General features: G+C 35.6%; 1 protein-coding gene and 1 long non-coding RNA gene across 2 annotated transcripts; one reads left to right on the plus strand and one right to left on the minus strand.

Moving 5' to 3' along the window:
• The first annotated feature begins 3936 nt into the window (after positions 1 to 3936).
• Positions 3937 to 136341, plus strand: LOC145681545 (uncharacterized). The gene is made up of 2 exons (XR_014130807.1): positions 3937 to 4278; positions 134217 to 136341. It is a non-coding gene; the product is annotated as an uncharacterized LOC145681545 (long non-coding RNA).
• A 24670-nt stretch (positions 136342 to 161011) lies between these two features.
• Positions 161012 to 171535, minus strand: LOC145680863 (achaete-scute homolog 1a-like). Its single transcript, XM_081751996.1, has 3 exons — positions 170211 to 171535; positions 166624 to 166986; positions 161012 to 163193 (listed from the first exon to the last, which is right to left on the minus strand). Exon 1 carries the CDS (start codon positions 171027 to 171029, stop codon positions 170220 to 170222), a length of 810 nt encoding a protein of 269 aa, XP_081608122.1. The 5' UTR covers positions 171030 to 171535; the 3' UTR covers positions 161012 to 163193; positions 166624 to 166986; positions 170211 to 170219.
• Positions 171536 to 288358: the final 116823 nt, after the last annotated feature.

Genomic DNA, 288358 nt, shown 5'->3' on the forward strand with positions numbered 1-288358 from the left:
TGGAAACTTTAAATTTTAACAGTGCATGGGATTTGTAATGTGGGATACCATTAAGGAGAGATTTTTAGAAAATCGATATGGAAGGAAGAAAAGGGTGCTGGCAATAATTATACTAAAATTTCCATATCTCCGAATCTCTGAAGGCAGAGAGAGACATGAAATTTGGTATATAGACTTGCCATTTAAAATAATTATACACGTGTTTCGTCGGTTTTTGGTATTTTCCCTAGAATGGAAGAAGGGGAAGGAATGGGGTTACAATTGTTATAACAAAATGAAAATATCTCAAAATCCTTTAAGGTTAGAGACATGAAATTTGGTATTTAGACTTTTAAAGTTATTTTAATTTGGTATTTAAAGTTATTAAAGATGTGTTTCAGCGCTTTTAGATATTTCCCTTAGAAGGGAAGAGAAAAGCAGAAAGTGAAAAAGACGGTAAGAAAATTGGTGGATGCTGCAATTGTTAAAATAAGATAGCAATATCTCGAAATTCCTAAAGCTCAGAGACATAATTTATTTTATTTAGACTTTTCATTTAAAACAGTTAAAGAATTGTTTCTGCATTTTCTGGATTTCCTTAGAAGGAGAAGAGAAAGGTGGGAGGAAAAAGGGATTGGTTTGCAACTGTTATAATAAGATGGCCCTATCTCGAAATACAGAAAAATTTGAGACATATGAGGGATATGAAAAGTGGTATTTAAACTCCTTAATCAACGAACTTCAATATGGATACAGCACAAAATCTCAAAGAGGCGAGCATTCAGAACACTTGACTTGACAAAATTAACAACCTTATTAGCCAATGATAATGCCTGCTTCAAGTTTTCTGAAAAAGTTTTTTTTTTTTTTTTTTTTTTTTTTTTTTTTAACTAAGGCTTGTGTGTGAATCAAGTAGTGCAAACCCATAACTGTATAATTTTTGTTCTTTGCCAGCTTTATAAATCCAGACTTCGAAGCTAACATCGCTGGAGCTGCATCAGCACATATTTCTACAACTCTGTTCCAGGACAAACCATTTTCAAGAAAAAATTATTGCGAGCAGGAAAAACAACAGAACCTTTTGATGATGTCTCCAATCTTTTTGAAAACAATATTTTCATGGAATGCTCTGCTTGTGTCACCGTGTAACCTATTGCTGTGGCTATCCGAAAATCTTACATGATAAAGTATGTAATTTGATATATCATTGAAAAGATAATGACAAAAATAAAATTTATATAGGAAAAAGTTTTGTCTCGCTGTTCTTAAACAATAAGCGAGATATCAGATATATATGCCCCTTCGACAGAAACTTATAAAACTGAGAAAGAATGGGTAGGTTATTCATTTATTTATGTTTGGAAGACTTAAGTACTCGATATATTTTTAATTTGGATTATTTGAGTTGGTCATGTTAGGACAGTTGCGTGATCCTCTAATCCAACTCTCTGGAAAGTGAGACAGTGTGGTGGAAAACAGCTTATTCTGAGAAAGTTGATCTTATACTATAGTCTGTACACCCACCGGTGGCGGTTCAAGGCCCACGTTCCGTCCTTCATAACCTTGGTGTTGCGTAATGACTAAAGAAATTGAATTTAATTAAAACATATTCTGGAGTAACATTTCTGGTTTCAATTGGAACTCTGGAGTAATGTTATCTACTGATGAACGTTTTCCATTAGTATTTCATTATACATCTCAGGCTTAGGGGGCATAAATAAATAGACACTCGTGATTAAACTAATAAATTTCAAGTAACTTACTTTTAATATATACAAAGATAATATTTGCAGTCTGGAACATAATTTGTCAACACTGATCAATTGATTTTATATATATATATATATATATATATATATATATATATATATATATATATATATATATATATATATATATATATATATATATATATATATATATATATATATGTTTATGACTGATCCAATGAACAGTGACAGTTTTATTTATCTTGTGAAAGCATTAATATTTTACAAAAAGTAAAATGTATTGATTAATATAGAAGATTTTTCAAGAGACCGATTCTCCGCATTGAGCGGTTGTTTATTACCTGTCACTCAATGTGTCGCGTGCCAATTTTTCCTCTCCTAAATTTGTGGTCAAGACGTGTGGTAGTTTTATTGCTCCGTGCCTTTTCCTTATTTTATTGGGGGTACAGAAATATTCTATCGTTGGACAAACTCCTCTCTGCAGTCCGTGCACTGGCAACCGTGTATGACTACAAAACTTGTACCTCAAAAGCCTTCGTTTGAAAAAGCCATCTGCTGTTTTAACACAGTATGTTTTGACATTTTACAACTATGATTTATGAGGGGGTAAAGCTTGGGACCCCGGTATTTCGTGCGCGCCACACCGGCCCGTGCAGGTCTCTACAATACAGTAGAACGACGACAATTATTGTGTCATTGTAGGCTATCTACCGTACATAAAGGAATTATACTCAATATGAACTCTCTCCCAAAGTAGTTTTGAGCCACATTATTGTAAATAGCGCTCCCCTCGGTGTCCTAACGCTCTTGCAAATTGCCTACTTTCACCTGCAATAAAATTCCTTCGCAACAGTTTCATCAGTGCCCTTACCACCAGTGCTACTTTTCTTCCGGGGGATTGATAAATATTCCCTCGCGCAGGCATGCCTAATAAAATAGAACACCGCCAATAGTTTAGTTGTTTTTATGCTGATAAATATTTGCAGATAGGGCAAAGCTGAAGCTGTTGGCATACATGAAACAAACTCTGAAGTTATTTTATGGTTACCCCATATTGTCAATCTGTACGATATATTTATCATCAATATAACTGGAAAGTCATTGATTAAAAAAAACGTTATTTTTTTCTAGTATGTGAAATTCTCTCCCTTCTTTTGTTATCAATGTTCCATATTCCACCACGATGAGGCGCTGTAAGCAAGTGTGGATCAAAAGCTAATTTAACGAAGTGTACACTATGTAGTGTGCACTTCATTTGTAGACTTGGAGTGTGCACTATGCACTTTTGGACACGACCTTGATGTCAGGAATCACCTCCCAAACGTCGTCGGTGTTGTTTTGAAATACCCTGTATATGACACTCATCCCTAGGGGTATGGGAGGAGGGTGACAACGTACAAATAATCGAAGATGACCGATCCAGTTATTTATACACTACATCCAGATATTTATAAAATGAAACTACTGTTCACATAAATCACAAAACATCAGGCGTTGATAACATGCTACACTGGGGATGTGACCAGAAATCTTTTAGAAGAAACGTGAGTAATCATTAAAAAAAAGGCATTTACATCTATTGCATACCTATGTCTTTCCTTATTGATATCCGTGGATATTGCAACAATGCTCTAAAGTTTACTACATGAAGTAAAGACCTGGACATTATATCGACATCCTGTGCTGAAGTGTACAATCTACTATGTGGAAGTATATCCTCTTATTTTCTTTATTGTTTAAAACAGTTACCTTTCACTTTCATCTTCAGATGCTGAAGATGAAAGGGAGCCTGGATATTTATTCTACCTGTACGAAAGGGAAGACTATATATAGGGGAAAATAGAAATGGTCCTGAAAGTGAGTAAGATCGTTTATCTACAACATTCCTGAGTTTTCCAAAGGAAATTTCTTCAGAAGCACCTTTAGCTCCACCTCATTTCACACTATTGTGTGGTCTTTAGAAAAGACAAACCCTCCGCCTACCTTGAGCAGAAAGGAAGGAAACCGGATATATTCCCGTTAAGTTGCAGTCCCCAAGAAAGCATGGTTTCCTCAAGTACTGTATCTATCATCTGTGCCAATGTACCGTTGCAAATTGTCCCTTAAAAAGAAGAAGGAAAAAGTAAGAATAAACTCACCCAAGGTAGTAGCATTAAGTTAAACACCAAAGTTTGAAGACCCCATTGTCTGACAGTGAAAGCTCTTAAGTATTTCTTATTATATTGAAACAGGAAGGAGAAACGATGCTCATATTTAAGTAAGTATATATATCCTTCCAAAGGATAAGAAGAAGGGATGAGGATAGTGCGTGGAGAGAGAATTGCATTGCAATGTCTTTCTCCATATGTGCGGGAAGGGAGGGGAAGAGGAATACCTTCCAATGACCTCATTACCAAGCAAAGGAACAAATCGCAGCATCTTCCTCCAGGATGTTCAGTTTCTCGTTAGGTGCTACTATAAGAAGGTTGAACCAATCATTTCAGATATATCAATCTTAAGTTCAGTTATGTTGCTGTTGATTTTTCCATAAATAGTGATTTGGGATGCAGATACATACGCATGAAGAAAGGTTAGTTAGTATATATATATATATCTTTCAGCTAGTACCTTACTTTCTCTGTTTATCATCATTGTGTAGAGTATACAACATTTATAATGAGACAGGGTAATTTCAGTTGGAAATTTTTATAGACGTAGTTCTTTCCTTTCTTTCTTGAAAGAGTTGCCTCTGTGAACTTCTGAGACTCAGGACATGCGTTGCTTTTAGTTTTCAATTTCAAATTTATGAGTTTCGAATCACATAAAAATTAAATTATATTACACAATTCACATCAGTATTCTGGCAAGAAAATGTGTATGATAGTATGTATAGTAGACAAGTTTATAATCACTAATCACTTATGTTTTAAACCAAAAAACTTACCGTACAAGTAGTAGGTGGGTTACTGTTAGAATTATGTGTGTCATACTGTTAGGAGTATGTGTGTCGCTATTAGAAATATGAAGGTCGCTGGTCAATGTACGTCATACAGTCTGGCATATTTGTGTCACTTATAGAAATATAGGTCGCTGTTAGAACTGAATGTCACATAGTTTGGAATATGTGTATCACTGTTAGGAATATGAGTGTCACTGTCAGGACTATGAGTGTCATACTGTTAGGAGTATGTGATTATTTTTTAGGAATATGAGCGTCGACGTTACAACCAAATATGTTATACTGTTTGGAATATGTGTGTCACTTTTAGGAATATGACTATATGTGTCATACAGTTTGGGATATTTGTGTCATTGTTAGGAATATGAGCGTCGTGGTTAGGTCTATGTCAGAGATGGAGTGGGTCAAGTTTTCTGAGTAGGTCAGTGGGTCATGGGTCAACCGTATCTGACCCACTGTGACCCACCACCCACCGTGACCCACTGCGATCCACCACCCACCATGAGCCGTTGCGACCCACCGACTCAGTCTGACCTACAGACTCACTCTGCTCACTGCATTGTAGACAGTATCTTCTAAAGACTGGTAAATATGTCTGCGTTTTACTTTCAAGATCTTCATTTCCCTTCCTTTTCCATTTGTTTCTGTCTACTTACCTGAGGTGAATATATCTAACTGTAAATGAAAAAAGAACTTCAGGTACTTTTGGATATTGATATTTGCAATTATAATAATAGCAATAGGACTTATACTACTACTTGGCTTTCAAGGCCTGTGAGTTTTTAGAGGAGCTAACTACTGAAAAAAATACATTTTTGAGTCACTGTAATATATAAATTATTATATAAAAATTTGAATGTAACTATGCGTGCCTGATCATCACGGCCGAATTGCAAAGTCAAATGAAATGACGTTTGGTATGTAGTTAGGCCTTAATCCAAATTGGGATGTTATATTGCTTTCATTATAATAGCTACATATACTAAGGAGGGTGAGGATCCGAATTTTTGCGAAAAAAAAATGAGTATCTGGCAAGCCGTTAAACTTACTGAGCTGAAATTCAGTGTATTAACTCTTTATTGAAAATAAGCAGAACGTATTCTAGCATTTTTTTAAAAATTATCCTTTAGGGAGGGGAGGGAGCACTTTCTATACATGGAAAATTGGTAGTGAGTTGGTTTGTAAAAATGATTGAAAACGATCGAGATTAGTTAAGAGAAATCAGAAACAAAAAATACAGTTACTGAAGCTTATGTTTATTATATAAAGCGCTTACAGCATAGGGCAATCAACTCATAAAGTTGTGAGAAAAATAGACACAAAACTGTAAGCTTAATTACACTGAAATTTTAAGTTTGGTTGTACGCATAATTATATGGAAATTTTTACACTTTTTTTTCTTTATGTTGATCTACTTATGGGACTTTCAAATTTCATCCTTTTTTTCCACTGAAAAATATCGATAATTCAACAAGGAAATAATCATACTATGATAATTTAATTGAAATTAATCGTAATTTGGCCCATGACAAACAGCAATGTGGTAATTGAAGGGGAAGAAGGAGAGAAATTCACATTCACCTCTGAACACTTCCCTGGAAACTCATTCCCTTTTGCTTTCTAGGGGAGGAGGGAACTTGGTAATGACATCACACTTTCATGTGTAATTACAAAAATTAAATTTATAAACAAATAAGAAATCATTAGTTTATCTGGCTTTAATTGATAATTTACGCACAAGATTCCCTATCGAAGGTGTGGTAGATGAAGTTTCTGTTCTCCATGATTCGACATTGCCAACTGACATTGTCGATATGGAAAAGATGTTGTATGGTGACAGAGAGGTGATACTTCTTGCTGAGTTTTTCAGAGCTGACCGAGAAAAATCGTTATCAGACTTAAGTTTAACAAGCACATTGTCGATGAGGAGTTGCAGAAATTTCTACGTCGGGTTTACGAAAGGATTTTTAAAGTACATATCCCAAGGGGAAGTGGATAATAGATTTTTTTTAGGGTGCTAGAAAAGTACGTATCTCACGAATCCCTGAAGTCAGGGAGATTAAACTGACGGTAAGCGTATGAAATTTTTATTAACAAAAATTGAACATTTGCCGTCCACATCTCTCCATTCACTCAGTTACACTCATACACTAGTTCATTTCATACTGTTTTGTTTTCGGATTGACATAATGCCATATTTACTTTATATCTCACCCTGTACAAAATTGTTTCCTGGCCAGACATCCTAGTCTTGTCTGTATGGCAAGGTAAACTCATATTTCTCAGTACAATGCCGTGTCACATTAAGACGCATTAAGAGAGAGAGAGAAAAAAATATTAATTTAGTGATAAAAGAGAGGAGAGAATCGTGCTTGTTAGAAATACTTTGGTAGTTTCATACATACGCTCCATGTATATGATGATATTTCGTCGTCTCAGGTTTTGAACACATCAGGATCTTACAGGGTCATTTTGGGACACGGGTCTGTCAAGGTCACTAGGTCACGGGTATCGAAGGTTGTGTCCCGTTCCATCACTGATCCTGTAACCGGCTTTCCTGAAAGCAGGATAGTGTGGTAGGGAACGTCGTGTTGCGTAAGGACGTAAACCACAAGAACGCTAATCACTCTTCATCTTTACCTAGCAATTGCCCGTTTTAATATCTCTCTTTTCTTCTCTCGTTATCTCTTTCTCCTCTTTCCCCGTTTTCCTTCCACTATACCCTCTTCTATGCCTCTCAAAATATAGTTTCTTTTCAGATATTGTCGAATCAATTTCTTTTCCTCTTTTTTGAACTACATATCCTTCTTTCCTTCCTTACTACATGTTCCCAACACTCCCTAATTGGTTTACCTTTCGATCCAGATAATACTCTGCATCCTTCTCTATAGCTACCCTTACTCGCCCATGTTTCTTCCTCATATAGTATAATTTTGCACATGAAACACTTCATTTAATTCTTTTCTTACAAACCCACAAAATATAAGTCTACTTTACTTCTTCCTAAATAACTCTTTCGTTATTCCTGCTATTCCATTTATTTCACATTCGCACTTAATGTCTTCACTGACACTGAAACGAGTGTTCCATGCTATGTTGAGTTCTTCAAGATTGATGTTCGTTTCTCTCTCTCCGATTGAAATCACCATCGCCTTTAAGGCACCCCAAAAGGTTATAACTATTTCAGTCAACACTATATTATCCTTCAATGATGATTTCTAACCAACTATCTGCAGCAATGTTTGAGACAGACATGCAAGCTTTACAGATTTATCAGATTGCTTAGATATATATTTTTTTTCTATAATATCACTCATACGCCGAATAATAAAAGAATAGGCACGTGTTAGCAATTATCCCTATCGTGCAAGTAATTATTGTAAGTGACAAACATCTCACTAGTACTACAGTAATTATGTTGTAAAAAATAACATTGAAGGATTTTCCAAATGCCATCAGCTAACACTCTTATTTTCGTCTTAACATATTTACCAACTGCCTTTTTTATTTCTGGCTTTTTTTTTTTTTGTCTTCTATTTACAGCTAATGGAATGCCTGCACTATATACAAAAAAAATCGTCTATATTTCCTGAAAACGATTATCATTATCGTATTTTTGCAAGTGTCATGCAACTACAATGCCAGACAAGTCATGCAGTAGACGAGACAATTCGATTAAAGATAAATTATCGTTGTTAAGAAATGAACGTACAATTCCTGTTCAGCTACCAGTTTTGAAAAACGCTATTAATATATACTTTTTTTTTTTTTTTTTTTTTAGCAGAATTTCTCTACATATGCACCTAATTACAGGCACAGTCAATTCTACTGAATCGTATCTTGCTTTTCATTTTGTAAAAAAAAAAAAAAAAAAAAAAAAAAACAGGATGTCGCGAATTTTCAAATTTGTTCTTTCTTTCTTTTCTTTTCGTGTCGTATTTTAACATTGATTCATATGTACTACCACCAGCAAGAGTACTACCTATTCTTGCTATCTTATTAGTATTCATAAAATATGAATGCAACTATGCTGTTAAATATGCACTTAATATGCACTACTAGTGCAATAAAAGAGAGTATTTTCAAAGATGCAGCAAAGTTGTGACAAAGATTTGCACATGAAATATAAAGTTTTCGTTTTTTTTTTTTAAGAATTTGTTCCTTCCCGTAATTAGACTTACAGTATATCACAAGATGCTATTATCTTTATTTTTTGATGTCAGTTTGTGACAATTGTACAAAAAAAAAAAAAAGACCTATTAACATCAATAGATGTTATTGGAGAATAGTTATAGAGAGGAGCAAGTTCAGTATCTATATTTTCTAGCAAATTGAAATTTAACCCTTGAAGGCATTTTCCCCATGGCTTCAATTGTTTTATAGTCAGAGTTTCTGTCAATAACTTCCATCGATTTCTTTTCCACAGAGTGCTCAAATTTATCAGAAACTGACTGGAACTCGTGTCGAACCTCATCAACTAGAATTAAACATTCACTGAGCAGCATTTATCTCGTCTCTTGTTTCTGAATTGATATCGACACGATATTAGAATGTCTTTATCATTCTCAGATTTCTCTTAACATCGTGGCAATTGTAAGCGTCTTTGCTCTGCTGATCTGTTACTAACGTTATTGGTCCTTAATAAACTAGGCACTCTTCCATCCTTCAATCCAAAAAGCCATTATATTGCATAGTCATATAAATGTATTGAAAATACAAGCTAAAACTAGGTTTTTTCCATGTTATAAGCATACATCTGAAATAAAAGTTTATAGAATATGCTCTTACGTACTAATATATGCTTTAACCTTTAAAATATGCATTTATATGCACTATAGAACTTTCGAGCTGTATTATTGTTATTAGAAACCCCTACTAAGTTTAACGAAGATACATATAAGCAAACAAAATATGTATTTGCATAAAAATCCGATGTCTACTTATCAGTAAGTTTCGAATAAATAGGGAATTCCGAATGGTTTTCAGTAACTTGTTGAGGATATATACATGGTTATCAAAATAATAGAAACACCAAACACCTGGAATAGTGCAACATACTGATTAGTATGCTGTTGGACTACCTTTCACCCTCAGAATAGCTCTCCTGCGACGAGGAATAGAGTCATAGGGTGGTGAATGATAGTAAATGGAATATTATACCATTCCGCAAGCAGGTAGCCTATCATTCAGTTCCATGAGAGAGGAAGGAGGGGGAAATCTGGGCCGGATTCTAAAACTGACCACGGATGTTCAATTATGTTCAGATCTGGGAATTGGAAGCCAAAGGAGATATGTTCAACTTCATCTTAATGTTTCTCAAACCACGTCCAGCTCTGTAAATAAACACTCCTGGTTCACTACTTCTCACGTAGCATGTAGTTTGCCTGACACATTACTTCCAACAGCACGGCACTGCAGTCCCCTCCTGACCGTTGCCAATCCAGACGTCTGACGTGTTTACAACTCCAGCTATTTCTATTATTTTGATATTTATCTGTATTTTCTCTATGACAAATAAAATTGATTGAACTTGGTTAATGCATTCTGAACTTATTGGTAGCAGAACATGTGTGATAAGGGTAGCAGAACATTTTGATGATATAGGTGAACATTAGACAGCGAGTGTACCACTTTGAGCTTTAAAGTTGTTCAACTTGGATAATTTATTCCTAAGTTTCTGGTAATGGAACAAGTATCGCAAGGGAAGTGGTGGCAGAACATTTTGATAGAGCAGACGATGGCTTAATAGCCTAATTTTGTTTTAAATCAATGTTGAAATTCAAATTTCAAGCGGAGTGACTACGAGCCCTTGAAGATCGCCCTAAAGAGTTCAGAACTCAAGTTCGCTTGACTTGAATCTCACAACGCATGATGTCGGATTGATGTTATGAGCAAGAAGTAGGCCGTGATGATTTCAGAAGGGTCTCGGAGGAGGGTATTTCCTCCTGGAGCTCTGAAATTCCTCCCGGAGAAAATCTCCGATCGTGCTAAACAAGGGCTACTAGTAGTTTCGATTAGAGGGAAATCATGTGAATCATTATTGCGGAGAAGTGTGTCAAAACTTTAAGCATGAGATCTAGTGAGCAAAAGTAAAAAATAAGAGTCACCCTCTTCCGTTTTGGAACAGACTATAAAGGTCCAAAAGCTGTGTATAGATGTAAATATACATTGTCTTGTTTTCCGTACTCATAGTGATGTAGTTAGCACTACGCTCCTGCACTAAGAAAAATCCGTTATCCGGACAGTGGTCCCCGGAATCCATATATTTACTACGGAAATCTGTACGGAACATATGTTATCCATATACCACATACGTACATCCTTTTTTCTGCTTAGGTGTTACATCAAGCCGCTGTAGGGTGTCTGACATCTAACTGTCTTTCGTATATTACATACGTCAGCTATATGTTATATACGTCCATCTTCATGTGAGATCCTTATCATCTATATGCAATTCCTTCTTTAATACGGAAAGTACGTATAGGTGAAACACGTTATACGGAAAGTATTGTAAATCATACGCATACAGTTTTAGGATTTAGGATTTTAGATTTCTGGGCTTTTAGCATCTATGGCCATTTATCCAGTCACGTAGGAGGGATGATATTCCTCGGCGAGCACGTTATCCGGGGAAAGGAAAGGAAGGAAGCGGCCTGAGAACCATAAATTAGGTACTAATCCGGCATTTATCTGATGTGAATGAGGAAAACAAAGGAAAACCTCATTCAGGATGGCAAGCTCTTTACACTTTTTCGACCGAGTGCCCTCACCGGAAATCGAAATTAGGATCGCTCGTAGCAAAGGCGAGAGCGTTAGCGACTACCCTGCGAGGGGCCACCGCTTTCAGTTATACATTTGATACTGGATGTTACATATAGTCATACGTTAAATCCAAAAATTACTGGATTTACACATGTAACCTACGTTTTTACGCACGCCACATACGTTTTTTTCTGTGTGATTCCTTTAACTCTCCAAGTTGCCCCAGGTACACATTTTATAAAGCTAGGAGAATCTCAGGATCACATTAGAACAAGAGAAATTCCCTCTTCTACCTGGGATCGAATCCTGGTACTTGCGCAGTAAATGCTATAGCCTTTCCGACTTCCTTACCATGTCCCTTAGATCTAGTGGAGTGTGATTCTAGACGTGATATGAGAAATATTAGTTGAAGTTAAGTCACTGCGAGAATCTTCGCTTATGATCCCACGTTAGACGATTCGTATTTTAGTTTAACATTAAAACACAATATTTATTTTCGTAAGTACAATGTACTGAGTATCAAAAAGGTACGCTTCATGTAATCCAAAGTGTACCTTACCTCTAAATGCTGTCAAAACTAATTTTTGAGATTCATAATTTTCAGGGATATTTGAAAAATTCATTCGGAATCTGACAAATTAAGACAAAGTTTCAATTACATTCACATTTTTCTTTCTGTATAGCTTACTTTCTCTTTTATACTACTATTATTATTGTATTATGTTTTCGGGAGAAGAGGGATACGGTGGTTCAGTAATATAATGCTACTGTCTTCTACGAGGGTTCCTGATTCGATCCCAGGCCAATTGTGGTGAGAAACATTGTGTTTGTGGGTTTTCTTGGCGTTCTCTCATTTCTCCCACATCTTCATTCCACCAATTCTTTCACAATCATTCACTTTCATTAATCATCTGTCTCCTTTAGTCTAAAGGGCATAATCGTATTATGTAAAACTAGAATTATTATTATTATTATTATTATTATTATTATTATTATTATTATTATTATTATTATTATTATTATTATTATTATTATTATTATTATTATTATTATTATTATTACATTAACCAACCTGTTTCCTGACTCATTATTAGCATCATGCGTCTTTCTTCCATTTCAAAACGAAAAGCTGCCTTAAAAAACACAGACTTGATGGCATTCCTAACATCCAGCACACAACAAACATGCTACAACTAGCGCTTTACAAAATGAATCTCACGAGTGCTTTACGGCATTAACACAGTCGTCTATCAAACTGCGTCCTTTCGTAAGTAAGACTGTGCAATATCTGGATGGGAATAACAAAAATTCGATATCGATAAATTTCAGAGAACTAATCAATATATCGAAATATCAAAAATATCGAAAATATGGATATATATAGAAACATTGTTAAATATCGAAATTTTGAATACTGAAATTTCAAAAGGTCGAAAAATAATGAAATAACGGATATTGAAATGTCAAATATCGAAAGATATAGGAATGTTAATATATTGATGAGTATGACATTTTGATAATGATTTTTCGATATTTGAAAATCGATCAATATATCTGAAATATGAAAATAATTCAGAAGTCAAATCGAGTTTATTATTAAATGAATGGAGATTTTTTGAATAATGACTACTTTATGTTTTTACATATAAGAATAAATTTTCACTTTAAATTAATTGTTTATTTATTTACTTTACCGTTTTTATTACAATTAAGTTTAAAATATGCTTTAAGATGTGTCGTACAACGTATTAATTTCCTTCCGAAATACTTGAATTCTTGACGAATAAACCATTACGATTTTTTTTTCCTTTAACATGCTGACCTTTAATATAAGATATTTGAAAATAATTTATATACGGATCAGTAGTATTTTACATCAATATGTAGCCAATTGAAAATATCGATCAATATATCAAAATATCAAGAATAACATAATATTGATGTATCGATCAGTGATGTTTTTACAACGTATTACAATATTTGAAAATATCGATCGATACCTCGAAGTATCAAAAATAACAAAATCTTAATGTACTGATTTGTGATACTTTTATATCGTATTTCAATATTTGAAAATATCGATCAATACGGCGATACTTTTACATAGTATTTCAATATTTGAAAATATTGATCGATAGGGCATTGAAATATCAAAATATTGATATATCGATATTTTGATATCGATATTTGAAATCTTCGATCGGTATATCGAAACATCGCACAGATCTACACATATGGAGATTATTACGAATTGCCAGCAGTCACAAGTGTATAGGTAAGCAGACACTTCTTTTTACAGCTAATTTCATTAAATAAATTGTTACATTTCATATGTTCAATTCAGAATTTAAAAGGGAAGGGAAAGAAACTAGAAAAACTATGGTGCATTGTATCAGTAGAGTTTATAAACGCAACTAAAAACTTCATACGATGAAATTCTTAGAAAATTAAAACATTTTTATACGTATTTAGCCTAAATGATCTTGTTTGTACTTTTCCGTGAGAAGAATCAGAGGCAATTACTGGTATCATTTTCTTTTATTCTTTCCTAAATTTAAGGTTACAATTAGTTGCAAACATGAAGACAGAAATAAATACTGTATGTACACGTATAAACATTTTTTCCCAACATTTCTCGAGAACTAAATGTTATTAAAATCACAGGTGTATTCATGTGTAGTGTCCCAATATATAGTTTTTGTATATGTCCTTCATAGAGGCAACAACAAGCAATAATTGTGTTAAATGGAAAAGGCGATTACATTTCATGTTGACGCGGAAATGAGGTAAAAATTAAGTGAAGTAGTTTTATAACAGGCAATTCCGTCGACAATCAGTTATTTTTAATTTTAGATTTTAAATAGTAGACATGTACATAATTGCTATTAATTGTTTGTAATTTTTGCTGTAAACGTGTATAGAGAAGAGAAACTGTTAATTTTTCTTTTCTTTCTTTCTTTCTTTCTTTTTTCTTTTCTTTTCTTTATTTTTTTTTGTGAATAGTTCAAGAAGTTAAAAAGATAAATTAACACATTATCTAAATTACAATAAGCATCAATTAATCTGTTCGTCTGGTTATCACATGTCTTTTTTTAAATTTAAAACTAGCTGAAATGTCTGTTTTTCGTACAGGAAGAATTAGATAAATGAAAAATACGTATTTGGTATGAACTTATGTAAACACGGCTCCAATCAAGTACTAACGATAATCAGAAGTTCATTTCAAACGTCTTAGCGTTTCCTCTTACAAAATCGGAAGTTTATATTATATAAATTGCCCTTCTTCCTTTGGAAGTAAAATTTTCAAAAATGTTGAAACACGAGATCGCTTACTTTTAATGAGGAATTTATATACCAAGTTTCGTCTCCCTGGTCGACTGGAAAGACCGATGACTCATTCGAAACCTGTACATAGGACAAAGAGTGAAATTGAGCTTGAATGAAGGAGAAACCAATAGTGTGGAGATTGGAAGAGGAGTCAGACAAGGATGTAGTATGTCGCCACAATTACTCAACATTTACAGTGAATGTTTAATGAAGGAAGCATTAATAAGAATTTGGGGTTTTCAAGATTGGAGGACAGATCATTAACAAGATTAGGTATGCAGCAGTGGCGGCCGGTGGATTGTGGTTTCGGGTGTTGCAGTATGAACGATAAGAGACAGAAGATATAAAGTGGACTCATTGACTAATCAGCATAACTTTAGATGCAAATGCTATGTGACATGTGAAATTAAATGAAATTCTGTTTTTAAAAAATAAAAAATGCAGAACATTTTATCCGATTAATCACCTTAATTAATTGGTAAGTTCATTCTCCTCTCTTTGATTGGAGCAAATCTGTCTAATACATGCTGGTTGAACTCTGGAATTCTTATTGTCAGGTCTTTTTCGATGGAAAGCATAACTAATGGTGATAACCTTTCTTGGAACATTCAATTCCTTGAAAGTGTCAATTCTTTTTCAAGTAGAAAAATACTTTTCGTCTTTTGCTGACGCCATAGGTACAGTTAATATTAATTTCAGAAGCTTTGTAGATTCACTAAATATTTTTTCTAGATTATTGCGAACGATTCATTCTAGCAAACTCAGTCCCTGACACTGATCCGAATTTCTCTTCAGCGTTGACTGAAGAGAGTTCATAACAGAGATTAGTGTTATAAAAAATGTCCATTGAACACACTTTATTCACAGTTTATCCAGAAAATTTAAAATAAATTGAGGAAACGTATCTAGTGCAAACAACATTACTGCCATAAAACATCCTGTAAATTTAAACTGGATTTTTTTCTAACACTCTCCTGAATTGTCCTTTGCTTGTTTTGTCTACGCCTTAATTGCAAGTTTTTCCTCAGTTGCAAGCTGGTCAATGTTTTTTGTAAGTTATTTACAGAAGTCACGGTATACAATTCATTCAGAATTTATAGGTTATTTACAGAATTAAAGCACACACAATAAAATTATATCTAATAAATAAAAACCAAAACAGTGATACAAAAGAGGTACTGGTATATGAATTCCAAATGTCACATATTCATACATCAACACACACACACACACACATGTGCGTAAAAAAACTACATCCCAAATCATCCGTCTTGGTTGTTACGCAATGCACGATGAACACAATATACTTCCACATGAGGCGAAACAATGCTTATCAGTGTCATATGTTCTGGAAAGGGAACCTCGAAACCAACTAGATGTAGGATCAGCATGTATACCTACCTAATAGAAGGTAAAAGTCTAAAAACATCAAAACAAACAGCACTGCCAGTTCTACACCCAGAAATGTGTGTTGGAAGGGGTTCGATACATCTATGCAATATACACGTTTTTATTCTGCATCCGAAAAGACGATAAGTAATAACTGTCACCTACTGTATATTCTTAGCAAAAAATAAATAAATAAATAAATAAATAAAAATAAATAAATAAAATAAATAAATAAATAAATAAAATGATAGAACGATTGTTTTTAAGAAAAGAGAGAGTACATGATGAGGCGTAAAATAAAATATTTAGCCTACATCAATCGTTTATCTGTTAAACAAGTATAGTTCGTTAGGAAAGTCTACAAATGTTAGTCAAGTTTCGAAATTTTTGGGAGGTCCGGAGCCGGTGGACCACCCTCGTGGCTACGCCCCTGAGCATTGCTAACTAGTCCCAAATTCAATGTGGCGTTCCCCATCATACAGTTTTATGTCGAAATCATCAAGAGTATAAAATATACTTATTTTATAAAAGAAATATGTATATACTAAAATACTAGGCTATCCCCAGAGGGAGGGGGAGATTCTACACATTGACTTATTAATATGTGAACCACAAATTACTGTGGAAGAAGCCTTCATTACCAATATAAGCTAAGAATTAACTTGTAAATGCGGGTCTACTTTCATTTGTTTTCTGCTCTACTAGATGTTTTCTTTTTTATTTCGTAATTCTGCAATCACTTTTTTTAATTGTCATTATATTGATTTGCTTCAGTATGGTCCTGTAATTTAAAAATATGAATGCATAAAAACAAATTCCATTTGTTAATTGCTAGTGAAATAAAATTTAGAAATCTTATTTAGCGCGAAAACCTCCTCCTTCACTGGGAACCGTGCTGTGTTGCAGAAGCACTGCAACGACCAGTCCCTTTAACTTCTGAGATAGGGGAAAGGAGACTTAACATTCTCTCCAATTCCCGCGCTGAAGGAATCTGGTCGTTGTATGATCGCTGCAACACAATATAAATTTGTGACGGATTATTTTTCGCTTTTTAAAATGAATTAACGGAACGGACAGTTACAGAAGTAAAAAATATGTTATTTAAAGTGTATATATTCGAGTATTAAAAAGTATTTTTCTGTTCTTTACTACTATTGATAATAATATTTTTTTTCTTGAAATACTTTGGTCGTTGCGCAACGCTGCAACACTAACATTATCCGCCACTGGTATGCAGATGATACGGTTATTATATCTAGAACCAAAGGACTACAGGAGAGGATTGGCAAAATAGTTGACACTGGGAAACTAGGCCTATATGGAATAGAAATCAACATCAAAAGGTCGAAAGTCATTAGAATATTCTGACCCGCGCTTTTATGGGTCAGAATAAAAAAAAAAAAAAAAAAAAGAGAGAACTTGAGGAGATCGGTAATTTCAAGTATCTGGGAAGTATTTCGACGTGAGATGCTTACTGCACCAAAGAGATTAGATCAAGAATAGCCATAGCCAAAGAAGCACTCAACAAGAAAAGATCACTCTTAATTTCCAGGCTCAATATTGGACTTAAGAAGAAGTTGGTCAAGTGCTATATATGGAGCATTGGACTGTATGGTTCAGAGACTTGGACATTACGGAAGTTAGAGAAGAAATATTTAGAGAGCTTCGAAATGTGCTGTTCGAGGAAAATGAAGAGGGTAAAATGGACAGAGAGAGTAGAAAACAAAGTTGTTTCAAAACGGATAGGAGAGAAGAGAACACTTCTAGCCAACATCTTACCTAGGAAAGCCAATTGGATTGAACAAATCTTGCGGAAAATTTGTCTTCTTCATACCGATCGATGATTTGAAAACTAGAAGAAAATTTGGGAGTTAAAATGGGGAAGCTGAAGATCGAGAAACGTGGAAGAAATATTTCCAGGCCCAAATCTGTTAAAAAAAAAAAAAGTCCGAGGACCTAAATAAAGGCAGAATGCTTAATAATAATAATAATAATAATAATAATAATAATAATAATAATAATAATAATAATAATAATAATAATAATAATAATAATAATAATAATAATAATAATAACTTCAGGGAATCATGAGATACTTTACTCTTGTTTTTAGAAAAGGTTTTCCTTTATTCCGTTTAGAATACTTATTTTGATGAAAGCGAAATGGAAAGACCGAGCTCGACACAATTGCTATGTTAACAAAAAAATCATTTCGGGTGGTTCGGCTGTTTCCTCACTGCTAAAATCACAAAAAGAATGTGATTTGTTACTAGTCTAGTACAAAATTAAGATTATCCTAAGTATCATAGTATATTTTATATAAGAACCATTTTATACAAAATTCTGCATTTAAATGCTATAGTTTGTACTTCTTTCTTTACGGTATTCCATTTTTAGAAAGACTTCCTTATTTGTTACTATCATTCTGTCACATTCTTCAGATAGTCGTAATAGTTTCTTGATTACTTGGTAATTCGTTTGTTGCTCTGTCGCGAGCATTCGGTATATGCACAGTAACCGGTATAGGTAGGTATACCAAAAATTATTGATGCCAGAAAGTGACTTGAAATTAAATATTAGAAGAAAACGGATAACTACTATCTTCTATTGTATTATATTATAATTGTAATGTGAACAATTAACACGGGATTTTGAAATTAACACGTACACATCTCATCGTTTCATTGGGGATCCTTGATTCATAATCGTTTCATTCTATTAAATGTCAAAATATTCAATCTATAATGAACGTAAGTTATATGTTTCACCTTTTGTATTTTAATTTAACAATACAACTCCTAAACTTCGAGTACAAAGATCTGAAGAATTTAATCGGATCAGTTTGACAATTAAGTAATGAAACAATTCAAAATCAGCTATAGTTTTTTTTTTTTTTTTTTTTTTTTTTTTTTTTTTTTTTTTTTTTTTAAGCTTGGCCAATGTGGCTGTTAAAACTTTAACTATTTCAATAACACTTATATTAATCAAACTACATGTATTTTGGGTAACCATATACAGAGTGTTTCAGAACAACACCCTCAGCGTTTGTGAGGTGATTTCTGACACCCATATAATAAGAAAACAATAGACCAACCTAACCTGGGTGTAGAAATGCTCCCTTTCGGCGTTACTACCAGCCGAAAATTTGTCGTAAAGATGAAAAAAAAAAAAACACAACTCGAGAATAAAATTTCGGATCGAAATCGGGTAAAAAAAAAAAAAAAAGTCTATTGCTTTTAGTTGTAGAGTCCATTAATGCACAATTGAACGTGATGCAGGAACGGCTTAAGTATAACTCCAAAGAAACTGGATAATTTCTGAGGTATTTTATGAAGATTTGAATGAAAAAAATATAATCAAAAATCAAGTACAATACTTCAACAAACATCATAGTACATCGTTGAAATTAGAAAACTGAATTTGAAAGAAACATAAATACATAAGTGTTATGGAACTGCTTTTGTTTCAGTAGCCCGTGAGCCCACTTTGGAGGAAGACCTATGATCCTGATAGATGTATCGGTCAAGTAAATGCTATATGATAAATTAATGTATAAAAAGGTCTTGACGCTCAAAGTGTGAAATTCGTAGTTTTTACTTTATACGGAAACAATAAAAACATTTTAAGGTCATTTATTCTCAACTGATGTGACACGTCCGCTCAGGGGTCGCGGACAGATTTTTGATTCATCGATGTTAAAATGCCTTTTAATATATTTTATTATTTTTATTGTTTGTAAGAAAACTAATGTGACTGACAGAAAGGGGCTGTTAGTGTGCACAGGGCTAAGAACTACTGTTCTAGATTAACTTAAGAAAATGCAGGTTGCACAATAGCGTATAAAGGCGGCAAGTAGATTTGATTTACGAATCTTAACCGTTATTAGTCGTATCACGGATAACAAAGTAATTCAGACAACTTTTCTAATAGTGAAGGGACGAGAAAGAGAATTTTATGATACCGAAGTAAGAAGTTCAAAGCCAACTGCAAAACATGACAGAGGACTGCGTCGAGAAATAGTATAGACAACTTCAATTCATATCGATAAAATTTAATCTATGTGAAGGATATTTATTGGCATCCTTCGTATTAGCGCATTTCACATTACGACGTACAGTATTTTGGCAGTAGTTTTCAGATTAATTCTACGAGACCTACGTAGTTAACAGTGTAAAATTTAGAATGTATAATCTGCCTCATTGAGTCACAATAACTGTTTATTGAGTTGTAAAACATTCAATGAAAACTATTTTAAATTTATGAGAAATTGATACAGGAACACACTGAAGGATTCTTAATAGTGGTGAAGCTATAATTTATTGGAGAGAGCAAGCGGAGATTCTTAAATTTTTCATAATTCAGGGCATTGTAAACATACTGAAGCCTAGGAAAAAACATAAGGGTATCGCAAAAGAAATGTGGCTATGAAGAGGGAAAAACCAGTCAAGTAACAGTGAAAGTAAAAAATGTCTGAAGTTCAATAGTGCATTAGTTCAGGAATGTAAACATAAGTATAGAGTCTAAAATTAAAAAAAAAAAAAAAAAAAAAAAATAGAAGAGAGAAATCAAAGTGCTAGTTTATTCGTGAAGTCCAAGACATTCTTAGTACTAACACTTACGAAAACTACGAACTCCCACGCATATACATTTCAATATTTTTCATAAATGATAAGTCATACATTCAAAGGATGTAAGCAGGGGTGTAGTGCGAACGGAGTGAAGCTGAGCGACGCTCCAGCACAGATTCATGAGGGAGGGGCGACACTCCGACACAGAATCAGAAAAAATACATACTAGTGCAGAAAGTAAGTTGGCTCGAGTTCAGAATTTCAAATCTCCAAAATTCGAATGATAATTCAAATTGGTTTAAATTTGTCATTATAATTTAAGATTTACAAAACTAAAAACTTGAAAACTTTAAAACGAAATATAATGTTTGAACTTCATGGAATTTATGCGTATTGATAAAAAGCAAAGATGTATTCAGTAGTCCCCCATAACAAAAGTGAAACTGGTAAATAATAAAAATAAAACCAGAGGTAGAAAGATATGTTAACGATGCTTCTCTTATGTGTTGTTTCACACACAATTTTAAAATAAAGATTCATAATTTGATTTCAGTTTTGAGTTTATGCTTAAATTGTGTTTTTGGACCTCTTATCTCCCATCAAGCGCTTCACCACAGATGTTTTGGCACTATAGCTCTGGATGTAACGGGCAAGTTTCATCCCGAGAATTTCTCTGTACTAAGACAAAGTATGTCAATCAAACATATATATATATCTGCTTCTTTTGAATTGTAATGGTATTCTTCTAATTTGAAATAGTATCGATTTGTGTTAATTGAAATCCTGTATTTGATTGTTGTTTATTTTCTTCATTCAATGTTTCATAGTTTTCCAGGAGTTCTCTGTTTTTTTTGGGGGGGGGAAGGGGTCAACCTTGCGCTACCCCTGCACAACGTTCAATTGTGCATTAATGGAATCTACGATTAAAAATAATAAACATTTCGTTTTACTCGACTTCACTCCGACATTTTGTTCTCGAATTATGGCTACTTTTTAATTTTTCTGACTAATTTTCGGCTGGATATAACGCCTAAATGAAGAATTTCTATTATTACACCCAGATTGGTCTAAACTTCCGTCTTATCTTGGTATTAGGAATTACCTCCCAAGCGTTGTCAGTGTTGTTTTGAAACACCCAGTACATATTTTAAACATATTACTCAACATCACTTATATATAAGGTAGAACAACAATAAACAGTAACATTACCTTTTTTTTTTTACAGTTATTTTTCAAAACACGAGATACAAAAGTAAGGTAATTTATTGCCCAACAACTTCGACCAGACTTAAGTCTCATAACCCCCAACGGTATTCTTCGGGTTCTTTTCGATCTTCTTATATCTACTAGGGATGGCCACAAAGTTCCGGTTTCGGCGTAACTCGTTCCACGAGGAACCGGTTCTTGGAGATTCGGTTTTCAAACCGGTTCCGAAACCGGTTCTAGAGCTGGATCCGAGAACCCGGTTCCAAATCTGGATCCGAAACCGGATCTTCTAGAACCGGATACGTTCAGAACCGAAAACCGGTTCCACCAGGAACCGATTCCGGCCACACATAATATCTACCATACCAAGAAGTCATCCTCTTCTCGATACTTCGTGCTCCTGTATTGTTGTTCCATACGGTTGTTGCTTTCTTACCTGATTACGGAAAAGTTCCACTTTGCCTTCTTCCGCCTTACTTATGGGCATTACATTCATGTCCTCCTCTACCTTCGTCGAATTGTCTTTAAACTACTTTCTTTGTTGCTTGTGGACGGTTTAATTTCTCCTTGGATATCTACTAAGCCCGATGGCAGAACTTTCTTTGTCTGTCTGCGATGAGATTTTGTAAGTCAAAAATTTTCTGCAGGAATTCTGCAAAATTTTTCTGCACAAGAAACACTTGTGATCATTAAAAATACACTTTACGCGACGCAAAAAACAGTTCAAATTATATTTATGTGAGCTGTCCGTGCACACCTACACATAGCAGACACGTTTTCATACTTTTCTCTTGGTTATTTTTTTCTTCTAGTAATTTTTCTGCACAGGCACGGAAAATTTTCTGCGATCACATCGCAGATCGCGGCATGTTCTGCTATGGGGCTTCTAAGTAGAGATATTTACCTATTCTTCTTACAAAGTGTTCCTTACCAAATTTGAGGATTTCTGGGAACACCACACAGGCATTTATTTTATTTGTGAAATTTAAGGCAGGGCCGCAACTAGGAGGGAGCAAGCAATGCACTTGCCCGGGCGCTGAATAGTACTGAGTTTCTACTAATTCCATCTTTAAATGCACTATCACTTTCTCAACATCGTTTGATAAAAGGACAGGGACGTCTCGTTTTCGTAAGACCTGACGTCATGAAAGCTTTTCTCGAATTCAGTCTTCAAACACTAAACTCTTCTCCGACCACGTACTTGTACAAAATAGGCTCCTTTAAAGTCTTGTGTTTTCAACTTTTCTCTCAGAGCTATATATATATCGTTATTTTTTCCGGATAAATCAAGGATCGTAGGAACAGTCAAGGACCGTGAGTTTGACATGCCTATCTCAGACAATAACATGCTACATAAGCTCTATCGCTAGAAGTTTTGGAGATATTCAGTTTCGGAGAACGCTTTCCCATCCTTTCGGTAATCTATGTCTCTCAACCAAAACGATTCCAGTCAAATGTTTACTTTCTTTATTAATGTTTTTATCTCCATCTCCAGTGAGAATCAATTCCCAAAGTTGTAAATTAGAAAATAAAATAGAGGGCACTGTTGAAGAAAGAAATTATATATTGAGGGAAGTGTGAAAGAAATTTGTGAAAGGAAAACAAGGAGGATGAGAAAAGCTCATTATGGTAGACACTATCAAAGTACACAACACGAAAAGGTTAACTGCAGACCGTAGAGTGTACAATCTTCACAGTTTGCAACCAGTGACCTTCGAGTGAGAACAAAATATTTATAACAATGACAATTGAAATTTATAGTTAGTACTTTTAGATGTTCACTTTCTTTAGGGTAAAGATGAGCGCTTCTAAATTGTCAAATATTCTTTTCAGTTGAGAATAAATGTATTTTCCAGCATCTTTCCTCTTGTGGTTTCCTTTTCATACCCTTCATTCCCTTAATCTGCTCCGAATGCCTCTTTTCTTCTCTTTCATTTTCTTTTATTGTAACTTTCTATAAAGATAACCAAGAAAGTTCTGACGCTTTTTCACCCACCACCTTCGAACATCGATATGTCACCTAAGACATACCTGGAAAATCAAAAATAGTCCCTATCAGCATCGACGACCTTCTCCCAACATTCTGGAAGGTGATGGATTCCATCGCGGTAGAACTTGGTGGGCCGTGAAGCGAAGAAGATATCAAATGCATTTTGCACCTCTACTAGGGATTTAAACTGGCGTCCTCGAAAGTGATTGTCCAAAGAATGGAACATGTGATAATCGGACGGTGCAATGTTCGGGAAGTATGGCAGATAGTGTTTCCCACCAAAGGCGTAGAATGGTGTCCTGGGTCATCCTAGCGACGTGGGGCTTTAGCGTTATCCTGGAACAGGAGGACCCATTTGCAATTCAGAAGTGCTGGTTCCAGAATTTGAGTTTTCTTGAACACGGCTCAACTGCTGACAGTACACAGTTGCATTGATGTTCTGATCAGCTGGTAGCAGTTCGTGATGCACGGTGACGCGAACAGTCCACCAAAAGAAGGGAGGACCTTCTTCTGGTGCAGTACTGGTTTCGGCTGTTCTGGAACCGGTTCATGGGATGCTAATCAATAATGACGGCGCCGTGGAGCTTCGTACAGGCCCACTACTCATCACATGTCGATACCCTCTTCAGAAATGGCTCTTTCCTCAGACGAGACAGCAAAGAAACTAGGGTGTCTGCTCGCGTTGCCTTCTGGTCCATAGTCAAATCATGTGGGACCCATCGACCCAACCTGTAGTGTTTCTCAAGTTAATAGAGGTGCTGCCGAATGGTTTCTCCAATCACACTGAATTGTAATCTCAGTTTTTCACATGTCTGCTATTGTTCGCCTCAATTGCTGCCTGAAGATCTTCATTTTGTACATGTGTTGGTCTTCCGGCACATGGTGCGTCTTCGAGTGTTTCGTCACCGTCCTTAAACTTACTGCACTGCCCACCGCTGCACTCTCCACGTAGTCATGACATCCTCACCAAAGGCCTGGCATATCTTCGTCACGCTGCAGCGGCGTTTGACCCCAGTTTGAACTCGTACAGCACACACGCCCTTATGACGCTTTGTGGAAGTCTTATGTGCACTCTATCCTTACACAAATTCATGGTGTACCCAGAGATAAAAGTGATTGAGAACGCAGGGGACTCCCTCCCATACCTCGAAAAAATATGTATACGGTCCCCCCAGTTTCTAGAAAAGTACAATGGGCAAAAATAGGCAGGGGGAATGGCGTGACATCATGCCCTACCTACCGTCCCCCCACCTTTTCAGATTCACTTTTATCCCTGGGTATAACTGAACTGCCACAACCAGGTAGTGTGTTGAATATACCCACACCAACAACTGAACCTCGCCTTATCTCCATCCGCATTCGACTCACGGTGTCAGGGCTAATGGAACGCAGATCTTCTTAAAAAGCGACATAATCTTCTTGATTACCTTAATAATATTATTCCAAATTTTCCACTCATTGTGTACTGAGTGTGCTGTTGATTGTGTCAGAATGTTGATATCAAGAAATTGTTGTGCTTTCTTAGAATCCAAATGATGCAGGCGCAGTTCACAATGCACATCAATTTCTTGAGGTGGAGATTTATTACTTGTACATACTGTAGAACTTATTTGTATATATGGTCACAAATACATGACGCCTGCTGTTAAAAACTTGAAATCACAACGCTTAGTGAGCTTTCTCGTGTTATATGGTTACCGTTCGCGAACCTTTGTTGCGGGAAACCCGGCTTCGATTCCCGGTGGAACTCATGTGATCCGAATCTCAAATTAAGCTGTAGATCCACGCCTCATGTAGTCTTGCTGCTGAAAAGGACACTAAGCTTTAATCAATCAATAAACGAACGCTAAGAGAATGAAGAGGAAGTATCTAGTATTTACGTGTGGTAACAATTAAGTAATTTTGCTAAAGAAAAGCTTTTGGGTTAAGTATTGACCTTATTTTCAGAAGAATCCAATGAGGTTAAGTCTTCAGAAGAATTCAAATGTTCTTGAATTTGTTACATTTGTTACATTATCATTGCAATTGAATAAGAAGTTTATCCCACTCGTCGCTGTGGGCGTGAATTGAAGCTTTAGCATCTATTCAAAGATATTCTTAACATTTAACATTCCAAGTAGAAACATCCTTACATTTAACAACTTAAAGTTCAATATAACGCGTTAATGTGTTTCGTTCCTATAGTGACTCCTAATATAGTCTGTTCAAGATATACCTAGGTAGATTATACAATTATCTCTAATGTTTAATATGATACTTAAAGAATTAGTTAGTGTATAGCTATTCGAGGATGCGTTTCCGATGCGTTACCCCAAGCAGCGAACGCGACTTAGGTGGCTACTCTGTAATTTTACCTTTGCCAGAGTTATAAATCATACTGTCAGTCAGTCAGGGATTCCAGGTCTTTTTTCTAGGTCCAGGTCTGTAGTAGCAGAGTTCCATTACTCTGCACCAAATAAAGGGCTCGCATGTAATGCTCGAGACCACGTTTTCTGTGCGTTTTTATTGCTTTCGTGTTTGCAGTACATTGTGATTAGCCATCCACATTTAAATGCATGGTCAGGGTATTCCAAGCGTACGCATGAACAATAAAAAACGCTTTGAGAACCTTTCGACTAGCCGCCCACGTAGATTTGACATAAAACATATCAAATAACTTAACGAGACAACAAGGATGTTTCCATGAAAAAATAACCAAGAATTTTGAGATATTACACCTCTGGAGTTTTGATAAACAAAAGAGAAAGAAAACAATTCCCAATTGTCAAAATGTTTGAAGGAAACAGGACTTTTTAAGGATATCTTTTTCGCCTTGTTTTAGTACCTATTCCCTCCTTTTTTTCTACGAAGACTATCCCTTAAAATACTAACCTTGGTGGTTAACACTACATAGGTACGTAGTCATATGTATAAAGTATTATATGATTTGTTTTTGAAAGATTGTTCAAATAAATAAAAGACTTCTAATCAGAATTTCAAGATCAAGCGGCGACAACATGTTGTTTTGTGTAAAATTTATTCGAGACAAAAAATATAAAGAAAACTTTAATACCTATTATTAAACCACTACAGAGTGTATTATTAAACTCCATTGACAACATGGTTTTCACTGATTTACATCCTACTGTACATGAGCAAAACCAAGATCTTATCACTACAACACATATATAATATACACAATCAATCTTTAAAGTTCTATATAGGAACGATTAAACCTTTGCTGCCCTTAGGGTGTGAAACAGGACACTCTGCAAATAGCTTCCTAAATATTTTTTTTTTCATTGTTAGTTAACTGTTCAAAAACAAAATGTCCTGATAAGAATAATTATTTTCTTACATGGAATGTGGTCGTTCACATGCGGATGACCAGTGCCAAAGTTTTTCTTCTTTTTCTTTTTAAATTTAATGATATTTATCTCTGTAAACCCTTCTGGCTACTGTCTGGTTTCTTCTTCTCTACACTAATATATATATTTCTAAATCGGGACATGTTAACTTGCGTGGTCCTTTTGCGTGAGGAATTACAGAATACAAACTAATGTTTATCCACAAAGTTTGTATGGACAGAAAATCTTGAGACTTTGTATTTCTCTCTCTCTCTCTCCGTCTCTTTCTCTGTGATACGAAATCAACGAAATTAAGTTTAAATTAGGTCTCTCTAGCTAGATTATCATCACACAGGAAAGCATTTTTATATGGTGCATACCCAAAATGTATAAAATGTTATTTTAATAAATAATGTTAAAACAGGATTTTAAAAATTAAATGTTATAATTATCTATATATTAAAATGTTTATATGTTTATATATTTTTATATATGTTTATATAAATATATATGTCTATATATTTATATGTTTATCCTAGCATTTTAATATATAGAAAAGTTTATATGCTAGTGGACGTTTAGATATATGTTTCTGGTCAATTATTTTAACAATGATATCTCGGAAACTAACTTCTAGAAAGATGCCGTTTTCACTGATCGATTGCAAATTTTGTGTTGGTTGTTCAGTTGTAATCGAATATTTAAAAAATGTCCATTATTTCTTTATTACATTTTTAGGGATACACTGGTAGTATTGGAATTTTAAAAAGTAAAGCATCATATCCTACGAGTTATACATTCCAACACCACACATTTGTATACGTGGTTAATATATCTCTCCAGCGTTCGTTTCATGGCCAAATGATAATGAAACACGAAGGATAGCCCATTTCTCCAGTCTAACAAGGACATTCACCAAGTGTCCCCTCGGGATTCATGTAAAATTGGTACAAATGCAAAGTTCTCTGCGGCCCAATGTGTATTGTACTAATTTTAGCGGCCCATGCGGGTAATTTGCATATTTATGGGCCTTCGTATATCCGGAATTCAATCATACACTACTATAACGCTCGGACACAAAATTGCTTTAAGTTTCTTTAGATGTAACCGAACATGAATGTGGGCATATGCAAAACAAATTGGATCAAGACTGCTTTCCTGACACGTGTTACCCACTCGGCCACCATATTGGATCCACTGTATTGGGTTCAACTTTCGGTTCTTCAAATGGGAACAGGGACATGTGATACATCTAATTTATATAAAATTTTCTCGGAAATTCATTGGTGTAGTGAGTTTTACCGTAGCTTGTAACGTTTGCAACGTATTGCGTGTTAAGTGTCGGGTACTTCACAAATATTGCACCAAATAGAAAGTTGTGCAAGGCCTCGTGCGTATATGTAATCTTTTACGTGATTTATAGTTGACGGAATATTTTCTGAACCTACATACATACAGTCGCACAGACGTAAATACGGAAATGGTAGATCTTCACTGAGATCTGGTCGTATTTGGATTTACATGAGGAATTTTGACTGTAATACAATAATTCCTTGGTATAGTATAACATGGAAGTAATAACAGTCACTCACAGAAATGTAATAAGATTATGACACCAATGTTGTAAAGAGTTTGTTTATACCTACAGTATTTTTCCAGTTGGAAATTGTTTTAATTTGTCAACATTAAAAACGCAACGTAACTGATATTACTCTGCAATCTATTCGCGAAGTGCCTGGAGGATTTAAGATGCAATATCTTCCAAACGGTACAAGCTACAGTAAAATTCACTACACCAGTGAATTAAAAAAAAAAAAAAGAATTTGATGTATCACTTGCACCTATTCCCAGTTGAAAAACCGGAAGTTAAATCCAATATGGAGGCTGGGGTGAGTAACATGTGTCAGAGAAGCAGTATTTGATCCAATTTCTTTTGCATATGCCCACATTCATGTCCAGTTACATCTACATAGAAACTAAAAGCAATTTTGTGTTCGAGCGTTATAGTAGTGTATGATTGAATTCCGGATATATGAAGGCCCATAAATATGCAAATTACCCGTATGAGCCGCTAAAATTAGTACAATAAACATTGGGCCGCGGAGAACTTTGCATTTAAATCAATCCCGAGGGGATACTTCGCGAATGTACCTTGTAAGATGAATCTTTATTGTTTGGAGTGTTTTGCTCAATGAACACCACAATATCACTGACATTATAATTAATTGTGTGTGTAATGTATTTGCTTATTACATACTGCATGCAAGAAGAAAGAAAACACTGATCATACATGAATTAGAGACTACAACCGGAAGTAGGCTCAAATCTTGCAAACGGTGCGAGATATTGAAAAAACAATCGAAAAAAATCTCCCCTTTGTGATATCCCTTGCCGATTTTTTTAATCAACGCGTCTTTTACTTGTGTCTGTAAAGTGACATGTACATATGATGTGAGAAATGGCAAAGAGATTCATGCTCTTATGTGAATGATGCACTGTGTAGAGAGTTCAGGAAGTTCGGGCCAAGAATACGCTTTTAAGTACTAATTGAATACTCATTGTTATATAACTTTTGCTTCCTTTTGTTTGAAAAATTTAAAAACAATTTTTTTTAGTAAATTTTAGTGTTATAGAATTATATTTATGTAAGATATGCTACAAAAAGTTAACAGAATATTTTAAGTGTCTAGAAAAATTTATATAAAATATGCTATTTAATTTGGTCACAGGCTGTATATATCCGGAAATGATTGTTTCTTTAGGAATAGTGGAAATAGGTGTGTGTATTTTATTAAAAATTTACTCCCGGCAAGATCGCAAGTTATATGACATTAAGTCACTACCAAAATAGTATTTTCTTTCTATATAACTTTTTCTCTAACTCTTTCCGAATAAAATATCACCACATGCCACTGGGTCAGCCTAATATAAACGATAGCTATGTAGACCTAATACCAATCGAAGTTTCATAGACATATTAAAGCTTTACAGTGAGACTTATAAGTAACGGATACCAATGCGCCATGATTATTTGTCTGTAAATGAGTGTCCTTTACACTGAATTTATTAACAACTCATGTGATAATTGTATGCAGTATGAGTTGTAAATGTAAATATAGATTAATATTGAAATATTGTACTCAGTGTTCGAATTAGTAGTGAGTTAGGGCAAAATAGCCTTGTGTAAAGAAAAAAGTATCACTGGGAAATGTGTTTGTATATAAGGTGTACTGCAAAATATAGTGATTCTATGTTAATTTTCGTCTCAACTTCAAGTTATATGCTTATAAAAGATTCTTAATTCGCATACCAACTTTACTGAATGCAGAAGCAACGTAATAAGAGCATGCAATATTATTATTAAACACTGAAAATGTAGACTAAGTTATATTAAGTACTACTGTACTACTAAGTATAAATGTAGACTAAGTACTAAGTTACCATTACCAATATAGCTATATGAACTCCCTGAACGACGGGCTGCAGTAGCTCAATAGGAGAGCGTTCACCTCTGATGCGTGGAGTCCCTGGTTCAATGCCAGTTCGCGCTAAGTGGACTTTGTGGTGGAAAATCACCGGGTTTTCTTTAGGTTCTCCCGTTTCCTCCCGTCTCCTTTAGCCTAGCCGGCAAAACCGTGGGACGTAAAACCGTTAAGATTTCATTTCATTGTTTCCTTGAACGATTAAATATAGTTTAAATCTGCCGAGAAGTTACTAGTGTCACATTGAGAAATATGAAGCCTGATGAGGTATTTCACAAACACAATGAATGTGTTATGTTCAGACTTTTTCGCTATTTTCATCTCCAGATTATGCCATGTAAAACTGCACTGAAATCAAATGTCATCTCCTTCTTCGACATCATTACTGTTATGTATTCCCTCAAGACAAGATTCGTCAATAGTGATTAAGTGACTACTTTCTTCCAATTGAACTTCAATTACATCGCTTTCAAATTTCTCGTGTGTTTCCTCTTGCAATTGCCTTTAAGGTTTTAAGGAATTTCCTTGATATTTATTCCTAGTCCTGGCAGTTTCAAGAAAATCGTAATCTCACACACATACTCCGATAAATATTAGTACAGTGTCATGCAGTGGCGTATTTAGGGGGGTGGCTTCCGGGCTTAAGCCCCCCCCGAAATCTTACTTAGTATAGTAAAGTAAATGAAATATCTTGCAGAATTGTCACATTTCCAGGCAAAGCCCCCCCGAAAGTTAGCAAAGCCCCTCCCGAAACAAAATCGTAAATACGCCACTGGTGTCATGTATTTTATTTTTAAAAAAATGTAATTTCATTCCCATTTGAAAATGTAATAGCCCCAAAAGTTAACGCCCTCTCTAGTGTGATCTATTGAGTCGTTTTATATTTATCCAGGTAACTCGCATTCCAAAAAAGTTACAGTACTAAGTTTTATTTCTATTAACACAATGATAGTTCACGCCAAACTATGAACGTACTGTAGACAAGAAACCAGTATCTTTTTAGCAATTTTTAAATTTAGAGAGGAACTTATGACGGCTGGGGTCTTTGAGACCCCCACTAGAGCAGCTAAAATTTACACACTTCCTTCGAAAAGTCAGTATTATAATCAAGTGAGAATAGAGAGCACCATTGAACTAAAAGATTTGTAACTTTGCATTCATTAAAGAATTGGGAGACTTTAGAGAGTCGGATGCTTTTTGGTGTGTAATAAATCACTAAATGTTTTCCAATCCTATTAACAATGTTTTTAATTATGATAAATGTTTTGTGTAGCGAATATTTTGTAGTTAATACTATTTATTCTTAAATTGCTTCCATAGAGAAAACATATTATAATTTATAGATTAACCCACTATACCATTTATGGCTTTCTCAATGCCAAAAATAGAAGACATAATTAGGGTTCTTTACGAAATGTATTAGTAATAAAAACCATAAACGTAGTAAATTATTTTAGAGACCATATGTAGGGTGCAAACTTGTTTGATGTTCTGGTAGGAGGTCGTTCCTATTGATGTGAATATGAAGTTGACGAAATGTAATTCTTTCATGTTTTTTCTGCTATAGATCATAACTGCGAATAAACTAATGAGACGGTAGTTGTATCATACGTATTTTACTTAGGAAAATTTTGAGTATATCTCGAAATTTAAAACAGGACATGGAACAATAAAAATTATAATCCTGTTATTTACAAGTCATCTCTTTGCTGAAATTTATATTGTGCAACTTGACACACTTAAGATGATTTGTGTGATTTTTAAGTTAACTTTTATGTGAGTTCAGATTAACAAGATTTAATATTTAATAGCCTAGTGGAAAACCAAACAAAAGTACAGTAAATGTGACTAAAGTTAATGAAAGAATAATTTTTAGAAAAGCGTTTAAAGTTTAACAAAAGCAGTGCACAAAAAGGTGAATGTTTAAGATATCTATGAAGCTTCTGGATATAATAGAGAAATTATCAAAACGTTAATAATATATAAAATTCTTTTTAGTTTTACAGTAGGCTATATTTTAAATTATTTTGTTAGTTTATTGAGCGAAAATATTACAAATATAAATAATAAAATGTAAGAATAAAAAAAAACTAAATACTACATTATAATGTAATAATTATAATTTATAACTTTGAAATGAATTAAGTTATAGTTCAGTAGTCTACGAGTAAATGAATGAGGGAATAGTAGGTGCACTTAAAAAAAACTCTACAAGAGACAAAAAAATACTAATGTTACAAAATAGACTTGAGACTTCTTATAATTCTTATGTTATCGTTAATTAATTTAGAATTTCTGTAAAGTAATACATTAGTTTCTATTTAACTGTTGTCACGACATCTCATGTGCATTCTTTTGCTATTCGACAAAGAAGTTTAAAAGAAAGAAATAATACAATTCCAATTAAGTACACGCAATACGAAGCATTGATGAAGGCAAATGTTAACAAAGAACACTTCCGGTGTTTCGAACTTCGTTTTCTGGTAAAAGGTCAACGGTCAAGAAACAGAGAACAGAAACTTGTTACGTTATGTTTCTCTTTCAGACATATTGTGCAGAAACGCAACTGGAATAACAATAATAACAAACAAACACAACAATTTGAAAGCATGCGAGTGAAGTCTAAGTGCAAGTATGAACATGATCAACTCAAATTTGAACAAGGCTCTAAGACTAAAACTTTATGGCGTTGTAGCACATGAAAAGGTAATATTTGGTCAAATCACACGTTCACTTGGTTGATGCGTGGTCGGCGTATAATGTGCTTCTTCTATCACCATACTATTATTACTTATTTTCTAGTCCGGGTTTGGCTATCTTTTAAATCAAAGTCCTCTAAATGAGGGTTGCCATATGTCCGTATTTTGTACGGACTGTTTGTATCTTTGGGTTCGTGTCCATGTCCGTATCATACAAAGCATGAAATAGGAAAATGTCCGTATTTGATAGCTTTTGGAGCTGCCCGAAAATTTCCGAGTCGGGAATCACTCAAATGTAGGGCGAAAAGAATTGTATTTTATCATATATCTTATACAGGGTGGTTCAAAAGTAGGTATATAACCCTGCATTGATCATGTATAACATTCTAGCTTATAGGTTTATTTGCTTCGGCTGTTCTGAGCTTAAGATGTAAGTAAAAACACATTAAGAACAAATAATAAAACAGCTAGGTCTACCTGTTTGATAACAATAGGAAATGACATATAAAGCAATGAGTTGATCAGTACGGGACTGTATGCCTACTTTTGGGCCACCCTGTATTTTAGTTACTATTAATAAAGAAGGTTATGTTTTTAATAAATGTTTCATGTTTCCATTCTAGGGTTCTTTTTGTTAGATTTACTATACGTAATTTATTGGCATGATTTATTACCTCATTTGTGTTAATGAAAAAAATATAAAACATATTAGTTTCTAATAGTGTCTTAAGTATTACAGTAAACAGTTGTGTGATAACTTTAAAAGGTGATTTTTAGGTAAGAAATTTCAAAATATTTATTTTGTGTTTGGGCACCGTATCTTTGATGGGTCGTCATTTTAAGGCTTGTCCGTATTTTGGATCAAAAATTTATCGCAACCCTATCTAAATGCCTCATGACACTGGTCATCACTGAAAACACAGTGACCCTTAAGACGTGCCGCATCTTGACCTAAGGATTGGACAGCCGAGCCGAGGTATACTACTGTGAACAGAACCCGTACCGAACCCGTACCCGAACTCGTATGAGTATGAATATGAGTAGGGGGTTAATGGGGACGTCAGCGTCAAGGCCTCAAAATATGGTCAAGGGTTTGAGGCAGTCCGTGACGTTCTCTGAGATCTGAGTATTCAGGAAATTTGACAAGAATGTGCCGAATACTCAGTTGGACAATACATTCCTCACAATGCGGACAGTTCAACACACGCAAGAAGTAACCATGCTTCTGATAGGAATGTCCGACACGGAGACCCGCCAGGAGCACTTCATATCGACGACTAGGGCGATAAGATGTCTGCCAATCCCCAAGGAGTGGCTTAACTGTGTGCACTTTATTTTCGTTTGCCTGGTCTCAATCTGCTTGCCAATGAGAGCGCACATGTTAACTCGTATATGTGCTTGACAGAGATCTATCCAACGTGATTCACACAGTTCATGTACTGATGTCCCTCTCTCCGTATCCTCTTCTGCCTTGGCTTGGCTATCTTGCCTCTAGTCAATGTGCGGCTAGTTTAACAGTATCATATGCAAAAAGTCTATTAAGCGGTGTACTCAAGCTCCCAAGTTCATGTCATTTCTGCTGTTTGTATTAGAGGTCTGCACGGGCCAGAATTTGTAGCCCGGGCCCGGCCCGGCCAGTGGGAATTTATACTGTAAGGCCCGATCAGAGTCCGAAATATATATTAGCATTTAGCCCCGAGCTCTTGCGATAATCAAGTGAGCCTGAAATAAGCCCGAATTACAGAAATTTAATCATGAACTCAAAATTGCATTTTTATTCACAGCAATTAGAGGTTTAATTTTTGAAGTTGTGCTTTAAAAGTTCTCCAGAAAACACGATTCAATAATTATCGTTGTACAATATATTTTCAAAGCTAGGCCCGACAAGAACCGAGAAAATAGTTGTATATTTAAAAATTCACGGCCCGAGCCCGGCCCGGGCCCAAAGTGATATATGCTTTGCGGGCCTCAGTCCGGCCAGCGGGCTTGGCCCGAATCCCTGCAGACCTCTAGTTTGTATAGATATTTTAATATGGCAAATGTTTATTTGTACATAATATCTTGCTCAAGGGGAGTTTTAAACCCGGTACACTTTGTATACGCTACTGGACTAACGAAAATTGAACGTCACACGATGGCTAAGGTTACTTACGAGACAAGAGTTACGGCTGTCTCGTCTCGAAGAAATGTCCTGAAGGTTATATGTATCTCGTAAAGTGTATTTCTTCTTTATTTCTTGGTCTTCTGCATTTTTGGACTTCATTATGCATTTCAAGACTTATACAGTAAGGTGGTTTTAATTAGTTATGCAGCTAGATGATTTTTAGGATGATTTAGGGAATTATACACTTTGTAATTTTCGGCGTAACACCGTATACTGTTCTCCAGAGGTTAATCTTTAGAGCATCCTGGACTATATGGTATTCGAACTATGGGTTGGGCACCCCCTCATTTAGTTTACGCTATGCGCTTCTGTGATATATTGAAATCTGAATTTAAGATGTAGCAAGATTGTTGAATGTTACGAAATTTCATAGTTCAATGCAGCAATACTCTTCAATTGTATAATTTTCTTCAGAAAAATCTTGTCCACTCACGTTGCTTTAGAAGGTAATTGTGGCGACCGTACGAATTCTAATATTTTGGCTCTAATTAAAGATCTTATTTTGCCCCAGACCAATGCACATTTGATTGACTTAATTCTGACTGTAGGTAAGAGAGCACAGTTTTTCGAAGAAAGATAGGTAGTCAGTTTTTTTTCAACAACACTGTACATACATTTCGTTTCAAATCACAGGGAGAAAGAAAACTTAGAAATTTTCATAAATAAATCTTGAGTAGAATCGGTTGCCACATTCTTAATGAACATTTCTATTGGTAGTTCTGGTGACTACCATTCCGTTTCTCTTTCCTGTGGTAGAACTAAGTGTTTTTTTTTCCCTCTGAAATTTCGAAGCCTCTATAGTTTATTTTACTTCTTTCATTTCTTCTATTTTTACTAGGGAGGTCTTCCTTCCTTCTGCGGGGGTTCCACTCAGCAGGTGACACGACGTTGGCCATCAGATGACCACAACGGGAGGTGAGGACACGCCAATTTTATATACCACTACACATACACACAACACTTGGGGTGTGTCGGAGGACACTTCTAGTCACTATCCCCTCTTTTTGTTTAGCACTGACCAAGGTGTAACTGCAGAGACCTTATGTACGGTACGGACATTAGATTTGAAAATATATTCGTTCGTCTTTTTTAAACAGTTTCTTTTTTTGTTTGCTGCCTCGACGCTAGAAATCAAGACCTCAGCACTCGCACAATACCATATAAAGACGTGTGTGCTGGACACATGCTGTAAGCGATGAAAGGACCACTGACGAAGTCTTGTGTTATAGTGTGATTGATTTTCAGCCATGCATGAAGAACCATGCATTCTTGTTGGTGACCAGTGGTCATAATTCTTTCGTTCTTTCACCGTTCGTTACGTTCTCCTCTATAGGTATGTGCTACTCACAGTTAGTTCTCCTGGATGTAATAGCTATAACTTGGGCGCTGTAGTCGATTGTAGTACTTCTGAATTTTCTTCAGTAAGGAATGCCTCACATTCTTCTATAAAGAAAGGAAAGATGTTAAAATTAGGGCATAGATACCCTATTATCATGGTTTAACGTTATGGAGTTCTGAGTGCTGGAATTACTGATGCTACACAAAAATTTAGTAACTTACTATAGGATGGGAAGCTAATGGCGGCTTAGTATTGTTCTGTTTTCAATGTACATCTTACGTAAAACCCCCTACTTTCTCTCGTAACCTTATCTGGCAACAATCATAACATTTTATTGAGTCTGAAAATAAAGCGTCTCAATAGTATATGCTAAAGAAAATAAAACGTTGGCCTAAGTAAAAGTTTCGTTTTATAGTAGACTTACAAACTATGGGAATTCAATACTCAAATTTCAAGCAGATGATCTGTAACTACTGATTGCAATAGATTAATAAGATCAAAGAAGATGAGATCATTTTCCTCAGATCCTGAATCCAAACTAAAAACCCATTTCTCGTTATGCCTTACGGTTTTTGTCCTATGGCGATTAAAAAAGAAAAAAAACGTTAATTTGAGCTACTTCCGGATTAAATAAATGGATAAAGAAGATAGAAGCTACTTTTGTGAAGCTGAATCGATTGCTAGAACACTACGTCTCCATATCTTTTACAGTTTTTGCTCTACGAAAATCAGTATTGAAGCCAGGGGCGGATCCAGGGGAACGATCGGGACGATTTCCCCCCAGAAGAGGAAACTTTTTTTAATTTTATATATAAATAAAACCCATCTCAGAGTATGGAGCTCTTAAAAGTAGCTCTAAGTAGCAGTATTACAACCCACCGTCCCCTCCAGAAGTCCGTCCTGGATCCGCCCCTGATGAAGCCCGAAGTAGCAGTAAATTACAAACACTTCTGGTTTTTGTGGAGTGTGCGGATCGTGATGATACGTTCTCCTGATATTGTAAATTAATTGTAGAAAATCGCGTGACTCTGTATATTACCATTTTTGTTCTATGGCGATAAATATTGAAAGCGGAAACGGTTAACCTGAGCCACCTCCGGTTTGAATAGAGGGTTAATGGAAAAGGTGCAACCTTTCTTTGAAGCTGAGTCAATTGCAAAAATCCGTATCTCAATATTTCTTACCGTTTTTGATATATGTTAATCAGTATTGAAACCAAGAATAGTAGTAAATTTCAACCACTTCCGGATTTGGTAAAGTGTTGCAGGTTGGAACGGTATGTTCTTTTGACACCCTGAATCATTTGCAGGAATCGTTTATCACTATCTAATACCGTTTTGTTTTATGGCGATAAATCTTGAAAATGGATATGTTTTATTTTAACTACTTCTGGTTTGAATAAAGTGTTAATCATAGAAGATGGAACCTATTCTTGGGATGCTGAATCAATTGCAAAGAACTGCATCTTGAAATCTTTTAACACTTTTCTATGCGGAAATGGTATTGAAACGGTAAGTAATATTTTATTTGAACCACTTCCAATTTCAGTAAAGTGTTCACGATAGTTATGGTAAGTTGCTTTGTTACGCTGAATTGTTGAAAAAAAAAAAATTCTCGCTATCTATTACCATTTTCATTTTGTGGCCATAAACGTTGAAACAGGAAATTGTTAAATTAAACCACTTCCGGTTTGAATAGAGAGTTATCGGAGCAGATGGAATATATCCTTGGCACGATTAATCGATTGCAAAAACCCACATCTCGATATCTCTTACCATTTTAACTGTGATATCTGTCGACAGACGGACGGACGGACGGACAAAGCCGTTCTATAAGACTTCCGACATTTCTGCATAGCATAGTTTAGAAGTCTAATAAGGAGGGTGTTGATATTTTAATTTAAATATGATTCAAACATTTGAAAAAAGATTTCAAACGTTTGAAGGAATGGTTTTGATTAATAATTACCAGGTAATAGCAGTTCAACAATAGTTAATTAACTAATTACTTTATGGTTCACTCACATGATGGCTCTGAAAATTGAATTTAGATAAATTGAATACTATTTCTTACTACAGATGAAGTATCGTTTGTAAATGTTATTTATATCGAAAATTTCTTACGTAAGTATTAATTTACGAATGTTGAATTTACGTAACTCGAGGACTGTCTGTACTTCGTTTCACCCTTTTACATCCTGGAACATTTCGTTTCCAATCCACACACAAATTCTAAAAGTCTAGGACAGGTCATTTGAAAGTTTCCTTTCACAATAAATACAGTTTCTGTTGAAGTCACGTCAAGTTTCTTGCGCTCAATGATCCACAAGTTTTTCATAATAGGCGTAGTTTTTATTAAGTTCTTTTAAATTAGAAATAGTAGTTGCTAAAGTAGTTGAAGAAAATGGCTTCTTCTTTGCTCCTTTTCACCTTATATTACCACTTTTTTTTTTTTAAACTTTCTTTTCACCTCTGCTAATGTCCTTTAAAAATCTTACCATACGGATAACTACTCACAGTTATGCGAAGAAGTTCGAACTCCTTCGTGGCTATATGGTTAACGTACATGCTTTTAGCGTGGAAGGTTCGATTCCCGGTGGAAGCTTTTGATTTGATATTACGTTGAGCTCTAGTTCCACGTTTCATATAGCCTCGGTTTTGAACTGTATGCTAATCTCCAAATCAGCCAAGGAGCTAAAAATTTCCGTTGGCTTCACCTTTTATTTTAAATAGTTTTGAAAATGTGTGCCCGAAAAAAAAAAAGACGCTAGTTTGCGCAATGTACTTACTACTTGTGAATAAGCAGTAATATTTACCAGTTTTTATATCCCAGAAAAATAACGAAATAAATATCTCGGAGAGCCATCTGCCTATTGTTCCCATTCAGTTTCCATCTAACGACGTTATTTATTTCGCTTCCATCCTATTTAACGCTCAACCAAATGCATTTATAATTTAATATCCTATGTCGCTTTGTGTTCTTTTGACGGGTCGTTTGACATAATCTGATTCTTTCATCATTAAAGAGCTATCAGCTTCTGTTGGGTGGCTTGCCATAATATTACTTATGACTAAGTTACATTGGTGGAGGATGTAGGCGCTCGTTTCAATCTATTGTAAAAGCAAAAAAAAAAAAAAAAAAAAAAAGCTATTCTTCTCGCTCCCTTTTAGCCTCATCTATTGTTTCTCATTTGAGACACAAACATATTCAATAGCGGATGATGACTTTTTTTCGTAAGCATTGTGTTACAGAAACACTAAAAATGACTTTGCTATTTTAGTATGGCCCAATCACAACATGCATCTTTGTCCTCTTCTTTTCATGAAGGAAAGATTTAAAAAAAAAAAGTGAGAGAGGAAATATATAGATAAAAAATATATATTGGAAAACAAGGATTCAATTTGTTCCGAAGGACAAAAGCCTATGTATGATCAACAATGACTGGATTCATTTTCTGCCAAGAGAACACCAGCAACGGATGTCATCTTAATTGGCTTTTGACGAGACATTCTACCCACAAGAAAACGAATTTTAACTCACACGGTAGCCTGTAGATGGCTGTGCGAGATATTTGGTGTTTCAGATGTATTTTCGCGACAAACGAGAAGAATAGATTAATATTAGTTTTATAAGATGTTGTATCATGCAGTTGATGCAGCTTTTAATACACTTTTATGTGCTGTATGTAGCGTATATTATAAATATGGTATATTTATGATTTGTGTCAAGTGATTGTAAGGATGAATACAGTTCTTATTTAGCTCTTCAGTCGTGAGTTCATAGGCACAAAATAAGCGTCAAGTTCTCATTTATTAAGTTATAAATGTGGCTCAGTGGTAAAGCACTTATCTCTGGTGCGTGGGGTCCCTGGTTCGATCTTCGGCCAAGTAAGTTTGTGGCGGACAACGTCGTGTCCGTGGGTTTTCTCGGGATACTTCTGTTTCCTCCCACATTCTCTTCCATCAATATTTCCATTATCATTCACTTGCGTTAATCATCTGTCTCCCTTAGCCTAAAGGATAATCACGGGACGTTAAACTGTAAGAGTTCATTTAATTTTTTTTAACATTAAGGAGGTTCGTTCCACGTACTTTTCCCTTATTGTTATTCTCGATCAAATATCTACCATTCGCCAAATACTCGAGAAGAAGTGGGAATACAATGCCCCAGTACATCAAATATTTATTGAGTTTAGAAAAGCATACCACTCGGTTAGAAGAGAAAGGTTGTACGACGTCTTTACAGAATTTGGAATACCGAAAAAGCTAATTAGATTAACTAAGGTATGTTTAAATGAATCCCAAAGTAAAGTCCAAGTAGGAAAATTTTCGTCCACGAGCTTTCAGGTCGAGAATGGTATGAAACAAGGAGATGCGTTGTCGCCATTATTATTCAACTTTGTTCTGAATGTGCTATAAGGAAAATCAAAGATATTAACCAGGGCCTAGAGCTGAACGGTATTCACCAGGTTATGGTTTATGCTGATGATGTAAATTGAATAGGGGATGATAGGAGAACAATAGAAAGAAATGCAGAAGTCCTATTAAACGCTTGCAGTGACTTGGGTTTACAAGTAAATGCAGAGAAAACTAAATACATGGAAGTGTGTCGGAACCGTAATACGGCAAATTATGAACGCGTTAAAATATTAAATAATACTTTTGGATAAAGTGGATAGTTTCAAATATCTAGGATCTATATTACCAGAGGAAAATCATATTCACGAAACAATTAAGTGTCGATTAAAATTAGGGAATTCATGTTATTATTATTCAGTTCAAAACCTCTTGTCGTCGCGAATTCTGTCGCTTAAAATATATAAAACGATAATCATGCCTATTGTTCTGTATGGTTGCGAAACATGGTTGCTTACTCTGAGGGAAGAACATAGACTAAAAATATTTGAGAACAAGGTTCTGAGGCAAATATTCGGACCCAAGAGGAACGGGAATGGGGAATGGCGGAAACATCATAACGAGGAATTACATAATTTATACTGTTTACGTAACATTGTTACTGTCATCAAGTCTAGGAGGCTTAGGTGAGCAGGTCATGTAGCTAGGATGGAAGAAAGTAGAAACTCTTTCAAAGTCTTGACTGGAAGACCAATCGGAAAGGAAGACCTAGCCGCACATGGGAGGACAATATTAAGATGGATCTCGCAGAAATAGGAATACAAAGTAGAAACTGGATCCAGTTGGCTGAGGATAGAGGTCAGTGGAGAGCTTTTGTGAGCGTGGCATTGAACCTCATTTCAAACTTTTTTCCGTGATCGGTTACACAAGATCTTTCATTAACTTCTTTAGGCAAGTCCTGCGTGGGAGTATTGAGGGAATTTGTTGCAATTTGCCTGACGATTTACTCAATTTTATGCTTGGAGGTGCTCGTGGAATCCTGTACTTCAAGTGAGGCACATTTCTGAGAATTCTGATATGCATTTTGTTGTGAAGTTTCTGTACCAATACTGACACTGGTTGTTGGTGAAGTTTTTCATAAGACTTGTATTTTTCGAAAGGATCAGGAAGCATCAATACGAATATTACGATGTTGACATATGTTCATAGAAAATGTTTTCACAGAAGAACGGGACTTCTAACACCCAAAGTTCGCCCGCCCCCTTTCACGAAAACAAACTTTTTCGCTGTAAATTCTCTTCGGAAGTTAGGCACGTACATAGGATTTTATTTCAGAAGGGATCCAAATGTTTACAAGGGTCAAAATCCAACACGAGGATAGATTATATTAATTAAATATACAGAAAAGTAGGATTTCGAGGAGGTCCTGACCCCCAGGACCCACCGCATTCATCCCTGTTTGAAGCGTCCTTGCTGACATTTGTGAATGTGTCCCCGCCCTGCCCCTTCTTCAAGCAAGAACGTCCTAAATACTGTTATTCGTTAGTGTTTATAAGGGATGCATTTTTACTCACTATAAAACTTACTGCACTCTGTTTATTGTTTGTAAGAATAATTTAAATTTATAGTAAATATGTTTAAATCCTGTTATGCATTTAAACTATTATCTTTTTTCAAGTTTAAAATCTTGCTCGACGACTCGTTTCATATTGCGTTTCATATCACTACGATTACTTAAATAACAATTCTTAAAGAATCTGCAGTGTTTTGAGAATGTACACCAATGGACATAGATTTTTAAATTCTTTTTCCTAAATCTTGTCTAACATGAGGCCAGAAAAGGCGCCCAGTCCCTTGTTTCAAAGAGAAAGATGGATCTGTGATTGAGATTTTTTTCACATTATCATAAAAAAAAATTGTTCATATAATCACTCTTGTGTGATGTTGCGATGTTTCTATAGTCTGAAAGTGGGGGAGCAAAACGAGTACCTTGCCCTCCATGGAAGAACTTAAAAATTCACTGCTGTATTAGTAGTCTTCTTAAAACAAGTCCCAGAAAACAATGTTATTAAAGAATTCCTTCGTGGTTAAGTGATTAGCATACGCGCCTTTGGTGGGGGAGACCCGGGTTCGATTCCTGGCTACAGCTCATGTGGTTCAGATTCCACGTTAATCAGTAGGGTCACGTTTCGTATAACCTCGCTGCTGAAAGGGACGTTAAACTCAAAATCAACTCAACGAAAGGGTTAAAATCATAAATCTGTAAAACTGTTAAAGCAGATAACTTTTTTTTTTTCAGAGAGGCTGCATCTCCTGTTACAAGATAAATAACCCTATTAGTAATGTAGAAAAGAAAGGCTTAATGTCAAGAGACGTCAATCTAAAACTCTCTTGTTAATGACTTTGTCTAGTTGTAACGTTTTTAATGTCACATCTATATTGGATTCCAGTTTGGTGAATTAGTATTTGCATCCTTACAGATTAGTATTTCGTCATTTTTATGTTTCACAAATTTTTGTCAGGGTCGTTAAAAATAATTCGATGTACAGACTAATCTGACGGCAGCAATTTATGATTTTGTATTTTCCATATCTGTTCTATGCTGACTGTCCACGGATTTCCGTATTGTATTAAATTTAATGTTTTAAAATTTATGTTTCTGTTTACTAATACTGCCATTTGTTTCTCTTCTTTATAACTTTCGTTCGGTGTCTGATTTTCCATCTGTGCTACTTTTTTTTTTTTTTTTTTTTTTTAAGTTCCTCTTCTGCATAGGTAACCTCCATTGATCCCACTACTCTTTATTATTTTTGGTGCAATGTTCCTAAATGAGAATATGTGTCTTTTTTTTTTCCTGTTAAATCTTGAATCTCGTGCATGGCCGTTATTGACTTTCCTACGTTAATCTGCACAATTTTATTTTTATTTTCTGTGATTAACAGGCCCGCAACCAGTCACAGAGGTTTGGGGGGGGGCATGAATATGTTAGGAGGGCCAAGCCATTAAAAATTCTCTTACAAAAAGTTAAATTGTGTTTTTGTATTAATAATAGCATTTTGTGTTAAGGTCTGGAGGGCCACGAAAAGTTTAGGGGTTCCAAGCCCCCCTCTGGTTGCGGGCCTGGTGATTAGTTCAACCACTTCGGTAGTTGAGCATCAAAAATTTTAACATTGCGATGTCGCCACTCTCCTTTGTCTGTATTGTATTGTTTAGCGAAATTCTCTGCACAAATTTTCCAAATCCAACATTTTCCCCCTCTTCCTTTAAATATATTATTGCTAAATTCTAGCAGTGAATCAGATGTTATCCCATTTGCTTGAAGTTGTGCTTCATCCATGTCTTCGAATTGTTTGAACACCATGGTTTTCCCAGGTACGGTATGTTGTCGCATTAGATGTTTTAATACCGCTGTTAATAGTTTAAGTTCTCTAATCTTCCGAGAATGATATTGATTTCAATATTCTTTTAAAGTTTTGCCGTGTTTTGTGCTTCTTTGCTTCCATAGTGTTCCTTTCTTATTAGCAGTTTCTCTATCTTGTTCCATTTTTTCTTTTCTTTCTTTCTTTTCTTTCTTTTTTTTCATCTCTTGGATATTTTCTCTTGTTACGTTTGATTGTGGATATTTTAAGTCTTTGTACTTTTTCTTCCCTACGATCATGGAGCATTGTCTAGCTGCTATCCTTTTCATAATGTTCCAGTGCTAATTTAGGTTATTGAGGAGTATTTTATCTATTATTTTCGTTTTAAGAGTTATTTTCTTTGAATTTTTCGTTACTAGGAATATTCTTTGCATTACTTCTTGAACTTCTTTTTACCCTATAGCCCCATCAAGAGTGCATGGACCAACATTTCTTTTCTCACTTTCTCTTTGCTTGTCTACAGAGTAAGCATAAATTATAGAACTATTTCCAGGTTTCCAGCCGATTCTTTGTTTGATTTTATATGCACGAATTTAGTATTAAAATTATTTGAAGACCAATATGCATACGGCCTTTAGCCCTAGAACACACACTTTAATCAAAGCTTGAGGTGGGTGTAACTACCTATGTACCGAAAGTCATTTCAAACGGACCAGCCTATTTCCCGACCCCGAAATCTATAGATTAGCAACTAACCTTGGTCATTTTGGACATTTTATTTTCACCTTTTCTTATCCCATATGGGAAAGTTACTATTCTTCTTAGCGACACCCAAAACTAATGGATTCGACATTAATATCGGACATTTTCGACTATTTTTACATGTCAGACAATTCCTACCCACACCTATAGGAGCGCTTACCTCACAGTATTTGTTCGAGGCTGGAAGTCAAACTTGATTGAAATTGATTCATGCGCTCCAGAATTATGCTGGAATATACACACATTTATCAATCCATCTATCCGTATGAATGTATGATGCTGTCATTGTTTAAAATAATTATACCTACAGTAAAATGATCTTCGTTCAATTTTAGAGCAAGTCGAGTCGAATATTGCCAGCCCAGATACGCCGTGTTTATAGCCATAATGAAAAAAAAAAAAAGCCCACATAAATTTAGCCTGCATCGAGAAATATAACGTTGCCTACCATTTTGAGGATGTTAACAGTCTATCTTGTTCAAACAGAGGCGGACCAAGGACCGAGCAACTCGGGTAACTGCCCTGGGCGCCACAGTCAGGGGCGTGAAATCGATCCTAAAAAAGTAAGTTTTACAACGTGTTTTCTACTGACTTTTTGGTTTATATTCTTGTAAAGTGGCGACAATTACAACATCTTTTTACATTCCACCATGGAAGAAGAGAGTTTCCTAGTACTAGGGATGCTGTATCGACTGAGACATGGCATGTAGATGAAAGAGTGGACGGGAAGTTGGTATTGTTTATAGGGTCATGTTCTTTGTGAAATTTTCTTAAGCAATGGACATGATTGCAATTTATATATGTTACTCATTTAAAGTAGTAGTGGAAGGGAAACATGATGTCGATTGTTTTCGACATTCTTCAAGACATTGACATGCAAATGTCATTGTCAGAGATTTTGTTCACCTAAAGCTCGGAAGCTTAAATTGTAATTGTTGTGAGGTGCTGAAAAGAAATGTAGGCCTATTTAAAATTGTTTAATTTGTTGCTAATTTTCAGTAATAGTGGAATTTAACTTTTTTGATCAAAAGATCCAATATATTTCAATTAAAGCATTTCTTGTAGGCATTATATCTGGAGAACTACATACAGTGTAGCTAAACCTAAACTATCATTTAACTCGGTATGATATGCTTATTCCGTTATTAAAAAAAAAAAAAAAAAAAAAAAAACTCGATTTAGTGGCCGTTTAAAAATTTTGTGGCCCCTGATCCAAAAACTCCAATATATTTCAATCAGTAATTTTCTTGTATAAGCCTTGTATCTGGAGAACTACAGTGTAGCCAAACCTAAACTATCACTTAACTCAGTATGATGCTTATTCCGTAAAAAAAAAAAAAAAAAAAAAAAAAAAAAAAAAAAAAAAAAAAAACAACGAAAACTCGACTTAGGGCCTGATTCAAAAACTAATTATTGGACAAGATCGCAATCTTTTCATCCATTTTTAATCATTCATAAAATTCTTATTATTTAGTTTTTCTTAAGTTTTGTTTTGTATGAATTATCACACCTGAGGCCAAAGATTGCCAAATTAGGAAAACAATTTGTGTAAACTATTCTAGATTTTAAGGTACTCTTTTTATGAAAGAAAAAGATATGGACGCTTTCTCATAAAGTTTCCTAAATTGACTTTGATATGGTTTACTTACTTTTTATCAAACTTACAAAAGTTAAAGGATTTCTAATACTTGATGAAAAGCTAGTATTAAGCTTTAATCTTGTAAAAATATTAAGTTTTTGTATCATACAAAGTCATGAGACACATTTCATGAATGCTATGGACTTCGACTACTAGGACCTCCATAAATAGGGTTGTTTATATTGCTGTGTGTAAAACACGTGCAACATATGTGAAGTGTATTTATTGATATTTCACGTTATTAGAATAAATTGTTACATAGTCATGATATAACAAAACAATGTACAATATAGCAGTAATCATGTCACCATTAGTAGTATTCAATGAATGCTGTTCAATGTTGTTTTCGTTTATACATATCAGTGCATAAATAATAATAAAAACAATATATTGAATACCATATGTAGGCCTATAATTTTAAGTAGTACTATATACCCATATCATGTATTTGAGTATTAATTTTTCTTTTAGTAAAATGGGTTTAAAATATTAAAATCACTATAATAAAATGTAAAGTATAGGCTAGGACAAGGGGGGGCGCAAGAAAGTCACTTTGCCCGGAAGAAAATTTTGCTGTGGTCCGCCTCTGTATCCAAAAGGCGGGATATATATGTGATTTGTGTTGGTTCACCTATTCTTAATATATACCATAGAGGTATGTAGTTGTTTCTCTTTTTTATGAAGGCCTTAAGAACCTAATCTTGTCTAAATGTTGGGACATATATAATTATTTCGTATTGATACTCCTACTTTTAATCTGCATAGTATAATTATCTAGTTGCAGATATACGTATAACGTTTTATGAATTAAATAATCACTTTTGATCCTAAAATATAATTAATTAATACGAGCTTTAAAGCGGGAAGTGTTGAGTAAACAATTGTTTGTAGGTTATATACGGTGCACATGTTGTTTAGTTACTAAATTATATTTTGCTTGAATTATATTTCGGAATAAATATTTGCGTATTTTTTTATATAGCTAATTTCAACCTTGTTTCCCTTTAATACTGAGAATTAATGATCGTATGTTGTATGTGGATTGACGGTAGAGTTTTTTAAATATTGCACTGTCCTAGAGAACGTAGCGAAGCGGCCATTGTTAACTACTAGGAATGAGCGTTACCCACAGTCACAGACAAAGTATTGCTATTATAATAAGATATAGATTTGAATGGTTAGTTTGGAATTTAACATCCCTTTTTATCATAGCTATATAAGACGTAAGCCTACAATATAACATAGGACCGAAACCACACGATATATTAACGGTAATCAAACATTAGCCTCCAAACTTACTTCTAAAATTTGTTTGGCACCTTTCCTTGTTTATGTGTCCAACATTCGTATAATGGTCTTTTGAATTATCTAGATATCAGGAACCAGAAATACCAGGAACACTGTGAATAAAATATTCAGTTAAACTTGTCGAAATTGGTCACTCTAGTAACACGGATTTCCTGGTACTACATATCGCAGTATTTTAATAACCGTATTTCTGATATTACGCATCCCTGTAATTTAAAAACCATATTCACAAAGAAATTAAATATCGACTAAAAGCAGGGAATTAGTTTATTATTCAGTTTAAACCCTTTTGTCGTGGCGAATTATGTCGAGGAATTTGAAACTTAAAATATCTAAAACGATAATCATGCCTATTGTATTGTATGGTTGCGGAATATGGTCGCTTACTCTGAAGGAAGAACATAGACTGAGAGTATTTGAGAACAAGATCCTAAGATGAATATTCGGACCCAAGAGAAACGGAAATGGTGAATGGCTGAACCTTCATAACGAGCTACATTATTTATATCTTTTACCAAATATAGTTAGGGTTATCAAATCTAGGAGGCTTAGATGGACAAATCATGTAGCCAGAATAAAAGAAAGTAGGAACGCTTTCAAAGTTTTAACTGGAAATCCGATCGGAAAATGACCATTAGGAAGACCTAGGCGCAGATGGGAGGAAAATATTAAGATGGATCTCGCAGAAATAGGAATACAAAGTAGAAACTGGATCCAGTTGGGTAAGGATAGAAGTCAATGGAGAACTTTTGTGAACGCAGCATTGAACCTAAGGGTTCCATAGGCCATAGAGTTAATTAGTTAGTAATTTAGAAACCTATTCCTAGTACTATGCATTTCAGTAATCTTACAAACATGTTCCTGGCATTACGATTTTCAATAATTTAATAACCATATTCGTGGTATTAAGCGTTCGCTGTAATTAAAAATTGTATTTCTAAATTTTAGTATTGCATATCATTGTAATTTAACAACCATTTTCCTGGTATGGTGTGTCGCTCTAGTTTATCAACCATATTCCTGATATTACACATCGCACTAATTTAACAACCGTTTCTCTAATACTACGTATCACTGCAATTTAAAAACCGTATTCATAGTAATTACACATCGCTACAATTTACCAACCTCATATCTGGTATTACTCGTCTTTGTAATTTAACAACCGATTCCTTGCTATTACTTGTCACTGTAGATTTAGGGACCGTATTCTTAATGTTATGTGTAGCTGCAATTTGACAACCGTATTCCTGTTATCACACATCCCGATCATTTATCAGCTTTATTTCCGATATTATGCATTGCTGCAGTTTAACAAGGATTAAACGATAAGAAATTTAATTGGATGATCAGACACTTGTGACGAAATCAAGTATTCTGTAGTCCAATCATTTCCCTACAGACCTGCACTTCGAAAAAAAAAAAAAAAACAATTGACTGGAGGAATATATACGAGAATATTTCTTCTTGTTTTTGTCAAAAGTTCTTCGATAAGTTAGTTCATTGCCATAAACAGGAGAAATTACGACTTGGCATTAACATAAACACACCTATACACAAAAAACTGTTAATCAGTTCTTTCTTTCTTTCTGTTATTCTGGGAAAAACAAAGAAAGATTGAAACATAGATAAAGAAGAAGCAAAATCATTTTTTGTTTGAAAGAAAGAAAAATAACAGAAATGACATTGGAAACAGTCAAAAATATTCAAACAACTACTTTTTTTTTTTTATCTCCGAATGTGGTTTCTGATAGTTTCTCAAGAAAAACTCTAACTCACATATCACATTGTCAATTGTTTTATATGTATGTATATTCCGAAGAGTTTCTACGTATGTATGCTTTCCCCATCTTCCTACTTGAGAAAAAAAAAAGTATTAGAAATAATTTGCATTTAGAATTGCTTTTGGTCTAGATGACCTGATGTGATACGTACAAGAGCCTCTCTACACTGCTATGTCTTCTCCAAGGTTAAGTTTGGATGTTGTTTCTATAGTATTATTGTTATCAGTACTCAAGATCATTTTTTTTTTCTTTTGTACCTTGTTTTCTTTCTCTCTTTTCTTTTCGTATGTTATTGTTGTTGTGCGTGTCTGTGTATATTATTGCTGCTTCTTCTCCTTTAACAATATTTTCCTTCTTTTACAGTCTTACCTTCATCTTTGGCTGATACTTTTTAACACAAGCTACCATTATAATCGTACCTCATGGTTTCTTCTTGTGGCCTATCTCGACGTGACGTCACTAAAAAAAGAAACGAGAAGAGAGAGAACAAAAGAAAAAACGCACTTTTATCCAAGATGACCTACCCTATGCACCATGGTATATGGTGTACACTCTTAGAAACACATCAGACGCGTAAGTTTTATATACCATGTTAGAAAAGAGATATGCGTCGGTGTGTGAAAACAGTTCCAAGTCGTAGATCAACAGAAGTGATTTCCGATGAAAAGTTGCATTCACACACACACACACACACACACACACACACATATATATATATATATATATATATATATATATATATATATATAGAGAGAGAGAGAGAGAGAGAGAGAGAGAGAGTATAAATATATGTCGCTCTGTGTATAGTCTAGTTCTACGGAAAGCTCCTTTGCCAGATGCCATCTAGTTTTTAGCCTTTTATTTAAGATTTTCAATACATCTTTGTTCACTTTCGTTTCTGAACTGAGTAATGAATGGTACAAAGCATGGTTGATTGCAGCATCCCTTTTCAGTACCACGGCTATATAAGACAGGTTTCGATGCTAATAAATCGGAGTTTGGGCTTCAAAAACATGATGGATAATATAATCACCTTGTTTAAATATTATCTACAACACGACCGCTATCGATGTACGAAGAAACATACGCAAAGTGAATACATAGGAGCTTCGCTCTGTTACAGTTTTAAATTTGAGTTTTTTTGTATTTTGCCTCCTTACAATTCCGAGACTATAAAGCAGCGTTTCCCAACCGGTGTGCCGTGAATGGGCCGCTGGTGTGCCGCGAGGAAATCGAAACAAAATTATTAATTCTATAGCATCAAATTGCAAAACGAGGGGAAAATGTATATTTGTATTGCACATTACTATGAACCTATACTAGAAATTTACAATTTTAAGTTTCATACCGTGTTAGTTTTCTGTACATTTCTAATGTTGAAAAAAGTATTTGTTAGTGTTATGACCATTATTGCTTCTTTATTGTTGCAGACTATTTCGTAACTTGAAAATTTAAAATATCATTCAATCCTTTCGACAAATTACCTACATTTGTGTTTTAAAAGTAAAAGAGATTTGTTTGTTCGTTCGTTATTTAGTGATCTTCCTTCTTAGTAAAAGGTTGGATACAGTTTTCGAAAAAGAAAGCGTATTTTAAAAAACCTGAGTCCAATATTTCATTGCAATTGTTTTCCGTTTTTAAATTAGAATGAAAAATAAGCATAGTGATTTACCACGGGGAAAACCCAGTAATCGAGCTTTCTTCTCTGTGCGAAGATCAGTAATCAGGGAAAAAATATACCACTATTTTTTATATTTACAAATAATAATATCTATAAGTGTGCCGCGAGAATCCAAGTTACACCCGTAGTGTGCCGCAAGTTGAAAAAGGTTGGGAAACGCTGCTATAAAGGATTTACTATTAACACGTGTTTCGAGTTACAATGGAACTTAAACACGATGCTGTTGGCGGATTCACAGACATAATGCAATATCAACCCTACAGATCAGCTGTTGACGAATGCACAGATTATAATGCAATATCAACTCTAACAGTTTAGTGCACTCTCTACCTTACTATCTCGTCTTACAAAACCATATCATCAGCACCGGTTATAAATTGATATAAATTATTTTTAAAATATGACTCCAACTTTCTCTTTTCCCTTACAATGTATAAAGAAACCGAGGTAGAAACTTATGATGTTTGGGTGAGTAAAAGTAAAACAGGGTATTATGAATATCTCTCTCGCAAACAGGGGGAAACGTGGGTGAACGCCGGTCCCTCACTTCCATAAAAATATCTATGGGGTCTCTCAATTTCCTAAAATATTACAACGGGCAAAGATAGGCAAGGGAGACGGCGTGACGTCATCCGTCTCCCTACCATTTCAAATCCACTTTTACCCCTGCTCTCAAAAGAGAGAGAAGGCCTATTTTTCTAACAGACTATGAGTTCAATCCTGTTCATTCATGTCAGTAGATCTTAAATTGCCTCACAATGTTTTATAAATATTTAAAAATTCTCCACTTTCACTATAATCAAACTCGTGACCACGCATATCAAAATGATCATACTAACAATTCACCTAATTGGAGCTTCTAAACTAGCCACTTACAATACAATCGCAGGATAGCCTAGCGCTCAAAACATAGCACGCATATCAAAATGAGTATATTAATAATTTAGCTACGTTAGAACTCCGAAAATAAAATCACGATATTATAATAGCAGAATCTGACGTGGATTAACGCACATAAAATAGTACGCAGACGGAAATTATAAACTCAGAGCAGTGATCAAGATATATCCTGATTAATGTGGAGCAAATACTCCAACTTTGACCACCATAGATAGTACTGTATTGAAGACAATCCTTCAGTTAAAACTGAGAACTGTTTTTAATACAAAACACAATAGTAAAAGAGAAAAATTCAAGGTTAAAAAGCTTGTATCTGCGGGAAGATAAACATTCACTTTCCATGATTTACCTTGAAAGGGAAATTTAAAAGAAAAGAAAGAACGAAAACAATAGGTAAAGTTGTATATCAATTAATCAGGTACCCCTACTCAACTCAACTTGACGAAAGAGACACAGTTGTAGGTCTATATCAACATTCAATGGGAAGCTTCTAGTCTGAAATAAAGGGGGGAATTGCAGCAACAAAACGAAATCCATGTACAGAGGAAAGCGCCCATTAATTCTTTTGATGATTATATCAAGATAAAGAAAACGAAGGAACGAAAAAGTGCATTGTAAATCGAGAGTGACTTACGTCCACCCACCGGAAATTTTTCTCCTGTTCTCGACGTGAAGAACGAAACGTTAACATCTCTATCTCTACCGTACTGTACGGAGGGATTCAGAATGAGTGGGTGGGATGGGTTCAGATCTGGAGAACTACAGATCCTATCCTTTGACCATTCATCTTTAGAGTGTGGTTGGCCTACAGCCGATGACGTTATTGCTCCACCCTGATCCAGATTACAATACAAGACTACGTACAACAACAATATACGGCTATCACCACACACTCAGAAGTCAGAATAACAAGAAGAACGAGAATTGATGTCGATACGTTCTTTAGTTTTAACCAAAAGTGGGTATTTTCTCTTAACCTTACTCAACTACAACCTCACTTTGTACCTTATATCTCATATCCTATACCTGCTCAATACTAACCTTCAAGATGAGTGAGGGTAAGTTCTATTTACATAAATACGAAATGTAGCTTTAAAGTTAAAAAAAAGAAAATATATCAGAACGAGCCAGAACTAAATCTATTCTCTACTACATGTCTGCTTACGAACGTTTATAGACTTTATTCAACCAAGTTCGTCCATACTATACACCAGACTACAAGTAATAGTAAATGGAATGAAATTTCTAATTTTACGTACCACTTATACTCTTTAATCTAAAGGAGACGGATTATTAACGGAAGATAATGACTATTAAATAAATGTTAGAATGAGAATATGGAAGGAAAGGGAGAACTTTGAGAAAACCTACGGACACGTTGATGTCAACTAAAAACTCACGTAGCTGAGAATCAAACCCGAGAGCCTTCCTACCAGAGGTGAGCGCTTTACTAATGAACCACCGTGCCCTCATGATCCTGTAGTATTACAATACATAATAAGAATTTTGTAATAGGTCAAAATTTAGGAGGTAGATGAATCTGATTTCTGAGGCGCACCTGTTGTAGATATATTATACAGCAAGGGACATCAATTTCATCTCACTTTCCTTTGTGGCAGTCGGACACAAATAATCACATTTCTCCCAAAAAAACACATTTCAAATCGGATTATTGGGGAGGACAGTTCCCTCAGTTCCAAGATTGAGGATGACATGTCCCCCTCATCCGCCCACAGATTGTAAGAAATTAATTTCACATTTTATTTATATGAATTCAACTAATTTATTCAATGAGTGACAGGAATATTCCTGTACAAATATACAAAAATACAAATTTGGACAAGAATTCTCTTCTCATTCTTCGAATTATACACAACTAAAAACGTATTTGGACAATAAGCACAAAATACATTTCTGTCTATTCACAAAATAAATAAATAAATAAAATAAAAAGTACAGACCAAAGTTGTCAATTAAGTTTAAACGATTTAATATTTTTAGTTATCAGTGATCACATATTTGACATTGATGCAGAAAAAAAATAAATTGATAAACAAATAAAGTTGATGCAGGTTTTCGTATCTTTGTACATAATAGTTTTTTTTTTTTTTTTGTATTAAAAACATACACATTTGGATGGAGAGGGCGTAAATGATAGCGAAAGCTAAATGTGAATGTTGTAACATATTGGAGTGTACACTTCCAGGTCTATTTTTGTGTTTACACAGCAGACAGAAACACCTGTATATCTGTATTATGATATTGATGCACTAGTTGACTGTGTTATGATATTGATTTACTTGCTTTAGATTAGTTCAGGTAGAGACTTTAACATGGAGATACGTATTATCACAAATAGAAACTAGAACAAGTAAAGGTAGAAGGAAATGCATAAGAATAGTCAGACCTAAAATTCGGAAAACACTGGTGAAATAGGGAAGCAGTAATGTCTTTGCATGTAGTGTTTCAAATTTTGCCGTTATTATTAGTCAAAACATGAATAGCGAAAGAAGCATTTAGGAAGAAGAAAAAGTATTTTGTGGATTTTCGAATAAAGAGTTTCGAAAATGATCCATAAAATGTTCATTTATTTAAGTTATTTATTTCGGAAAAGCAACAGGCAAATGCCTAATTACAGTTTTTCGTCATTGTATGGTAATACACTTTAAAATGCATATATAATAACATAATAACATGATAGTAAAATACAGTAGGACGTCGATAATCCGAACGTCAAAAATCCAAACGCAGTCCCTAGAACCTTTTTACATTTTCTCGTAGCGCTAGCGATAAACAAGCAATAGGGTTGTCTGACGGCGTTGTGAAAAGTCAGTGTTTTTACAAAAGCTCATTCTTATGTAATTGTTTGTCATACATATTTTTATTTTCCCTTAGGCCTATACAAGTTAAGTTTTAAGTGCGAATTATAAGAACAGTATAATTTAGCGTACAAGCAGGTTCTTCAGAAACATTAAAGGTAAGTAGCCTTACGTACTGGATTGTAATTACTGTATGTACTGTATAACCACTGTATCGATAAAAGAGCATACCGTATAGTATATTTAAGCCTAAATGACATTTTCTTGGCCATTTTCGAATATCCGAACAATCTGAAAATCCGAACTACTTGTAGTCCAAAAATTAGTTCGGATTTTCGACTTCCTACTGTACATGATTTATATGTTAAAATACACATAGCACAATATACAGCTAATTTATATACAATGAAAATTTTGTTTATAACTAAAAATATCTATATCTGGGTGCCCTTGTGACATCTTATTATACAATAAACACATTTTTCTGACACGTAATATATCCAATGCATTAGTTCTTTGCGCTGAAAGGTGAAATATGCCATTATGGGTTCTCGTTGCTCTATGTGGGACGTGAATTGATTTCTGATAACAAATATTCTGAATCTATTGCACTAGGAATTATTTTATGTAAGAAAGATAAAATGAAATCACTTCTCCTGCTTTCAAGTGATTGTAATAAATATTTGATTCGAAGACCTTTGTAGTTCTCAAATTGGATATACCCCTATTTCTTTATATGTCAAAAAGCGCTATTAGAATTCCATATTATCGCTGCATATTTCGCCTTAGGTCGTACATAGGCAGTGTATAATGTTTTGAGGACATTAGTATTTAAAAAATCACTTCCTAATCTCATCACAAAACCAAGGTCCCTAAAGACCTCACCAACTACTCTGTTGACATGAATATCGAATAAGTTTGACTGCAGAGTGACTCGAAGATCAGTAACATAATCCACTCTCTCAATTGTCGTTTGATTAATAGTATGCACATTGCATATATAGTTCATTTTTCTGGTTTATGATACTACTTTGCATTTTCTAATATTTAGCAGCAACTTGTTTGATTCACACTATATAGCATTAATGTCACTTTGCAAAGAAATTGAGTCTAATTCCGTGGAAATACTGCAATACATTTTTAAATCATCAGCAAACAATAGCTTGTGGGAAGATGTTATTACAGGTGGTAAATCGTTAACAAATTGTATAAATAATAGAGGTCCTAAGTTCGATCTCTGAGGCACACCAGAGTCTACGACATATTCTTTAGTTAAAATATTCTTATATCGAATGCGATTTTTGCGTTGGCAAAGATAGGACGCTATAAGTTCTTGAAGATTTTGTGAAAAATTGAATATCACAACTTAGCTGAGAAGTATATCATGATTAATTACGTTGAACGCTTTGGAGAGATCTTTATAGACTTCATCTACTTATTCCTTTTTATCAATTTGATTAGCTATAAAACGTGTGAGTTCTGAGAGATTGGTTACAGATGAACTCTTTGACATGAAGCCATGTTGAAAGAGAGATATTATTGACCGTACAAGTGAGTAAATTTTTTCGTATATAATAATTTAAAATACTTAGATAGTAGGATTACCGATCGATAATTTTTTTTATTTGGTCAGTAGGACAGCCCGTTTTGGGAATGGGACATGTGTCACCAATCTTCCATTTCGTAGGAAACGTAGAAGAAGCTATTGATTTGTTAAAAATAACTTGTAGGGGATGATTCAGTATTTCTGAGCAGCCTTTAATGGTATATGATAGAATTTGTAAGATCCACAAGATGATCGTGGTTTAAGTTTCTTAATAGCATTCTCAATATCTTCGATTCCTATAAAGTTAATGTTTAATTTATCCAGGATTTCCGAATTATTGTGTTGCTCCATAGGAATAAGATTGTAGCTTGATTTATTGTGTGTCACTTGAACATTTGCCATAAGCACATTTGCAATAGCAGCTTCGTCGCTCAAAGCTTGACCATCATAATGAAATATATTCATGTGAAGTATAGGGCAGAAATAAGAATAGTACTCAAAAGCAATAAAGAAAGAGTAGAGGTTTATGCAATTTGATTGTGGAGAAAATGGAGAAAGGTGGGTCGAACAGAAAATGAATAAGGAACTGTTGGAAATGGTGGGCAAGAAAATAATAATTTTAGTTACGTATAATTAAAAATAGAAAGAGAAACTGGCTGAGGCATTGGCTGAGTAGGAATTGTATCATGAAGCGTATGATAGAAGGTACGGTGACAGGAAAAAGAGGGAGAGGGAGAAAGAGGCTATATCTGAGTGGTTAAAAGTTAAAATTGCTACTTCAAGGAGAAGAGGTAACTGAGAACAGTGGTGTAATGAAGATAAAAATGAATTATTTCCAGATAAGGACACCTTAAATTCATCGGAGAAAGTTATTGTTTTGTACGATTCCTTACTGGATATTTGTTCAGCTTAACAATTTAATTTCAATTAATAATAAAGGTCATATATTTATGTATATATATATATATATATATATATATATATATATATATATATATATATATATATATGCGTGTGTGTTTGTGTGTTTCTTATGCAACAAAATGAATCTAACCTTGTATCTATATTTGACAAAAATTAAAATGTGGCAACGCAACATCGGATATTGTGGGCTCGTGACATATTTTATATAACATGAGTGCACATTTTCACTTCTCTGTGCACTGGTAGATTGCTCTGCCACATCTTGCTAATTCTTTTTTGTTTGTTTGTTTAATTTTATTTTTGTTGTGTCGTATTCGCTCATTACTGAAATTAAGTTAGAGGTTGTAAGATTGTTCTCCGTAAGTTCTACTCAAGTCAATTGCAGATAACCGAAATAGATTTTAGGGAATATTATTGTTATTGTTATTACCATAGTGTACGTTTTCGATTCTTTTCTATTCTAAAAAGTCACTTTTTTCGATAAGTTTCTTTCCAAAAATAAATTAAATAACCAAAGCATCTCAGAGTTAAATGTAAGTGAGGTTCGATTAGTTGAAATTAGTTACATGTCATTGTCATGTTCACCACAATTTTGTGCAAGGTGTTCCTAAATCATTGGTTCTTCCTAACTATTCACTAACGTAGTGTAATAATAATTAAGAATTCAGCCAACGTAATACCTATGTAGACAGACCACCATGACATTAAAGGTCGGATTATATGCGAAAGTACAAAGACAAGTCTTGTATAGCTCTATCGAAGTGCAATTCTTCTTTTTCATATATGCAATCGAGTAAGTTAGTTAAGCGACGTGTTGTATGTGTGGTTTCTTTCAACAGCCTATGACTTATTAAGACCCCACAGAGTGATGTCAACATTAGCTGAGAACAACAACACGCTTGGATACGTGTCTACAAGCGAAAGAGCACGTAAAATCAATTAATTTGTTACTGATGCGGAAACTGTTTCTTATTTTCTTTCCAAGATAAGTCTAATCTTAAAAAGACCTTAAAACGATTTTTTTTAAAGCTACATGCAGAACATGTATAAATGATACTCACCACACAAGTATTTCTGACATGCAATGTTTCTTCTTTTTCTTTTCTTAGCATTACCTTCCATTTGTTTCATTTTAAGATCAATGGATTCACGAACGTGTTTTTGCCATTGTCTGGCAGGAAAAGAATGGATAAGCCTTTCCAATGGATCGTGCATATTAATGACTTTGCATGTGTGTGCGTGCAGCATAGAATATACCAACGATGTGTGAAGGAAGATGTTGGGTAATCACAAACATCTAGGGATGCGCACGAGTCGAGACATGTCTCGAATCTCGACTGCATACGACTCGAATTCGAGTCGAGATTCGAGTCTAGACACACTTTGTAAAATTCAAGACGAGTCGAGACAAATGTATTTCTCGACTCGAATTTTCGAGCCGAGACACGAGACGAGCCGAGACTGCTCGTAAAAATCTCGACTCGATTCGAGTGTCTCGAAAATCTTTCCATAATTTTTAATATTATTATAAAGAAAGTATTCACTCAGAAACAACCTTGAAATCATTCCAGCATTTATTACTTTAGAAAGGTACAGAACGCATAAACTTAATAGTTAATATTTCGAGATCAAGATTTAATTTTCAGCTCAATTCAGTTAATTAGTGAAGTGCTGGCCGTGTGTAGAATGGGAAAGGGGCTTGATCTATCTGAGTTTGACCGAGAGTAGTGGCCGGAGACTCGGCACGAGAATTTCGGAAACCGCAGGATTTGTCGGGTGTTGGAGGAGTGCTGTGGTGAGTCCCTTAAACAAGTGTCGAAACCAAGGAAAAACGACGTCCAAACGTCGAGGGGTTGGGCGCCCTTCATCTCATTACAGGTGTCGGACGTCGTAGGCTGGGCAGACTGGTAAAACAGGACAGGCAGCGAACTATGGCGGAACTAACATCAGACTTTAATGTGGGCAAAGTACAAGTGTGTCTGAACACACAGTGCACCGAACACTCCTAAGTATGGCCCTCCGCAGCCGACGACCCATCTATGTGCGAATGTTGACACCACGACATCGGCAACTACGACTGAAATGAACACTTGACCTTTGCCACTGGATCTTGGCGCAGTGGAGGAGCGTTACATTGTCTGATGAATCCCGATACCTTCTTCATCATGACGATGGGAGGTTGCGAACGGAACAGCTCCTTGACACCTGCACTGCGGGAAGGAGACAAGCTGGCGGCGGCTTATTTATGCTCTGGGGAACATTCACTTGAGCATCCATGTATCTAGTGGAGCTCGAGCAAGGCACCATGACGGCCGAGGCGCATCGCACACTGCTTGCAGACTACGTACACCTCTTCATGATTATCATGTCTCCCAACGATAGTGCCATTTTTCGACAAGATAAAGAACCATATCACAAGGCCAGGAGTGTGATGGAGGGGCGAGTTCCAAATGATGTGCTGGCCCCCCAAGTCGCCAGATCTAAACCCAACCGAACACATCTGGGATGTGATTGAACGTGACGTCAGAGCGCATTGCCCCTCCCCGGAACTTATGGGAATTAGGTGACCTATGTATGCACATGTGGTGCCAACACTCTTCAGCAACCTACCAAGGATCATTGCGTCCATGCCAAGACGCATTGCCCTTGTTATTAGTGCCAAAGGTGGACATACTGACGATTGGGTAGTAGTCATAATGTTCTGGCTGATGTTTGCGTATATTTTAACTCGTATACTTTTTCTCGACTGGAACTTCGAAACGTTTCGCCTCGAATTCGAGTCGTGTCGAGACAGAAATTGTCGAGTCGAGACAGAAACATATTTTCGAGTAGAGACAACATTTTCTCGAGACGAGTCGAGACAAGCTTAAATCTCGACTCGACTCGATTCGTGCGCATTCCTATAAACACCCCCAATGTACTCAAGGTCTTTAAAAAAACTGTTAATATTTGCAATCTTAATCTATTTTATTTATTTATTTGTTTAACAAACTTCCAGAAACAGCCTATGAATTCATTTTACACTGGAAATATAATACAGTAGAACCCCTCTCGTCCGCCCTCGGCTGCTCCTCCACTCCGGTTGATTCGACCGTGCTCGAGTCGAACTTGTCCCGACTCGTATGTGACTCACGAGGTCCATTGTCGTTTTCTGGCGTAGCGGCATTGTTGTTAACTTGCTGTTACCGCATATCTGCTTTAGTGCTACGCCATCTTTTGTATCGTTTGTTTCATTTTTCGTGTTTTTTGTACTGTACCGTGCAGTTTTTAGTAGTTACTGTTTGTTTGCTTTTACTGTAGAGAACAATACAATCATTTTTGAATTCAGAGATTGTTTATCACTGTAAATCCATATTTTTCTGCATTTTCTGATAATCTGACTTTTTATTTTTTTGCATTCCTACCATACCCCTAGTCCCAAAGGTGACGGATTAGAGGGGTTCTACTGTAATCAAAAATAACTATAATAATGGGAGAGGAAGTTAATCAAGGGGTATATTTAAAGTTACCATACCAACATTCTCGTGAAAAAAACTAGGGAATAATTTTGAAGAAACCTCAGCCTCGATTGCCGGTTACTGAATTGGAACTCGGAACCTCTTGACTGTGAAATTAGAACATTAACCATTAACCTATACTTTTTGTTATTTAAAAAATTCATAGTATTTACCACTAGACGAGAAATTGCTTGTCTTGTTTCGAAAACGAGACAAGAAGTATATATATATATATATATATATATATATATGTGTGTGTGTGTGTGTGTGTGTGTGTGTGTATGTATGTATGTATGTATGTATGTATAAATTGTTTTAACTCTAGACGAGATGAGAAATTACGCGAGTCTCGTGGGCAAGAGTGTTACTTGATTCATAGTAAAAAAATATATAAATTGATTGTATGAACACAATTTACCAACGTTTAAAGATACGCAAGACCTTACACAATGTTAGGGAAGGTTGCCTATATGGCACCACCTTTCACAAAATTGAATGATAAATATGGTCGCAGTTATACAATACAACAACAGTCTCTGCTCTTAGTGAAACACGTGTGTGGCACGTAGATGAAAGGAAAGTGCCTTGTTTAGCCAATTTTCTGAAAGTCTGCAAACGGTGGCATTTAGACGTAGGGTATGCAAAATTGCACCACTGGAAGCCAAAATCGCACTGAAATTAAATTAACAAGCAAATTATCTGTAAACATAATAAAAAGAAAGAAAATAACGAATTATGAAAAATATGAATATATTTGTCAATATTTAGAATCTACACTAAGTAAGATTATGTGAATACGAAGCGTTCGATAGACTAATATACGAGTTAAAAATAATTTCCTAGAGAATATCCGTCCATTATAATATTTAGTTATGTATTAATCGTAACTGGAGAGTAGGTATTGCGATCAGAGGTGTACCTACCAATAGAAATGTTTTTTTGGTTGGCTTAAACTTAATTCAGAATGACGTTTCATGAAACCATAATACCATTTTTTGCCTACTATTTTTTTTTCTCTATTGAAAGGATTACACAGATGAGGATTCGCTTCCAAAATTTTGTATGTTAATCGGCGAACATAATCTCAATCTCCAATATTATGTCCACCAATTCATTTTATGTCCACCATTCGTAAGGAATAGCTGTGTCTCTTCCATTTACTGGATCTGTCCAGGTACGACATGTCCCCTCCCCTGAACTTCACCTTGAAAATGTCTTACAAGGGATGGTCCCAACCTGACGAGTCCGAGTTGGACGAAATTTCGTATAGATACTTATTTGAGGTCGGTAAATAACGTGGGAATAGTCATTCGATTCGCTTTTGCGTACTGTACGGGATATTAGGGCGATGCAAAACAGAATGCAACATAAGACAACTATGTAATCCGGGTCTGACTTAGACGAAATTTCATGTCCTCTGCACTCCATTTCCCGTACTGTAGTTTTGTCATTTTGAGATCAACTTAGTTCTGAAACGAGACAAAAATAAAAGCATAATGTAAATAATTGCGTGCGATTTCAGCAACCCTATGATGGTGCGATTTTGGACAAAACGCTATTTTTCGAATTTACATTTTTGTATTTCTTTGTAGGGTAACCACGCATGTATCAAGAATACTACTGTAATTCACAATGCTCAACAACTTTAAATAGCACTGCGAAACTCATAAAAACAAAACATATCTTGTAATTTGCTTACGACGAACATCAAAATCTTCCATTTCAATTGCACAAAAATTTTTCATAATTGATAAAATCTTCCGCTTGCCATGTGCGCACTACTTCTTACTGGAGGATTATGGGAGTAGGCTTAGTTTTGTCTTGCGCTCAATAGATGGTTCGTAAAATGGGTATCGTTCTGTAATATGGGTGGGCGTGCGATTTCGGGGGTAGTGCGATTATAACAACTTTCCCCTACTCCCATATTAAATATGATTTAAATATTGGACCTCTCGGGACGCGGAAGGATTCTGATAATTTTAAAAGGAAATTAAGAAAACAATCAGGATATAAATTTTGTGCATACAATATAAATTTTTAAATAACGAGACAAGATCAGAAAAAGCTCTTCGAAAATAAATGAGATGAAACTTCTACAAAAGTTACGAAATGAGAAGAGAAAATCATATTTTTCATATCGTATCGTGAGCAACACTGTTCATACTTAAAAAACAAAAAGTTAGAAAAGAGTTTGAAACCATGCCGTATGTATATGTGCTTCTCAACAAAATGGTTGTAAGAAGGTACGATGCATCAATGGTAGAGCACTTACCTCGGGTCCCTGGATCGATTCCCGCCAAGTAAGTTTGTGTTAAACAACAGGGTGTTCGTGAGTTTGCTCTGGATACTCCCGTTTCCTTCCACATTCTCATCCCACTAATTCTTCCATCATCATTCACTTGCCTTAATCATCCGTCTCCTTTAGCCTAATATAAAGGGCATAATAATAGGACGTTAAACTGAAAGATTTTATTTTTCAAATGATGATCGAGCAAGTAAATACAAATGAGACACAACAAAAAGAAAATCCATGCGGTTTTATTTCCAATAATAATAATAATAATAATAATAATAATAATAATAATAATAATAATAATAATAATAATAATAATAATAATAATAATAGCAGTAGTAGTAAAAGTAATGGCACTTTCTTTACTTTCGAGTGACGATAGAATATCGTTCTGATCACGAGCAAATCTCGAGGTTTTAAGTTATTTATACATTTCATAGCCCCTATACATGCCGAAGAAGTCGTTTCTGATATCTGTCCGTTTGTTTCTTTCTCATGTATGTACACTCATGTTCAAAATCTCGTGTCCACATATCTATAACTGTCTTTTTGTAAGAATATAATTTGATAATGATTTTGCAGGGTACTTTTAATACTGATACTAGGTGTATAATCGGGAAATATATATTTGTGCTAAATTTCATAGGAAAAGAATTATAAATACGAAAATTAGAATGAGTAAAACAAAATATTGCTAAATGAACAAGAAAGTTTTATTTTCGTTTTATTGTCCTTATTTACTGCCCTTTTCACATGAAATCTGCCACATACGTACATGTCTTTGCCGATTATACACATACTAACGTTATAAGAAATACCGAGCGAATTCGTTATCAAATTATATTCCTATAATAACACATTTATAGACATGCGACAATAATTTTGGACATGAGTGTACATACACTTGTATATATCATACTGTTTAATATATCCGGGTCAAATGTTAAAAATTATTGTTATAACATGCTCCAGTTCTTTTCAAGGTTCTTCCTAACCCAAAACATAAGTAGTTTATGGGAGAGCGAAAAGTTTAAAAAAAAAAAAGTCTTTTTTAAAAAAACTATTCTGAACGCTTTTGTTCGTACTTTATAAATAAACTAAAATCGATTACCCGCTTCGCTGGGTTAAAATGAAAATTTAAATGCACAAATCCGTGCATCATGTGTTTGGTACCCTTGAAATATGCTTTTCTTCCGTTTGTAGTGGTATCGATTTAAACGGTATCGGAAAGATCACTGTTTACCTCAGTGACCCCGAAAACTATGGATTCGACACTAATATTGGTGATTTTCGATCATTTATAAATATATCTCCATCCCTCAAGTTGCGGGCCTGAATTTGGTTTTAAAAGGGATCGGAAGTGTCACTGTTCATCTCAACGACCCCCAAAACGATGGATTAGACACTAACATCGACCATTTTCGATCATTATATATGTCCCTCTCCTTTATGTTGCGGTGGAATTTGGATTTAATCAGCGTCAGAAGTGTCACTGTGCATCTCAGCGACCCAGGAAACTATAGATTAAACACTAGCATCAGTCGTTTCCGACCATTTATAAATGTTCCTCCCCTAAGTTGCACCGTCAAAGTAAAATGATAAAAATTATCCCAGGCCTGAACATCAATTATGTTGAAAATGTAATCGAGATCGGTTGGGTGTGACAAGAGTTATTAAGTTATATATATATCCTCCCCCCGCTCCTAGGTTCTACCGTCAGAGAAAATATAAAATCTTTCCAGTCCTGAATCTCATCTATGTTGAAAATTTCATTGTGATTGGTCGGATAGTTAAAAAGTGATGAAGTCACAAAAACAGTCACTTTTATTTTTATTTTTCCATACATATTTCCCCCTTCCCCACCCGTATGTTGCGCCGGCAAAGTAAAACTATAAAATCGTCTCAGGTCCGAATCTGATCTATGTTGAAAATTTGATAGAGATCGGTTGAGTGGTTCAAGAGTTATTAAGTTTTAATTATTTTTATTTTTATTTCCCCCTCGTCTCTAGGCTTCACAGTCAAGGTGAAATTATAAAATACTTGCCAGTCCCGAATCTCATCTATGTTGAAAATTTGATTGAGATCGATCTTGTGGTTCATTTATTTTTATTCAGTTATTAATTTTTATTTATTTTTTTCTATCTCCTCTCTCCTAAGCTCTACTGTCAAAGTGAATAGTTAAAACTCCTCCCAGTCCAGAACCGCATCTACGTCAAAAATTTGATGGAGATCGGTCGGATGGTTCAAGAGATTAAGAGTCACAAACATAGTCACTTTCAATTTTTAAATATTGATATTTTATTAACAATCGTAGATATGGCATTAACCTTTTCTCATGGGAAAATTCAAAAGAGGTAGTTTACTCTTGGGGATTCACTATCTTATGACTTTTAATACAATGTTCCACCTGGTTAATTAATTTAAGAGAACGATAATTCTCTAACATGAGAATGCAACATAAGGAAGTGAACTATGTAAGTATTTTGTTCTGTAAGTTCAGTAAGTACTTTGTTTTCGTTTTATCATTAATTATATGTTGTTTTTTTTTTCTGTCTGTTCCTCTAAGTACTTTTCATCTCACTTAAGTTAAGCAGATTTCTTTTTTTTTCTATTCTAGTTTGGACAGATTCCCTCTTATTCTTCTATGTTAAGTAATCTTCTTTTCTCTAATTTAACTAGATTGTTTTTTTCCTCTTTAACTCGAGTTCGTTTCCTTTAATCCCTCTAATCGTAAGTAAATTTCTTTTGTCTCTTCTAATTTAAGTAATATCCTATTTTTTCCTGTAATTTACATGATATTTTCTCTCTCTACTTTCGAATGATGGCTGGAGAGAAGAAACTACAAAGTCATGAGAGAAATCCAATTCAAAATTTCATTAGATATACACGTTTCATAAGCCCTACATGGCGAAAAAACTAAGCAAGCTATACTATTATAAACAACTAAAATTTGGTTTCCTCTATAGTAACAATAGCATAAGCGAGACGACGGGGCAATGCACATCCAAAAAACTTTCGTGTGATGATACTGTGATGGATTTCGAATGAATAGGAACAAAGATACAAGGAATTGGAAATTTGAATTTTTTCAAAAGTATTTATTTCGAAAATCTGCTTAGATAAGAATCTTATCCAATCATATAGATGGCTTTAAATGGCTGTGAAGATCACAGTGCTGTTTACGGCAATTCAATAACTCAAATCGTTCTGGAAGTTGCCTAAACAATGGTAATGTTTGCATCACTGCTTAAAACTATATAATTTCGAAAATTTGTTGTAGTTAGTATGACCTTTCAAAAAGGATTGTTGTAATGTTATAAAAGAAAAGTAAATAAAAAATTGATTAAGCCGCCATCATCCCGCTAAGACACAATTTTAAGCAAAACATGAAATTTAACATTTTTCTTTCTTTCTCCGAAATGGTTTGAACTATCAGATTTCTTAAATGTCATTACGGTCTTTATGTTTATTGAAAAACCATCTACGGAATTGGATATAATACTCATCTAATACTTTTTCGAAATAAAATCCTGTGAAAAAAAAAATACTTTTTCAAATTCTTTGTAGCTTTCTTCCTTTTTTTTTTTTTTCGAGGATATTCATTACCTCGTCCGTGTAACTTACGTTATTACTGTTGTAAAACACTTTCAAAATTCGCTTGCTATCCAATGTTTATGACACTATAGCGTTTTTAGTTTGCAACACTGCATATAAGTTTTCGTCTTCATGTAACCACGTAAGGAATATCTCGAGTTATCTCGTTTTTTAAAAAAAATGTAATTAGTATTTTTTCCGAGTTATCTCGTTGTATTTGTAACTTTCTTATTCCTTTATACTTATCTCGAAAGAAGCCATCTATTAGTGTTCGAAGTACTTGAAATGAAATGAAATTTTTGAGTTTTACGTCCCATGATTATGCCGGTTAAGCTAAAGGAGACGGTGAAGATGAGAAATGAATGAAATGGTGGAATGAAGAAAGTGGGAGAAAACGGGAGTACCCCTAGAAAACTCACGCACACGGTGTTTGTCCACGACAAAGTTCACTTGGCGGGAGCAGGGTTTGAACCCGGAACCCCATGCACCAGAGGTGAACGCTCTACACTGAGCCACCGCTGCCCCTTCGAAGTACTTATTTTGCCCTACAGATGTTTCTAGGGGTGTTGTAGAGGTCTAGCGGCTTTGTGCTGCAGCGTCACTAGATTAACTGTGTTGAATTTAATGCAGTTGTTCTCTGTTCTGTATCGAGAATACTCGGGATAGAAATCATGATACCAAGTAGCAAGCCCGTATCCAGGGGGCCTAGAGGCAGTGGTGCCCACCCCCCGTCATGTCCATGACGCACCCCCCCTCAATATCTTTTCGATTAATTTTTACACACCCTCAAACATATTTATATAGATTTTAACCCCCCAAATATTTCAATGACGCAGTTTGCGTCATAGCCCCCCCCTTGTGGGCATCCCTGCTAGAGGGAACATCCCCTAATTTTTTTCTGTTTCCCTAAAATTTTCACGGTAGGCTTGCAAATGAACTATAATACGGTGATGAACTATAATAAGGTTTGATCCCCCCCTAACTTCACCCCCCTACATTTTGGGCTGGTTACTGGCCTGCCAAGTAGGAAATTTGAAACGTTATTTTATTGTGTATTGCACATACCACATTATGTCTATAATTTAGCAATAAATATCGTCACTGCATGAATATTTCACCTATACCTTCTCATAGCCGAGATCAGGGGTAAAAGTGGATCTGAAAAGGTAGGCGGACCAGGAGCGTCATTTCAGACTTCGCTTGAGGGGGTAAAGAGCACCACCGACATAAGATTTTCACGTTACGTACTAGTATATTAATAGACAATTCATTAAATTATATGCATTCCTCAAACACTTGGGGGGGGCAATTGCCCCCTCCTGCCCCCCTAAATGACGTCCCTGAGGCGGACGTATGACGTAACGTCTTCCCCAGTGCCTATCTTTGCCCATTGTAATTTTTTAAGAAGTGAGGGATGCCATACATATTTTTTGGAAGTGGGGTATTGGCGTCCTTCCGCGTTCCCCTTCTTTTATCCCTGCCCGAGATAACTCGGGATAAAAATCTGCAATTTTCTTAGCTTCTTTTTTCTACGTACTGGAAAAGATTTATGAAGAGGTATTTGTAGGCCTATTATGTACTCTTTTATATTCAAACAATTCAAACAGCAATACGAGGGTAGGTTGATAAGTTCTCAGCCTACTGACGTTCAAACAAAGCTAGATATAGAAGTTATATACGTTTATGAGGCTTATAATTTGTAAAGATACTGTGCAAAATTTAGTTTGACTAAACCAATTTTAATTTTTTTTCAGATCCAAAGTGAGGATGTCCCAGAAATTAGTAAATTTGAACACCGTGCATTCATCAAGTACCTCTTCCTAAAGAGACTATCGCCGAAGGAGATCCACAACGACCTTGTCACGACATTGGGGGAAAAGGCACCATCATATGCCACTGTGAAGAAATGGGCAGCGAACTTCAAACATGGGCAGTTTGGTCTGAACGATGATCCAAGGTGTGGCAGACCAACTTCAGTGACCTCTCCCGAGGCGATGAAGCGTGGAGGCAAGTAAGGTAGTTCTTTCCCAATTTCAAGCGGATAAGGCCAATTTTTTGCAACGGCTGGTAACAGTGGACGAAACCTGGTTATATTTCTACGATTCCACGACGAAACAGCAATCGGCGGAATGGCGCCACAGCGGTTCTCCACGTCCGAAGAAGGCTAGGACACAGCGCTTCTCTGCTAAGGCCCTTGCTACGGTCTTCTGAGATTGTGAAGGAATTCTATTGCTGGATTATCTGAAATCGGGTGAAACCAGCAATACAACTTACTATACATCTCTTCTGAACAAACTGAAAGCAGCACTAAAGGAGAAGAGAAGCGGAAAAACTGTCAAAAGGGATAATGTTCCTCCAGGACAATGCGCCCTCACACAAGGCACGCTGACATTGCAAAAATTGGAGGACCTACGGTTTCAAACACAGGAACATCCACCTTAATCGTCTGATTTGGCTCCATCACGTTTATCTGTTTCCTAAATTGAAAATGTTTTTAAAGGGAACACATTTTAATGACACCGATGACGTCATTTCTCAGACAGAGGCCTGGTTTGCAGAGCATTCATTTGACTTCTATTTGTCTGGCCTGCAAACACTGTAGCAGCGATGTGAAGAGAGCATTGCACTAAAAGGGGAATATGTTGAATAAAAACACCAAGCTTCGCTTCCTATTTACTTGTTTTCTTGATGGAGCTGAGAACTTATCAACCCACCCTCGTAAAAATATGAATACTTTTTTGCCAGAAAATCTCCTGATAAATCCCTGACGTAGTGTCATTAAAAAAAAAAAAAAAAAAAATACAACTTTATGTTGGGTTGGCAGCAGTTAATCTGGTTGTATTACGTAGTATGTCAAGCAATGTCCTCCCCATCTAGATATTTGCATGGTACGAAATTTCAGCATTTTGAATCTGTTAGTTTAAAAGTGTGTATCAAGATAAACGGTCCGCCTTGTATATTTGGCAACATAGATTGATATTCTGAATATATATAGCGAGAAAATTTAGTGCGGTGACCCTTACTATTTATTACTCTAATTAAGGTAGATTTCCTTGTCCCTAATTTAAGTATCTTTCTTTTCTCTTCTTATATTTAAAATGGTTTTCTGTATGTCCTCTAGTTGCCTTTCATTCCTGTTTCCCTCGTTTTATTTATTTTGTTTGTCTCCTCTATTAATAAATTTTCATTATTTCCACTAATTATGCTTGTTTCTCTATTCAATGCTTTAATTATATCTATTTTTCTTATCTAACTCTTTGTACTTATATAAATATTGCATAAATGTTAGTGTAAACGTAGTTAAGTGTGAGACAATGTGCTTGATAGACTTCATCATGAGAAGGAGGCAAATAAAATTTTAAAACAAGTAAGTTTCGTTTCGGATTGTGAAATTACGCCAGTGGCGAATCTAGAAGGTAACTAACTAACTAACTAACTCTATGGCCTATTGAACCCGGAGGTTCAATGCCGCGTTCACAAAAGCTCTCCACTGACTTCTAATCTTAGCTAACTGCATCCAGTTTGTACTTTGGATTCCAATCTCTGCGAGATCCATCTTAATATTGTCCTCCCATCTGCACCTAGGTCTTCCTAATGGTCGTTTTCCGATTGGTCTTCCAGTCAAGACTTTGAAAGCGTTTCTACTTTCTTCCATTCTAGCTACATGACCCGCCCACCTAAGCCTCCTAGACTTGACGACTCTAACAATGTTGGGTAAACCGTATAAATTATGTAGTTCCTCGTTATGAAGTTTCCGCCATTCCCCATTCCCGTTTCTCTTGGGTCCGAATATTCGTCTCAGGATCTTGTTCTCAAATACTTTCAGTCTACGTTCTTCCCTCAGAGTAAGTAACCATGTTTCGCAGCCATACAAAACAACAGGCATGATTATCGTTTTGTGTATTTTAAGCTTCAAATTCCTCGACAGAATTCGCGACGACAAGAGATTTTGAACCGAATAGTAACACGAATTCCCTGCTTTTAATCGACATTTAATTTCTTCGTGGATATGATTTTCCTCTCTTAATATTGATCCTAGATATTTGAAACTATCCACTTTATCAAAAGTATTGTTTAATATTTTAACGCATCTACGAGTATAATTTGCTGTAACTATGATAGAAGGTAACTATGATAGCTATACCATGAGTTAACAATTCTTCATGGGTCCTGCAGAAGTTTCCAACTTTTAAACTTTCCCCCGTTTGATATTATGACTAGGTTGGACGTTGACATTATTGACTTCAAATATTGTTTTACACATTGCATAACAGAAAAGTTGCAACTGAAACTATATCTAATGTTGCAAAATTTTCCAATAAAGAATAAAAGGCAACGCTTACTACAAACTTTCAAAAATAAATACTCGTAAATAATAACTTCAATTACTTTTTCTCTCTCAAAAAACTGGGGAATCTGGGTCTCCCCCCGTCCCGGGCTATATCCGCCACTGAATCACGCTAGGCTCCCAAACTGAGCCTAAGGTGATAAGAGGATAGAATGATCCAATACTGAAACCGAAATCAGTGGCTCTATCACTTCGGGTTCCAACAGAGCCACTGTCAACCAATAGTTTTCATCTCCCTAACTGCTCGTAAGAAATACATTCTTGGGCGCTGAATCGATATCAAAAGTTGTTTATTTCATTTATTTAATATACAACACAACAGTGCCCAATTATAGTGTTGTGTACATACAGTAAATGTTACATACATAAAATTCTTAATTATTTCTGTAGAAAATTTCTTGTTTTAAATATGCATGGGACCTGTTTTCTGATAAATTAAATACATCCACTTTATCGAATTTACACCGTGTATTTACAATGTCATATAACGTACACAGCCTCCACATAGGGGATTTAAATAATATATTGCTTCTGGCTTTCGCACAATAAAATGTACCTGTAATCTCTACTCTGATTTTGCAAGTGGGAATCCGCAGTGGTATTTTCGAGACCAACTCCAAACAATCAATCTTATTATTTAATAACTTGTATAAGAGTAACAAGTCCAACATCCATCTTTTTTTTTTTTTTTTTTTTAAGTTTGAAAATTAAAGTTGTTTACTAGATCATTGTAGGAAAAATATTTGGGATAAAAACTTTTTTTTTTTTTTTTTTTTTTTGTATGTAAGCATTTTCAAGAATTTCGTTTGAATGCTTTCTATTTCTTGAGAGTATTTTTTATTATTGGGAGTCCATATAGTAGAACAATATTCTAATTTTGATCTAACATATGTAAAATAAAGTGTTGCTAGCGTTGTCTCACTGAAAAAGTCTTGCCCTATTCTGTACATTAAACCTAAGTTTCTATATGCGCTGTTTGTTATCATATTTATGTGTTGATTGAAATTTAATTCAGGATAAAAAATAACACCTAAATCTTTAACAATACTTGGCCTAGGCAGTTTGGTTTCTTTCAGTGTATAGTCAAAGGTGATGGGATTTCTTTTTCTCGTGAAAGAAAGGAATTTACATTTAGATACATTTATTATTAACTTGTTGTCATCGCACCATGTTTGAACTCGCTGTAGGTCTTGTTGCAGTTGTATGCAGTCTTCAGTTGAATTAATTTTAGAATATAATTTGAGATCATCAGCGAATAGGAGAATCTCAGAGTTTTCAATAAAAAGTAGAATTTCTCACTATCTACAGATTTTGTACTATTTGAACCAATATTGAAACAGGAAGTTGTACTAGATTTTTCTTACTTCTGGCTGCAATAGAAGAATAAGAGTTGTAATGGGGTCTATTCTTCTTATTCTGAATCCATATAGAAAACTGCTTGTCCCCTCCTATTATCCTCTAAGAGAATCAGTATTGAAAACGGTAGTTATACTACACTTCTATACTCTAGGTTTCAGTAGATAGATGAAAGTGGAGGCAGAATTTATTTCTACAATACCTAATCAGGGGCGTCATTTACGAGGGGCAGGAGGAGGCAATTGAACCCTCCCCCCAAGAGTTTGCGGAATACATATGTACTTTAATCGATTGTCTACTAAAAAAATCTTTCTCCTCATCTCTTCTCATTTTTGTTCAGATATCTGTCGACAAGCAGACAGACGAACGGACATAGACGTTATACAAAATTTCCCATATTTATACACAGCACAGTTTGGAAGTCTGAAACATGAAATAATTAAAATAGGTTTCTTAGTCTGTTATCTAATTTACGTACATTTTTACTCTTCTCGGATTTAACTTCTTGTAGGAGAATACAGCAATATTTTGTTCATTATGTACATTAACGATGAGGCTTAAGTTTACACTCTTCTGAGATATATCAGGGAGACAAGCTGTTCTCAATGTTTATAATTCACAACCTATTCCTGACCAGTTTTATTATTCATTTGGATACAAAAATCTATTTGGTAAGAAACTGGATCTACGTACTAACTGTCCTCATGTTAAAAAAAAAAGAAAGAAAAAAAGAAAAAAGGAAGAAAGAACACGTTCAAAGTGAAAGCGACGAAAGGGTTTTCTATATGTCGATACGAGATCTTCTATCCTATCCTTTTCTTTCGGTTTGTTTATGGAAGATGGTACCAAGACATGTGTTGCAAATGCATCTGTCCATTCTCCCAAAGTTGTTAGTTTACGTTGCTATCGATTGTTGTATTTTAAGGGAACAAATCATTGATTTAGTCCACCTGAATCGAATTTGTCATCTGCCTGTATTTTCAAGGCGAAAAATATATATATGTATTTCTCTGGGTTTCCAAGAAATTGTATGGAGAAAAACTGCTATACATTTTCCTTTTTTTCGTACAGACCAACCATCATTTTCCAGTATTCAATCAGACAACGAACAAGACATCACTTGGTGATATTTTTTCCCTTCCGGGTGGTCAGTGGTCACCACTTCTTGTAAGCACACGACGAAAACTGACCAACAGCTGACCTTCCTGATCTTTTAAATGCCACAATGATATCAGAAGGACATTCGTCATGCCCCGTTCAGGATGGTGTCGCCCTAAAGAGTTATAGGGCAGTGTGGTGAACAATTTTATTAGACATTGTGCGCTTGGGGAGCACGCACCAAAGTGAGAATAAATAAAAATGAATATAGAAGCCTACGTTGTTGGTTATCTTTTGTCTGTTCACGCTGCAGGAGGTTGTTCTTCTTCCCTGTTGGTGTGCTGCATTGTCCACGCTAGGTGTCCTCGGACACGTACTACACAAGAACATGATCACCTCAAACATCTTCTTCAGATCTCAGATTCTTTTGGTCGTCAATCTATTTTCGCAAGAATTCCTTCCTTGTCTGCACCAGTAACCTTGAAATCGAAACTTTTGTATCTTGATGACCTATTTTCAACAATAAGAAATACATTATAAATGGTACCTGAACAAACAATAATCAAGAAAGGGGTACGCTATATTCATTCAAAAGGATGCAATGGTTTCCCCACCTACGTTTGAAGTGAAAAAAAGAAAAAAAAGAGTGGTGGCTGACCAGTTGCATCTTTATTGTTCAGACAGGCAAAATATCAGCAATTGGTGCAGAATTCGTCGACGAGACGACGGGTGTTGACAATCATTTTGGAGAGCTGAGTATTGTGTTTTTTCATCTTTGGTTTTGATTTTCTTCCCCTCCCCTCCCTCTTTTTAGTTACTGACCACAAACAATTGTGAAGGCAGCAGAAGAGCAACCGGTAAAGGCAAATACTAAAAGCTAAAAAGGAGAGAGGTACGTTCTATATTCCGTATCTATGGCAGTCAGAACTCATTTCTTTCCAGAATTCCTCTCATTTTGTAGATAACGGTATCGGTAGTGAAGATCACAAACCTAATATTTTCCACTGTCACTTTCAGTCTCTAACCCGTATAAAGGATACTCATTCATCTCGCCCAACACAAAAGGTGCGATTTAGTTGTAAAGTGTAGGCTAGAATATGTTTAGTACATTGTGGCCATGAGTGGTGGTAGTGTTATTCTTTCTTAACTGCAGGAGGTCAGTAAGAACTAGTTTACCGATAGAAATGTCTGCTACATGGCATGTGGTGGTCAGTTTTGTTATCAGTACAACTACCGTATATGAATTACTGACCACTGCTCTATAGCATACTACAACAAGAAACTTTTTCCCCTTCTAGTTTGTTTTAGAGATAAAGTCTAGGTAAAGATAGTATAGCTGATTTTTTTTTCTCCACCCCTTGCTTGCTGGACAGATGAACTGGACAAAATATCTTTTAGTACCGCTTGGTTCTATTTGTGTGGCCACAATAAGACAGTGAAATATGTATCACAACTGTCTATGTTTCGTGAAAAAAAAAAAAAAAAAAAAAAAAAGAGAGAGAGAGAGCAAAATCAGATGATAGAATCAAATTGCATTGGTATTTGAAAGATACATTTGAACGCCTTGTTCACAGTTAGGATACGCATTCGAATGGAAATGAAATTTTAAAAAGTCTAGCAGCTAGATCCAAGTGCTATGTTCAAAAATTTATTTGAATCGGTGCAGTCATTATTCTTTATAAAAATCTAAAGATTTTTCCTCATAATTATATATTTCAAAGTGTAAAATCCCAGGGTCCCCAAATTGCTATTTTCAACGTCCCTCCGCCACTCAATCAAAGTATCAAAAATTCATTTTAAACGGTTCAACCGTTTCATTATTTTTGTCATTTTATGAATAAAAAACATGATAAATTAAAATACATCTCCCCATTTAGAAGCGAAATTTTCGAAAATGATTGAACATGGATAGACTTAATATTAATAAAAAGAACCAAGATAGAAAGTTTCATCTGTCTAATTTCAGGGGTTTGTGAGATAATCTATTTTTGACATCGATTTTTGAACCCCTTCGCCCACTTGGGATACGCATTTAAAAATTCTACAGTACGTTTGTTTTCTCTTGGCACGCTTCCTACCAGTGCACTTGGTTGGCTTTTAAAGTACTTTCTGCTAGCACTCTGGCTTTGTCGTGTAGGTAACGTTAGTTGTCAGCCAGCCCATCAATAATGACGTCATTGCTATTTGACGGGTATTTGGTTGCCACACGCGAACAAGTGTATTACAGTAACTTGTGAGTAGTGTGGCATTTTGCTGTTTCCTAGCGTATTGTAACTCTCAACTTAACTGCGGCATGGCAAGAACGCGTTGCAGCCAGATCCATCCTTTAGGCAGGAAGCGTGCCAAGATAAAACAAACGTACTCCAAATAGTGCAGATCTTTCCCCTACAATTTCCTAGAACTACGGTATATTAAGCCAACGGTTTGGATTTTAAATAGCATAAACGCAAATTAACAGAGATTCAGATTTATATATTGTATATAAAATTAATATTAGTTACTGTGCTTTCCTGCATCGGATTCGAATCTCCATAGAGATAGTTGTTGTTGTTGAACCAGAATCATCAGGCTCTGGAAGGTACCTGAATTAAGATCTAGAATGAGGTTTCCGATCTGTCGATCTGAAGCGAACGCAGGCTTTCTGAATGCGCTGTAAACGTTTTGCCAGATCTTCGGTTAAATCAACATATGCTGCATCACAATAATCTAAATGAGAGATTACCAATGATTGAACCAGGGACGCTTTAATGAATTCCAAAAGAAGGTTTTTTACACACGGGTCACCAGGATACTAAGGTCACTTGGATCACGACATTTGTCCCGGTTCCCCAGGTTTGAGTCTCGCTTCTTACACCCGGTTTTAACCATGGATTCAGATAAAGCCGTTGACCCAGAGATCTTATGACCCGGAAAGAACCAAAATATTAGCTCTACAGCGTTCCTGCAAAATTTTATACTGAATTACTGACGTCCACTATTCGAGTTCAAATATTCATGTGTTTCATTCCTGTTGGGGTTATAAAAGTTTAAAATAAGAACATTTGCGTAAGTTAGCGGTTGAGAAAAAAAAAGTATGTTTGTAAAAATGGCATGAGTTTTTTGCCTTTTTCAGCATTGTCAAGAGTAGAGTTTATGAATTGTTAGAGTATCCTGGGGTCAATAAATGTAATAGATATTTTAAATAGTGAATTTATATTGTGTCTACGTATTACAGTTTAGGTAGTAAGTATATAACGGTCTATTTAATGTAACGATGGCACATGGAAGTAGATGCAACTCACGCAACCAAGGAGGATATTGTACCCCGTTTCCAGTGCAGTAAGTTGTAGTGGAAAGTCGGAAAATTTACAGCTTCATACAGGGGCTGGAGCAACTGTCATATGTATCAAATGGGTACAGTCATTGTTTAATTTGAGAGGTCTTTCTGCATTTTCTACTGGTTTGCGTAATGCTGATGGGTCATCCATTGCAATTAGAGCCAGAGGTCAAGTAACAGTAAATACAGGTTTTAAAAACAATTACTTCCAGTTGTCATTGATCATTATTCAAACCAGAAAACAAGTTCCACTTCTATATATATATTTATGTGACTCTACATTACTGGCCTGAACGACGATACAATTGGGTAGAAATGTCTTCTTTGTGGAAAGTTGAGCAAACAACTTGGTATGAGAGAATCTAGTCAATTCCTCCCTAGCCAATTGGACGATCCTTCATTAAAAACACATATACTGTAGCTTTCTTTCCTATAATTCTTCCGTGACTTCCACGCCTTGTAGTTATCTTACAGTGCAATACTACAATAGAATAAAGGGATAATTATAAGTTTTAGCGAGAAAACAAAAAGAGAAGAAAGAATCATGCTTGTTTGCATTATATGAGTAGCTTCAAACATACCGGTACTCGTTATGTGTATGATGTCTTCTCGTTGTCTCTGCATTATACGAGGTCATAGGTCTCTCCTAGTCACTGGGTTTGGCTATTTCCGTGTCACTCCATCTGAGATGGAGAATGAACTGAGATTTGAGGTAATATATATATATTACGATCACGAGACGAGAATGCTAGCCCTCATATGTCGTGTATGTTAACTAAATAAGAAGAAATCTAACATTGGTAAATACGTAATTGAAACAACAAGAAAAGATCGGTGTAAGAGTCAACCGTTGAGAAAAAAAATTACTAAACATAAACTGTAATTGGCATATATAATTTCATAAGTGAATACATAATAAAAAAAAATAAATTTATTTCTATGTAAATCCCCGTAAATCTAGTTCTGGAGTTCGAATTACATTCATATCGAATAAGTATTTTGAAATTTCTTGCAATAATTTTTTTAGCCCTCCAAAACGTCGTTTGTCGTACATTTTTAAAAATTGTTTATTACCAATGAGAAGAAAATAATGAAGTATAGTGAACCACCTTCTGCTCACCACATCCGTTTCGGTACTTTTTATCTGTTACATGAAAAAAAGAAGAAGAAAATAACTATCTGGAGCAACCGTATTTAGTGGCTACGGTTAATGTTTAGTGACATATCTACGCCTCCTAATATCTGAAATTAGCACTTGATGTACGAGCTATTCCAAGCAAACCGTACAGAATAAAGTTATTACTTACGTGTTTTCTGTTCTACAACCAAACAATGTGGAAAAAAAAAACGAATAAGCACTGTTAAAAAAAATAATAATAATAATAAACCAAAAGAAAAGAAATGTCTTGATTGCCAATGGCCTCCCGGGAAGAGAAACAGAAGCACCAAAATATTTAGCCTAATGAACCAAATTCTGTCATGAGTTCTTTGTGCGGTAGCTACTGGCAATAAGCAGATAGTTATAAAAATGGGGATCATATGTTCATCAGATTGTGTTCTTGATTGAACAAACAAGGCTCCTCTTCTTCAGAAACAGTTGTTTCTGATTTTTATTGACACATGGGTGGATCTAAAAAAAAAAAAAAAAAAAAAAAAAAAAATAGCCAGACGCATCTTTTTTTTTTTAATTTAATGAGCTATTCAAGCGTAGCAGATGACGTCAAAACTCAACCAATAGGAGAATCATTCGTTTGAATATATTTGTTCTTCATTGAGCATTTAGTAATGTTATGGTACGTTTAGAGAAGAAATTTGTCTATTTTTTTTAAGCAAAGAAGAAAAATCGTATTTTTTTTTCTAACCGCAATAATATGAAGTAGAGGCGCACCCATGCAGGGGACCACCGGGTATGGACCCCGCCCCCAAAACTTCGTAACTCAATATACATTTGTACATTTCCTTAATGAAATTTTGCTTGTTTGACAGAGAATGATTAATACAATATAAAGATTTAACCTTACACTTCATCTGCATTCTTTCTTTTCCCTTAAAAACATTGTAATTATATATATATATATATATATATATATATATATATATATATATATATATATATATATATATATATATATATATATATATATATTCATCCTCACGGCATTGTCAAGGCTCTATATTTGTATTTTACATTTATTATTGCAACCGGGTGTTACTGACTTCCGTATACGGTAGCCCGATAATCACCCTTGTTCTTCGCGCGCACAGTCATTCGAAGAACTGAAAACGTACTCTGTACACAAACAGTTTATGGTTGTGAACTCGGAAAGCCTGGTACTTCTGCTTGTCAAGGTCAAAAAGTGGGAGAAAAAAGGATGTGTAGAATGTAAAGAGGGTGCAACAGTGACTGATGCTTGTAAGGGAACATATTCATTTGTAGTTCGTGCACATTCCGCCTGTAGCGCTACTGTGGCACGACGTATATTGTAACTGTATAACTCTTGTACACCGCTAGTAGGTCTATTCGCGTTAGTGACGACCGAAACTATGTTGTCAGCTCTGACTGCGATAAGGCACTGGCGTGCTGCTTTTCCTTCTCTTTTTTTCCCCTTTTCCATTTGTGAGACGCCAAACATGTTGTTTTTGTTTGTTGCACGCGCTGAACGTGTTTCGGCGAGCGAAGTATTTAAGAAGTTGACTACATATTCTTGTTTGCGATAGTTTTAAATTGGTTAACTGTTGAAAAATATACGAAAATAAAGCTGTACTTGTTAAGGTATATTAGTCGAGGACGTAGCTACTGACAGTGTTGATTACAGATTTTCTCGAGGAAGAATTTAATTACAGTAGAGGTGAAAAGGAGCGTCCATTTAGACAGCCCCCCCCCCCTTATCAGACTCAATCGGAAATGGTCTCAATCGTTTGTACACAAATGTGCAGGCGAAATTTTCGTTTGTAGACAATTAGGGGCGCCGTCAGAACGAAAACAAAGTGGGGGCTGTCTAAATGGTAGCCCCCCAACAACATGTCCTATTCAAGCACAAATTGTCGCAATCATTTGTACATTGTTTCTACAGAAATGTGAAGGCGAAATTTTCGTTTGTACACAATTAGGGGCGCCGTCAGAACGAAAACAAAGTAGGGGCTGTCTAAATGGTAGCCCCCCACCAACAAGTCCTATTCAAGCACAAATTGTCGCAATCATTTGTACATCGTTTCTACAGAAATGTGAAGGCGAAATTTTCGTTTGTACACAATTAGGGGCGCCGTCAGAACAAAACCAAAGTGGGGGCTGTCCAAATGGTACCCCCCCCACCATGTCCACTTCAATCACAAATTGTCGCAATCGTTTTGTACATCGTTTGTACAGAAATGTGCAGGCGAAATTTTTGTTTTACACAATTAGGGGCGCCGCCAGAACGAAAACAAAGTCGGGGATGCCTAAGTGGTAGCCCCGCACCATGTCCAATTGAATCACAAATTGTCGCAATTGTTTGTACTTCGTTTGTGCAGAAATGTGCAGGCGAAATGTATGTTCGCACACAATTAGGGGCGCCGCCAGAACGAAAAAAATTGGGGGCTGTCTAAGTGGTAGCCCCCGACCATGTCCTATTCAATTACAAATTGTCGCAATCGTTTGTACTTCGTTTGTACAGAAATGTGCACGCGAAATTTTCGTTTGTACATAATTAAGGGCGCCGCCAGAACAGAAAAAAAATGGAGGCTGTCTAAGTGGTAGCCCCCCCCCCCACGATGTCCAATTGAATCACAAAGTATCGCAATCGTTTGTACATTGTTTGTACAGAAATGTGCAGGCCAAATTTTCGTTTGTACACTATTAGGGGCGCCGCCAGAACGAAAACAAAGTGGAGAGCTGTCTCAATGGTAGCCCCTCCCATTTCCAATTCAATCACAAATTGTCACAATCGTTTCTATATCGTTTGTACAGAAATGTGCAGGCTAAATTATTGTTTGTACATAATTAAGGGCGCCGCCAGAACGAAAACAAAGTGGGGGGCTGTTTAAGTGATAGCCCCCCACCATGTCCAATTCAATCACAAATTGTCGCAATCGTTTGTACATCGTTTGTACAGAAATGTGCATGCAAAATTTTTGTTTGTACATAATTAGGGGCGCCGCCAGGGCGAAAACAAAGTGGGGGGCTTTCTAAGTGATAGCCCAATCACCATGTTCAATTCAATCACAAATTGTCGCAATCGTTTGTACATCGTTTGTAGAGAAATATGCAGGCAAAATTTTCGTTTGTACACAATTAGGGGCGCCCTCAGAACGAAAACAAAGGGAGGGGACTCTAAATGGTAGCCCTCCCACCATGTGCAATTGAATCACAAATTGTCGCAATCGTTTGAATATAGTTATAAAGAAATGTGCAGGCGAGATTTTCGTTTGTACACAATTAGGGGCGCCGCCAGAACGAAAACAAAGTGGGGGGTTGTCTAAATGTTAGCCCTCCCACCATGTTCAATTCAACCACAAACTGTCGCATTTGTTTGTACGCCTTTGTACATAATAAATGTGCAGCTGAAATTTTCGTTTGCACATAAGTGTGGCCCCGCCAAAACGATAACAAACTATGGGCTCTCTAATTGATAGGCCTCCCATCACGTCGAATTTAACCACAAACTGTCGCACTTGTTTGTTACGGTTTTGTACAGAAATTTGCAGGCGAAATTTTCGTTTGTACACAATTGCGGGCGCGCCAAAACGATAAGAAAGTATAGGCTACCTAATTGGTAGCATCCCCTACGTCCGATTCAAAAGAAAATCATTTCAATTGTTTGCACATCGTTTGAGCAGTAATGCGCAGGCGAATTTTTTTTTCTAAGCTATCAGATGCGTGGACAGAACGAAAAAAAAGGGGAGTTGTCTGAGTGCTAGCCCCACCATGTTCGATTGAACCAGAAATTGTCGCGATCGTTTATACATCGTTTGTGCAGAAATGTGCAGGTAAAATTTTCGTTTGTATTAAATAATATACGGATGTGAGTATTTTTAATATCTGCGATCAACATTAACCGGTTTGAATAACGGTTGATGAGTTTGAAAATGGTTCCTATTGCACTAGTTGAAAAAAAAAATCTTTTTCTCTGGCACACGGAAGAAAATGCCTGATTCTAATAGAACTTTTCACGTAGAATTCGAATCTGCAATCAGTTTTTCTCCATCACCCTCAGTTTTTCCGTGACAGATGTGTTTTCGGAAAATTTCCCCTCAAATTTCTGTTCTTTTTCTTTTTTTCTTTTTTTTAAACCATTTTCATACTTGTAGCTTGGGTACCTTAGGTATATAAACGCACAAATTATATTGTATGTTAGCCTGATTTATACTTAGTAAGCCCTCTAAGTTTCATAAGAATAGCATTATTCTATCTAGAGAAATAAACATATTTATATAAAAAATATGCTATGTGTACTGTTCATTTTACAATATTCATTAGTGCAGATAAAAATCACGTATAACTTCCACGAAAATTACAATATAAGCACGGTTTATATCTTATTGGATTTGAAATAAAACATATTTTCAATGATGTATACACCGTGTCACCATTTTATATCTACTTAATAAATAATACAAAAGAAGTGAGTGGTATCTTCTTAATAAATGTGCACTTACTTACCTCAACTAATATGTTTTAGTTGTCGACTTTCTTCTGTGTTTGGTTTCTGGAACATCTCTTTTAAGTGTCCAACAGTAATCAGCTAGCATTTTTGAACTACACTGTCACTGGTACCTCTTCTCCATGGAGGAAATGTCCTGATGAAAATGTTCCCCATAATCATCACTAACAGCACCAAGCTTTTCAGGAAAGAAATGCAGGTGGGAGTCTAGAAAGTGAACTTTAAGGGACATGTTGCAACCCATTTCATTGAATGATTGCCGGAAATCACTCACAATTTCACGGTAATTTGGGGCTTTCTTGTTTCCTAAAAAATTCTCTGTTAAACATTTAAATGGACACCAAGCTGCTTTCTCAACCAGAGTTAAGAGATCCTCAAATTTTTGGTCACGAATCAAACATCTTATTTGGGGGTCTACAAAAATCCCTAGCGTCACTAACCCGAGGATTTTTTTCCTTGAGGTAACAAGATCCTGCATTACTTTTGTCCATTGTCCTAACAAAGTTTTTGAAGAGCCTCAACTTTATGTGAAGAGGAGGTAGAATTATCTAATCAGGGCTCACCAGTGAGGAATAAACAGCATTCTTCTGTCAGGAGTTAATACATGCGTTGGCCATTCCTTCTTGATGTAATGTTCCGCTTTGTTCCTGCTGTCCCATTCGCAGAGGAAACAACAATATTTCGTATAACCAAGCTGCAAACCCATTAACAAAGAAATGACTTGTAAATCACAGCAAACGGTCCACTTGTATTTCTCGTACTGAATTTTTTCTAACACTATTTCGATGTTTTCATAGGTTTCCTTCATATTAGTTGCATAAGCCAAAGGCACTGAAGGAAATTTGTTGCTATTGTGCAAAAGGACAGCCTTAAAACTAGTTTTCAAAAAGTCAATAAACAATCTCCACTCTGTACTTATATGTGCATGTCCAAGTCTATCCATCACAGCACAGACATTATTACAATACACTAAATCATTTTCTTGAGAATAGTAGTTTTGAAACTCTGTATGAAGGTTTCGAAAAATACACACTTTAGTGTCACGATGGAGCAGATTCCAGCCTTAAGTTTAGAATCAAGAAGTTCTGTCTGTGTATTGGAGAGTTTTAAATCCCGTATGAGGTCATTTAGTTCACCCGGAGTTATCAGATGGGAATCCAATGTAGATGTGCTTCCTACATAAGTAGGATCATCATCTTCATTTGGAACTTCAATAGTTGCCTCAAGTACGTAATCCTCATTTACCGTAAGATGAGAAGGAGGTACCGGAACAGGTAATTCTGCACTGTGTGGAACTGGCCTAATTGCTGATGCAAATTAGGGTACTGTACTGTGTGGTTAGATTTACTGCTTATTTCATTTATCTGTGTCATACAAAAGTAGCAGTCTGAAGAATGATCTTTTGGTTCCCTCCAGATCATCGGTACTGCGAAGTTCATGTTTCGTCCACCATTTGCCCACCCAGTCAGACGTTTCACGCAAGTACAACAAATGTAGTGAGGAACCCAGTTCTTATCCTGGTCTCCTACACAGCAACCAAAATATAACTGATAACACTTCCTCACAAGTGGAGTAAAACATCGACGTTGTGATTTAAATATCAGCTCCCCACATACATAACAGAAATTGTTCGGTTTATTTACACACTTCCTCGACATCTTGTATCCTGTAAGGTATCACACACATACATACATACACACACACACACACACACACACACACACACACACACACACACACACACACAGGAATCTACATTCCATCAAATTCCCACAAAATCCCTCTAGACATTCCCTCATACAAAAATGGTGACATGGTGTACACATCATTGAAAACGTTTTATTGGAAGTCCAATGAGGTATAAACCGTGGTCTATTGTAATTTTCGTGGAAATTATATGTGTTGAAGACCGACCCGACCCCACCCGTGACCCAAATTGACTGACCCGACCCGACAACCCGACCCGAGCTGACCCGATTGGCCCGACCCAAAGTGACCCGAGTGAACCAACCCGAGGTGACTTAACCCGACAACCGACCCGAGTGACTTGACCTTACAATCTAACCAGTTTGAGAGAGCTAGAACTTTACAAAACTGCCACCAGAAAAAAAAATGCTGACCAATTCTTATGCATAAACCATTGTTTCGGCTTTTTTTACTTGTAGTATAATTATCCTCCTCCTCCTCCTCAGTGTTCTCCCATTAATAAACAGGCCAGTTTGCGTGAACTAGGTAAGAAGCTTCCATTTTTGCGATTTCCCGCTAATATCTGCCTCGCAACCCAACATAAAGTACCACCCTCCTTATTACAATCTATCAATTCCAACCTTCTTACACACTCTCGCTCTCCTGATATCACCCCCTTTACTACATCCCTCAGAATGCAATCCCTTAGCAAGATCAAAGCTTGTGATCCGTCCATTTTTCGCTTCCTTATATCGTCTAATATTGCTCTCGTCTCTTGCATTTTTTCAGCATTTCCTAATTCGTTTTCCTCTCTACCCTGCTAACCTTCTTTATTTTACTCCACATCCAAATTTCCAAGGTTAAAATTTAGGCAATCAAGTTCGAAAGTCAAAATAAAATTTGACTGAGTTCTGAAGACAAGTTCTGAAGGCTAAAAGAATAAAAGTTCTGAAGACAACATTATTTTCTAGTAAGGAATGTATATAGAACTTCTTTTAATATTTTTTGCTGTGTAACAAACAACAATTTCATCACGTTAACATTCCGATTTTTCTATTTAAAAACAGCGTTGCTGTCTGATAGAATCATAAGGAACTAATTGCACTGAAATATCATTCTGTAGGGAATTACCTTTTATTTTTTCTTGATTAAATTATCTAGAAGATATTTGCAACGTTATATTAAATTAGCAAGTATTTTATTGCGGAGAAAGTCAAATCACTACCCCAGCAATAATAATAATCATAATAATAATAATAATAATAATAATAATAATAATAATAATAATAATAATCTGAAGGTGACCAAGAAAGTTCTGTCTCTTTGTGGAGGTCTGTGTTCAATTGGCCCTCACACCGTGAGTTGAATGCGAATGGATATAAGGTGAAGGTCAGTTGTTGGACGAGACGAGACGAAACAGAATTTTCATGAAAGGGTACGAGATGAGACAGAGCTCTTTCAATAGAAACATATGCACTTTTCCAGACGAGACTACCTTCACGACACATTTTCGAAACAAGAATGCCCCAAACCAGGTCTCGTGAGCAACACTAGTAAGTATATCCAACATACTACTTGGTTGTGGCTGTTCAGATACACCGTGAACGTGCGTAAGGACTGAGTGAACATGGGGCCTTCACAGAGCGTCATAAGGGCTTGTTTGCTGTACGAGTTCAAATTGCTGCACCGCGGGGCGGAAGATATGACAGGCCTTTGGTGAGGGTGTCGTGACTACGCGGAGAGTGCAGTGGTATGACGGTTTAAGGACGGTGACGAAACACTCGAAGACGCACCACGTGCCGGAAGACAAACAGATGTTCAAAATAAAGATCTTCAGGCAGCAATTGAGGCGAAGACAGACATGTGAGGAACTGGTACTACCTTTCAGTGTAAGTGGAGAAACCATTCGGCACCACCACCATCAACTTGGGAAGCACTGCAAGTTGGGTTGATAGGTCCTACATGATTTGACTTGGAGCCAGAAAGCAACGCGAGCAGACACCTGTGTTTCTTTGGTGTCTCGTCTGAGGAAGGAGCAATTTCTGGACAGGGTGTTGACATGTGATGGGAAGTGGGTCCTGTACGAAGCTCCACGGCGCCGTCATTGTTGGTTAGCATCCCATGAACCGGTTCGAAAACAGCCCAAGCCAGCACTACGCCAGAATAAGGTTCTCCTGTGCATTTTGTGGACTGCTCGAGGCATCGTCCATCGGGAACTGCTACCAGCTGGTCAGATCATCAATGCAACTGTGTACTGTCACTGTGTACTGTCTGGATCCAGCAGTTCTGAATCGCAAAGGGGTCCTCTTGTTACAAGGCAACGCTAAACCCCACGTGGCTAAAATGACCCAGTACATCATTCTACGCCTTGGATGGAAAACACTATTGGATCCGCCATACTCCACGGACATTGTACCGTCCGATTATCACCTGTTCCATTCCTTGGACAATCACCTTAGAGAACGCCAATTCAAACAGCTAGAAGAGGTTCAATATGCACTTGATACCTTCTTCACTTCACGTCCCACCAAGTTCGACTGCGATGGAATCCATGGCCTTCCAGAACGTTTTCAGAAGGTCGTCGAGGCTGATGGAGACGATTTTTGATATTCCAGGTACGTCTTAGGTTACATACCAATGTTCGAAGGTGTTGGTGAAAAGGCGGCGGAACTTTCTTGGGCACTCTTAAAGTTATAATAATAATAATAATAATAATAATAATAATAATAATAATAATAATAATAATAATAATAATAATAATAATAATAATAATAATAATAATGTGTCCTGCCCAAAGGCAGATGTTTGACCCGAAGGTCCATGGGTATTGATTCCAGCTCGTACCAAGTAAGTTTTCTGGTGGACAAACCCCATGTGCATGGGTTTTCTCGGTGTTCTCCCATTTCCTCCCACTTTCTTCATTCAACCACTTCAATTATTTCTCATCATCACTGTCTCTCTTAGCGTTGGTGCATAACGTGGGACGTTAACTAGATATTTCCTTTCAATTTCACTTAATGTGACATTTAACTTGACATAGAAACGCAGAAAGGAAAAAAGTCAGTAGTAATATTAATTACAATTACAATACCAATTAGTTAATATAGGGTAAAATTAAAATTTTATTACTATTTCACCTTCAATTAGTCACATTTATCATTCATTCACCAACTTCGAATTGAATTCCACAACAAAGCTCTTTATAGTATTCCGTATAGAAAATAAGTGAAGAATGTGACGACCCGACCCGAGTGACCCGACACGAGCTAACCCGACTGACCCGACCCGACAACCCGACCCGTAACCCGACCCGTTTGAGAGCACTATCAGAGGGGTACTATTTACAGTACAATTTATTTTGTATGGTTTAGCATACTTTAAGGCTACCATACTTTTTGAAAACAGAAAAAAACGGGACATCTTACAAATTACTAGTAAATATTGCATTTTGTATTAATTTTATCTTTCGAATTTTACTACAGTATCGCACTAGTTATACAACTTAAAATAATGTATTAATATAGTCCATACTCAGTGGCGTATTTAGGGGGAGGGCTTCCGGGCTCAAGCCCCCCCACCGAAATCTTACTTACTATAGTAAAGTATATGAAATATCTTGCAGAATTTTCATATTTTCAGGCAAAGCACCCCCGGAAGTTAGCAAAGACCCTCCCGAAACAAAATCGTAAATACGCCACTGTCCATACTTAATCAACAGTGCTAAAAATTATTATAGAAGCTAGAAGCTGTTATACAATATAAACGCAATCAGTGAACATACAATATTTAGGCAAAAATTATATTTTCAATATTATTACGCATACCACCTTTACATGCTCTACATGTCTATAAGGAAAAATATCCAGATTTATGAAGTTGTTTCAAAATTTCAATAGGCTGATTTATTTTTGTTAACCTAAAATGCGAACTAAAAGAAAGCAATTTGCATAATTGTTTTTCTGAAGCAGAAAAAAAATGTGTTTTCGGGGCTGGTCTGCAACGTCACAAGAATTTGTTGCCACCTCGGGGTATACATTCTTTCTTTTAGTGATAAGAGTGATACTTAGGAGGATTTAAACATTGCATGTTATATCCGGGAAAGCAGCGATTGCAATAATAATAAAGATTAGAATGAAATTGTTCCTATAGTATTGTCGGAATTGAAAGCAAAAGGAATAAGTCGATTTTATTATCTTTTCAGAAATTTTGATATGTAATTAATAATAATAATAAAGAAAAAAACAGGACAAGAAGGAAAATTTCTGCACACCGGGACAAATTTTAAGAAACCGGGGCGTATGGTAGCCTTAAATACTTATTTGCATGCGGAGTGTCAGTACGGAGCCACTACGTAGCAGAGTTGAAACAAAACCTCGTAAATAGGTTGCCAACTCAGGAAAACAAAATTACCGGCACACCCTCAAAATTCTCTGTACAAATGAGAAACTGAAGACTGTATTGATCGTTATTGTATTTACCAGCAATTGTCACTTGTTTAAAATTATCGAAACAGATGAATAATACTGGATATTAATCTTTATGTAACAATAGTTGATTCATAAAATGAAATTTATTCTATAAACTTCACTTCAAACAAAGGAAATTGCTTTAAAAAGTCATTTTCTACTCTCAATAAATGAATAAAATTCTTTTACAATAAAATATAAGTGTTATCAAATTTGTTATGTTAAATAAATTAAAAAAAACTGCCATACGTTAAAAAAATATCGATAATGTATAATACAACGGAAATTTGTGTTTGTAAAGGCACTGTTGAAAAATTTCGATGTTCAATGTTATATTCTGGATTGCAGATTCCAAAATACCGGTCAGAAGGGGTCTAATAAGAAGTTTGTACCGGTCACCGGCCTTAATCAAAATTACAGCAAATACCGGCCAGTTAGCAACTCTACTCGTAAATCAGAATGCTGAATGCACCAAAATACTTCACCATGCATTCTATAGTTTCTGCAAAATGAGTTTAATGAAGATGATCTAATAAAACAAAATACTGTGTTATAATTTTCCCTTTAACAGTCTACTTTGTGAATTTGTTATATCTTCCACTTATCAATTTCCTGTTCGAGATGAGAATAACGGTTTCTGCGCAAGATAGAAAGAAAAAAATACATTTTTCTCATAAGGATTCAGTTCACGTAAGAAATAATGAATAAGTTTAATAATAAGAGCCGAGGAGTGAAAAACTAACTCAGCAATAATGATTGTAAGTATAAATATAAATATAAAAAACAAAAAAAAACATTTAATTCCATCATCGTTAGGATAAGATCAATATAGTGAATCACACGATAGTGTGAACAAACCAAACCACACAATAGTGTGAACAAAGTCCTGTTAGAAAAATACTCCATAAATGTGACACATTTTTTTAATGCTTCTACCATTTATACAATCCCTCACATTGTTTTCGTTCTGGCGGCGCCCCTAATAGAGTACAAACGAAAATTTCGCCTGCACATTTCTGTGCAAATGATGTACAAGCGATTGATATAATTTGTGATTGAATTGGATATAGTGGGGGCTACCATTTAGACAGCCCCACTTTGTTTTCGTTCTGGCGGCGCCATTAATTGTGTACAAATGAAAATTACGCATGCGTATTTCTGTACAAACGATATACAAACGATTACGAAAATTTGTGATTCAATTGGACATGTTGGTGGGAAGCTACCACTTAGAGAGCCCCCAGTTTGTTTTCGTTCTGGCGGCGCCCCTAATTGTGTACAAACGAAAATTTTACCTGAACAATTCTGTAAAAACGACGTACAAACGATTGCGACAATTTGTGATTGAATTGGACATGGTCGGGGGCTACCACTTAGACAGCCCCACTTAGTTTTCGTTCTGGCGGCGCCCCTAATTGTGTACAAACAAACATTTCGCCTGCTCGTTTCTGTACAAACGAAGTACAAACGATTCCGACAATTTGTGATTCAATTGGACATGGTGGGGAGGTATTACTTAGAAAGCACCCTACTTTGTTTTCGTTCTGGCGGCGTCCCTAATTGTGTACAAACAAACATTTCGCCTGCCCGTTTCTGTACAAACGATTGCGATAATTTGTGATTGAATTGGACATGGTGGGGGGTACCACTTAGACAGTCCCCTTTTTTCTGTTCTGGCGGCGCCCCTAATTGTGTACAAACGAAACTTTTGCCTGCACATTTCTGTACACACGAAGTAGAAACGATTGCGATAATTTGTGATAGAATAGAACGTGTTGGTGGGGGGCTACCACTTAGAGAGCCCCCACTTTGTTTTCGTTCTAGCGGCGCCCCTAATTGTGTACGAACATACATTTTGCCTGCACATTTCTGTACAAACGAAGTACAAACGATTGTGACAATTTGTGATTCAATTGGACATGATGGGGGGGGCTACCACTTAGACAGCCCCCCACTTTGTTTTCGTTCTGGCGGCACCCCTAAGTTTGTTCAAACAAACATTTCGCCTGCACATTTCTGTACAAACGATGCACAAACGAATGCGACAACTTGTGATTGAATTGGACATGGTGGGGGGGCTACCACTTAGACAGCCCCCATTATTTTCTGTTCTGGCGGCGCCCTTAATTATGTACAAACGAAAATTTCGCGTGCACATTTCTGTACAAACGAAGTACAAACGATTGCGACAATTTGTGATTGAATAGGACATGGTCGGGGGCTACCACTTAGACAGCCCCCAATTTTTTTCGTTCTGGCGGCGCCCCTAATTATGTACAAACGAAAATTTTGCATGCACATTTCTGTACAAACGATGTACAAACGATTGCGACAATTTGTGATTGAATTGGACATGGTGGGGGGCTATCACTTAAAAAGCCCCCCACTTTGTTTTCGTTCTGGCGGCGCCCTTAATTATGTACAAACAATAATTTAGCCTGCACATTTCTGTACAAACGATATAGAAACGATTGTGACAATTTGTGATTGAATTGGAAATGGGAGGGGCTACCATTGAGACAGCCCTCACATTGTTTTCGTTCTGGCGGCGCCCCTAATAGTGTACAAACGAAAATTTGGCCTGCACATTTCTGTACAAACAATGTACAAACGATTGCGATACTTTGTGATTCAATTGGACATCGTGGCGGGAGCTACCACTCAGACAGCTCTCCACTTTGTTTTCGTTCTGGCGGCGCCCCTAAGTTTGTTCAAACAAACATTTCGCCTGCACATTTCTGTACAAACGATGCACAAACGAATGCGACAACTTGTGATTGAATTGGACATGGTGGGGGGGGGCTACCACTTAGACAGCCCCCATTTTTTTTCTGTTCTGGCGGCGCCCTTAATTATGTTCAAACGAAAATTTCGGGTGCACATTTCTGTACAAAAGAAGTACAAATGATTGCGACAATTTGTGATTGAATAGGACATGGTCGGGGGCTACCACTTAGACAGCCCCCAATTTTTTTCTGTTCTGGCGGCGCCCCTAATTGTGTACAAACGAAAATTTCGCCTGCACATTTCTGTACAAACGAAGTACAAACGATTGCGATAATTAGTGATTGAATAGAACATGTTGGTGGGGGGGGGCTACCAGTTAAACAGCCCCAATTTGTTTTCGTTCTGGCGGCGCCCCTAATAGTGTACAAACGAAAATTGGGCCTGTACATTTCTGTACAAACAATGTACAAACGATTGCGGCAATTTGTGATTTAATTGGACATGGTAGGGGCTACCATTTAGGGGAACTCCCTCGAGAGGAATCACTCTACTTATTTATTGCAAAAAGCAGAATTTAAAAATTCGCATTCGTCCAAAGTTATCGTGTGAAGTAACAGCCGTTTGTATGTACGTACTAATATTGATAAGTTCCACTACGCGATCCCAATTAATAGTTCATATACCCGCGCCACACACACACACACACTAGCATTTGTACACACGAAAGTATACCTAGTAGTATCCACACGCTTACGCCGGAAACTAGAAACAAACAAACACACACACACACACACACACACACACACACACACACACACACACAGGGAGAGAGAGAAAGAGAATATCTTGTTGTACCTTTATACTGAATGCACCATTACTCACAAAATCAGTTAAAAAAGAAAAAAGAAAAAAGTTGTAAATGAAACTTTCAAAGTTTGGTAGCACTGCTGCGTGTCACACATGAGATTGTTCCATAATGATTGATTCGTAATATGATGTATATGGGTTTCTTAATGGTAGTATAACAAAATGCCTTCAAATTGACCACTAAATAAAAAGTGAAATTTATTTCTCAAATTTTGTAAAATCGAAGTCGGTGGGCATTATGTGAACAGTCTACAATAACAATATATGCAAATAAATATTAATATACTTCACGTTTTCCAGTGGGTGCAAGAAAGCTTCGAATAGTATTTGTTGCCAGAAGCATTAGCTGATGTAAATATATATATATATATATATATATATATATATATATATATATATATATATATATATATATATATATATATATATATAGATAGATATAGATATATATATATATATATTTGAGAATATAACTGACAGTACTGAACAATCACTATTGTCTTTTCGAGTGAAGAATAACTACAGTTCAATACTACATAGACGTAGTATCTTGTATCATTGTACGCTTTCTAACAAAAATATCTGGGTGCGCGCCTGATACGAAGCACATATACTTTCAAATAATTGCTTTGAGAATGGTCATTAGTTAAATCAGTGATTCACAACCGGTGTTTCGCGTAGTCCCGTAGGGTGCCGCGAAATTTTAGAATTTTAAAATGACGTACTTAATAATTAGTTAAGATCTATTTCGAGACATACTTTATTATTCAACACCACCAGCAGCAACACCAATAATGCTCAGTACTGCATAGAGTCTTTACTTTATAGTAACTCATAGCCATACACCATCATAATTCATATTATTAATAAAATAAATCACTAACAGGTATCAGTAAAGTGGATCGCCATTGAAAAAAGGTTGCAAACCACTGAGTTAATTTACGTATCGTCTTAGCCTAAGCAGTCTTAATTCAAAGAGGTAAATATTAGTTGTGTCTTGGGATGCTGCAGCAGTTATTATCTAGGTATTTTTGATCTTTCAAATAGAAGTTCGAATTCTTTTGTGGCTATGTGGTTAGCATACGAGTCTTCATTGACGGGGACCCAGGTTCGATTCCCGGCGGGAGCTCATGTGGTTCTGTTCACGTTAAGCTTTAAGTCCACGTCTCACATAGCTGAACGGCACGCTAAACTCCAAATCAACCTATCAACACTATGAAAGCTCATTGCTTCTTAATTCAAGTCTCAAGATGTTTTCCAACACCTCTTCAAATATTCGAGTGCGAATCGAACGTCAGTTCACATGTTTCAAATAGATATATATACTGCAACGACTGTATATATTAACCATTCTTTTGTAAGAAGACAATATTGCTAATGGAACGCGTCACCAATTTCCTAAGTTGTGGTCAGTCTTGTGAAATAACGTAACGGAAGTAACGCGTTACTTTTTAAGTAACGTTTCCTAGTAACACGTTACATTTTTCCAAAGTAACTGTAACGGTAACGCGTTACAAATTTTTAAGTAACGTACCTCGTTTGCGTTACTTTTTTTGCGTTACATTTCGGATGAGTAACTACAATATATGTATTTTTTTTTTTTTTTCGGAAGCAACTGTCTCTTTCCTGTAAGTAAATTTCTCAGAATGGAGCAATGGAGCATGAACTATATCAGTGACCGACAATCAGTCACCGACACAGAGAAACAGATAATATCTTAGTGGCATTTACTGTTTTTGGAAGACGAATACAGCCTCAGGGAAATCACGTGGAAGATTTTGCCATAGATTTTGACAGCTAACACCGTTGTCTTTATAGTGATTTTCTATAATATACTCTTTTAACTAGAATAAGTAGGTTTTAAATTAGCCAACGAAAGTCAAAACTTCGATGTAAAAAAATATTGTAGACTGTAGTCTACTAGAGGATATGATTATCCTTATAAATCAATAATTAAGAATTATGGTTAATATACTTATTTTTACTTTTCAAAATATTTTTTGTCAGCAAACATGTTTACATTATGCTACAGTAACTACAAACAGTGCAACATACACTGTAAAACAAACCCTACCCTTTTTGTAACCGTAAACTGCAACGACTTTTGATCACTTTTTTTACAGGTGTATATGCGTGCAACAAGAGTGCAAATTGTGTACAAAATGTGTGAGAAATGTGCAGAAACATCCAAGGGTACAAGTCCTTCTGTTGCACACATATGTACATGTAAAAAAAAAAATGAAGAAAAGTCGTTGCAGTTTACGCGTACAAAAAAGTGAACAATTTTTACAGTGCAGTACATAACATTTCAATACTTTATTGCTAGGTAATAGTTTGTTGATGGTATGTAATATTGGAGTTCTTTCAGATCGTTTCCGTATCCTAGAGTTCCGTTGATTATATACTTTAGAACGGGGAGCGGTAATTTTGGCACCGGAAATTTTGGCATCAGTGGTTTTGACATGGTAATTTTGGCACCGGTAATTTTGGCATCAAGAAACGAAGCAAACGGAAATTTTGGCACCATTTATAATTGAAGTACAGAAAATGTGAGAAAATATTCTGAATGTAATAGATATTTAAATTAACATGTTATTAACTACGACTGTTCCAGCACGATGAATCAAACCAGTGAAGAATGTACAGTCAGCGACAAAATTGTTTTTCTCTTCTGTAAAATTTATTTGCCTATAACTTTGGAATTGATGGACTGATTTGAGAAGTTTTCTGTAATTTATGGAAAACTGTATCTTCTTTGTGTTGCAAAAGACTGCACTATGTTCACTGCACTGGGTTTGTATTTTACTTTCAAGTGCAAACAGTAACAGCTGATTCGAACCATGGAAATTGAAGTACAGAGAAAAAAAAAAATAGAAAATACTCTGGATATAGTAGATATTTACGTTCACATATTAATGACTAGAACTGTATCAGCACGAATAATGAAACCAGGGACGAATGTACAAACACCAGTAAAAGGTAATATTGGTAGCTTCATTAGGTATTCAAAGCAAATCAAAACGGAAATTATTGAACTCAAGAAAACTTAAATACACACTTACGCAAGAAAAATTAACAAATCAATAAATGAATTTCAATAACATATGATTTGCAATAATATATTTTCACAATAATCCCAATTGTAAAACATAGCACCTTTAACTTTTGTTGTGCACAACATTAAATGAAACAGCATGCAAAAATTCGTGCATGCTCTTTGTTCCAGCATTGTAGGCCAAGCACAAATTTTGAAGTCTTTTCTGCAAACGCTCATAGATCCGCTTCGTCTTCTTGACTGGACGCTCCCCTACAGCAATCTGGAACAGTTCTAGTTAATAACATGTACATTTAAATATCTATTACATTCAGAGTATTTTCTCACATTTTCTGTACTTCTATTATAAATGGTGCCAAAATTTCCGTTTGCTTCGTTTCTTGGTGCCAAAATTACCGGTGCCAAAATTACCGTGTCAAAATTACTGGTGCCAAAATTTCCGGTGCCAAAATTTCCGCCTTTCCTTTAGAACAACTAGCTTTAAAAAGGCATGTATCGATTTTAGAGTTCCTAGTTCATGTGTTCTCATTTTATTAATTGTAGTGTAATGCTTCTCTATTATTATTATTATTATTATTATTATTATTATTATTATTATTATTATTATTATTATTATTATTATTATTATTATTATTATTATATAATTAGTTTAAGAGAATAGTAATAAGCAGACTAGTTTTTTTTCTAACGCAGTATGCTATTTTAGTCAGTGTTACACTATAAGAAAATCTTCATATAGCTGTCAAGAACTTGTTCTTGCGTCTACATAGAGCGATTTAGAACGTGCAATATTGCGTTTATAAAGTTAGCGAAGCACATCAAATTTCCAATAAAGTAACCGTCCGTATGAAAGGATATTGCAGCGCTACTATTATCAGTCTACAGCTCTAAACATTTACGACGATTAGAGAAAACCAGAATGTCCAATAATAATAATAATAATAATAATAATAATAATAATAATAATAATAATAATAATAATAATAATAATAATAATAATAATAATAATAATAATAATAATAATAAAAGTTCATATAGACTTGTATTCAAAAGTGGATAGTTTCGGAGTTACAGAGTGTCGAAAATATGAAAGAAGTGAACTTAAAAAGTACATAGATCCACTACTATGAAACCTATTATAGTCAGGTCAAGACATCACTAAGGAACTGCTATGTGAAATATTCAAATATCCATGTTTTAAGAATGCTCTAGTACTTGCACACCAATTTTTAGAGAGGTAGATGGAGAGTGATTCAGTAGTCCCAAACAGCATCTGTAAAAATGATTGTGCAAGTACCGGAGGTTCTGAAAGATGGATGGATATTTGAATAGTTCACATACTAGTTCCTCAATGATGTCTTGAACCGACTACGATCGGTCCTATAATAGTGGAACTATGGACCTTTAAAGTCCATTTTTCATGTTTCCAGCACTCTATAACTATGAAACAATGCACTTAATGTGTGTGTGTGTGTGTGTGTTTGTGTGTTTGTTTGTTTGTTAAAGAGCATACCGAAAGATAACTGTATGGTTTATCAAAGTGTAAGCGCATGTGAATCACAGGAAAGCTACATGTTTTTTCCTTTGAGGAATGTCAATTAACTGAAAAAAAAAAAACAATGAGAAACGCTGCTGAGTTCAAATAGTGTTTTGTTAAATCTTAACAATAGTCTGTTCAAAGTTAGTGCATCAATTTTCAGTATGGAATTAAGAATAAACCAACAGCGTCATTTCTGATTTTACTTAGGGGACGATTCAAGATATATAAGAGCTTATATAACTGCTACAATTGGATTTTTTTAAAAAAATATGTACAGTAAATCCTCGTTAACACGAATTCCAAGGGACTGAAAAATCAGGAGTTCGTGTTAAAAGAATTCGTGTTAACCGGGGACCCTAATTTTATTATTCGAATACATTTTCTCCATACATACGCACTACAGTATACAGACTATACATACCACTATAGTATATTATGTATGTCATAGAAAACACTAGAGATGGTATCGAGACGAGACTGAGTAGCCTAGGTCTCATCTCGGTTCCAAATTCGAGACGAGACCAAGGCTATTCTCCGTCTTGATACCATCCACAGAATTGTATCGAGACGAGACTGAGAGTTTCGGTCTCGTCTCGATTTCGAAAAGCACTCCTTGGTCTCAAATTCGAGTTAAGATCGAGATCGATACTAGTTTCGGTCTCGGTACCATCCTCTGAAAAGTGAAAACATTACAGTAAGTTTATTATCCTATCTTGGAAGATTAAAAAAGTTTCTACGCAGAAAATCCAGGTCAAGTTATAAAATTGATAACTCCGCTAGCAGGGTGAGTACTGCTAGTAACGGAAAGGTATTTATGATTGCTGTCACCAGTTTGGAGTTACAGGGGAGAGAAGATGTTTTGTCTCGAGCTGTCGCCAGCTCGTCTGCCAAGGACCTACATGTTCAGCGCTTGACGGAGGACAGAATCAACACCTCATAAGAGAGGAAAGATACCTGTTTCTGTTTTTTCTCTTATTTACAAGGCAATTTTCGTCTGTATAAATACTGTATGACAAAAGCTGATCTAGAGTGAAATCTGAAATAAGAAAAATAAAAAAGAAAAAACAAAGGATTGAAAGTTCGTGTTAAATCTAAACCTTTACTGACTCAAGGGACTAAAAATGAGTTCGTAATTCGTGCTAACCGAAATTCGTGTTAACCGATAAAACTTCCTATAAGATAACCTACAGCGATGCCGGGACCGAAATTTTGTTCGTCCTAACCGAGTGTTCGGCTTAAGCGAGTTCGTGTTAACGAGGTTATACTGTATATGTATCTCACAAACTAAGGGTGGACAATGGAGATTTTCACTAATTATTATTATTTTTGCGCTCGGAAAACACTTCATTTCGCTCATGCGTTGATTCTATCTAGTCGGTGGACGACTAGACTAACTGATCTAACTTTAAGATTTACTGGGCCGCGGTGGCTCAGTGGTAGAACGTTCACCTCTGTTGCTTGGAGTCCCGGGTTCGATCCCAATCCCCGCCAAGTGAACTTTGTGGTGGGCAAACACCGTGTGCGTGGGTTTTCTCGGGGTTCTCCCGTTTCCTCCCAGTCTTCATTCCACCATTGCATTCATTACTCATCATCACCGTCTCCTTTAGCCTAACCGGCATAACCGTGGGACGTAAAACTCAAAGATTTCATTTTTTTAAATTTACTGTATATGCCATTGAAAGGACGTTGTTTATTATATAATCGGTTTTTAGTCGACTAGAATAGATTGTTTATTTATGCACTCTAACGTATATGTAAAAATAAATAAATAAACAAGATTTTTTCGAAAATGATCCAAAAATGGGGCAATAATTAGTTTTTGGGTCACGGACCATAGAATTTTTGAAAGACCCTTAAATCGAGTTTTCGTATTTTCCACCAAATAAGCACATCATACTGAGTTAACTGATACTTTGGGTTTAGCTATACTATATGTAGGTCTCCAGATATAAGGCCTACAAGAAAATTTTTGATTAAAATCTATTGGATCTTTTCATCCAGTAAATAGAACTGTTAAGTAGCAAATTTGTTGTGTGTCGTCTACTAACGCTGGTTGATATACTCCTAACAGTGACACTTGCTATACTTGTAAAGCATTTAAAAATAAACTATTCAATTCTGCATTGAAATTCAGCATGAATCCAAAATGAAGATACAACTCTAGTACGTCCACATAAAGGAAAAAAAAAACGAAGTTAATAAGAAACTCAATTTATTTTCAGACATTTTTTAAAAGAAGCTTTTGAATGTCTTCTGTTACTCTACGACCCCGTGGCACCACAGAGGCTACTGACTATGGCCATAATATTAAATTCTTTTATGTCTTCGTCATTTTCTCTCCACGTCGTTAGATGCCTTGATCTCCATGTATAGGAGGGCGAAAGAGAGAGAGAGAGAGAGAGAAGGGGAAGGTATGTATATATACTGTGAAATCTAACACTTCTTTGGCCACACAAACATCACTATCCTGCTTTGATGTTTGTTTTGCTCATTGCACTGGAGACCGCTGGAACGAAGTCACATCTCGTTTGATGTTCTTGCGACGGAATTGCATGTGCGTGACTCAGTCTGGATTGGAAATCTCGCAAACATTAGCACTGGTGCTCAAGAAACGTCTTGTTTGCAGTTTACTCCACTTATTTTTTTCTTCCCTTTATTTTTCTTCTTTTCTTCGTTCATTTATGCAGTTAAGTACGCCATGCCAAAATACTCAGTTTTATCGCAGGTGCAGTGTTACAACCTCTTGTTTATCATTAACCTTTGAGACAAGAGATTTATCATTGTAGTGTAATTATTATTTATCTTTCTTCTTCTTCTTCTTCGCAGAAAGGACATCCTTAACTAATTTTTAATTGACTACACTCTTCTACCAGGAATGCCATACAATGATGGCCACATTCTTTTCTTACCAAGTGACTTACTAACCATTGAAGGAGAATATACAACGTGCCTTACATTTTAGCAAAATCTTTTGGGCAACAGCGACGTGGTAATCTTTCTAGAATGACCTAATTCTAAATATAGATGCTGTAAACTGTTGGTCTACATGGTTAGCCAGTGTGATTCACAAAGGAACTGTGATTTGACTCACACCTCTAGTTCACACGAGGATTACAAACGAGCAGGTCTACTCATAAATTTTGATGAGCTCCCAGACAAAATTCTGTGAGTTCCCCCAAACTAAGTGAGCCCCCCGCCCTCCAATAGTAACTGAAAATAGACAAGTAACAATTCAAAAGTCGTTAGTTTCCTTTATTATCAATGGGCTAAACTTGATTCTTAACGCCAAAGAATGTTTAGAGATTAGCTAAATAATTTCTTAAAATATAATTTTCTTTAATTTAATATCCAGAAACGTTATGATTATTTGATCACTGTCGTGAATTTCAAACTTGATAAAATCGCAGTTTAATGAAGAGAACTTTAAAAGAGAGATTTCTTTTTTCACAGGCTGCTCAAAAGTCTAGGCACCCAGATATTTGTCGGGGTTCTGCCCTCTTAAGGTAGCCTTTCCTTGAGACGAAATAAAACAGCAGTTTCGTGACGAGACAGAACACATCATCATGATCATGATAGGTATTCTGCCAGTATTGGCAGGTCACTTGCTGCAACTGAAAACCGTCCATGCTCCACTGTCTTCCGCTAACCTATTCGTTTTCACCTACGATTTTTCTGTTTTGATATCTTCCATTAACTGTAGTCTCTTTCGTCCCCTCCCTCTCCTTTCTGCCACCATATTTTACCCCCTAAGTCAATGTTCCAAAAAGTTTCTCTTCCTCTTGTTAATAATATCTAAAATTGTTATTTCCTCCCCTAATATTTCTAAGACCCTCTCATTCGTTTTCTATTCGATCCAGGCGATTCCCTCGATTCTTCTTCACATCCACATTTCGAAAGCTTCCAGTCGTTTCTCGTCATTTTTGTGTAATGTCCATGTTTCTGATCGACAGAGATCAATACTCCACAGTGTGAATTGAAATGAAATTTATAGTTTTACGTCTTACGAGTATGCCAAATATTCTAAAGGGGACAGACAGATGATTAATGAAAGTGAAAGATTATGAAATAATTGGTGAAATGAGAATGTGGGAGAAAACAGAACCCCTGAGAAAACTCACGGACACGATGTTGTCTAACACAAACCTGTTTAGCCGGGAATTGAAACAGGGACTTCTGGATTTAAGGTGAGCGTTCTACCACCAAGCCACTGTGTCTTCGATATACTATACGGAAGCTGTCTCTTCCAATACAAACAAATTCTTTCCGAAACTAAGCATCACTTTCTCGGCATCTTTTCGAGAAGAGACAGCCTCAACTTTTGACTCGTTGTCAACCTTAGTTCATAGGGTTTGATCTTAGGTATGTATATACTAGGGTGAGGAGATGTGCTGCTTTTAGCCGGACAGTCCGGCTTTTGAAGGTCCTGTCCCATGTCCCGCTAGTAGTCGAGCCGGACACCCATTTGTCCTGCTTTTCAGCTGTCTCACTATAAATGTTTAACTTTCCCTTGTTCGATGGCTTCAGTCTCAGACATTTCAGAATTTGCAAATTATTCCAGTACACTTTTTAAGTTATAAAGTAAGAAAAGTTTGTAGTTCCAAAATTTGGTAGAAAAACGGAAGTGTGATTTCAGTGAAACAAGTTTACATATGAGTCTCTGGTTGCTTTCGCTTGGAACTTCCAACTATTGTTTTGAAGATTTTGTTAGTTCTGTTGAGGCGTGTAATATTAGTCCATTGGCAAAGATGGACTTTACGAAGAATTCAAGGTGTTTCAAGAAGTAGCAGCCTCATAATATGGTCAAGAACTGTACAACTATTGAAGAAGGGTATTTAAAACTTTTAGAACGTACGAAAACACCAAGAGATAAAGATTTTGAGAATTTGAAGAAAGTCGGTTCATTTATTATTTCCATACAAATTAGTAATGCTTACTGCGAATGGGTATTTTCATTAATGAATGCTGCTTTGATAAAAGAACGTAACCGACATAATATCTCCACAGTGAGTCCGACCTTCGTTTGTTTCAACTTTAAAGGAAAGAGTGAGAATGGAACGTGCAGTGACATATTTAAAGAATTCTTGCAAAAGAAACGTCTATTGAAAACCACTCGAGGAGCAGAGAAATATAAACGAAGTAAGAATTTTAACATGTAAATGTAGTTTTCCCAACTTACTTGAGCCAAAGATGCTTAAACGCAATTAATGATTTGTCATACGTGGGGAAAAGGTTTACAAATTCATATAGAGTCCGGCTTTCTAAGTCAATGTGTCCGGTTTTTTAATCATTGCCTTCTGGATATTCTACAAGTAACTTTCTGTGGTAGATTAACAAACACCATTTCTGTGGATATTTCTCAAGCCACTCCTATTTCCTTCCACATTTTCGTGTCATCTCGAATCTCGATGCATTCTTTCTCGTCTTGTCTTGACTCTCCAAAAGCTTTTTCTCATCCCGTCTCGTTCTGTAAATTTATGTGCAAACTTTATGCACTATTTTTTTTCTTAATTTCTCATCTATAAATCATCAGAATTTTTCCGCTTCACGAGAGGTCCACAAAGGGTGTGATATAACAACATTTTAGCCATATTTATTATTGGAATACAGTGTGTAGTTACTTGTGCATCTTTAAAAGTTGATAAATGCTCCTTATTGGGTTCGTACAACCATTTTATCAATTTATACCTTTTATACTATGAATAATGAGGCACTAAAGAGAAGGGGTTTCAGATGTAAGACTTGAGTAAATTAGTGTTGCTCACAAGACTCATGAAATGTTTCGTCTCGTCTCAAATTTAATTGAATCTTGTATTTCTCGTCTCTTGGAAAACAGTAGTCGCGCCTACGTAAGCCACATGTTTAATTTTTGCCTACAAATTCAGAAAAAAAAAATATTATTGTGTGTAAGTGGGAAGTAGCCGAAAGAGATTTTTTTTTTTTTAAGTTTTAGCTAAGAATGATGTGTTTTCTTGCATATTTCTCTCTGTTTTCTTTGGTTTTAGAACCTTATAATAAATATGGAGTGTTTAACCTTTAAACTACGGAGCTCTGTAAGGGTTTACAAAGAAGTCCATTGCTTCACTTCTATTTATCGAAGACACGTGAAACTGCCAGTGTTACAAAAGTTACTGTAGTACCATTTCGAAATTGACATATCCGTAGTTAAGACAAGAAACAGAGTATTTTGAAAACAAAATATCCCGTAGTTTATAGGTTAATGTGATTTTATACGATTTCATTTGAAGTTTGCACAGCGAAGAGTTTGTATTTTTTTCTCAGGGATCTTCTATCTTCATTTCACTTTTGCGTTTTGTAAAAAGACCATCATTCATTAGGAATAATGAGATAATAAATAATTAGCAATGTGCTCTGGAAGTAATTAACAGATTGGGCATTATAATTGATTTGACAGTATTATTTTCAGAAATATTCATTTAAGAAAACCTTAAGTACTGTACGTATTTTCCAATCATTTCGTGTAACAATTTGTTTCTACGTCAAATTTTATTGCACTGTATCTAGCGTAGTTGACTCAGAGCCGGAAAGGATATCTTATGTTCAGTTTGAATTTGATTCATATCGTATTTATTTATTTATTTATCAACACAACAAGCAGAAACCCAATTATAGACTACTAGCAGCGTTCACCCCGCTTCGCTGCGGTCACCCCGGAACGCAATAAACTTTGTTACTTAGATAATTTTTACTTTTTCGCTTTCAAGTGATATGATAAAAACCATAGAAGATTGCAGTAAATGTTAACATTATATCGCCTGTCATTTATGTTAACCCGCCCCGCTTCGCTGCGGTCACCCCCGAACGCAATAAACTTTGTTACTTAGATAATTTTTACTTTTTCGCTTTCAAGTGATATGATAAAAACCATTATAACGCCTGTCATTTATGTTAACCCGCCGAGTGACACGGTCATGCGGGTTGCATATACATACGTTTATTTTTATACCTATGATGAACTAATAAAGGATTTGTACGTAATGGACACCTGAATGGTCAATTATCTCAAGACACTGGTAATTGAAAATTAAAGTGATATGATAAAAACCATCTAGGGTCCAAATCCTAATAACCCCCCAAAAATAAAAGAAATTGGTTCAGCCGTATTAGCGTGATGAGCGGACAAAGGATTTGTACGTTCTCTTTTATATATATAGATAGATTTTTTGGTGTCTCACACGACATTGTACAGCCAGCAACAAAAGCTCTTTCCGTTTGTTAAAATTTATTATGGGAATAACGATGGAACGTACACCGTTTCACTGAGTTTCAAGGCTGGAACTACAGAAAATTACATTCTTTTAATTTACCGAAAACTGTACTCAAATTGTCCTTCCATTCTGAAGTTATTAACGAAACTAATTTCATCAAACAGAAATAACTTTTGTCGCTGACTGTACATACTTATAACAATTTTACCATGGTTTTCATGTAATGCGTTAAAAGTAGGATTCATAAAAACTACATTGAGAAATGTCCATGATCTTAACAACGATATATTGTACAAATATACGGATCAGCACGAAGCATACGTTATCCATATGCTACGTACACACTGCCATTTTTCCTGTTTAGATGTTATATCATACCGTTGCAGGATGTCTGACATCTAACAGTCTTCCGTATATTACACATATATACGTATATTATATACGTCAGATGTATGTTACATACGTCCATCTCTATGTGAAATCCTGACCTTCTATATACAGTTCTTTCGTTTGTACGGAAAATGCGTTTATTCGGAACACTTATACAGAAAGTACGTATAAAACATACTTTTTCAGTTATACGTTTGCTATCCGTTAAATCCCAAAACTACAAGATTTGCACATGTAACCTACGTTTTTACGTACGCCACTTGTTTTCTTTCTCAGTGTATAAAGGTGATTTTTACAATTACTATCTTAGAAACTATGTTTGCAATCATAATTGTTATACAACAAATAATACGTATATATATTATCTCATTATCTGCAGCGAGCTCGTCCGTGGCTAAGCGGTTAGCGTACGCGCCTTTGGCGTGGGAGACCCGGGTTTGATTCCCGGCGGGAGCTCATGTAGTTCGGGTTCACATTAATGAGTAGGTCCACGCCTCATGTAGCCTTGCTGCTGAACGGGACGTTAAACTAAAAATTAACTCAACTCAACTTATTATTTGCAGGTGCGGAAACAGAGATATGGATGTGCATCCGTTAATGCAGTGCTGTTGCGGATGCGATATTTTATTTTGCCGTAGACCCCTACTTGCAACCATAGAATCACAAATAAACCGTAAAATGAAAACAAATGTGTTCAGAGCAGAGGACTATTCCACAAAGGTACTGGTCTTTTAGTACTAGTGCAGAATTCGTAACAATAAACATTTCTACAAATGTATTTATCATAAAAATTATGACAAATTACAAGTAAGTGTCCTAGTATTTACAAACAAGTTCACATTATTATTCCAGCGTTTCTGCTTCATACTATTTTCCGATTTGTAAGAAATTCTTGTATTAGTACTTGTACGTTATGGGAAATGAGTCAGAAGATTTGAAGCCATTCTCTCAGTAGAATATTTCATTTCTTCACCAGACATTAAAAAGACGCCTTAAGTTTATTTTTAAAAAAGAAAGAAAGGAAGAAAGAAAGCACAAAGACATATACTAATGCGTAGGCTGAAACTAGAGGTAGGTTTACCACCAAAATCGGCTAAGAAAATCTGTAGAATTTCAACACACATGAAATTCTTCTCTTTTACTGCTGACACATACAGCCCACTGCACTATTTATCCCTCACACAAGTCTAGAATACCAGGCTCAGCTCGGAAGATCAAAACTTTTCTATCTTGTTGATACACTTTTGGCTCGTGGATATAAAGCGCAATGAGTCTGTCTGTCTGGTCTAGATTCCTCCCTTTTTGTTATATATATATATATATATATATATATATATATATATATATATATATATATATATATATATTCTTTCGTATGTTCTTTCTTTCCTCACTATACATAGCTTCCCCTTGTCTTTATTCTTCATCAGCTTAGGTAAAACCTCCGGAACAGGTTCCAAAAAGGTTTGCCTGCTATTGAAAGAACTGGAAAAGGACTGATGGCAAGCGGAGATACAGGAAGGCTATATCAAAAGAATATATATATATATATATATATATATATATATATATATATATATATATATATATATATATATATATATATATATATAGAGAGAGAGAGAGAGAGAGAGAGAGAGAGAGAGAAGAGAGAGAGAGAGGAAGAAATGAAGTAAATGAAATGCAGGAGGATATAGAAGGAAGGAATAAGAGAGAGAAGGTTGTATCATCATCATCATAACGAAGTTGAGAATAAGTATAGAGGAAGCAGCAAGCCTGTTTCATCGTACCCCAACAACCCCCAGAAGGATTCAAGCACAAGCTTATACTTTATCCCCGCGCAGCCCCTCTCGCATCATCCCTTTGCTTCCAACTCCATTTGATATCATGCCTATCCCTTATTCATTCACTTATCTCTTTTTTTCTTATTATTTTCTTCAGTCTTTATTCATTCAATGTTTCACAGACGACACTTGAAAATAGTATTCCCAATCCTATATATTCCTATGGTGTCAACCTATTGATCTACTTTCATACATATATTGATTAAGCCTATACAACAGAAACCTGACATGAAAATAATCCTATATTTAATTTCTGTCCTCCTAACGGTGTATTCTCCCTTAGTGAAGGAAAAGTCTTTTTACCTGTTCTTCTATCACTATATAAAACGTAAAACTTTGGTTAGAAAAAAAAAATCTTTGGTATTGCTTCGTCTCCAGTTACAGATTGTATCACTTTCCTTGGATCACCTCTTTACTGATTCCATTTTTCATTACACCATTTTGAAAGAGTTTTTTTTTCTTTTCTTTCTTACATAAAATTTGAAATATGTTGACACGGTGAAACGAACAAATTATTCTTCTAGATGAAATTCTATATTCCATAAAGTCTTGATTCCAAGTGATAAAGTTGGGTTTTGAAATTTCAAATACATGAAATTTGATCGCTTCCGAAATCTTGATCTGTTTGTTACATTTATATCCTAACCACCGCTTGGAATGTTTATGCTGGCTGCTCCAACTCCATTCTACTACATTCTTCCCGAGTTACGGAAGAGAGAAGTCGAGAGAGATCGTGTGACGTAAATAGTGTTGTAACCAAAGTATATGAAGAAATTGCTCAAGGTTCAAGACCACAACTCTGAGTCAAAATGTATGATGGTTGTCATTTATTTTATTTATGACAATTTTAAACTAGCAACACCAAAACTGCACTGCAGTACCGCTTCTCGCGAGATCAACGTAGTCAAACGGTAGCGGATCTAGTTCGAAAAAAGGTGAGTGACAACTGAACTCTGACTCTCACTCGCTCCAGAGTTCAGTAACTCAACTCCTACACTGAGGGGGCCGCGGTGGCTCAGTGGTAGAGCGTTCACCTCTGGTGCTAGGGGTCCCGGGTTCGATCCCAGCCCCCGCCAAGTGAACTTTGTGGTGGACAAACACCGTGTGCGTGGGTTTTCTCGGTGTTCTCCCGTTTCCTCCCACTTTCTTCATTCCACCATTTCATTCATTACTCATCATCACCGTCTCCTTTAGCCTAACCGGCATAACCGTGGGACGTAAAACTCAAAGATTTCATTTCATTTTTTCCTACACTGAGAAATAAAAAAATGTATGTAGCGTACGTTAAAAAGTAGGATACATTTATAAACCCTGTAATAACTGAAGAAGTATATTTTATACGTACTTTCTGTGTAAGTGTTCCGAATAAATGTACTTTCCATACGAAAGAAAGAATTGCATGTAGGCAGTCAGGATCTCAGACACAGATGGACGTGTGTAACATATAGCTGACGTATATAACATACATATAGGTATACATGCGGAAGACTGTTAGATATCAGACAACCTACAACGGTATGGTGTAACATCTAAGCAGGAAAAATGGCAGTACGTATACAGCATGTGGATAACGCATGCTCCGTACTGATTTCTGTAGTAAATATAAGAATTCCGTATATTTGTACAATATATCGCTGTCCGAATAAGGGATTTTTCTCAGTGTAGTTGTTCCTCGTGAACCCACCTTATGACCAACAGTAGGGTATCTGGTTTTCTATACTTCGTTGTTCCATGTCTAGCTGGGGATCGCAGTTTATCCAGATGGTAGAATCTAGACATGCAATGGTTTTCTCAGTTTGCTAACTTTTACCCATCTACACCCTTCAAACTTCACCAATGCTATTAGTCGCCATTCTGCATCTTTTCTCTTCCATAACCCTGGTAGATATCTCTCGCGACTGCTAGAAGGCGGAAACTAACATATCCCCGCAGACCCTTACGTTAGTAGACTAAGCAGCATGCGGAACCCGGGAACCAAATTGTAAATCATCTGCCCGGGATCGGACCTGCGAGATTTGTGGGACTGTGCCCACTATCTTTGGCTTTTTATTGTTATTTTTATTGAAAAAACTAATTGTCCTTCTGAAAGCGTCTAATATTATCACCGGCGAATAGGTCAGATGGCAAGTGACAGAATAGCTGATAAAAGAAGTGACATATAAGTACTTGTCAAACTCACAAAAAGAATTCAACATAATAAAACCATACTTTTAATATATCAATGTCCCAGTAATCAAACGATCTTCTAGCAATATGGTTACGTATGACAAAGTATTAATCATGTTTTTTTCTCTTCTTTTCAGTTCCGCTGGTGAAATTGGTCAATGATATGTTACATACTTATATTTAATTTATTCATTTCGGAATATTTCTTTTCTTTGCTTCAATAAAGCATAATTTAAAGAAAAATATTTTCCATTTTTTAAAATTGTGTTGGTCAATTTATTCGACAGTAGATTAATGGTTGGCATGTTTAGGAATAGATAACTGCAAAATACATTGGCCCAACGTAGTTTAAAGTTTATAATGATGAATCAACAATTTGCCGTCAATTATTCAACAGTAGGCTAATGATCGGTATGGTTGTAAATAGGTAACTACAAAAAGATATTGGCCCAACATAGATTAATATGTATGTTCGCCAAAAAATAGTTTGTCGTCATTTATCCAACAGTAGGCTAATGATCGGCATATTTGGGAATAGATAACTACAAAAATACATTGACTCAATGTAGTTTAAGTATATGTTGGCTAACCAACAATCTGACGTTATTTATTCAACAGTCTCGACCTTGCACTTCTAAATTGCAATTTTACTACTTTTGTAAAGGTTACGTTGCAATTATCAGCAAAGATTCCCATTACAACATAGGGCAAACGTTTTCCAGTTGGTCTGCTTACTGTTTCCCACAGTGGGCGTACTGTCTCTGCTGCTAGGGTTCATATTATAATGGGATACATTAAATTTCGCACAACACTTCAGTGGACAGTATCAGAAACTTCCAACAAGGCATCTCGTATTCTTAAATAGCAGGCAGGTATGTGGTGTGCTTATTTCTTTCCATGCACTTGACTAAACTGAACTAACATATTTAATATCCTATAGATTATTTTTCATTCTTTTCTTTTTTCGTTTTCAAGTGGTAATTCTCTGTTACAAGATGTTTAAATTAATCATTTCAATTCGTTTGGCGTGATAGAAAGACCTCTTTCCAACATAAGAGGTAAACATTTATGATATCACGTTAACCCAGTTCAAGAAATGACATACTAAGATAAAAGTTCTACGAAAAACTGTGGACCATACCTCTCATTTAACATCATTGTTCATCTTCAACAATTAAACTTCCTGACATCTGCTCTTCTTGTTGATCCATCAGTGGCCGCTACTACGTAAAAGGGTAGTTCATTAGGAAGCATTTCAAGGCGAAGAAAAATGAAAGAAATAAGAAACAACATTCTCATGTGATATCAAAAGCTAACATTTGAGAAAATGAAAAATGACTCGAAGTTTTTAGTTAGTCGCTACATTAAGAACAACACACTATTCATATCATTGTACATATCTACTTAACTGTGAAGAATAACAGAACATAAACAGTGTTAAGAAGAAGTATATAAATGTCAATCCTATAAGAAGCCCTACAGAATTTCCTGGTTTTATTCTATGAACAGCCGGAGAAAAGGAAGGACATTCAGAAGATTGATTACCTTGATGGTATCTCTCTAGGTGTTAAAAATGGGACAACAGTAGATTTAAACGTAATTTTTATATTAAATTATAGTATGACCACATAAGAAGCTACACATATATTTCATATGTAGTCACGCTTAATTCACAAACGCCACTGATCTTGCTTAATGATAGTCAACATTGTATGAGGGACACAATATGCCTAACAGTAGTAATACAAAGGGAATGACCGAAGTAGCGTATTGTTTATTTAATTGTATACTCACAAATAGTGTTGCTGCTTAAATGTACGTAAAAGTTTTTTTTTTTTTTTCAAGTCATACTAAACTTTCAAATTTTCGGTAAAGAGAAATAGATAAAAGGACGCAAAATTACAGAGAAATTTCGAAACATAAGAACGTATTTCCTAGTAAGTTGTAATATGTTTTGCTTACAACTAAAATATTTTATTTAAAATAAATTTCCTACTGTATTTCAACTTTCTAAGGAATGAAAATCACAATTAATATTATTAAAATAGTGATTTATTCACTATCAATATTAATAAGTTTTCAATTTTATCAAAAAGCATTTTGAAGCAACGTTGGTTCTAGTGTCGTTAAATTAACTACTGCAAGAAATTCACGGCGAGTTCTGACTCCTAATTACCTTTGAGTGAGTATAACCTTCACTCCTTCCCAGTATCCGTAACTTAATGTATCAACACCACAATTTCTACATAGCAACATCTCAGTATTTGTAATTTAATATAATAAAACCAATATTTCAATATGGCAATAAATTTCCAAGCATCGTACAGTATATTGTTTTTTTATGAATCATGTAGTTTTTACAGTACCTTTGAAAACACTGTATTTAAGGAATCGTTTTAGAAGTCATTTATAAAGTGTTTACAATATTATGCGGATTATTCTGGATATGTGTTTAGGCCTAATTTAACTATATTTTCAAGGAAAAGCTACCTTATACTGGTACAGATGAAGAGTTGTCTTCCAGCGTACAACACACTGTTGACTAGTAGATTACATCTATTGTTATTTGTTCTCCCTATACAAGTGGTAACTCAGATATTTGAACACTTACATACACATTGCTTTAATATGGTCCATCAAGCTTTCATCGATATACTTGGATTAATGTAAAGTTTTTATCTGTTGTTTACATTGAATTATTGTATCATTAAAACAGAAAAAAAAAAATTCGTAGACCTATAATCAACAGTGTTTATGACCCATGCTCAATCAACGCTCTTAATCCATAGTAGGGATGTCCAATTCTGGAATTTTTACTTTCCGGAATCTGGAAAGTAAAATCGGAAAAATTCCAGATTTCGAAAAAATACGGAATTTAGAAAATTCCAAAATTCAAAGAAATTCTGGATTTTTTCCGAATTCCGGATTTTTCCGAAACCCAGAAAATGAAATTTCCGATTCCAAAAAATAAATTTTCCGGAATCTGGATTTCGGAGAATTTTAATCATCCCTAATCCATACTAATAAGCTAAGACAACATGAGATTGTAGCTAGTTTTGATTGTATTGTCTCGTAAATTTTGTAAGAGTCTCGTCTCAAGTTGATTCTCGAAAAGTTCTCTCTCGCCTCGTTTTGTACAATTATGTACAAAATGTATACCCTGATCAATGAACTTAAAAAGTTCGTTACTGAGTTCTCTATGACTGTGTTTATGTGTGTCTGTCTGTTTGTCATTTGCGAATATTTCAATTTTGAGCCTTCCATTCGATAGAACATCAAAAACTATCTCAAAGAAGTGATGGAATATTTTACGTCACTCTTACCATTCCTGAGATATTGGCCAAAAAAGTTCTGATTTCTGGAGATTTAAGGAGCCATATCTCGGGAACCGTAAGTCATAGATGATATCTTGCGAATTAATCAATTTTGAGCCCTCCATTTTGAGCATATGTCTTCTTAAAACAACATATCGTAAAACGTTTTAACAGAACTCTTAAACAAAACATGTCGAAAAATTCTAGTACTCAAGGAAATTATAAATGGATAGAGATAAATATTACAAGAATTGTTTAATATGTATAATAACAAAATACATAGAATAATTGGTATAAAGCCTGTAGAAGTTAATAAGAATTTTTTAAAGTTCGTTCTGGCAATATTCTTGGAGCATTCGCAACTTTTTTTTTTTTTTCTTAATTTCATCTAGAAGCTAACAAAGTCCTTCCGCGTCAAGAGAAATCTACAAAGGATGTGATATAAAATAATTCAAGCTATATTTATTATTGAAGTATATTGTGTAATGTTCTTTTTCTATATTTAAACGTTGATAAATGCTCTTCATTATGTTCATAAAATCACTTCATTAACTTATAGTTTTTATGAATCATGTAACATTAAAAAGGGTGATTGAGATTTGAAACTTGCGTGAAGTAGTGTTGTCAACGAAATTTGAGAATTTTCTCATCTCGTCTCAAATTGGAAAATATTGTTCTTGTCTCAGCTCTAATTTCGTTTTCGAATTTCTTGTCTCATGGACAGGTCACTCCTGATCCCTTTTAAGCCAAAGTCAAGTTAGTTATGAACAATTCTTATTAAAGCAAATCAACACAGAAAATGTAATTCGTGTATAGTAGATGGATTCTTTCGAACGAATTGAAAATAATTTAGAAAAGAAAAGCTATTATTTAGTATTACTGATAAATTTTATATTATGTTCCCTAAATTATGATATGTTTCGCATATTCCTTATGCTTTAAGCCTCTCCTTAAAAAAAAAAAAAAAAAAAAAGTGTTAATGGAGAACTTAAACCTATATATTAATAGCGGTGTCTGTGAACAAAACACTTCAGATCCAAATTGAAAGTGGCTATGTTTGTGACTCTTAATCTCTTGAACCATCCGACCGATTTCGATCAAATTTTTAACGTACACTGTAAAAAAATCGTTGTGTTATTTCAACGACATGCCTGTGGTTAGAACAACTCACGTTCCATTTGCAGTTGTGTATCAAATGCCGATAGTTGAAATGACACACAGCCTGTGTGTTAAATTAGCACAAGTGTAGAATCTTCGGTGTTGTTTTCTGCGTGATTGCTAAATATGTTGGGCATCTAATTACAAACGCTTATGTGCTGAAGCTACAGACAAACATAGTAGAAAGAAATACTTAAACAAATCCAGGTATTCACAAAATTTCAACATGCAAACAGCGCGATGTGTTCTCAATTGTGTTACATAATGTTTCTGAAGAAATACAGGGGTGCCCACAAGGGGGGGCTATGACGCAAACTGCGTCATTGAAATATTTGGGGGGGGTTAAAAATCTATATAAATGTGTTTGAGGGTGTGTAAAAATTAATCGAAAAGATTTTTTTTTCATGGAAGAACACCTACGGATAGACAATTGAGGGGGGGTGCGTCATGAACATGAGGGGGGGTGGGCACCACTGAGAAATATGTCAACAACCAGAAACAGCACCATATTACTGTGTCACTTCTCCACTGCACTCTAGCTCACCAGTCAACATCGGGAACTGTGTTTCAAACATGGCGGAAAACAAGTAGAAACACGATTAAGAGGCAAACATATTATAAGGATATAGATAAGAGTTTCCTATCATTCTTGAACAAGTTGTTGGTGAAGGTTGTGTTTCCCACCATCAAGAAATACTTTACAACAAATGTTGAGGAGGACGAAAAAAAATTTTCTATATGAAGTGTTCTGTAGTTTACTATTCTTATTTTAAAATTAGAATCTTCGGTAAGCGTAAGCATGCATATCACAAGCTTTTCCAACTCATGATTACATCAACACCGCACATTGAGTTATTTCAACACCGAAATATGTATCGCAGTGACACAGAAGCGGAGTCGAACTAACACCAAAAACGGTGTTAATCTGGTGGTCTAACTTTGAATTTTATTACAGGGAGTGTTGAATTAACACCAAAACGGTGTTACTTATACGACTTTGACCTTGAATTATGACACAGATTGTATGTTGAAATAACACAGAGCCTGTGTTATATTGATACTTGACATAGTGTAATATTAACACAAATTAATTAACACTACACACTGTGTTACTTTCTTCGTGTTGGTGCAACACCACCACAAGTAACACTCAACACTTTTCCCCACACTACCGACCCTGACAAGATGTCGAATCAATACCGAAAATACTAACACAGATCCGAATTTAACACCGCTCAACACCGGTTGTGTTTTAAAAACGTAATACACCGCCTTGTCAAATGCTAACACCGCGGTGTCTGTGTTGAATTAACACCGCATAGTGGTAGTCACGCTGGAACCACTGCTCTGTGTTAAAATTGAGTTGAATTAACACAACCATTTTTTTTTTTGAATTAACACAACCATTTTTTACTGTGTAGATGAAGTTCTGGCCAGGGAGTGGTTTTAGCTATTCACTTTGAGAGTAGAACTTAGGGGAAGGGAGGAGGAGGAATTATAAAAAAAAAATAAATAAAACTTAATAACTCTTGAATCACCTGACTGATCTCGATAAAATTTTCAACGCAGATGACGTTCGAGCCTGGAAAGATTTTTTAATAATATTTTCACTTTGACAGTAGAACCTAGGGGAGGGGGAGGGTAAATTTTGTATATTCAATCATTCAGACAACAATAATGACCTGCGCTTGCGCAGGACGTGCGGGTTTGCTAGTAGAACTTAAAGAAGATGTTCAAATAATTATAGTGATAAATTGGTGGCTGTGACATATTTCCACTCTAGTTCTATATGAAATATTACTAACTTCGTAGAATTTTTATGAACACATAATTCAATTTTATTTTATATTTTTGTGATTTTTCTTTTCAGTTTCTAACTTGTAAGAAGAGTGCTCAAATTATATTGTGATAAACTGGTCATCACATTTGGCTGTAATGTATTAACTTTAATTCTATTTGAAATGTTCCTAGCTTCATGGTAGCTTATACTTTTATGAACAGACCGCTCAATACAATTTTGTTCCTGTTTTTGCGAGAGATAAATAATGTTTTTTTTTTTTTTTTTTTTTTTTGTTAGATAATGTAATCTGTTATATTTGTAATGACATGTAACAAAATTAAAAAAAAAAAAGCTCCATGATACTACATTTATTCTTATCATGTAGTTTCCAATTTTGTTGGCTGACTTTAGGTTCGTGAATGGTTGACTTCTAGAGTATAGTGGCTGAGTACTGGTATTTTTCGGTACTTTTAGGAAATTTATAAATATTGTTAGAATTCTAAAAATGAACCTCAAAAACACTACTTTCATTGTAAATTAGACTAAATAATGAATACATATCACATAAAGAAGTCTCATTTTATTCAAAATTAAAATCAAATTGACATTCAAACTTTAAAATTTGAGTTAGGAGGCTGAGTACTGGCACATTCACCCTATTCAACAACTCAAGATCTTAAGGTACTGAAGAGAATATGAAGAAAGAAGTTATACAGGATGTCTTTATACACAATAATGTTATTCACAGAATGACGCAGTAACCAGTACACCTACATTTCGTATGTGTATATGTATGTATGTATGTGTGTGTGTGTGGTATTCACATTTACCTACATTTGCATCAATAATAATAACATTGTATAATCTTTAAGATGAATAGCAATGCATGTAATAACTTTGTTGCATGGTATATATGATATGCTGGACTGGGCGTGTATGATATGAGTGAAAAAGTTGTCTGTTATGATACAGATATGAAACAGTAAAATCTAATTTGCATTGCGGGTACACAGTAAGAAAGAGTAAAGAAAGAAGGACAGAGCATATTCTGAATGGAAGATAGATGCACATGGGAGCGATAGAAAAAGACATGCTATTAGTCTCTATACATGATTCAATGCAATGAAAGGTAAAAAACGCCCTGCAATCATAAGTGGTTAAGAAAAGAAAAAATACTTTCTTGTAGGACGCGCGAACACGTGCGGCGTTTGAGTTTGGTTTTTAAGGAAGTGTATACAGAAGATTTCTTTATGAACTTGACAAGATTTTTTCAATTATTGGTCTCTGTGTGTGTGTTGCTTGTTTGCTCTGTAATATCACAAGGTAGCTTAACAAGTCAGAAAACTAGACTTAGTAGAAGGTAGTTATGTTACACAAACCTTTTCATAACTATTTTCTTTTTCTTTATTTCTTTAGCGGAAGTAACGGCACTCGAACCCGAAACTCACGTGGCTTCAAATCTTTGCAAGTATTATATAATGTCTCAACTGCTCCTTCAAAAATTCTATCGTTTGCAGAGATAGCGTGGCTCAATAAATCTTGACCCATGACCCACTGACCCACACCTACCATGTCCCACTACCCACAGTAACCCGCACTAACCCACCCCACACCAAAACCCATCATCATCAAATCTGATCCTTGATTCATGCCCTGCTCTCCACTGATTGTAGATTGTTCAGTGTAAAAATTTCACTTTTTACAAGTGTAAAAAGTTCACACTTGTAAAAAAAATGGATTTGAAATTATTACTAATCGGAGTTGGAATTTCTACGGTCATCGCTCAAGCACCGCTCTGTTGCAATCCTGTAGATCTGACTTTTACGCTATAAAGTAGTGTTTTTCGTGGACCATATTACAATGAATCTCAATTTTATTAATAAATATAATTATTTTCTTGTTGAAATACATATACTTTTCAGTGGAAAATGAGACGAAATTAGAAAGTCAAATCAAGGCAAAGGTCATTGTAAAGAGGAGGGAGGTAACTGTAAAATTCGATTGTGTTTCGAAAGCCAAGTAGTAAGTCCTATTAGTATTATTACAATTACAAATATCAATATCCAAAAGTCCCTGAAGTTCTTTTTTCACTTAGATATACTCATCTTAGGTAAGTATAAGTAAATAGAAACAAATGGAAAAGAAAAAAAATGCAAGGCCTTGAAAGCAAAACGTAGATAAATTCACCTGTGTTCAGAAGATGCTGTCTACAATGCACTGAACAGAGTGGGTCGGTGGGTCTGAATGGGTCACGGTGGATCGCAGTGGGTCGCATGCTGTTGACCCACTACCCACTGATCTACTCACAAGCTTGACCCACTGCCCCACTCCATCTCTGATCGAGTGAAGTTTGAAACATGAACATTTAATTGCAAAAACTTCTGCTACGCAAGTGGTGCGCTTCGTTGCTAATTTTATTGTTGAGTGATAATAGAAATTTTGTGATCGAAAGAAAGAAAAGAAAAAATCGAATTCGAGAGGTTTGAACAGATTTGCATGTTTCATTTGCCTTTACACTTGCATAAAAAAAACAAATGACTTTTGAATGCCTGTCTGTCTGTTGGCCTGTTCGTATATCCGCAAGCCTAACGGCCATCATATACTGTTTAACAAATCCAGATCAAAATTTAAACATAAGATTGTTATACGATAAGATTCTCCAGGAACAAAAAATGTTCGAATTTTTCTCCTGTCTCCAGAAATAAGAATGGTTTTCTGGAGAATAGAAACAAAATTTTGCAACTTTCTCGAAAACAGTTATAATGCTTTTGTGTATATTTCATAAATCAATATTAAATTAACAACCTTAAGATAGGAAACAAGGCATTTTTCTAGGCAAAATCCAGAAAGGGTAGTTTACTCTTAGGGTGGATCTTTTAGGGCGATTTTGTTTTGAATGACTCAGGCGATTTTGACCATATACCACAAACAAATACTTCATTAACAACTGTATAAAAAAAGGCGTAAGTCATTTTTTGTGACAAATATATAAGGGATAATGTACTTTTGAAGTAATTTAGTTTAAACGGTAATCTCAAAAACGGCTCGGGCAGTTTTATTGATATTTCATAAGCAAAATTATATCTTAATATCATTCATTGTAGCTTTGGAACTTCTTGTATAAAATAAAAGACAAATTCTGACCAAAGAATATACTATTTAATAAATAATATCGTTAAAGTTTCGGCAAAGTATCTTTGCCTTCATCAGACATTGTCTTTTATTTTATACAAAATTATACTATTAGCAATTTATCTATGTAGTTGTTGAAAAAATGTACAAGGGCATAAATGTCCTGACGTTATTAGTGATGACAAATTTAGTTTCAAAAGATTAATTTGTGATGTTACAAAAACAATCTATGCACTGTTGCAGGAATGTTATATAGATTTACAGAGATTCAAAATTTGATAGCATTAGCTACTTATTACAAAGTCTTGGTTTCTACTGTTCATATATTTGGTCTATGTCCTATTCCACAAGTTTGACCAAGCTAGACAATGCTCACAACATCCTTTTAGCTATTGTTCATTATACGCTCCAGAAGTAGCTGTAAGTAATGACCTCCAGAACTACGTAAAAAAATAATTGAGATATTGAAAGCAGTTAACAACTAAAGCTTTGCAAACAAAAGGCCCTAACTTGTTTAAGAAAAAAAAAAAGGTGAGCTACGTGAAAAAAATCATTGAACAATTCGCATACACATTTTAATGTGATCTTAACAAGCTCTGAAAATTGACCACAAAATAAATACGTACTTCTATCAAATGAATATAAAGCATGCTTACATAGAAGAGACAAAACCATCTGAAATTTCCACAAAAGAGAAAGAAAAGTGAAATACAGAAGCAGCAAGATAATAATAAAAAGAAGAAAAAAACTGTCACCTTCTCTCGCAGAAACAATGGGCCGAAAATATAAAAAGATATAAAATTGGTTCATTAACTTTATCAAGAAATTAATCATAAGAATTTCTTGACATCTTATTATTATATATATTTTTAAGTACTAGCTGAACCTGCGCTCTCTGCACAGCACATCATTCACATATGAACATGAATCTCCTTGTCATTCCTCACAATATCTCTACATATCGCTTTACAGACACAAGTAAAAGACGTCTTGATAAAAAATCGGCAAGGGATACCATAAAGGGGAGATTTTTTCTCTATTATTTTTTCAATATTTAACACCGTTTACAAGATTGAACCTACTTCTGGTTGGATTTGTAATTCATGTATGACCAGTGTTCTCTTTTGTCTTGCATGCAGCATGTAATAAGCAAATAAATTACATACACAATTATTTATAATGTCAGTGATATATGGTGTTCATTGGGTAAAATACTCCAAACAATAAAGATTCATCTTAGCCTGGAGAAATAGTTATCCTCCGTTTTTCATTATCAATTGGTCATGAAACAAATGCCTGAGAGATATACAACCTCTGTATACAAGAGTTGTGTTGGAATGTATAACTCATAGGATATTATGATTTACTTTTTTAAAATTTCAACACTTCCAGTGTATGCCTAAAATAATGTAATAAAGAAATAACGGCCACGTTTTTTAAATATTCAGTTGGAACTAAACAATCTACACAAAACTTGGAATCGACCAGCGAAACCGGCACGTTTCTAGCACTTGTGGTTTTCGAGATCTCATTGTCGAAAGGATTGGGGGCAGACATAAACTTTTCTTTGGAGACAAACATATAAACCTAGGATTTTAATATATAATTTATTTACATAAACAAACAACTGAAAGTTTTCCTGCAACCCTGACCATGGTTTTCTGGGAGAGAGGGGACAAGGATTTAGCGGTATGAATAATGGAACTTGTGGAGGAAGGGGCTGAGGATGGACACTTTTTATTATTTCTCATGATTTTGAGGAAATCATAGATATTACTTCAGATTAAAAGAAGAATCACACGAGTATTTTGGTGTTGAGGTGCTGGACAAGAATGTGGATTTTAAAAATTAAATAATTGACCGTGCCTGTACTTTTTCTTTTTCTTTTTTTTTAATTTACGGAAAGAAAGAAATGACTTGCTTTGTTGCTAGTGTTAACTACTCTAGTCTCCTACTCTTTCTGAGTTTCATAAAAAGAATTTTAAAAAATACTGCAATAATACTTCTCCCCTCGCTGTCTCTTTCCGCCTATGGACAACGAACTCAATGACCCGATTACGACCAAGGTTCTTGACTGCTTTGGATGAATTAATTCAACCCATTGCAATCTTTTCATCTGGCAAATCATGCATCCTTTGGCTTCTTCCAGTTTATTGAGCACTCTTCGGACCTCTTTTTCTTCTTTCGAGACCTTCGATAAAGAATGCGTCGCCAGTTATGCTTCAACATATTTCTATATATTCACTTCCTCTTGCGTTCCTGCTTTCAGTTTCAATATTATTCATAGAATAGAGGTGCTTCAAGGATAATGGCTCTTCTTTTTTCAAGTTTCGGACGCTGCTGTCGGTCTTATAGTGTTGAGTATACGGAAAAGATTGAAGCCAAGCAGAGTGAGATAGGGAAGCTGAAGACTACTGAAGGGATACAAACAGAGTTTCCAACTAGTAGAAGCCATACTTAAATAAAACGAAAAAAATCCGTTAAAATGAAGGAATAAATAGCAAGAAAGAATTCCTACGAAATGTTAGACCATGTCTCTTGATTCGGAATTAGAAGCGAAAATTAACACACGCTAAGAAATAGCAGAAAAATTGGAAACTAAAGAAATAAATTATAATTTCTGTATAATTTTGCCATTACAGGCAAGGGTGGCCACAGGCGTAGATTGCGGTCATAAGATAGTTTAGTGGAACATAATATTTTATTAAAAATGGAAGAATCAAACTAGAGAATAGTAAATTTGGGAGGAATACGTTTGGGGACAGAATGATATTTTTTGGGAGGAGAAGAATGATAAATTTGGGGAGAATAATGATAAATTTGGGGAGAGAATGGTAAGTTTGGAGAGAAGAATGGTAAATCTGGGGAGAACAATGGTAAATTTACGGCTCAGAGTGGTAAATTTTGAGAGAAGAATGGTAAATTTGGTAGGAGACTGGAGAATGGTAAATTTGGAAACAAGAATGGTAAATCTGGGGAGAACAATGGTAAATTTACGGAGCAGAATGGTAAATTTTGGAAGAAGAATGGCAAATTTGGAAGGAAAATGGTAAATTTGGGGAGCAGAGCAGAAGAGTAAATCTGGGGTAGAAAGGTAGTCTGGGGGTAGATAGTAAATGTGGGAAGAAGAATGATAAATTTGGGAGAAGAATGGTGAATTTGGGGGAGATTATAGACACTCCGAATCAAATAGAGAAGCTTCAATGCGCTACTGTCCTCAGCCAACTTCTTCGTCTTTAGGGATGCGCACGAGACGAGTCGAAACAGGATTTTCCTGACAAAATTCGAGTCGAAACACGGCTCTTCCAATAGAGAAATATACAGTTTTCGAGTCGAGACATCACTTTTACAACATATTTTCGAGACGAGACAGCCACAAATCTTGTCTCGTGCGCACCCCTATTCGTCTTAACGTAGCGGTTATCCGTTTTAAAATCCATCATCCATCAATTAATTGTATACCTAGTATTTTGTACATTTCCCTCTTTTCCCTTTTATAATGCCGTTTTCTTTCTCCATCAGAATACCTTTTCTTCTCATTGTTCTAAGAAACTCTTTTAATTCTCTTTAATTACATCTAATATCGTCCTTTCCCCTTGTACTATTGGTAATGCTTCATCGTTGGTTATCCATTTGACCTAGCTAATTTTCTCTTCTATATACACATTTTGAAAGCTTTTAGTATTTTAAACGCTTTTTCAGTGTTCATGTTTCCACCCTGTAGAAACAGTTCGAGTTGTCTATGAGACAAAAGTTGAGAGTGACTCGTTCCAAAAAAGTGTCGTGAAGGTGATGTCTCGTCTTGGAAATATCTGTTTCCATTGGAAGAGCTCTGTCTTGTCTCGTGTCTCGTGTCTCATCTGTCTGGTTTCGTCTCGTGAGCATTTTTTTTTTAAAAAAACAGTACTCTGCATCAAACATTTTACGATTCTTTTTCTTACCTCTTTGTTCAAAGATACACAAAATACAGCACTTCGTTCTTTTCTTCTTAAAAACTCCTTTTTGCATTCGTATCCTTGATTTATTTCTTCTTCGCTCTTAATATTCCATGTACTAAAAATGTATCTACATCCCTCTTCTACTGACTTCTATCTACTTTATAATTTATACAGACAGATTCCCATTTTCGTTGTATTCGACTTTTTAAAACCATTTTCATTTTTTAAAACAAATTTTCACGAAGTTCTCCAACATAATGCCAATTTTCAATCTATATTCCACATCAAGAGAAATATAATTTGCCAATCGTGTGCACTGATCGTCTAATTGTCAGAGGCATAGCATGGTTTTACTTTAAAATAGCTTCTACTTAGATGTTTAATGCATGATTTTGAAAATTTAATGAAATAGTCATAATAGTCATAATATTTCATAATTCGTATTAATACATTGTTCTTTTTACTCAGTGGCATTTCTCCAGCTTCCATTGACTCTATCAGGGACGTACGCAGGGGTGGGTCCTGGGGGTCCGGACCCCCCAAAATTTCGACTTTTGTGTAAATTTAGCCTAATTTTAGGGGCAATTTTAGGAATTTTAATATAAAATACCCTCATATTGAGTTTGGACCCACCCCGAAATAAATTTCTGCGTACGCTACTGGACTCTATGCCTCTGCTAACCGTTCTTTACCAAATACCAGCTTCACTATATCATTGGCAGAGACATTAACTACTAGATCCCACAATAGGGAAGATGCGAGAAGATTGAAGTGCCAAGCAAGTAAATCAAAGAAAGCTGTGGTAAAACGTAAGGAGACAATTGAGCTCGCACAAAGTTTCTTACGAGGAGTGTTCATTATATTCTAAGCCTGGAGGTGCCTCACAAATGAAATGACAAAACTCGCTGAAACGATTGCGTCATTCTCCCTTAGCATAAACACAGAACTAAAAGGCATTGCCATTTATTGTTTGGTTTTAATGAGGTAATGTTTATAACCTAGGTGTGGTAACTAACATAAACGATCCCAAGCCACTTTGTTCCTTCCCTACTTCCTCGGATAATGTGGTATACGGGGGACGTTATTCCTGATACATGGTATTCTTAAATGACAATAGATACCGAATGCACATAGATATAATTCCTAATAACTCCTAATACTGAATGAGGCAGAAATACATGAATGGAAATGAAAATGCTTGTGATAATGGAATTTGTACCAAATAAGAACTTTGTTGCATTTTTCTTTAGATAAACTATTTTATGCGGTATAACTGGATAGTTGATTAATTAGTGAAACTAGATCATTTCAATTAGCCAAAGTTAAGTGTGTTATTTCTTGGTTTTATCCAATTGAAACTTTGTCTAGTGTCCTTTTAAACAGGAAGTTGTAGTTTTGTCAGAGTTGCGGGAACCTGTTGATGTTGGCAACGCTGAATCCAAAAGTTATGAGAGTGTATAGGGAAATAGCGTCAGCTCTTGTTGTATGAACTGTATAGCGACTCGCAGAAGCCGAAAAGCTAAGAATCACTGAAGTGTAGGGGGCATTCTTTCTTTCCTTTACGATTTTTTCTTTTTCTTTTTTTCTATTTTTGCTTTCATTTACAATAACCCTGTTCTTTCTTTCTTTCTTTTTATTTTTTTTTTACTTTTTACTCTCTTCGTCAAATTACCTCACTAGTCTGTCTGACGCCTTTGCACAGTTTTCTTTCCTTTCTTTCTTTTCTGCGCATGCGTCACCTGTATTGTATTGGTTGAATAATGGCACACTCACACACAGATACTGTATGCACAGTACATATGCAGTACGCAAGCCAGACGCGTGGCCCAGTCACCCTCTTTTCTTTACTCTTCCCTCTCTCTATAATTCACTTACTATTTCTTTTAACAACATACACAATGTAGGGGGGTGGTTCTTCACTCGACTTCTCCCGCTTGAAATTTTCTAAAGCTATAATAATAATAATAATAATAATAATAATAATAATAATAATAATAATAATAATAATAATAATAATAATAATAATAATAATAATAGGAAGACCCACTAGTGGCTAGCATGTACGATTTTGTTGCACGGGATTCTGGGATCGATCCCCGTTGGGAGTGCATTGAACGCATTACGATAATTAGGATTTCACCTTAACCCGTTCAGCCTCATGTGTATATATATGATTCATAGTAAGATTTTACAGGTGGACCACTTGTATCTATTATTCCTACACATATTGGTTGTCTTCTTGGGCATGTGTATCTGTTATACTCATAATTTTCATTTAACTAAATGGTTCGATTGAAAGCTTTAATCCCTGGGGAATGGAAATATTGACTTAAGTGTTGAAAATTTCAACAGGTGAAAACAATAAATAATAATAAAAATAATAATAATAATAATAATAATAATAATAATAATAATAGTAGTAGTAGTAGTAGTAGTAGTAGTAATAGTAGTAGTAGTAGTAGTAGTAGTAATAGTAGTAGTAGTAGAGAAGCTCTTCCCAAAATTAACTATCGCGTAGGAATATTCAGGAAAAGAATAAATCATTGAGAACTAAGGGCTTTTGCAGCTTTGGTTTCCCTGAATCCAGTACAGGGAAACACAAGTGATATCTACTTGAATTTTAAAAAAAGTCATAAGAATAGGGATGCATTCGAGTCGAGATTTAAGCCTGTCTCGACTCGTCTCGAGAAAATGTTGTCTCGACTCGTGTCTCGACTCGAAAATATGTTTCTGTCTCGACTCGTGTCTCGATTCGACAGTCTCTGTCTCGACTCGACTCGAATTCGAGTCGAGACAAAATGTACGAGTTAAAATATACGCACACATCAGCCAGACCATCATGACTACCTACCTAATTGTCAGTATGTCGACTTTTGGCATGGATAAAAACGGCGACACGTCTTGGCATACACGCAATGATCCTTGATAGGCCGCTGGAGAGAGCTGGCACCACATGTGCTCACTCAGCTCACCTAATTCCCGTAAATTCCGGGAAGGGGGGCGATGTGTTCTGACGTGACGTTCAATCACATCCCACAAGGGACATCACTCAAATGTCCGGCTCCAATTTCAATGAAACTATTTTTGCTGATAGAAGGCATGTATGCATCATTACTTGTGATGACAAATTTTTGCCATGGTGCATGTTTTCTATTTTTTTAAAATAACTTTTAAGAGTTGTGATGTGGTTATTAGAGATTACTACAGAAGTCCCTTACTACCCTTTGTAAACGGAGCGTTAATGAAGAAAAGTGAAGAAAAACCATGTGGATACATATAAGTCCTAGGGGGAAGTCGTATGGTAGATATGACCTTTATGGCAGCCATCTTGAAATCCGCCATTTTGAATTAAGGTCAAGTTTTCAAAATGGGAATAGGGTAATATGATACATAATTTCGGGCTAGAATTTAATTAGAAAAATAATGGTGAGGTTAGTTTTAAGATACACCCATTTGGGGGAAAGTTACAGGCATATTAATTGTTTTTACTTACTGTGTGCGTAAGTCCCTTCTTACTTTCGTCTCAAGACCTGTAAATCGATCGCAACGGCAGAGCCCGGTTTCGCACTAGTGTTTAGAAATCTTGAAACTCACTTGAGGCAATATTTGAGGATTATTGTATTGTATTTTGCCTTTAATTAAATTTGAACCCACTTCATGATCTTGTGTAAAGTATCACTAAAAGAGAATTTCTGTTTTTATGGAGAACGTAAGCATAGCAATTATAAAAGGTGAGTAAGGTGCGTATGTATGTATAAGAAAGTTTATTTTACGAGTCTTTTGTGGTTCCGCCAACCTATTCTTTAGTTGTTTCTTTTTTTTCAAAATACTCATATCTCATAAATAAAAGAGCTATTATAAAATCTCTTACCACTATTCTTTAATACTTATAAAATTTTATTTATTGTAAAAGCACTGGCGAGATATTTCTTATCGCCCACTAAAATTATGGTAGAGCTCCTTCGTGGCTAACGGTTAGCATACTTGCCTTTGGCGTGGGAAACCTGGGCTTGATTCCCGGTGGGAGTTCATGTGGTTCGGATTCCACGTTAACCAGTAGGTCCACGTCTCACATAGCCTCGCTGCTGAACGGGACGTTAAACTCAGAATCAATTCAACTCAAAATTATGGTTTTGACTTTATTATGATGTCATTAGTTTAAACGCCCAACTGCCCAGTAATTATAAACATTGACTACATTATAAAATTGTAATTTGTGACGACTAAAATATCAGAAATTAAAAATTATTCTTTGGGTTTTGGAATATTTTGAAAAACGTGAAAAACTGGTACTGCACCGATACAACACACCTTTTGGATTTGTCATTGTGTAAAGTGATACAAACTATAGAAGAATTACAACTTTATGAAGTTGTATTAGGACTTATTATTTAGAAATAAACACCAAATAAGTGTAATAGTTCATATCCGTATCAAATACCAAGTTTATGATGAATCAACTACACAAAGTAGGATCCAAAAACGCTCATTGCAATTTGTTCCATCCTTCAGTCGAACCAGGAACTGAAACATAAAGAGTGACATTTTCTTTTTAAAGATACTTTGTCCAGCTAAGTATTGTGAAGGTTTATGTCAGTAGAAGGAATTGCATTCCATTATACAAGCGCAATTTCACAACTTTATGTACACATTACTAAATGTCGAACACCCTTGTCCATATGATTAGCGTACGCGTCTTTGGTGCGGGAGACCTAGGTTCGATTTCCGATGGGAACTTTTGTGGTTCTGAACCCACGTTAATTTGTAAGTTCACGTCTCATATAGCCTTGATGCTGAAAGGGACACTAAACTCTAATCTAATACTAAATACAAATATTTAAAGAAAAATGATGACGCACCAAGATGACGTGAATTTGGCTATCAAATCCATTTTGTGTTTTCAGTTATTTTCTAGTAGTATTTTTTCTAGGCATTCTTTCAAAAGACAGTGATGCAAATTTCGTAACTGCGAGTTCCTGTTAGAAGCCATGAAATTATCCGATTAGATGCAAAATTTTCCGTCCACTAAAATAGATACCGTAAATTTACAATATCTAACAATAAATAATTTTGAAACATATCGCTTTCGAGGGAAAAAATGAAGTGAAATCTTTGAGCTTTACGTCCCACGTTTATGCCGGTTAGGCTAAAGGAGAGGGGTGATGATGAGAAATTAGTGAAATCGTGGAATGAAGAAAGTGGGAGGAACGGAAGAATCCAGAGGAAACCCACGCACACGGTGTTTGTCCACCACAAAGTCCACTTGGTGTGAGCTGGGATCGAACCAGGGTCCCCAAGCACCAGAGGTGAACGATCTACTACTGAGCCACCGCGGCCCCGCTTTAGAGGGGCCATGACGTATAGTTGAACTCATTCTCGTAGTATGAAAGGCATTATTTATAATTATGCATGATAGGATCACAAACAAAATTTAAAAATATTATGTGCACTTTCTTTTAACAAACATTATATTGTCTTTTATGGTGTGGAAGGGAATGTTATGTTCGAAAAAAAAGTCCTTAACACGATTCTTGTTGCTACACACTGCATGTTCCTAGCCACAGAAAAGATGCAGCGATAGGTAGGCTATTTTTCAATTGCTTTACATTAGCTTGATGTTTCAAGTCTTTTGTGTGTTTCTGAAGTTCACTTTTACCACAAAAGAGCTCAATATTAACATGTCTTACATAGCTTTGGTTCGATTCTCAACACGGACTGCAACTACCCTTAAATCGTGCATCCGAAAGGCACTCTTTGTTAAACCTCGCTTATCACCGCTCATGTTAATAATATATATAACTTCACCACGAAGCAAATGTTGCATTTCTCTCTTTCATCCTAACACAAAACAAAACTAACCACAGCTGTGACACGAAGGAGCTATTTCGAAAAGAAACAAGCTGTGCTTCATAGAGATGTGTACCAAATGATAGAAGTATAAGGTATTGTTTTCTTTCCTGTTTATTGATATCAGTTGGTGTTCTTAGTGAGTTTACTCATTAGTTTAGAAAGAGTATATATGGAATTTGGACATATGTTGTACGTATTCTCTTGAGAAATTGATGAGACCAGAAAAATTATAAGGACAGATGGAATTGGTTTAAGCGCATCTACGTGACTTTATCAAATATTTATTCTCCATAATGGTACCATGCGGAAAACTTGGTATAGGCCTACTTTTATCTTTGCCTCCCTCTGTTAGCTGTTTTGTATCATATATATCGGATGGTTTTGATATTTCTTCTGATCATTAAAACAACAATGGTACATGTGTGCGAGCAGAAATGCAAAAGCACAAGGTAACTTCCTATTTGTTTTGGAAACAACAAACCCATTTCACGTGTGCGAGAGAAATTGAGCACAGCGAGATCGGGTGTTTACTCACGGTCAGTTCGCAGGAGGAGTCCATGGCAAAAGATTTGACTATCTCGAAAGCACTCGCAAAACCTTACAAATACAAAAGACTGCGCTTCAAAGAAAGTTTAGACACAGATGTTTCAATTTTCTTTTAGCATGTTTCTTCAGCAAAAGAATCGGTTCATTGTATTCGAAAAAGGGAAGGGAGAAAGGGTGAATTTATATTTTATGTGGGGGGTAACGTTGTAAGTAGTATAAACAATACATACCGCTTCCGACTCTGTACTGAAGCACTTCCTTTAGCGGTATATCACTAGATCTATCCTGACCCTCATCCCACCTCAAGTTGTAAAGTAGAAAGGGACAGAAGTATTCAACATGACTGCGCACTTGAGTTTCAGTTCACAATACTAAAACCAGTGAGCAAGTAAACAGTCTTTTGTAGGATCGTGTTTTACTTCTTGAATTTATTTTTGAACATTTCTGTGAATTCAACAACAGAACGCAGTAGAAATACGGACTAGTTTTTACTCCAACCATTACTTTCGCTGCAACCCAGGGATGCCACATTTATGATTTCGTACTAGATTTAGTGATTTTACTATTGAACTAGTGATCTAGTACGTACTTTGAGTAAATAGGCACATTCTAGTGATTTTTTGCATTTTTTTTCTGATGCAGACAAATGACAAGGAAATGGTTCTTAAAATAAAAGGAAGAAGTATATTGCAGAAGTACATTTCTGCACTATGTAGAAACTTTAAAATATTTTTTCTTTTCTCTCTGACTGAATGAAACCCCTGCTGTGTAACGACCTTAGGTAAACAACGGCTATCTTTGGTCCGCTACCTCCTTTTGTTAGCCGACATGAGATGGGTTACTTTTTTTTTTTTTTTTTTTTGAAGAAAGTCAAGAAATAATTATCCAGTACATTTATGTTTTGTCAGGCACACAGGCCCAGTGTGTACTTGTTTCCTATCGAATTTTAGCAACATAACATAAATGAAACATGTGTACCAGAAAATAGAGGCAGTACAAACGGACATTTTCATCTGTGACACATTTGATGAGAAATATAGTTAGATGTCATGTGCAAGCACTCTAAACATGTCCTATCCTTTAATTCTATTCGTATGTTTATGTAGGTGAGACTGAGAAATCAAGAAACAATAATAACTGGATTTCTTCCAGGGCAAAAATCTAAATGTGTAGGGGTTACACTGAGACTTTAATTGCGTCCTTTGTACAAGATTAACAAGTAATCGCAATTTTACAAGAGTAACAAGTAATCGCATTTTTTTAATTTATCTTAGTTCTTGGGGAGAGGATGATGGAAGCGAACCTTCGTAAGGATCTCTGCAAGAAAACATGAATACTATCCACTACTGTTTGTTACATTACACAAAATAGTTATATATATATATATATATATATATATATATATATATATATATATATATATATATATATATATATAATATTGAGTTTTAGTCAGGGTTTTCATTGTGCAGGAGAGGGGGGATAGTAATACCTGGCGAACATTTTCTATTCTCAGAGTGTTGCAAATGATAGCATTTCCTCCATTATAACATGGCCAAGCTAGTTGCATTATATGTAAGGATTAAGTTAGCCTAAAAAACTTAAATTTCTATGGCTGTTTTACTCTGTACCCATGTTTCCCATTTTCGGTATACGGGACTCTGTGTCCGGAAATTTTCGATGGCTTCCAAGTCGGAAAATAAGTGTATCAAAGGCATATATATTATATGTATGGTTATATGAGGCATGGATCTACAGTTTAAAGTGGGATACCGGTAACAACTTCATGAGCTTCCACCGTAAATCGAACCAGAGTCTCCCGCGATCAAAATGTATGTGTTAACCATACAGATACGAGGAAATTCACATAAGCACACACACATATATATTGTTGAGTTGATTTTGACTTTACCGTCTCTTTCAGCAGCGAGGATATATGAAATGTAGACCTACTGATTAACGTGGAATCCGAACTACATGAGCTCGCGCCGGGAGTTGGACCCGATTCTTCCACGGCAAAGACGCGTACACTAGCCGCGGAGTTCACACACACACACAGAATCAGAGTCCTCACACACCAAGGGTGAGAGCTGTGCCACTGAGTCACAGCGGCCACGGGGCTAGGTCGAGTCCACTTTACGTTCATAGTTTCTTAGTACATAAATGTTACGATTATGAAATAGATTTTCCTTAATGAGCTGCATAAAAACAAAAGCTTTTGAAATGCATTCAACAAATAGCTCGATTTGAGTGTGAACTTAAAGTTATATCAGAGTGTAAATACGGATACGCACCAAAGCTCGAAAACTTAATACACTATTTCTCCTATATAGTCAGCATGCATCAAGCAATCGTTCAGCTTTCATTTGAGAGGATGGAAATCGAAGGCCCCTGAACAACTATGTTACTAATGTGCGGAATGTATTTATCTTACAGTGAACTGCTTTGGAGTTTTCCAGGAGTGAAAGTTGAAGTTCAATATCTCATGAACAATCCATATTTCTTATATGTTGGGAACCAAAACCATAACTACTGTATGTAGTTCATTGTTTTATAACTTAGTGTTTACAAAAATCCTTTTAAAAAAATACCTATTCATAGAAGTGAATGGTACTTATCTGTACTAGTTCTTGGCATCCAAGCAGTCCATTTATTGTAATACTAGCTTAATATACCCATTCTTCGCATGGGGGCTGTATTTGGAAGTCAACACCTGTGGAAGTATCACCATTCATTTCAGTGACCGCGAAAACTATGGATTTGACACTAGTATCAATCAATATGGGCTATTTATACATGTCTGTGTATTCCTCACCCGCTGACACCCGGCCCGCATACAGTAGTAGCTGAATTTGCAAGTCATCGCTGATGGAAGTGTCACCATTGATCTCAGCGACCGTGAAAACTATGGATTTGACACTAATGTCGATCAATTTGGATTACTTTTACTACATGTCTCGCTAAACGCCACCCTGAGACCCCCTGGTTCCAAATTTGACAAAAACGCTCCGCCTTAGACTGGGACCTGGACCAAGGTATCCGTGACCAAAATTTGGTAACTCTCGGTCAACTTGTCTGGTCCCCAGGTCGGTCCCAGTAAACGTCCCCCCCGAGACCCCCTGGTTCGAAATTTAAAAAAAAAAACGCTTCGTCTTGATCTGGGGCCTGGACTAAGGTACCCGTGACCAAATTTTGGGAACTCTCGGTCCACTCGTCTGGTCCCCAGGTCGCACACAGACAGACAGACAAACACACAAACAAACTTTATTTTATTTATATTAGATAAGATATACTATGTAAAATAGTCTCGTATCATAATATGTGATGTACAACAAATGTTACATTATATATTATCTGTAGCTCGTGATATGCTGCAACATATTAAAGCCTCAGAACAGTTGGGCAGGCGAATAATCCAGAAGTTACGTAACCCTATTGCGTTCATGGGAACGAAAACACAATAATTATAACTATGCTAAATTACTATAGACTACCAACTGCTCATTCAGAGAATTTATGAAGTTCACTTTATCGCAATAGTTTTATACAAACTAGATTTAGACTACGGATAATAGTTTTATACAAACTAGATAATAAATTATTATTATTATTATCATTATATTTGCAGTACAACCAAATACAACGACATTAACTATTAGTTCTAATTAACTGAATTGAGCTGAAAATTAAATCTTGATCTTTAAAGATTAACTATTAGTTTTATGCGTTCTGTACCTTTCTGAAGGAATAAAAGCTGGAATTGGTTTCAAGGCTGTTTCTGAGTGAATACTTTCTTCAAAATAATATTAAAAATTATAGAAAGATTTTCGAGACATTCGAGTCGAGTCGAGATTTTTAAGAGCCGTCTCGACTCGACTCGTGTCACGACTCGAAAATTCGAGTCGAGAAATACGTTTGTCTCGACTCGTCTCGAATTTTACAAAGTGTGTCTCGACTCGAATCTCGACTCGAATTCGAGTCGAGTCGAGTCGAGATTCGAGACATGTCTCGACTCGAGCGCATCCCTACATAAGAAGTACCCTCCGCCCTAGGAGAATTACAATTTCCGCTTCTTTTTTTTTAAGTCGATTTTTCATGAACAAGAAAAGCTCCCATCTGAGAAGGCTTTTTGTGTCTCTAACATGGAGACAAGTATCCCGTTGAGGCAGATTTTTAATTAGTTAACTGCATAATGTCCTGGTCCATTTCGGGAGGAAAGGCATAAAACGTATGACTGTAGATTGGATACCATCTTAAACTGTAGACCAGTCTGTAACCTCGATACTGAAAAGGGGTCGTTAAAGTTCAACAAGTGTATTGCACGTAAAAAGTGGTTAAATATATTTTGCTTATTTAATAAGATAACTAGAAAACTAAATACATAGATAGAAGTTCGTCGAAATCGTAATACTGCAAATTATGGATGTCTTAAAATATCAAATAATATTTTCGATAAAGTTTATACTTTCAAATATCTAGGATTAACAGACTAAAATTAGGAAATTAAATGTCGACTAAAAGCAGGGAATTCGTGTTATTATTCAGTTCAAAATCTTTTGTTGTCGCGAAATTTTTCGAGGGATTTGAAGCTTAAAATATATAAAACGATAATCATGCCTGTTGTACTGTATGGCTGCGAAACATGGTCGCAACCATACAGGGAGGGAAGAACGTAGACTGAAAGTATTTGAGAACAAAATCCTGAGACGTCCAACCCAAGAGAAAGGGCAATGGGGAGTGACGGAAACTTCATAACGTGGAACTACATAGTTTATATCGTTCACCAAACATTATTAGGGTCATCAAATCTAGGAAGCTCCGGTGGGCAGGTTATGTAGCCAGAGTGGAAGAAAGTAGTTCAAAGGTTTAACTGGAAGTCCAATCGGAAAACGACCATTAAGAAGAGCTAGACATAGATGAGAGGGCAATAATAAGATGAATCTCGCATGGATCCAGATGGCTAAGGATATAAATCAATAGAGAGCTTTTGTGAACACGGCATTGAACCTTCGGATTCCATAGGCCATAGAGTTAGTTTTTTAATAAGATAATACATGTACTAATTTCAGCTTCCCCCCTTTTTTTAATCCAAGAAATTTGGTGGCAGTAGATGTGTTGTCACATCCAATAGGAACATCATATCATAAATTACAGGCGAACTGATTTCCGTGTGAGAAACACCATAAGATATTATACTAATTAATTAAAGTAGTTCTTATTAAAGAAAAACTATAATTGAGGGAATTGTAAATGACACAGCGTTACCAAATTATGAAATTAATTGTCTCTAAATTATTGCTGTCGTATTTTGTTGTAAGTACATGATCTAAAGATCAATAACTGTGGATTTCAAAATTGCTGTTTATAGGTATAGACATTAATTAATTACGTCGTTTATTCATTTTTCTTTTCAGAAATGCCTTCACACAGAGGAAATTCTGCAGTAGAGAAGAAGAAAAAATATACCTACATAGCGTTATTACACATTTTGAACCACGCAGGGCGCTTTGAGAAAAATAAAATAATGGAAAATGGAATGTTTACAAAATATTTTTTTCAACTTTGCCACCCTGTTTTTCGTCAACTTCTGATGCCAGAAGTCATGACGAAGTTACCACTTTTACTCAACTTGCTGTTCAAGAATCAAATCAAAGTAATACAGAATGATTTTTTTTTTTTTTTTTTAACTCACGGATTTCGTTTAGGTCTAGAATTTCTAACAGAAGTCCGATTTTCATGCGGTTTGTGGCAAATGATCAAGAAAGGATGGGAGATTTATGGGACCATGTTTACTGGTTTAAATTCATCCGAAGTGATATCGGCCACGCCTCAAGAAAAACCGCAAATATTCGCCAGTGTAACTTACAATCAGAGTCAAGTGCGGTGCGGTGTGAAGATTTGAGTTTTCTTCGTACATGGAAATCTCGCCAAGGTCAATAAGAATGAGGAATAGGAAACTGGACCGTTGTATTGGGAATAGCGCTGTACAATTCTGTACTACTGTGTGGATATAATCAGGACACAGTGAGAAAAGTGTACTCTTTGGAGCAACATGAGTTTATCGTTAAAAGTTTTTGGTAAACGGAATCTGTTGTTGCTTCGCGAAGGCCATTTAAAAACAAATTTGCCTCACGTTCTGTCCAGATAATAACTTAATATACCTATGGTCACTAGTGAATAAATTGGAAGAAACAGGATCGGTTCTGAGTGAGACAGGGAAGCATCGGACCCTGTAGGCAGCTCTTATGGAACATGAGTATATCGACTCCTTAGGTCGCCCAAGAAATCTCTCCGTTGTTTGTTGCAAGAAATCGGCTGTAGCTATTCAACATGGGATTTTTGGGTGTTACACTTAATTTGTATTCCCACTAACATTTAATTTGTATTCTGCAATTTCGCTTTAAAAATACAAAACCTCATTCCAATTGCAAGGTACACTGGCGAATATCTGCTGTTTTTCTTGAGGTGTGGTCGATATTACCCCGGATGAATTTAAACCAGTAGACAGTCCCATAAATCTCCCATCCTTACTTGATCATTTGCCACAAACCGCATGAAAATCGGACCTCAGTTAGAAATTCTAGACCCAAATGAAATCTGTGAGTTTTAAAAGAATCACTGTATAAGGGAAATAAAGAAAAGGAAGATTGATTTTGTAGATCTTGTGGAAAACGAATTGCACCGAATGGATTGCGTATGGTTTTTGTGACTGATACTATTGTGTGTACCAAAATGTATATAATGGCACGGCTTTCATGTGTGATGGTTATGCATGTGATTTTGACAGCAAATAAATCACCAAACAAATAAATATTGAACATATCACGGACAAACAGATGTTATGGAGTAAGCAAAGTGTTATCACGGAATAACAACAGCATCTTGTGACATTTTTTAAAAAAAATTTTGTTTTTAAATATACTTAGTACAGTTATTATAACCTATCCTTTTTTGGATCAGCGTTCGATCATTTATTCCATCACAGTTTTTCAACTTGGGTGTCGCGACATCCTGAAGTGTCGCATGATAGTATCAAGGATATCGTGAAATTGTTTGTTAAAAATTCAGGAAACGAATGAAGAACTTGCGATAAAATGATACTAATTTTAATTTTTCTATTTAAGCATTGTGTTTGGGATCGAGATGTTGACTTCTACAATTTTCTTCGAGTAACATTCAATGATAGCGCTAGATGTCTCTGTTCTTGTTGCTGTAAAAATGCTAATATGAGACTGTATAATGATGAATACCTAAAAAATGGGTTTCACGCGGTATCATGATAACGAATATCCAATATGTGGAGATGTGGAGAAAAACTGTGGAGGGTTGTCGTATAAAATCGTGCGTACTAAAGAGGTGTCGCCATAAGTTGGAAAAGTTGGAAAACACTGCATTGCATTCTTGATTCATTTTTATAACATAGGCCTACATATTTCAATTTTATAACACAAATTCATAACATGTGTATTGTACAACTATTACGGACAACCAAAGTTTAAGCTATGTATTAAAATACTACATTTATATGTTTGTCTATAACAATTCATTTTCTTTGGGAGTTATCCCGTCCTTCACTTTTGTTTGTAAAGAGATATGTACAGATAATTATAATGAGCAATTGGAAAGGTGATTCATGTTCAAATTAGAATGACACGTTGTATAGATTGCGCAGGTTCAGTTAATATGTATTTAAAATTCTAACATAAATCTAGTTGAGTGGTTGGATCAGAGTTTGGTGTCCGTTTTACCAGCGAAGCTATATGAGACGTGGCATCAGAACTCAGAGCACGTGAACTAAGCATGTAGCCACGAAAAATCTCAAACATAAATCAATATTTATTTTTTAATTTTTTAAAAATGCAATTTCATTCCCATCCGAAAATTGCCGGGCAGCAGAAGATAAAGCCCAAAGATGGCGTGGGTCAATGAAAACTTGACCCACCACCACCGTGACCCACTGATCCACCACTCTCCATGATCTGCTCTGGTCCACTGACTTACCACCCTTCATGAACCACTCTGTCCCTCTGTGCCCCACTCCGACCCACCAAACCCATCGTCATCAACTCTGACCCATGACCCACGCCCTCTTCTCTACTGAGTAAAGAGTTTACACTTGTGATAAAAGAAGGCTGTGAAATTCTCACTAATCGGAGTTTGAATTTCTGTACTTTCGCTCAAGCACCGCTCCGTTACAATAACAGTGGATGTGACCCTTACGATATAACATGGTAAACTGTTTGTCATGGGGCAAATTACGATGAATTTCAATTAAATTATTGGTTTAATTATTTCCTTGTTGAATTACCGATACTTTTCAGTGGAAAAATGATCAAATTTGAAAGTCCCAAACACTAGCGGATCCAGAAGTATCGTTTGGAGGGGGCGGTTCGCTTCCTGGAAGATTAGTGTAGCCTCAAGGTGACCAGATTTTTACTTTACAAAAATGAGACACAGATGAATCCGGGGCTGGAGGGGGGATTGTAAACCTGATTCCCAGAGTATATATTTTGTAACCCGATTTTTTTTTTTTTTAAGAAAGTATGTTCTTTCTCTAGATTTAAATTAAATACGTACTTCCGTTTCGGAGGTGTGGTGGTGTCATGATTCACTTCACACTTAGTCACCGCGATTTTATATCAGATGCGCTGTCTTGCACAGTACTTACACAAAAGAAAGTACTATATTGACGATTGCATTTATCTGTCATCTGTTATCTGCCACGAAGCCTCTTCCATTTCTCCTCTGTATGTATAAATATTGCTTCCCTTTGTTTCACTAAAGTGATAGCAAGAAAACATGAATCTTGACTATCAATTTCATTATTCAAATGAATGCGAGGGTATGTTCCGGTCGTCGACCCCTATTCATGACATTTTTTTAGTGTCTCTCTGAGAGGGACATTATCTTTTATCTCTGGCGCTATGCGAAGAACATTTCCTGAGGGCAAGATGTTGGATTTCCGTTACGTTTCGTTTTGCAAAACTCAATATTTCACCATGATTTCAGTTTCTCAACATTGTTGACATTTTCTTAAGTGCGCGTTAAGATTGCGGCTACATAAATCGTACCAAAATCTTCTGATGTATCAAAAGTGAAGAAAACATTTCTATGATTGGTATAGAACCTAGGATTCACGAGGAGTTGGGGAGTCACTGATAAACCTTGACGTTAAGTGTCCATGGAATTGTTTTTTTTTTCTTAAGAAAAGCTCCCAGCTGTACTCAATTGCATTTAAAGATGAATGTGTAAGGAACTCGATTTCTGGGATTTTCAGGATCTTTTCACTTAAACAGGAGAGAACAAAAAGATAAATATAGGACACTATTACAAAAGTGTAGACCTCTATACACAGGGTATTTTGATTTGTTGCTTGAGCTTAATGTTCCACGGTAATGACATGTCCGCTTAAGCAGACGTGCACTTATTGATTATAGTGGAATCCGAACCACCTTTTTCGTTCAAACGTGCGCGCACCGGGAATTGAACCTGGGACCATGAGCACCGTATAGGATATTTTGTCCTAATACTCCACTTTTGCAGTGGTATAATTGAGTATATGTAAAGAAGAAAAAGCATTAGACCAGATTAGGAGCAGGGAGTTGGAAATTGGCTCTATTAGGTAATTTCTTAAAAGCAGCATTTAGAAACATGTATAATTATAGTTATGCTTACAACAACAATAAAATTATATTATAGTAGCCTTCGCCTAGGTGGGATTTCGCTCCCAGATCCCCAATTTGTACTGAATACGGCTTCGCAGAATATAGCAAATGCTTTTAAGTGCTACTGTGGCACAATATTTCGCGTTCTTCCTTCTGTGTCTTTCATATAGAACTGGATTGAGCTAAACGCTGTCACGAAATTCAAACACCTCGCAAGGCATTTTAATGAACCTTCCACATCTTGTTTTGCCCTTCTACGTAAAGTGGCAAAAAATGCTCAAATACATGTTTCATAATTTTAAATGAATAATCAAACTAGCAACTTTCATGTTTCTAGCCGTAAGAGATCCCGAGATATGGCCATCTTATAATAATAATAATAATAATAATAATAATAATAATAATAATAATAATAATAATAATAATAATAATAATAAAAATAATACAAAAACGCTGAAATATATTATTTTTCTAACCTTCAAAGATTCTTAGATAACTTATTATAATGATTGCAATCCCCGCACTCTTTTCTTTCCACCTCTTTTCCCCATTTTACTAAAGTATAAAAAAATGTTGAAAAGCGTGTCAAATTATTTTAAATGAGAAATCCAAATCCAAATTTCAAGTCTCTAATCTTAACGGATTCGGAGAGATGACCATCTTATTAAAATAATTTTCACCCCATTCCCCCTTCCTTTCTTTGAATTTCCCCAAAAATCCTTCCTTAGTGATACCCTAGATAACAAATCTTATCTACTTTCCGAACTTCAAGTTTCTAGCTTAAGCGGTTTCACCTGTGCGAAGATCAGGACGACGACTTTTATATATGATTACAATAACAGCTTGTATTATTTCCCAAGAAAAAATGAAATGCCATTAAGAGTCACAATGAAAGTTTCCGTGTTGAACCCCAAAAGTCACAGTTCTTTGTTGATGTAGTAGCTAGCGAACGTATCTTTGACCTTTCATGCATGAGGTTCTGTAGTTTGATACCCGGTGAGTGAACATCGAACGCACTACAGTGGTTCAGATCCAACTTTAAACTCTAGTTCTCCTTCTGTAAAGCACAGCTTTTGACAAACGACGTAAGTAGATATCAATCAATAAACCAACCGAAAAGTCTCATCTCAGATTCAGAGAACTTTACGGTAAGGAGCGCTGAATATTCTATATTTATCTTTATTCAAGGTAAAGGTAATTGAAGCTTCAGGTTATGAATTCCATCCCCACATCTTATTTTTTTATAGGAAACAATTTTAAAATATACGTTTTTAGTTCAAAAAGTGAGCCGTATTTACTTCTTCTTACAGCTGTTCGTTCAACGAATGAATCATCTTTGCTCGTTTGCGGCTTATGGTGACCGTCTCAAGGAACTAGGGACAGAAGTATTCACATGATTCGGCTCTGCTAAGCTTGTCACACTGATTGCATTGGCAGGGAAAAGACAATATTTGTATTTCCGAACGATAAAGGCTGGAATTAAAAGACCTTTGGAGGGGGCGGTCGCCCCCTCCGCCCCCCACGTGGATCCGTCAGTGGTCCCAAATCAAGGTAAGTAGACTAACGTAAAGGAAAAAAGTGTAAAATTTTCCATATAATTAAGCGTAGAAAAGTACCGTATAAACTGAAAATTTCCATGTAATTAAGCTTACAGTACAAATTTTATATCTATTTTTCTCACAACTTTATGGGTTGATTGCCTTGTGCTCTGTGCTAAATACAAGCTTCAGTAATTATTATAATAATAATTATAATAAAAGCAGTGGATGTACAAAGCTAAGCACTGTATTTTTGTTTCTCAATTAATAATTGTTTCTGAATTTGTTTCTCAACTAACATCGACCATTTTCGATTATTTTTACAAATCAACCTACTACCAATTTCCCATATATAGAAATTACCCCCACTTTCATAAAAGATAATTTTTAAAAATGCTAGGACACGTTCTGTTTATTTTTAATATACTGAATTTCAGCTCCCTAAGTTGACAGAACTGCCTTACATCCTCCCGTTCACGCTTCTGATCTACGTTCAAAAGTTTCGGAGTCCATTTTACCGCGACCTTCCTCATACCCAAGTCTTCATGGATAACTTTTCACACCCATTCATGACTAATGTCCAATGTGTCCTCTATTTGTTTGAGCGGTATTCGGCGATTGTCGGGAATCATCCGGTGAATGGCGTCAATCATCTCGGGAGAGGTCACTGAAATTGGTCTGCCACACCTTGGATCATCGTTCAGACCAAGCTGCCCACGTTTGAAGTTCCCTGCCCATTTCTTCACAGTGTCATAGGATGGTGCCTTGTCTCCCAATGTCGTGACAAGGGCGTTGTGGATCTCCTTCGGCGAGAGTCTCTTTAGGAAAAGGTACTTGATGAATGCACGGTGTTCAAATTTACTAATTTCTGGGACGTGGGCTAACATCCTCACTTTGGACCTGAAAAAAAAATTAAAATTGGTTTAGTCCAACCAAATTTGGCACAATAGCTTCACAAATTATAAACCTCATAAACGATATAACTTTTATAGCTAGCTTTGTTTGAACCTGGGTAGGCTGAGAACGTATCAACCTACCATTATATTAGCTTGTAAATTGAAGAGGTAGGCTTTCCAAGAAGGGTGTTTGTAGAAAGTGACACCAAGGTACTTGTAATGGTAATGGTGAACCTAATAATGTAAGATGCAAACGGTCTGGATTTCGTGTTAGGCAGCACTTGTTTAAGTCCAAATAACGTAATTTGGGTTTTCAATCGATTTGATTTGTTTCCATTTTAGACACCAACTGATAGGGGATGCGCACGAGACAAGATTTGTGGCTTTCTCGTCTTGTGTGCTGTAAAAGCGATGTCTCGACTCGAAAAATGTATATTTCTCTATTGGAAGAGCCGTGTCTCGACTCGAATTTTCTCAGGAAAATCCTGTCTCGACTCGTCTCGTGCGCATCCCTACCAACTGACGAATTTTATCAATTGCTGATTGTAGTACTTATTTATACTTTCCATCAAATGCAGAAATTATACACAATTAATCTATTTGCAAAAATATACTGTTTTATACTTATAGTTTTCTACCTTTGTACATAAAAAAGCAGTGAAACTAAGTAGGTAGTAGGATTAAATAACCAAGTATAAATTGCGCATGGATGGGTATGATATGAAAAGCAAAAATACTGGTCACTTTCCATAAGAATATGAACCTATTAACCTTCCATCTTTCCTCGAAACATTAAACATAAACAAAAACAAGTTTTTGCAATAATAATTGTACACAATGTTCCGGTAGATAGCAAATAAACAGAAAGAAAAAAAACTCATATACGTATATATACAAGGGTAAAAAACCCAGGATTTGCATGACTTATGGAAAAGATTCTTAAAATGTTACTTTAAAAATTGCATACAAATACGTACAATAAAATTTACATACAATACAGGCTAATACACTTTTATTTGTAACTATGTTCAAGTATATGACAAAATGGCTCATATGCGCAGTAACTCATTCAGCGTTACATGTGAGCGAATTAAAAAAAAAAAAAAAAAAAAGCTTTTGCGTGACCCTAATGGTATGGTCGGACAAGGTTTTTAGTTTTTTGTTAATGCAGGAGGCAACAACCACTTACATCATCGAGTCGTTTATTTGTAATTAAACCTAAAAATTAAATCTGTTATTCTCTCCCAAATGACGATAAAAACAAAAGGAAATAGTATATTATTTCAACACTAACTTTTTAATACCAGCAATAACTCTTAGACCACTGGTGGCCAAACTTATGAAGCTTCTGAGCTACCGTTTCGTTTTTTCAATTAAGTGTGTTTAAATTACTGTACTGTATTCTATCTGTTGATAGTCAAAAAATAATTCAGATCTCAACTATAACCGTCATTGATATAAAATGTATACTTTAATCCATTTACGTTTACTCTCCATAGTAGCGACACCTACAATGCAGCTGTAAAGCCTTTGCTTTCACCGGAGCCGACAACAACATCATCAGTTATGCTTTAGTTGGCTGTTTCACTCAATACCATTTTGAACTATTGTCCAATTTCAGAACGTACGACATACAGATTTTATTTGTAAAGCGACAGGAATACAAGTGCAAGAAATTTTTCATGTGATTCCATTTATTCCATCTGATGACCTCTCGTTCCGAAAAAAAAAAAAAAAAAAAAAGAAAAAGAGCACGGCCCGTAGTAATGCATAATGACAAATACCATTTGGAGGAATATTGGGGAAATGAGATTGGAAAAATTTATCCGAATTCAATTAGTTTTTTTCTAGCTCGTTACGGTGATTTATTTCGTATCACAAGTTAAATATTTGGGATTTTAATGAAAAAAAAAATATAGAAAAAGAAACAAATAATACGAATCAATCGACACATATTTTTTTACCTATTTTCGCTAAATCTCTTTGTCCCTTTTTGTCATATCCTTAACTTTTTCTTGTTTGTTCCTTTACTCCTAAATTCTTGTAAGAAAAAAAAATTACACTAAAATTTCATAGAGTTCCAAAACTTCTGGTGTATTGAAGAAAGTGAGAAGAAACGGGAAAGTCTTGGAAAACCCATTCACATGGTATTCGGCCCGTAAAGCACAATTGGAGCGAGCAGGTATCGAACCAGAGATCCCAGTCCACTTGCCAGAAGTGAGCACTTCACCACTGAGCTGTTGCAGTTCCAGTTCTGTAATGAAATTAGTCTTTGACTCCAATTGCTGATAAAAAATCGTCCTTCATTCTTTATTGTAAGTGCACCATGCATTTAAATAACGCATATTGTCGAAATAATGTTTAACAGATATTCTATATGTTTCTGCATAATTCTTGTTTAATAATTTTTTTTTTTTTAATTAGATGCTCACCTGCATTCGATTCCCAGATGAGGTTTGTTTGTTCAGACCTCAAGTTAGGCTGTAAGCTCACATCTGATACATCGTAGCCCCGGTGCTCAAAGGGACGTTAACTCCAAATCAACCTACCAAGCAACCAATGAAACAAGCAACAGTGTCACTTGCGCACTACGGGAAGGAATTTGGTTTGTGTGGTGTGCTATTCTCTCAATTAGTATTAAAACCGAAAGGGGTAGGAGATTTCTACCACTCCAGGTTTTAGTAGAGAGATTACGGTAAGATGAAATATGTTTTTGGGACATTTAATTGATCAAAGTAAACGTCGTATCTCTCATTGTATTACCATTTTTACTCTATAGTGATCAACGTTTAAATTCTGAGTCATTGGTTTCTGTAACTTCTGGTTCGAATAAAGGCTTAAGACAGAAGTTGATATCTACTCTTAGAACGCCAAATTGATTCTCCCCCCCCCCCCGAAAAAATCTCGCTATCCTCATCGTTTTTTGCTCTATGTAGATCAATACTGACACCGGAAGTTGGATTGGATTTGTATCCGGTGTAGTAGGGAATTAAGAATGAACATAAAGTATACAGTGACTCGAAAAAATACTCATACAGTTCCAGATTTCGTATATTTTCAATGGTACTATTCATATGAAGAATGTAAAGTGGATGATAAAATTACATGTATTAGCGTATACATGTATGAATGTATTAACTAAGTGACTTTTAAATAAAAACTATTTTCTTTCTGTAACAAAAAGTAAAAAGAAAATAATTATAAAATTGTACGTGGAAAAAGTATTTGTACAGCTGGCATATTCAAGAAAATAATAGTAATAATAAAAACACTTTTCAATTGATTAATATTTTGTAGTATTTTTTTTTTAAGTAGCTATAATTGCCTGAAGTCTTCTGTAAATCAAAACGACTAAGTTTGCTGTATTTTTAAGTGAAATATTGTCACATTCTTCCAATAGAGCATTTTAGAGAACTGCTTTGTTAGAAATAACCCCATATCTTACTGTTTGGTCAGAAACCTCCCATAAATGCTCTATGGGATTGGTGTCTGGTCACAACGTGTGTGGACTTGTTTGGGTACATTATTAGTATATATGTGTGGTATATTTTGGATCCTTATCGTGCAAAAATACGAAGTCATTATTGGAACCCATTTTTACAGTTCTTTGTTGAAGATTTGTATTTAAAATATTGATATGATTCGTTTGATTCATCGTTTCTTCTACAAGATATAAATTCCCAATACCAACAGCATTCATTGACCGCCAAACAGCATAGATCCTTCAGCATGTTTCACTATGGAAGCACGATTTTTTTTGGGTCGATTTATGTTCTCTTCATTCTTCGCAAATTTTTTCTCCCATCGGACCCAAACAAGTTGTACTTAACTCTCGTTGATGAAAATAACTTTGTTTCAAATATTAAATGGTTTAGAAGATATTTACACCCTTCTTGCAATTACTGTTAATCCCCAAGTTTTGTTTCTTGAGATACGGTAATTATGGCATGCTGTTTTCAATGCATTTCTCACTGTAGCCAATGATACCCTTCTTCAGTCGTCGTTTCTAAAGCGCATTTGCAATCTGAGAGGCTCTTATCTTTGGTGAGAGTTCTTATGAGCGACCACTCCTACGTTCCTTTTTAAATGATTTCGTAACGTTGTATCTATCTAATATAAACTACACCATTGAGGGAAGTCGTTCCATGATTTTAGATATTTCAGACACCGATTTAGTCTAGTAGTGAACCCTAATAATAATTTTTCTTTCATCTTCCGCTGTTTCTTTTCCTTTGTGCTCCATCTTACATTTGTCTACCTGGTGAACGGAGACCACTTCTGACACCAACTTTCTCGAGCACCAATGCAAGAGTAATCGCACTAACACTGCTTGGCAGGTATCTTTACTATGAACAAAACTACGGTGTATGAATACTTTTTCGACAGGAGTAAGACTTGAAACCAGCAAACTATACTGAATAGGTGGAGCAACTGGTGAACTAATGGTGCAAGATAGTGTGGACGTAAATGCATAGAGTTCATATATATGATACACAGGGTGGCCCAAAAGTAGGTATACAGTCCCGTACTGATCAACTCATTGCTTTTTATATTATTTCTTATTGTTATTAATCAGGGAGACATTTTCTTTATTATTTGTTCTTAATGTATTTTTACTTATATCTTAAGCTAGGAACAGCCAAAGTAAATAAACCTATAAGCTAGAATGTTATATTTGATCAATGCAGGGGTGTATATCATTTCAAATTAATTTAGTCGTTAAACAATCGTAAACAGGCATTCATTCTTTAAAAAAATAGTAACTGTACGAATACTTTTTCAAGTCACTGTATTCTTAAGACGCTAATCGATTGCAGGAAATCGCTTCTCGCTATCTATTACCGTTTTTGCCCTATAGTGATCAACATTAAAACTGGAAATGATTGATCTCTATCACTTCCGGTGGTTAGATCACACCCCTCATCCGACTCAGTTTCTAACTTTTGACCTTTTGCATCCTAACCAAAATTTATGATGGTTCATCAGTAGTACACATCGGATTTTTAGGTTCTAAAAAAACTATGTTTTAGGTGCCTAAAATAGGTGCCAAAAATACTAAATCAATCATTAAAAATGAAAAAAATTGGTTCTTATAAAAGATACTCATTTTTGAATGGAATGATGATTTACGATGTAAATACAAAGTTTAAGATACAAAAATGCACGCACACACGTCATGTTACCTAACATTTTAAGAATGCTCAATATTGAAATATTGCAGAAATTAAGAATTTTTAATAAAACTATATGTTTGTAGATAAATTTTCAGTACAAAACACACGTTCACATTTCTGCACTGTTATTGACCTCACAGTAAATAACAAGCGCTTTTTCCAAATTGTCTATGGTGAAACGGAGTATGAGCTTGTACGCAGAAAATGAACCTTCCACATCAATTGACGTGATAGGGGCAAACTTGAAGTTGGATACATGTTCGATTTGTATTTCGCATTTGTATTCAGTTTGGTTCCCAGCCAAAATACCTGCTACTGCACACAAACTCTTGAGTCCCGCGTTCTTTCCCAATAAAAATGAAATGAAATGAAATTTTTGAGTTTTACGTCCCACGATTATGCAGGTTAGGCTAAAGGAGACGGTGATTATGAGAAATGAATGATATAGTGGAATGCAGAAAGTTGGAGGAAACGGGAGAACCCCGAGAAAACCCACGAACACTGTGTTTGTCCACCACAAAGTTCACTTGGCGGGAGCTGGGTTTGAACCTAGTACGCCATGCACAAGAGGTGAACGCTCTACCGCTGAGCCACCGCAGCCCCTCTTTCCCAATACACTTTCAAATTTTATGTTCACTGTCTCTCCAACTTCACCGGGCACTTCCACGAGTTTTTGCTTCAATTTCTGAATAAGCTCAATATTCTTAGAAAGTGGTATTTCCGAGCGCTCTAATTCCGCAATAACCCGAAGAAGAAATGTGTAGTGCGATCGGATGTATGCCAAATCAGTAAGGATAGAAGAAACCATTCATTTGATCTGGTCTAAAAATCTTTCCCCATATTTTCCACCCTGCCTGCCGTAGTGACGCAACATATGGGAACAGAACAGTTTTCTTGTGTTTAACCTTTCGAAAATTTTCACATGTTTAGTTTGCGCAAAATAGGCAAAATTGGATCTAACATTCAATTAGACATTTTTAGGCAAAATAAAACTTTGTGCCATTGCTTTAATATACGACTTTATTTTTCATTCTGAGCTAAGAAAAAATAGGTTTTTACCTAAAAATCCGGTACACTTTGAGATATTTTGTCCCCCGGACGGACGAAGGACAAGGTGAATGTATAAAGGAGTTTTGGTATATCAAACTCTTCAAATACTATTACTTTTATTTTACATTGTAGCAAATTAGTTTCTAAGTGTCTCTATTCCATAAAGACCGCAATTTGACGTTAAATAAAAGTATGATTCCTCATCACAATGCCTAGGTACAAACTCGTACTTACTACTCCGTTACTCCGCGCCGGCCGGTAATGGGTAAGATTTAGTAGAGCAAACATAAGTTTGTAATACTGAGAAGACGAAACGTTTGTAAGGGTTGCCAGACAACAAGAATCAAAATATCCTAATTTTTCTCCTACTAGTAAAATGTGTCATCAAAGAGAGAGAGAGAGAGAGAGAAAGAGAGAGAGAGAGAAATGAAATGACATCTTTCAGTTTAACGTCCCATGTTTATGCCCTTTGGGCTAAAGAAGAGAGATGATTAAGGTAAGTGAATGATAATGGAAAAATTGATGGAATGAGATTGTGGGAGGAAACGGGAGTGCTGTGAGAAAACTCATGGACATGATGTTGTCCACCAGAAACTTACTTGGCCAGGAATTTAACCAGGGACCCCATGTATCAAAGGTAAGCGCTCCACCACTGAGTTATAGTGCTCCCTGCATCCAGAGACAGATTTGTATACATTATGAAGATCACAAGTAAAAAGTGTTTTAGTAATTTAGGATTCGGACACTGATACTAAATCTTGTGTGTAGAATTATTTTAGGCTTGTTAAAAGGCATATTAACAGAAGTTTAGAAATAATTATCAACTAGTTATAGTTAGTTTTGAATGAGGCACAATAACTCAATGGTAAAGAGCTCACCTCTAGTGTGAAGGATCCCTGGTTCTACTCAAGATTATGTGAATTTATGGTGGGCGACATTGTTTTTGTAGGTTTTCCCGAGGGTTCTCCTGTTTCTTCCCACATTTCCTCTCCACCAATTTTCTCATAATCATTTGCTTTCATTAATTATCCATTTCCTTCAGACTATATGACATCTAAATGGGACTAAAACTAAAATATTTAATTTGAGTTTCATTTTGACGAGACTGGCCCACCTTTGAAATGAAATGAAAATTTTGGTTTTATGTTCCACAGTTATGCCCTTTAGGCTAAAGGAGACGGGTCATGAATGAAAATGAATAGTAATGAAAGAATGGTATTGTATAGCTCAAACTCAGTTGGCTTGGGATCGATCCAGGGACCCCTAGAATCAGAAGTGAGTGCTCTATCACTGAGCAACCATGCTCCCTCCTGATCCATTTTTATTTGAAAATCTGCATATTTAACATTATTGCAACAATATTGAAACAAACAACAACAAAAGAAACATTTTAGTTATTACCCTAAAGTTTTACATTAGTTTCGTCGCAAACATGTTTCTTTTCATATTGTTTCGAGTAGATTGTTATTAAATTATGGATAAGTGGCTATTTTTTTTTTATGTGATTGTACAGATTTGTACCAACTAATTTTCAAACTGACACACAATCATAGTCATACGTCTTGCAAAGAAAATTAGAAAAATAAACACACTGCTGAACAAGACTGCACTTATTTAGTATAAAAACACATTTACACGTGACGTTTCGATCTTCTAGCCAAGATCCTTATCAGACTCCGTGTACGTCTGATGAGGATCTTGGCTAGAAGATCGAAACGTCACGTGTAAATGTGTTTTTATATTAAATAAGTGCAGTCTTGTTCAGCAGTGTGTTTTTTTTTAACAACTAATTTTGTGAATATATTTTTCATGTACTGTGTGTCTAGGATATATATTAAACATTACTCTTTCTGCACTAACATCAAGTATGTGACAGTTTAGAGCTACGGGTTCTACAGAATAGTGGAGAATTTAGAGATTTTCCTCTTGAGATTCAAAGGTAAAGGAAAATAAAGCCTTCTCAGCGGGAGAGATCTTTCTCAAATAAGAGTATTTGCTTCTAGGAATGCCTACAAGGGGTTCATGAAACAAAGAACGCCGAAGAAACAAATGAAGTACAGACATTCGTAAAAAAAAAAAAAAAAAAAAAAAAAAAAAAAAAAAAAAATCATCCTTCATTTAATTCTTAGACCCCTATTTATTTTTCCTGGCCTGGAATAACCTTGAATTGTTACTTAAACATTAGTTATTATGTAATTACTCCCAGTGAATTGAACTAGAATTTAGATTAAAATTAACTTAGGAACCAGAAGCCTGTGTATCTACCATAACGTTTCATACGCAAATCAAGGTCTACCACGATGTTGAGTTTTATCCCAATCAGATGAGTTCGGTTTCCTTCTTTCTTTCTTTTTTCGAAAAGTGTCTCAAAATTTGGTCGCTTATAGCTCAGGAACCGAAAGCTTTATGTAACACAGATTTTACAATATTATATACCACCACTGCCATAGTTTGAGCCCAATCGAATGAGTTTGGTTGAACTCATGTGATACATAGCGTCCTTGTCATTAATTTTTCAGAAACAAATCAGATTAAAAAAACGAGAGTTAGGGAGCGAACAAAAGTAGAACTTCAAAGCAATCACCAACTAAAAATTTGCCTTAAAAAATCGGTGTATACTTTATATAAAAATATTTGATTTTAATCAACTGAAGTTTGATGGTGGTTGGATTGGATTTCAGTGTTGTATTTAGCACTGAGATCAAGGATGCCGATCCTGGGGGATTCCGGACCCCCGATGTTCACGTGGGTCCCCCATGTATATTTATGAATATGTATTTTTATATGTACTTTTATTGTTATGCACTTTTTATGAATATACAATATTTGGCGTAATTTGAATTCAATTTGTCTTATAATCCTCATATATGCCTTCTTAGACTCTTGTCTGCAACCAAACACGCATTTGAATGGGCTTCCCAAAAGTTACAGAGAAATCGGCGCTCTTGACTGAGACTATATGAGAAGCGGACCTACAGCTTAACGTAGTCTCCGATCTTCATGAATCTCGCTGGGAAAGTTGAGCTTGAGTTTGAGTTTTCGTGTTTTTGCGTCCTTATGCAATACTGAGGTTATGAAAGATGGGACTTACTATTAACGTGAGCTAAGAACCATCACCAGAACTTGAATCCAGTACAATTGGCGAGTACACAGATAACCATGCAAGATCAACCCTCACAGTATAAGTTGTTACACGCCAAACTATCTCATCTCCAAGAAATTTACTTTAGATGCTTCGAGTCAAGGCTGTATCATCAGAGAATAGGGATATTCCGAAATCAGAATCATAAGAAAGTTTGAAAGTCATCTGTGGGGAAGAATGTCAAGAGAATTTGGCAGTGAGCTACTCATGGTCCTTGGAGCGATGAGCATCTCTGGTGAACTATCAAATTCAAATGTTGATAGAATAAATCGAGGTGGAGATTTAAATTCCATCTGTGAATTTATCCATGATCAGTAAGTGTGCAGTTACCGTAACACCATAATCAGTTTGAAACAAAGAAGTCCTGAAATGAACATTAAATGAAATATTTTGTTTAATATTTCAGTCTTCTCTCTCTCTCTCTCTCTCTCTCTCTCTATATATATATATATATATATACAGAGTGTCTCAAATTCCCCTGACAAAATGTAACAGCGGTAACCGTCTCCAAATATGATGTTTTCATTCTAAAATGAAGGATTTTTTAAAATCGGACGAGCCGTTTGGGCAGTACATTCTTTATGCGCCCAATGTTAAATGAAAATGCAATGTTGCCATTAACCTGGACTCACAACGTAAGTGAATGACGTTGTTGTCTTTTACTTTAATGTGTCGATGGCCAGCCCCCATTTCAAACAGTAACTTAATTCACTTATAATAGTAACTCCAATAATAACAGAGTTACCGAATGTCAGGGGACTTTTGAGACACCCTATATATATATATATATATATATATATATATATATATATATATATATATATATATATATATATATATATATATATATATATATATATATATATATATATGAGTGTGTGTGTGTGTTTTACGTCTTAGGCAACACCAAGGTTATAGTGGAAATAACCTACTATAAACGTGGGTTCCGAACTACGACCAGGAGCTCCTAAGCGGTTAGCGTACGCGCCTTTGGCGTGGGAGACCCGGGTTCGATTCCCAGCGGGAGCTCATGTGGTTCGGATTCCACGTTAATCAGTAGGTCCACGTCTCATATAGCCTCGCTGCTGAACGGGACGTTAAACCCAAAATCAACTCAACTCAACTACGGCCAGGACTTCAGTCCGTTGAAATTTGTGGGTGCATCATGTAAGATGAATGCTTACTGTATTGGGCGTTCCTACCACACTCTCTCGCCTCTAAGGAGTTGGATTACAGGACAATCCCACCGATCCCAGCCTTGCACTGTCTAATCTAAAGAAAGTAGATAATAAGTATAAATAATTATAATTAATTTAAAACTTGTGGACCAGGAGCGTCAATTGTTCCCCTGAGTTTGAAATTTACGTATATACATTTTAATCCATAAGATTATAGTATATCAACAAAAAACCCGAATATCTACTGACATCTGGGGTTTTGCATCCCACAAGTAAAATCTGAAATGATGCTTCTCGGATGGAATAACTTTTTTCTTTTTCTTTTCTCTTTTTTATCGATATGTAATACCGACTTATACCATTCCAATTTGATCATTGTACAAGGAACAACTAGGATATGTTATAATGAAAGTAGTGGTTTCATTTAATATAAAATGGATTTGTACAAATTTATATAATTTGGCCTTATGAAATACTCGGAAATGCCCGATTTGATTCCTGCTGAAAGTACCTCATGTTAAGCTTCAATTCCTAATCCTAAGTACCAACTACCCTCTGAATTGAAAAGAGAAGTTAAACTTATTCTAACCATATATATATATATATATATATATATATATATATATATATATATATATATATATATATATATATATATATATATATATATATTTTTTATTCAGACCATGAACTGCAAATTTCGAGTCTATTATTGTAAAATGTTCTAAAATAACCATCTGCTTGGCAATCCTGAGTCACCTTGCTACTACAAGGCCATGGTCAAAGTTGAGCAAGTCTGCCATCTATCGGCGGCGGAAAGAAATTCTACGTCTCACACTCAAACTGGACACTGCTACGGTGCTGCCATTTGTAGTGGTTAGCAAACAACGGTAGAAAGAAGAAAAGTCGTGCTCCTGACGCTCCTTTTGTTGTTGACGTTACACACGAAATACAGTTGAAGTGTTCTTGATCTTCTGTTGGCGCTACATTTTCATTTGTTTCCTAACCCAAATACACGAGATTTATTATTATTATTATTATTATTATTATTATTATTATTATTATTATTATTATTATTATTATTATTATTATTATTATTATTATTATTATTATTAATAATAATAATAAAACATCGTTTGGAATACATAATGAAAATAATATTTTATTATTTGCTCATAAAGAACGTGAAAATACAGCTAAGAAAGTATTTTACATAGACAGAATTTTGGAACAACCAGTGCCAAATATGTTAGCCCAGCATATTTGTTGGTAGCGTCCTTTTCAGCACGGAGACTATAAGAGGCATCTATAGCATAACACGGGTTCCGAACCACAAGAGTTCCCATTGGGTATCGAAACGAAGTACCTCGCGCCAAAGGCGCTTACGCGAACTATACAGCCATTAGAGAGCTTTCCCAGCATTTGTCTGGCCCAACTCAGAGAAAATATTATTTTAAGAGTCTTCATCCCGGCAAAATTAAAATACCGCTAATTTTACAGTAATTATGTGATATCTTCAAATAGATAAAAGATAATCGAAGACAATATTACTTTACATGAAAAACCGTTATCACGACTCACTTATCTGCTTTCGATTTCGAGCCATTTTGAAAATCGGCATTTATTTTCGCGTTTCTAAACAGCTGGAAACGAAAAGCCACTAGGTGATTTGTGATAACGGTACCTCGCGCAAAATAATATTGTCTAGGGCGCTCTTGTTCCATTTTTCAATTATCTTTTATCTATTTGAAGATATCACATAATTACTGTAAAATCAGCGGTATTTTAATTTCGCCGGGATGAAGACTCTTAAAAACCTCTGCAGGATCCGCACACTGGGTCTTTTTGATTGCAAACCAAGAACGGAATGGTTTATCTGTGTTTATTTGTTCTGTGATATTGGTATCGAAGGATACCAATTCCTGTCGAAAACGGTTGAAAGTTAAGGAGGATTTTAAAAAACAGGGAATGTCAACCAATGTTATTATATGAAGTATTATACAGTAGTTTCCTGCACAAAAGTATACTTTCACCGGATCTGTGGTAGTCTGTAATCCACCTCTGTAGGAGGCGAGATGGTGTGGTGAGGAACAACCTATCCTGTGAGGATTGATCATGCATGATGGTCTCTGCACCCGTTTACTAAACTAGATTGAAGCTTCGCTCGTAGTTCGACGCTAACGTAAATAGTTGGTTATGTCCTTCCTTCATAACCTCAGTAAGAACGTGAAGCATAAACAGTCAAAGCTCTTTCCCTGAGATAGACCCCTATCCTTCATTCAAGATTGGATACGGTAGCAACAAACAAATGTGGTCATTTTCATTGGGAATAGCCACGACAGCCATCTTACAAAACAATCCAACGATATCATATTTCTGTAAAGAGGCACAATAGGTTATACGTTTCAAAGTTAAAATGGGGTAAGTAAGGAATTAAATTACGGCATTGGTCGGGAATTGTCTTCTTTGTTATTATCGTATTCCTTAAGCTTAGCGAGTTGTTAAACCTAATTTTATTCTGATTATAGATAAGGCTAAATTTTATGAGGAAAGGAAACAGTTTTCTCTAGTTTAAGGCCTACATACTGATTTTGTGGAAAAAGTAAGGAGTTATTCCTACTTTAAGGCTTCATATATTAGTTTTGTGAGGAAAATAAACGATTTTCCTGAGTTAAGCATTTCCCTATGTTAATTCACTGCTGTTTCGGACCAGCAAACTAACGGTAATAATGCGAAGTATAAAGAATTACGAGCTCCACCATCTTTATTGCTTGTAGGTGTAATCCTACGATTTGATTTATATTTCGTTGGGAGATTGGTTTGAAATTCAACGTCCTATTCAGCGTCGAGAATATGTGAAATGTGGACTGCAGCTTAAACATGGAATTCGAACCACATGAACTCCTACCGGGAATCAAACCCAGGTCTTCTACGTCAAAGTCGAGTAAGCTAACATTGAGGGGTGTAATTTGAAACTCTAGGGAGGTGTAATTGCACCGTCTCCGATTTTGGCATTTGTATACATTTTAATCCGTAAGATAGTAATATATCAATAAAAAAGCTGAATAACTGTCATCTTGGATGCGTCCCCCCCCCCCCAGCCAAATCTGAAATGTCGCTGCTGCACCATGTTGAAATCAAGTCTTCAACAACGTACTCTTACACGTGATTATCATGGAGCATAAAACCAACGTAAATAACAAAACTATAAGCTAATGACACATTTAATAGAACATTCGTTTCGCAGTGAATATAAATAAATATTTGCCCATTAGGCCTATAGGGTCTATGTTGAACTGAACTTCTGCGTGCACCCTTATTATTTATCTCGACTTACAACGAGGTAAAGAAAAGATTGATATCTCTTCACGGTTCACAAACCCTAACTCCCAATCACAAGGACATCAATTTCTTTTTCTTTTCAACGCTACAAAGTCTGGGCTTGTGAACTTGTTATAGAGATCAAGTGCTTACAGAAGATTTCAAACACTTCTCCTGGTCAGTGGCGTACGCAAAGAGGAGCTTTTTGGGTTTTAACCTCCCCCCACTCAGCAAGATATTATGGAAAAATAAGAACAGTTGTAATATTAAGATGTGTATATAAAAATTGTGCGTCATAAAACGTTATTAGTTTTGGTTCCCCTCCCCCCGCTCCCTTGATAACATCTTGTGTACGGTACTTCTTCTGGTTGCAATGGTTTTTATAATTTTAGCACTTCTTGGAACAATCTTGCCTACACACACAGCATAAAAGAAAATTGTATTTCTCGGGGTAAGATTGAAAAAAAAAAAGCATTTACTATTTATTACCTGTAGATATTCATAAATAATGTTGAATTTCATGTCAGACGTAGCCTGTATCACTCATTTTAGCCAATATTGGTTGGATTCTATAAAGGTAACATTTCGTCTACGGGGATAATACCTCAAGAACTAATGAATAATTAGAGCTAATGGCATATTTATTAATAACTAGGACTATTAACATTTGAAACACACTTGAAATGTGGAAGTGTGCCTGAAAGGTTTTGAATCTAGTCTTCAGTGACCATTCTTGGGTAAATCAAATGGCACCATACAAGCAATTAGATAAGTTTTACTTTACCAAAATTAACTGAAGCTACTGGGATATACAGAATGTCATTGACAGTGGAGGAGGTTGAAGCGTCCAAGTTAATATTGCTTCAGAACATATCTTATGGAGAAGAGGGTTAAAAGCTTGTGTAACTTTGTGTAAGCCACTGACTGACTATGCAGCTGAGCTGGTTAAGAGCTGGTTAGAAATTACTACTATTGTGATTTCTAAAGAGTTTTCTAATGACTTTTTAGTGGAAGTGTTGTAGAAGTCTCCTTTCGTCTCGCTTTATAAATTTATGTACTTATTTTTTTGGAAGTAATCTTAATAGAATTTTACACTTAGTAATACAAAATTTGAATGCTATATAGCGATAACTGTTGAATAATTGGCATTAATTTAAAAAATAAATCACCAGGTTCCTTTACTAATGTTCATACTCAAACGAACATAATAGTCGTTCACAGTACAGAACTACTTGTAATGATTTTAACAAGGCAAATTTTCGGAGCATACATGGAATACAAATATACTGAGTGGAGTTCTTATCTCGTACAGCCCCACACAGTGTTGACCGCAAAGGTGAGAAATCAACAATCCAAGTGTGTGTGTGTGTGTGTAAAGGGTGAGCGGGAAATGACAGAAGTGCTAAAAAAAAATCCCCTAAAAAAAATACCACTGGAATGTTTCGACATGGAGAGTTCACATATTTTGAATATTCGTAATTACTAACTACTTAACATTAGGAATACCGTTAACCATTAGTTCAGTGATTAATTAGCACTATATGAGGAGTATATGTTAATTAGCTCTGTGTATGAGTTATTGTAACCAGTTTACAAGCTTTGACAATGAGTATAATTTTATTCACTCCTCCCCAAATAACTTCTTTAGTGAAGGAAAATTTCCTTCCAAAAATATAAAATGAATTCTCCCTCATCTCCCAGGGCTTTGCACCCTGCCCACGAGAGTCGTAAAATTTCCCGTTTCGACTCGAATTTAGGAATGTATTTGTAGTGTCACTGTCGATTTTCGTTTTGTTTTCGAGACGAGAACTCGTGGACTAACTTTTAGATCCATGTCTTACACAACTTCACAGTGCTGAAATAGACACGATACACTGTTAGACCAACAACAATCACCTTTTAAAAATTCAAAGTAGACTAGTTCTGCAATTGCTATAAATTATATAGTTTTGAGCCAACACTGAACGTTCCACATACCCAGTGGAAGTCGAACCGGGCTCATGTGACCGAAAGACTAGCGTACAAAACCATTACAAAAGCATGAAGCGTATTATACATTCTCAAGGATAAGAGAACTTTCTTTCTTTCTCTTTCAGTTTAACGTCCCACTCTTACGACCGTTAAGTTAAGGGAGATGAACCATTAAGGCAAGTGAAAGATAATGGAAGAATTGGTGGAATGAGAATACAGGAGGAAACGGGGGAAAACCCTCGAACACGATGTTGTCCACCATAAACTTAGTTGGCTGGGGATCGAAACAGGGACTCCATGCACCAGAGATAAGCGCTCTACCAGTGAGCCACCATGCCCTCGTCAAGGATAAGAAAACAGGAGCTGTGTGATATGATGAACATATGAAATATTTCCTCGTCAAATGAAATATAGATTCGGTTTTGAGAAGTCAGTGAGAAACACTACACGCAAAGAAGAAATAAAGTTTGCATGTAATGGAACAATAGAAATGCTTTTTCAATAAAATAAAAAAAAAAGAAGAGAGAGAGATGTATTCGTTCCGTTAATTAACTTTGTAATTTATTATTATGTCAACACACAGACACACTTGCACACAAATGAAAAAAATTAAAACACAATCAAATAAGACACATCTTAGAGAAACAGGATTATTAAAATAAGAAAATTCGCCTGTGTTAGCTTATTCAAGGTGACTCTAATGTACTTTTGAAAAGTTTTTTTATTTTTTTTTTTTATTTCTGTCAATTTTAACGAAAAGCACATGCAGAATGCCTATCAAATGTCTACATCTTTCATGTATTGCGTTTAACTATTTCAATTCTGAATTTATCAAAATTAAGGAACAGTTGAGTTTTTCATCATTATGCAATACCGAAGCTCGAAAGGATCGGGCATACTTCTATTAACGTGACTTAAGTCCGGTACGATTCGTGGTTGCAGAGCACAATCATAGAAAATCAATAGGTCATTCTTCACCTCACTATCTTCGCTTCGGCAGAGCTGGATATAACGCAGAACTACGCTACAAGTTCCGACGCAGATCAATAATAATAATAATAATAATAATAATAATAATAATAATAATAATAATAATAATAATAATAATAATAATAATAATAATAATAATAATAATAATAATAATAATAATAATAAATTTTGATTTTATTTTAGCGTTCCGTTCGACAACGAGGTTATATGAGACGTGGACCTACAGTTTAAAATGTGATCCGAAGCACATGAGCTCCCGCCGGGAATCGAACCCGGCTCTCCCACGCCTATGGCGTGTACACTAACCGCTTAGCCATGAGGAAGCTCAATAATAATAATAATACATGTGGTATAATTAAATCGACCATCATCTTAGGGAATGCACCTTTTCCTTAGAATTTTCCATTTCTGCATTTTATTCGAATAGAGCAAAATGCGATAGGTACTAGTGAGCTATCCCTATAAAAAAGAACATTTTGTCACCACCGTCTCTGTTATCCTCAGACAATATCTATGATATATATAATATATATATCAATGGTAGTGTCCATGGGTTTTCTCGGTGTTCTCCTGTTTCCTCCCATTTTATTAATTCCATTATTATCATCCATTTTATCATCACCATCTCCCTTAGCCACGGTGCATAAACGTGGGACGTTAAACAAAAAATGACGACGATGACGATGATGATGGTAACGATTGAAAACTCGATCGTACAATGTTTTATTTATCCATCGTACAATGCAGTATTTTATTAATCTTGAAGTAGTTTCTTTGTATTGTAAAGTAAATACTCTTATGACTGTATTTTTGTAATTTTTTTTAAATGTTAAACCATTTTTGTGGCAAATCAATAAACATTTCCGATTATTTTCTTGTATTCGTGGTGTTTTGTCCGTTGATTAGCACGAATAATTAGGAGCGTACTGTTTTTTTTTTTTTTTTTTTTTTTTTTTTTTTTTTTTTTTTTTTGCTAGTGAACCACAATATTCTTTACAACTGAGAATTGGTTTATGAAATTAATTGATATATATTTGCATTTGTGAACTATTATTTACTCTCTCCCTACCAAAACTTGATTACGCCAACATTCGTCCTTACATTAATTAGGGTAATGTCTCTTCATAGGAATATACATAGGAAGGAGAAATGAATTCTCATAACATTTTATTATCAAGTAAAATTCCTATTTTCTAACAATACCACAACCTTAAACAGAGTACGCACCTTATATATTCGACATAGTTTTCTTTTTTTCAGAAGTATTTCTAAATGAAAGAAATAAGAAAGTTCTCATTTGATTTGGTTTTATTGAAATGCCAACGCTTGAAAGGCGACTCACGGCCTTCAACTTAAGAGTTCAACTCAGTTGAACTCCGAAGATGAAGGCTGTAAATCAACTTGCAAACGGCAAGCATTTGAAGCAAACCAAATAAACCAAGTCATTTGTTTAATCATAAACACCTTTTTATTTCAAACGGCTCTACTATAAAGGTTTCGCCTTACCTTTTCGTGTTCTAATCCATACCTCTGTGGGACAATTAATATTCTTCATATATATTGCTTTAATTTTCTACTAGCTTGTAGTTAACATGCAATGCATATGTAGTTTTTTTTCTTTTTTGGTAGTAGTATAAAATACCATTTCCATTTGTATTGTATCTAGTGTTGCCCATGAAACGAGACCTAACATTTTCTTCGTTTTTAGTTTTTTTTTCTTTCTTTCGAAATTTCCTCTTGTCTCGATTGTTGAAGAATTTCTTCTTATCTCGTCACAATTCTCGAAATGCTTTGTCTCGTCTAGTTTTGTAAAATTATGTAGGCCTACTATGCACAAAAATTTCTATCCTGATTTTATTCTTAATTTCATTTAGAAGTTATTAGAGTCCTTCGTGTTACGAAAGGTCAACGAAAGTTGTGTGAATAAGGTTTAAACCATATTTTTATCTGGATATATTGTGTAATGGGACTGTTTACTTTAAAAAAAAAAAAAAAAAATGACAAATGCTGTGTTCGTATAGTGACTTTATAGTGTTTACACTATGAACCATGTAATACTACAAGAGTGTTTGTAGAGCTGAAATAAAATAAAATTTCCTTATAAGGACATTCATTAATACACTAGCATCCTTACTATTCACATGTTGTACATAGAGTATAATTGAAAACTTGCGCTTTCTCCGCTGGCCAAGTGACTGATCGTGAGACAAAACCAATTGTGAGTCTCGTTCGAAGAGAATGGGAGCATTTTTAAACTATCGTCGAAGCTTTGAATTCGTGTCCTGGTCTCGTTAGATTAAGTAAAAAATTGGATTAGGAATTAGATTTCTGGGCTGTTAACATCTATGGCAATATTAGCCAGTCACGTATGAAGGATGACGTTCCTGAGCGATGACACTATCCGAGGAAAGGAAAGGAAGGAAATGGCTTGGGACCTGTAACTTAGGTATCATCCCGGCATTTGCCTGGTGTGAACGAATAAATTCCCACTCAAGAAGACTGGCCTTGAAAAGCTTTTACTCTTATCGAGCATCTCCACCGGGAATCGAACCCGTGACAAGTAAAAAATTGAATTAAAAACCATGAACGAAAATCTCAATTGAGACGAATTAAATAAAAAGGTTAGCACACGCCATTGGTATACAGGATCACTGGTTCTATTCCCGGTAGGAGAACATTGAAGTTTGAACGTATTAAGATTGTTCGGATTCCACTTTGAACTCTTGTTCCACGTCTCATATAACCTCACAGCTAAAAAGGGACCGCTCAACTTCAACAAACAACAGTACAAACCTAGTATTTAGTCACAAGGTAGTAAAAAAATAAGGTACAGTCTTGATTTTAAAAAATCTTGGCCATCTACCTTATTTCAGAAGACGATATTCTGGCAACCATACATAGGAAATTCTAATACTTCTACTCTAAATAAAGATCTAAATTGACCAAACTGAAAATCCATATTTATTTAATTCTAAATGTAAATAACGAGTGCAGTGCTTGACAAAGAGAAGTGGGTGGCCAGGATATTTTGTACAAGACTGTACCTACTAAAAATAAACCTGAACTGATATTTTGACGTACAGCCATGGACAAAAGTAACAAAATTATAACTTCTTTTCGTTAAAAAAAAAACTACTCATTTTATTTTAAACCACTGCTATCTATACATATGAAACAATTACAGTACAATTTGTTACTATTGTCCACGACTATACTCGATATGAAATAAAAATGAATAAGGATGAAATTAAACGAAAGCAGGAAAATAAAAAATGTCAATAATATGTATTTTTCGAAATGGAATATTGTATTTCGAAATTGTAAATATATTTATATATTATATATAAAAAATCCCAGGCGTAAGAACATTTTTTCTTTTATCCATAACTATTTAAAAAATACAAACAACAATGATTTCTTTTTCCTTTTGAGTCATTTTTCCTCTCTTTCGTTGTCAAATATGGAGGGAAAAATTGTCATAACAATTATACATAAAATGTACAACATATTAAACGAATTTTTTAATTAATTAATTAATTAATACCTTTTGGAGGTCAAACCATTCTATTGTTTTCAATATATTTTTTTTTAAAGAATCAAATAAATTGTTTATTTTTTTGTGTGTGTGAACAAAACAGCCAGGGCTTATGTCAATAATAATAAAAATGCTATTAGTAATACTACAATCACACATTAAAGCCATGCATGGCAGTGATAACGTACAGTAAATAGCTAAAACAAATTTCATCACAAATACAGTAAAAGAATTTTACATTGGATTTTTGTGTGGATCCAAAGATTTAAAAAATATAATTATGATTATTACTCTTCTGCTGTTTGGCGATTCAACGAGGTCAATTTATCTAATTTAACTACATTTTTCATTTCATTTGATAATAATAATAATAAAGGAACATTTGCATTGATTACACAAATTTGTACCCTTATCTAGAGATTCTCATTTAGACAAATATATAAACTCTTAAATATACATATGTAAAAATTACACAAACTTCTATTTTCATTTCAAAAAACCAGAACAATACGTCTATAACACTTTTTTTTTCTAAAAAATAACACCCGCAAATCTCAAGGTATTTTAAAACAATTAATTCTCCTGAGAGGATGTTTCAATATTACAGAAAGAAAACAGTTAATTACAAGATTTACATGTTAAGTTCCTGAGAAAATGCATTACTAATATGTAACGTTTTGTTCACATTTAATCAGAGAGCAACCTGACGTCATTCAGTATGTGATAAGGTTATGAGGAATCAGAAGTGCTTTGCAACTGACAGTGGTTTTTATTTGACAGAAATATTCCTCTCTGATTTATTTTCCTGTACATTTAAATTTGAACACGCCCTGTCTGAATTGACCACATAGCATAAAGCAGGTTGAAGTTTTGATCACAACTGTATCATTAACATAACGTTCTATGTATGTTAAAAAAAAAGTTTAGAATTTTATCTTGCCTGGACCATTATATAGCACAAATTCAACATTATTATTATTGTCTCCAGTCTATGAGTGTGATACATTTCTTTAACATCATTCAAAAAAAAAAAAAAAAAAGTATTTTAACTTCACAAATTTCAAATATATATTATAACGACAAAAAACAGTAAACTTCAAAGCGAAAAATATACAAGTCTTACCAAGTTTCAATTGAGCTAACAAGGCACTTTGTTTACTTTAGGAGGGAACAATTATCACAATACAATGAGATGATTATTTTGCGTGTATGTTTTTTGTTCTTTAAAAAAACTCGTACAAAATACTTTTTACATACACATTGAATGTAATATGCTTTTTAAAAATTAAAAGATCAAAGTACAGTTTTATTATTGGAATGTTCTGATATGTTGTACACATAAGGAATGATATGATTTAAAAAAACTTTAAAAATCGTATTCACATTGTACAAAAATGTATATGATGCAAAAAGAATATATGTACAAATGCATCTACATTTTTTACGATATTTACATACTAAAAAATGACTAGATACATAAATAAGTTTATATATTTATAAAACTTTTCTCTCAAAAAATTGAGAAAAAGTATTTATAATTGATTAATAAACAAAAATTCGAGTCTCTCTTTTATTTTTAAAATTTTTACATTTGTAAAAAAGAAATCTGAATAATTTTGTTTGAAACACAAAGAGAAATAAAATCAAAAAAGAAAATTTCTAAGGAAACAAAATCGAAAAACTCAGGAAAAAGAGAGAGAGAGGTACAGTAAGAACGTATTATACTGTATTACAAAAATAATTCATTTTTAAAATTATTTTAAATTTTGCTTACATTTGTTCAGTTGGAATGTGTTAATCGTAGTTTAAAATAAGGCACACAAACTTCTCTGAAAAATACTCTGTCAGGTGATCGGAACATCTTTGATAGGGCTGTTGTGTGTGTGTGGTATTGTTATCTTGTATATCCAGTTATACGTAAGCGTACACACCTGTAAAGAAGGAAGAAAAACTTCTATTTAAAAAAAACAGAAACAGAAACAATTGTTACACTTTTTACTCCTTACTTTATACAAGAAAATGCCATTAGGTAACAAATAGTGTTTCTTTAACGACACAAAACAACTACGTTAGTCAAGATTTCCGAGCTTCAACATGTCTACAACGTTAACCAATTAAGGTACGCGAAAGACTATACGAGTGGCCGTATAAAGTAAAAATAATTCACAGTACGTTGCGGAAAATATATTTTTAAAGCTCCTTCGATGTTCTTAAAAGTTTGTAATAGTGTTGTCTCGGAAATGCACTGTAATATTTAACGTACTTTTGGTATGAAATCTCAAGAAAAAAAAAAAAAAAAAAGACATAACTTGAAAATTTCATAATCTGATTGAAAAATCAAGAGCAAGGAAAGTTACACTTAATTTAATTAAAGTTAACTCCTTGGCGTTACAGTCCAAACTACTTTCTAGACTAGATGGTACATCAATGATGAAATTCTATGCCGCGGGATCCCGGATCCCGACCACGACTCGAGCTCCGGATTACGTGCATTAACCATTCGTATACAGGATAGCATTCTAATTTCACTTAGCAAATAGATAACTAATATATGTTGTCTACCAAAACTGCCATAGCCTGGGATCAAACTCGGATGATTTACCACTGAGTTTCCGTGCCTCTCGCATATTCAAATTGGGCAATTCGTTTGCCAGTCACTCACAAACTTTGATTTTAATTTAGCGTCCCTTTCAGTAGAGAGGCTATATAGGACGTGGGCCTACAACTTACGAATCTGAACCACATGAGCTCCCAAAGGGAATCTTTCACGGCAAACGTATGTATGCTAACCGCTTAGGCCCAAGGAGCCCGCTCACAAACATACATGGGAGATGTATATACACACATTTGCTGATTAAATAAAATATATTTTGAGAAAATCCAAAAGTATGTCGTACTCAACACACTTCCAGGACCATATTTGACAGTACTATCCCAGTGTTCGTCTGGTGCGAGTTAAAATCATCCGAAATAACTCAGGATGACGCGTCGAAAATTCAGCCCGAGAGAGAGAACTGCGATTGAAATTCGTTCATATTCAGGCTCAGTAACGAGACAATATTCATATTAGGGCTAGTAAGTTATAGAAATAATAATTCCATTAGTTGGTTTGGTTGGATTGGAATTTAGCGTCCACTTCAGTACTTAAGCTATATCAAACGTACCTATAGCTTAAAGTGGAACTCTCCCATCGTGAATCGAACCAGAGTCTTTTATGCCCAAGACCGTAAAGTTATATCTATCATTCTGGTAACGGAGTAAAAGTGAGATCTAACAGTAGAAAAGTTTTCAATATAAAAATTGCATATGTAGTTAAGAAAGCAAAACGCGAACTGTCGTCCTTATTATAGACATTGGATTAGTACAGACATTGGAAATCCCGCTCACGCAACAAAGAAAATGCTTAAATGTAGCTATACGTATCTTTGCAGTCACAGTTATAAAGCGAATTCCAACAGTTAAGAAAAGAAGAAAAAAAAAATAGAGAAATCATTGGGTTTGATAGCTCGTTCGTTATTATCGTGTTAAAATCTGGCGCCTGAGCTCTGAAATCTTGAGATATAATCATACTATTTACATGAACGGCAAGAATAATACAGCTCTGAAAGACCACAACGGACACAATAGAGAAAAAAATCAAGCATAAAAATACAAATGCACATATATACATAATTTTATTACCATATCTAGTAAGAAGTATAAGGACTCTCATAGTATCATAAAAAGTTATATAAGCTACGTTACACCGAAGATGAGTTTTGGTCTTGTTCTCTAAACCACCTCTGTCTTTCCCACCATTCCAAAAGTAAGGAGTCGCACGCGGGAAAAGAAAGAAAACTACATGCAAGTCGTTATAATCCGAGAGTTTAAGAGAATGTGTATGTGTGCGTGTGTTATCGTTGCTATAATTTAGTTGCAATTCCAAACAAAGCATTACGGAAGGAGGCATTTACACCAATTTGAAACTTGCCATATATATATATAAAAAAAAGCACTGTTGAAGAGTGGAGTGAGAGGTTAAAAGACGCTTTCAAGGCCGTCTAGATGATCTGACCTGAATGAAACCACACTTATGAATGCTATGAGAAAACTATTATGTTTTTTTAGATGATTTTTTAAAAATTACTTTTTCTTAAGTGGTTTTACAGTTTTTTTTAAAAAAACTTTATAATGGATTGAGCATTTATGCCTTCTCTCATCCCAGTCAACAAGTAATATTCTACGTTACGTAACACAAAACTCCTAACTTATTTACGCGTTAGCGAATATATTATATAGATAGGTAAAACGAGGTCTCTTTAAGATTCACGGAACTTGTAACTCGCATTAGAAGCACATGAACGATGGACATGCCCTATAATTTTAGTAAAAATACCTTTGGGAAAGAAAGAAACCTCTAGATAAGTCCTGAGAAAACTGGAAGCGAAAGCAAGATCAGGGAAGATGAGTAACAATAATTCTGATCCAACTCGATTGGGATCACCTAGCGAGATTTTTTTTTTCTGAGACGATGAGCCTTCTGACTTCTTAAGCCAAGAACTTAATTAATATAATAAAGTAGCAACTCATTAGAATGCACGAATTTTTTAGCAGATATATATATAAGAATAATCTGTTCTTGACACCTCACTTGCGATCTAGTTTTTGACCCTAACTTATCCAAAGCTCCATGTTCAAAAGTGATAACTGCTTGTTGGAGCTTCGGGAATATTAACATTAAAAACCTTAAACGCGAAGACCAAACTCGCTAACATTTACTTATATTTCGCAAGTTTTATGCGAGTATCATTCATATATCTCATAATTAACCCTCATGTTTAAGTAATACATAGGTGATTACTAGAAAAATTTTCAGATAATACAATTATTATATACCATTTATGTGTGCATGTTAAAAAAAAAATAGTGAAACTAAAATTTCTTCCCTTTTCACACATAATAAACCCATATATTATGCTCCTTCAAAAATTATCCATTCTTGTAACAATGTTACATGCCTTTACCCTATAAACTGCTGCAAATTGCGGGAATCAAAACACGGGACCACATGAATCAAATATCAGTTTCCACGCGACTAATGGTTAGCGCTCTCGTCTTCTGTGAGGAAAATCCAGGTTTGATTTTCGGTGGGAAGTTGTGTGGTTTGGATTCCACCTTAGGGTTTATGCCTCATATAGTAATCATGCCAAGAAGAACGTTAATCTCCAACTAACAGATCAAACATAAGTGCAATAACCACATTAATATTTAGAAGCTCTTTTAAAAAAGTACGAAATTAAAATAATACATATACTGAACCAAAGTTAATGCAGTGGAAGAGTATAGAGCACAAAAAGAAAGCAAAGTTAATGAGGTACTTACAAGTCTCGTGTGACGTCTGGAAACGACGGCGGTTCCTATTGATTGCAGAATTCGGGCTGTTTACATTATGGAAGGAAAATGCTAGCGGACAGGAATGACTGACTGGAACGATCCTTCAGTTTCTTGCTTTTCTTTTCGGAGGATGAAGTTCTTCTATTTTTCTTTAGAAATTAGCTTTGAGATCACTTCTTTCTTTATCTTAAAAATCAGAGATCATTTTTTTCTTTTTGCTTTTCAAAAGTTCCATTTTTTTAAAAAAATGTAACAGAGTTTCGTAATGGGCCTCTCTCCGAACCCTTTCGAACAAGGATTCTTCCAGATGAAATAAGTTTTTTTTTTCTAGCTGTATACAAGGTTTTCCTTCTGAAAGTAGAAAAGAAAAATACTCTAGATTAATTTCAGTGTATGTATATATAGAATACTAGACAACAAAAAGCTATACATACATACATGTATCTGAAATGATCTAATCCAATACAATTCTTGCAATGTTAAGTTACAATTTCAAAACAATGTTCGTTGTTTCCATTTCCTTTTTTGAAATGTTCAGAAAAAATATATACTGACTACTTTTGAGTTTAGTACCTGACTTTTCTAGCACTGCAAACATAATACTCCGAGCAAAGATTCCTGATATTTCTAATAATTTTGTTACAGGTCTTACAGTTTAGATGTATATTCATTTTAAACCTGAAGCAAGGAAGATAATTGGAGTCCCACATGAACTAAGCTGAAAATTTAGTTTAACATGAAACACAAGTAAAAAAATTGAAATAACTAGAACATTTCGCCTTTACTTGAATTTTCGTAACTAAGTTTAACATAAAACACACGAAAGTGATGAAATAACTAAAGAACTTAACTCTTATTTAAACTTTCGAACTGAGTTTGAAACTTCTTAACACGCAAAGGAAAAACGAAGTGCTAACTCAAACAACTAAAGAACTTCGATTTCATTTGAAATTTTGTAACTTGAATGTAAATTCTGTAAAGGAAGAAGCTTACGGAACTTGGATGTATTTCTTGAAATAAACATCACGTCAAGCAAAATTATAATTTTAACTTGAACTTTGTTTATAAACTCATACTTTAAAAAAATCCTTACTCTTTGTTTATTTGAAGAAGTGTAGCTAGCAGCAGCGTTGTGTGCTGAATTTAAAGAAGAATTAGCGATAAACAAGCAAGCAAAGAACCTTTCTTTATTCATAAATGCAATTTGAAATGCATGACCGAACTTTTTGCTAGAGCCGCTTCCAACTATAATTCACGTGAAAATATCAAACTAAACAAATTTCTTACATCCGAGACTGATTTTGTTTGAGGATTTTTTAAGTTTTCCTACGTATAAAATCCGCTATGAATAGGGTGAACATTTTTCTAACGTGCAATGTGTACCTGCAAGGGGAAAGAAAACGTTCCATTTCAAGGCCATAAAACTGTTCAAGTCATAGAAGAAAGGAAGATTTCTTCTTCTTTTCTTAGCCCTAGTTTCGGTCTGGAGGTTCCAATCCAGTAACAGGTTCTTTTTCTGCACAAACACACAAGACGATTTTTTTTTCTCTTGGTTGGCTGAAGAAGTATTTTTCAGCCTAACCCCGCACTTTAATCCTTGGGGAAAGACGGTATTGTGAACCACTTCTTTTGGCTCAATGCAAGGTTCCCTATGGTCTACCGTCTTTTGTGGATGGAAAAATTTAAATGCTTTCACTACACCTCTCCTCCAGAACTTAACACAGAGAATCTCTTTTCCTTATCCATAGTACTACTACCACCAAAAACCACCCCTCTAGACATTTTTTTTTTAAGTCTTAAGACCTTGTGTTCAGAGAACGAACAGGAACAGAAGATGGAATAAAAATGGGCTCCATCCCATTTCAAAAAGAAAACCCTGCATGATGAAAATGCGTGCAAGCGTGCGTGCGAGGAAAAGTGTGGGGCAAAAAGGGAGAGAGAGAAAAAGATTGAAGGAATTCTTAACTTGAATGAAAGAAGAAGGAAGAAGACGGTAGTTGTAGTAGTAATAATAGTAATAGTAGCACTAACAGAAATAAAAAGGAAGAAAAATAAGAAAAGAAATACGAGGACCAAAAAATTTTTCCTTGACTCATGGCCTGTACCAACCAAAATAAACTGCCTGATATTGTTACTTTGTTATTTCTACTAGGTTTCTTTTTATTATTATTATTACTGCTTTTCAGTTCCTTCTTCACCGTATACATAATACAAAGAATGTCACAAAAATTGTGATGTGTTCTTGTTTTACGTGAAGTTTATTTCAGAGAAAACGTCAAAGTTCTATACTCTTATCTTCCTTCCTTAAGAACATTGTCATGAATATACGTGAAATTGTCTAGTAACATAAAAGCTTAATATACAGGTCTATTTTATCAATGCTTTTACGTATCTTTTTAATGTCTAATTTTCCTTTCTGCATTAACTTAAGCTTCTAACTATAATAACAATAATAATCTCCCTATTTACAAACCATCCATTGCTTTGCTGCTTCTTTCCACGTTAAAAACTTTCCGGAAATTTCAAACACGGTTAAGAAAACAAGGGTTAATATCAATGATACGAAAATTTCGTTTTTCTTCTTTTACTATAAGAACTTGAAGCGAACTTGGGAGATTGCTAAAACAATTCAAACACAACAAAAATTCCCTGAATACCAGGGTCTATAAACACTTTTAATTACCCTCTTTATCAAGAAACGTGTAACCACAGAAAAAAAAAAAAACAGAAATGGTACGTAATTTGTTTACACTTCCTGAATGCAAGTAGAATCAGAATCTTTCGAATGGATTCAATGTAAATTTCTATTTCTTCTTTTTACTTGAATTATCGATCCATTAAAGAGGAGAAAAATAAATAAATCTTTGTAACAAAACAACTAGGCAAGTAGAAGATGAACTTGCCACTTCAGACCAGACACACTGTCTGACTGAACTGTATAACAGAATACGTGATGAAAATACGTAATATGGGCGGTAGTCAGTTAACATTGTCTGCTAATGACGGGCTTAAAAGAAACCTACAGAGAGCGCGGAATACACGTAAACAACAACAAACAATACTTAATATTAAGACTACACATTTTAAGATAAATTTTGCTCTGTTACAACAGTTTGATTATTCGCGATCTACGTATGTCACTTTCTTAAACTTTGGTATCCTGATCATTTTTCAAATAGATCTAAACACATTCACACTAAGGAAGGACTAGTTTCGGAAATTTTGACGATCTAAACAAACTAACGAAGAATAATTTTACTTAACAAAAAACAAAACATTTACGATAAGGAAACAAAAAAACGCACTTCAATGGTTATATGATACTTTTAATTACCGAACAACTCTCCTAATTTGTTACATTACTGAATCCACTGGCGGCGTTATATATATCTACATGTTTCGGCTACGTAAACAAATAACGTGTAATTCTAAAGACAATTCGAACACTTTACAATCGATAAGAAACTATACACCTAAAACTAACGCTATGAAAACGAAACTTCCTCTACATCAAAAGAAACGTGTAAAGCAGAACATTAAAATAAATCAAAATAAAAGAGAGAAAATGTACTTACCTCAAAAGATCACTGACTTTGTTGCCACCAAGATATAACGTCTAGAAGTTCTTCGTCTTCTGGGCTCATTGGTTCGTAATTTTCGTAGTTCTCGTAGACAGAGGTGGGAGCGTAGGAAGAAGAACCCTCGGAAGCGTACGATGGGGTAGGCGAGGAAGCCTCGGAACACGGCGGAGAGAGGGAAGACAAAGTCTGAACTCCTCGCGGGGCGGTGGTGTAGCACTGGTCGGCGATCCCTGGCACGGTTTCCGGGCTGGAGTAGTAACCTTGATCGCTGCCTGTGTTCGTTGTTGTTGTGCCTGAGGATGAAACCACCGTCGTTGACGAAGAATGATGATGAAGGATGGCGCCGTCGTTCTCGTCCAAGAGCTGTTGAAGACTTTTGATGTATTCCACAGCACATCGCAGAGTTTCAACTTTACTCATCTTCTTGTTTCGTGTTTGGATAGGAATATGTTGTCGAAGAGTAGCAAAACCATTGTTGACCTGCTTCACTCGGTTCCGCTCTCTCGCATTTCGCCGGGCGACTGCCGCCGGTTGAGCATGTGGAATTGTGTAACCAAGATGAGAAAAATTTATGCGTCGTTTACACCGAAGCATATCTGAATTTGGCGAAGAAATTGTTGTAGTTGAGTTGTTATTATTCGTTGAAATATTTGAATTTTCTTTCTTGATATTATTAATTACAACAGCGCTCTTTTGTGGCGATGGAGAATTCTGTGATCCTTGTGTTGTTTGTGGAGTCAAAAGAACACAAGTAGTTGGAACAGTCATCTTCTGCGGGCTTGGTCCCAAAGTCATGACGCTAAGTGTCGCCATTAGTTCTTCAAAACAATTAAAAATTTTCCCACACTCGTACTAAGTTTTTCGAAAACTAAAAAACAACAATCCAACACAAAACAGAGTTCAGTTCTTTATAGACTAAAAACTAGAAAAGTCAAATGTTCTCTTGCTGGAAACACAAGATGAAATTCGAAGTACAGATCGAAGCCCCCCAACGTCCTTCTCGCATCAAGCAATGATGACAACTACTGGTAGTCGCGTGCCACACTCGTGCCTACAATGTCGCGTGGCTAGTAGGAACACGAGAATACCCGAATGGAACTTCGGATGTCCGCGCAACACACTCTGATCCGTTCGACGCAGTAGCCACTCCCGAAATGTCTGCTAGGCAGCCGGTGTACCCCTACTTGTACCCCCATGAAATGAGCGGTAAGCCCCGCCTAGCTTCCAGAGATAAGGCTATTGTGCGAATGCGACTCAATACGGCATACGCTCGCGCGACGTCTCTTGCAAGGGCGCGTGCCTTCAGACGTGCGCCGCATGGCTAAAGGCCAATCTACACCATAAAAGATCTTGTACAAGATCTTGTAGCTGTCATAAAAAAAATCTTGAAACCCTACCATATTTCCCCGTGTACACATAGTCTTGATAGGGTCATAAAACATTTTTTCCATCTTGCAAGAAGTTCAACAGTGTCCAACTTTTTGGGCCGTCTTGCTTGCTACCTGCTATGGCCCTCCCGCTGACATAAAAGAAAAATCAAGTTGCGCCGCTTCCGAAACAACGGTTTCTTTTGGGCTGGAGGGGAAAGAGCCAAAATACACATTTTTACGACTGCCAGGGAAAACAAGTGTCTCTTCTTTTGTTAACAGCTTGGTTCCATGAATGTAGGCATCGAAATAATTTAGCTTCCTCACAGATATGAAAATAGCATGCTGAATTCAGGATGGTACTGCAAGCTAAATTCTGTAATCATAGCAGCTTTAATCGAAGTTATTATCTTTCACAATTACTAATTTTCATAATAATAATAATAATAATAATAATAATAATAATAATAATAATAATAATAATAATAATAATAATAATAATAATAATAATAATAATAATAATAATAATAATAATAATGTTTTTTCCGATAAACTGATTGTCACCAAATAATAATATATATGATGGATTAAATGGAAATTTGAACCGATGTACATAGTTTTCAGGGTTGTACTTGAGCAGAAATCTTTAGGTTTTGCAATTATTCTAATTATGCCTATATTTTGATTGTAGATAGAAGCTGCGGTGTGGCTCAGTGGTAGAGCGTTCACCTCCGTTGCTTGAGGTATCTGGTTCGATCCCAGCTCGCGCCATGTGGACTTTGTAGTGGACAAACACCATGCTCCTGAATTTTCTCGGGGTTCTCCCGTTTCCTCCCACTTTTTTCATTCCACCATTTCATTCATATCTCATCACCGTCTCCTTTAGCCTAACCGGCATAACCGTGGGACGTAAAACTTAAAGATTTCACTTCATTTTTTCGCAATAATTCTGTAAGAAGAATAATTCTTTCTTTTAGTTTTATCATAAATTTTAGATGTTATTCTACTTGTTCTTCTTGGAAAAATACATAGATACTATTCTCTTATTAGCAGCGTTATTCACATCTATATCAGTAAAAATGAATGTGATTAAAGAAAAAGAAAAAAAAAAAAAAGAAAGAAAGCTAACTGCATAGAAATTGAAAATTGACTGACTCAGTTGCAAGTAAACCGTTTGACATTATACCTGAAACAAAGATAAAACAAACTTACTTCGGTCTAGTATCAAGTCATTTCAATTGTATTGTTTTCCAGAAGTTCACCTCCAACATGCTAAAGCTCGCAGTCAGGGGCGGCTTTAGGATTTTAATTTTGGGTAGGTCCGCTCCTCGCGTATGGATACATATGCACATTCGATTGATTAATGACAATAGGAAATTACCTGTACAGTAGTTGTTGATGCTGTTTATTAAATAATTATTTACCATTAATAGAAAAAGTGAAAATATATTTACTTTTTATTATATCTTTTAGTGTTTATATATTTTCAGTTTTATATATTTTTAGGTAGCCCCGTGTCTACCCGCTAAAACCGCCACTGCTCGCAGTACATAAAAGGTTCCACAGTTCACAGCCTCAAGACATGTTTGGCCATATATTAAGCAAACAATGCAAAAGGATACGTAAGACGGCCCTGATCCCCCATTATCTGACCCTATGATTTGATTGAAACTACAAAAAAAACATACAAGTATTTTGATATTGATATTGATATTTTGTATTGCTGCTATTTACATTGACAATATAAATATGAAAATAGAAGTATATATGATACTATTGCATATAGTATAGAATTATGTGTACACTGAGAAAAATTCGTTATTCGGACAGCGGTATGTTGTACAAATATATGGAATCCTTACGATTAGTACGGAAATCTGTACAGAGCATACGTTATCCATATACTACATAGTTACTGCCTTTTTCTCATTTAGACATTATATCATGTCGCTGCAGGGTGTCTGACATCTAACAAACTTCCGTATATTACACATGTATACGTATATTATATACGTCAGCTATATATTTCATACATCCATCTGTATGTGAGATTCTGACCGCCTATGGACAGTTGTTTCTTTAATCATGAGTGACGTCATTGAACAAAGAACAACTGTCGTTTTCTTGCGAGTCGGTTTATGCATATCGTATCATGGCATGGGAGGTCGTAACACCCCTCATTCTATATCTTCTACTTTGTGCTGTTAATACTTTACTACGCAACACGCTCTTATTAGTTTATTATAAGCTTCATATATTTACTAACTACCGAACGATATTTGTAGCCTCGGGCATTAAATTGGTGAATAATAATTATAATAATAATAATAAGATGATGATGATGAGTCATTTACTGAACGAGGTTTGTTTACAACTAAAAAGAACAAAGGAAGGAAACAAAAGCCTGAGTAAGTACAACAGTTATTATAACATCAATTAAATATTCCTTTAATTACCGATTACTTTAGTATAACTCGCTTTAAGTTTAATATATTAGTAACATGTTAACGTGACTTATGGTTGATGATGAGATAGGTGATAATGGTTGAATAAAGTTGGATGCAACAGGAGAATCCCAAGCACACAGTGTTTGTCCACCAAAAGCTCACTTGACAGTGGCTGAAATTGACCTATGGACCAAACGCATAAGAGTTGAGCTCTCTATTGGGTCCAAGTGCTTTTCGTGAAACACTGTGAAGGGAGGGAATCAATTTTGTGAAGATAGGCGAATAGCACAGAGAGTTGAGGCACCAAATGTGATGGAGGGGGAGTTACTATCAGTCAACTTCACTTAATTTTACTATGCATGCAGATTCACTAGCTTATCTGACCTACTTTTAAGCGCGTAACGTTCCAGTTTTGGATGTTCGAAATCTGAAAATATCGTGTTGATAGGTTTTGGCCATAAATACTTTCAATATAGAAAAGTAATTGACGTGAAATATATTTACGACGTTAGAAGGTCCGTGGCATTATTTACATCTCATAGTTTATAAAAGGTATAAATAATACAATGTATATATATACTGTATGCTGTAGACTTATAACATGAATAAAGGTTTGCAATTTTATTAATAGAGGCAGCGATGGCTCAGTGGTAGAACATTTACCTCTGGTGCATGGGGTTCTTGGTTCGATCCCAACTCGCGCCACGTGAGCTTTCTGGAGGACAAATATCGTGTGCATGTTTTTTCTCGGGATTCTCTCGTTTCCTCACACTTTTTTCATTTCACCATTTCATTCATTTCTCTTCATCACTGCCTCTTTTAGCCTAGCCAGCATAACTGTGGGATGTAAAACTTAGAGATTTCATTTCATTTCATTTTTGGAGTAGTGACTTCGACTTTATTCAGCGGAAAGTCAAAGTTTGGTTTGGAAAAAATCATCGAAATTAATTTTATTTCTTCGGAAAATTCGATTACGCCGTTTTGGTGTTTTAAGTTCTTCTAATGTCCTTTTAACACGCAACCACCTAGTTATGTTACTGCATGTAAAGTATTGCTTAAATTGGAGCTTTTGTACAGGGCAACTGTAGTTGCTTCCTCTAAAACTGTAGTTGCTTTCTCTATTATTAAATAATGAGTTACATAGCCCTATTTTAGATATCGTATTTGAGGCAAGCGATTAAATTTCCAGTAATTCTTTCACAGAAATATTATCATATAGGAAATTTTGTCACGGTTATTTTTCACCTTTGTTGAACTAAATAGAGGCAAAGCATAAGCGTCTTTAAATATAGCCTTATGGAGCTATTGAGAAGTGAAACATGGATGGTGGACGGCATTTTTTCAATGGTTCCTTAAAAAAAATCACGTATATGTTATTTGAGGTAAGACTTCCTTTACTAGGTTTAGGCCTACGCCTTAATGCACTGCAACACACAAAATTCATATGAAGAACTGTTTCGTGTGGTGGTGCATCAGTGCAATGAATTTAGTGAATATCCAGACCCTGTAACTGTGGTTATGGATTTCAAGATAGAGGAAATGCGGCTGTAAAAGCAACTTTTGGAAATTCAAGTCGTCAAGTGGGTTTTTCATCTGACTCAGTAAACATGAAGGAAGGTCCAAGAGCTTGGACTCACAGAACGGTACAAGAGCAATGAAAATATTTGTCTATTTTGCGAGAAAACGAATGGATTGGCATTTCTTCTCATAGCAGATGTGCATCAATTAATACAAGAGAATTCAGAGGAAGAGCTGGAACGTCTGGACTATTTTGATAGTACTACGTGTCCGGCGCGTATTGCCGTGTTAAAGCTTGGTCTGGGAATATTCGCTTACGTAATGTGCCCCTTCTATATTCCCCAGACACTTGGAATGTTCACCAAACCACTTTGAACAGCAACTAGGACAAATAATATTTGTGAATCGTGGAACTAGAAGTTTCATCATTTGGTAGGAATGCCCCACCCAACTATTTGGAAGTTTATTCATGGAATTCAACAAGTTGAAGAAACGGTTTCAACTGCGCTTCATCAAGATGCTGTGGGTCAACCACCAAAAGAGAAAATTGGAAGAGTGTTTCAGATTTTGCAGAAACGACTCCAGTCTTTGTGCATAACGTATAACACTGGAACTAAATGTTTGAAAAATTTTTGCTTGTTGTTTCTTATAATGATATGAATAATAGAAAGTGGACATGTAAAACACTTATTGCATTATAAATAGTTATATTTTGTTTGCTATTTTCTGTTCTGAACTTTTGATATTGGAAAAACCTACTATTTGTAAATAGTGATATGTAAATCCATTAGCGGCCCATTTTTCCTGTGCTTTTAACATTTGCTGAACCTGACATTATGGTTTTCATTGCTGTTTGTTCTTGCGTCGAGTATCCGGGACTTCGATTTTCCAGAGTCGAATACCAACTGAATTGTTTTCCAAGTTTGATTAACCCTGGAAGTCCAAGCTTTTTTTTTGTCTCAAGTAGGTCCAACAAGGGCGGCTCCTCGAACCCACAGAATAAAAGTGAGATTTTTTACAGTTTGGTTGAAAAAGAAAAAAAAAACTTTGTATGGTACTGGTACTGCATAGTGTATTTGGAAATAGAGTGTAAACCCAAGTCAAGTCAAGTCGTGAGTGGGAACCTTTCATCCTTCGTGGGGATGATATATAATTATCTTATTAACTTAGAGTATTCTAGATTTCATCAAAATAAAACAATTCTTATTATCGGACTTCCGAAGAGAAAATAAAAATGTAATAAATGTATGACCGTGTTTATTTCAACTTGAGTTTCCAGTCACGACCCCCTTTTTCAGTTTTTATTTTTAAAAGGAGAAAGAAGGAGAGAAAGGAAAAGAAGAAGAAGAAGAAAAGGAAAATGGAAGAAGGTAAAAGAGGGAGAGTAAGAAGATGGAGGAAAGAGAAAATCTGTTATTGGTTAATTTAGGGGATATGGTAAAAGGAGTTGAAAAGTTGTCGAATTGAAATTGATTTCAATGATTATTCGGTAATGATTTGGTATTCGATGGTCGAGATAGCCACATGTCGACTCACACACACCGGACCTAGCACCAGGATGACCACATTTTCGGGGATCACCCCAGGCTAGCGCCAAAAATAAATGAGAAAGTTTATATTATCATTTCAAAACTGTTCGATGTTAATTCAACACTTGAGGTTTAAATTCTGAGATCGATTGTACTGTTAAACTGGTCGCAGGAAAAAAAAAATATTTAATTGGTCTCTGGAGATTCAATATTCCAAAATATTAATAAACAATTGTTAGTTCCGGCTTCTTTTGTTCTCTTCGCTCCTCTCATAGAGCCATTTCAGATAGAATCAGCGGTTTTCATTAGTATTTATTAGTAGTAAACTGCAGCCACTGATTACCATTAATGAGCAAGTCTACTTATAGGTAAACACAAATATTTCAATTCAAACTAAATCTAATGTCCAGCCACACACACACTCATACAGGACAGCGTATAGGATTTGTATATTTAAATTAAACTAACCTAACTACAATTTACAAAACAGTTTATTACATCTATTAAAAAAAATATTAGTTTAGCAGAATACAGATAAGTTACAATTCCATAAGCTAAAAAAAAAATGTTTGTCATCAATAGTCACATAGATACGACAGTATGGAATTACTACATTATATGTATAGATATTAACGAATTTAAATACATTGAAAGTAAAAGAAGAATGAATAAAAAAAAACATAATGATACTTCAAGCATTGACAATAGGATGTCAACATACTTAAATTTTCGTGAAATAAATGAAAAAAAATCTTTCGTTGACCATTTTACAACGTGTAATTAAAAAAAAAATGTTTTAGAGAAAATCTTCGATGAGTTTTGGTTCTTTTTAAGCCAAATTATTCAACTTTTGAGTCCTGTCTCATATTACTAACATCAATTTATTTAGCGAGACTCACTTGCACTAGTCAAAGTGTCCATATTTTTTTTTTTTTATTTTCCGTGGTCTCTACCTAAACATATATATATATATATTCACGTCGAAGACATGTCATATTCGTTCTCGGGTACATCACTCGATGCACATCAAATAAACTTTCAGTCCATATTTTTATTTCAATTACATAAACATTAATTCCATTTAAATTTCTAGGTTCGACTTCTCATCCCCAACCATAGGGAGAAATATCTTTCATTATAAGTTGTTCTGATATAATAGGTCCTTGGACCACTCCTTGGTCCCCTATACTAATTGAGAAATATTACGCAATTTAGGTCAATTTCAGGAGCACAAAACACATCTTAATTTCCAATCCATGGAGATTTAATCACTGCACTGGTGAAATTAAATAGTTGCACTTTTGAAACGTATCGGGAGGATTTGGGACACACTGTTTCCGAATTTCGGGTTTGTAAATTCACAGAGGGGAAAAAAAATAATATTCGTCCAAGTTTTTTTTTTAATCTTGGTGTACTGATCACAGGCGAAAAATGCGGAATTGTTTTTCGCTGAAAATGCACTTTATTTTACGTCACATACTGGAGTTATCCAATGTCTTAAAACAACTATAGACTATTTCTATATTCTATGTATATTACTACAATACGGTATCATCCCTGTGATGAACGCATAAGATACCAGGATTACATTGTTGCCTGCTTCTTTATATTTATACAATCTTCCAAATTACGTTTATAATACTGATCTTTCTGTAACGTAAAACGTGCCCATGGAAGCTAATTAGTCGTCTATTAGGTTTTGTTTTATGTATATGAAGGATATATATTAATCATCCGATTTGCAGCCACCCCTAAAGCATTTCTGGATTATGTTATTATTATTATTATTGAGTTGAATTGATTTTGAGTTTAATGTACCTTTCAGCAGCGAGGCTATATGAGACGGGACCTACTGATTAACGAAAGGCGGAAATTTTGGCACCAGTAGTTTTGACACGGTAGTTTTGGCACCGGTAATTTTGGCACCAAGAAACGAAGCAAACGGAAATTTTGGCACCATTTATAATTGAAGTACAGAAAATGTGGGAAAATACTCTGAATGTAATAGATATTTAAATTTACATGTTATGAACTAGAATTGTTCCAACACGACGAATCAAACCAGAGACGAATGTACAATCAGCGACAAAATTTCTTTCTCTTCTGTAAAATTTATTTTGCTTGTAACTTTGGAATTGATGGATTGATTTGAGTAGTTTTCTGAAATTTGCCGAAAACTATATCTGCTTTAAGTTGCTGAATATTGAACTCAAATCTGTCCGTCCATTCTGACAGTACAGACACCGGTAAATATACTATTGGCAGTTTCATTATATATTCAAAGCAAGTTAAAATTCCCCTCTAATGGGTTTGTATTTTACTTTCAAGTGCAAACAGTAAAAGCTAATTGGAACCGAATTGAAAGCTAACGAATAACCTATCTCCTTTTGCTTTCCTGGTGGGAATTGACCCCTTTTCATTTTCTGTTGCGAATTATCCGTGACCCGGTTATATATATGTATTGCCCACTAGCCCGGTCAATGAAGGGAAAATGTCAGAACAAATTTGTAGCAAGATGAATTATCTACCAATCGTTAGCACACATGTAAAAGTATAATTTCTCAAAATTCTCCTAAATTCTCCCCGATGCTTATCCCGCTATTCCCCTAAACCCCCCTGTGAAGCGTTTATGGCATCACTCATATCTTCGTTACTGAACCCTAGCGCGTTCACTCTTTTTTTCCCCCTAAGATTACGTAGTACAAATACGATTCAGTACAATTTATAGCTGGAAGTAACTGGTTAGGGGATATTTGTAAAAATCGAGACCCCCTCCCTCTGGAAGCGTTTACGGTATCACTCATATCTTCGTTATCGTACAGTCTGGCTTGTTTGTTTGTTTTTCATTTTATTTCTAAGACTACTTCTACAAAGAAGGTTCACTAATATTTTTAACAGGGAGTAACGGTTTGGGAGATATTTGTAAGATGAATCGTGAAAACACCTGCTCGCATCGTGAAACACGGGCCAACAGAGCTGGCATGGCGTAACAACTGACTCGTTATCCCATCCCCCTTCTCTGATATTACACTTGTCTCACTTTTAGATATGATTTAATTAATGGATAGAATAGAAACGTTCGTAATATAATATCATCTTTTGATGTTAAAATATACTTTCAAAAATAATCAAACACAAGCAGGTTTCTAATCCTGAGAGAAATCCATATTCCATGAGGAGTAAAATATATAAATTAGTCCCTAACGGAGCGCTTGTTTAAAGGCTTTAGGAAAAAAAATATATATATAAAACTTCTTTCAAAAGGAAGATTCTGGGTGCGTTCGCCACTCCTCAGTGCCGCCTCTAGAAGGGTGGAGATAAATACGAATTATGAAGCACTGCAGTCCACACTTTTAGTTAGCGAACCAAATATCGAAAAATGTTTCAAGTTTATTTTTCAAACCTGCCCGCCCCCTCAAAAATTCCTGGATCCGCCTCCGGTATCGGCTGTTGCCAATTAATTGCTATAGCGTACCTTTTGAAATGATTTCAAACGTTCTTTGCATAAAGTCCGTTCGAACATGCACCCTTTTACTGTGCGCCCTGGAGCAACTGTTCCACTCGCTCCATTGTAGTTACACCACTGACCCAGGTCATACTAATATACTAAAAAAATGTGATATTTGGAAGAAAAATCATTTTAATATGATAGCAAGGAATCAGAAAGGATTTTAAATTAAAATACGAACTCAAATGGGGAAGCGGTAATGGGTGTTCAAATGTTTTACCGAGAGTATTTTAGAAATCCCTTAAGTAAGGGACGTGAAATTCGGCATATCAACTCCTTGTTATAAATAACTGAACACATGCTGCAGCGTTGTCAAAAATTGAAGAGGGAATGAAGGCCAATTTCTTTAATATTTCAAATTTTGCGATTCTTTGTTTAGAAAAAGGTCAAATGTAAGGATTTTTTTTTTAATAGTAGGTGTGTAATTCTGTATTTGAACTCTTAATTAAAAATAGTGAATATCTGAAAGCCACATAAATGTGAAGAAAAATACAATATATAGATAGACTTCATTCAGGTGATTCAGGTAAACCCATTTGTCATCCAGGCAGAACCCTGTAATGAGAAGGTTCACTATTTGTCCACTAGAGCGCAGTGCTGCATGGGTGGAAATGTCTTTCTTGCTTTCAAGAAGTTGATATGTGTAGACAGTAAATAGAAAGATTGGGTTTCAAGATTTTTTTATGACAGCTACAAGATCTTGTACAAGATCTTTTATGGTGTAGATTGGCCTTAAGCAACCGCTTCAGATACTCTCCCTTGCACCCCCTCACCTCTACAACCACCCTCTCTACAACCGCACCAGCATACCTTTTTTTTCTTTTACTTTTATCTACCTGCGCGCCGCACCGCAGAGAACTTCGGCTGAAGAAAAGCTCCTTCCATCACACAACAAACATTTCTGAAGTTCCTCGCAAGAGCAAACCGAGCAGAAGTTATTACGGAGACATCTTTCGTCTCAATTCTTTACGAGCTCTGTCTCTCCGTCCGCTCTCACTTACAACCATCATCGAAGGACCGCAAATAACCCAGTGTTGCAAGCCGAACGCTCTATATTAGCGCAACATCTTGGCACTCTAGTACATCTAACTTCGCGGAGAACTGAAAGTCTTTTTTATTTGTTTATTTATTTTAATATTGTAAACACCATGTTAGATTCTGGAATACACTGTCCAATACATTTATAATTATAGCAAGCCATCATCTTGTGCTCGAGTCATCTTGAGTTTAACCATTCCAGTTTAGATTTTCGCTTAGTTTTACCAGATTGTAACTATAATTGAGACTCGGATCATTGTTTTAGTTCTTTACAACTTCACAGGTAAGCAAAATTACGACGTAAACAACTGTATTCTCATTAATATAATTTTAAAGCTGTATTCTTGCAGTTATTGTTAAGAGTTTACATCAAAGCTTCGTAGACCAATTTAAAATAAAACATAATTATATTAATATTTTTTAAAAAATACTTCGTACTCGCCATGTATATTATAGCGTCCATCCCTCTCAGAATAAACTTTGGTTGGCCACTTGCTTTGAATACAGCCGTCTGAACGAATGCCTCACATTTATTTAAAGTGGGAAGATGGCATAGACCAAAGATGTCCGATTAGAATCTAACATATCTTTTGAGTGCCAAAGTTAAAGTCTGCTTAAAATAGGATTTGCACAACTTCTCGGTTTGTATCTGAGACAAGCATGTCTAGCGAAAATCTACCCCGTGACCATCTACACATACACACAGAAAGGACATGAGTTAGCCACTTACCACGGGTGGATATTAGAGCAAAGTGGGTGAACATGAGGAGGCCAATGTAGGAGAATAGAATTAACACGTTGACTGCCAAGCGTAATTTCGGATTATGGGTGGGTTCAGGCCAAATGTTCATTTTTTTTTACTTTTTAACTTTTGTGACATTTTTAATTTGATTTTTCAGTTTTTAATGGTTTCAGTGTTGTTTTTGATGTTTTGAGATGTTTTCAGCCGTGTATACTTTAGTATACACATGGCCTGGAACGGTTCATTGTGCTTTCCAAGCCACGTGTATACTAAAGTATACACGGATAATATATTGTTTCGTTCACTCTTATTCAACGTTTTTATTGTGTCTTTAGCATGATACAATGTATAATATAGTTTTCATAGGTAGGTTGTCGACAATGTATTGAGCTTTTGCTTTACCTTCACCTCTCCTGTTTGTTTTGATGCAGACAGTTGTGCAGTGCTTAGTTGAAGGCATCAATACTTCCCTCATGTCTTTCCACTTGCTCATTTTGACACCTTCGCCTATTATTCCAGAGAAATCTCTTAGTATAAAATATTTTAGTGAAGAAGTTATCCTGTCGTTGGCAACCACAAGAAACCAACCCCAACCTCAAGAAACAACCCCAACGGCAAGAAAGGAGAGCTCTCACTATTTGGTTGACAGAAAGTTCTGGGAAAAATCCAAAAAGGGGCGATGTGTTTTGTGCTTAAAAAGTATGGAAGAAGTGGTCAGCTAATAAATGGCAAACTGAAGCGCGCACCTCAAGTTGTGACCTATTGTGACACCCGCCCTAAGAGTCCATATATGTGTAGAGACTGCTTCAATGAGATTCATTAGACTTGTCATATTTCCTTCTAATAACAGGAAGTAGATATTAGAAGGAAATCATATTAGATATTAGAGATTAGTGATCATATCAGATATTAGATATGAGAAGGAAATCACTAATTCATATTTCTTTCTAATTGCAATTCAGGAAAGCTTTAATTGTTTGACATTTATCAGATTTATGTGCGTTTTCTCCATGTATTAAAATTTAGGAAATAATGTTTTATGTACCGTAGTGCAAAAATACATTACATTATATACATTGTTCAAACAAAATGTAAAAAGAAAACAGCATACCCATATATCTATAAGTTAGTTTTGCTTGCTGTTTTTTGTTTTTAAATGATACATATAGATATTGTACCAAAAAGCAGGTTTCAATATAAAAGAAAATTATGTACTGGATTCAAAACTTTATCCCTCTTCCCCAGGAAACAAATTCCATAAACTGACAGCAAAATAAAAGACACTCAGGTCACATGTGATATCTCTCCTAAGGGCAAAGTAGGATGTTCAATAGTTAAGAACACACATGACCAAGAAGGAAACCTAGTGTGTGTATACTTAAGTATACACGTGGCCTGTACTTACCTACGCCGTGTGTATACTTAAGTATACACGTGGCAGTGAACGTGTTAATAATATATTATCAGAGAATAAGTGAAAAATTTTCAATGTAATTAAAGAGGAAAAGAAACTGGTTAGAACACTAGCTGAGAATGAATGAACTGTATCATAAGGGACGTGATAGAAGGTACGATGACAGGAAAAAGAGTGAGAGGGTGAAGAAGGGTATACGTCTTAAATCAGTTGACAGACAATAGAAACAGGTTAGTTGAAAACCATAGTGCATGGAAACTTCATGCATTTTTGACGAAGATACCCTTAATAGCAGCCTACCAATTCCAATCTTGTTCCTCCGATCCCTCTTTTACCTTCTATCATATCCATAATAAAGATAATTTCCTCTCAAGTTATGTCCAAATCAGTTTCTTTTCTTATTTTTCACTTTATTCGTTATTGATCTTTCCAATTTTTACATACTTAATTTTATTTCAAATCTAATCAGCTTATTAACTCTATTCTTCTCCACATTCTCATTTCGAACGCACTTATGTATTTCTCAAATGGACGTTTTGACTATCATTTTATTCCAATTTTATCGACATTTTCTTTATATTTGAATAGGAAATTAATAAAAAAAAATATTATCAAATGTTTCATCGCGAATATTGTGTTATATAGAACATATATTTATTACACATTAGAGAAAGCTGTAAAACTTTCCGAAAAGTAGAAAAATAGCAAAACCAAACGAAAGTAAACGGTAAAATAGTGAGAACATATTGAAAGAAATGGAAGAAAAAGAAGGATTTAAAATTTAATAGTGTAGTGGAAGGAAAAAGAGGAATGTGAAAGATTTTTTCGACTATAGAAGATTCTATCAAAACGAAGAGATTATAGGGAATCTTAATGCATAAAAATTCTTAGTTCGGTTCATTGATTGGTTGTTTAGAACTTGACCTCACTTTTCAGCATTGAGGTTAAGAGATATGTATCCTTAATAGGTAGATTTATGTAATAAAAGAATCATAAGTGTATTAACTGAAGTTTTCCGTTGATATAACATAACATGATTCTGGGCTGAACCAGTATATAGAGGTCTCTCTCTGTGTGTATGCATATACCACAATTATCTCTCAAATCGTTTAATCGATTTTGATTATATTTTAAGAATTGTTCAGCGTACCATCAGTGTTTTATTCAGACTTTTGTACAAGGGGGGCAATAAAAATTTAAGGGGTACATTAAAAAAAACACTTGCGGAATTGGTCCGGCAAGGCATTCTAACTCAACTTTTTCCAAATAATTTCCTTAGTCTCACCAGGCGAATACTGGAATCCATAAAAAGTACAAAAACACAAAAGAGGGGAGGGTTCCAGGCGGTTGGATATATCACTGTATATTAAACCAATATTTGCTGCGGTTGGCTAACCCGCTCTGTTCTAGATAGCAATAGAGTAGCAGGAATCTGTCGCAACAGAACTCGCTACTTGTTATTGTCAGATCGATTGCAATACCCAACATATTGCCATTTCCCCCTAACTAACCGTTGTAAAGCGTTTGTGTACGTCTCTATCTAATTTCCATGTTTTTATTTAACTTCGACTGCATATGAGAATGCGGTTTGAGGTTGGGCAAAAGAAGAAATTAACTTTCTTTTTTTTTTTTTTTAAAAAAAAAAAAGTTTGCTTTCAAGAATCTTTTATTTCCGAAAGAAAATAAACAAGATAAAGCAAATATTTCAATGCATGTGCATAGATACTCTAGTGAGGGGCGCATATATATTCTGGGGGCTTGGCCCTTTCTTGAACATACCTGAATTCAACACTGCGTACCGTATAGAAATAGTAGCTATTCCTCACAAGACGAGAAATTTCTCGTCTAGAAAAACGAGACAAGATCTTTTCAAAATCAAGACGTGACGAGAAACATGAAAATTGTCGTATGGGTCTCGTGGACAACAATAGTTCACCCAAACCTTAAATTTCAAACACCGTTTTGGTGTTATCTGATTAATAGTAAAAATAAAATTAAAAATGATAAATATTTATACGAACACAATCAAGTACATTTATCAATGTTTAAAGGTACACAAGTTATACTCCAATAAAAAATATGGTTGAACTGTTGGTATATTAACCCTTCGTGTACATTTCATGGTGCGGAAGGGTTATGATCACTTCTAGAAATAAATTTAGAAAAAAAATAAAAAAGCCATACAGTTTGTACACAGCTAAATTAACAAAACGAGACGAAAAAAAATCAAAACTAGACGAAGAAATATTTGGCGAATCGAGACGACACGAAAAGGATTTCTTTGAGGTTCCAGTGGGTATCTAGTCTAGGTCCCCCAGTGTTTTGAGTGACAAAAATGATTAAAACTATTATTTATGTATTTTTGAAAGTTTATAGTAAACTCATGATATATCTATCATAGTCTGGATTATGACTACCTCCCCCAGTTTTTACCTTCTAGATCCACAACTGCGAGGATCAAGTCGAGAATTGTACAAAATTCACGAAATTAGACAGTAAAACATTATTTCTCGTCTCTCTCCTTTGTTAAGGACTTCAAATTATATGCCCATAGCCAAACTCATTCTATAAAAATTGTTGCGTGAGTAATTTAGGATTGTGAAACATGTATTTTTGGATAGCGCACGTATTAGTTCCTAAGTGAAGTCTTGACCCGACTACGGTAGATCCCATAGTTTTAGAGCTATGGACATTTAAAGTTGAGTTTTTCATGTTTTCGGCAGCCTATAACTCCGAAAGGAAGCATTTGTGCACCCAGGTTGGTCTATACTTTTTGTCTCATCTTGGTGTCAGGAATCATCTCCCAAACATTTTCGGTGTTGTTTTGAAACACCCTGTATTTTTTTTATCAGGTCCAAAATCTCAGATGTCTGAAGTCGTTGAACAATTTGATTCAGATACCATATAATAGAAACTCTATGGAAGTTAGGATTAGGAGTTTAGATTTCTGGGCTTTCGGCATCTATGGCCACGTTAACCAGTCGCATATGAGGGATGACGTTTCTTGGCAATCGCACTGCCCAGGGAATTGCAGAGAAAGAAAGGAATGGGGAAGAGAAGAATCGGCCTGGGACTATTACATTAGGTACCATCCCAACGTTTAATTGGTGTGAATGAGGAAAAACTTAGGAAAATTCTCACTCAGGATGGCTGACCTGAAAAGCTGTTATGACTTTCCGACCGAGTGCCCACGCAGAGCCACTCAGTAACTCTATGGAGTAGGGTTACTCAACAGGCGAGAGATTTCTCGAAAACGAGACGAGAAGTACATTTTAAAATTCGGGACAAAACGTGAAATATTACAATTCTCGTCTCCTTCTCGAGACAAAATAATCACGAATCTCGTAGGCAACACTAATTCACTGAAGCTACATCCCTATTCGTTTAATAACATTGGTTTAAATGTTGTTATATACACCTTTAATTAATGATAATCAATGAGAATTTGCACATAATTGATAACAAATTTTTATGCACAAATTTGAGATATCGCAAATTTAACTCAAATTTTTAGTGTAGCGGCTACGCTACACGGGGCCACTGTATCTGGATCACAGATGGCTATTTTGTTACTGGAGCTCACTCGGGGTCTTGTGTATTGAGGTTCACTATCCTCAATGGGTTTCTCCGTCACAAATTTTAATGAGACTGACGCTAGTTTAGACTATACTGGATCAAGCTTGAGGTCGCTATGCACAATGAGAATTAAACTCTCTCGGCTCGCTATTCACTTCTAGAGCTCGAGCCCATTTAAGCTCGGCTCTCATTTATTGAGCTCAAGGGCGATTGCGACACAGTTACAGGATCGCGTGTTTGGACATCTATAATCTGAATTTCAAAGTAATTGGCTCTAGTTATTGCCCACGAGATAAGATTCGAGACGAGAAATACACCCTAACAGCACAATATGTGCTAGGCATGTGCCATTTAGGTGTCCCAGCTACTTTTTAGGTACCCGAAACTTGGAACATTTTTTATTTTCATGTGCTAAATATGTACTTCAGTTACCTACAGTTTTAGGACTTGTTACACCTAATTGATATTTGCAACTAAGTATCACAAATATAGCATTTATATACCTGGCTCAGTTTCACATATTCTAACAGTAATTTGTTTTATGTCGTCACTTGGGACATATATCTGTCATGTTCTAAGTACGTCCTTTAGGTGTATACTGTTTTAGATACCCTAACAGCACAAGATGTGCCAAGCATGTGGCATTTAGGTGTTCTAAATTCATCTCCCACATTTGATGCATTTGTTGCTTCTTTTTCTAAGAGATTGTGTACTAGAAGCAGCAAACACATCAACTTTATCAGATGGCAACGGTCGCCGATCATTTGAAAGTGAATATGGAAGAAAGTAAATAGACACTCGTCATTTTGTTATAAAATTACACGGCGAGCAGATTTTATTTTATCATAAACGGTTACCGTAGAATATATCCGGTTAAAGCAGCACTCTGATTAGCCAAATTCAAATGACCTCAACAATTTATCCCTCTACAAGCGACATTTTCTTCATCGCCACCTTGGCCAAGTCGGAAGGGCGCGCGGCAATTAATCTAAAGGTTGGTGGTTTGCGACCACCCCGATGGATATATATATATATTTTTACTTCTTTAAAGTGTTTTTTTTTTTAAGACTCACCTTAATGTAAACATACGCATATAGGCGATTTAACATATTTTGGGGGAGTAATTTTATGGTTCATTGACGCTTACGGCATGGCGAACATACCTAGAACATATTAGACACGTTCCCCATGTACACTCATGTGCAAAATTATTGTCGCATGTCTATATATATGTTGTTGTAGGAATATAATTGATAACGAATTTGCACGGCATTTTTTATAATGTTAGTATGTGTATAATCGGAAAATGTATATTTGGGGTAAATTTCACAGGAAAAGAATTATAAATACGAAAATTAGAGGGAGTAAAACAAAATGTTGCCAAATGTACAAGAAACTTTTATTTTCGTTTTACTGTTCTTATTTACTGCTCTTTTGACATGAAATTTGCTACATACATGTCTTTGCCGATTATACACATACTAACATTATAAGAAATACCGGGCGAATTCGTTATTAAATTATATTCCTACCACAACATATTTATAGACATGCGACAATAATTTTGGACATGAGTGTACATGTCAGGCATGTGCCCTAGGGCGGACATAGACTGTGACTGTCACTTGCCATCCATGTGATTTCTCTCTCAGAGGTACATAAGGCACATACTGGACACATTCTCATGTACCTCAGGGAACATGATAGGCATATGCCTGCTATGTAATTGTGCTGTTAGGGATATAGTAAAAAAACAAACTCTAAATTGATAAAGTGATTGCATGAACACAATGAAGAACATGTATCAATGTTTAAAGATGCACAAGTCGTTACACATTTTGCTCCAATATTTTGTGTGCTCCCTTAGGGAATTTCTCGTGACGCGGAAGGATTCAGATAACGTCTAGATGAAATGAACAAAGAACAAAAATAAGTCATGCGTTTGTACATATATTTACAAACCGAGAGGAGAAAAGCTTTCTAAATATCGAGACGAGACGAAAAAGAATTCTCCGAGAATCGAGACGAGAGAACACTTCTGCAAAATTTACGAGACGGTACGAAAAAGCCTAATTTCAAGTCTTGTCTCGTCTCGTCTCATGGGCAATCCTAGGTTAACTTCAATCTAGAAAACATATTACTTTGATATTTAACGTGCTTTTCAGAACCGAGGTTATTTGAAACGTGAACCTACAGCTTAACATAGAATCCAAACAGCATGAGCTCCAACTGGAAATCGAACTCGGATCTCCCAAGTCAAAGGTGCGTTTAGTAACCGCGTACGTTGACACAAATGAGCTCTACCAATCTAGAGAGCAAAAAATAATGACGGTGGAGGCCGATGCGCTGACCATGTATCACCTGGTTGAATGTGTACTATTTGTCAATCACAGCGCTTCATGGTCTATAGCGCGCACCATACAATTCACTTTTAGTTTACACCTACTTCTCTATGATAAAATTTCTGCAATTCAGTAGAAACTGACGTTAGTTCGAAACACTGTAAAGAAGCACATTTGCCGCGCTGAAGGCTGTTGGGGTAGACTTTGGACTCATTCGTAACGGAAAGGTTTAAAACAAGCCGCGCAACACGTAACGGCTCGGTTGAAAAAACATAATCGACTGACACAAAAATGGAATAAAAACAAAAGAGAGAAAAAGAAGATTTGAAGCTGGAAAACTGAACCAATTCGCTCTGCAGTCGACATGAAAGGAAATTTTGCATAAGCATGGGCGTGCATACGGAACGGGAAGCGAAAGAGAAGAGAAAATACCCTTCTAGTATTTTGATGCCATACAAAAACCTCATTAAACAGCCCACAATTTTAAGCAGATATTTTTAAAGATGTATTTTGGCACGAGTAAATAATCTGGAAGTGAGCATATTACAGTTAGAATTACGGGGTTACCCCTTTCTCATTGTATGCTATCCTTTTTTAATTTTTGTTTTGAAAATGAAAAAAACCACCTGCTTATTTTCGTACAGAATAAATAGTTTCCAAAATAAAAATGAAATTTTCAGTTTTACGTTCCACAGTTATGCTGGCTAGGCTAAAGGAGGTGGTGATGATAAAAAATAAAAGCAATGATGGAATGAATAAAGTGGAGGAAACGGGAGAACTCTGAGAAATCCCACGAACGTCGTGTCTGTCCACCACAAAACCCACTTGGAGCGAGCTGGGATCGAACCAGAGACCCCACGCACCAGAGGTGAAGGCTGTACCACTTGTTTTAAAAGTTAATTGACTCACCGAACGTGTCTCAGTAATTTACTTGAACTACTTATTACTTAACTTTACTTGCTTTACTCGACTTTTTTTCCAATCACCCAGAACGACAGGGACACGAACACAGAAACATCGAGGATAGTTAAAATCACAAAGGCTCGTCATCAGGAATCGAACCCGGGATCTCGTACATCAAAGGCGTACGTGCTAGCCACTAGACCAGCGGGGAGGGCTTTCATTGAGCCACCGTGCCCTCAACGGCCTTTTCACCCGTACTGTGGTTGATATTAGGCGCGCATCCAGAATTTTTTGTTGCGACGGGTCTAATACTACAAGTCACTACATCTATGTAGGATTGAACGGGTGTTATTCTGCACTCGAAAAGGCAATAAGTAATTGTAAAATACTACATTTTCAGAAACCAATGTCCTATGTCCTACACCTATATTTTCAGGAAAAAAAAATATAGAACTAGATTGTTTTGGTAAGAGAAAGTGTACAGATGAAGTGTAAGTTCAAATTTTCATCCTACATCAATAATTTCCCTGGTAAACAAGTATAGTCTTATTGAAAAGGTGTACAAATGTATGTTGCGTTAGAAAGTTTCTTTTGGATGGGAAAGGGTCTGGACCCGCTGGGCCCCGTATGGATAAGCTCCTGATTGAAATGGGGCAGTCGCTCCAGGCTCAGAAACGTAATTTCAGGCTTTGTTAGAGAGAGGAAAAGAACACGACTCTCTCATACGTATCTCAAACTGCGGCGAAGTTGCCACCTCAAGGCTCAAATGACACCTTTGTCCATTACTCGTGCCTAGGAAGAAAGAGTTGGGCACTTTAAAAAAAGTGACAAATTTACTGTTTTCTAACTCTCTCTCGCGTTAAGTTGAGGTGAGTTGATTTTCAGTTTAGCGTCTGTCCCTTTCAGCAGCGAGGCTATATGAGACGTGGATTTACTCATTAACGTGGAATCCGAATCACTTGATCTTCCGGCAGGAATAAAACCCGGGTGTTCCACGCCAAAGGAATGTACGCTAACCGCTTAGCCACGAAGGAGCTCAAACTCACTCTAGCGATTCTTAATATTTTATATTTAGAGGTGATTAATCATCAATTGGTTCGGCGCTTTTACGACTGTATAATATTAATGTTACGAAGTGTACCCATCACTATCTATCATTAATGTGAAAAATTCAGTTTCCGCAAATCATTTATTCATGGTGAATATTGAATTTACAGCTACATTATTGTCCCCACAATTTATTTTCGTTCCAGGGCCGCAAATTCGACGAGATGACCCTAGTAGAGTACACTTGAAATGCTATTTTGGCTATTTTCTGTATAAGAATTGTATATTTTTGTTTGGTTATCTATGGAAATTAAAAACAAAAGTGTCGGAAAGGAATATGAAACTATTGTAGTGGTTTGATCCTTTTTTAATTTTTTTTTTTTTTTTTTTTTTTTAGCAGGGTATACACGTATAATTAATAACAGAAATGGGTATACATGTTCCATTTATGTTCTAAGATTGTGTATCAATAACTTCAGCCTCGAACAAATTAACCAACTGATTCATCAACTGACAACAGACATGACATTGACATGTATTCAGTTTAACGTCCCACGATTATGCTCGTTATGATAGGGGAGACGATCCTAAAGCAAATAAATGGTGATGGAAGAATCGGGTAGAATTTGAAAGTGGAAGGACCCTGAGAAAACTCACGGACACTATGTTGTCGACCACAAACTTACTTGTCCGGGGATCGAACTAGGGACTCCACGTACCAGAAGTAAGCGTTCTACCACTGAGCCACCGTGCCCCCCAACTGACAACAGAGAATTAAGCTTTAAAGATGAAACGAAATTAAAATAGCTCAACTCATTCTGTTCAAAGAACGTATGGAGAGTTGTATATGCTTTTCTGCTAATGTCTATGACTACGATTCGTACAAGATTCTTCGAATTGTGCGTAAGTTCCACTGAGTTTACGATTGTAGATACAACAAAAATACATAATTTTTGTAACATTTCAGTGTTATGACACGGTCTTTTCAGACAGTCCTTACTTCTCTTAATTGTTTTTTTTTTTCACAAAAAAGAGAGGGAAGACTCCGAGGAAGTCACAAGAAACGTTACAAGAATTGAATGTTTTCTAGCTTAAGAACACGTCTTAACATAGTGAAATTTTCAACAGAATATTCTACAAAATTAGTTTAAAAAAATAGTAATAATAATAATGATGCAGACATGGCTGCACGCATTGGGGAGAAAGACAAGAAGCAATTGACTCATCCCTGGATTTTCGAAGGATCCCCATTTTTTTTTTTCGAAGTACATTTCAAGACATACTAATTTCCTTAATATTAAGTAGTATAGTATGTTTACTATAGTTAATATGTTATGTGCAATATATTGTGTGTTAATCGAAGTATACATATACTGTATATTCGTGACTGTTTTTGCCGTTATTGCCCGCTGATGAGAAAATCCTGCGGGCGTAATTAGCTGCAGAGTACTATGGCCTCGACTGCATTATGCCGCTTAGCAGCCAAATGTTTTCGGAGCGCGTGATTCCGGATTGCTTTTCAGGCCAACAATCCTGTGTGACCTACGTATAAGAGATAACGTCCCTCGGCGATCACACTGTCCGTCTTGGGAATTGGGGAAGAAAAAAGTAATGGGAAAGGAAGGAAGCAGCCTAGGACTATGTTAGATACAATTGTTGCATTTACGGTACCTGGTGTGAATGAGAATGAGAATATATGTATAAACAATGGCAGGAACATACTGGATCTCATCGGTTACATAGAATTTTCCCTAATATCTTCGAAAGATTGAGAATAGACCATTTAAATCCAACTTGTGGATTGGTACATTATCTATCAGGATATGCACCTTATGAGCAATATCTATACAGAATTAAATCAAGCCCCAACTCAACCTGTGAATGTGGAGAAGAGAGAACTGACCGTCACGTTATTTGGTGCCCACTTAGAGACATTAGAATTAAGAACACAGATAAGAGGAAAACCACTAGAAGAAATTTTAAGAATAAAGGAAGATTGTCTAATATTGGAGAATCTAGCAAAAGTTCTCAATGATGATAATTCCGGCTGACAGTAACGCGGCTGAGGGAATGTAATATATATATATATATATATATATATATATATATATATATATATATATAAACTTCATTCAGGAAGTCTATATATATATATATATATAAAAACTTCATTCAGGAAGTCTGGCATTAAAAAGCCTTTTCACTCTTTCGATCGAGTCTCCACAACAGGAATCGAACCTGAGGCTTTCTTGCCAAAAAGCAGTGTTGCCAAAGAACTACTTTTAAGTCAGTTATCTTCTATCATCAGCATTACAGGAAAGTGGAAGAATAAACTTAATCAATCACATACAAAGGGTATTAATGTAAGAGCATGACGTGTCCTTTTTAAATCGGTTTTGCGTTGAATGTGTTAAGTTATTGAACGTGAGATAAAACATTCATTACATCTAGGTGACTGCGAGCACATTTTCGCACTAAAATTGAACTTTAAACCTAAATTATAATATAGCGGTCCCGGGTTCGATTCCTGGTGGAGATACTCGGTCGAAAAAGTGCAAAAGTTTTTCCGGGCAAACCATCCTGAGTGAAATTTTTTTTCGGTTTTCCTAATTTCCATCAATCAAATCCTTCGATGATAGATAACATATAGGTCCCAGGCCGTTTCCTTCCTTGCCTTTCCTCGTACAGTGTAATTGCCGAGGAATGTCATCCCTCATAAGTGACGCTGAGTGACGGGTCAACATGCCGAAAGCCCAGAAACCTAATTCCTAATTCTAATAAATAATAATAAGCTTTACTAAAGACAATGCAGAGGATCACGGTCATTTTCAATTTCGTCCAGTATATGTTAACTGCTGGAGGGAATTTATGCTTTCTAGATATTTATGCTTCTACAGTACAATTATAACTTTGCTTCAAAGTAGAAAATAGGATATGCATAGCCACCATTAAAGTCACTGTTACCAATAAAGATCTTTAGAGATTGGCTCTATTAAAGAATTCGGCCGAGACAATAGCTCTAGCCATCCATTGCAAAAAAAGGTAGAATTCAAAAATTCGGATTGGTTCAAGACTTATTGTGTACAGCAACTGACATCATTTCGCTTCCAATGATTGGACGGATTGTAGAGCATTCACCTCTGGTGCGTGGGGTTCCTGGTTCGATCCCAGCTAGCGCCAAATTGGCTTTGTGATGGACAAACACCTTGTGCTTTTGTTTTCTTGGGGTTCTCCCGTTTCCTCCTATTTTATATATCCTCCATTGCATTCATTTCTCAATCTCACTGTCTCCTTTCCTTTAGCCTAGCAGGCATAAACATGAAACATAAAACTAAAGGATTTCATTTCATTTCATGTAATAGCTTTTGGTTTCTTCAGTGTAAATGGTACCTTAGTCCTAATCTGACAGGCAGGGCTGAGACTTGGTTTCCAACTGGTTTCCAGATCAAGGGTTGGACTTTGTCAAGTTATAATTATGCTGTGGGATTTAGAAATTTGCGATGCCGCGGTAAAACTAAGTGTGTAAACTTGCTTTAAAACGCTCTGATGGCAACACAAAAGAAGCTGGTAGATTTCCATTCTCTAAGGGAGTTCCCTCCACCAATACTATAACTAGGATATGGGCTTCGATTCATTTCTGTTGGACTGATAAGAGGGGATCTTCTTTCTAATGATGGTGAGAGGGACAAGTACACAGGAATTTATTTCGGGGGGGTCCAGAGCTTTTTGGGAAGATCAAATTCAATATTAGGATGAATTATATTAGATTTGTAAAATCATCCCTAAAATTAAAGTAAATTTACGGAAAAGTTAGGATTTCGAGAAAATAGAGACCCGCAGAACCCATCCTTTGCGTACGTCGCTGGGGAGAGAACTACGATTAATTTTGGAGATGGTGCAGAGTCATTGGATTCAATGAAGTTAGAGATCATTTTAGACATATGACAAATACAGCATAAAATAATTAAGTTTTTCAGTAAATTGTCAAAATATTATGAGGCCTGAAAATTCAAAACATGTTATTTCGATTCGATATACCACGAAACATTAACATTCTTGTTCTCATTGTGACTCACAGGACAGGGTTAAAAACAGGAGGTTTCTTGTTTTGCCTCTCTCTACTCGTAACTTTTATTTTCGAAAAATCAAAGTCTCTACTCTTTGCACAACAACGATTATCTGTTTACTTATGTGGAATTATTGTACCGATGAGTAGCACCACAGATATATGAGACACGAGTCTTCAGTTTAGTATGGAATCTGAACCATTTAAGAGTCTTCATCCCGGCGAAATTAAAATACCGCTAATTTTACAGTAATTATGTGATATCTTCAAATAGATAAACGATAATTGAAATATGGAACAAGAGCGCCCTAGACAATATTATTTTGCGTGAGGTACCGTTATCACAAGTTACTTAGTGGCTTTCCGTTTTCAGCTGTTTAGAAACGCGAAAATAAATGCCGATTTTCTAAATGGATCGAAATTGAAAGCAGATAAGTGAGTCGTGATAACGGTTTCTCATGTAAAATAATATTGTTTAGGGTGGTCTGGTTCCACATTTCGATTATCTTTTATCTATTTGAAGATATCACATAATTACTGTAAAATTAGCGGTATTTTAATTTCGCCGGGATGAAGACTCTTAAGCTTCCATCAATGATCTGAAATTGAACAGTTCTCTCGTACAGAAAGGCAAGAAGACATCCATGTGTGTCACCATTAACAGGACCCAAACAACAATAGACACAAATTGCTTGCAGTGTAAACAGATACAGTGTCCTGTTTACAAATACAGTTCATAAACAAGAATTTTAGGAATGATAAAAAAAATAATTAAAAAAATGCAATAATCTTGGCCAATAATTACTTTTTGGATCAGAGGCCACAACATTTTTGAATGGCTCCTAAATCGAGTTTTCGTATTTTCTACGAAATAAACACATCATACTGAGTTAAGTGATTGTTTGGGTTTGGCTACACTATATGTAGTACTCCAAATAAAAGGCGTACAAGAAAATTTTTGATTGAAATATATTGGATCTTTTGATCCCATAAATAAAAAATATTGTCACTGCAACGAACGATAGCGTGTATTATACAGACATAAAAGTGAGCTTTTCTCGATTTTCCTGGTAACTAAGCATTAGAACTTAACCTCAAACATTCCATTTTGTTTAGCTCAATCGCGTAGCGTAGTCGCTAACGCACGTCTTTGGTGTGAGTGGTCCCGGGTTCGACCCTCGGTGGGGACACTCGGTCGAAAAAGTTTAAAAGCTTTTTCAGACCAGCCATCTTAAGTAAGGTTTCCCTGGATTTTCTTCATTTCTACCAGTCAAAAATCGGGATGCTACCTAATATTCAGATCCCAGAGCGCTTCGTTCCTTCCCTTTCTTGGGATAATGTGATTGCCGGGGAATTTCACTCCTCATACGTGATAGGCTAACATGGCCATGGATGCCGAAAGTTCAAAAATCCTAATTAATTAGAAATCTACTTCCTAATCCCTAATCCTAATTAACAACGCTAGGGTTAAAATCAAAGTTTAAGAGTCAATCATAATTTTGGGCTGTATTTTATTAATAACAACATGTTAGCGTTATAATGACATTATTGGTTAGAATATGCCTCTCTTTCAGTTTTGCGTTCATAGTTGAAACTGACTGGCGTGGTTATATAATAAATGCTTAGGTTTGAAAAAAAAATCTCGATTCTCATAAACTACATATGAGGATTTACATTCACCCATATCTAGGGTCCGAGTTACGGGATGTGGGGGATTTTCCCTTGAGTCTGGTTTTGATCCCCCCAAAGAAACTAACTGAAGTTTCCGATCCCTGTCACTTGCAATTTAATCCCTTCAGTTCGTCGCCGGAAGTCAATTTCAAAGATGGTGTGGGTCAATGAAAACTTCACCACGATCCACTGACCCACCACTCACCGTAACCCATAACTCGTGAACTCACGACCTACCGTGGCTCACTTTGACTCAAGACCGACCATGACTCACCACCTACAGTGACCCACTCTGACCCACCAAAACCCACCGTCATAAAAAATTACCTATGATTCCCGTCCTTCTCTCCATTGACTAGAGTTTACACTTGTAATGAAACAAGGCTGTGAAATTATCACTAATGGGAGTTTGAATTTCTACGGTCAGTCGTTCAAGCACCACTCTGTTCCGGTACCGGTGGATCTGACCTTTATGATATAAAATGGTAAAGTCTTTGTCATGGGCCATCTTACGATGAATTTCAATTTAATTATAATATATCTATTGATAATTGTTCCCTTGTTGAATTACAGGTACTTTTCAGTGGAAAATAGGATGAAATTTGAAAGTCTCAAATCAAGGTAAAGTATGCCAACGTAAAGGGGAAAAAAGTGTAAAATTCGACTATGTCTGGAAGGTCAATTATTGTGTTTTTCAGATGTAAAGCATCACGGGCAGTAGCCAATGCTGTGCGATATTCCGCGCGGTGTTGCCGGATTTCGGACTCCCCTTTCCCTTCTCGCTCTTCCTCTAGTTGATATTATTACACATACATTGGCAACATTATTCACAATGTAAATATACTATTCCAGCAAACTCAAAGATTTTGGCTGTGTATCCTAGAAGTATATATAGCAACTGAATAACCTACCTATTAACTTATTCCAGTGGAACTGCTAAACGTTCGTCTTCAACACTACTTTCACTATCGTCTATGTCAATTAATATTTCGCCATTGTCTGAATCTGACTCGTGTAAATTTTTTATTATGAGTTCCAAAAATTGTAAACACAAAAAATAATTCTTCGAGCTTCACTTCGTAGCACTTTAAAAAAAAAAAAAAAAAAAAAGAAAGAAAATTCCGCACTTGTACTCGGTTTCCTTAAAGACATTGTCAACTATAATTTTGGAGAACAAATGAACTACCACGAAAGAAAGCAACCTACTATCCATTTCATAAAGATAGGCCCCTGACTTCGCGGTGCTGCCGTGACGTCCAGTCAAAACTTATATTGCATTGTCATACCTCGTTGGAATTGTTGGAATGTTATCTTTTCAATGCTTAAGACATACACATTTTCTTTGCACTGTGTAGTGAGAAAAAAATAGAAATTAATGAAAAAGTGCGTATTTTTTCGTACTTTTTTGGTAGATCAATGTTTATAGGACTATATTTCGGAAAGGAGATAACATGAAATAATTTCCTGTGCACGATATGTAGATGCATATGTTACCTGTAAGTTCTGAAAATTTCATTACTCAACACGTAGTAATTTTCTTGTTATTCAGTAAAAAGTGAGACATCATTATCTCTGAATTGCTGCGGTGTATTAACAATCTGAAAAAACGTTTAGAAAGATCTTAAAGTAGCTTTTTCAACCAAACTGTTTTGACTTGTTTTAAAAGATAAACAATCACAAATATGACATTATGATTTTCTCTGCTTTGCGCCCTTCGCTATCGTAGTTTATACGGAGTGCTACGTTGCCACATTTTCCTGGCGCTATACACTCTCAGCCGGACGGGTATTTAAACTTGTCACGCACACTGTCCGGCACTTTTTAGATATATTTTTAAAATGTAATTTCTCCACAGATTTTAAACCAATTTCTTAGAAATTAACAGGATATACAGTAAATGTGCCAAATGTTCAAAATTAGAAAAGCGAACTCTTATCTTGTTTGGATTTGCATGTGATGGTCCTCGAAAATTTGTTGCTTTTTGTCAGGTTTTCACTTATTGCTTGCAGTACAAAATACATTTGCACAGAAACAAATACACGCACAAAGTTTATTATATGATACAACCTTAGTTGATATGTAATATTGGGTTTACACTCCACAGAAAATCTGTTTTTAGATCTAAGAGTCCCAGTACTTCTCTTGAGTGTTGTACATTTCGAAGCACTTTCCCACGCAAAGTCCAACTTTATATATCAGACAATAAACCAGGGATGCAAATAATTATCAAGAGTTTACTCGCCCAAGAATAAAGTTACTAGCCCACATCACATAATAAATATAATTTACTTAACTTCCGTACGATATTAAATACTCGCCCGCACCGATGAACCACACGCCCCGGGCTAGTGGTTGTTTGCATCTCTGCAATAAACGCTAATATTTATTAAAAACTTCCTTTCACCGTGCGGATGCTACGCACTTTGCATCTCCTTTGTCCTACTCTGTTAGAATTTGCAGATATTGGGGGGAAACTCTCTAATGGTCCCTTGCTACCAGAATTCTACCAGGTCCCTGTACTTCAACGCCTGCTGAGTGCAGCAGTTTATCTGCTACATTCGCATAAAAAGTTCGAAGTGCGATATGTTTTCTTGCTTTGTTCCTGTACAGTATGTGAGCATTGACATGTGTGATAAGTCAAACAGCAGAAAAAACAGCTTCTAACACCACTTGGCAGACATACTAATAGCTCTGGCGTAGTTGATTTGTAAAAATCGCGTAAAGCTGGCTTCCGTACAAGGCATATATGAATAATTAGTGTAAAAAGTTCATTGTTTTCAATTGAAGTAACACGCTTTCATTTAGAAAACAAAGATTTTTGTTTTAGTAATTTTTCTTTTTCTCAATCTGCTGTTTTGCGTATTGATTCATTTCTTTTACAAGTATTCCTGGCGGGAGCTCATGTAGTTTGGATTCCACGTTAATCTGTAGGTACACGTCTCATATAGCCTCGCTGCTGAACAGGACGTTAAACACAAAATCAACTCAACTTTTCTTTCTACTATAAAACTTCATCGGTAAAAAACAGCTGAAACACTTTATATGCGGAATACTCTGTAGATAGCCCAGCATTTTGATCAATTCCCGGGACACCACTAGGGTTTTGAATTTACTTGAATATTATCGCTCCAAGCTACATCAGAATCTGCCTTTGAATAGGAATGACGCGTTTTTTTTCTCTTTCCCGGCGCAGCCTCAGGTTTACTTGAAACAGAGTTACTATCTTGTTCACTTCTGGATACGCCACTGAGCACAGAATAATCAATGTGATTACTATTAATTACTAAATCATAACCGTCTGATTCGGAGTCATTCATCAGTTCTGCAATTTCATTATCGCTAAACATTTTGCCTCTTCTTTCTGTAATACCGCCGCTCGTAAAGGAATATCCATATATATTCCAATCAATACTCAGGAAAATATAAATGCCCATTCGTCCGTCTCATTGCAATGAACCCATATGATATAAGTGCATGTGTAAGTTTTTGACGCCTACGAACCGAAGGGAAGTGTTGAAGACTTAATCAGTGCGACGTGATTTGACGCAAATACAGACCTCGTGACCTACTCATTGCATTGTTTACTTTCGTTGAAAGAAAACAAAGGACCCATTCTGTGTTACTGTACATTCGGCAGGGGAATTGATCGCAGAACTTGGTTGAACATGTGATTGCCAAGGCTACATTTTTTTTTAACCTTTAACATGTTCGTAAGCTGGAAAGTGTGTAGGCCCTATACTGATAGATCTTGAGGTAGAAATGGAGCCATTGTTAATAAGTATTTAGGAAGATAGCAGGAGCAGCGATGAGTCAACAAAGCCATGACGAAAGTGAATGAAGTAAATAGATTAAGAGATGAGTTTTTGAATGTGTTACTTCAACGTTTTATTTTGATTATATTGAGATGTGTACACTCATGTCCAAAATTATTGTCGCATATCTATAACTGTCTTCTTGGAAGAATATAATTTGATAATGATTTTGCAGGGTACTTTTAATACTGATACTATATGTAGAGTCGGGAAATGTATATTTGTGGTAAATTTCATAGGAAAAGAATACGAAAATTAGCATGAGTAAAACAAAATGTTGCTAAATGGATAAGAAAATTTTATTTTCATTTTATTGTTCTTTTTTACTGCTCTTTTGACATGAAACTTGCCACATAGCCTACATGTCTTTGCCGATTATACACATACTAACATTATAAGAAATACCAGACGAATTCGTTATAAAATTATATTCCTACAATAACATATTTATAGACATGCGACAATAATTTTGGACATGAGTGTACATGCATTATTTTTATGATGATGTGAAAGGTTATAATAAATACTTTTTCCTATTACATTCTTATGAAGTAGGCTTCGCGCTACAAGCTTCCTGAACTGGACAACACTGCAGGGCAGCGTTGCCGCACTTCCACTTACTGTATGCTGTTTCTTCATATAAGCGCGGGGAATTTAAAGGTTGGGCTGCAACATGGCTCACCGCTTAACGCAGAGAATATGTTGAAGTAAATATTTTTTTAAAAAAATAAATACTCTACCAACTAAACCCTTTTTTGTTAATAGTTTCAAATATTTGGAACACTAGACTTCCAAATTTTCGAACAGTGTTTAGTACGTTTCTCTACCTACCATGGTAAAGGAGATCAGAGCGTCGTACATTTGTTTTAATTACACAAAAAATATCAAGTGATGAAAATTGAACTTTTCACAACTTACAGTTAATGGATGCATCTACATATTGTACACAGGAAATTATTTTACGTGATCTCTTTTCTGAGATATAGCTCTATAAACATTGATCTACCAAAAAAGTACGAACAAATATGCACTTTTTCATTTATTTTTATTTTTTTCTCACTACATAGTACAAAGAAAAATTTTATGTCTTAAGTATTGAAAAGACAACATTCCAACAATTCCAACGAGGTACGACAATGTAATATAAGTTTTGACTGGACGTCACGGCAGCACCGCGAAGTCAGGGGCCTATCTTTATGAAATGGATAGTAGACACTGATGAATTCTGTTTATGCTAGAAGAAGAGAAGTTGCGTTCCTACACACACAATTAGCTCCTTTGCTTCCATGTCTGTTCCTATAATAACATACTCTTATACTTGATGTAGGTCTCACAACAATCCATCTGATCCGTAAGCAACACGATATGGTCGAGTTTGTTTTGGGTTACAATAATTTATGACACCACTCAGACGCCTGGTGCTTTTGCATCCCTGCTAGAGGAGTAAAGGAGTACGTAATTGGCCACACATACGTAAGGTATTAAAACGAAGAAAAAAAATCATACTGCGTTTCTTCTGTCGAATAAGGAAGAATCTTGCATGAAGGCAATTTCAAGACAATATTACGAATGTCCCATACCTTCTGTTCTTCCACATGAGCTCCCGCCGGGAATCGAATATATATATATATATATATATATATATATATATATATATATATATATATATATATATATATATATATATATATATATGAATCAAATTGCAGAGGCTTGTTATTTAATTCGATCGCTTACTATTCTCAAGGGTGTAGAAACGGGGGAAAAGAGGGCCTTGACTTTCCAAACTATTTCCAGCCCCGAAATGAGGTTCATCTAGTATATGTTTAGTAAACTTATTTAATAGTTAATGGAAATTAGGAACGTTTATAATAAAATAAGATTTTTAAAAAAAGAAAAAAAGAAAACATCATCAATACAGTTTCTGTACCTAATTGCAAGGACGCTGATTTCTCTGTAAATTGGGGGGGGGGGGGTGCATTCAGATGCAGAGAGCATATATGATGATTTTAAGACAAATTGCATTCAAATTATGCCTAATATTGCACATTTACAAATAAAATGAGGGGCCCTGGCTCCCTCAGTCCCCCCAGGATCTCTCACTACTATATTATTGCATAATAATATCTGAGTTGATATTTTTTCGAGATTTTTCCTTTTAGTATTTTAACCTACATAAACACAAAGTCGGATAAACAGACTGCTAGAAACAGCGTTTGTTTCCTTATGAATAGCTTATTGATTTATCTCTTACAATCCGCTTTTCAACTTCAGTACTGTCAAGATCCGTCTTTTGTTAAGGTAGCATCGAGAAAACATAATACAGTATGTGTATAGTATGCATGGTGAGTTAAAATGCTTTCATATTCTGAAAGAGCTCATTTGTTCTGTTTTTAATGTGTGAAAAGCTTTCCTCCCCCTGAAAGTAATGTTCCCCTAGAACAGCCTGTTGGTTACACTCCTGATTATCCTTTAATAAAAGTTGAGTTCCATTTCCAAATCGAAGAAAAATCCACTGGAAATTAGACGGGACTCAACGCTCGTTTTACTAATTGTTTTATATGGAAACCTTTCAAAGCGTGTATCATGACAACCAGTTGTCATACAAAGATGTAGTTTTCACGTATGTGTTCGTAATTCTTTTCTCTACTTCGTAAAGTGAGCAGTTAATGTGCTAATACAATATTTCTAATAAGCGCCTCTGCTATTGTCAAGATTTGCTGTAGCGCGAGAAGTCAGCGTGCAGAACTGCTTGTCGCGAATTGTCAACACCGCTCAAAGCCAATTGGACGCCGCGTAAAGCCAACTCAAGGCCATGCCGCTTCTCATCTGAAATCTGCTGTAGTAGCTCAGTCCTATTATTACAATTATAAATATCTATATGCGTTCTTTTTTCACTTAAATATACTCATCTGAGGTAAGTAAATAGAAACAAATGAAAAAGAAAGAAAAATGAAAGCCTTGAAAGTAAAACGTAGACAAATTCACAAATTTTCAGAATATACTGTATACAACGTATTGAGCAGAGTGGGACGGTGGATCATAGTGGGTCGGTGAGTCAGAGTGGGCCACGGTGGGTGGTGGGTCGCAGTGGGTCACGTGCTATTGATCCACGACTACTGACCCACTCACAAGTCTTGAACCAAGACAAACTGACCCACTCCATCTCTGGTGAATTTGGATGGCGAAAAAATACTATCTAAACATAACGAAGTTATAGGGATATACATGGATTTGTAAACGTCTTACATTGTACTGTATATGTTCACTGTAAGACACTTGAAATCCTCAAACTTAAAATCCTTAATACTCAAACATTCGGAAAGATTAGGTGCGGGTATATATAGGCAATATATAGTTCATTCAGGCATTGTTTCTAAGTTTATTGACTTAACAAACATCTTGTTTACTACTTTGACAGACAATCAGAGTCGTTTGTGTGCTGGAGGTGAAAGTGTCAGTGTCTTATTTTGAATTATTGCAACTATAGTACTCTGTGCAATGTTGGACCTCATTTTATCCTCCATCCCAATGTCAATAACGTAATTCACAAACTGTCCCCATCTTTTTGTTCAGCTTAATCCTTTTCTCGTTAAATGCAAGTAATATCGTAGAATTTCTTTATGTACGTTTTCTTTTGTATTATGTAGGCCTAATATATTAGAAGAGATTTTTAGTTAAAAAATATTTTAATGATGACAAAAGTGATCAGGACCTCATCACAAGGAAAAAGTAAGTGCTTGAATCGTGAAAATTTTAAGTCAAAATGAAGCATATAAGAAGAACACATAATATATTTAACATAAAAGTCTTTGTTATTCTCAGAAAACCAGAAGGATAAAAGATCTCTAAAACGTGACTATATAATTATTATTTTTTGTTACCGAAAGAACTGAAAGCTTCCAGATATCATTTTTCATCAATTTAGAGAGAGAAACACTTTCGTGCAGTTAATTACATATAAAAGTCGAAATTTCTAAAGTCTTGAAAAAAAAATCTCCGATAGATAGAGGGGCACGGGATCATAATCAAAAGATGACACACTCGCTTGGGTATTTGGATGGAAGAAAACATGAGAAAAAATAATCCAAAAAAGCTAAGAAAGTGAGGATGATAGTGGATGACCTTCACCGCGACTACAGAGATTATATATAGTTAGGGCTACAATAAAGCGACAGGATATAAAATCAGGCACGCTTTCGCACAAACAAAAGAGGTGGTTAATTACAGAATATCTGAGGGAATGTGTGAAGAATCCAGGCGCCTTTAATTTCATCGAAAATTATGATTTTACGCGATGAAAAGGGCCTACGGTTTTAGTAGTAGATCTTATTAATGAAAACGAAACATCCAAGTCATTGAAGAATTAAGGCACATTCACACGTGTCTGCGTGTGAAAAACGAAGGGGAAGAACAGAAGTTGTAATATGTTTATCTGAACAACTATTGTTTTTTTTTAATATTAAAAAGAAACTGTAGCATGCAAGGATATGCTTGTGTTTAGAAGCTGAAGTAGGAAGGTAGATAAAAGGGCCCTCGGAATTTCGGTTCAAATTTGATCACAATGTGCTTCCAAGATACCAAGTAGTGTTTTCAGAAAATTTCAGACCGCAGAAACTTTAAACAGTTGTCCAAAATTACGGTAGAATTTACATATATGGGCAAGGTAGATAAAGGGCCTGCGGACTTTCGGTTCAAATCTGGCCACAATGTGTTCTCGAGGTCCGAATAGTGTTTCCAGATAATTCCAGACCGTGGAAACTCCAAAAAGTTGCCCGAAATTATTACAGAATTTACTATTCATGGGCAGAGTAGATAAAAGGGTCAGTGGTGTTATGTCCTGTGATCGTGGAAGCCAGTTTATGGAATCATCATGCCCGATCAATCTTCCCGGAAATGTTGAATCCAAATAGGCATGCACATCTAACATCCAATGAGGTGGCGTACCATCTTGTTGGAAAATTAAGTCCGGAGTAAACTGAATTTGTGGTACAAGCTGTCTTGGGAAGTAATTAACGCAAGTAACGTTTCCTAGTAACGCGTTACTTTTTTTGAAAGTAACTATAACGGTAACGCGTTACAAATTTTTAAGAAACGTACCTAGTTTCCGTTACTTTTTTCGCGTTACATTCGGATGAGTAACTAGTTTTTTTTTTCGGAAACAAATGTTTCTTTTCTGTAAATTAATTTCTCAGAATGGAACATGAATTACGCATGTCAGTGACCGACATTCAATCACCGACATACAAAGAAACAGATAAGATCTTAGTGCCACTTGCTGTTTTTGGAAGATGAGTCTCAGGAAAATCACGTGTACTGATTGCAAGCACCTCGAAGATTTTGTTGTAGATTTTGACAGCTCTAAATCAATACATTCAGTAAGTGAACTACGAATGGTACCGGTAGTCTCTTTTATTTTGATTGATGTTGTTTTTTATAAAGATGGAGAACGAAAATATTTTATCGTTCGATCATTTGAAAGTATACTTTTTCTTAAAAGCTGAAGATGATGGCGGGCAGAATTTAAAAGTAAAGTGATGCCCCGACGGGAAATATTTATCAACAAGTAGGATGCCATAATTAACGACATTTTGTAAGGGATTAATATGAATAAACTGTGTTCTGATGAGCAGGCCTGTTTTATTGATGTAATGTTGATGGTATGTATATTAGAGTTCTTTTAGGTCAGTTTGCGTATCCTAAAGTCCCATAGATTATAGAGTTTGGAACAATTAGCTTTAAAAAGCGGTCGATTTTACAGTTACTGGCAAGTTTTGATTCACCCCCAGTTCATGTGTTCTCATTTTATTAGTTGTAGTGCAATGCTTCTTTATGTTCTGTATTTTTAATTTTACATAACAATATTGTTATTATCATATAATTAATTTAGCAGAATAATAATAAGCAACCATTTTCTCTAACTCATAGGGATGAGCATGAGTCAAGATAAAATTCGACTCGAATTCGTCCATGAGAAATGTAAGCTAATCAGTAATATGGAATACTTTTAGTGTTGCTCACGAGAGGGGACATTGCTCGCACCTCGTCTCGTCTAAATAGCGAGACCACAGGAGATTTTTTATAACAAGCTCAGCTCGGCTCGACTCAGCTGAGCCGATGGATCGAGCCGGTTTGCTTGGGCTCGAGCTAGCTTGGTTGAGATGAGTTATCTGCGCAGTTCGGCTCAACTGAGCCGAGAGCTCTAGCCGACTTGGTTGGGTGAGCTGTTGGCTCGGCTCACTTCTCAGTTCGGGTTGATAGTGAATGAGCTGTGAGCCGAGCTGCTCGAGTCATTGACAATTCTAAACCCGGGCCGAGCAGTTTCGAAGATATTTGGCCACTGCCCTAGAACTTTTAACAATGTTTAGCTCAAGCCCGAATACTCAACCTAGACCGTGAACCCAAATTCAGAAGCTCGTGAACAATGTCTTTGACTCCTAGACTTCAAGAGTACCGAGGTTGGCAATCAACTAGTATCCAAATATTTTTTCTACAAACTGCCTGTCTTTCATGTTTATACACAGTGTTGTTATAATTAATAATAATAAGAAGTTGTAATAGTATGATTGATAATAATTATATTGTTCATGTAAGATACTTGAATAGAGTACTCGAAATACAGACTGGATTTGGCTCGAGTCGACTCGAAACTCGACCCGATTTCGAGTCGAGTTGTAGGAAATTTTTCGAGCCGAGTTCTCGGATCGAGCTCAAAGATGTCTATTTCTAGTCGAATCGAGTTTCAAAGAAAACTCGCTCTAACTCGCTCGTGGCCATCCCTACGAGTAACGCAGTATGGCATTTTAGTCAATGATATATTATATGAAAATGTTCTTATAGCTGTCAAGTAAAAATTTGTTCTTGCATTTACAGAAAGTGATTCAGAACGTGCAATAATAATAATAATAATAATAATAATAATAATAATAATAATAATAATAATAATAATAATAATAATAATAATAATAATATAATAGGGTAGTAATAGTAGTACTGAAAACTAAATTAGTAAGATTTTTTTCACATATTCAAAGTTTCGGATTTAAAAGTAACGCGTTAGTAACGCGTTACTTTCGAAGTAAAGTAACAGTTACTTTTGGGGGCAAGTAACGCATTAGTAACGAGTTACATTTTAAGAGAAAGTAAAGTATCTTATAACGCGTTACATTTTTACAAGTAACTTACCCAACACTGGGTACAACAAATATCCGCAACATATCAAGATAGGTTTAACTGTGATCGTCGTTTCACTGAAGAAAAACGATCTTATAATTTTATTGTGCATAAGACCTCACCACACTTTCAGCGTAGGGCTGTCTCTGACAGTCTCAAACACAGCCTGGGGATTCTCGGGCTCCCAGATCCTAGCATTTTTGATAACACCGTTCAAATTTTTATATTTGTTTTATTTGTTAGTTTTGTTCTACATCGAAAGTAAAAGTGAGTGAAAGCAAATATTAAAATTAGACAAAATTTAGGCTCAAAATAGGCACTTGAAAATTGCCGATTTTAAAACTATGAGTATACTCGTTCAAGATATAAATAAACGTATCTTATTGTTGGTGTTACTTTTTGAAGACTTATTGGTGTAAATAAAGCTAAGATAAATGTTTACAACATGTTGTATACAATTTATTCAATTTATTGAAATTTAGGGTGATGAAAAGTTAGGATGAAACTTTAAAAAAAATATTAAAATCTCGAATATGTACGTTCTATAATAAGTATTACCAAATTATACTACTGTAGAATACTATGCAATGCAAAATAAAGGAAATATATATTCTAATGAATGTCAATTTATTTTAAACTTTTTTCGAATACAATATCACATGCTAATAATAAAATGACAGAGTTGCATTAGAAAGTCTCCATACATTTTAGGAACAACAGCTCCTTTATGGAAGGCTGTAAAACAGGACAAAACATATAGAGCTACTTTCATTGTTCACTAGTTTTTTTTAAGGGTTAAGTCGGTCAAAGTGTTAGGCCCTTATTTTCGGGACGAGGATTGTAGGTATGGGAAATTTTCTTTATTTGTAGGGGGGCATTGGGAATTTGGAGCATTATTTTATTTTATTCTTAGTTGTGGGCATAATTTATTTTTAATATGTCCTTGGAGGCATCAGTTTGCAGTAAATAAGTGGCATTCATTATTCACTATTGCTGCAACTGGAGTCCGCGCTATTGGTATGCTATGAGACATGAGTCGAAGTGCAGGAGGACGTCACAAACACAAGGGTAATGTTAGTATGGACGAGTGAATGGTTATCTTCTGCCCTGGGGCGTCACAGGGGTGATGAAGACAGATGAAGCCCGCTGCTAGCAACATTTACGGAACACTAGTGGAGAGATGGATAAATGCATGGACTCAGATGAGGTGGACGGTAAATAGCAAAGTCGGCCTTTTGAGGGTCATTGTAGCCTAAAGTGTTACGATATAGAGTGAGAAGGTGTTGAAGAGGAGTGACTTTGTGACGTGGGGGTGTATCATGTATTATGTGCTATTGAAAGGTCTAACAATATCGGATTGCCTTCTGCAATGACTTTTGTAATATATTTAGTGCGAAGTGTTTCTAGGTGTGCTAATATTGTTGAAAAGTTAATTCGGCGATTGAGGTCGGCAGTCGGTGCTGGTGGTTTGATACGATAAGCAAGTCGGAGAGCATGTCTTTCGCAGATAGTGAGTCTATTATATAGTTTATCAGGGGCAGAGATCCAGCAGATATGACCACATGTGAGAGCAGGTCGAGGAATACTTTATAGGTCGTAAGGATAGCGTTTTTATGTAAGCCCCTGGTTGTGCCCACCAGCCGTCGGAAAAGGTTCAAGCGGTTCGTTGTCTGTGACCGAATTTTCTGTAGGTGGGTTTTCCAACTGAGTTTAGAATCAAAGATGATCCCAAGGTAGGCAACTTGTGATGATAGGCGGATGAAAGTACCATTTACATGAATGTGAAGGAGTGCAGGATTGAGATGGATTCGTGAGCAGCAACGAGGTGGGAGAAAAATCAGAGCTTGTGTTTTGAGAGAATTGATGCTGAAGCACCACTTTTGAAAACCAGGATGTAAAGGCCTCTATTGCCTGTTGGAGTGTTCTATTTATGTTTTGAACAGTATTAGATGTGGCAAGAAAAGCGGTATCATCTGCATATAGATATACTGAGACATTTGGTGGGAGAGGGTGCATGTCGGCGACATATAAAATATATAGAAGAGGTGAAAGGACAGATCCCTGAGGGACGTCACAGTGAAGAAAGATCGGATAGGAAAGGGATTGGTTGATATTAATATGACCCATACGATTGGAAAGGAAAGAACGTATACATCGGATCTATGAGATAGAAAGATGGAAAGCGTGAAGTTTTGCGATGAAACCACCATGCCAAACTTTGTCAAACGCCTTCTCCAGATCGAACAGTAACAAACAAGATTTTTTTTTAGGTATTATAGTGATTTGTTATAGCGGTTGTGAGGCGCAGAAGTTGGTCGGAAATACTAATATGTGGGCGAAAACCGGCTTGATGTAGAGGGATGAGGTTATGGTCGGAAAGATGGGTATGCAGACGGCTGACCAGAATGCTTTCAAAAATTTGGCTAAGTACTGAGGTTAGTTATATGGGACGACATGATGAGAGTGTTGTAGGAGGTTTGTTTGGTTTGATGAAAAGGAGAGTTTTTGAGATTTTCTATCGGGGAGAGTAAAAACCGGTGCGGAGAATGAAGTTGTGTGTAGTTGAGAGATGTGAAAAGAGGATAGGAGGAGATGATTTGATGAGTTTATAAATAAAATGATCAAAGTCGGGGGCCGTATTTCGTTTTGATCGGATTGTGGAAGAGATACCTTCAAGAGTTATGAGATCGTTAAGAGGGAAAGAGGTAAGTTGGTGGCAAAGATTGGGTTGGAGTTGGGGAGCGTGCGGGTTTGCAAGATGTTCAACACGGCGGGTGAGAGTTGGATGAAGTGGTTGTACGGGTAGGGTAAATATTTCTTGAAAGAAAGAGGGGAAACATTTGCTTGGTCAGTATCGGTTTGAAGAAGGTTGTTATGTGAGATAATAGGGTATGACGTATGACGGTTTTTACCAGTTAACTGATGGAATTTTTGCCAGAATTTGGTAGGATGTGAGGTAGTGGATAGGGTGTTGCATGTTGAGATCCAACGTTTTCATTTATAGGCATCTAGGTAATTGTGGAGCATACGATTCCAGTGACGATGTTGTTCTAATGATAGAGAATTGCGTGTACGTTCCAAATCTCGGAAAGAGAGCCTAGAAGCAACAATGATAGACTGGTATTGCGGAGGTATTGGGGGTTTATGCGAATGACGTACGAAGAGGGATGTTGTTTTGGGTGGCTGTATTAAGGAATGCGGTGATTTGGTCTATAATGCTATAGAGTTCTTGTTCAGTAGGGGGCTCTTGTAGATTTTGCAATGAAGTGGTAAGGTCGGTTTGAAAATTAGTCCAGTTTGCTTGAGTGTAATCAAAGGAAATTAATTGGCGCGGGTTGTGCTTGAGAGTGTGTGGTGATAATAAGATCAAGGAGTACCGGAGCATGACCGCTGCCCAAAGGTGGGAGAACTCTGAGATTGTGAATAGTCAGAGAAGGAGTAGTGATAACTCTGTCGGGTGAATATTGCTTATTGGGCGTGATGGCGATGATAGATGATGGTTATCGTCAGCTAGAATATTAGAAATATAGTTTTGAAAGTGATTTTCTCTGCCTGTGAGTGACTATGAATATTTATGTCTGCCATAATGATATAACGTCTGGACGTATCGTCGACGTATTGAAAAAATTCTCTGGGAATAGAGTGGCCTGGTCTGACATACATAGTACAGAGAGTAACAATTTTTGTGCGAAGAAACAGCGTGACTATGAAATATTCTGGTAGATCATGTGGCTTTGGGAAAGTATGAGGGCGCACAGGAATACTCTAATATGTTCCAATTGCTGTGCCATCATTTGCTCGTTAATGAAGTCTAGCACAGTCATGACGTTGTAATTAAACTGAGAAAGGCGGATATAATTGGTAGGTGTGATGTAAGTTTCATTTAGGGCAAAAGCCTGTACTTTTTCCTCTCGGAGAAGTTTGTCAAAAACTGCTTTGTTACTGAGAAGGGATCGAATGTTAAGAAAGAGAAAGGTGACTGCCATGGTGATCGATATCATGAGAAAAGTTGTTTGAATAGGTTTTGTATTTAGAGAGATGGCCATTCTGGATTTGTTTTGGTAGGTGTTATGGAAAAGTGAGCATGTGGACCTGTATAAGTGGCAGAAAGTTGTAGGCCAAATAATTGTTAAGCGATTTGATCGACCTGCATAAGAATGTATGGGCGTAACTAGGGGTAGATAATTTGTAGAATTAGCGTCGTGAAGCGAAGTAAGTTTTCTACTCTTACCGGTTCTCTTAAGGAGTTTGCAGAAGTTGTAGCAGAATCCGTAGTTCGGATTGGAACTGATAGTTCAGATTTGTCAGTTGGTGGAGCAGGTTTTTGGTGGCATTTGTAGCTGTAGGTTGGATGTTGTTGATGGCAGGTATTACATAGAGGTGATTTTTAAAGGTTGGGACAGTTGTTGGTTGTATGGTCTTCATTGCAATGTCTACAGGGGAGTGAGTTAGGACAGTTTTTGTTAGATGTGATGCATATGTTTGATAGCGTTCGCAGCGTATAGGAAGTGGGGGCGATGTGCTGGATGGTTCTACACTGTGACGTCTGCCATAAATATAGGCACCATTTTGAAGCAGATCGTCTACTGTTTCCTTGGATGCTGTAAAAACTCGTACAAGGTAGGTGCGGCCTGATTGACACTTGATGCGAATGCATTTATGTACTTCATAACATTCGATTCATAATTCGTCAAGGATTTCTTCGTCTGAATATGCTGATAGAACGACTTTTATCACCACTGAGAACATGGGTTGGCGTCTAGGTGGTAGTGGTTGCTTTTTTCTGGTTTGTGAGAGAGCTTGAATGTTGGCTTTGTCGCCAAAAATGTGAAGGCCTGCTTTGTTCCTGATTGTAGTAGCGAAGTTTTGGTCTGGAGATTTGATGATGATTCCGTTTCTAATGAAGACTATTTCTAATGCATTAGCTCGTGAGTTTGATTAGGATACGTTTAGGATTAGAGTGTTTGATGTCAGTATTAATGAGAAGATAATTGAAGAATGGTGCAGGTTGGCTTGAAGCAATGTCCATAGCTTTATCATCTATGTCACTTTCGGATGATTGACTGAATGGAGATAGTGATCGGGTTTCTTTCTTCTTACTTTGCAATTGTAGTGTTGGAGGATTGGGACCCGTTTTGGGTTTGGTCTCCTTGGACTCCATCGAATTCAGAGCGGACATATCCACGGATCTTGAAGACTGCAATATGTTCGAAGCCAGTACAATGTGTTAGATCTAAGCTGGATGAGAAGAGAACAAGAACGATCAAACTGACATATGTAGAAATGAGGTGAGATGATCAGACAGAGTGCAATGATGATGATAGGTATCACCCTCCAGCACTGCAAAGTGATGTCAATTCCACTGACAGCGTATACTTGCTGGTCTCAATTGTGCGTATGCAACACAATATCCTCGAAGGTACAGTACGTTAATTCTTCCCAGCTAGGCTGGGCTTAGTACAAAAGACAGCTTGTGATGTACGGTACGTCAAGCTGATAGACTATCTTCACTATTTTTTTTATAATGCTAGCATGCCTTCAGCATGCTAGCCCCTTACAAGGGTTACGCACTTTCCTCGGTAAAAGAAGGAATAGTAATATGGTAAGGAGAGAGCAGGAATGGTCTAAGTGAATTAATAATGTATATAAACTTTATTGATCATAAATTACATAGCATTGAAGTACCATAGCAGACATTATGGCCTTTAGCTATAATCTTTAGGATGGGCGATGAGATGGAGATGAGGGTGAGGTGCTCTGAACGCCACAACACAGTAAAGGAAAGGGTTAGTTAGGCGAATGCATGTTATCTTCCGATCCTGGGGATGTTCAGGATCATGATGAGAGGCACAATGAACCCTGTCAGAAGAGATTTATTACTGTGAGTATGATGATAAGATGTAGTGCGAATCTGAATGAAGGGCAAAGGCTAATGCGATGTCTTCATCAGGATGATTTGGTGGGAGCGAATAACGGTATAAAGTAAAGAGGAGGAAGAGTGGCGGGTGGCGGACAGGATGTTGTGGAGCATAGTCGATATCACTATGTAGAATGTCAAGAAAAAGGGGATGTTTCTGAGCCAGTCTATTGGTGATGTTGGAAAGTCGAAGTTTTTCGATGTGGTAAAGGATGTGAGGAAAGGAGGTGCGATCATACAGATCTTGTATAGGGCTGGGTAGCTTGATACGATATGCAACACGCAGGGCGTGTCGTTCTAGGACCTTGAGCTTATTGTAAAAGATTGGATGTGCAGCAACCCAAGCTGTGAACCCATCGGTGAGGACTGGTCGTAGGAACACCTTATATGCTGTAAGAATAGAATCTTCTTGTAGGTCCCAGGTTGTGGCGAAGAAGATTCAGTCTATTGTAGGCTTTAGTAATAATCTAAGCTAAGTGAGGACACCATGTGAGGTGAGTATCAGAATGTAACACCTAGGTATTTAACGTGTTTGGTAGGTTTGATGGGAGTATCAAGAACAGAAAGGTTCAGGAGTGTTGGGTTTCTATGGACGCGAGATCGTCTCTTAGGGTCAAGAAAAACTATGGCTTGAGTCTTCTCAGAATTTAGGCGTAATCGCCATTTCGAGCACCCAACTAACAAAGATATCGATGGCAGATTGGAGTGCTGTGTTCAATTGATGGATCGTTTTGCCGAGAGCAAGGAAGGCTGTGATGTCTGCAAACTGGAACAGATGTACATTTGGAGGAAGTGGAGGAGGATCGGCAACGAAGAGCAGATACAAAAGTGGAGATAATGCCGGAATGAATAAATACAGGATGTGATAAGGAGTTGTTTACAGATATATATGTAATGCGACTTGATAGAAAGTTGAAAATGAATCGGATGTGGCACATTGTTAGTTTACAGGACAGAAGCTTAAAGAAAAGCTCAAGATGCCATACCTTATCGAAAGCTTTCTCAAGGTCGAATAGAAGTAAGCATGAAGGCAGTGAGCGGTTGAAGTGATTCGTAATGAGATTGGTAAGGCGTAAGAGCTGGTCGTGAACACCAATGCAAGGACGGAAACTTGTTTGATGGAGTGGAATGATACGATAGCGAGAGAAATGTGTATGAAGTCTGTTTACAATAGTGCGTTCGAGAATTTTAGAGAAAACAGTGGTTAATCGGATTGGGCGGTAAGATGATACAGAGGTAGCTAGCTTGCTATGTTTTAGAGCATTAAAGTCTTGGAAGTTTTCCAATCGGAGGGAATGAGACCGGAACGTAAGATGAAACTGAAAATATGGGTTAACAGGAGCAGTAAATAAAATGGACTCTCTTTAATGTGAGAGTAGGGATAAGGTCCATGCCTGGAGCGGTGTTACGTTTGCGACCTGTGTCTTCACAAATTTTTGGAACTGTGATGGGTGTGGTAAGTTCGTGATGAGCTGGAAAGGTATGCTCTGTACTGGATTGAAGATGAGGAAAATCAACATTAAACGTATATGCATAATGGTGTCGTTCAGATCTTTCAGGAGGAAATGGAGTGAAGATGGTTTGGAGATGATTCGCAAAGGCATAAGCTTTGGCACTAGGTGAGTGGATGATCACCGTCAATGAGAGGATAAGGTGTTAGAGTAAGTTTGCCAGTCAATGCATTAAATATCTTCCAGTATTTGGTAGGATGTGAAGTTGCGTCCATTGTATTGCACGTTATGACGCAGTTTCGAAGTTTGTAGGCGACGATGTAGTTACAAACCGTACGTTGGAGTTGTCGGTGATGACGTAGAACATCTTCGTTCTTTGTGCGTACGTAATCTCGGTAAAATTGTTGAGAACGTCTGATCATGTGAAGGTGCTGAGGTGGTAATCGAGGACACCATGGATGTACTTGCACGGCAGGTATATTCTCGGCAGATGCTGTATAGATAGAACAGGTGATAGCATGCAGCGCCGAGTATAGTTCATCCTCAGTATTTGGTGGCTCGAGAGGTTCAAAGTTAGAAGTGAGATGAAGTCTGTAGTTATTCCAATTAGCTTTATCAAATCTAGGGACCTCCCTAGGTGGAAGATTTACATAACAGTGATTGTAAGAAGAGCGTTTGATAGTTAAGTTGACTGGAAAATGGTTACTGCAAAGAGAGTCTAAGATATCGATATGACATTTGCCTGTAAGAGTAATTGAGGTGATGACAACATCCGGTGTGGTGTCTGAGAGAGAGCGTGTTGGTTTTGGGAGTTTATGCAGGACGCAATATATGCGTGTCGAGGGGGGAATCCTGGAATTTAGCCTTCTAGGAAGCAGGTCTACTATGAATGTTGATATCTCCCATAATAATGAAATGGCGAAAGTTGTTTGCAATATATTGAAGAATGGAGTATGGTATTGTATGGCCGGGACGAATGTAAATGATCACTAAGGTGATGTGTAAAGCCTTGAAATAGACAGTTGTTATAACAATTCTGGAAGGTTTTGAATAGGAGCTTGAAAAGTACGGAAAGGTAACTGAGAGGCAAATCCAATGAGTGCGCCGCCATTGGCACGTAGGGCTGGTGTTTGGTTGTCTGCTCGAAGGATCTGATATCTTGGGAACTTACAGGGCAAGCGTGGTGTGAGATGCGTTTCTTTTAGTAAGAATACTGATGCGAAGTTGCTCGAAGAATGGTTTGTGTTGGTTGAGAGAACTGATATTCAGGAAGAGAATAATGATATCTATAATGGAATTGATAATCTTAAACGGATGTTTCCAAACGGGTAGTATGAAAGTGAACTCGTTGGCCTGTGTAGGTGGCATTGATCGTGACATGGAAGATACAGCGGGCAGCATACTGTATTTGTTGTAGTACATGCGGTCGTAGAAAAGGATGCACGTTTGGAACATCAATGTGATGAACTGAAGGAGTTGAGATACTGTAACAGGCTTGTTATTAGGTAATGTATCGGATGAAGGTGCAGAGTCGATCGGCGGTTCGCTCTGAGTACGGAGTGGAGCCACTAAGTGAGGTTTATCCGGTGAAGATACGGGTCGAGCTTGACACTTAAAGCTGTATGTCGGTTGTTGCTCAGGGCAAGCTGAGCACTGCGATGGACGGTTTAACTTCGAACATGTGCGTGTAGAATGGAACCCATCACAGTATCCAAATTTCAGGGTATTCCTGCAGTTAGCTGTGGTGTTTGTGTTATATTCTTGGCTTCGTTCACAACTGATTGGTAGTGGTTGTGCAGTGGGTGAGGGCTCAACACGATGCCGTTTGCGATATATATAGGCTCAGTTGTCAAGTAGCTGATTGATGGTGTCCTGTGATAAAGATAACACGCGGACCATATACGTGGGACCACGGTCATTGCGGATGCGGATATATTTGGAGACTTTATGTCCTTCTGCCGTTAGTTCTTGGAGAATCTCGTCATCCATTAAGTCAAGATAAATATCTCGTATGACAACAGAGAAAGCGGGCGTACTAGGTGGCGGAGGCTGCTGCTTGATTCTCCGGTCAGGCAGTTTAGTGAGCTGAGCGGTCTTGCCAAAAATTTCAAAACTGAATTTGTTGCGAATTGTCGTAGCCAGTTATGGACCAGGGGATTTGATGATCATCCTATTTCTTGTTGCGACAATTTGCGTGATCTGAGCACGCCGATAGTACTTGGTAAGCTGAAGTTAGATGTGTTTTTCAACCTGGTATTTGGTATCGAAGTTTGTCAGTAAGATCGAGTAAGTTGACGGCTTTGTGCTATCAGATAGCGGTGGAAAGTCCTGATCGTCAATTCTAAGTTGATCACTATCAGAATCTGAAATGCTATGTAGGCGATTACGTTTCGGAGATGGTGTGTGATGTTTGCCTATGACGGAAGATCTTGATTGTTTGGGACTATTGTCGGTACGGTGCGAGTCGCGGTGCCTATGTCTTACATCTGGATCTACAGAGGATACGGTAGGACCGACTATGACTGTAGGAAGTCCGACATGTTGTCCTCCAGTAGCCATATTAGGTGAACTAGTGATAGGTCCTAGGCCCACTGGTCGAAATGAGAGATGAACAACAATGAGATATGAGATGAAAAAGAAAATGAGTGTGATGAATTTCAAAAGACAAGGAACCCTTCGAAAGCGATAACTTTCGTCAATCCTGTCAGAGTTGGCGTGGGTCAATGAAAACTTGACCCACGACCCACCATGACCCACCACCCACCGTGACTCACTCTAACCCACCACACACAGTGACTTACCACCCACCGTGACCTACTCTGACTCACCTAAATCCATCGTCATCAACTCTGAACACGATCCACGGCCTCTTCTGAACTGACTAAAGAGTTTACACTTGTAATAAAACAAGACTGTGAAATTGTCACTAATGGGAGTTTGAATTTCTAGTCAATCGCTCAAGCACCACTCTGTTACAATAACGGTGGGTCTGACCTTTACGATATAAAATGGTAAAGTGTTTGTCAGTGAGGAAATTGAAAAAGTTCGAGGTGGGGGGAAATTAGTGTGTGCCTAAAATATACTTGTACTAAGATAGTATTCTTGCAAGTGTTAATTTCTGAACACATTCCACAAGAAACTTCTATTCGCAGGAAAATACCCCTGTACAATATAGAAAAGGTTATGGTTTCTCAGTTCACAGTATTTTTTCTCACAAAAGACATGAAAAATCAGTTGTTCATAATGCACAAAGGTGCTCGGGTACCCTATGTGGGAGCATCTCCATAAAGTATGCTCATAATTGTAATTTGTGTAATCACTAAAACACCACATTAAATTTAAGTTACAAATATGCATAATTCCAATTATTATTAGTATTTATTCAAAGTAGTTTACCTAAAGCAAAAAAGAGACTTACTAAAAATTAGGTACAAAGTTGAATAACATAAATAAGCCATTAGTAATACAAGTATACATTTTCCGTAACTCGTAATTTTGCACCTTAAAACAAATCTGAAATCGGATTTATTTCCTGTTGGTAACTTTTTGGCGGTAAATCATCCGCAGCGGAATAATGTCTATCCTTCAGCCAAGAAATAACTAGCTCGTGTACTTTGAGCTTGTCTAGCGCTGGGCCATTAACATTAATAAGCAACAAGTTAGACAATGTTTGAGTACTTAATCTATTTCTAATATCAGTCATCTGTAAATTCATAAGGGGAAATCCCCGTTCGCACTCTGTCGTGGAAATTGATAATACTTCTACCCGATTTCTGCATCTTCTAGTCGACAATCTACTTGTTAGACTTAAGTCTGATAACGATTTTTCTTGGTCAGGTTTGAAATACTCAGCAAGAAGTATCATCTCTCTATCACCATACAACATCTTTTCTATATCGACCATGTCAGTTGGCAATGTCGACCAATGTGGAACAGAAACTTTATCTACCACGCCTTTGATAGGGAATCTTGTGAATAAATTATCAATTAAAGCATGATAAACTGATGATTTCTTATTTGTTTATAAATTTAATTTTTGTAATTACACATGAAGGTTTGATACCATTACCAAGTTCCCTCAAAGTGTTCAGATGTGAATGGGAATTTCCCTCCTTCTTCCCCTTCAATTACCACACTGCTGTTTGCCATGTGCCAAATTACGATGAATTTCAATTAAATTATCATAGTATAATTATTTCCTTGTTGAATTATCAATAATTTTCAGTGGAAAAAAGGATGAAATTTCAAAGTTCCAAATCAAGGTGAGTAGACCAACGTAAAGGAAAAAAAAGTGTAAAATTTTCCATACAATTATGCGTACAATCCAAACTTCAAATTTTCGTGTAATTACGCTTACAGTAAAAATTTTATGCCTATTTTTCTCACAACCTTATGGGTTGATTGCCCTGTGCTGTAAGCGTTCCATATAATAAACATAAGCTTCAGCAATTATTATAGTAGAAAGCAATGGATATATGAAGCGAAGCACTGTATTTTTTGTATCTCAATTAATAATTGTTTCTGAGTCTGTTTCTCAACTAATATCCATCGTTTTCGATTATTTTTACAAACCAATCCACTACCATTTTTCCATATATAGAAAATCCCCGACTCCCATAAAGGAGAATTTTTAAAAATGCTAGGACGCATTCTGTTTATTTTCAATAAAGAGTTAATACACTGAATTTCAGCTCCCTAAGTTTAACGGGTTGCGAGATACTCATTTTTTTTACGCAAAAATTCGGATCCTCACTACCTCCTTAGGATATTATACATGATAATAAAAGCAATATAACATCCCAGTTTGGATTAAGGCCTAACTATATACCAAAAGTAATTTCATTTGACTTTGCAATTTGACCGTGATGATCAGGCACACATAGTTACATTCAATTTTTATATAATAAATTATATATTACAGTGATTCAAAAATGTATTTTTTCCAGTAGTTAGCTCTAAAAACTCACAGGTCTCGAAAGCCAAGTTGTAGTGTAAGTCCTATTGCTATTATTACTATTTAAAATATCAATATCCAAAAGTGCCTGAAGTTCTTTTTTCACCTCAGGGAAGTAGACAGAAACAAGTGGAAAAGGAAGGGAAATGAAGGTCTTGAAAGTAAAACGGAGACAAATTTACCAGTCTTCAGAAGATACTTTCTACAATGCAGTGAGCAGAGGGTCGGTAGATCATACTGAGTCGGTGGGTCGCAGTGGGTCACGGTGAGGGTGGGTCATAGTGGGTCATGGTGGGTGGTGGCTCGCAGTGGGTCACGGTGGGTGGTGAGTGCAGAAATTTGTAATATTATGCAAGAAAATATAATTACTTCGAAGAAAAAGAAGCCTCAAAGTTAATTTTTGATACACTGTGCATACTGGTTTCGTTATGATAATAATTAATTGCCTGAACTGCAAATTATTAGCTAAAACTGGCGAAATGGAAGTTGGCTACATCAAGCGAACACCTATGTACTTAGCCGAATGCAAGCAACGTAAGAATTTGTTGTTTAAATTTACAGTCAGGTTTTTTTGCGCTGCATGAATATTCTCGTGATCATAATTTATAGGTAACATAAAAGTCCCGAGATAATTCGTGATTTTTAAGTCAAGCGGTTAACCCTGTTAATATAAAGAAAATCGTAGACTTGCAGATTGCATCAACACTGTTCATTGGAAAGTCATGGTTTACAGTTCATTTTCTTCAGAATGAAACAAGCTTTCCAGAGGTACTATGTATTGGGGACCATAACGTACTTGAACAAGGAAAATTTGGAGAATGTTGGTAAAATTCCCTCCAGAAATTTCTCCCATCAACTTTGGACCCCTCTGGAATGGCCCCGGGTAAAAGCATACAATCGAAATGTATCTGGAAAAATACGATAGAAGATAAGAAATGGGTTACCATATCGTAATAAGAGTAGTTGTATCGAAGTTATTTGTATACAACAGTCTGACATTAGGGTAAGATAAGAAAGTAGCGGGGATAAGAAATTACTACCAAGTTTCGTGTTGATAGACAGAGTAGGTATAAGGGAAAAGAGTGTATTGGTATACAAGCTTTTCCCTCATATTTACTCCGTCTATCAATACAAAACTTGGTAGTAATTTCTTATCCCCGCTACTTTCTTATCTTACGCTAATGTCAGACTGTTGTATACAAATAACTTCGATACAACTACGCTTATTACGATATGGTAAGAGTGTCGCCAGATTTTACATGATCGTGTACAATCAATACAATTGGTATTTTGGCGTATAACGATACAACATTACTTAGTGGCTATATGGTAGTAGTAGGGGTCCGCGTTTGCGCGAATGACTCATCCTCACTCTCTTTTATGACCGGGGTGAAAGGTCAATGACCTGGCCCGGGGTCAATGACCTAGGGGTACTTAGGACCACCCCCTCTAAATTTTGGCAGGGGTACCTTGGCCCACCCCCTAAATTTTGGCAGGGGTACATAGGACCACCCCCCTTAAATTTTGGAAATTGCCAAATCTAAAAATTTGGTATGGTAGCCTAGGACCATAGTATGTACCTCTATCAGTATTGGGTGTCTATGTCGTTCCCTTTCATGGGTAAAAAATTGCCAAAAATTCAAATTTCGGGGGTTTTTGACCTAATTTATCCCCTTTGATGAGGTATTATTACCCTATATAGTTATATGGACGTATACAGGGGTCCATTACCTTTCATAAGACATGGGTATATTAATGCACCCCTTGAAAAATTTGGGAGGGGTACCATGGCCCACCCCTTAAATTTTGGAAATTGACCAATTTAAACATTGGGTATTATAGTACAGGACCCTAATATGTATTATGATAAATTTGGGTGGTCCACCTCGTTCCCTTCTAGGGGTACACAATTGCCAAAATATAAACGTAAGTAATACGTTGTACCACGTGTTTGGTTTCGACCTAAGTTATCCCTTTGATGAAGTGTTATTACCCTATATGGTTATATGGGCGTATACAGGGGTCCATTACCTTTCATAAGACATGGGTATATTAATGCACCCCTTTAAAAATTTGGGAGGGGTACCTTGGCCCACCCCTTCATTTTTAGAAATTGTCCAATTTAAACATTTGGTATAATAGTATAGAACCCTAGTATGTATCACTATAAATTTGGGTAGTCCACCTTGTTCCCTTTCATGGGTACAAAATTACCAAATTTTAGTACAACCACGTGTTTGGTCTTTTCACCTAATTTATCGCGTTTGATGAGGTGTTATTATCCTATATGGTTATATGGGCGTATACAGGGGTTCATTACCTTTCATAAAACATGTGTATATTGGTGCACCCCTTGAAAAATTTGGGAGGGGTACCTTGGCCCACCCCTTAAATTTTGGAAATTGCCCAATTTAAACATTTGGTATAATAGTATAGAACCCTATTATGTATCACTATAAATTTGGGTGGTCCACCTCGTTCCCTTTCATGGGTATACAATTGCCAAATTTTAGTACAACCACGTGTTTGGTCTTTTGACCTAATTTATCACCTTTGATGAGGTGTTATTATCTTATATCGTTATATGGGCGTATACAGGGGTTCATTACCTTTCATAAGACATGGATATATTAATGCACCCCTTGAAAAATTTGGGAGGGGTACCTTGGCCCACCCTTTAATTTTGGAAATTGCCCAATTTAAACATTTGGTATAATAGTATAGGACCCTAATATATATTACTATAACCTCGTTCCCTTTTAGGGGTACAAAATTGCCAAAATATAAACGTAAGCAATACGTTGTACCACGTGTTTCGTTTTTTACCTAGTTTATTCCATTGGATGAGGTCCTATTACCTTATATGTTATATGGTCACGTATGGGGATTCATTTCCTATCATAAGACATAGGTACATTTGTGCACCCGGGAGGGGTACTTTGGCCCACCCCTTTCATTTTGGAAATTGTCCCTTTTATATGTTTGGTATTATAGTATAGGACCCTAATATAAATTACTATAAATTTTGGTGGTTCACCTCGTTTCCTTTCATGGGTACGAAATTGCCAAATTTTAGTACAACCACGTGTTTGGTTTTGGCTCAATTTATCCCCTTGGATGCGGTCCTATTACCTTATATGGTTATATGGTCATGTATATATTGGTCCATTTCCTATTATAAGACATGGGTACATTGATGCACCCCGGGAGGGGGATTCGCTATCATAGTGCATGCCTCAACATGTATCATGATAAATTTGGATGGTCCATCTTGTTCCCTTTCATGGGTAAAAATTGCTAAAATATAAACATAAGCAATATGTTGTACCATGTGTTTGGTTTTTCGCCCAATTTCTCCCCTTTGATGAGGTTCTATTACCTTATATGGTTATATGGTCATGTATATGGGTTCATTTCCTATCATAAGACATGGGTACATTGACGCACCCTTTAAAAATTTGGGAGGGGTATCTTGGCTCATCCACTCGGTTTTAGAAATTGTTTAATATAAGCATTTGGTATCATAGTACAGGACTTCAATATGTACCACTATAAATTTGGATGGTCCACATCGTTCCCTTTCATGGGTAAAGAACTACCAAAAATCAAATTTCGGAAGTTATAGACCCCTATTTAGCACGTTATATGGTTTATTACCTTCATATATTTATGTTCCCTTTTAAATTTGGGAATTATCAAATAACAAAATTCGGTAAACGTTTTCTAGGACCCATTGGTATTCCTCTTATGACCAAATATTCAAAATTTAAAGGTTATTGACCGGCTTTATTATTGAATAAGTACAGGATTTATTACTTTTTCATAAGACACAGGTGTATTTGTGTACCAATCTTAAATTTTGGGAGGGGGTACATTTCTTATTGTCATATCAATAATTGGTAATTGGATAGTATCTCATTCATTGGGTAAATCATTGTCAAATATGAGTATGATCACGTGATCAGTTATTAACCTATGATGGGATTAGGAGTCCAGAACATTGGTACATTGAAACTTTGTAGGATAATTTGAGAATGCGTCACTGGTTTTGATTATTCCCGCCAAATATAAACGTAAGCAAGACGTTGTACCACGTGATTGTCCTTGATGAGGTAGTGTACAGGGATTCATTTCCTTTGCTGTGGTACTTCTTAAGTTTGAGTACACACACTTTTAGAAAACAGTTGGTTCTACTCAGGTAAACAATTGACGGACATTATTGACCTTATTGAACATATAATGATATGATTAATTCTAAGACTTAGGTATATCAAGAGAAGTATTCTTTAAATTTGGGAATGGTGATAAACAGAATTTTAACATAAGGCGCGAAATTTGAAACAATACATTGAACTTTAGTCACAGCTCATAGTCTAAGATCATTGGTGGTGATTGATTTGAAATCTGATAGCTAACCTTATTGAATCTTATGACTCATAGACGAAAGGCAATACATACTACAACAGTTTAAAATTTAATCATAAGGTGATGTAATCTGACACTAGCAAAGTTATTGTTAATGCAATTTGGTTGGATGATCACTATCTTTCCCGCAATCTGATTGGTTGATCACTATCTTTCGTGCAATCTGATTGGTTGATGATTTTCAAATCTTTGCTGTATTCAGTTTTAAGTTTTGTTTAACATTTAAAAATCTTGGTTTCGTTCAACATTTTGCACTCACTGATAAATATGATCAAAACCGTTTATTTGTTAATCGAATAGTTAAAAACCGGATAAAGTTTGACGGTTAACCGTGAAACGTAAAAATTTTTGAAACTTTTTGTTTGAAAATTCTTGCTTTCAAATTTTTGTTTGAATTTTTTGTTTCAAAATTTTGTTTAAAATTTTTGTTTCAAAAATTTTTTGTTTAAAAATTTTTCGTTTGAAATTTTTAAAAAATTTTTTCGTTTCAAAATTTTGTTTAAAATTTTTTGTTTGAAATTTTTCGTTTCCAAATTTTTTGTTTGAAATTTTTTGTTTCAAAATTTTGTTTCAAAGATTTTTGTTTGAAATTTTTTGTTTCAAAGTTTGGTTTGACATTTTTAAAGTTTGTGCACTCATTAGTAAAGAACCGGAACTGTTTAAAACTAAAACCTCTGGCAACATTGTGGTGCACGTCAGAACATGATAATGCAACGTCATCAGTTTTGCATCATCGTTCGAGGTAGTATTCATGATAACGTCATCATGGCTACTTGTCTGCAGTTTCTAAACACGCGTGATGTGATGAAATCATTTACCAAGATTACTGATTTACAACAGAATGTACCTTATAGAATCTTAGCTAGCCAAATGATCCCTACAAAGTTTGGATTAAGAATCGTAGTGAAGCTTGAAAATGATAAGAATATAATTTTACCAGCAAGATATTTACCCATGGAAGCATCAAAACAAGAAGAACTGCTGCGTTTCTTAAATACTGGATCTGTATCTTTATGTTACAAAGGATTCTTGGGTCGAAGCCATCAATTTGAATTTAGTACACAGCCAGATTCGTCAGCCATTGTGATGAAATCATGAATCAACACATTTCTTTCCAATGACGTCAGCTGTAGTTGTATGAATTTGGTTGGTCAGCATGACGTCAGCAACTGTGATGAAATCATGAATTCAAACGTCAGCACATTCCTTACCAATGACGTCAGCAATAACTATAAACCAGCAAATACAGTGTCATCCCACGAAATCATTTGAGCAAGTGCTTTTCAGGAGGAAAGATGTGTACTTCTAACGATAAAGAGTTCATCTTCGCAAGCTATTATCCAATAAATATATTTCAAACAAAACATGTGATGATTGGTATCAGTGCTAGAACATTTGAACCTGTGATTCGATTGGGTAAAGCAGAACAATTTGGTGTACAACTGACCTGTGAAGAATGGCAAATATTATGTTCACGAATCGACCAAATGAACGATTATTTTCATGATGAGCTAAATGTGACCATAGTCAAATCATTAGGCTGAAATCATGAAGTGGTGCTGCGTACAGTCCTCGAAGAGAAGATGGTGCTGTTACGTAAAAAGAGTACATTCCATGTCCCTCGCAACATGGTGTATCTAACACAAACTGAATGGAACAAATTCATCAGCGTATTTCAGTGTGTGAAACATGCAGTGGAAGTGTGCAACAAAACAAGTATATTCCTGAAAAAGTACTATTTTGAAAAATGTGTTATGCATATTGTACAACATGTATCTAGATATTGTGACGGTTGTCAACATCGTTCTTGGGTGCATAACTGTATTGATAAACAGTTTATTTGTGATCAAATGGACATTGAGTTTCCACCAATTGATATTGCATTAGACCTTAAAAGACTTCAATTGGAATTAAAATTATATGCTAAAGACAAACTAGTGCAAGAAGTTCAAAATACATTGTATCGACAATATCCAGAACCACTATCTGGTATGGATGTATGTGGAGTGTAATAAAATGATCCATTTCAATGAATTGTGTTTTTTCATTTCAAGTACAACCCCAGGTTCTGACGTGTACTATTGCACCACAATGTTGCCAGAGGTTTTAGTTTTAAACAGTTCCGGTTCTTTACTAATGAGTGCACAAACTTTAAAAATGTCAAACCAAACTTTGAAACAAAAAATTTCAAACAAAAATCTTTGAAACAAAATTTTGAAACGAAAAACATTCAAACAAAAAAAATTGGAAACGAAAAATTTCAAACAAAAAATTTTAAACAAAATTTTGAAACGAAAAAATTTTTAAAAAATTTCAAACGAAAAATTTTTAAACAAAAAATTTTTGAAACAAAAATTTTAAACAAAATTTTGAAAATAAAAATTCAAACAAAAATTTGAAAGCAAGAATTTTCAAACAAAAAGTTTCAAAAAATTTTACGTTTCACGGTTAACCGTCAAACTTTATCCGGTTTTTAACTATTCGATTAACAAATAAACGGTTTTGATCATATTTATCAGTGAGTGCAAAATGTTGAACGAAACCAAGATTTTTAAATGTTAAACAAAACTTAAAACTGAATACAGCAAAGATTTGAAAATCATCAACCAATCAGATTGCACGAAAGATAGTGATCAACCAATCAGATTGCAGGAAAGATAGTGATCATCCAACCAAATTGCATTAACAATAACTTTGCTAGTGTCAGATTACATCACCTTATGATTAAATTTTAAACTGTTGTAGTATGTATTGCTTTTCGTCTATGAGTCATAAGATTCAATAAGGTTAGCTATCAGATTTCAAATCAATCACCACCAATGATCTTAGACTATGAGCTGTGACTAAAGTTCAATGTATTGTTTCAAATTTCGCGCCTTATGTTAAAATTCTGTTTATCACCATTCCCAAATTTAAAGAATACTTCTCTTGATATACCTAAATCTTAGAATTAATCACATCATTATATGTTCAATAAGGTCAATAATGTCCGTCAATTGTTTACCTGAGTAGAACCAACTGTTTTCTAAAAGTGTGTGTACTCAAACTTAAGAAGTACCACAGCAAAGGAAATGAATCCCTGTACACTATCTCATCAAGGACAATCACGTGGTACAACGTCTTGCTTACGTTTATATTTGGCGGAATAATCAAAACCAATGACGCATTCTCAAATTATCCTACAAAGTTTCAATGTACCAATGTTCTGGACTCCTAATCCCATCATAGGTTAATAACTGATCACGTGATCATACTCATATTTGACAATGATTTACCCAATGAATGAGATACTATCCAATTACCAATTATTGATATGACAATAAGAAATGTACCCCCTCCCAAAATTTAAGATTGGTACACAAATACACCTGTGTCTTATGAAAAAGTAATAAATCCTGTACTTATTCAATAATAAAGCCGGTCAATAACCTTTAAATTTTGAATATTTGGTCATAAGAGGAATACCAATGGGTCCTAGAAAACGTTTACCGAATTTTGTTATTTGATAATTCCCAAATTTAAAAGGGAACATAAATATATGAAGGTAATAAACCATATAACGTGCTAAATAGGGGTCTATAACTTCCGAAATTTGATTTTTGGTAGTTCTTTACCCATGAAAGGGAACGATGTGGACCATCCAAATTTATAGTGGTACATATTGAAGTCCTGTACTATGATACCAAATGCTTATATTAAACAATTTCTAAAACCGAGTGGATGAGCCAAGATACCCCTCCCAAATTTTTAAAGGGTGCGTCAATGTACCCATGTCTTATGATAGGAAATGAACCCATATACATGACCATATAACCATATAAGGTAATAGAACCTCATCAAAGGGGAGAAATTGGGCGAAAAACCAAACACATGGTACAACATATTGCTTATGTTTATATTTTAGCAATTTTTACCCATGAAAGGGAACAAGATGGACCATCCAAATTTATCATGATACATGTTGAGGCATGCACTATGATAGCGAATCCCCCTCCCGGGGTGCATCAATGTACCCATGTCTTATAATAGGAAATGGACCAATATATACATGACCATATAACCATATAAGGTAATAGGACCGCATCCAAGGGGATAAATTGAGCCAAAACCAAACACGTGGTTGTACTAAAATTTGGCAATTTCGTACCCATGAAAGGAAACGAGGTGAATCACCAAAATTTATAGTAATTTATATTAGGGTCCTATACTATAATACCAAACATATAAAAGGGACAATTTCCAAAATGAAAGGGGTGGGCCAAAGTACCCCTCCCGGGTGCACAAATGTACCTATGTCTTATGATAGGAAATGAATCCCCATACGTGACCATATAACATATAAGGTAATAGGACCTCATCCAATGGAATAAACTAGGTAAAAAACGAAACACGTGGTACAACGTATTGCTTACGTTTATATTTTGGCAATTTTGTACCCCTAAAAGGGAACGAGGTTATAGTAATATATATTAGGGTCCTATACTATTATACCAAATGTTTAAATTGGGCAATTTCCAAAATTAAAGGGTGGGCCAAGGTACCCCTCCCAAATTTTTCAAGGGGTGCATTAATATATCCATGTCTTATGAAAGGTAATGAACCCCTGTATACCCCCATATAACGATATAAGATAATAACACCTCATCAAAGGTGATAAATTAGGTCAAAAGACCAAACACGTGGTTGTACTAAAATTTGGCAATTGTGTACCCATGAAAGGGAACGAGGTGGACCACCCAAATTTATAGTGATACATAATAGGGTTCTATACTATTATACCAAATGTTTAAATTGGGCAATTTCCAAAATTTAAGGGGTGGGCCAAGGTACCCCTCCCAAATTTTTCAAGGGGTGCACCAATATACACATGTTTTATGAAAGGTAATGAACCCCTGTATACGCCCATATAACCATATAGGATAATAACACCTCATCAAACGCGATAAATTAGGTGAAAAGACCAAACACGTGGTTGTACTAAAATTTGGTAATTTTGTACCCATGAAAGGGAACAAGGTGGACCACCCAAATTTATAGTGATACATACTAGGGTTCTATACTATTATACCAAATGTTTAAATTGGACAATTTCTAAAAATGAAGGGGTGGGCCAAGGTACCCCTCCCAAATTTTTAAAGGGGTGCATTAATATACCCATGTCTTATGAAAGGTAATGGACCCCTGTATACGCCCATATAACCATATAGGGTAATAACACTTCATCAAAGGGATAACTTAGGTCGAAACCAAACACGTGGTACAACGTATTACTTACGTTTATATTTTGGCAATTGTGTACCCCTAGAAGGGAACGAGGTGGACCACCCAAATTTATCATAATACATATTAGGGTCCTGTACTATAATACCCAATGTTTAAATTGGTCAATTTCCAAAATTTAAGGGGTGGGCCATGGTACCCCTCCCAAATTTTTCAAGGGGTGCATTAATATACCCATGTCTTATGAAAGGTAATGGACCCCTGTATACGTCCATATAACTATATAGGGTAATAATACCTCATCAAAGGGGATAAATTAGGTCAAAAACCCCCGAAATTTGAATTTTTGGCAATTTTTTACCCATGAAAGGGAACGACATAGACACCCAATACTGATAGAGGTACATACTATGGTCCTAGGCTACCATACCAAATTTTTAGATTTGGCAATTTCCAAAATTTAAGGGGGGTGGTCCTATGTACCCCTGCCAAAATTTAGGGGGTGGGCCAAGGTACCCCTGCCAAAATTTAGAGGGGGTGGTCCTAAGTACCCCTAGGTCATTGACCCCGGGCCAGGTCATTGACCTTTCACCCCGGTCATAAAAGAGAGTGAGGATGAGTCATTCGCGCAAACGCGGACCCCTACTACTATGGTTAACATACCACTAAGATTGCCAGATATTACATTCTTCAAGTAAAGTTTACGTTTTTCTGGCACGTTTTACGTTATACGTACTTATTTTCCTAGTAAAATAAATTCTTCCTTTTTCAAAACAAATAAAACAAAGAATAGTTTTGGACACCTTTAAAATGCGACTTTTTTGTTTTAATTAGAGGCATTGAATTCTGGCACACTACTAACAACGTAATCCAACAAATGTAACTTATTCAGACAGAAAATACAACAACTTGTGCTTCATCTCCTATCTAACAGGCATCCTAACCTTACACTTAGAAAAATTTGGTTTCTCCGTCTTAGCTTTCGTTTGTCAACGTTATATTGATCATATCTCAGTTTCGATCCATCTTGATATTCTGTTGCTAGAAACAGAAGCTACTGTGAATTAATAAAGCAGAACTACAAGTTACGAACTTAGATATGTCCTGCAGTAATTATATTTGAACGTATAAAAATATACATGGAACTGTTAAGAAATACGGTCTTCACTAAAATACAAATTAAAAGGCAACAATACTTGTGTGATTTCTGAAATATATTTGCTTGGTTGGATGTGAGTTCAGCGTTCTTTTCAGCACCTAGACTTTATGAGACGAGAACCTACAGCTTAACGTGGAATCCGAACCACATGAGCTCGTATCGAGAATTGTAGTCTATACTTTATGTGTTTTATGTATTGGAATTATTGTTAATGATACTGCTCAAATTTCCAATGTAAATTTTTCTACGTTACTATGTTAAACTGCAAATATGTACGTACTGTATATAAATTTTGAATATCACATAGCCCTATCCTCGTTTTCTCTCTCCTAAAATCTTTTTTCTTCTAAAAAATCTGGCAACCTTACATACTAGCTGGGTTCGATTCCTGTGGGGAGCTCAAGTGGCTCGAATTCCACTTTAAGCTGTAGCCTCACGTCTTATATAGTGCTTGTGCTGAGACAAAGGTTAAAGTCCAAAGCAATCAACTAATCCATGCCTGCAACACTTGAATATAGTAATCATGTAAACGAAATTTGAAGCCAATATGGATATTATACTGGATAACAACAGTGTAAACATAATTTAATCAAGGGTGTGTTGAAACACTGAAACACATTTAGACAACAATGGTAATAAAAATAGCACTTAAATATTATTATTTATGTAATTTCTTTATGTTTGTCACCACTGCTTCCATTGAAAACTAGTAACTAACAGAAAATACGTTTAAAAAAAGGAAGCAAGAACTATTCTATATTGTAACACTTTTTTTTTTTTTTAACAATAACAAATTATTATCTACTTGTATTATATGTTACTTTGTATTTTATAAATAATATACCGAGGATAGTAAACATTATTACGTTTAGGCATTCTCCGCCATTTTAAAGTAATAAGTACTAGTGTTGATTCGAAGAAAAATAACTCCTTCTGAGTGGATGCCTCTTTCGAAATAATTTTAAAAATTTAGCTAAGTCCTTTGGAGAGGAGACAAGCGTTTACAAGAGTAGTCTCTTCTCCTAGAGTTTCATAAAGCACGTCTCGTTTTCTATCGTGTGTATAAGTAGCTAAATGTATGTGAACTTTTGTTAATAAATCAACAAAATATTATACTTCTGCATACAGAAGAAATAATTGGTTAAAAGGATTTCGGAGAAATAGCAAGAAAATTGGAATTCAAAATTAAGTAGAAAGATACCAAGAGAAACTCAAGTATAGACACTTCTCGAGCTACAAAAATTCGTCATATATAAATTCGTACTTATTTAAAATTTTCCGATATAAATAAAATTTACGAATGATACTTTCATCTGACGTTAAGAAGTAGTATTAGGCCTAAATTTCTAAATTGTATTTTGAGAGCCACATAGTGAAACATGAACTAATTACATAACTAACTATTGTTATTAACTAGTTATTTTATTATTTTTAACTTTTGTAAATATCAATTTTGAAAGAATACCAGATGCTGTACTCTATTTATAAAATATATTGTGTAATTGAGTTTGCGAGAGCTGATATGGAAGCATAGGCCCCACTACCAGCAGTGTGGAATGATAATAAAGGAGTTTGCTGAATGACCATTATACGAGGAAAACACCAAGAAAACCTACAGACACGCTGTTATTTATCAATCACAAAGTTATGTCATCTTGTATTGAACCAAGGATGCTTTGCACGAGAGATGACAGTTTTACTAATGAGTCACAATATCCCCACACCGAGATATGAGTTTGAAAGTGTAGCCCAAAGAGAACCTATTGACGTTGCAGACGAAATACATAAATTACATAGTTTTATGCATCGAGTCCATGTTTCAGCAGCACAAGTTGACTATAACAACCGGCTGACAGGACTACTAGCCACATGCATGATAGTTAAAATACCATTACGTTGTATGCATTTTAAATTCGGAAAAAAAAGGAGAGGGCATATGTTTATTGGCAAAACCGGTGGTGCAGTCCATCTGAACGGCTATTAGATGGACATATTAGATAAAAAGGGGCTCTTCATGTCTCCGTTGTCAAAATGTTTTCGAGTTGCATTAGTAATAACGGATCATGTTCTTTCTCGATTTTTAGATTTCTGAAAAACGGACATTGAACCTTAATGTCTGTATAGGAATGCAGAATATCTGTTCGGTGGACTTTTTTCTTTTAGTTTACCAAGTCTTCTCTCTCTCCTCTCCTCCTTAAGAAAACATAAGAGAATTCGGAGAAGGAACAGAAATGTGCTTATTTCTTGAATACAAATTTGCTTAATGACTCTGGATCAGGTATCGTATAGATTGGCAATGAACTCTTATGGACATATTGCTACGAATTACTTTTAGATTTCTATTTCTCTTAAGATACACGTAGGTTCTAGTGGATTCCTGGAGCTAGTTCGGCAATCTTATACTGAAGGCAAAGTTAGTAATAAAGTATTAATTAATTGAAAGTATGAAAGGAAATTATGAGCGGCAATTCAAAGTGAAATCACAATTAAGATAAGAACATACTGAACTATTGATACAAAGGTATGTTTCAACGATGAAACCAGAATCAAATCATGAAATCTTAACCAGTTTTTCGAAAGGTCATGAATGGTCCATAAGTCAGTGGCATGATAATGTAATCTTTTTAATATTGAAGATCCTATCATAGGATTTTACCCTATTTAACTATTTTAATTTGCTTGCTTACTTGCATTTTAGCTTTCCTTTTCAGTAGCTATGGAATAGTCTATTAACCATTTGTTTATGTTTTTCAAATTGCTGAAGAAATCAAATTGTAATCCTCAAATTTCTTTGTACAATTATTTAGTATTTTGAAAATGCTATTAATGAAATATTTTGTTAAAATGAAAATAATGTAGTTTTACTTTCCACGGTTACGCATGGTACGCTAAAAGAGATGCATAATTACCGAAACCTAATGATTATAAAAGAACGGATGGAATGCAAATGGAGGAGGAGCAAACGGGAGAATCTGGAGAAACGCGATGTTTTCCACAACAAATTTATGCGGCCTGGGATTGAACCAGAGGTGAGCGCTCTACTGCTGAGCCAACATTTATCCTGAAGTACTTTGTGTTTTCTGTTGTGAACATAATCAATTCAATTATGACGTTATAAGCTTATATTACCGAGAACGAAGACCATCTTAAAACATTCATGGATTAGTTTAGTCAGTAGTATTTTATGCGTCCCAGAAGAGAAAGTTGTTGGAAGTTCTAAAGAAAGTTGGGTTGGAATGGAAAGATCAAAGACTCATAAGAAACTTATAATATATGAACCAACAAGTGAGTGTTAGAATAGCGGAGGGAATGATAGAGGAGAATGTAATTGGAAGGGGAGTTTGACAGGGATGCTGTCTCTCGCCAACAAATATTTAATATCTATCCTAGAAGAGATAGTGAGAGAAAAGCGTACATAATGAAGACGGCATTTCATTACTGTATGGGTCAGAAACATGAACATTACCGAAAAATGCTGAAAAAAAAACGATTGGAAGCTTCCGAAATGTTGGTGTGGAGAAGAATGGAGAGAATTAGCTTTGTTGAGTGGAAAACGAATGAGAGGATGTTAGAAATAGTGGAGGAGAAAAGAACAATTTTAGATATTATTAAGAAAATGAAAATAAACTGGTTGGGACCTTGGGATATTGGCTAAGAAGGAACTATATCAAGAAGGTCGCACTGGAGTGTATGGTGGCAGAAAAAAACAGGAAGGGGCGAAGGAGACTATAATTAATGGATGATATCGGAACAAAAAAATCGTACGTGAAGACGAAGAGATTGGCGGAGTACCGTGGAGCATGGGAAGTTCTCATTTGCGGCAAGTGGCCTGCGAGTAATGGCAGAATACCTATGATGATGATAAAGAAAAAAGTTGGTTGCGAGACAAGAATTGAGGCTTTTATCATGAGACAAGACGAGATTGAATTTTCAAAACGAGATTTAAAAAAAAAAATAAATAAGACAGAGATCTTGCTTTAGAAACAGATTCACTTTTCGAGACGGGACAGCACTTTCTCGGGAGCATATGGTTACCATATGATAGGCTTTAAAAGTGAAAACACTTTTAAATGTCACAGAAATATTTATATTTTTACATTACTTGACAAATCTCTTAATGGCATAATGTGAAATTATAATTTATACAACTAAACTTTTTTCTTTCCTTCGAGCTTAGTGCTGAATGTGTTATATTTCCTGGGAAATTGAACATTGCAACAATACGACTACTAAGATTATTCAGAAATACAGAAGATTTTCGATTACCTTGCTTTACCGACTGGTCTAGTTGCTACCCGGTGGAAGAGCACAACATTTTAAATTCACGATAATTCACTTTCATTAAACATCCGTCTGTTTAGACTAAGAAGTATGACCGTACGAAATTAAGAAAAAAAAGAAAAAACAACAAGCAAAACGATTATCCCGGCTAATGTGGTGGAAGAGCAAGCTGGATAACACGAAAGGCCGGAGTTCTATAAACTCTCTTTCTGCTCCATTCGGTATAGCGACAATTGCAATCAACAAGTCTTCCATTTAAATCTGAAGACCCCAGTGATAATTGCGATCAACTGATATTGTCAAAATATTGAGATGACAGTTAATAATAATGATATTTATTATTATTATTATTATTATTATTATTATTATTATTATTATTATTATTATTATTATTATTATTATTATTATTATTATTATTATTATTATTATTATTATTATTATTATAATACATAAAACATTAGTGATTAAATAGCAATTTCTCTCGCATTTTTTCCAAGCCTGAGATTAGCAAAATGTTGTCTCCTCGTTCTACCTAATCTTTCGAGACAGGAAATTTTATGTTGAGAGGATTTTTTTTTTTTAAAAGAGAAATACAACTCCAAACTGTACGCTTTCGAGCGTGTTTTCATGAAGATTTGAACCCAAATTTTTATATGGCTGTCATAAGTTATTTGGTAATTGTAATAGATTCTGTAAGAAGCTTTCTTCCAATTTTGAGTGTTATTCTACTTGTTCTTCCCGCAAAAGTTACTAGGACACAGTTCTGTTATTAGCAGTATTGTTCACATGTACTTTTGTATAAAGTAATGCAACTTTTAAATACTTGCAGAAAAATGGAAAATTGATTGACCCAATTGCAAGAAAGTTGTTGAACATTACAACTGAAACGAACACAAAACGAACTTATTCCGGTCTACAGCAAAATTTCATTTTGATTTTCAGTAGCTTATTTCCATCATGCTACGGCTCGCAGTACTTAAAAGGTGTCACAGTTTACAATCTCAAGACACGTTTGGTCATATATTAAACAAACAATGCAAGAGGATGCATAAGGGGGCCCTTAAAAAAAAAAAAAAAAAAAAACTTTGTCTTCTATATCGCATCTTCTTTCTCGACTCACCTAATCACGTGGTTTGTCTTCTATCTACGTAAGATGATATGCTTATTGCTGGATGCACCAAATATTTCCCTTTTCTCATTTTAAGAACTTCAATCTCAAGTATCCTACTACTGCATCCTCACGAACATCAAAAGCTTGGCACCAGATGCACTTCCAAGCAGCAGCGGTTTATTCATGGAACAGAGGGAACAGCCCATTTACTTCCTTTTGTGCATCTCCAAGTATGATTTACATCATTCTAAACTCTTTGTTTTCTAGGTGGAAATGTTCCATCGCTGCCTTACTGCTTTCAAGCTGCATATCCTCTGTCCTGCACGGATGCAAAGCCGTTCAACGTTCAATTGTTATCGGGGGTGAGCGGAATGCTTTCTTCCAAATAATCCCGAGCAGATACTAATATATCGGGACACCCATACTATTACAAACACACTTCTTTATTTGAAAACCTGCTCTTATTCATATTTTCTGACTTCTTAGTACAGAACAGTAGTTTGTTAATGCTTCTTATGCATTGTACGTATGTTTAAAAAAATTAGAGGAACACAGTCGAGGAATAAACATGTTACACATATTTTGAGATAAATTTATAATGTCCAACTTAATTGCAAGAAACCCAAAGTGATATAGACTATATCATACAATTTGAAAACAAAGCATTAATGTAAAATGTAGGCCTAATTCATAAGTACATTAAATACATTCTTAAATGATTTAAATTTGTTTTGCTGCAGATTGATAAATGGTCACACAAATATGAAAAGATAGGTCAAAACTTAACACTTAAACAAGTCAAAACTTAACAGTTTTTAGTTTTAGAAAAAATATCTTGATAGATGACTGCTTTTCATGGGTCAAGTCGTGTTTTTATGAAGTTATTATAAGTGGAGTAGATAGTTCAAATATACAGCATATACTGATCATCCACATTTTATAACGGACTTTTTGTTCTTTTCTTTTTTGGAACTGGGACGGATAGTACGGAGGGCGGATAGTCGATATTCTGCTGTACATACTTTAAATCTTGAAAATTAAATTAAATTAAATTTCTAGGTTTAGGCTTAGCTCTGTAAACTAAATGAAATTTATGAAAGAAGAGATAGAATGAGAATATGGAAGGAGATCTTGAGAAAACCCACGGAAACAGTATTGTCTACTACAAACTCGCGTGGCCGGGGATCGGACAGCGAACTCCTGCACTGTTAATCTTTAAGCTGAAACAGCTGTCTATATCTCCCAAAAGAGAGCGTTTTCTCATTTTCCAGAAAACCCACCCGGACTATTTCTAGGATTCGAAAAAGACAACATGTCCGGGTAAAAGAGGATGTCTAGTAAATGTACGTCGTCAACACTAACAGTGATGTCTCGTCTTGGAAAATGTAGTCTTTTCTATTAGAAGAGCTCTGTCACGAACATTTCGTCTCGTCTCGTGGTCATCCCTACTAGAAAATGGCACGTAGAAGTATCAATATTATTGTTTGATTTCTGCAAATTTTGAAAGGAGAGAAAAAGAGTTTTATAAATATTCTAGAATACTTTAATGTAAGATCCGAGCAACAAGAACATGGTTTGTTTACCTTCTTTGTTAACTAAAACCATTCTTCCTGATGTACTCTTGAATTGTTAAGGGGAGACCACGTAGACCTTACAGTTTTGTGACATGACTTTATAGGCCGAAGTTCGCCGTCTCAATTGAAGAAACTTTTCAGTTGCCTCACTATGTACAAAATCACTAAAGAACCGAACCAACCCAGAATTACGCGCATCAAAGGCGAGCGTGGTAATCCTTTGTCTAGTTGGGACCATTTTCCACTATATTGCAATTCGTAAATAATATACTAATCAAATTGACCATTTTTGTCATCACTTCCGAATCAAAACCTGATCATTTATCTAATAAATGTATCAGTTATAACAAGGTAAATTTATGCAGCTGTATTTTGCGACAATGCAGCAAAAGGTGCAAAGACGACACTCTATTAGAGAGCCAAACCCTTGCTACATAGATCAGCAGTGTCATTTTAAAGTTTGCTTAGGGGAAGGGGTAACACTCTCCGATGGGGTATAAAAAGATATTCGCGTTTTTCATTGGCACTTATTATACTAATAGTTAAAATGTATACCGGGCAGTAAGATAATACACAGACAAACTGGAGGAGGTGATACTAGATATTAAATTAAACAAAAAAAATGTCTAATGGACATGGGTTGGAAACAGAACAGTTTCTACATGAGAGTCGTTGAAAAAATGACGAAAGCGCTTATATAATGCCAAACATCTCATGAAAGCGGAAATATATCGCTATCGGAACAAGAGATTACATAGAAAGTTGCATCCGACAAAGCAATTACATACAAATTGGGGCGGAGCAGTCGTCGCGATTCAGGGATTACTACAAATACGGGGAATAAATGTGTGCATTGTCTATCTGTATTTAGAGATCCCCATTTCGTCTTTAGGAAACGAAATTGGATTATCGAACTATTATAAATAAAGAACGAATTGTTGATGATTTGCAAGATTTTAGTTAATGGCAATCTAGGTATCCAGTACGAGATTAGTATTAGTGTATTTTAGTTGAGAGAATAATATATGCCAAAGTATTTGTGGTTTGGCCATAACATATCTGCTGAAGTTGTACTATGTCTCTGTATAAGTATAAAATGTATACTCGAAGTTAAACAATTGAGAACTGAAGAGTATATACATTCCATTGATATGTCACATTTCGGAGTAAACGAGACTGCTTTTTCTCCGTTTAAATTCAGTGATACCTTTGTGTAAATAAAGTTTCAAAATCTTACTGAAATATGTCCTACCGGTTGAAACGCATAAGTGAATGAAATAGATCCCATTCGTTGTAGCAAATGTTACATACAAAATGTAAATGAGAAACATTTAGCATTGTTAGAAATAAGGAATTATATTTTTGGACATTTAGCATTTATAGGCACGTTAGTTAAGTCCGTCACGTATGAGGAAGGAACTTCCTTGAAGATTGCACTATCTCGGGAATTGGGAAAGGAATATAAGTATGGGGAAGGAAGGAAGCGACCTGGGACCGTTTATATTAGGTACCGTACCATTCTGGCATTTGTGTGGTGTGAACGAGGAAAACTCAGGAAAAATCTCACTCAGGATGATTTTGTACCTTTCCATCCAGGTATCTCCACCGATTTAGCATTGTGATGATTATTTTAAAGAGCTATGAAAATGAATATTTAGTTCGTAGTATGACATTGCTGCTAAGAAAAACATGGTAAAGTATTGATGTTTCTTCACGTAATGATATTTTCAGTTCTCCTAGATTAGAACGCAATTTGCATGTCGGGTAATTAATGCAAGGTTGCTGTATTAAGAATGGATGTCACGCCAAAATGTATTACGTATGCAGTTTTGACTCACTGTTGCTTTTTATACGAAAATCTTACTTTAAAAAAATATATCCTTCGATCGACATCAAGGTTGGATTGGGTGGGTGGTCGTATGTCCATAGATGACAAAGATTGATTTCTTAGCAAAAGACATCTTGCAAAATTGGCGCCAGCCTTTACGGAAATCCTCCTTTTAAAAAAAATCATCTGAAAATAGTACATGTGTTCCGCATTGCTTTTTCTATCCATTATTTATGTTTCTTCCCCATAAAAGTGTTTAGTATACACTACTACAGTTGTTCTGCATTTGTTTATACAACTTAACTGCTTGTACATTGGAGTTGTTCCACGAAGTTGTGCTTTTTCTTATGTATTCCTGAAGCCTTCTTTCATTGAATGCCGCTTATTTTACATACTTATTATTTACTATGCACGTAGAATAAATCCACAAATCGTTTTAAATCAAACCTAATTCGTTTTCATAGTACAACTTTGAGAAATGGTAAACAATTACGTATGAGTGACGTCTGCATGTACAGACATGCCATACTTAATAAGTTGGCATCGCCTGATACGGATCTTTGAAATGGTATAGAGTTGGCATTTAATAGATTCTCGTCTACAAAGTAGAAAACAAGTTATCTCTGCCTTTCGTAAATCATTATATCTTCTTCATGACTGAAACATGTACAAGCTTACTAGATTTTTTTAAAAGTTAAGTTTAAATATAACTGATACAAGTTTGCAGGAAGAACTGTTGATGAAGTAACTTAATAGTATCAACTTTGGTGTCCAGACCCTTTATCCTATAAATGGCAATATACTACCTTCTCTTACGTTCTAGTTAAAGACAAGTATTGTATTCTGTCCCATCATTATTGAATTTTTCAAATAAAATTGTCTTAGAACTTAGAAACTAAGTCTTAGTACTTACTCCTCAAGTATGCCATTCTGGTAAACTCGATGTATATCGATTGGTATATATGTATTATCTATTATATTGGTATATAGCTATCGATTGTGTATTGGTATATGTATATTGTATTTTTATACAATATTTTACTTATAAAAAAACAAAGTTATCATAGGTTATATCTCATAAACTATACTACGTAGTGTCGTCCTATTAGTGTCATAAGAACGAAGAGCTTTTTGAGGGTATATTTTATGATTAGTCTCACTTTGTGGTGTGGTTCTCGTTCAGAATCAAACTTTAGGTTTACAAAATAATTTGTTTTTCTGTTTTTGCTTTCTAATACTGTGCATATGCTTTTACACTTGACGCATATAATTTTAATCTACTCAGAGAAATCTATCGATTGGTAAATGTTTCATTTTTGGACATTTTCCCCATTAAATGACTGAAAGCTTTCGAAATGTGGTTGTGGAGGAGAATGGAAAGAATTAGTTGGGTTGAGCGGTAAGCTTTTACACAACTTAACACAAACAAAAGCGGGCCTAATTGCTGCATCATGCATAGTTTTTGAAATCTAGCATGAAACATAATCCAAACTTTTAATTTTTTCCGGGTTATGACCATCGTCACGCACGTACTTTCTTTGCATTTTTACCATGTTCTCACTTTTTTATCGATGTAATATCCGTCATGATTTTTTTTTGCAATAGATTATTCACATACAGAATTACTTTGTGGCCTAAGCAGCAATTTTTAGCACTTTGCCCTCCTGAGACATTACGCCCCAAACAAGGCATCAAAATCACAAACTGCAACTTTCGGACTCCTATAAATCTACGGTGCCAGTAATAACATAGCCGTGGATATTTCTGCAGATTCTTTACATGCAATAGTGTTCAGCACAAAACTTATGAACCCCCCACTTTATGCCATTCCAAAATACAACCCCTTCAAAAGTGTAATTTTGTGTAGTTTTCTGGTGATTTCATGTATTGGTTTGCAACCCTGCATATTTATTTAGACGCAAACATTTATATTCCTCGTGTACCTCAGTCTCTCCTGTAAACATTCGTTTTTGTTTGGTGTTTGTCTGATTCGTATGTCCTGAGCAACTGTAATTTTTGTAAACGCTTGCAAATGCAAAAATTGGCACTCAGGAAAACGTGAATGATGCTATTGACCTTCTCAGACACACGGTTCGTCCAACATCACCTGGTGTTGGTTCGTCACACTCAAATTTTTATAATTTTCGGAGATGGTTGAGCAACCATTTTTACCATTTTTGGACCATTTCAGCTGGATTGACCCACAAGCATTTCCAACACCCTTTCATTCGTTTCCCGCTTGACTCAACTAATTCTCTTTGTTCTTCTCCACATCCACATTTCGAAAGCTTCTAGTCATTTCAAATCATTTTTGTGTAATGTCCATGTTTCTGTCGCATACAGTATAAGACTTCTCAAGAAGCATTTTATGGGCCCTTTTCTCAGTTCTTTATTCAAGGTCCTACAAATTTTTTTTCTTCCTCCTAAAGGCATTTTTCTCCATTTCTATCCTTGTTTTTATTTATAATTGATATCTGTTGCGGAGATAAACAAAATGAAATGCTCGAGGCTGGATTGTCATGCGAATTTTATAAAAAGGAAAAAGCGCTGTTAAATAACAAATTGGATGTATTGTGGTTTGTCTTCTAACTACAAAACACACATTGCGAACTATTACCAACATACTTCTAACAATGGCTACGTACATACTGGTTGTAATTACCTTCGTTAAGAATCTGCCTTTTTGGTAATATGAGAAATAAGAGTAGCCTCGATTGCAAGAATATTAGCTAATTGAGTGTGCAAGTGAATACCAGTGTAAGAGGACATATTTTCTCAGTTCTTGTATATTGTCATTCTTTATCCAATGCTCAATCTATCCCTTCCAGTTCCATTTTCCTAACATTCAGTTATGTTCCTTGTGAATTACAGAGAATATAAACCTGTGATAATTTTACTCCTGATCTACTAGTTTAGCATTCCCACCGAACTGGTACGTTACGGTAAAGGACTAGAATCTTCAAATCACAAATTATTCTGACGACATCTGTAACTCGATGATACATTTACGTGAAGTATGAATCGAGAAAAGTATGTAATAAAAGGTAAGTAACAGAACATTTTCATTTTTAACTTTTAGGGAAAGCGACCATTATCCTATCCTGAAACCTTGTTTGTTTAAACCAGACATGTGCTTAAAGTGAAACCTAAATTAAACCTTTGTTATTAGTTTAGATCTCCATCTCAGTTTTTCTTATTGCAGTCACGAAACAAAAACATCAAATCAGGTCTGTATTTTATATGTTAGCAGCTATACATAACTGATATTGATCAACTAAACTACTGCTAAATTCGATAATCGGTTATTCCAAAGTAGTAAAAAATGTACTACGCTTTATTGTAATTATACGGAATTTAATTAAGAAACAAATAATAAACTAATAATTCTATATTTTAAACTAAAGAAAAAGCTTTCCAATACCTCACTCAGCATCGAGACCTCATTATCCATGCACAACTTCTATGTTAATTAACATACAATATATTGTAATATTAAGTAATGGAAAAGCGAATAATAAATTACCGTCCATACTTCGATAGATAATGGTTTATTTGTGTGTCTCTCGGTATCTAACGAAAACAGACTTTTAAATTTCACTAGTTTAGTACATCTTAATACATTGCATTTAAACTTGTAGTTTGTAACATGTTGCTGAAGGCTACCTATCAACAAGTTATACGACATTGGTACCAATAACGTGTATGTCATATCAATATGACCTTATTTTGGAAAATGGCCTTTATTTTATAATGTATGCATAATCCACACCGACTTCCTTAGTTTCTCCATGTCCCAGATAATCAGATTTGTACATGTAAGGGAGATGCAGTATAAAAACAATAGAAAATTGAACGGATTGTCTTGTTTCGAATAGGAAGCATCTAAATCAGTAGGAATAACTAGTTCCCTGCAGGAGGGACTTATTAATTGACATGTTGATGAAAGGAAGATTAATGTTGTCTATAACGTTTTCAACTGCCGATATTATATGATGCTGTGGGAGACTTCAAGGTTTTGTCCACCGAATCAATTATTATCAGATTGGCAGGCAGAAGAGGAGGTGAGCACAGAATACAGAAACTGTAAGTGTAATCAGTGGCGAAGCTTGAGAGAAAGTACTGCTTGATCTCTCCGTGGTCAATTGGCCTTCTAATACATAGGACAATTGTCGGCCTACTTGGTCCAAAACTATAAATAGTCCAGGTTGGTCTAGTGGCTAGAGCGTGTGTATTTTTCTGACGTAATCCCAGGTTGTAGTTCCAGTGGGAAAGCACAAAAAATCCATCTCCATCTCCTTTACCCTAAAGAAATAATCGTAGTACATTTAATGAAAAAACAAACAAACATAATCCCATTTCAAAACCATAAATTCGACCCACTATCGGCTCGTGCGGTTGATTATAAAGATTTAGTGAATTGTTCACTTCTATGTATTAGGAAAAAATGAAATGAAATCTTTAAGTTTTACGTCCCACTATTATGCCGGTTAGGCTAAAGGAGACGGTGATTATAAGTAATGAATGGAATGATGGAATGAAGAAAGTGGGAGGAAACGGTAGAACCCCGAGAAAGCCCACGCATACGGTGTTTGTCCACCACAAAGTTCACTTGGCGGGGGCTGGGATCGAACCCGGGACCCCAAACACCAGAGGTGAACGCTCTACCACTGAGCCACCGCAGCCCCCTCTATGTATTAGGGTCTCGTACATTGTATTATATTGATAAAGTCATGAAATAGTATAATATTCTTTCAGAAGGGCTTCATTTTAAAATCACTATTCGCCTATCAACAATCATGTTCATCCCGCTAAATCTACAGATACGCAAAATTGTTACTACAATTCACTCTAAACTGATCAGAGTGCTTGTGCTGTATTTCAAAACAAGCTTTGCTCCTAGTTATAATAACAGTAAACTATTTAAGATGATGTTGGTAGGTTATGGAAAATCTAATGCAGATTTTTTTTTCCTGGATTAAAACAAAATCATGTATAGGCTTAGGAAGTGATGCCATAAAAGTACGCATTTAGATACCTGGAGAAACAACATTTAAAATCGTACTATGCCACATGAATGAAACATCTTACAAAAGGAATTTTATTATTATTATTATTATTATTATTAATAATAATAATAATAATAATAATAATAATAATAATAATAATAATAATAATAATAATAATAATAATAATAATAATAATAATAATAATAATAAAGTCATGGATCTCACTAAATGCAAGTAATTAGATTTAGGGCCGATTTTGTGTATGACACTGCGGTGTCTTTCAAGATCAGATGTTACTAACTTGCAAAACACGTCAAGAAGTGTATTTCACTTCAAAAAATGGATTTAGTGATGCTTGAATCGCTATTACTTATATATACAAGGTCAAGGCATGTTTGCAGCAGGCAGTGTTACTTAGTAATTAGCCCTCATTTATTGTTCGCTTGAAATTCTTCGTTTTCAGTTAATAAACAGTAATTAGTTACGATTTATTTCTCTATTTTGCAACTTACTTGTCTTGTCCCTTGATTATGATTTTACAAGTTGTTCAGCCCGTGTCTTCAGCTTTCGTTGCTATCTGCTTAATAAAAATATCTGATTGTTTACATTTAACGACTTTTTTTTAAAAAATATTAAGTTTGCTTACCAACCAACCCAAACTCCAAACTTATGCAATTATTCGAAGATTTCGATCTACAGGCAAGTCATAGCGCAGGTAGCAACATATATTTGTGTGATTGTTTATCATTGGAGATAAGCATAACCAGGGTTTGCCCAAGTGGGCCCAGCCCGAAAAAACCCACCGGGTTTTTTCGGGTTGGACCCACCTGAAAAAACCCATCTTAAAACCCACCTGGGTTTTTGACTTTTTTGTTAGTGTATTATTGGTACAACTAAGGTGATCACATTAAAAGTTATTTTTATCAGATTTTAAACTTTCTTTGGGCGAATTATATGCTTTCATGTTAAGATAGACAACAATATTCAACATAAGACCTTTATAAAGCTCTAAATACACTGAATGAATGAATAAATAAATAAAATCCTCACTTTATCTTGAGATAATTGTAGAACAAATTAATGTGTGGATTATGCTTATAGCCTATTTGAAGTAAAGTAAGCGATTGTATATTTTAGAAAATACTTTCCATGAATAGTGTGTTTCCTGACTCGGCACCGCCGAGGGACGTTATGCCTCATACGTTGACAGGTTTAAGGTCATAGGTGCCGGTACTAACAGTGAATATGTAAATACATTAGTAAAACTATTAGTATTGTTTCTTACCTTTGATGGTAACAAAAGTATTCAGTAAAATTTGATTTTCCAACAACAGTCATTTGTTGCTAGCCTTCAAATAAGCATTCTGTAGAATCAACACTAGCAATAACGTAAAAATTCTTGTCAAAATTAAGAAGCCTAATGCTCGGAGCTCCGAAGACTACATAACGCTTACTATTTTAAGTGCTGCATTCAAACTTCAGTATTAATGGAAGTTGCGATGTACAGTAAAGCAAGCTGCATTTTGAGGGAAAACCTGTCGTAGAAAAAGTGTTCGCGAAATTTCCGCAATTGAACGCACAAAGCATCGAAAGTGGATACTTCAACAATAAAACTATTTATTTTACGCTGGAGGATATTTCATTTCATTTTAGACATTTTGAAACATTTACTTTATAAAATATGAATTATAGGCCTATCTTTGTTAATTGTTTTAAATTAATTTTCGGAAAAGAACGGTCTTGCGACAAGTGCTCGGGTAATTCCCGTAATTGAATGCACAAAGCATCGAAAGTGAACTTCAACAATAAGACCATTTATTTTACGTTGAAAAATATTTAAAACTTTTTGATGAATTATGTCTTTGTTTTAAATTAATATAGCTATTTGGTATTCATATTTGGCGAACATCACTGAGGCTCCTAGGATTGTTCGTTTGTCTGCCTTTACCACACTGTTCAACTTTCGGTCTTTTAAATTTTCAGGATACAAACCAGACACACTCTAAATTTTCTGTTTAGATTTTGGCAGCATACCAACGTAAAATTACAAAATGGCGCGCTTTTTTTTTAAAAAAAAAATAGCTGATACCCACTGGCGAAAATCCCGGGGGGATGATGGGGACATATCTCTTACAATCTTGGAACTGTCCCCCTCAATAATCCGATTGGAAATGTGTCTTTTAGGAAGAAATGTGATGATTTGTGTCCAACTGTCACAAAGGAAAGTGAGATGAAATTGATACCTCCCAGAAAAAGCCTCAAATCTGACCGCCTCCCAATGTTGAAGACAACTCTGCTCCCCTACCCATGTTGTCCCTGAGTCCCACACAGGGGACATAAAATATGACGATATTATTATTACTTTACAACTTTAAAATCAGACTGGCAACATTGAAAACTGTTTACAGGGAATGATCATATTTGGATCATCCCTTGTAAACAGTTTTCAATGTTGCCAGTCGGATTTTAAGGTTATAAAGCAATAATAATGTCGTCATATTTTATGTCCCCTGTGGAGGACGCCGGGACCGACATGGGTAATCCTCCCCAGCATTGTTTTTCTCCTTAATAAATATTTTGTACATCGCATATATATATATATATACCATCTTACCCGTCCCCCCAATGTTGAAGACGAATTTGCGCCGCTGCTGATATCCACGCTACAAAACGAAATTTTCAAAGTAGAAGCACGAGAGACTAAATTAGCTTACATATTTTGGCGGCATAAAATTTCAAAATGGCGGCTGTTTTTCAAAATAGCGGGTATCCATGCTACAAGGTGCAATTTTCGGACTTTTTAAGTTGATATTTTGAGGGTAGAAGCACAAGACCTTCTAAAGTTGCTGTATAGATTTTTTCGGAGATCCAATATAAAATTTCAAAATGGCGGCATTTTTTTCAAAACAGCAGTGAATAGAAAGTTGTTGCAAGTTGTGACAATGACACTCATAAAATGTAAATCATATTTTAACATTTTTACCCCAAAGAGATTGAAATATTTCGAAAAAAACCAATTAAACCCGAAAAACCCAATAAAACCCGAAAATACCCGAAAAAACCCACATGGGCCCAGGTGGGTTGGGTTTTTTCAAAAATACCCGGGTTTTTTCAAACCCTGAGCATAACTCACTGAGACATTTACTGTTTATAAATAAGACAGTTTTAGGTAGAAGATTGGATTTCTGTGTTCTTCAGTTTCTTTAATTCTCTGTTGATATATTACATATCTCAGTGGATGGTGTATAGTCTACAGGAACTTGGTGAACTATCTCGATCACTCCCTAAATTACTAGAGTACTCAATATAATATTCATTTCCTATAAGAAATGCAGAATCAGTGAGTGATGAGTTGAATATCCTTTGCGTTGACACTTGTGCTGATCACTTTATCTTCTGGTGCTGAGTACAGATATATCAATATTCTTGTGAAATTTAATAATTTTGTATACGAAATGTGGAAATCATCAATCTCTTGTAATTAGCAAGAAAACACTGACGTTGAAAATTTGGTGCCCAGCAACCTAAGACACTATTTGAAGATCAATCATAGTTATTTAATAGATAAAACATATATCTGTCGTTTAGTTTCTTCTCAAGCAAAGTAAATCCTAATAATAAAAGGGGAAACATGTCAATCTGTGCGTCTCATTATTTTAGAATATGATACAACCTTGCTTAACATATTTGTAATGTTGATTGTGAATGAGAATTCCTTATAATCAGTAATGCGTCATGATAGTAAACAGTCACGCTAATACTCGTAGATATCAGTACATGCGGTACCACTGTGTGACTGACACTATAACAAATATTGCTGACTGCGGCACTGGTGTATTTATAACGAAGTACTTGAATAATATTGCTAAAAGAAATATGACATGAAATTTGGGGTGGTTTGTGGGTAAGATATCTTTAGCTGCGGTCACTCCGATAATGAAACATTTTTGCGAAGTATTTTCACTGTTCGATTGAACGAAAAATATTCGTGGAACAGATCCATAGTGTGCCCTTCCAAACTGTGGCGTACGTAGAAGTTTTACAAGGGAGGCCAATCTCCAAAGTTCATAATATGCTATTTCAGGTGTTTGCCCATCTTAATATTGTAAACGCTTATTTTCGCACATCATCTTGCTCAAGGTGGGTTAAAACCTCGAACATAACTTGCGTACGCCACTGCGTTTCAAATACCGTAATTACAGTTCACTTTTGTCGGTATGTCATTAGTAGCAACATCACACTGACACCTGAGACATACACAATAATAAAAATGTTTGCTCCATGTTTCTAGCGCAATTATACAAGTGACAGCATTGTTGCCAAATCTGACCGATAGGAGCTGATCAGTCTCAATCTTTTGATTTACAGACATAAACTTAGGCCTAAGTAGGTGAATTTACAAACAATTTATGCTGATACGTTCTTGTTATTAGTAAAAATATGATCCAGCTGCAAAACAACGTAGCCTAACAAGGGAACATCTTATATTGATAGTAGCATTGTCCAATCAAACAATGCGCAATCGATAGAGGAGTGAAGAAAAGTGAGAAATTCAAATTTTTACAGGCCGACACCCAGAAACACAGGAGATACAGAGGAAAGAAGGATCTAGAATCATGTGAAGATACCAATGCAAAAGATACAGAAAATACTTCAAAATGATTAAAGTAATCAAAATGACATTTACACAACAGTATAGTAAGCAAACATTGTACCCATTGTATAGTTCTACTCATAATTAGATTTGCTAGATGTTATAATTTGTGTTCTGTGCTACTTAACAAAACTTCATTTTGTGCTTAGTTGGCAACACTGCATTACATATGATCTTATTAAGCATGTATATGGGTCAAACGTTTGCTTACTATACTGTAGTGTAAATGTCATTTTGATTACTTTAATCATTTTGAAGTCCTTTCTGTGTCAGTGTATCTTTTGCATTGGTATCTTCACTCATGATTCTAGATCCTTTTTTCCTCTGTATCTCCTATATTTTTGGGTGTCGGCCAGTAAAAATTTGTATTTCTCACTTTTCTTCACTCCTCTATCAATTGCGCATTGTTTGATTGAGCAATGCTACTATCAATGGAAGACGTTCCCTTGTAAGTGTTATACATTTCACTCTGTTCCCGAAAGTCACCAAAAGTACACCGAAGTACCACGTCGCACGCTGTTGTAGTGGTGACTAAACTAGAAACGTCTCATCTAGATTCTTGTTAAAAAAAAAAAAAAAAAAAAAAAAACACGAGACGAGAAGTATATTTATAAATTCGATACGAGACTTCGGCGTTTTACCAGGGCAACGCTGATTCATCCAAGTCTAAGATCTCAAACTCTGATTGTGACATAATTCATTCTATAAAAACTATACATTGATAAAGTAATTGTACGAACATAACGAAGAGCGTTTATCAACACTTAATGATACACAAAGTCATTACATAATACAGGTATACCCCAATAATAAATATGATTTACATGCTGTTCTATCAGACCCTTTGTGAAGCTCTCGTGATACAGAAGGATTCTGATAGCTTCTAAATGAAATTAAGAAAGAAGTCAGGGTACAAATTTTGTACATACGTTTACAAAGCAAGCCAAGTCGAGAAAAACCTTTTTCGAGATTCGAAAAGAATTCTTCGAGAATGGAGACTCACAAAATTTGAGATACAAGATAAGAAAACCTTATTTCTCGTTGCATACTCACCACTGCCCTGTTATAATAACCGATTACATTTTATTCGAATTATAACAAATTATTGCTATTAATTCATCAGCGTTGTAATGATAGACTTAACTAGATGAGCGCAAAGGTGCCAGATCCTCTAGAACACTGTTGCAACCCTCTTAGAATACAATTGATCCCAGGCTACAACAATAATCATTGAAAGTATTTTCTTTTTAGTTCTCAGGAGTAAGGGTCCTAGCAGATATCATAGATACATCCATGTAGCATAGTAACATAATAATTAACGCTTTAAAAACAGTAATCTGCAAATATGACCGTTTAATGAAGGCAGCATTAATGGGAATTGAAGATTTCAAGATTGGGAGGCAAATTATTAACAAGGTTGGATATGTAGATGATAGGGTTATTATAGCTATAATCGAAGAATGACTACAGGATTTGATGGACAAAATTCTTGACACTGGGAAACTATATGGGATTCGAAAAATCGAAAGTCATGAGAATATCCTGTGGGGACGGGCCCTTACGGATCAGAGTACAACAGAGAGAACTTGAAGAGGTGGATAATTTCAATATCTGGAAGTGTTTTGAGAAGAGACCTTACTGTACCTAATAGATAAGATCAAGAATTGTTACAGCCAAAGAAGCATTCAACAAGGAAAGATCATTCTTAACTAACAGATTTAATATTGAACTAAGGAAGAAGGAAGAATATATAGATTATTGGACTGGCTAGTCCAATAGAATATACACATTATTGGATATATAGAGAAGTTAGAGAAGAAATATTTAGAGAAGTTAGAGAATAAATATTTAGAGAGCTTCGAAATGTGATGTTGGAGGAAGGCGGAGAAGATAAAATGGACAGATTCAGTAACAAACAAGGGTGTTTTAAAACGGATAGGAGAGAAGAGGACGCTATTAGCCAGCATCTTTCCTAGGAAGGTCAATTGGATTGGACACATCTTGAGAACAAACCGTCTTCTTCATACCACCATAGAAGGAAAGATGGAAGGACAGCGAGAATCAAGAACACAAGTGAACGGTGATTTGAAAAGTAGAAGAAAATATTGGAAATTAAAAGAGGAAGCTGAAGATAGAAAAACGTGGAAGAAACATTTCCAGACCCAAATCTAAAATAAATAAATAAATAAAATAGAAATAAAAAGCACATTAGTCCCAGGACCCATTATTATTATTATTATTATTATTATTATTATTATTATTATTATTATTATTATTATTATTATTATTAATAATCTGCAAATGGTTGTATGTTTCTTAGGTACAGCGTTTTGCAGATTTTACTATAATTGGATGATTTCATAACAACGGTGTAATGACTAAAATGTTAGTCTAGATATAATTAAATATATGAAATGACATGGATGCATTTGAACAAATGAAATTTCCTTGTCAAATTCATTATTGTTTTTTCTTCTGACTAATTCGCATAATAAAAAAACAAGTAAGGTAAATTATTTGCTGCTGTAGGGAGGTCAACTTTCTTTCCAATGCTGGGTTGGAAAGTAGAGCCATCTACTGACAAAAAAAAACTATAAGACACCAATGTTAATGTTAAAAAAACAACCTAGTAGACGATATAAAAATGCAAAATGAGTGTATGAGGAGAGAAGGAGCAAGAGAGACAGATGATCGAAGGTAAAAAAAAAGTCAATCTGTCGAAAGCAACTAGTCTTTTTGGACGCGTGCCCATAGTAAACAATCCAGCAGCTGCTGATGTTGTATTATGTATTACTTGATCAAGGAAAACACCATACTTTACACTGCCCGTATCCTATACATCGACACAAACATTCTTAACATATAGTACTATAATTATATGCAAGGTACGCCATACATCCATACGCCAGCACGTGCCAGATCCTCTGCAAATGCAATTTTTTTTTCTCTATCTATCTCTGTGCGGTGAGCTTTTTGTCCAGTTTGTATGGACAACGACAGGAATTGGCTGGTTGCTTCCTGGAATTCCAGCCGGCACGCGCTCCAGCAATAATGCATTTTATATTTACTCTCATTACATTACAAAAGAAGTTGCCGTATATTTTTAAAACAAATTGTATTCATGGCTGGCAACTGTTAGTTTTCAAGGCAAGTAGCTTCGTAGTAGTTTTTCAGACTTGCAATCAAGAAGTCTAGTGTTCAAAACCGGTCAGTCCTTTCCATTTAACATGTTTCCCTTCGTTGCATTTGATCTATGCTCTCTCTTGATTTACCTGTTGGTCTAGTGGCTAGTGCGCGCGCCTTTGGTGCACAGGGTTCCGGGTTCAACTCCCAGTGAGAAAGCACTGGAATTTCAATGTGTTATTTTGGTTCGTATTCAACCTTAGGCTGTAGGTCCATGTCTTATACAGCTTATGTACTGAAAGGGATACTATACTCCAATCCAATATATTCTCACTTATTTTTTAATTGCTACTTTTAGAAGTAATCTTACCAATCATTTTCTTTAACTTAGTTACTGCTATTATTACATTTAAGTAATACCAAACATTTTCTTAAGTCCATATATAGAAAACAGGCTAATTGCTAGGTGGCTACTCAGAACACAATAGAAGATTGTTGCTATTTTAGTAAAACAAGGTTTGGTAGATACAATTGAGTTTTGGTTAAACTAGTACATATTTTTTTCCCTAATACATTCAAATAAGTTTGAGATATTATTTACCTCACAAAGGACATGTGGTTATCAGCCAGTAGCGTACTCAGGAATTTATTTCGGGAGCGGTCCAAACTCAATATGAGGGAATTTTATATAAAAAATTCCTAAAATTAGGCTAAATTTACACAAAACTCGAAATTTCGGGCACGGGTCCGGACCCCCAGGACTCACCCCCTGCGTACGTCTCTGTTATCAGCATTATGAAAGAATCGCTCGACATCATACATTTCTTTGCAGAGAATTGCGCTGAAGAAAGTACATGCCCACTGTTCTGGTGCTGAAGTAAGTACATGCCGTAATATTGAGTCTAATGAAAGCAATCATATACTATTAAAATGGTAACACAGATAATAATATACGAGATCTATCTGAAAAATAACCAGATTGGGAATCCAGACATTTTTTCTGTGTATATCTACAAATTACAAATTACCCTTAAAACTAATCATTCTTACATATTTTCTCATCCGCCTCTGCCACGACTCTGTAAACTGCTGGAAGAATTCTGCTGGGATGTTCCAAAGCTCCATCGTTATATCTTTAATGATGGCCACTAAACCTTCAAAATGGCTCAATAATTATCTGCAGCATGAGAAATAATAACAATAAAAAAGTCACAAGGGAAATAGCTGATAGATAGGGAGGTTAGTTTAGGATGGCGGTATTCTTTCCGGCCAGAAACTGTCGAGTGCTGAGTGTTATGACCTGGTGTATTATCGTGATGGAGCGACCCTGATTTGTCCTGGCGCGACTACCGTCTCTTCTCGCGCAGTAGTCGAAGAAAAGGCCTTAGGATCTCGTTGTAAACGTTCTTATTGATTATCTAGCCATATGGCAAGAACTCATTGTGAGCGATGCCTTTCATATCGTAAAATGTGATCAGCATGGTTTTTAATTGCTTTGCTTTCTTACGCTTTGGCGATGAAAGAGACTTCCACTGACAATTCTGACAGTTTCATTCTGAGTTATACTCAAATAATCGTGTCCCATCACCAATGATGACCCTACGAGGCAAATCTGGTTCTGTTTGGAGATGTACAATGACGTCCTGACACACCTATATGAGGTACTCGCTCTAATCATTCAGCGGCCGTGGCACCATTTTTATGCAGGTTTTCAGCACGTCCAAATCTTCGGTGATGAACTTCCAAACACTGTCCTCTTCTATGCCTAACTGACTAACGATCATTAGACCAACACCACACTACACCTGTACACCACGGACCAACGTTAATCCTACTTATTGAAGATCTTCCACTTCTAAAATTATCTTCCTCTTAGTTGCATAAATCTTTGGCCCTCTTGTGCCTCTAAAAATACTTGTGAAAATGAAATGAGATATTTCAGTTCAACGTTCTACGATTATGCCCTTTACGCTAAGGGAAACGAATGATTAAGGCAAGTGAATCATGATGGAAGAAATAGTGGAATGAAAATGTGGCACGAAACGGAGTATCACTAGAAAACCCACGGACACCATGTTGTCCACCACAAGCTTACTTGGTCTGGGATAAAACTAAGGATCCCCACGCATCGGAGGTGAATGCTCTACCACTGAGCCACCATGCTCATAAGCACGTGTCCGTGACATGATGTTCTCTCCATACGCTTGGCAAAACATTTGAAGTGTTTCTGTGCTTCTGACATAGTTATCCCCAACTGTGCGAAATTTCAGTTTTTACAGCTGAACGACCTGCAAGGACAAAAACACATTAAAGAAAATGTCAATGTTTTCGACAGGAAGTTACAACGATATTTTAAGTCTTTAAACTAGGATTACCATCGTTGATAGAAACACCCAGTTCGTTAATTTAACTTGCAATAATTTAACAATAACAAACTTCCTTTTGAGGTTGCTTATTCGTCCTTCCATCCACAACAATCTTTTATGTGGTTTGGGTACAAAACCTCGCGGCGACAACCTCGCGGACCAAAACCTCGCCGCCTAAAACCTCGCAGCCCAAAATCTCACCGGGATAAAACCTCGTGGTCCTGATCTCGGGACACAAAATCTCACCTGAATCAAACTACGCGGGACGTAATCTCGCCTGGGAAGGAATGTCGTTAGTATAAAACGTCGTCACTACGATTTTTTCGATGTAGAATGATATGTATATTGCTACATGTATATATTTGGTAATAACACATAATTGCATTAAAATAATGAGAAGAAAAAATTCTAACGCGTGCTTTAAAAATCTATCTTATATAAAAATGAATATCCTTGTGACATCATACTTATTGAGCCACCCGACCGATCTCGATGAAATTTTTAACATAAATGAGGTTCGAGCCTCGGATGTATTTTATAATTTCATTTTGAAAGGGAGGAGGAGATATTTAAAAATAAATGAAACTTAATAACTCTTGAACCACGAGACCAATCTCGATCTAATTTGCCACAGAGATCAGGTTAGAGCCTGGCATGGTTTTTATCATTTCACTTTGACGGAAAGGGGGAGACATATAGAAATACATAAAAATGAAAGCGGCTGCGTTTGTGACTTAATAACTCTTGGATCACTCGACTGGTGTCGATTAAATTTTCAACATATATGGGGTTAGAGTCTGGGATGGTTTTATTTCACTTTGATCGTGACTTTATCAAATTCTAACAAAATCTAATAATATTTATGAAAGTATGAAATAATATCTGAGTTTATGAGTCCCTCGATTATGTCTTATAGTTTAACCCATTAGTGCCCAGAATTCCCCAGTGGTATTTTGAAAATTTTCTTATCGCCTATTTGGTCTTAATAGTACTCTAAAATAGAAATTACAATATTTTTGAAAAATATTTATTTTTTCTTGTTTTCTAGGCCGGCAACTTAAGTTGCCAAATGGCACATACATATTTAAAAAAGGGAAAATTTTGGAAAGTTACAATTTTGAGGGAGAAAATACATAGCGAAAACATAACTATTAAAATCAAGTTCATCCTTCCTTTACAGACCTCCAATCCTTCCTTCTGGAGTCTTTGAAATCAATCCAGTTGAGTCTTTCTCCTCAAAACACATTGTAGCCAAAAACAACGCTAACCTTACGTCAATATATCATAAAAAGAAAATGCAACGATGCTATGACGAAACAGACTCCAAAGTAACTTCATGGTTAAAACCTGCAATGTCTATCCATGAATTTCTGCGCTACAACGAAAAATTGCCCTGGCAACTTAAGTTGCCAAGGGGCACTAATGGGTTAAAGAGACGTAGATGATCAGGATGAAGGAAATGATGAAATGAAGGAAGTGGGAGGAAACGGGAATACCCCGAGAAAGACCATGCACACGATGTTTTGTATATTATTATTATTATTATTATTATTATTATTATTATTATTATTATTATTATTATTATTATTATTATTATTATTATTATTATTTGTAATATGGATTTGCATATTAAGAAACTCATTGGATATATTTTAATTAAAGGTACGTTTCATTTTGCAAGGTTTTGGCCAAGCAAATTTTGGTCCGCGAGGTTTTAACCAAACGAGATTTTGGGCGGCGAGGGTTTGGCCACGCGAGGTTTTGGGCGGCGAGGGTTTGGCCACGAAAGATTTTGGTCCGCGAGATTTTGTCCGTATCCCCTTTTATGTAGAGACTGACATACTGTATATCAAGAATAGGACTATTATATATGACCAATACATCAATATCAACTATATGCTTACTGTTGTAACATTCGTCACAATAACAATGTTTCTCATAATAAAAAATAACACTAGAAGATATGAGTATGCCAAGTTTGCCAACTGTAATCCCGATTGGATGAGTTAGGTTAACGGGCTTTTGTTTGTAATACATAACGCTAAATTTTGACTTCCTACAACTCGGAAACCGTGAGTCTGCACAACCTAATATTTCATACACATATATAGCAGAACAGTTAATATCAACATATTAACTTTGATCCTGATCGGATAAGTGCGGTTGAACTTGTACAATACAGTGTCCTTATTTTTTCAAGGAAAACAAATGAAGAATAAAACGAATGAATAGAATAAAGTTTCTATTCATTTGGGTTTATTTTAGGATTATATATCCATTCATTTTGAACCCGTCAATTTTTCACGCTTCCAGTGTCTAAAGTACGGTAATCATTTTTAGGCCACATGTTACTTATGTCTTTTTTCTCCCTATTATTATTGAACCCTGGATCATGTTCAGCAATCGCCCGCGCGCTTACCATTCGACCAGCAGGCAACTCATTTATTGGTTGGAATTTAAAGTATTTTTTTCAACAAGAAAGCTGTATGAGACTGAATTTACTGACTAAAGTGGGATCCGAACAGAGATGTGCAAAGTCGCAAGCCTTGCACTCGTGAATCTGAAATTTGCGCTCAACCGGGCTCTGGCTCAATAATTGAGCGCGAGTTCGAGCCCAGTTGAATGTAATGAGCCCGAGTCACAATAACATAAATGAGCGAGAGGCATCTATGGCCGAACCACAAATCTAAATACGGATAATACGAATATCGGTCTTTGGTACGCATTGGATTTACAAGCAGGCAATACTCGCTCCTAAGGTCACGTAAATTAAACAATTAAACTAAAAGGAATTAGGAAAAAGAAGAGAGAATAACCTTGTTTTATGCTCTATAAGTGATTTCCTATTTACGAGAAGATTTTCTTTTGGATGTCTAAATAACAGAAATTCAGAAATAAGTAAATGGGATAATTTGAGTTGTCTTTTAATAAACAATAGAGAGGGGGTTGGAACATCATAGTCATTTAGGGACAACATGAGTAAAAACTGCTGAGATAACCAGCATTTTCGGAGCTATTTTGTATGAGAAACATCGTTGGTGGCTCTGGATAATTACTACCCATCTTCAACCAAAGAGCCCTTGGGTATAATTCGGTTTTTCTCTGTTGTGTGGACGGGCTGTTCAAAATGATGTGTTTATTCCAAAATATTCAACAGCAATGATCGGTGATAATTAAAGGGTATGTCAACAGACTATCACTCACACTAGTGCTCCAAATTCTTTATGATAATCATTTCATCATTAGAGTGTGAATTTCTTATTCACCGTAAGTATTCTTCCATTTACAGTAATTAAATATCTTGTTAAAGACATGCCCCACATATGAACATTTAAAAACTTTGTTTTAATTCTTGGTAAAATGAATTTGGTGGCAATCATTGCTATAAGGAAATTTTTAAATTAGGTTGAAGTCAATGAAGGTTCTTACACAAATGTCCTTTCGTTTGAAAAACATGAAATCAAAGTAAACCAGGTAGGTTAATAGCGTTACGTGCACATGTTCTGTAGGCAAATAACAGAAGACTGTTTACAGAAGTAATTGTGAAAGTTTCCGAGTAGCCTACGAGTATACGTATATTTATCTAAATTATTAAAATAATAATTTTTCTGTTAATATTAGCTCAATGTAATCTAACCATGTTTAAGACATCCACATTTGTCTATAATGAGACAAACTTTAAGGGAGTACATCCAAGTACAATACTAGACAACATAGCTAGTTAAACTGTACTGCTAGTGTTTGAAAGACTTAAAGCAAGTTGTAATCAAATATTCTTTTTCTTCATTTTTATATTTTTCAGGTGTGAACTTAAGTTTTCTAACTTTTAACACCTTTCTTTAAGTTTAATGTCCCACGATTATGCACTGAGGATAAGAAAGATGGCGATAGCGAGATGGGTGATAATGGTGGAATGAAGAAAGGCAGAGGAAACGGGAGAACCCTAAGAAAACTGACACACACAGCGTTTGTCCACCATAAAGCCCAATTGGTGGGGATTGGGAACCTGGGACCTGATGTACCAGAGTGAGCACTCTGCTATAGCACCATAGCTCCCTCAATTTCTTATTATTGGTATTGTTAATAGTTTTTGAGTTTAACGGCCCACGTCCACGTCCCGAGACTAAAAGAGACGGTGATAACGCTAATGAACGAAACAGTGGAATGAAAAAAGTGGGAGCTAACAGGAGAACAACAAAACAGCCGACATACACAATGTGTTTGTCCATCACAAAGCCCTCGTGAAGCTAGATGAGATCAAACCAAGGACGCCACACGCCAGATATGAGTATTTTAGGATAAGTCACTGCGTTTCCTTTAATAATAATGATTGGATAATAGTTGTTTATTGTTTCAAAAATTCCATCATATAACCTTGATTATTTCATTTCTTGCTTTCATGAGATTCAAACATGTTAATCGTGCTTACATATTGTTTGCCCCAGTCGGATGTAGTTTTGCTCCAGGTGTATGTGTATATGCAATAGTTTATATCCCGGTAACTTCTGATCGGATCTGAACAAAATTTGGTGGTCATATAGCTAATTGTTTAAGAGAATGCTTTCCAACTTTCCTTACGGCGACATCCTACTTGTTTACACAATTTCACTGGTATTAATTGTAAAATATACCTTATATTGTAACAAAGATGGTCTGTTTCAGAGAAAAGTTATTTTTATAGAGGATTTTCCAAGTATAATACTGTAATCATTAAATCACCCGTTTGAAGATTCAAAGACGCAATTTGCCTGGTAATTCTTTGTCTCATTTTTACAAACTGCCAAAGATCTCTTTCTGACAACACATTTATCCACTTTGAAGTAAAGAGAAAGTAATTACACATGTCACAGAAAAAAAGAAATAAAGTGAAGTGAAGGAAAACAAGAGACAATTTCGAACTCCTGCAGTGTGTTGGGGTGTCAAGTCTCCAAGAGTGTATAACCGATAGCACCTAGAAATACCTAGTGTCATCATTCAATTATTACAAAATTATAGAAATCAACATTTTCAATGACGCAGTTAAAATGCTGATCGAAGATAAGGAAACTTAGTATTATTTTATTACAACATCTCTTTGTTTTATGAGCTGAATTTATAACAAAAAATCTCGTGACACCCTTGATAATTCTATGTGACACCCCAGGTTATCGCGATATTCATGTTGGAAAGCTCTGGTTTATAAGGAGCATAAATCACTATATTTGGTGACCGAGCTCGGGCAAGGACAGGCTGGGCTCAACTTGTATACGGAATCTTATTTCTTGATAACTACTGGTCGGATTTGGACACAATTTGATGGCCAAGCAATTAATCATCTAAGGATTAAAAGTTCGGTATACAGTATATGGTGGCCAACCTCGACAGGGGACAGGCTTTCTATGGGAATTAATGTTTAAATGGGTGTAAAGGGTATAAAGGGTATAGGTCGTGTTTCACAGCTTTGGACACTGGGAGCTTCTGAGTTCGGTTCACCGACTATACTTCCACTTGTTTATGATATTATGTTCTATTATATTTAAATTTGTATTATCAATTAGGATAAATCGTATTAGTGAATAAATCTTGTGTAAATCTTTCATGGATTCTTACAGAATAATTCCTTGATCATACTAAGTACGTATAATTAATTATTTTTGTATTACTTATTTTTTTAATCAAACGACACATTGAGACAATAAAAATATTAAGAATTAAACGTGTACTAAATGAAATATATGTGAATAACTAGCCAGAACTAATAAACCCATCCCTACATGTCCTTCATATTAAAATCAACTCTTTATTAAATATGAAATCACGTACGATTAATGTAAGTATGACCTGTATGACATGGTTATATGTGATTAACGTGTTAATAAAGTTGTATTCTGTAGTGCCAATAACTTTATAAGTATTGTGATTTTCTAACAATTATTTTTTCACCCTTGTCAGTTTAATAATATCCAGTTGTTAGCAACGTAAAATTTGTGAAAGTATAAAAACTATTTTCTTTTTAACTATCTCTATTGAATGACTATGAACGTATTGTGTATTAAGAATTTCTGTTTATCTCGACCACATTTGCCACAACGGATTAATTACTCCTATTTACACTGATTAATTAAGCAATGTCTTCTTCATGTGCTTTTTCAGTACTCATTTCTGTCCCTTCTTACAAACTAGCTGGCTACGGATCTCTAACCTTATAGAAATTCCAAAGATATCAACGAATATTACAGAACTCCTATTTATTTACTATTTACGGAGTCTGTAACTGAGCTGTAGGTTCTTTTGCAGCAGGTACACAATACTGACAACTATTATGGAATACAAATTCAAAAATTCATCATCAAAATACAAATATTTAAGAAAAAGAGAGGATATAATTCAATTCAAGTGCATAGTTCCTTGTGTTAAGTAGTACAGAAAAATACAAAATATTAATTTATAATTTATATAGGCCTATATAAAATTGGAATCAATGTTCATTGAAATATTTTGGGAATTACAGAACAAGAAAGTTATGAGATATTTCTATCAACAAAAATTGAGAAAGTAATTATGACAAAAAGTAACAGAAACAACATTCTCTAAACAGTTCTTGCATAACATGCTTACAGCAAAACGGACTTACATGAGTACTTAGTACACTCAGTGAGAAGCTAGCCTAATCCTAATGTACACAGAATGTCTATTATAAATGAAGAGAACAATGTTTGACTTCTCTAGCGGTCGAAGTACAGCCATCAGCAGAAGCGGATCCAGGGGGAGGGCGATCCGGGCGATCGCCCCCGCAGAAGAGGAAACTTAGTTTGGAGCTTTTAAAAGAAGCTCTAACTAGCAGTATTACAACCCACCACAACCCCCAGAAGTCCGTCCTGGTTCCGCCCCTGGCCATCAGACGTGAAAAGTAATTTCGACAGTGGGTATGCAACACGGAATAATTAGAGTAGTTTCTGTAAGAACATTTGGCTTGGGAAAGGGTCATTGTATTCTCCAAATTGTTCTGGCATGTGGTCTAATTTATCAGTCGATTCTCCAGATCAATTTCTTGCTCCAAATTCTGAAACATTTGGCAATGGTGATCTTTGTACGTATTTAACAACATCACAGAGACGTTTCATTTTTTTCACTTCTGTTCTCGCTTGGTAAATGCTGAATTACTCCAATCACAGCCTTCCCTATCTCATTGAAGTTGCTACGAATTTCTTCGCTAGAGAGATCGGAAGTTTCGTAGAACAATCTCTTTCGCATGTTCTCTTCTTTCCTTTTTACAGATTTATGCCTTTCTTATCAATCATCAAATCGGTGAAGCTAGTAGGGAGTGTGCATTGGCGTTTCAGTGGTGACAGAATTGACGTGTTTAATTCATACGCTGTCATTGCGTTGTGGATAAGATTTCCAATTATTTCTCTGTCTTGCCTACAATAAACTGTTCCTTTGGAAAACATTAACTTCACAGCAGCATTAATGTCTAGATCTTTTTTCTGCAACAATGCGTTTGCCAGTTTCAGATCTCCAAGTACCTTGAACAAGAGTATCGAAAGGAAGCAAAAAACTTTAGTAGAAATCTGATGCAGAATCCTGGAAACTTCAATTTTCAGCGAGATATGTTCTTCTTGGAAATATTGAATAGGCATCAGAGTATTTACTATGCGAAATCTAACTTCCTGAAACATCTTGACTGTGCATAGAATTTGAATATTTGATCCAACGCTGGTCTAACAATTACTTTCATATCTTATGTGTTCTGTTGTAACGTGCTAATTTCTGAAAAGCACATCGTATTGTTGATAAATACGTATCAAAGAATTCTTTTAGTCGAGGAACAGATTCGATAGCTCTAGTAACAGCTAAATCCAGCTGCTGATTGAAACTGTGACAAGCAAAATTTTCCTGTTCAAATCCTTAGATAACAGGGGATATATATCCTTCCTTCATAAATTTTAAAATGATTATATTGTAGCAACTTTGCATGATATCGATGTACAATTGAAATATACGTTTCACTCACATTTGCACTCAACTTTGCATCTCCCGAAATAAATTTTATAAGATAATTTATTATTTTCTCAGTTAACGTTGTGCACCTCATGCAGCCAGCTATTCTTTGGAGGTACATATCTTCCCACGTCTTGGTTACTTGATACGGTGCAGTAATAGGGTACTTAAGTTTAAAACTAGTGAAATGGGAGGTGTTTGACCCATCTAGCAATGATTATATCATTTCACGCAGAACTGAGTAAAAAGCGCTACATTGAATTAAATGTGGTAAATAATTGCAAGAATTTAATATTATTTTGATTTTTAGTAAATTAAAACTTATCAACAACATTTCATTCTGGAAGGAACAAAATAATTTAGAGTGGGTAAAGCATAATTCAGAGTGGACATTTCCTCTAGCCCCTCCTGGCTACAGGCCTGGTTAGGCTACTTAAATACTGTAATATACATAGGGAGTAAGCATAGGGGGGATTTACTATGAATTTGTGTTGTTGCTAGGTCGGGTAGTAATTCATAGTTAGAAGGAAAGCGCAGTTTTGTTACATTTTAAGCTTAGACAAAGTAGCTCTAAGGAGAATTTTGAGTAAAATATAGAAATAAACAGTACATCATGAGGTGAAATATTTATATGTAATACGGATAATAAATAAGATAGAAACCAATCACAAAATATTAATGTTTTGTGATTGTACTTAGAAGTTATGAGAACTAATATAGTTATGAGATGGCTTCTTAACTACAGTACAGTGTACTCTTCTAAATTTAATAATAGATTTACTCTTTATTGAAGCATCCATAAACAACAAATATACATTTAATGACATTTCGTTGTATAAATGCAAATATATCTTATCGATGGAATAACTAACAGAATGAACATTTTGTTTCTAATCAAAGATTGTAATTGAAAGACATCATCCTGTAGAACTAATTTTCAATATACTACATACCAAAAATCTCAGCAAAACGTTTCTTTGTTACGGAGATAGGACGCTTCAAACAATTCAGAAATGAGCTGCTTACGTCATGGCAAGAAAAACAGGTGTTTTGACGTGACGTCATAATTCGATATCCCTCTCTGAGCCGTATTGAAAGTTTCAAGGAATCTTTTTACATTCAGTTTCTTACTGCAAACTACAAATAAATTTAGTGGAATAGTGAAAGGAAAATTGTTAAATAAGTAATACACTTACTATATATAAATGTAATGTGTTAATAAGGCCTATTCTCCTAGTTTAAAATACATTAAAACTCATTTGTAATGTTCCATCGTTACAAATATTTTTAGATACTGGTCATTTAAGCAGGATTAACTTATTATTGTATTACATCAAAGACATTAGGAGTCTAAGTGCTATTTTAGTTCAAATTAAGTCAAGCGCAGATTGAGAATATCTAAGACACCATATTATAGCTTTTCTTTATTTTGAAGATTTGTTGTGAATGTCCATGCTATTATACGAAGGCTACAAATAAGTACTTTCTGCACCAAAAAGCTCTTACTGTCTTTTTTTTAAAAAATCCGTATCTTATTACATCCTTACATTTTTTCTACTATGGTAGTACATATGGTGGTACATTTGCGAAAGATTATATCGTAGAAGTATTGCGTTTTGTGTTTTCCGAGTTCCACAAGAAAAAAAAAATCATAAAAAAGAATGTTGGAAGAGTTCAGCCTTTGGCCATGTTTGGTTCGTGTAAATTGATTTCTTTATATTGCTTCACTCACGGGAACAGAATATTGTGTTTATCACTCGTCATGACATATCACAAACATTCCTTATCAGAGGACAGATGTATAAATAGTGGAGAGCTCACTTCTAGTGTGAGGGGTCCCTGGTTCAAACCCAGGCCATATGAGTTTGTGGTGGACAACATCGTGTCTGTGATTCTGACTTTCCCCCACATGATCATTCCACCGATTATTTTATAATCATGCACTCTCAGTAGTCATCCATCTTCCTTTGCGTATAGGGCGCCTATAGGGTGGAACATAAAAGTAGAAATTACATTTTATTTTATTCAGTAATCAGCCTGTTGTAACTAGTTTATTATCATTACTGTGGTACTATATACTGGCTAAGTGATAGAGCGTTCACCTCTGATGCATGGGGTACCGGGTTCAAACCCTGCTCCCACCAAGTAAACTTTGTGGTGGACAAACGCCGCGTGAATTGTTTCCTCGGGGTTCTCCCGTTTCCTCCCACTTTCTTCATTTCACCATTTCATTCATTGGTAATTATCACCGTCTCCTTTAGCCTAGCGAATTTCATTTCATATATCTGTTTATTTGTTGGTTTAAATGTTAACTCATGTGTTCAAAACACTTCGAAATTCCACACCTAGTATAGTCTTATTGTTAGCAATAGTGAGAAGTATGGCGACTTCCTCGCTGACTAGTAGATTGTGGGTGCGCCTTTGGTGTACACGGGTCCCGGGTAAGTTCTCTGGTTTCAAATTTGGACACATTATGGCAGTTCGAATTCCACTTTAAACTGTAGGCTCATGCTTCATACAGCGTCTGTGCTGAAAAGGAGATGCAAAATTTCAAAAGAAACAAACAACTCGCGCAAATAAGGCAGCAAAATGTAAAATATTAAAAATACAGTAATTATCGATTTCAAGATACTTTCCAATTAAAAAGAAGTACAACATTGTCTTTTCATTATTATGTTTTTTGAATGAAATATTAAAAGTATACCATGCATAATAAATAATAACATTGGAAACACAAAATAGAACATTGAATTTTTGACATCGAATAGAAGAACCTGTGCGTTTTCTAAAGTTGTAAGAAATAAGTTTTAGATTAGTTTACAGAATAATCTTTAAACATAAAATATAGTGTACAGCAAAAAAATATTAAAAGCGAATTTTATCAGAACCTTCAGTGAATTATTGGAAATATGAGTAACTTATTACAGGTTTACGCACTTATTTTGAAGGTAAGATATTTTTTGGATAGAGTTGTTTACCTAGACGTAAGAGGAACAAGATACACATATCACAAGTTTATTAGACGTATAATTTGTTAATAGCTTATATATATATAACAGAAACAGAAAAAATGTTTAGCTTCGGGCATTCAGGAAAAAGCCATGGACCTGAAGAAACAAGATACCAAGATATCTATTTTATTTTTATTTTCATAGTAAATATTTTTTAGAACAGGTTGCAAAATGAAACCCACCTTCGCAGAAAACTTGAATGATTGTCCTTATAAGTCAACAAAGTCATGCTGAAAAAATCACAATGTGTGTGATTAGTGTTTTGTTTAATTAACTTAATTCCTTCTTGAACAAAGATGATGAAAGATACAAAACAAGTGATATTACCAAGATAAGAAAAGTCGTTTGAAACAATTAATACTTCCTTGATTAGCAAGATTCCATATAATAAAGTTTTTCTTATTTTATTTTATTTATTTATTTTTTTGAAGATACTGTGCATTGGTTTTCTTCATATATAGATGCCGTTATAGTATTCGAAAAGGAAGACTGGGCTATAGGCCTATATGTTGGTTTTAGATTACAAAATAACTTAACCTGTAATTAAGGTGTCATTCTGAGATAAAAATATAAAAAATGTAGAGGTAAACAAGCTTTTGAAATTTATCCTGTAATTGTACCAACCGAAATAGTGTGTGTATATTTTATTTTATTTTAATGAGCAGTATAGTTATTAATTATCGCTAACTTTAAATTGACTACTCGTACTGTCAAAGCCTTCGGTCCGGTGTACACAATAGGCTAAAATCTTGCTCAATTAAAAGCTCTAATTGAGCTCCCGTGTGGCTAAGCGGTCAATATACGTGCCTTTGATGTGGAATACCCGAGTTCGATTTCCGACTGAAGCTCATTTGGTTCGGATGCCATGTTAAGAGTCCCCCATCACGGATAAATTAAAATACCGCTAGTGTTACAGCAATTATGTGATATCTTCCAATAGATAGAAGACAATCTTAAAGTGGAACAAGAGCTCCCTAGACAATATTATTTTACATGAGATACCGTTATCACGACTCATTTATCTGCTTTCGACTTCCAACCATTTATAAAATCGGCATTTATTTTCGCGTTTCTAAACAGCTGCAAACAGAAAGCTACTAGGGGACTCGTGATAACGCTACCTCATACAAAATAATTTTGTCTAGGGACCTCTTGTTCTACATTTCGACTATCTTTTATCTATTTGATGATATCACATAATTACAGTAAACTTTGAGGTATTTTAATTTCGCAGTGATTGGGCCTATTAAGTTGTACGTCCACGTCTCATACAGCGTAAAGCTTTAATTGTTTACATTTAAATAGTAATAATAATAATAATAATAATAATAATAATAATAATAATAATAATAATAATAATAATAATAATAATAATTATAATTATTATTATTATTATTATTATTATTATTATTATTATTATTAGAGTTTGCTTACAAACCACTCCAAATAAAGAATGAGTCAGAAAAAACCTGGCCACTTTCCTCCCTCCATATTTTCTAGTATATAAGATGAACATTGGCAGCACTGTGCATAAGCAAGGGCAGACTGTCGATCTTACTCACGAATAGATTGTCAGTTGTGAAGTGTGCATACTGTGGTAAAGAACGATGAGTCAGTTAGAAAAACGAAAACTAATTGTGAACAAATACCTCGAAAATCCAGGTATGTCCTTAAATAAATTAAGCAAACTCGTAAAATACCCTCGGTCGACTGTGCAAAATGTAATTAAAAAGTACGCACAAGATTTAACTGTTGAAAGAAAACCTGGCTCAGGTAGAAAACCGGGGACTAGCCAACCGAAGCTGGAGAAAAGGGTTACTGCATTGCTGCGTCAAAATCCTTATTTATCGGAAAGAGCAGTTGCTGGTGTGGTCAAAGCGTCCCAATCTACAGTGCACAGATTTAAGCAAGGAAAAGTTTACGATCTTTCAAAGTCCAAAAGGTACCTAACCGAGACGAAAAGCAAAAAGTGACGGCAAAATCCAGAGCAAGAAAACTCTATGATCAGTACCTTACTCAATATGGATGTTGCATTATGGACGACGAAACCTATTGTGTCGCTGATTTCAGTCAAATTCCCGGAAAGGAGTAGTACGTGGCACTGAAGAGGGGAGATTTGCAGGATAAATTTAAACAACGGAAGGCATCCAAATATCCCAAACAATATTTGATTTGGCAAGCTATTTGTTCATGCGGTAAAAAAAGCAAAGCGTTCATCACAACAGGGACAATTAACGGCGAAATTTATACGAAGGAGTGTTTACAAAAACGCTTGTATCCATTTGTGATGTCATACAGTAACTCTGTTTTCTTTTGGCCAGATCTTGCTACCTCTCACTACTCTAAAGCAGCCACTGATTGTTATAAAGAAAAGGGTATCGTCGCAGTTCGAAGAGAGGCAAATTCACCAAATTGCCCTGAACTTAGGCCAATTGAAAAATATTGGGCCCACATTAAAAGAACATTGAAAACATCAAAAGGGAAGGCGGCTGACTTGAAAACTTTTCGTCGCAAGTGGACTGCAGCTGCCAATCAAATAACAGAAGAAGATGTGCGAACTCTTATGAAGCGGATTAAGAGTAATGTACGAGCATTTTTCCATAATTAGTTCTTTATAATATATTTTGTGTGTTTATTTTTTTAAACTTTATAGTCAACTAAAATATGCAAACGACCTTTCTTCTTTTCATTTCTTTACCTACTTTTTTGGTCAAAGTTACTGGCCAAGTTTTTTCTGACTCATTCTTTATCACATATTTATGTATTTATTTAAAGACTTTGTTATAAAGGCAAATGATTGCGAATTTAACTGCATTTATTAACTTTGAAGCGCATTTAGTGACATCTCTTAATGACTGTATATTATTAGGATTAGCGTTACGCACAGATTGAGGCATTGTTAGAAAGGATTAGTGTGATGCATAGACTTAGACGTTTTTCTTTTAGAATTAAAATTACTGATAAGGATTGGACATGAACCTGTCATTCAGACATCCGAATCAAACCTAGTTCATTCGATAAACATAACAAAGATATGTTCATGCACAAAAAATTAGGTGCCATGGACAACGAAGTAAGTCCCTGGGGCCCATTAACCCTGTTAGTATAAAGAAAATCACAGACTCGCAGTGAAATAGCTATTGCATCAACATTGTTCATTAGAAAGTCATGGTTTATAGTTCATTCTCTTCAGCATGAAACAAGCTTTCCAGAGCTGATATGTATTGGGATCCATAACATACTTAAACAGAAAAAATTGGGAAAATGGTGTGAAATTCCCTTCAGAAATCCCTCCCATCAACTTTTGACCTCTGTGGAGTGACCTCGGGTAAAAGCATAGAATCCAAATGTATCTTGGAAAATACTATATGGTATAAGAAATGTATGTACCAAGTTGTGTATTGATAGACAGAATAGATATGAGGGATAAGATTGTATACCAATACATGCTTTCGCCTCACACCTCATACCCTGTTTTATTTCTGAAACATTTTTAACGTTTTATACGGTATTATATGGTTGATAATGAAATATTGATTTGTGACACATAAATAAATCCTGTTAGTGCCGTTTTCTTGATATCGCAAATTTTTATTTTCATTCTCCAGTAAGACTGACCATATTAACGTTGAAGAATTGTTTACACAATTTTATAGAGATCGTAAAATACAACAAAAATTTCCACGAAAATAAGTTCAAATAATTTTGTAAGATTTTCATATTACTAATTAACTAACTTTATGTCCTATGGAACTAGGAGGTTCAATCCCGCGTTCACAAAAGCTCTCCGCTGACTTCTATCCTTAGCCAACTGCATCCAGTTTCTACTTTGTATTCTTATTTTTACGAAGTCCATTTTAATATTGTCCTCCCATCTGCGCCTAGGTCTTCCTAATTTTCGTTTTCCGATTGGACTTTCAGTTAAAACTTTGAAAGCGTTCCTACTTTCTTCCATTCTGGCTACATGACCTGCCCACTCTAACCTTCTAGACTTGATGATCCTAACAATGTTTGGTAAACGGTATAAATTATGCAGTATGAAGTTTCCGTCATTCCTCTTCTGTTCGAATATTCGTTTCAGGATTTTGTTCCCAAATAGTTTCAGTCTACGTTTTTGCCTCAGAGTAAGCAACCATGTTTCGCAACCATACAGAACAACAGGCATGATTATTATTTTATATATTTTAAGCTTCTAATTCAAAATACTCATCAAAATTCAAAATTCTCATCTATTCTCCAATGTTTTCCTGATACACGAATGTTCAATGCTATGTTGATCTATAGCACCTGAAGCTAAATCGGTGTTTGTTTTGTGATCAATATTGAGCCTAAATACGTTAACTGTCCTACGATAATATTTGGTAAGATATTGTAGCATATTGGTAGTAATGATTTTTTTCGATAATTACTTCAATCCGATTTGTTCTTCTTTAAAATATACACAAATTATAGACTTTTGTCGTTTCTCTAATTTCTTCTTTCTGCTTTACTAAGCACATTAGATTGTGTACTTGTTTGATTAGAGGCATTCATATTGCCTTAAGTAGCAGGCCCGTGCTGGGATACTAATGAGGGCGGTGGACAAGTCTACTAAAAGGGCGCCAAAACAAACGGGAATATATGGGTGCCATTTTATATCAAAATCACCACCACATTTGTTTTAGTATTAACGTAAATAGCTAATTTGTGAAAACCTCGAATCGAAATCCTCGTTACTAGAGAAAAAACTTTTTAGCTCGTTTAACAGCATTTCTGTCAGATAAAAGGAAGATAAATATATCAACAACTTAATGTAGCTCTTGCCTATGGACATCCATAAAATGCAGTATTACGATCCCAACAAACTTCCATGTATTTACTATTATCTGCATTTACTTCTAAGCCCATATCCCTGCAAGCGTTAATTAAGATATCTGCACTCCTTTGTATTGTTCTAACATCCACTATAAGATTTACATAATCAGCATACGCCATAACCTGGTAAATACAATTCAGCTCTAGGACCTGATTGCTGTCTTTAATTTTTCTTATAGTGTTCTCCAAAACAAAGTTAAATAATAATGGCGACAACGCATCTCCTTGTTTTGGGCCATTCTCAACGTGAAAGCTCGTGGACGGGAATTTCTCTATTCGAACTTTAGTTTGGGATTTATTTAAACATATCTTAATTAATCTAACTTTTTCGGCATTCCAAATTCTGTAAGTATGTTGTTCAATGTTTCCCTCCTATCCGAGTCTAAAGTCAATAACTGATGTGCCAGGATATTGTATTCCCATTTGTTTTCAAGTAGTAGTCGAATGGTAAATATTTGCTCCATAATTGATCGATTTAATCTAAATCCGCTCTGATAATCTCCAATAATTTCATCTGCGTATGGAGTCAATCTTTCTAATAGAATGTTTAAGGGGATTTATTTAATGTTGACGAAGAGAAATGCCTCAATAATTATTACAATCAGTTTTGTTGCTTTTCTTCTGAACTGGAACAATGGTTGATTCTTTTCACTTTTGTGGTAATTCCTCCTTGTTCCAGATAAGGAGAATTAGTTATGTATCTTGCTGTACAATTTTTCCCCTTCAGCTAAAATTAAGTCAGCCAAAATCTCGTCTACACCCGGAGAGGTGTGTTTCTTTAGTTTTCTAATAGCGATTTATATTTCTGTCTGGTTAGGTTCTGGAATATACGATTATGCTGTGTGCATTTCACTTTCTACACGAACATTAGTTTTTGGCTATATGTTAAGCAAATCGTCAAAGAAATCTTTCCATCTATTTAAGATGCTATCCTTATCAGTGAGAACTGTTCCGTTGGCTTTCTTTAATATACAGTATAAGCACGAGGTTGGCTTTCTTAAATTCGTTGCTCCCCTTATACATGTTCCGAATGTTTTTTATTATTATCTTCAAGTTAATTAATTTTACCTTTCAAAAATAGGGTTCCTTTGTTCTAAAAATTTTGGAAGTTTTCCTGCCAGATGACAATGAAATTTTATGTAGTTATTTCGTTCAGTTTTTTTTAGCCAACGCTGTTTCTTATTTTCTCTTCTCTACTACTTTAGTGTATTCCTGGTTGAACCATGGTTTGTTCGTACATATCTCTGCGTGCCCCAATTTTTCTTTTGCTGAAATTTTAATGTTACCTCTAATTTCAACCAAGTATCCCGAACACTAGTGCACTCCGAACCTTCTAAAATCGAGGATCTTTTTGACACTTTAATCTGGCTCCCATCTCACCTGACTCTCCTCAAATTTCTTTAAATTAAACAGCTCCGTTTCCAGATATTGAATATTTCCTTTATTCAATGATAGTCTCTCTCTCTCTCTTATTATCGCTGCTACCAGGTGGTAATTTGTATCACAATCAGCTCCTCTGAACGACCGAACATTAGTTGTGCTAGACTGTTTTCTTCTGTCTACTAAAACGTGATCAGTTTGATTATGTGTTTTGCCATCTGATGAAATCCAAGTATATTTATGAATGTCGCGATGTGGGAATTTTGTAATCTTCACGATAAGGTTTCTGGATGTTGCAAAGTTCACCAGTCTAACGGCGTTGTCACAACCTTTCTTATGCAGACATTTATTCCCTATAATCGGTTTGAAAATACCCTCTCGTCCTACCTTCGCATTGAAACGGCCTAACAGAATTTTCATATGGTATTGCCGGAGATGATCAAATACGCGTTCTATTCTTTCGTAAAAACTGTCCTTTTTATCGTCATCGTTATTTTATGTTGGGGCATGTGCATTTAAAATAAAATATTACGCCACCGACCCGTAAGAGAAGTAAAAGAAAATCTATCATTAACAAATTCAATCCATATAATTGATAATATTATTCGTTTGTGAGCTGATATCACTGTTCCTAGTTGGTTATTTTTAATTCGTTCCTCTTAAAAGAACGTAAAATTTCCCGACTTGACTCCTCCATTTCCTTCTCATTTAACTTCCTGATATCTCACTAGGTCCATCCTCTATTTCAAAACTAACTCATTCCTTACAAATTTTTACGCCGCTACCCTATAGAGGCTTCTTATATTCCATGTTCCAAATCTTATGTCGATTTTATTGTGCTGAGTTCGTGCGAAGCTATCAGTTCTAATCCGAGGATTCTGCGAATATATATGAACAAGCTTTTTTTTTTTTTTTAAGAAAAAAAAAAAACAGGATAAGGTTGTTCACCCCACACCAAATCCCCAAGCTGGAGGATCACCCCTTGTCATCGACTGCTTATTCAGTATATTCGCAGCTAACCTCTATATCTAGAGGCATTCTCCTCGATCCACAAACTGAGGACGCGCCATGTCGTGGTGACAGGAAGACCACATTTCACAGAAATTAATATAGCTATATCTTAGAAATACAATAGGTACTGATTATCCGAACACTGCTTTAAAACACACAGGAACAATCAATATGCTCGGATATATGGATGCATATTAAGACTGTGCAAGCTTCGATGCCGAAAAATCGTAAATTAGATATTAGTGTCACCGAACTATTCTTGATGTATCACATTGTTTCGCTTTATAGGTACATAACTTTGCAGTTATTTTTGTAAGTGTTTATATACTCTTTACCTGATCTCCACCAATAACAACTGGATGAATTTATATAACACAAAACTGGTATCCAGAAGAACAAATTTTTAAAAAATATGTCTATAATGTGATAATGCACAGGGCACCTTATGTAAAGGGCGCCTTGTACCCTTCACAGGTTCTTTATTAACAGCCACTATTTTAATATATTATACAAACCTGGTATACAGAACAACTAAAAACACTTATCTATAATGTGATGTTTCGTAGGGCGCCTTATGTGAAGGGCGCACTGTATCTTTCATGGGTTCTTTACCAATAGTAACTGTATGTATGTATTGTACAGGACTATAGTATACAGAAGAGTGAATAAAATCGTCCATTTTTGATGTGAACTCGCAAGGGCGTCTAATGTAAAGGGCGCACTGTGTCTTTCACGGGTTCTTTACCAATAAAAGTGTAAGAATTTATTACTGAAAACTTGTACCTTTATTTATACTGTGATGTTTCGGAGGGCGCACCGGGCCAGCACGGGCCTGTTAGGTAGTTCGGTAGAAATGATATTGGTTTATAGTTTTTCTTACTCTTCAGGTTTCTAAAGCTATTTCATTAACTCTGAAAGGTATGGTTCCTCAACTAAAGGTTCTGCTGTTTGCATTCCCTTATCCCATTTCCTCACTTTCCTCAAGTACATTTAGAAGTTTATCGAACCTTTTCCTACTGTTTCTGGGATCTTTTAGCACGTATCCACATACATTCTGCACTACTTTTAGTATGGATCGATAGTTGTTTCTGAATCTGCAAACTCCATGGATATTGTTTGTGTTGCTTTTCTCTATTTTCTGCCATGCTAATTCACGTACGATTTCTTTTTCTCCCCTGTAACATGTCTCATACTAACATCATTTACTTTTTTACAACACAATCGCACGTTACGTCTTCATTGGCTTTGCCTAATTATTCACTTCATTCTCTTCGTCAAGTGTAATTGTTAAAACTCTGAATTTGTTACAAATCTTAATTTGAAATTCCTACTTTACTTTACGCTGTTGAGTCTTGCAGTGTCGAAAATTGCTTCGTTTATGATTTTCACATTTCTAGTTACAGGAAACCTTTGTCATACTTTTACAATCATGAGGTTGTGGTCTAAAATTGCAGTCTGCTTCTGTGAAACTCGTGTGACTCTGTTGGTAAATTAATTAGTACACTGCGAGTGTGGCAAAAAACATCAGATCTCACTTCTCTCGTTTTCAATGACTTTGAAGGCAGTTGCGAGAGTCACGGTGACTCAGTGGTAGAGCGCTTACTTCTGGTGTGCGGGGTCCCTGATTCGATTCCCAGTCAAGTAAGTTTATGGTGGACAACATCGTGTCCGCGGGTTTTCTCGAAGTACTCCCATTTCTTCCCACTTTCTCATTCCACCAATTCTTTCATCATCTTTCACTTGCCTTAATCATCGTCTCCCTTAGCCTAAAGGACATAATGTGTATGTTAAACTGAAAGATTTCATTTTCATTTTTTGAAATCACTTGCGTTCTTACTGTGAAGGAAATAATTATCGAACGCACAATTGAGTCTGTTTATGCTATTTTTCTGAAATTTTCTTTCGGTATGCTTATTTGGAAAGTAACCTCTTACAACCTGATAGGTGGCCTCCACTTTTCTCTCCCGTTCTCGAGAAACTCCTGTGAGATTCCAAGACCATTTGCTATTATCGTTTTTATTTCCTGTTCATTTCAAAGATTCAGCAGTTAAGGTCTTTGATCTTGATTGATCTCAATCGAATTTGATCTTAGTTTTAAGGGATCTTCCTAACCAAATTTAGCAGACCACTTAAGTTTGCCGTAAATGATATTCACACAAGTTTCAGTCCAAATCGGTCAAACTGTTCCTGAGAAATAGTTCGTCATTTGACCTTGATTAATGCTTTTCTTTGGTGACCAATCACAATATCTAAGACTTACAGATCTTCTAGGTCTGTTTAGTACTATAGTCAATTTTCATACAATTTTAGAGATATTTTAGTCCTTGTCCTTGAACAAATTTTGTCTTTGTTTTTAACTACCTGAACCTACCTTCGTTGACCATTTCACTAAACTATGAATTACACGTACCTTATGCTAATTTTGATCCAATTGTGACAATTCATTGTGAGAAATGATAGTTTACTCATCTTTCAGACTTTGATCTCGACCAAATTTGGCCTTTGGTCCTGAGAGATCTTTGGTAGGCCACCTAAGAAGGAGAGGAATGGCTAATTTTGGTATTTAGTGTTTTGAAATCGGTCAAACAGTCCCTGATTGATATAAGTTCAAAGACAGACAGGTCAAATGATAAAGACTATAGTAGTTTGCCACAAGAATCTCCAACAAAGTCAAAATGATAAAATTCTTTTTAGATAATACACTGGAAATCATTTCATGTAAAGAGTAGCTTACGTTTGTGGGTATATACATGTTGAATACTATGGGTATAACTAAAATACATGATGAGAAGACGAGCTGTTGGAAAAGAAACAAAGCTGCCTATGGGTTGTAATCGTTATATAATTCAGTCAAGAGGAATTTGATCCACATGGAAGAAATCTCATATGACCATAATCATACACCACATTTCGAGACATGGCGAAGAAGGCTCCTTTTATTTTCCGGTCATTGAAAGCACAGCATACTCTCATTTGTCTGGATCAGTATCCTTCCAATTCTATTTGCCAACTGAGTCCTACTTCCTATAAGTGGATCCATCCATAGAAATGAAATTAAGTCTGAGTTTGACGTCTCACATTTATGCCGGCAGGCTAAAGAAGACGGTGATGTTGGGAAATGAAGAAAATGGTGGAATGAAGAAGGTGGGAGGAAACGGGAGAACCCCGTGGAAACCCACGCACACGGTGTTTGTCCATCACAAAGTTCACTTGGGTCGAGTTGGGATGGAACCAGGGATCCCAAGCACCAGAGGTGAAGGCTCTACCACTGAGCCACCGCGGCCCCTATCCATCCATAGTGTTTATGAGTATGCATAAGTCTTTTTATGGTGTTAAAATATCAATTCAATTAAACTTGATCCTCACTGAGGAATACGAAGCAATTTTTATTTAGAATGCAAGAAATGCACAGCAGAATACTGCTTATAAATAAATAATTCGAAGTTTTCGGCTGGATTTGAGTCACCCAGTTACCAATACCTTCAAGAACTTTCTTCTTTGAGCACATTTAATTCATTCTAGTTTGAGGATATGAAGTTCATTAATTTTATCTTCTTACTTAGATACGATTCGATCATCGACGATTGCACCATGCTTTAGGAATTTTCCAATCTTTCTTTCTTTCTTTTGTTAGCGCGTGTTAGTTCAATCTTAAAAGAATGATAAAGGTCAGTTAGGTAGTTGGATTATGTCACGATTAAGGGCTTCAACTCCAACTAAATAAACACGAAGTTTCAATTAGGAACAAACGATGTAGAGAAATAACGGCGAAGAAGATCCGGACAAAAGAAACAGATAAATAACAGTTATTTTCTAAGTTGTATGATAAAAGCTAAATTGATATAAATTAAAGCTTGTGTGTTGTATCACTTCTTCGAAACTATTAGTAGATTACAATATTTTTTCATGTAGGATATAATACATACGTATACTTAATAGTAACTTAGCTTGTACTTGCATAATGCTTGATAAGCCACTGTGATCATAATAAAAATCAGTATCCTACCATTAACGGCTGTTCATTCGGAACAAGGTGAGAAGCGAATTTTATTTATTCATAAGTGAAAGCAGACGCTTTGCCACTTTCTTCTATATTACGATTTATCAACGATGATGTGAGTTTTGGTTACTTTTGATGAGTATTGATTCCTTTGAGTCCAATCTATGAAAAGATTCTTTTTTACTGTATAGACCCGATTCTTTGGTTCTACTGGATTGCAGTATGGCAAAGCCCTACCAGGTTTTTGAATCTGATTATCTCGGGCTTCTGGAACAAGGCGTTCCTTTGGGAAAAAAGAAGGTATCAATAAATTTTGGTCGCTCAGATCAGTAAACTTTAATTCACTTCGAAGAAAAAAAACCTACGTAACTAAGATCATGCACAATGTTTAAATAAATAGCACAGAAGATTTCGTTTCTTCTATTTGTCATGAGAATTATAGTACATTTTCTTTTTTCAGAATCCATCCACCTAACTTTTGATCCGTGTGAGCAGATCCGACCACAGAGTTTACGGATCCGTCTTTTGATGTTGGTACTCTGCTGAATCCGCCAAGGTCGATCTGTTGATTATGTTGTTTCAATGTTGTTTGGTTCCACCCAAGTCAACATGATTCTGTGATGCTTTAAAGTGAGTCTGTTAATTAAACGAATACTAAAAACGAGTCTCTGCGTATGTGCGTAAGGTAATACCTAGGTATATACATTTCTATTTTACGGGACTGTCTTCTATTGCGAGCTTGTGTCCTGGGCAGATCTGTAGCTAAGAGGAAGGGGGCGAGGGGGCTGTTACCCCGGGCGCTGATAGCAAGGAGGCGTCGAACAAACAAGAGAAAGAAAACGTGCTGGAAAACGAGTAAAAGACGCATCGCCCCTAAAAAGTATTGGCGCCCTATTATATCAATATTGTTGTCGGTTTGCAAAGAAATAGATTTGGTAAAAAAAATTCTTGCTCGCTCCGCTCGCAATCCAAATCTTTCAAAAACAGTCGCACTAAGTTTTTACTTATTACTTAAAGAAAGTTATTATATGATTTGTTAATGACCATGTAATATATAAGGTGCCAAGTAATGATTTATAATGTACACAGAGATTTTCGAAATCAGAAAGAGTCAAAGTCTGAAATACGTATTCAGCATTTTGATGGTAATGAATTTACTTTCCTACCGAATCAGATTAATCACGACGGTGAGAATGAAGGTATGAGAATGAGGGAAGTTTAGAGACAGATGCAAGCTGCTGTTTGCACGGGAATATTAAAAATGAAGGTACACAAGGGCAGTAATAACATTCTCAAACTTCAAGCAGTTGTAGAATAATGGCTTAAGAGATCAGAACTTAACCCAGTGAATTTCACCTTTTTCAAAGACTGATCACTGGCAAGTGATTTTTTTTTTTATTCAATTGGCATATGAGGCCTCCTCGATAAACACCATCTTTACGAAGACATTTATGTGTCGGGTGGGAAGGATTGCGTGCTACAGTGAAATTTAGTGCTATTATGGCGGTAGTTCACTACCAGAAGAGCAATCCCTACTAAATTCTTCTCAATGAAGTAGCCAGACAAAAATGTTCTGGAATAAGGCAGCAGTTTTCCATTACCCAAGTTGGCGGAAATCATAGTGATTGGTACGGCAACTTGGACATTAATACCAGGCGTGGTTAGAGTGACATTAACAGCTGGAATACTGTTGGGTGGAAGGCAACATGAAACTACAACTCTATTTTTCCCTAGTTTGCTGACAGCAAAAGAGAACATATGTATATGGTCTTTTGCAGGTCAAAATATAGTTACGGAGGTAAAAGATCCCTCTATTCGGATCTCCGGGATGGGGATGGTTTGGGAAGGACTATTTGGAGGAGAAAGTAACAATGTGGGGAAGATAGATAGGGAAAGATAGACATGCAAGAGAAAAGGTTTAGGAGAGGGACATGGAACGTACATACCATGTTACAGGGAAGGAAATGAGGAAATGAAACAACATAATCTAGATTCAGTAGGAGTTTGTGAAGTTAGATGCAAAGGTAATGAGATGTTGAACGGCGAAGGATATAGAAAGTTTTACTCATGTAATGAAAAGTTCTGTGATAATGGTGTAGGAGTAATTCTTGGTAAGCGTTTAAAAGAGAAGCAGTGCAAGTAGAATGTGTTGATGATAGAGCTATGATGTTAAGACTTAAAGGAAAAAAAGAAGGATCTAGTAGTGATTCCGACATATGCACCGACGACCTCGTATGCAGTTGAAGAAGTAGAGGAAAATTATGAGAAAATAGAAGAAATTGTAGATAGGGAGAAGAGGGGTGCATGTGTAATTGTAAAAGGAATTTCAATGCGGTTGTGGGAGAAAAAGAGGACAGTAATGTCGTAGGCAAATATGTTTTAGACGAAACAAATGAACGGGGGAGGGACTGATCAATTTCTGTCGACAGAATTCACTAGTGATTGGGAACGTGTTTCTATCAGCACAAGAGAAAATATATACGTGGAAATTCCCAATAGGCGGCGGTAGATATCAGATAGCTTGAAGAAAGCGAAGTCCCTTCCCGGGGCTGACATTTTCTCTGATCGTATCCTTGTGCTGGCCGAAGTGGATATTCAACTGAAAAATGTAGTCAGAAGAAAAGTAGGTAACAAAATATTGAATGCTGGACAGTTGAAAAACCAGGAAGTAATAAATCTTTTCGTTGAGAAATTCGAAGAAAAATATTCAAACGAGGAAATGATAGGTGCAGGTAGTAAGGGACGGTGGGAACATTTTAAACTTTGCTTACAGCAGGCTGCAGAAGATGTAGATTACCGTGAGCACAAAACCGCTCAGAAACCATGGGGTACAGAACAGATGCAGAAAACGGTGAAAAGGAAGAGGTGGAAATAGGTTAATACGGAAGAGAATAGAAAAATGTACAGGAAGTTAAACAACGTATTGCGAAGGGAAACAGACAAAGCAAGGGAAGAGTTTTTCAAAAGAAAATGCGAGAGCATAGAATAATTAGAAAGAGTTGGGAAATATGAGGAAATGTACAAAGAGGTTAAATATGTGAAACTTTGGAGGAAACAAGGAGGTATTACAATGACAGTAGAAAATAAGAATGGGAAGGTAGTCAGCGAGAGAAGTGAAGTCTTAGGAAGATGAAAATAATATGTTGAGGACTTATGTGAGAGTGGAAGTAGACCATGTGGCCTAGATGCTGAAGTAGAAAATGAAGTACGAGAGGTTGATAAAGAGTTTCGTAATCTTCGGGATGAGTTTGGAAAAGCTATATCTGAGATTAGGAATGGAAAGGTAAGAAGAAAGATAAAATACAAATCAAATTCATTAAGAATATGGCAGAAAAGGGAAAGAAAGAATTGTTTCCACTGTACAATGAAATGTATGAAACAGAAGAGTGGCCAAAAGACTTCCTGAAGACGATCATGATACCGATGGCTAAGAACCCAAAGAGATGTGAGATTATAGAAATATTGATTTCATATCTCATGCAGCAAAAATTTTGTTTCGAATTCTGAACAGACTGTTGTATGGAAGAACAAATGAAAATGTTGAGGAGGAACAGTTCGGGTTCAGAGGAGGTAAGGGTACAAGAGATGCAACTGGATTATTAAGAGTGATGGGTGAAAGGTTTATAGAAAAAAAAGGGGAAAGAAATGAGTGTGGTATTTATTGATTTTAAAAAGGCCCTTAACTAACTGAATTGGGAATTGTTGTAGGAAGATTGGGTTGGAATGGAAACATATATATGAACCAACAAGTAAGCGTTAGAATAGGGGAGGAAATGGCAGAGGGGGGTGCAATTGAAAGGAGAGTTCGACAGGGATGCTTTCTCTCGCCAACATTATTTAATAGCTATCTAGAAGAGATAGTGAAAAAGAGCCTACAAGTGAAGACAACATTTCAGTAGGAGGTAGAATGATTAGGTGTATACGGTTTGCAGATGATATAGCGCTTGTTGCAGAATCTGAAGAGAAAAGTAATAAGATGTTAGAAAACTTGAGGAAGGGCTGTGAAGAATATGTAATGAAAAAAAAAATGTTAGGAAGACAAAAAAAAAAAAAAAGGTGATTTGAAGGAGCGGGTCGGTGTCAAATATAGAAGTAGCAGGGGAGAAAATAAAACAGATGACTAATTTTCGATACCGGGAAGTATTATTATTAGTGCTGATATGAAGTGTCAAGGTGAAATAAAAGCAAGGATAGGAATGACGAAAGAAGCCTTTAGGAGGGAGAAAATACTATTTTGTGTGCCCTTGAATAAATAGTTGAGAAAAACTCATAAAGTGTTTCGTGTGGAGTATTGTGCTGTATGGGTCATAAACGTGGACATTACACAAAAGCGATGAAAAACTACTAGAAGCTTTCAAAACATGGGTATGGAGAAGAATGGATAGAATTTGGGAAAACAAATGAGAGGATGTTAGAAATGGCGGAGGAGATAACAACAATGTTAGATCTTAAGAAGAGGAAGAGAAACTGGTTGGGACATTGGCTAAGGAACTGCATAATGAGGAACGTGCTAGAGTGTTGGTGGCAGGAAAGAGATGGAGGAGGAAAAAGAGGCTACAATAATAGACAATATCAAAACAAGAAATCATATGTGAAGAGAAACAGGTTAGCGGAAGGCCGTGAAGCATGGAAGCTTCTCAGTTGCAGCAAGTGACCTGCCAATAATGGCAGAATACATATGCCCTAACAGCACAATTACATAAAAGGCATATGCCTATCATGTTCCCTCAGGTACATGGGGATGTGTCCAGTATGTGCGTTATGTACCTCTGAGAGAGAAATCACATGGACGGCAAGCGATAGTCACAGTCCATGTCCGCCCCTAGGCACATGCCTGACATGTACCTGGGGAACGTGCCTAGTATGTTCTAGGTGTTTCCCATGCCGTTAGCGCCAATGAACCACAAAATTACTCCCCCAAAATATGTTAAATCGCCTATATGCGTACTGTGCTTACATTAAGGTGAGTCTAGAAAACACTTTAAACAACTTTAAAAAAAAAAAAAACTGTACCCCTGAGTGGGCGCAAACTACTACAACTAGCCGCGTGCTCTTCCCTGAGCTCCTTCGTGGCTAAGCGATTAGCGTACGCACCTATGGCGTGGGAGACCCGGGTTCGCTTTCCGGCGGAAGCTCATGTGGTTCGGATTCACGTTAATCAGTAGGCCCACGTCTCATATAGCCTCGCTGCTGAGAGGGACGCTAAACTAAAAATCATCAATCATCATCATCAATCGCGTGCTCTTCCGACTTGGCCACGGAGGCGATGAAGAGAACGTTGCTTGTAGAAGGATAAATTGTTGATGTCTTGCATTTGGCTAATAGAGTGCTCCTTTAACCGCGTATATTGGACGATAACTGTTTGGGATCAGATAAAATCTGCTCGCCATGTATTTTTATAACAAAATCACTAGTGTATATTTACTTTCTTCCATATTCACTTTCAAATGATCGGCGACAGTTGCCATCTGATAAAGTTGATGTCTTTGCTGCTTCTAGTACACAATCGCTTAGAAAAAGAAGCAACAAATGTATCAAATGTGGGAGATAAATTTAGAACACCTAAATTGCGCATGCTTAGCACATCTTGTGCTGTTAGGGTATCTAAAACAGTATATACTTAAAGGACGTACCTAGAACATGACAGATATATGTCCCAAGTGACGACATAAAAACAAATGACTGTTAGAGTGCGAAACTGAGCCAAGTATTTGCTATATTTATGGTATATAGTTGCAAATATCAATTAGGTGTAACAAGTCCTAAAACTGTAGGTAGCTGAAATACACCAGTGTAGCTGTAGTAGTACATAAATATATGTACCAGATGTCGGGTACCTAAAATGTAGCTGGGACACGTAAATGACACATGCCTAGCACATCTTGGCTGTCAGGGTGGTGATAATGATAATGACATGAAATGTTTCTGATTTGAAAGAATTTATTAGGATAATTTCATCAACTACATGTATCGCCAATTTTTTTTTTTTTTTTTTTGTGTGCAAACGTAGTTAAGTGATATTTTTTATCTGTCTACATGCATAGAAAGCATACACACACACACACACACACACACACATATATATATATATATATATATATATATATATATATATATATATATATATATATATATATATATATATGTGTGTGTGTTAGTGTATTTTGAATATGTTAATTAATAATAAGTAACCTTAAATTCAGAACTTTCATTCATTAAAAGATTAAGTAATTACTAATATTTCAAACTTATGCTGTAGCCAAGGGCGCCGATTTCTCTGTAAATTTGGGGGGCCCACTCAGACGCAGAAGGTTGCATTCAAATTATGCCAAATATTGTATATTTATAAATACACTAGGGGGGCCACATGAGTTTTGGGGGGGGGGGCAGGATCGGCGCCCTTGGCTGTAGCCAAACTATATTTTGGATTTTAAATACAAACATTATACATATTCTTAAGCTCCACCGATCAATATTGAGAAATTCGGAAAGAAGATTCCTTCTGAATTTCCGTTACATTTCACAAAATATTTTTTACCGTAAAAGAGTCGAAATTGAAGTGCTATTTGTGGGGTCACATACAAAATAAAATTACAAAAGTTTACAATTATTACTGGAAATTAATGCTATCACCCGTTTCGAACATTTTGAAAGCACATACTTTCTAGTGTATTAAAATTTCATTTCTTATCGACAGTATGAAATGTTGTAAATAGTTGTAAATTTCCATAACTTTTCTGCAAGTGGATTTGTGCACAACCAAAGGTAGTTTTGTCAAATTTAGCAAAAATTCCAAAATAAGCCACTTGAAAGCAGCTTTTATTTGTAAAAGAATACGTAATTATCGCTTTTGACTGTTGCAATGGTCTGTCCAAGCAGCTTGAGAACAATTCAACGTAGCATAACAACGAAAGCTGCTCTTCTTTCATGTACAAAAAAAAAAAAAAAAAAAAAAAAAAGGGCTTGGTAAGAAGAGGTAGGGTGCGCTGAATTCTACTTCGCCCGGGCGCCGAAATCTCTAGCTACGGCTCTGATCCTGGGATCTTCATTCTTCATCTTCTTCGAAACCAGAACTGTTCTGTAATTTGTGATTTGAGTTTAACACTGTCATTCTTAAATTTGAACATGTAATTTCTAAAACAAATAGATAGTTCTTATTTAAAAAAAATCATAATAATTGACTTTGTAATGCTTTATGATGGGAGAACAGTGCCACTAACAGAGGCAGTAATAACTGATCACGACTTATTTATTGGTATAAAACAAATTTATTATTTTATTCTTTAATGCTCCTTCAAAATACTTATGGCAAAGTACGTTCTCACAGAAAAGCTAAGGACTGAATATCCTTTTGTTATTAGACTAATAGTGATGGACAAATGTCTCGTATTATTCAAAAGAAAAGTGCTCTGAACCTTAAATATGTTCTCACTACTTTCATATGCAATTAAAGAATGCCTGACTGAACCATGCAAAACTTTCTATTGCATCTTCCTACTTCCAATCACAATATATAGATTCAAAACCCATTTTACTTTATTTACAAATTTCTATATTCTTGTTTGCATTTAATTAGTACACATGCGTGAATAATTTTGCCCATTAAAATGCTCTTTGAAATTAGAAAAGAAAGAAAAAGAGAAATATAAGACAAATCAAATTATTTGCATAGATACAACGCCCATTTCGATTGCTTATAAACTGCTTCCAGAAAGCAATCTTTCGAGTTATCATTTCAATATTTCAACAAATTAAACAACCGTAGAAGGAAGAAAAGACGAATGTATTAATTAGGCAGAATATAAAGACAAGGAGATAAAAAAAAAAAAAAAGAGCTGAACCAATTATAACGATGGAAGAATGCCTACAGCACGTGTAAAGTATTTCTAAAACATAAACTTCTTTAGATGCACAGGCCAACGACATGTACAGAAAACCCGTATTAGTATTAATTCTTATTCAGAACCACGATTACACAGAATAAGTACCCTGCTACGAAGACACCCGCATACTAAAACGATTCCTGATAGATTCTGATATGTATATCGCATACATTTTGTAATCATCATTGCAGTTAGTTTTTGTTTTTTAATTCCTTACACGCCGTTTTCTTGTTTCTTTGCTTGCCTAGCAGGCATGCTTGAATGCGAATGATAGTAGCTTTGCTTCCCCTAAAAGACATTATTTCCTGACTTAACAAGTTTGTGTGGGTTTGCATATATATACTTCAAAATGAAAGTATGTCTATTTACGAGAAAAATAATCACGTAAATTACTATAATATTGGAAATTTTACAAGAAGTTTAGTAAGATTGGTATTTTAAAAATATTTATGGAAAAAATAGTTTTTTAAGGAGTTGATTTTTAAAAGGAGGAATCTATAGTGTAAAGAAAACAAGCGAGTGCATTAGTTTAAACGTTCAAAAATGACTCATTTCGTGTAAAGAATTGTTCTCTTTAAAGTATTAACCAGTGGCGTATTTAGGGGGAACTTCCGGGCTTAAGCTCCTCCTCCCCGAAATCTTACTTACTATAGTAAAGTATATGAAATATCTTGCAGAATTTTCACATTTTCAGGCAAAGCCCCCCCCCCGAAACAAAATCGTAAATACGCCATTGGTATTAACATTATAGAAACCTAGTAAAACGATTAGAGGCTTTCGAAATATGGATGTGGAAAAGAATGAAGAAAATAGAATGGGACGGATAGAAAATCAATGAGAAAGCGTGGAAATAGGAGAGAAAATAATAATATTGAGTTTAACTGCAAAGGAGAAGAAACTGGGTGAAACTTCAGAATATCAGAATAACTACGATGGTGATGTAATGTGAAATTGCGCCCACACATAATACATAGTAGAATTCGTAGACCGCAACCAGCAATGCTGTGATCATTAGGAAAGCTCTAAAAAGCCAGCTTGCTCTCCAATATTATGAAGCATGCAACCACATTCGACTTCCTTTACTCAGGACCATAGCAAGGAACTGATAAAGTAGGATGGATAGTTCCGCAGATTTTTCACACTTCTGTGCAATTGACGTCTTAGAATATTAAACTAATTTATTGGTTCTGTTTTCTATTTCTGACACAACTAGATGATTTACAACTGAGCAATGAACGATTTATAAAGAAAATGTTATCTCGTTACATATGCTTGATCACCATTATTGTAACTGGATAAGAACAAAAGGCAAAGGTTCTGCATGCGTGAGGAGTTTTGGTAATGATAAGAGGATACTAAGAAACAAAATTTGTTTGTGGCTAGGGGCACGTTCTTGCCTTGCTGAAGCCTTGTCTCCTCTTACTCCAAACCGGTAAACCCGGATGCATTTGGTACGTCGCAAAAGAAAGTTTAATGTTTTCAATTGCGTCATGTACACTAAAAGATACGGTTGATTGAATAGAATTTTGAATGATAAAATAATTGGTACAGTAGGCCTAATAAAATGGAACAAAACGAGGAAATTTCGAGAAATCCTACGGATTTGATATTTTCTAACCTTTACTCACATGATTTGGAACCCGACCAGGGAGCCTTTTCATTGAGCGGCGTATCACTGAGTAACTGTGGTTTCCATAACATGCCAATCCTCCACAACGCACCAAATTGATATACCATTGTTCTAGAGAAGCAATGTTTGTACGAACATGAGTATGTTGTTTAACCTTGATCAACTACATTTATATTAAACTTTTCTATCTGATTCCATCTCCAGTAGGAGTATAAGTATGTAGTTTTGATTTCTTGTTGAACTGTTCGAACATAAAGTTAAAATAAATAAATAACTAAAATTAACAAAATTAGAGAATATTATATTTTTCATTGTTATTACACAGAAACAACAACAACAAAAAACACCTTTATTAAAACGTCTAGAATTAAAGAATGCTTGACTGAACCATGCAAAACTTTCTATTGGATCTTCCTACTTCCAATCACAATATATAGATTCAAAACCCATTTTACTTTATTTACAAATTTCTATATTCTTGTTTGGATTTAATTAGTACACATGCCTGAATAATTTTGCCGTTAAAATGCTCTTTGAATTAGAAAAGAAAGAAACTACTTTTCAATTTACTTTGGTAAAATAGTTTTCTCTTTATTGCAAATTCTAGAATACCTTTCAATGTATTTGAATTTAAAAGCATAATCTTTATCAAATCTTGGAACACATAGTTGAATAAAGTTTCCCCTTGAAGTTCTAGAAAGTATTTTATTCTAGTTAGAACTTTCCCATTTTATTTTTACTTTAGCCAAGATTTTCAATTTATTAAATATTCTAGAATAAATTTTATTGATTTAAGCTAAGTGTTTCATTTGTTAGAAGTTACAGAACATGTAGTTACGATTTTTTAAATCAGAAGTTTTAATATTCATTTTAATTTGGTTTAGTTAGACAGTTTTTTTTTTACTTATCAAAAGTTCTTGAACATTTGATTAGGAATTCTCGTTATTACAAGTGATAGAATATTTTAAACTTATTTTTGTTAGATAGAATTTCCTTTGATGAAAGTTCTAAAACACTTATAAGTGTTTTTATAACTTTTAATTTGCTTTACTTAGACAGTATCCCCTTTATGAAAAGTTTTAGAATACTTGTTTTTTATTATTTATTTGAATACATGTTCATTTGTTAAATGTTCTAGAACACTTAGGATCTTTGTCTTTATTAAAGGTTT

Source organism: Thermobia domestica, chromosome 3 (assembly GCF_964235325.1).
Source record: "Thermobia domestica chromosome 3, izTheDome1.hap1.1, whole genome shotgun sequence".
Taxonomy (NCBI): Eukaryota; Metazoa; Arthropoda; class Insecta; order Zygentoma; family Lepismatidae; genus Thermobia; species Thermobia domestica.

Coding starts and splice junctions, on each gene's coding strand:
- LOC145680863 (XM_081751996.1), bottom strand. CDS start 171,029: ATGGCGACACTTAGCGTCATGACTTTGGGACCAAGCCCGCAGAAGATG.